The 288,358-nt window shown below is 41.8% G+C and overlaps 5 protein-coding genes across 13 annotated transcripts; 3 read left to right on the top strand and 2 right to left on the bottom strand.

Annotated features, from left to right (window-relative positions):
* Nucleotides 1-89,557: 89,557 nt before the first annotated feature.
* On the bottom strand, nucleotides 89,558-100,681 carry Thap1 (THAP domain containing 1). Its single transcript, XM_052751916.1, has 3 exons — nucleotides 95,478-100,681; nucleotides 92,621-92,816; nucleotides 89,558-91,245 (listed from the first exon to the last, which is right to left on the bottom strand). The coding sequence occupies exons 1-3, from the start codon at nucleotides 95,546-95,548 to the stop codon at nucleotides 90,877-90,879; spliced, it is 636 nt and encodes a 211-aa protein (XP_052607876.1). The 5' UTR covers nucleotides 95,549-100,681; the 3' UTR covers nucleotides 89,558-90,876.
* A 1,857-nt stretch (nucleotides 100,682-102,538) lies between these two features.
* Rnf170 (ring finger protein 170) lies at nucleotides 102,539-134,247 on the bottom strand. 4 transcript variants are annotated; one of them, XM_052751915.1, is made up of 9 exons: nucleotides 134,016-134,247; nucleotides 133,025-133,153; nucleotides 130,320-130,426; nucleotides 128,378-128,518; nucleotides 126,356-126,431; nucleotides 122,622-122,730; nucleotides 115,737-115,810; nucleotides 112,246-112,356; nucleotides 102,539-110,441 (listed from the first exon to the last, which is right to left on the bottom strand). In XM_052751915.1, exons 4-9 carry the CDS (start codon nucleotides 128,509-128,511, stop codon nucleotides 110,172-110,174), a joined length of 774 nt encoding a protein of 257 aa, XP_052607875.1. In that variant the 5' UTR covers nucleotides 128,512-128,518; nucleotides 130,320-130,426; nucleotides 133,025-133,153; nucleotides 134,016-134,247; the 3' UTR covers nucleotides 102,539-110,171. The 4 variants fall into 4 exon arrangements, with proteins under 4 accessions (XP_052607875.1, XP_052607872.1, XP_052607874.1 ...); XM_052751912.1 differs by lacking the exon at nucleotides 130,320-130,426 and having other exon boundaries at nucleotides 134,016-134,246; XM_052751914.1 differs by lacking the exons at nucleotides 130,320-130,426; nucleotides 134,016-134,247 and adding an exon at nucleotides 133,575-133,894.
* A 153-nt stretch (nucleotides 134,248-134,400) lies between these two features.
* Hook3 (hook microtubule tethering protein 3) lies at nucleotides 134,401-234,498 on the top strand. The gene is made up of 22 exons (XM_052751911.1): nucleotides 134,401-134,674; nucleotides 142,807-142,892; nucleotides 161,584-161,656; nucleotides 163,977-164,027; nucleotides 170,377-170,509; nucleotides 176,438-176,505; nucleotides 181,277-181,339; nucleotides 182,625-182,708; nucleotides 184,307-184,470; nucleotides 186,021-186,161; nucleotides 187,371-187,572; nucleotides 190,060-190,170; nucleotides 190,802-190,889; nucleotides 196,541-196,610; nucleotides 198,361-198,501; nucleotides 205,333-205,420; nucleotides 210,404-210,438; nucleotides 214,489-214,571; nucleotides 216,110-216,210; nucleotides 219,413-219,517; nucleotides 219,674-219,745; nucleotides 223,161-234,498. Exons 1-22 carry the CDS (start codon nucleotides 134,618-134,620, stop codon nucleotides 223,299-223,301), a joined length of 2,157 nt encoding a protein of 718 aa, XP_052607871.1. The 5' UTR covers nucleotides 134,401-134,617; the 3' UTR covers nucleotides 223,302-234,498.
* A 13,718-nt stretch (nucleotides 234,499-248,216) lies between these two features.
* On the top strand, nucleotides 248,217-269,930 carry Fnta (farnesyltransferase, CAAX box, alpha). The gene is made up of 9 exons (XM_052751903.1): nucleotides 248,217-248,453; nucleotides 250,057-250,142; nucleotides 253,983-254,097; nucleotides 256,279-256,383; nucleotides 260,362-260,488; nucleotides 263,079-263,227; nucleotides 267,206-267,268; nucleotides 268,908-269,079; nucleotides 269,310-269,930. Exons 1-9 carry the CDS (start codon nucleotides 248,254-248,256, stop codon nucleotides 269,424-269,426), a joined length of 1,134 nt encoding a protein of 377 aa, XP_052607863.1. The 5' UTR covers nucleotides 248,217-248,253; the 3' UTR covers nucleotides 269,427-269,930.
* Nucleotides 269,931-276,542: 6,612 nt separating this feature from the next.
* On the top strand, nucleotides 276,543-287,053 carry Pomk (protein O-mannose kinase). 6 transcript variants are annotated; one of them, XM_052751907.1, is made up of 5 exons: nucleotides 276,543-276,667; nucleotides 278,553-278,630; nucleotides 280,841-280,939; nucleotides 281,864-282,147; nucleotides 284,283-287,053. In XM_052751907.1, exons 4-5 carry the CDS (start codon nucleotides 281,872-281,874, stop codon nucleotides 285,051-285,053), a joined length of 1,047 nt encoding a protein of 348 aa, XP_052607867.1. In that variant the 5' UTR covers nucleotides 276,543-276,667; nucleotides 278,553-278,630; nucleotides 280,841-280,939; nucleotides 281,864-281,871; the 3' UTR covers nucleotides 285,054-287,053. The 6 variants fall into 6 exon arrangements, with proteins under 6 accessions (XP_052607867.1, XP_052607865.1, XP_052607869.1 ...); XM_052751905.1 differs by having other exon boundaries at nucleotides 280,841-280,985; XM_052751906.1 differs by lacking the exon at nucleotides 276,543-276,667 and adding an exon at nucleotides 277,927-278,041 and having other exon boundaries at nucleotides 280,841-280,985.
* Nucleotides 287,054-288,358: the final 1,305 nt, after the last annotated feature.

Below are 288,358 nucleotides of genomic sequence, written 5' to 3'. Positions count from 1 at the left end.
CTTCCTCCCTCTCCTAGAACCCAGGAGGGTAGAGAAGGCAGACATGATTCCTGCACCCTGACACCCAGATAGAATAGGCTCCACTGGATGATGTCATCAGTTGGGTAAAAGCCCAATGTGACATCTAGCCAAGCACTTAAGCTCTCTGGGTCCCATTCTGGTTCCTTAGGCCTTTGACTGTGGATTCTAAAAAGAACCTTGGGACATCAATTATGCATCATAAAGATCACTCCCTTGAATTTTCCCCCTTAAAGCACAACTTACTCAGTTAAGTGTGGCTGGAGACTCATTGATATTTTATTTTCCCAACATACTCATTAAAGTCAGAAAAGGATTTGGGATGGGACCTTCAAGTACCTTGGCGAAGATAAAGTGCCAGGTCACATGTTATTCTCGTACACCCCGATCAAGCCATTTATCCGCATCTGTTATCCTTTATTCTTGCTGTTGTCTGAGTCTACAGAAGGCATTCCTTGATGTCTTCAAGAATTGACACTAGAAGCTCCCATGGATACTATCATTCTTGAATGATCAAGCCTCTTGTCATAAAATGCCGTCGTATTTGTATATAAACTATGTACGTTCTCCCACTTTACATTATCTTAGATTATCTCTATTGCCTGTAATGTAAATGCTATGCAAATAACTATAATATTGTAGTTTAGAGAACAATGATGACAAACGTCTGTACATGTTTAGCATCAATGCATTTTTTTCCTGAATACTTTCCATTGGTGGTTGGGCCGATCTGTAGATACAGAACCTACAGTGCAAAGAGTTGGCTGTATTTGGGTCTCCTCAATGTCTTCTTTTGAGAGTGCATGCACACACTGTGTGCATGTATGAGTGTGCACATGTGTGTGCTTGTGTGTTTATGTGTTTTAAATGCTACTTCAAATGAACTACAAAACAGGCAAACTTCTCCTCATTGTCATTGACATCATCTTTAGGATATTCCATGGAGTGGTAGTGCTTGGGTAATAAATATCTCACTCTTTGGGGTGGGGGGGGGTCTCAAAACACATTAATTTGTTTATAGAACTTTGAAGGAATTGGCAAGAATTTTGGTGGTGCCATCCTAGGAGTGTTCTTTGAGACACAGCAATTGGCTTCCAGCTCTCGATACCGTTTACCTCTTTAATATCCTGTCTTGAGCTGATTTGGCTGATCGGGCTGGCTGGGGAGGTATCGCCTGCCTCCCTGACTGCTCCATGTGCATCCTTCCTGAACCTGCATGCTTGGCTGAAGAATTCTGCCTTCCCGATAGAGGAGGACCATTGTTTTGTCAAGGGTACATGAACTGCTGGGCTCCTCTTCTAGACCCTCCAAACAGCTCTTAAGATCCTCTCTGGATGGAAGCATGTATCTATATCTTCTTTATGCTTTCCTCAGAAAAACACACACACACACACACACACACACACACACACACACACACACACACACACCACCTAGAACCTCTCCCTAGAATGCCTCAGGCTTTTCTAAAGTGTAGTCACTGATGTGGGAAAGTGAGCAGACAAGCTTAAAGGTAGCATCTGATTGAAATGGAGGAATGAAAATAACTATTCAAGCCGGTGAGCAGGGTAAGAAAGCCAAGGCAGGAAGGAGCCGACATAAACAGGATGAACTAGGTTAAGGAATCAAATTTCCCATGACCTGCAATGTCCTACATGATGTTCCTAGAATTGCGTGGGTCAACATTACAGAGTTTAAAGTGAGGACATGAGATTGTCTGATGGACTTTGGTAAGCTATCCTTCTAGTGCCAGTGAGCAACAGACATCATCACGCAGGAAGAAGGACCTAATGGCCACCTTACCTCTGAACTGAGTTCGCTGAGATCACCCCAGAGGATGAGGAAAGCTTTAACATCTTGGCCAAGACAACAAGGCTCCACGTCCTAACCAGCACCAACTTCAGAACTCAAGCCCTTTGCGGGGTAACACTTGTCCCTCTATTAAAGGGTGAGATGTGTACCATTTCAGTAAATACTGAGATCAGAGTCTCCAAGGGGAAACCTCTCTGTGGGCAGTCCTTCCTTCCTAATCCAGCTGAGGAAGGACTCAGAGCACCTGACATTCAGAGTCCAGTGTTAACTGTGCATGGGAATACTTGCATCAGTAGAAGGGACTTGTAGGTGTCTAAAGAAGTTGACGCTGATGGAGGACAGCGATTGAATTTCCACCCAACCTCTCTTCCCTTGCAAAGCAATAGCTAATTTGAATAAATGTCAGATCATAGCCTGGATGTGCTTTACCAGTGTCAATATTTTTGCTACCTAATAGTACACAGTGTTATACCTGAAATTTTCCAGGGTGGCAGGGTGCTATTACAAAAGATTGCTTAATTGTAGGCCGCTACTGTACATTTAAAATTCAGTAGCAAATTAAGTTGTCAGACTTAATTACCATTATATGTTTAGATTATGCCACAGATTATTTAGTTCACTACCTAGGTTTGCCAACCTGTTCCCTTTGCAATGTGACAGGGTAGCAATTAGAGAATTACTGGAAACCCTTCAAGCTTCCCACGGACATGTCCAGGAGGCCTGGTGCTCTTAAGAATTCTTTGGAGAATCCTCACTTCTGTCCCCACAATCCCAACATCCTAGAATGAATCTCTAGGGAACAGCCTTGGGGCATCACAGCTTGGCTACTTTTGTGAATTTATCCTGGTGTGGAGATATGGAAGATCTTCTGGTCCCACAAAATGCTCATTAGACATGAGGTCATTAGGGGCATGTTTCCTCAAACTCATTACTATTGACCTGCATCATGTGGGGCTGCCCTGTGCTGAACGATGCTTAGTAATACTTCAGACCTTTACCGACTAGATGTGGACAGCATCTTCCCATTTGTGATGGTCTCTAGACACTGGTAGATGATGTGTGATGACCCCAGCTGAACTCCACAGACCTAGAGAAAGAAAAAGAAAACTGCCTGCCAGGTAGTCCTGTGTTAGCGCCCTAGGAGAACTGAACTATTCTTTAGACTTTTGGTTCTCAGGGGAGGATTCCTCTGTATGGTATAGGAGGATAATTAATGTAAGATGAAGAAAATAACAGAGAAAGCCAAATCACTTCTCCAAAGATTGGGAATTTCTATCACCAAATCCCAGATTGAGTCATATGATTTTCTCTTTATCTCTGGGAAAGTACCTGCGTATGCTCAGATACTTTCCACTCCTTCTCCTCTGGTCTTCTCATCCGCCATTTCCTCTTTCTCACCTTCTTCTTCCAGTAAACCCGACAGTGGCTACTTGACAGGCAACCTTCTAGCCTGTAACAGAGGACCCTGACACAACTAAGAAAATCAACATCTTTTCGTTGAATGATTTGTATAGAATGAGAGCTATAAGGAAACCACAATTAAAATCATAGGTTTGCAACACTCTAGCTACAAAGGAGATTGAGATTTAAAAACACTAGAATGGGTTGCCTATCTCCATATTTAACTAGATAGATTATGGCAGTATCTATTTAGCCCAGGCTTATATTATGTGTACATTTTTATTCTTATATGGATGATGCTACCTTTAAAGTCCTCTTTTCTGTCCAATTTTAAGGTTGTTAACATGTATATGCATACACACACACACACACACACACACACACATATATATATATACAAGTGCATACAAAAATCACACGTGAACTTGAGTGACCCTAATTGCTAAGCTAAGGACTTACCTATAGAACACGACGGCAGTTTTTTTTTTTTGGTTTTTTTGTTTTTGGTTTTTTTTGGATCCTCAGATTTGGTCAGGGCAGAGCTAACATTTTCTTAAACTATTAGCAGCCCTCTGCTATTCATGAAGTGCTTTCTATTAGTTGTGCCCTGGAGAACACCCCAAAACCTTGGATGCTGAGTTAGGTTGAGCTGCTTAGCGAAGGTAGGTTGAGTAGCTAGCTCTTGTCACCAAAGCCTAGATGGCTCCTTTACTCCTTTGTCCTAAGAACTTTGCATTTTCCCACCTTACCAAAAGCTCCAAGGAGTCAATGAGAACATATGTGTTCGTTTCCCAACTTGACTCACTGACATGTTTATTTGCAGTCACATTTCTACTAAAAAATATCAACCATCCCCAGTGGAGATGGCTGGGTCCAGTGATGGCCAATCATGGTGTACTTCTATTTATTGAATTACCAATCTGTTTTTGATACAGAATACTCAATATTAACCCTTTTGTAGGAGACCAAGTGGCTTATTGTCAATGAATAAGCCAATGGATAAGCATTTTCCCATTAGATGGTGAGAAGGAAAACATAATTTTGCAGTGAATTACTCTTGATACACTTGGGTGTGGTCAAACAGGTGGAAGCTCTTTGGGAGTTCACCTTGTGGGTTCATTGTCTTCAATTCAGTAGATACTGGTTATGCGTCTAGTGCGTGATGGTCATTGAATCAAGTGCTGGGAGAAATGGAGGGGGAAAAGAGAGGATTCCCACCTACTTCTCTCTTAACATGCTTTTCTAATCTGAAGCCCAAATGGATGGTACTAGAAAGCAAGGTCATATTGAGTGAGGTAACCCAGACCCAGAAAGACAAACCTTGCATGCTCTTTCTCATCTGAGGCTCCTAGCTCCAAATCTTCAGATGTGAGCACATATCCTGCAATAACTTCAGAAACCAGGGAAGTAAAAAGGGACCGTTGCTGGGGTAAGGTGGGTGGTCGAGCAATACAGAGAGGACTAGCGAGATACCAGTGACCTGCTTAGGGAAACAGGGAAAAGGGAGGTTCTAGTTAGGGAAAGAAGGGAGAAAGGAGCGTGAAATAGTAGAAGGATGGCTGAAAAGTCGTAAGGAATCATACTATTAACTATCTACCTAAAAAAAAACCCTATAATACATGCAAGTCTGTGTATAAATATACAAATATAATTTAAATAACATTTTCTCACCTGGGTTGACAATACTCCCTCCAAGAGCCAGAGACCATCTAACAAATTTCAATTTTCAAAATTCAAAATTTCCAGAGGAAATGACTGTAAGTGATACTCCTACCATTATATTATCAAAGTTGGAAAATCTCAGAAGACAACTGGCCCAATCCTCCTCTTCCTTCTCCTCCTCCTTCTTCTTCATCTTCATAGAAAAGTTTCTCAGGGAGGATTTAATTATTATCTTTCCTTACCCCACCCTCCCTAGGCTCTTCCCCACGGGAGTCATTCTGACCTGGCTCTGAAGGCCTCTGGGTAGGGCTGCTGACCCGTAGGGATTGGATGTTGAGGATGGCCATGATGGTCTCGGTGTTCACCAGAATCTGGCTGCTCAGTGCTTGGATGGGGCAGCTAGGACAGCACACATGGAGCACTGCTCTATGTTGACTGCATGCAGATCTCCAGTGTAGAGTGCGGATCCCTAGGGAGAGAATTCCACGTTGTGAAGGCATCAGATGGGCATCTTGGAGGTCACAGTCCATGGTGGCGGGTCTTTGTGGGTGATACAGCGTTTCAGCTAAAGCCTCCCCACTGGCTTGTCTTTAAAACTTAGTTTCCAGATGTCTGATACATTTGTTCTTATTGTGTCTTATTGTGAACTGATGTCATAGACCACTCCCAGAGAACAAATTAGGGTAAGATAAAGAAGAGGAATAGCCAATATATGTAATTAGTTTTGAACTTCTTCCTATGAGCTTTTGCCCACCATCATCTCTTCCCTCCCTTTCCTGATTTGAACTGACCTTACTAAGCCTACTCCACTTATCTCCCCCACCACCCACCACCCAGGATGACAAGGACTACATTAGTCTCTCTCCTCTGGTGGAGAAAGACGATAGAGCAGACCTCATTTTCAGGAAGCTTCGAGTCTAAGATCAACAATTCCTAACACCAGCTAACTCTGGAGATTTCTGGCCATTTTCTTTCCTTCGTTTTTATGGGCTGCAGTGTGTGGTGGGCGTAGATTAGAAAACTTTATGGTGAATATTTAAAGAACAAATGCAATTTTGGGGGGTTTGAAAAATACTCCTTACACAACACTGCCAGTATTATTTCATAAAAATTCAAATGCTCTGGTGCATTTCAGAGTGCATACTTTTCATCCAGGAAAATGGTGGCATAGCTTGGAGTACAAACATATGAAAGTTAAATGTAAATAGAATGTCAACTAGAACACTGCACACTCACACTGTTTTCTGTCTTAGCCCATTCTTCTGCTTCTGTAACAGAATGCCACAGACTGGGTGATTTGTGAAGAAAGGAAATTCATGTCCCATAATTCTGTAGTCCAGGAAATCCAAGAGTGAAGGCCCACATCTTATGAGTGGGGGCACTGGGGACCACCCAGCAAGAGTGCACACACAGGACAGAGCATGAGGCCAACTTCCCCTTTCATCAGAACCCACCCCAGAGTAGCTAGCCCCATTCTCACAGTGACAGCATTAACACATTCAGGGGAGCAGAGTCCTCATGCCTGATCACTTCCTTTAGGTCCCAGCTCTCAGCACAGTCACAATGGAACAGTGGCATTCCAACCACAGGTCCCTTTCAACAGAGCAGATGGAGCCTCCTCTCCATATCCTCCCTGTGAGGGCCCACGTGTGGCTGTGTGTTCCATGTAAGATGTGACCAGAAAAGACGAGAAAGTCAGAGCTCAGAGGCCCAGCCAGCACCAGCTTAGGTTTAACCAGAAATGGAAAAACAGACTGGCAAACATGGAAAAAAATCTCATTTGTACACAGCCCATAAAACATGCAGGTCTGAACGCAAACTCAGGAGCCAGAATGTCTGGATTTCAATCCTACTCTATCCCCCGACCAGCTGGCTACATTTCCTTTAGTGTTGTGAATAGAACAGCAAATCGGATGTTCAATATAGAATACCATAGCAAGAATGGTATAGCTGAGTCCTGTAGTGGTTCTATTTTTGGGTTTTGAGAGGCCTCCACACTGATTTCCAGAATGGCTGCACCAATTCACATCCCCATTGACACACTTCTTCCAACAAGGCCACATCTCCTAATAGTGCCACTCCCTATGGGCCCATAGAGGCCGTGTTTATTCAAACCACCCCAGTTTCTTTGAGGGAATGGGAACCGCTTTCAGCAATGGATAGAAAGGGACTTTAATGTGGAGCCAAAGGCTTGGCCTTATATTCTGGCTGCATCACTAGCTGTGCAATTGAACACATTACTTACCTTATTTTGGTCTTCAACTCCTTTACATTTAAAATTTTAAGCTAGTAATAATGATTTTGTTGCAGAAATTGAATAACATTGAACATAGAGTGTTTGACTCATTAACAATTGTTCAGCGGGTGCTAATCAACTCTGAATCTTATTGAGCTTCTGGGTTTTTCAAAGAACACTTCAAAGTTGGTAGAGAAAAAAGCAAGTTCATTTAGATTTCACATATGAGTGTGCTCCAAATTCCAGATATATAAAGATTTGAATATAACACTTTTATGCCAGTCTTTGCTAGGTTGATGACAAGCTTCTTCCATCTAAGGCTTGACAAAAATCTAACAGGAAAATAAACAATATTGACCCCTCCACAACTAGAGTTGATCACAGCAGAAATATCTCTGGTAAGGGGAACATTTTGTGAGGCAAATAAAGGTATTTGTTTTCCTAGAGAGATATGAATCTTAACTAAATCTATTCAGCAATTATCTCTAGTTAATCTGCTTATTTTTAAAGATTCAGTTATTTTTGTTTCATGTGTACTAGCATCTTGCCTGCGTGAACATCTGTGCAGCAGGTACATGCAATATCCCCAGAGGCCAGAAGAAGGTGTTGGATCTCCTGAAACTGGAGTTAGAGATGGCTGTGAGCTACGGTGTTGGTGCTGGGAAGGAAACCTCTGTATGAGCAGCTAGTGCTCTTAACCAGTAAGCCATCCTTCCATCCACAGTCTGACTGTTCTGAACTTAAATAATGAGCCCTTGATGGGTATTTTTTTTTTTTTTGTAGCACATGTGAAAACCCAAAGTTACTCTGTTGAGGACAACTAAGCAATTAGAAATGAGATACATGGTAGACTTGGTTTATGGGCACCACTAGAAAAGCCGTTTTTCCAATAAACTGTAGCAAGATGGCGCTGTGACCTGTCAGGGGAGGGGTGTGCTATTCGTCCAAAGCCACTTCAATGTAATACTCCTACTTAACTCTTCCACAAAAGATGAAACGAAGGCCAGGCGGTGGTGGCGCACGCCTTTAATCCCAGCACTCGGGAGGCAGAGCCAGGTGGATCTCTGTGAGTTCGAGGCCAGCCTGGGCTACCAAGCGAGTCCCAGGAAAGGCACAAAGCTACACAGAGAAACCCTGTCTCGGAAAAAAAAAAAAAAAAGATGAAACGAAGTTCAAAGAATCGTTGAGTTTTACAATCTAGGTATTTCTCCCCTGGGGACACAAATTTCAGAACAGTAACATGTCAACCACAAGGCCCTTGAAACATAACAAAGGAGTTGGTTGTTGTTGTAAGACATGCTCACTGTTACAAGGAGGACATCTATCATACACTGTCTGTATGCTCAACAAAGATGGCCTAATGAACTGCCTGTTTTTTCTTTCTCTTGGTCTCTTGGGTGGACAGTCTTCTCAACCTCCTTTCTAAAGATTTGCTTCCCACTGAAAACATGTTGGTTTCCCTCCCAATGGGTGTTTACAGTGCAGAGGTTAGAATAAGACACAATTGGTGAAACCATTTTTCAGTCCCAATAGCCTTCCAGTTGATGTGACAGCTCTGATAATTGTATGCTTCTGATCAAATGATTAATAATGCTTTTATACCAATTAGACTGCCTAGTCACAGTACTGGCACTAAGTCACAAGGGAAAGCAGGGTGTGGGGTGTGGGTGTGCGAGGGGGGGTGCAATGGTTTTGTGAAGCAAGAAAATATTTGTAGTTATCAATTAGTCATCGACGAGAAAATTATGTAGGCTCACACAACATGTAAAAATCATTTTATTAGTTACATTTACCAGCAAGTGTTTACAGGGAAAATGACTAAAGTTGTACTTGCACTTTTAAATCTAGAAAATGAGGCATCTGTGCCTGTTTAGGACAGACTTTCTACTACGTAGCTGTTGGTATTTTAGTGAGTGAGTCTGGCTCCTCAAGAAGACAGAACTGTACTATTACAAGGATTCAACCCAGTTGTTTAGGGCTGGCATGGGCAGTATTTATTTATTTTGTTGTTGTTAGTATGTAAATGTAAGTATAGCCATCTTTAATAAAAGAAATATTACAGAGTCCAACATTTAAAATCAATAAAATAGAGAAATGCTTATTATGTTTATTTTCACATTTTTTATTTTGTATTTAAATTTTTCATACAATATATTTTGATCATATTTTTTGCCCTACCCCAATTCCTTCCAGATCCTTCCCCAAATCCCAATCCACACAACTTCATAGTCTTTCTCTCTCTGAAGAAAACAAAGCCAAAACAAAAGCAAAACAGAAAAAAAACAACAAAAAGAAAGAAAGAAAGAAAGAAAGAAAGAAAGAAAGAAAGAAAGAAGGAAGGAAGGAAGGAAGGAAGGAAGGAAGGAAGGAAGGAAGGAAGGAAGGGAGGAAGGAAGGAAAGAGAGAGAGAGACAGAAAGAAAGAAAGAAAGAAAGAAAGAAAGAAAGAAAGAAAGGAAGGAAGGAAGGAAGGAAGGAAGGAAGGAAGGAAGGGAAAGAAAGAAAGAAAGAAAGAAAGAAAGAAAGAAAAAGAAAGAAAGAAAGAAAGAAAGAAAGAAAGAAAGAAAGAAAGAAAGAAAGAAAAACCATGGAGCACTCATTATCAAAGCCCTCTCCTCAAGGCTCAGGGATGTATGTGAAAGGAAACAAAAAGATTGTAAGAGCCACAGTGGTGGATGACTCCCAGGAAACAGTGTCTCCAGACACAACAGGGCTGATGCACCCACGAACTCACAGAGACTGGTGGCATGCATAGGACCTGCACAGGTTCAAGCCAAACAAAACGCCAATACAGAGAAAAGGAAGTGGGCACCAAGCCCCATCCCTAGGCAAGGAGCCATTTCCAATTGATAGCAACTGTGAGAGGAAAAGTCAGTTTTCTTCAATAGAGTGATAACAGGTCCACCAACCACACTCCAGGGCAGGCCTTCTGCTCAGGGGTAGTTGGCCCACACAAAACAGAGAAAGGCTTGTTTTAAAAAACAAAAAGATGATTTCAGAGTCTTTGAAGATGATTGAACTAGTACATTCAAGTCCATTAGACTCACTACAAAACTCAGAGTTTCAGGGCTGTATCATTTGAAACAACTGTCATGAAGCGTTTGAAATCCCAGCTCATCGACCTCACAATCTTTGTCAAATGTCAGGTGTTCATGACATGTTTTTCCTGTGGATGACATTTTTCCTTCCAGAGAGAACTAACAGCTGCTTATGAGTCACAGAAGGGCATTCTTGACCCTGGGAGATGATTTATATTACTAGAGTGTTGGAATGTGTTCGTCTACCAGAACCACCTTCTACAGAGGGTTGACTTGCACCAGTGAAACATGTCACCGCTGTCCAGAGAGTCATAAGACATTTTTTTAATTTAAATTTTTTTTTCATTTTATATACCAACTACAGTTCCCCACCCCCATCCCTCCTCCCACTCCTCCCCGCCTCCTCCACACACACTCCCCTCATCCACTCCTCCAAAAGGGTAAGTCCTCCCATGGGGAATTAGCAAAGTCTAGTACATTCAGTTGAAGCAGGACCAAGGCCCTCCCCTCTGCATCAAGGCTGAGTAAGGCTTCCCACCATAGGTCATGAGCTCCAGAAAGCCAGCTCGTGCACCAGGGATAGATCTTGATCCCACTGCCAGGGGCCCCTCAAACAGACCAAGCTACACAACTGTCTCCCACATGCAGAGAGGGCCTAGTTCCCTCCCATGTAGGCTTCATAGCTGTCGGTCTAGAGTTTGTGAGTTCCCATGAGCTTGGTTCAGTTGTTTCTGTAGATTTCCCCATCATGATCTTGACCACCCTTGCTCATGTAATCCCTCTTCCCTCTCTTCAACTGGACTTCTGGAGTGTGGCCTGGTGCTTGGCTGTGGATCTCTGCATCTGCTTCCATCAGTTACTGCATAAAGATTCTATGATCATAGACAGTCAGGGTGTTCACCAATCTGATTACAGGGGAAGGCCAGTTCAGGCACCCTCTCCATTATTGCTAGTAGTCTTAGCTGGGATCATCCTTGTGGATTCATGGGATTTCCCTAGCACCAGGTTTCTCCCTAACTGCATAATAGCTCCATCAAGATATCTCTTTCATTGCTCTCCCACTCCATCCCTCCCCTAACTTGACCATCTCATTCTTTCATGTTCTCATCCCCCATCCACTTCCCTCTACTGTCTCCCCTCCCCCAGTTTACCCAGGAGATCTCATTTATTTCCTCTTCCTTGTGCGATCCATGCACCCTTCTAAGGATCCTCCATGTTATCTAACTTCTCTAGAGCTGTGGGTTGCAGTCTGGTTATCCTTTGCTTTACATCTAATATCTACTTATGAGTGAGTACATACTGTGTTTGTCTTTCTGAGTCTAAGTTACCTCACTCAGGATGATATTTTCTAGTTCCATCCATTTGCCTGCAAATTTCATGATTTCATTGTTTTTTACTGCTGAGTAGTACTCCATTGTGTAAATGTACCACATTTTCTTTATCCATTCTTCAGTTGAGGGGCATCTAGGTTGTTTCCAGGTTCTGGCTATTACAAATAATACTGCTATGAACATAGTTGAGCAAATGTCCTTGTGGTATGATTGAGCATCCCTTGGGTATATGCCCAAGAGTGGTATCATTGGGTCTTGAGGTAGATTGATTCTCAATTTTCTGAGAAGTCACCATACTTATTTCTAAAGTGACTGTACAAGTTTGCACTCCCATCAGCAGGGGAGGAGTGTTCCCCTTGCTCTGCATCCTCTCCAACATAACCTGTCATCAGTGTTTTTGATCTTAGCCATTCTGATAGGTGTAAGATAGTATCTCAGAGTTGTTTTGATTTGCATTTCCCTGATGACTAAGGATGTTGAGCATTTCCTCAAATGTCTTTCAGGCATTTGAGATTCTTCTGTTTAGATCTATACCCCCATTTTTTAATTGGATTATTTGGTATTTTGATGTCTACTTTCTTGAGTTTTTTATATAATTTGGAGATCAGCCCTCTGTCAGATGTGGGGTTGGTGTAGGGTGTCATTTTGTCTTATTGACCATGTCCTTTGCCTTACAGAAGCTTCTCAGTTTCAGGAGGTCCCATTTATTGTTGCTCTCAGTGTCTGTGATACTGGTGTTATATTTAGGAAGTAGTCTCCTGTGCCAATGCATTCAAGGTCAGTTCCCACTTTCTCTTCTATCAGGTTCAGTGTAACTGGATTTATGTTGAGGTCTTTGATCCACTTGGACTTGAGTTTTGTGCATGGTGATAGATACGGATCTATTTGCAATTGTCTACATGTTGAAATTCAGTTATGCCAGCACCATTTGCTGAAGATGCTTTCTTTTTTTCCATTGTACAGTTTTGACTTCTTTGTCAAAAATCAGGTGTTCATAGATGTGTGGATTAATGTCAGAGTCTTCAATTCAATTCAGTTGGTCCATGTGTCTATTTTTATGCCAATACCAAGCTGTTTTATTACTATGGATCTATAGTAGTAAAAGTCAGGGATGGGGATGCCTCCAGAAGTTCTTTTATTGTACAGGGTTCTTTTAGCTACCCTGGGGTTTTTTTTTCCATATGAAGTTGGGTATTGTTCTTTCGAGGTCTGTAAAGAATTGTGTTGGGATTTTGATGGGGATTGCATTGAATCTGTAAATTGCTTTTGGTAAGATTGCCACTTTTTTGTGTTGATCTTACCTATCCATGAGCATGGGAGATCTCTCTGTTTTCTGATATCTTCTTTAATTTCTTTCTTCCAAGACTTAAAATTCTTATCATGCAGATCTTTCACTTGTTTGATTACAGTTACCCCAAGGTATTTTATATTATTTGTGGCTATTGTAAAGGGTGATGTTTCTCTGATTTCTTTCATTTGTATATAGGAGGGCTACTGATTTTTTTTTTTTAGTTAATCTTGTATCCTGTCACATTACTGAAGGTGTTTATCAGCTGTATGAGTTTCCTGGTAGAATTTTTGGGATCTCTTATGTATACTATCATATCATCTGCAAATAGCAAACATTTGACTTCTTCCTTTCCCTTGATCACGTTTTGTTGTCTTATGGCTTTGGCTAGAACTTCAAGTACTATATTGAATAGATATGGAGAGAGTGGACAGCCTTGTATTGTTCCTGATTTTAGTGGAGTCACTTTGAATTTCTCTCCATTTAATTTGATATTGGCTGTCAGCTTGCTGTAAATTGCCTTTATTATGTTTAGGTGTGTTCTTTGTACTCCTGATCTCTCCAAGACCTTTATCATGAAGGGGTGCTGGACTTTGTCAAAGGCCTTTTCAGCATCTAGTGAGATGATTGTGTGGGTGTTTTTTTTTTTCTTTCAGTTTGTTTTTATGGTGGATTACATTGACAGATTTTTGTATGTTGAACCATCCTTGCATCTCTAGGATGAAGCCTACTTGGTCATGGTCATGCTTTTTTTTTTATGTATTCTTGGATTCTGTTGGCCAGTATTTTATTGAGTATTTTTGCATCAATGTTCATGAGGGAGATTGGTCTGTAATTCTCTTATTCTCTTTCTTTGTTGCATTTTTGTGTGGTTTGGGTATCAGGGTAACTGTAGCCTTATAAAAGGAGTTTGGTAATATTCCTTGTGTTTCTATTATGTGGAACAATTTGAGGAGTATTGGTATTAGCTCTTCTCTAAAATTCTGGTAGAATTCTGTGCTGAAACTGTCTGGCCCTGGCTTTTTTTTTTTTTTTTTTTTTTTTGGAGGGATGAGACTTTTAAAGACTGCTTCTATTTTCTTAGGGGTTATACATCTATTTAAATTATTTATCTGGTGTTGATTTAATTTTGGTATATGGTACCTATCTAAAAAAATTGTCCATTTATTTTAGATTTTCCAAATTTATGAAGTACAGGTTTTTGAAGCATGACCTAATGATTCTCTGGATTTCCTCAGTGTCTGTTGTTATGTCCCCCTCTTCATTTCTGATTTTGTTAATTTGGATGCTCTCTCTCTGCCTTTTGGTTAGTTTGGATAAGCGTTTGTCTATCTTGTTGATTTTCTCAAAGAACTAACTCTTTTTTTCATTTATTCTTTGTATTGTTCTCTTTGTTTATATTTTATTGATTTCATCCCTCAATTTCATTATTTCCTGCTGTCTACTTCTCCTGGGTGAATTTGCTTCTTCTTGTTCTAGAGCTTTCAGGTGTTAAGATGCTAGTGTGAGATTTCTCCAACTTCTTTATATGGGAGTTTAGTGCTATAAACTTTCTTCTTAGCACTGATTTCATTGAGTCCCATAAGTTTGGTTATGCTGGACATTCATTTTCATTGAATTCTAGGAAGTTCTTAATTTCTTTCTTTATTTCTTGACCTTTTATTCTTCCTTGACCCAGTGGTGATTCAGTTGAGTGTTATTCAGTTTCCGTGAGTTTTTAGGCTTTCTGTAATTTGTGTTATTGTTGAATTCTAACTTTAAGCCATGGTGATCCAATAAGATATATGAGGTTATTCCACTTTTTTTGTATCTGTCAAGATTTGCTTTATGACCAAGTATGTGGTCAATTTTAGAGAAAGTTCCATTTGGTGCTGAAAAGAAGGTATATTCTTTCATGTTTGAGTGGAATGTTCCATAGATGTTTATTAAGCCCATTTGAGTCATAACATCTGTTAGTTCCCTTATTTCTCTATTAAGTTTCTGTCTGGCAGACCTGTCCATTGGTGAGAGTGGGGCATTGAAGTCTCTCACTATTAGTGTGTGGGGTTTGATGTGCGACTTAAGCTTTAGTAATATTTCTTTTACAAATGTGAGTGCCCTTGTATTTGGGGCATAAATATTCAGAATTGACACTTCATCTTGATGGATTTTACCTGTGATGAATATGGAATGTCCTCTTTATCTCTTTTGATTAATTTCAGTTTGAAGTCTATTTTGTTAGATATGAGGATAGCTACACCAGCTTGCTTCTTAAGTCCATTTGATTGGAAAGTCTTTTCCCAACCCTTTACTCTGAGGTAGTATATGTCTTTGAAGTTGAGGTGTGTTTCTTGTAAGCAGCAGAAGGATGGATCCTGTTTTCATATCCATTCTGTTAGTCTGTGTCTTTTTATAGGCAAATTGAGTCCATTGATATTAAGGGATATTAATGACCAGTGATTGTTAATTCCTGTTGTGTATTTGTTTGTTTGCTTGTTTTGTTTTGTTTTGTTTTTGGTGATTGTGTGTATGTGTTTCCCTTCTTTGGAATTTGATGGTGTGAAATTATCTATTGCCTGTGTTTTCATGGGTGCATCTAACTTCCTTGGGTTGGAGTTTTCCTTCTAGTACTTTCCGTAGGGCTGGATTTGTGAACAGGCATTGTTTAAATCTGGTTTGTCATGAAGTATCTTGTTCATTCTGTCTATGATGATTGAAAATTTTGTTAGGTATAGTAGTCTGGGCTGGCATCGTGGTCTCTTAGTGTCTGTATAATGTTTGTCTAGGACCTTCTGGCTGTCAGAGTCTCCATTGAGAAGTTGGGTATTATTCTGATGGGTCTGCCTTTATATGTTACTTGACCTTTTATCTTTGCAGCTCTTAATATTCTTTCTTTATTCTGTATGTTTAGTGGTTTGATTATTATGTAGGGAGGGGACTTTTTTTTGGGTCCAGTTTCTTTGGTGTTCTGTACACTTCTTGTATCTTCATAAGCATGTCCTTCTTTAGGTTGGGAAAGTTTTCTTCTATGATTTTGTTGAATATATTTTCTGTGACTTTGATCTGGTATTCTTCTCCTTCTTCTATCCTTATTATCCTTAGGTCTGGTCTTTTCAAAGTGTTCCAGATTTCCTGGATGTCTTATGTTATGACTTTATTGGCTTTCATGTTTTCTTTAACCGATAAATCTGTTTCCTCTATCATATCTTCAATGCCAAAGATTCTCTCTTCCATCTCTTTCATTCTGTTGGTTATGCTTGCATCTGTCGTTCCTGTTTCTTTACTCAGATTTTCCATTTCCATAATTCCCTTGGTTTGTGTTTTCTTTATTGCCTCTATTTCAATTTTCAAGTCTTGAACTGTTTCCTTCACCTGTCTGATTGCCTTTTCTTGGTTTTCTTGGCTTTCTTTAAGAGATTTATTGATTTCTTCCAATTTTTTGTTTGTCTTTTCCTCAATTTCTTTAAGGGAATTTTTCATTTCCTCTTTAAGGGCCTCTATCATCTTCATAAAGTCATTTTTAAGGTCATTTTCTTCTGCTTCATCTGTGTTGGGATGTTCAGATCTTGCTGTTGTAGAACCACTAGGTTCTGGTGGTACCATATTGCTCTTTATGTTGTGGAATGTGTTCTTTCACTGGTGTCTACCCATCTTTCCCTCCAATCGGTGCAGGCGGTGCCTGTGCCTCTGGGGATTGCTCTTAGTCCAGTTGGTGCAGGTGGCATCAGTGCCTCCAGGGGCCACTCTTCATGCAGTTGGTGCAAGCAGTGTTGGTGTCTTAGGGTCCAGTTGGTGCAAGTGTTGTCTCTTGATCCAGTTGGTGCTGGTGGTGTCTGTGTCTTAGGGAGCTGCTGAGGTCTTGGGGCACGGGTGGGTTTGGGGGACGGAGTGGGACTTGTAAACTACAGGTTCCGGTGTTGGAGAGGCCTGTCCATAGGGACCTTGCCTGCTGGCTGGCTAGTGGGGCTGCAATGGGTGGGGGTGAGGGGCACAGGGTGTGCCCTGGGGCCTAGGGCCTAGAGACTGTGCTGTCCAGCTGGAAGAACAGTCATTTACCTCTTGTTCCAATTAGTACTGGTGGTGTCTGTGTCTCAGGGAGCCACTGAGGTCACAGGGGATGGGTGGGTTTGGGGGACGAAGTGGGACTTATAGATTATAGGGTCCAATAGGGTCGGGAGAAAGGCCTATTCACAGGATCCTTGCCTGCTGGCCAGCTACTGGGGCTGTGGATGAGTTGGAGTGGTGGAGCATGGGGTTTGTCTTGGGGCCTAGGGCCTAGAGCCTGGCAAGGCATTCCTAAACAGGCAGAATGGAGAGTCAGTCCAAAATATTTGGGGAACTGACATAACAAAACCAAGCTATAAAACTCATTAGCGCCGTGAGTCAAATGGAGATTAATTGGAGACAATGATCATATGTCTTAGGTATCAGAACAAGCTTCATGTCTGAATGGTGCCAGGAACCAAAATTCCTAAACTACATCACAGCCAAACACACACTTCATAGACAAAGAAAGATATTTGGGTAGGAGGAGACAGGCCTCCTTGTTACTTGAGATTATATATACCTGCTTCGGCTTCCATCACAGTGAGGCCATTGCTGGGTAAAAGTCATGAAGGATGTTTGAGCACTTCCATCTAAAAATCTAATCTGGAATTTGTATGAGAGAGTGCCCCTGCATGTGTGTGTGTGTGCCACTGTGTGCACGGATGTCCGAGGATGATTTTCAAAAATTGATTCTCTCCTTTCATCCTGTCTTTGAGGCAGGGTCTCTCTTATTGTTTCTGCGATGTTTTATGCTCCAGGCTAGCTGGCCTGTGAGCATCTGGCTGAGTTTCCTGTCTCTCCCTCTTATCTGGCCATAGGCGTGCTGGGATTGCAGATTCAAGCCCCCACATCCAATCATTTTTCACGTGGGTTCTGTGGGGATCAAACTTAAGTCATTAGTTTTAGATGGCAAGTGATTTAAATCACTGATCTATCCTGCCAGCCCCAGAAGTAGCTGTCTTGTTCATAGAATCCTTTCTCTTAAGGAGGGTCTTGTTAGAGATTGCCCTCAGGGTTCTCAAAATATGATTACAAAATTCACCCAAGTTGGTGGAGAGTGACTTTACTGACACTTCGAAAACACATTAGAAACCACTTTAGAAATCTTACACCCAGGGAGGGAGCTGCCCACCCTCTGTCTCAGCATTCATGTCTCCAGTGATGGCTACAACTTTCCTTCTGGTCCTCTGTTCATCTTCTGTCCACTTCCTCTCCTTCTGCACTCTGCCCTTCCCCATGATGAACAAAGAACCCTTGGTCTAGCAAGGAAATGTCCCCCAGGCAAATGGAGATGATCCTTCCCAAAGCACACTTTTACTGGACTTGGAACAGTAAATCAATCACTGTACATTCTTCTGTCGTAATGAATATGATCTATGTCTACAAGCCGTCACGGGCTACATCTTTCTTCATTCTGATGTTATGGAAAACAGATATGCCTTAGAGGAAACACCTGTTGGAGACCTACATGAAAGAAGGGTCTGATGAGACTCACTTCATCATAAAGGCATCCATCTGGTGTCCTTGCCAAAGCAAACCCTAATACGGTTTTACAGTAGTATCCTCAACAAGAGCTTGTTTCTGCCATATGCCTTGCAAATGACACAACTGTTGTGTACGTGCACCTCCCAAAGAGACCAGACCATCATCCATGAGAGCACTCAGCGTGAACAGTGTTAGAACTTGGAAACAAGAAATGGAACACAAAGGCTAATCTACTAAAGGTAAAGGTACCATGGGGCATCACCGAGGTTTTAAAAAGCGACATCATGTCAACAGGTAGAAGTCTCCTGGTTGGAGAGTCAAGATATTCTTAGGAAAGGCTGGAAAAAAATGTGATGAGAATGATCTAGCAGAGCTTGCTTGATTTGAAAATAGGAATGGTACCCTGACCACCAATGTGCTTTTTTTTTTTTTTTTTTTTTGGTTTTTCAAGACAGGGTTTCTCTGTGTAGCTTTGCGCCTTTCCTGGAACTCGCTTTGGAGACCAGGCTGGCCTCGAACTCACAGAGATCCGCCTGGCTCTGCCTCCCGAGTGCTGGGATTAAAGGCGTGTGCCACCACCGCCCGGCTCCAATGTGCTTTTTATTGCCCAAAAAACATCATAGTGCTTCTGCCTGGGAGCATCTCTGAGGCACTTGGCCTTGATAATGCCTTCAGTTAGTTTTACCTCATCAAACAGCATGATTTTCAACAGCTTGTGTCCACCATTGTCTCTTGCAATTTACAGCCTTGACTCAGATTCTTCTTGAAGATGTTCTGATGAGAGACAGAACCCTGTGCTGTTCACAGTCCCTAATGGGAAGCTCCCAAGACACCTCCAGCTCCTTCTTCTTTTACAGGCTTCATCTTTGCTTGTATCAGGAAATACTGGCTTATCGTCATTTCATTGAGACATCCTTAAACTCCTTAGGTGGCCTGTAAGTTCTCAGCATGGATTTCTGACCTGAAAGCAAAGCAATAAGTTTGATTTTGTTTGTTTGCTTGTTTGTTTTGTTTTGTTTTGTCCAAGGCTTGGGCTATGCAAAAATAACATTCCATAAAATCTTAGCATAGGGAGGACAAGCCGTTGGTCAAGTGTTTAGAAAAGGGAGAAGCATGTGTTGGTGTGCCCAGAAGTTTCAGTGATCTTGATGGTTCAGTCTTCGGAAACAGCAAGTATCTCTTGAAAGCGATGGTCAAGTTCACACCGAAAGTAGAAGAAAAACCTTCAATCCCAGGGATGTGTTTGACGCTGCTGGAGAATTGTGTGTCTCCAAGTGTGTTCCCTATAATGTCTTCTCTATGACTGTACAGTCAATATTTGACTTGAAATGCTTATTTACTGTTGGTTATTATCACCTTGTTTGTTATAGCAACAAGGACAGCATGGACCACACTCTGTACCTCCCTTAGACCCTGACCATTTGTCCCCACTACGTCCCCTTCAGTGGTAAAATGGGAGAAAACTTGCCCACGCATCCTCAGGGAATGTGACTTAGATCGACAGTAACCTAGGTACCACCAACACATCAAGCCCTCTTGATTGGTGTCTTGAGACTAACCTCTGAAAGGGAGGAAATAAAAAAATCTTGTGTGCCAATAAGCAGTGACCAACTGTTTGGAGTCTGGTTTACTTGGGACTGGGGTTTCCTGGAAGGTGGGATTTTCAGTGTTCACACTGGTTATTCATTTGCCAAAATATTGGTATATCTTCCTGTAAGTTTGTAAACTTTGGAGGGAGGAAGAGGGAAGAGATGAAAACACCTGAAACATCATGCTGAGAAAAGCTTCAGCTCCTTCAATTTTGAATGAGCTTTGCTGATATTTAATGGAAGAAAGCACAATCAGGTTATGGTGAGTTGTGTTTCCTCATTTCCCAGTTCCTAGTCTCTCCAGATTCCTTGTATATGCAAACTCTTCATGGACTTATGGAAGAAGAGTAAACTTTGATAGTTAAGATTGCTGGTGTGGAGTTGAGATGTAGCTTATTTGGGAGCATGCTTTCCAAGCATGCACAAAGCCCTGGGTTCAATCCCTAGTACCACATAAACTGGATATAGTAGCACATGCCTATGATCCTAGCATTCAAGGGGTAAAGGTAAGAGGATCAGGTCATCCTCCAGAATACAACACTTTGAAACCAACCTGGAACTACATGGCACCTTGCCTCAAAAGTAAATGAAATAATGTTGGCTTGGTATCTTAGTTAGAGTTACTATTGCTGTTATAAAACACCATGACTAGAAAGTTGAGGAGGAAGGGTTTATTTGGTTTACATTTCCACATCATATTCCATCACTAAAGGAAGTCAGGACAGGAACTGAAACAGGGAAAGAACCTGGAGGCAGGAGCTGATGCAGAGGCCATGGAGGAGTGATGCTTACTCGCTTGTTCATAATGGCTTGCTCAACTTGCTTTCTTATAGAACCCAGGACCACCAGTCCCGGGATGGCACCACCTACAATGGGCTTGCCCCTCCCCCATCAATCATTAATTAAGAAAATACCTTACAGCTGGATCTTATGGAGGCATTTTCTCAATTGAAGTTCCTTCCTTTTAGATGACTCTAGCTTGTGTCGAGTTGACACAAAACTAGTCAGCACAGATGGTTTTAAAACTCACCTGTAAATGGTGTTGGAGAAAAGAAGTATAGAATAATTCAAAGGATCATGTGTTCAGTATAATCTTATTTCAGACTTCACAGGAGAACCAAACTGTGTTCTACAGTAGAGTGAAGCAGCCCAGAGTCCTGTTCCGTGTAAGTGATACTTTGCGGATAGAATCCATCAAATACTCCACTTCTGTCCCCAACACTCACTGTTTAAAATGGCCACAAAGACGTGTTTTCTATCCTCTGGCTTAGATGTTATACCCAAGGTCAAAGTAGCCCGTCCCAGGTGATGAGAAGAATAAGATGGTGTCTCTATCAGATAGCCACATGTCTGTGCTGGAACCGCAACATCTCTGTAAAGCCTCGCTTTGTTTCTGATGAGTGAAAACTGATAGTTTCCTTTAAAGAGCATTTTCTGTATAAACCTGCACGCAGGCATCTCAGCTTAAATTGTTACCAGAAGGAAGATCAAGGAGAGAGATAAAAAGACAATTTCCCTCTTCCTTTACCCATTCTCCAGATGGAGTCTCATTTCCAACCCTTTATGTCTCAGGGATTTTGCATTTGGGATTTGTGACTGTAAAGACAAATGGGACATGACCCAAGGCAGCAGGTACCTTGGATGAGGGCCAGGGTCTGTGCCTCAAACAGGAGAGCTTGGCTCAGGGCAAGCCTGAAATCTCTGAGAACCACCCTCGCAGCGCTCTTTTCAGCATGAAGGAATATATTAGATGCTCTTTGCACATTCCCTAACACTTCCTAAACATCGAATGACTAGTAAACAGAAAGATTGATTTAAGCGAAAAATAGTTTTCCTTCACTGAACAGTTTTAGGATACAAAGTTTCCTTTGTTCGGAGGCTGAACGATTCAGTCACTGCTGTTAATACTTCAACCCTATCAAATATTGACAAAGGACTTCTTTCACCCCTTTACTTTGTGGCAGATGGAGATGGGGAATAGAAACAGGCGCTATCTGAAATGTGCCCACTTTTCATTCAGTTGGTACATTTCCCAAGGTGTTCTGGGTTCAAGCCCAGGTCAGAGATTAATTTGACGTAAATGATTTCCTTACGGAATGCAGTGAGAGAGAGGTCCAGGAAAATTACCATCAATAACATACACCAAAAAAAAAAAAAAAAAAAATCAGACTAGAAACCATGGCATACATTAAATATTCCCGGTGTGAGTGTGTACTTGTGCCTGTGAGAATGGGGATTACCAAATCAAAAGGGATAAGACTGTGCAGAGGAATTTGACTGATTCTGTGTGAGTTCTATGGATGCGTTTTCCTATAGTAAGAGGTGATGTGTGAAGTCTTTTTATCCATAATGCTTAGTTCCTGGGAACTCCCTGTGGCTGGAAACAAAACGCTGTGCTAGTGATTATGGATTTTTTTTTGAAAACGTGGGAAGGACGTAATGATGTGCTGAGGGCCACTAGCTTTAAAGATTTCCTCACATCTGGAAGCCATCGCTGGAGGGAAGCAGTTGAACATGGGCCTCCCCAGCGTAGCAGCGTTTTACTTAGCACCGTGACCTGTCAAGGAGCAATGGGGATAATGGGCATAGAGGCCCCTTGGGACCCTTCCTGACGGGAAGGCCTCCTTCTGCTCCATATGTTGCTCGCATGCCTTGATTGAAGATGAAAAGTTAGAATTAGAGGTCACTGGTGGGGCCAGGGAAAGGCTGCTGTTCATATTGTTTAACAAGAAGATGTGGTTGAAGTTAGGCTGTTATGAGGGATGAAAGCTGAGAACTGGGGGTCTTTACCAGGGACAGAAAAGGAATCACAGAATGAGATAGCCTTGATAATCTGGGAGAGGACTCCTGCTTAGATTTTTTTTCCAATGTTTTTGTACTTTAAAGGTTGGATGAGGAAAGGGGGTGGGGGTCAGAAGTCAGAAGTGCATACTGCTCCATCCACTTCTCATTTGGAATTCTATTCCCAGCACTGGAGTCCTGGTTTTCCTTTGTGTGGTTCTCTAAGTGTCATGCATACCTGAAGACTGTTCGCTTGGTTGGTTTTGGTATATGTTTTGAGTCTGTCTTGGTGCATAGCCCAGGGTAGACTAAAACTATGACCCTTCTGCCTAAGTGCTGGGATATACAGAGACATGCACCATCATGCTCACCTTGTTCTCATTTTTGTTTGATTTTATTTTATTTTTGTGGGGTGTCAGCAGAAGTTTCTGTGCCTGGCCAGCAACTTCCAAATACCCAGCAGGAACTTCCCAAATAATTGACTCAGAGGCTTAATATTACTTATAAATGCTTGGCCAGTAGCTCAGGCTTATTACTAACTAGCTCTTACACTTAAACTAATCCATGATTCTTCTCTATGTTTAGCCACATGACCTGGTACCTTTTCTCAGTACAACATTCTCATCTTGCTTCCTCTGCTTCTAGCTAGCAACTTCTGACTCTGCTCTTCCTCTTCCCAGCATTCTTAGTTTGCTCACCCCACATATACTTCCTGCCTGGCTACTGGCCAATCAACATTTTATTAAACCAGTTTGAAGGACAATCTTTACAGTGTACAAGAGCACTATCCCACAGCAGGGGGGTTTTACTTGTTATTTGTTTCTTTGTTTTATCTGTTTGCTTGAAAACAAGATGTCTATGTAGCTCAGGCTAACCTCAAACTAAACATCCTTCAGTCTTGTTCTTCCTATGCTGGAATTTCAGCTTTCCCCACCACTCCCAGCTTCATACCTCAGTTTCTTGGAACTTGTCACATCAAGAGGCCCTCTGTATGCCTCATTTCTTATCTTAAAGAAGTGGAGGGGAAATTGGGAACTTATTTGTTTCTTTTCCAATGATGTTTACTTGGTTGTGACAACCGGGGAAGGGTAGACAGAGAGCGAGGCTATAATTCAGTGAGAACCTTCTTCACCACCAAACATTCACACACACATTTTGTTTTCGACAATAAAATTCCTTCTTGTGTCTAACCTCAGTGACTGCACTGTGGAACCACTGATAATGTTGATCAGTAAGGTTTTGACTTGGACTTTTCTTGCTGAATCTCATAGCAGGAACAAAAATTGTCCCATGCTGTATAACCAATCAAATCATGGGCAGAACTATGTACCCATCTTCTTTACTGACCTCATGAGGCAAACAGATAGTCAATCAGTGCCTTGTCAATGTTTTCAAACATCAACTCTTTTGCAGACTAGCATGATCTAGCATCTGTATAGAACGATCTTAATATAAAGATAAGTAAGATTTTCCTTCCTGGTGTTTAATTCTGTAGTAAATTCTTTTGCAAGTAGAATGCTTTACACTACCCCTTTCTCTTCTATATCAAAATGCCCACAGAAATAGATGTGCAGTACATCTGCGCTCATCACGCTATGAAAGGGGAAAGCAGCTGCAGGTCTTTGGTGTTTTTCTCCCAAGCTCTTCCATTCGATCTCTCTAGAGGCACTAGTCATATTTAATCTGGAGTCTAGTCTAACAGTGACCACACCAAATCCCATTCATTACCTTACATACTATCCTAAACTCAAACTTTTAGTAACAGTGTCACATGAGAGATGTGGCCTTTGCCAAGGTATCGTAAAGTTAACCTTTACCTATAATTTTCACACATGTGCTGTCTGGTCAACTTAATTATCTAGGGCAGGGCTGACAGAAGTTTGTTTTCTGTAACGGGGCAAATACTACATAATTTCAGCCTCACAGGCCAAGAAGCTACACTGAAGTTGTATAGACACTCACATAAGAAGGTAGAAAATAAATCTTCCCAAATGTTATGAATATACTCAAAATATTGTAGCAAGGCCCCAGACCTTAGCACAACTGACTCCATGGTGGAAGTACTATTCTAGCCATAAAACTCAGCACCACCTGCCAAAACTAAAACAAAGGCCTAATCCACCAAAGTCTATAGAGTTCTGGAAAAGTCTCAAAACGTACTGACTTTGCTTTTCAGCTTCTATAGTTCCACTTCTGGCTAACTGTTCTTGTTAAGTGAAGTATGTCAGCCCAGAACATGGTTTTTGTGCTTAAAAACTCACCCTGAGAAAGGCTCAGTGATACACTGGGATCCCAAACACCCAGTGTAGTCACTGGCCAGCTAATAGACTTTCTTTTGGCTTAAACCCAGCAGTCTTCTCTGGTGAATGACCCACAACAATATGATACACACACTCTCTTGGTGAGTCAGCCAGACCTTGCCTCATGACACCACACACACACACACACACACACACACACTCAGCTGGGAGTCACACCCACACAGGCGCTTTCTCAGTGAATCACCCTATCCACGAGACAGAATGTCATAGGACTGTTCCCCTTTCTCCACCTCTTACGATTGCTTTTTCCGCCCTCTGTTCCATGATGCTTCCTAGTCCTTGGAAGAAATGATGTAGCTCTCCTGCGCAGGACTGTGGCTCAAGGCTTTTAGGGAAGTCTCAGTGGAGTCATACAATTCAGTAGGTAGAGACTTAAGTGTCGACACACAACAAAAAATACAAACGTCAGAGGATTACTTCAAGAACGTCACCAAACAACTGGAACAACATAAAACAGCAATTCTGAGGCGGGCGGCAGGTAAGGGGTTTATTTAGATGCTACATTATATTATTAAAACCTTCTGGCTTCCAATAAAAAAGTATAACAGACCTATATGACCCATACACATTAGGATACACCAATAAAAACGCTACTGAGAAAACCCAAATGTGAAAGCTGTATGTGACCAAATACAGAGTAACAATGAAGAATAAGAATATAAAGGAAGGGCTGGAGAGACGGTGCAGAGGTTTAGAGCACTGGCTGCTCTTCCAGAGGACCTGGGTTCAGTTCCCAGCACCCACGTGGTAGCCCACAGCCGGCTGTAACTCCAGTTTCAGGAGATCTAAAATCCTCTTCCGGCCTCTTTGGGTACTGCACTTGTGCACAAAGCCACACAGAGACACAAATACATCATTTAAAATAAAATAAATCTTTTTTTTAAAAAAAGGAAGAATATAAATGAAATCAAATGTGCTTTAAAAGTATAATAACTGCAAAGATAATTTTACCAGATGGGCTGAAAAGCAGATGAGTTGACAGAAGAATTGATGAATTTGACCATAGCTCAACACAGATTATCCAGTGTATCCTGTAAGAAAGAAATACTGGAGAAACAGGCAGAACTTTAGAAAACTATGGGACACTGTGAAGTGTACAAATATACAGATGAGCTCAAGAGAGGAGGGAGTAAAGTCAAGAAAAAATATCACAGAGAGCAATCAAAACTCCAGAAACGTGCTCAAAAAAGACTTAAAAAAAAAAACTTGATTTACATGTTCCAGAGGCTGAAGAACCTTAAAGCTGGGTAATTGCAAAGGGATTCACACCTGGTTACATCGTAATCAAACATTTGAAGGTCAGTGACAAAGAATCTTGAAATCAGTAAACATAAAGCCATGGAAGACAAGCTTCTTAATAAATTTGATGGGTCATTTCTCATCAGAAAGATATGTGCTGCTGGACAGTTTTGTGACAACTTGATACAAGCTAGAGTGGTTTGAGAAGACAGAAGCTCCCCTGGGTAAATGTCCCAAACCAGATTGGTCTATGGGCAAACCTGTGGTACATTTTCTTAATTGGTGAGTGAGGTGGGAGGGTACAGCCCACAGTGGGCAGTGCCACTCCTATGCTGGTGGGTGCTATTAAAAAAAGCTAACTGGGCAAGCCATGATGAGCAAGCCAGTAAGCAGTACCCCTCCATGGCCCCTGCATCAGCTCCTGCCTCCAGGTTCCTGCCCTGCTTAAGTGCCTGCCCTGATTTCCCTGAATGATGAACTACTGAAGTAAGACCCTTTCCTCCCCAAGTTGCTTTTTCTCATGGTGTTTATCACAGCAATAGAAACTCTAAGACAGCATGATTGCCAAAAAGCAATTCAAAGACATATAAAAGACTCTGGAAACAAAATAACGATAACAGCACTGTCAAGAATTCAGGAAAGGAAAAAGCATGAGAAGTAGTGAGAGTGCAACCGAACCTGAGCCCTGTGGAGACCCACCTGAGACTGCCACCTTCCTGCGCTGCTCCCTGCACCCTTGGGCTTATCCCAACAGTCTGTTAAAAACCTGATGAATTACAGTGCAGTTTTAGGCGTGCAGACATTTGACTCACCGGAGGGTATCACAAAGGCCTGTTGGAAACTGGCACTGAAGTGGAAATTGGCACTGAAATGATGAGCATACAAATCCTAAGACTAAAGCATCAGTGGGAAAGAGAACTCAAATATGCAGGTCAGGCATAGGAGGTGCCCGGACAATGGAAAATGGGGCAAGTGTGGTGATACTTTATTTGTGCACCCCAATAAAGCTTATCTGAGGATCAGAGGAAAAAGCCAGCCACTATATTAAACAGATGTCAGGCAATGGTAGCACATGCCTTTAATCCTAGCATTCAGGATGCAGGGATCCATTCAGATCTCTGTGAGTTCAAGGCCACACTGGGAACAGAGCCAGGCACGGTGGCACATGCCTTTATTCCCAGCACTAGTTAACCATAGAGGTCTGGAGGTCTGTATAGACAGACAGGAAGTGATAGAGCTGGATGGAAAGAGGGAAGTGATGTAGCTGGGCAGAGAGAGGAAGTAAGAGGGCAGGGACAGAAAGGCATATACACGTGAGCATACAGGAAGTAGCTCTCTCTGGAGGCTGAGGAGTTGGTGAGGTGAGGTTGTCTGTGGCTTGTCCTATTCCTCTGGTCTCTCAGTTTTCACCCCAATATCTGGCTCTTTTTTTTTTTATTAATAAGACTGTTTAGCAATTCGTCTTACAAGCAAGGATGTCAAAAATGACTGAATGGAAGAGGAGGGAGGAAGCCTGCCACTTTGACAGTCCATCTGACTTGGGCCTCCCATTCTAAACCCCAGATGACATCCTTAGGGTCATTTGTGGTTGAAAGAGAAAGATCTATTTAATGACTTTCAGGGGAAAACCAAGGGGTCCCTGAGGAGGCAGAAGCCGAGCTGTAGGCTTAGTTTTCTTTGCTTTTGGTGGATTTTCATCTCTTAGGGGTGGATTTTCTTCCTTTGGTTGAGAACTCCATTCAAGTCAGTAGGTCATGGGTCTCCCTTGTTCTTTGTGTCATTCATTGGCAGTAGGATGGGAAATTTCAAGCTGACATCAACTTCTATTGAAATAGTTAGTGGTGGGGCTGGAGAGATGGTTCAGCGGTTAAGAGCACTGGCTGTTCTTCCAGAGGTCCTGAGTTCAATTCCCAGCAACCACATGGTGGCTCACAACCATCTGTAATGAGATCTGGCGCCCTCTTCTGGCCTGCATACATATGTGCAGGCAGAACACTATATATAATCAATAAATAAATCTTGAAAGAAAGAGAGAGAGAAAGAAAGAGAGAGAGAAAGAAATAGCTAGTGGCAGAAAAATCGCTACAAAGAGCATTTTGAGGAACAGTCAGGAAAGAGTAGAAGCTGGAGGATAAAGCTCTCGGTGATAAAGACAAGGAGACACTGCTGTGGTTAAACAAGTAATCCAATGCACACACTCAGCAAAAACCTTAACAATAATAAGCAGCATTTGAGAACTAACGGTAATAGGTAATTTTTTTTTAAGATTTTGAATCAACTCGACTTTTAGTACAACTGAACGTAACCTGAAGTATTTACCAACAGCTCATCAACGCCCCTATTGCCATAACCTTTTGAGTTTGCTGTTGGAGCCACAAATAAGACCATTTTATTTTTCAGTCTTTAAAATTGTAGTCTCTCTATACACTTTGTTTTTCTGTTTTCTTCTTTTCCTTTCTTCTTTGGAGACAGAGTCTCACTATGTAGCCCTGGCTGGCCTGGAACTCTAGGCAGACCAGGCTGGCCTCGAATTCATAGAGTTCCACCTGCCTTCCTCTGCCTCCCAAATTCTAGGATTAAAGATGGGCACCAGCCCAGCATCCACATTTCTTTTTATATTCAATATAATCCAAGGTGCATCTGTGATCTGGGACAAGATTGTACTCTGAGACTAAGGTGAGTTTTCTTCTAATTTGTCCAAAATATGAGTAGAGTAGTGTTAGCCTACAGTGAAGCCAGCATTGCCAATGAATGTCACACAGAAAATGATTCTTGGTATTATTAATTAACAATCCCACGGCATTAATGGTAATACATTCCTAATTTAGTACAAATTAAGAATGTTTCCTGTTGTACATGGATACTGGCAATCTTGTAAAGTCAGACCATTGTTTCAATAAGTAATATCAAGCCTTGATTTGAGAAAGCTTGTAGACTGACTCTTTAACATTCTCCTTACAAAGAAAGAAAATAAATGTGATTGTTCTTGGTGGGAAAGGGGTGGTGTGACTCTGTGGTAACGGGAGCGTATGGCAACTGCTTCTCACATAGTAGGCAGACCAACAAACAGAGCAGGGCTGTTCATCCTCACAGACCCTCCCCAACAGCACATCTCAATGTCCCGACCCTACACTCTCTCAAAACAGCACCACTGTGTAGGTAACAGGTGTTCAAACACATGAGCCAGAGGGAGACTGATCAGATTCAAACCATAACAATATAGATCTCTGCTACATAATGTTCTAAACCCAATGAAACTAAAGTACCTGGGGCATTAAGTTGCAACCATGTGAAGAAATAAAGAATATTAATAAAAGTAATAGTATGGGTTAATATAGTTTATTAAATAATACTATTTTGATATAACACCAAAAACATAGTCAATAAAAAAATTGGCTAGATGTCACCAAAATAAAAGATTTGAGGTTTTAGAGACAGGCGTCACGCACAGGACCTGCACAGCTCCAAACTAGGCAGGGTCCCAGCACTGAGAAGGGGAAGTAGACAGGAAAGCCCATGCCCAACCAAGAGTCTATCTGCAATTATTAGCCACTTATGAAGGAAAAGTCAGGTTCTCCAAGGAAGTCTCACTGGATATACAAACCACACTTAAGAGTGGACCCCATCCCCATGGGTACATGGCCAATACAAGACAAATGCAAAGGTGTTTTTGGAGATGTGTTTTGTCTCCTATTGCTTTGATTGGGCATTTTTTTTACCTTGTATATTATGTTTTCCAACTTTGAGTTTATATGAGGGGTGTGTATGTGTGTGTGTGTTGTATGTATGTTTGTGTGTATGTTCATGTGTGTATGTGTATGCATTTATTTCTCTTAGTTTCTATTTTTTCCTGTTGGTGTGTTCATTTTGTTTCATCCTTATTTTTGTCTTTTTTATTTGCCTATTTGTTTTCTTGAGAGAGAGAGAGAGAGAGAGAGAGAGAGAGAGAGAGAGAGAGAGAGAGAGAGCATGGAGTTGGAAGAGTAGGGAGGTGGGAAAGTTCTGGGAGATGGGGGAGGAGAAACCATGATCAGAACATACTGTATGAAAATAACTTTATTTTTAATTAAAAAATTAAAGATGTGTGGTTCAAAAGACTCTATAAGATGAAAAGACAATTTATGAAGTAAGAGAAAATATTTGTGGAAAAATATACTCCATAAGGAATGTGGGCAGATATATATAAACTACAACTCGGCAACAGAAAAGAATCTAAAGTTAAACGGAAATAAAATATAATATTGACTAGGTATGTCTCCAAAGAGGACATACAAATTAGTAACAAGTGCACAAAAGAATCTCACGTAATTAGCTATGAGAAAAATCAAAATCCCAATGCAATATCACTTCACATACACTTGGATGACGAAAACCAAATGGCATAAAATCAAAGTGGCATGAACGCTATGGGGACACCCAATCACTTCCTGATCAGATTTAAAGCCCACTCACAGGAAGGAACTCGTGCGTGGTATTGTATGCCTGGGCAAGAACCCGCGGCTGGGGAACTCTTATGTTCTGCAGAAAACCCTCTACTACTGCTTTTCCTAAACTGACAGAGCATCAAGCTGCCTTCTAACGTTTGCTGTTACAAACATAGATTAGTACGGTTCTCAGCCATCGTCAGGGAAACTTCTAATTACAGTGGACGACAGTTACCACAGACGCTCCCAGTAAGTCAGTGCTCAGCCCCAAGGGGACATCGGAATCACCCTCCCTCCCCAAGGCTCAGGGAACATCATGAAAGAAGGAACAGAAAGGTTACCCAGGACTGCTATGAAGTAGTGTGTTCAGGAAGTGATGAGACACTTGTACTCATGAATCCACACCAGCTGTAGCTGCCTACACAAGAGCAAGTCAGTCAACAGTCCAGCATGGGTGAGGAAGGGTTCACAAAGCCCTCACGAAGTTGAGAGCTACTGGCAGTTGATGGCCACTGGGAGAGGAAGTCTGTTTTCATAATAGCTAGGAAATGGAAACAAACTAAATCTCTTACAACCAATGAACAGATAGCTAAAATGTGATACATATACACTATGGAACACTATGCATCCGTCAAGAAAAATGAAACCATGAATTCTGTAGGTAAATGGATAGAACTAGATCATACTGAGTGAGGTAACCCAGACCCAAAAAGGCAAACACACGTGTTCTTTCTCATTGAAGGCTCCTAGCTCCAAATCTTCAGATGTGGGTACATAGACTGTATTGACTACAGAAATCAAGAAAGTCAAACAGGACCATTGAGGCAAAGGAGCTTGGGGAGCAATAGAGATGGGAAGAGCAGTAGACAAGTGATCTAGAAGGGAGAATGGGAAATGGAGGGGCTGTTTAGGGGAGGGTTATGGGTAAATGCAGATGAGATGGGGGTGAGGAGGAAGAGCAGGATATAAGTGATCTGATAGAAGAAATGGGGAAAGGGGGGCTCTTCAGGGTAGGGAGGTAAATACAGAAGAAGGAGAAAGAAGAGTAAAATACAAATAAGGATGTCTGAAAAGTCACAAGGAATCATACTATTAGATATTTTCCTAAAAAATAAAACCTATGACATAATTCTGTGTGCAAATATACATATATAATTAAATTAATTTTTCTCATCTGGGCTAACAGTGATCCCTCCAAAAGCCATAGAACACCTAAGAAAAACCCAATACTAGACACGAGAAGCCCTCTTTTGAATGGCTGGCCAGAGATGTCCAAGAGACCCTCAAAACATAGTCTATTTCTGTTGCCCTTGGCTGCCACCCAGAGGTGGAAATAAGTCCCTATTGCTTAAGACACCATGTGCTTCAGAAACAGGGCCCAGAGATTCCTGAACATGAGCTGGACATGAACATGTTCCACTCCCTGAGGACTAGCTTTCATGGCACCAGAAGGCACCACGCATGCTTCCAAAAAGAGAGTGGCAAGCAACCTTCCTATCCAGCTGTGGCACCTAAGAAACACATCAACAACCAGCATGGCACGATAGTCTTCAGGGTGCGTAGCAGCATGCATACTCTGGCGGTAACCAACAACTCTCTAGTTGGACTTCAGACCCACTGAGCAAACAGAAAACCATGCCCTGTACTGGAAACCCAGCTAATACTCAGTGCTAGTGAAGTCACGGTATTGGTGGAGAATCTACAACCACTGATGTGCTTAACCAGCAAAATCCCCAGCTACATTCTAAACATTGGTTCTTTGACCCACAGATAAGTGTCGTCTTCACCCCTCATCAAGGAGACTTCTCCTTGCAACAGAGACCACTACAGAAAACCACAACCAATAAAAATGCAGACTTGTGGAACCCAGTCCCAATGGACACATCTACAAAGCAGCTCCTGCCCACGGTAACAGACAGCGGATCCGTGATTTGCTGTAAGCTTGTCTCTTCTAGTAATACCTGAAGCTACAACCGTAAAGTCTCACCAACGTGAATGCCCAAATGTGAGCTGAACGAGGGTGATAACAATAGGCACGCCAAAGTGAATGGGGGGAAGCCCACTGTTGGGCCCTGCCCCCCCCCATTCTGAGTAGCTGTTGCCTTGCTTGCCGACCTTGACCAGATGTCCTCCCTATGCTGACTCCCTGACGGTTTCCTTCCTCCTGAAGGCTCACCGGAGGTTCTTTGTTAGTGTATCCTGCATTTGGTGTAAACAGCTTAGATGCAAGAATGTAGAACATCTATAGCGACCTTCTGCCCTCCAGGGTTCTCCCATTGTGCTGTTAGCCTGTATTTAAGGTTTCTTCCCTCCTTCAATAAACGGCGTTCAGCATTTATTGAGCCCACAAGGTAGAGCCCACAAGGCCTCTACCCTACACAAAGAACTATAGGCAACTAAGGAAAGCCGTGGTGGAAGAGGTGGTCTTTCCCCAAGGATGTGCACACCAAGTGACTGTCCAGTGCCAAATGTCAGCCCTGAAGACATACACACAAGTAACACTGTACCAACTGAGTAGGTTCTATTTAGGAATATACATATACGTATATGCATGCAGTAACAATTGATGAAAGAAGCCATGAACTTAAAGGAGAGCAGGGAGGGTTATATGGGAGGGTTTGGAAAGGGGAAAGGGAAGGCAGGAATTCTATAATTATATTATAATCTCAAAAAGAAAAAGGATGATGCGAACAGAGTTATCATAAGAGCCAACCATCCTATCCTTTAGTTATATTCCCAAGAGATCTGAGGAGCTATCTGCACGAAAACATGCACACAAATACTTGTTTAAAGCACCATGCTAAATATAAAAAAAAAAAAAAAGCCTAAACAACCAAAACGTTTACCAGCTGGTAGATGGATGAGAAACAGTAGAGTGAATCCATACAATGAATGCTATTTAGTCACAAAAAGGAATGAAGAATTGTTACGGTACAACATACATGGTGTATATTTGTATCTTTGCTGTAACAGAATACCTAACCGGAGCAATTAAGGGAAGAATGATGTATTTTGACTGACAGTTCCAGGTTAGTCTATCCTGGTAGAAAAGGCCTGATGGGGCCGCTCCGTGGCGTTAGGAATCTGAACATTGTGTCAGAGCTCTGACCATCAGATGAGGAAGCAGTGGACTGTGCAAAAGACAGAAGCGGATGTCCCCTTCAGGCCCACCCCCAGAAACCCACTTCTGCTAGCCAGGCCACAGCAACAGCATCTGGGGACCTACTGTTCACACACACACACACACACACACACACACACACACACACACACGAGGCTGTGGGTGCCAGTTTACATTTACACCATAATATAGACCAAGTAAAAAGTAGCCAGGCACAAAGGCCACATATTGTGTGATTCCAAGTTTATAAAATTAGAATAACCACACCCATAGAAACAGAAAGATGGGTGGTTGCCAGGAATTCTGGGAAAAAGAACTGGGAAGCGATTGGTTTTGATGGTCAAATGTTCCTCTGTCGCTGGTGAACTTGTTCTGAACTTAGGCGGTCATGATGGTGCACGCCTCTGGGAATACACTACAACTCCTTGAGCTGGACACTTTAGAAGGAGAATCTTGTGTCATGCTGTACAATAAAGCTTTTATATTCAAAAAATAGCAATGGGAAGGGAGAACCATAGTACCGATCTATTTATTTCATGTAAGGTTAAATTCTTCTCTGTAATCCAATTAGCTATAAGTAGTATAACACCATGTAATTACTGGCATTCATAGAAGGTAATTGAGTAATCTAGAAGAGGTTAAATTACAGGCACTACATTCATCTACAAATAAGTAAGAATTTCCTAGGATTATTTCCATCTAAATATATGAAAATAATAATGATGTTTACATACATATATATGTCTGAAACCGTAGGTTTACAGACAAAGCTTTAAGAACAATTCATTTCTAGAATTCTGACTCACAAGGGTTGAAATAGTTTGTAATTATTATAAGGACAGTTGCTTCTTATAATGGGATTGCATTCTGGTAAACTCATAACGTGAAGATGTTGTTAGGTTGAAAATGCAGTTAGTAACCGACTGAGTACCATAGTACTCGGATTAGTGTCAGGTGTCCTAGTGATCAGAGGTGGCTGACTGGGATCTGGGACCAGAGCATATCATGTTGCACATCACTGGTTATTATTGTAAATAGTATTTTTCAAAGTTTGAATTTTAATATTTTATATTTAAAGCTCCTGCACAGGAAAGCAACTGACTTCATGGAACGAGTCTTATACCATGGGACTTAACTATAATCACTTAACAGTAGTAAGCATTTTTAAAAATTTGTTCCTGTTTAGATTTTTTCATACATGTGTTATTTAGAAATATGTTACTTAATTTCCACACATCCAGAGACTTGTGCAGCTTTATTTTGTTATTGATTTCTATTTTAATTCTGTTATGTTCTGAAAACACATTTTTTTCTGATTCACATTCCTTTAAATTTGTTAATGTAGATTTTAATGCCTGAGAACATGGTCCATTTTGTGTATGAGAAGAACTTCTATCCCTCTTCTGTTGGACAGAGTCTCCTACAAACGGCAATCAGGTCAAGCTGACGAATACCGTGTCCAGCTCAACCTTGTCCTTTCTGACTTTCAGAGCTTGAGCAACTAGAGGCCAGAAGCCTCCATGTTAACAGTGGAATTTTCATTTCCTCGTGGCTTTCTTCATTTTAATCTGCATATGGGATGCTCTGATTTTAAGATTGGTATGTGTTCTTGCAAGTGTCCTCTTCATCATTCTTTTGTCTGGGACAACTTTATGAATTTGAAATTCCTTATGTAGAAATTAACATAACCACAAAAGCTTTCTTTTCGATTAGTATTACCAGGGTATATCTTTCCTACAGTTATTTTTTTTTAATCTATCCAAATAGTTATATTTTTTTAGGGCTGGAGAGATGGCTCAGAGGTTAAGAGCGTTTGATGCTCTTCTCGAAGACCAAGTTCGGGGTCCCAGCACCCACGTGGCTGCTTACAATTGTCTGAAACTCCAGTTCCAGGGGCTAACATACATACAGGCAAAACACTCGTGTATATACATAATAAAAATAATAAATAAACCTTTTCTAAAAGGGACTTTCTTGTAGAGGGCACAGAGCTGCATCCTGCTTTGTGTCTACTATAATGGTAACTACTTGCGTTGTTGTGAATACACCATTGAAAATGATTGTTGAGGGGCTGGCGAGATGGCTCAGAGGTTGAGAGCACCAACTGCTCTTCCAGAGGTCCTGAGTTCAGTGCCCAGCACCCACATGGTGGCTCACAACCATCTGTAATGAAATCTGGCACCCTCTTCTATATACATAATAAATAAATAAATTTTTAAAAAAAAAAGAAAGAAAAAATGATTGTTGATATAGCTAGGTCAATGTCTTCCTTGTTTATAACCAGTTTTCTACTTATTTCTCTTTCCAGCCTCTTTTCCTTACTTTCTCCCATTTTAATTCAGCGTTTTATATACCACTTTAATTTCAGCTCTCAAACATTGCTTATATTTCTCTCTTTCTCTCTCTCTCTCTCTCTCTCTCTCTCTCTCTCTCTCTCTCTCTCTCTCTCTCTCTCTCTCTCTCTCTCGGTAGGAGCTGCCCTTCAGTCCTCAATATGTGTTTTTAACTAGCTACCTTGAAAGAGAACAGCACTGACCCATGTGTACTTTTGTAGCTAGGAACTGCTTTCCCAATTTCTGCTCTTCCTATGACATGCTGAAGTAAAGGGTCTTCATTATGAGGCTTCCGGTTGTGCCTCTGAGTAGTTACATCTTCTTCTTTTGTTGGAGCTGGAGTTTCAAGAGGCTCTGAACTTCTCTAGCATCACTGTTTCTGTCTCCTCTCTTCTCACTGGGCTTTCCCAGGAGCTCCCCCTTCCATAGTCTGACCCTTGCAGCTCTCTCCCCCAATTCAGTGTTATATGCTGGAGTCCTATTGGTGTGGTGGCAGCATATGGAAAAGAGATTATGATTTTTTTTTTTCTTAAGTCTTATGACTTTTTGGTGGCCTCGTGTCTTAAGGCTGTAACCTTCAAAGAGTATTCTAATTACTTCCATAGCTCCCTTCTCAAGCCCTCCAGAGAGATAGGAAGGCTGGGAGAGACAAGAGGAGGAAGCACTCATGCCTCCTGCTGAGACAGGGCTCCTAGAGATGTCACAATAAACATCCTCTGGGGATACTTCACCATAGCTGTGCTCCTGGCAGGACAGAGAATCTGGAAGGCTTTCTTGGCTTTTTGTTTTTGTTGTTACTGATTGTGTTTTGTCCATTTTCACACATGTGTACAATGTATTGTGATGATATTCACACCCCTTATTACCCGCTCATCCCCTTCCTGCTCCCACCAACCTCTTCCTCCTTCCAGCTAATTTCTCTCCTACTTTTCACATCATGTGTGTGTGTGCACACACATTCGCGTATACATGTGCAAGCGCATATGCAGGTTTTGTAACTAATTACAACTGTGATGTGTTCACGATTGCAACAGCTGTGTTAAATCCAGAAGACAGTGTTTCACAGCTCACACACACACACACACACACACACACACACACACACACACACATACACCATCTTCCAGCTCTTACAGTCTTTGTACCTCTGTACTATAATGCTCCCTGGACCTTGTGGTGGGGTTGGAGAAAATGTTCTAAGTGTCCAGTTCAGGACTGAGGACTCACCCATTGATAGTACTCTGACCAGAGAGGACTCTGAATTAACCATCATACTCTACAACCAGAAGTCTCTGTGATCGAGGCTGAAAGCTGTTAGTTCTCAGGCAGTCCGTATATTCAGAAGGATTTCTGGCAGTTAGATAAAAGCCAGCTTTCCTCGGGAACTTGTGAAACCAGTTTCCATCTGCCAAAAGGAGTCGTTTTACTTACCTCTGGCAGAAGGGACATATGGCTACTTGTGGTTGCGTATCAAAGCCCATCTCAGCCTCCAGGCTCCCTCAATCCCTATACACAAGTATTTGTTATACATTTCAGAGTCCGCACTAGTCTCCAGGCCTTTCCCTCCCTCCAGCTACTCATACACTTTATAATCCATGTGATTTGTCCAACCAGACTCTCTCTCTGCCTCTATGTCTATCTCTGTCTGTGTCTCTGTGTCTCTGTCTCTCTTTCTCTCTCTCTCTCTCTCTCTCTCTCTCTCTCTGATTATTCTACCTTCTCTTGCAGAAACCCCGGGCCATGTCCAGTCTGCTTTTTTTCTCTCTGTTCTGGACTCTTCCAGATGCCCCTGGATATTTTCTCTCTTATTCACAATAAAAACCTTCCCTTTAACCATACCATGGAGCAGTCACGCCAGCAGTTTCTTTACTGTGCTCCCTCACATACAAAAGCAGCACTAGCCTGTGGTTCTAAACACATATGTAGAAGGCAGTTTGTCTACGTGTCCATTTAGCAGAACAATGGCGTTAAGTTCAGATCCTCGGGAAATCTTCTGGGGACTTCTCTAATGTTGCAGCCAGAAGTTTCCCATCTTTTCACCCCATCTCCATCCAACCAGCAGTAATTCATTCAAATCCCCATCTGTCTAGCCCTGACTGGATACAGTGTCAATGGCTCCTTCTTCAGCAAGTAGACCTCAGTTGTGACCCATTACTTCAGAGGAAACATTTACCTGGCAAATTCAGTTCTCCGATGCACCAAAAAAAGCAAGTTCTATAATTTTCTGCTTGTTCAATTTTCTCTTGACGTGATGACGTCAGAGCTCTCCCATTTTAAGTGGACATTTAACAATGCCTTTCCCTTGTGAAGCCCTGTTGCATGGGTTGCAGAGGTTGGCTCTTCTACAATGCAGAATTTGGCAACTCTAGTTTCAAATGTGGTTCCCATCTTGCTGGGCACTTGCCACCTACCTGTTCAACTGTAGAGCTCCCCTTACAGTAATTAAATCTGCTTTCTCCATGGGTCATTATGATGTGATTTATGACATGTGTGTAATTGTCAAAATTACCATGGGTAATTAAAATATGAAGTGAATGCTGCCAGAGGCTTCAGGCCCTCGCAATGTCCTCATTAAAAATCAGGAGCTGACCACATTATAGACAGTTTGCACGATTTCTTGGCAAAACCTAATTATGAAACTTATCCTTATTCTATCAGTTTTCAGTCCATTAGTCATACAAATTCCAAAAATGGTCAAGTTATTTTATGTATATTAGAATTGTGGAATTACTAATAAAGAGGTGAATGGCTGTAATTGGCCATCGTTGGGGAACTTTATTATAATGTCAGGTTGCTTTGCATCAAAGAACTGTCTCTTCTTGCTCCCCACAGGCAACCCCCTCCCGCCTACACATAGCCTGTTTTTAAGATAAAAGAAACATTGAATGGTTTGGGAAAATACATGATAACTTTTTAAATGAGAGCTAAAATGAGGAGGGGGTTTATCAACACTGAGTCGGGTATTCTGTTGCGGTTGGTCTGAGAAAAGCATTTAGCAATTATCAGCAAGGAATTCTCTCCTAGAAAAAAGCCAAGTGGCACAAAGAGAACCCGGTTGCTCTGAGGTTGTCTTGGGATACGGCGGCTGAAATAGAAGCAAGTGATAACCTCAAGTTCAAAGATACTATGGATGATTATGACTCATCTACTCTCTAATTTCACAAAAGGGGTTCAGCCTCGGGGGAAGTATGTGGCTGCCTGTCCACAAGACAGCCAGCTCAAGCTTAGGGCCACACTTCTCTTACTTGAGGATGTCAGGAAGCATCAGCGCTTCCTCGGCGTAGCCTCAGTGACAGAACACCACTGAAGACAGGTCAACACTGAGTGCCCAAAGGACAGAGTGCTGGGCTTGCTGACTCAGAGCCGCATATGAGATATGGAGCTGCTAAACAGAAACACAGAAGTTGCGATTGTTATGCAAAAAGAGGCTAAGACTTTGACTCACCCAGTCTATGTCTGGGAAAGCAAAGGTATATAAAATCTAAGAGATAAGGGAAGAAAAGAGGACGAGGAGAGAGGGGCGATGGAGAAACGGGAAGAAGGGAAGGAGGACTGCATATTTCGTAACAGATGTGACATTTGAGACTTCCTGGTTTCTGCGTCCGTTTACCGGGCTCAGCACTGCCAGTTTGGTGGAGTTGGGGCTTATAAAAAGGTTCCTCCAGAAACATAGCAGGAACAAGAAAGAATGAGGGGCAGATATTTCTCACTGGAGTAGAGGAATCCTAGCTCAGCAGATACGACGTCTTGGCCTTTATCAACTTGTCAATGATCTGTAACTCACCCATCTATCCATATACCCTCTCTGGCTCAGGGACAGAAAACTTTCTGAGCTACACTAGACAGGGAGATCGCAAAGGAAAGGCATGCTGGGAACTACTGCAACGCAGCATCTGATCCAACAGTCGTCACACCCACAGTTCAGACGTGACTGGCACATATTGAGACTTCCACACGTATATTCAGACGGCGTCGTCACCCACACCCATGTGACGAATCAATAGACAACACTTATATGGACGGTCTTCACAGGGGTGACACAGAGGAAGCGGTGGGGACCAAGGGCTCAGGGATGCGGTGGGAGAGAAGAGGTCTGGTTTGGGAAAGGCTCTGCCGAAGCTCAGATTATCTGCTGGTCACACTTTCCCTAGTAACAATGTGCTGAGATGGCAGGAAGCACTCAGCACTTGGAGATCTGGGGATGAAGAGATGGGAACCAGTGACTGGAAAACTCATTCAAAGGCAGAGCTGAAGGGAGATTCTGATGGCAATATGATGGTCCAAACACTCTTTTTTTTTTTTTTTTTTTTTTTTTTTTTTGCAATACAATTCAGTTCTACATATCAGCCACGGATTCCCTTGTTCTCCCCCCTCCCGCCCCCCTCACCTTTCCCCCAGCCCACCCCCCATTCCCACCTCCTCCAGGGCAAAGCCTTCCCCACAGACTGAGGTCAACCTGGTAGACTCAGTCCAGGCAGGTCCAGTCCCCTCCTCCCAGGCCGAGCCAAGCGATCCTGCATAGGCCCCAGGTTTCAAACAGCCAACTCATGCAATGAGCACAGGACCCGGTCCCACTGCCTGGATGCCTCCCAAACAGATCAAGCCAATCAACTGTCTCACCCATTCAGAGGGCCTGATCCAGTTGGTGACCCCTCAGCCAGTGGTGCATAGTTCATGTGTTTCCATTCATTTGGCTATTTGTCCCTGTGCTTTATCCAACCTTGGTCTCAACAATTCTCGCTCATATAAACCCTCCTCATTCTCACTAATTGGACTCCCAGAGATCCACCCGGGGCCTAGCCATGGATCTCTGCATCCAGATCCCTCAGTAGTTGGATGGGGTTTCTAGGGCCAAACACTCATCTTTAATCAATGTAGGGGCCACTGTAAGTATGTTAGTGTGTTTGAGTGTGTGCTGTGTGTTTTAACTTGTTGCAGCAACATCATGAGGTAAGGGGGGGGACTTTGCTCCATATTTTATGATAATGGGAAATCATTAAGCAACTCAGTCAAAACTCCCAAGGTACCACACAATGAATTTGGGTCTGTTCCCAAACTAAAGTGGTTTTTTTTTGTTGTTTTTTTTGGTTTTTTTTTTTTGCACTACTCACAATGAATGCAGTCATGTCGAAGGAAGATGAATTCACATGTCCTCTCTTCTAAAACATTGCCTAGCTTTCTGTTGTGTTAATTCCTCAGTGGTCACAAAACCTCAAGAGCCTCAAGAGGGAATAGTGAGACTTTAGGCAGCTGCCTCACACACAAGGACGGCGCGTAAGCCTCATTGGGGCGGACGTCTATAGAGGATACAAGCCTGTGGGCACTCTGTTCCTTTCCACTCGGTGCCTGTCACTATGTCACCTCATTTTCCTCCTTTAGGATGGATGGCAAGAGCCACAGCAAACAATTTCTGGGCACGCTGTCCTTTGTGTCCTGTCCCAACAAGATGCCAGCAGTCTTTCTAACCACTCAAAAAATGCTGCTTCGTCTCTGGGTCTTTCTTTATCCCTGTTTGTTTTTTAATTCTTCAAATTCCTCAGGTTTGTTCAGTTTGTTTGGTTTTTTTTAAGAACATAATATGGCACATTCACCTTCTATCAGGGTAGCAAGTTGCATTTAAACTGCATGGGGCAACTGTTGGTTCAGTGGAGACAAATACAGCCATAGAGAATTTGTAATGATTAATTAAGAAAATATTTTTATTAATTCCTTGAGAATTCCATATGATGTGTTTTAATCATATTCACTCCCCACTAGTTCCCCTAACTCCTCCCAGATCCATTCTGACCTCCTCAATCCCTCTCAACTTTATGTGTTTATTATTATCTTAATTATTGTATTATTATTATTATTATTATTATTATTATTATTATTATTATTATCATCACTGCCTATAGAGTCCAGTTTATGCTGCCCATATACTCATGGGTGTGGGACCATCCACTGGAGTGTAATCAAACTACTAAGAGCCACACCCTTAAAGAAAACTGATTCTCCCTCCTCTAGAAGCCATCAACTGTCGATGACTCCTCAGTTAGGAGTCCGGGGCTCATTCCGACACAAGGCTCCAGGCTGGAGTGTTGACTGGCCTGATCATGTGCCGGTCTTGTGCAGACAACCACAGCTGCTGTGAGCTCAATGGGTGCAGTGGTCCTGCCATGTCCGGAAGACAGTCCTCCGGGACCTTCGGCTCGTCAGCTTCCTGCCCCTCTTCCATGAGGGTCCCTGAGCCTTCGGGGTCGGGGGGTACCACTAGATGTCTCATTTGTGATGGAGCACTCCCCACTTACTCTGCATACTCTGATCAGATGTCACCCCACGTCTTACTTGAAACCCCAACAGTGAGACCACTAGTCAGGGATTCCAGCCAGATGACGAAATTGGCCTGAACACTGACAAAAGGGATCCCTTTCCTCAAAGCAGTTCCCCATCTTATCTTCTCTCCTTCTAGCTCCAGAACTCGAAGCCTGGCTCTTGCCCTTCATACCAATAACTGGAGAGTGGGAATTATGCAGAGAGCTCGTGTTCGACACCCCATCTGTTCGTTTCCGACAGCAATATATAATGTAAAGCTATAAAAACTTGAAAAATAATGCAACATAAAAAGGGATTGACTCAGCTCCAAGAGGCCATAAATGGTAACAAATACCACTGGATGATTTATTCTGTGCTGCAGTCTTTACAGTAAGTCATCTTTCAGACATTTCCTTGTGACAGGATTTAATAATATTAATGCCCAGAGCAATCCAAATCATCGCCAATAGACATATTTATCAAGCTGCCAATCCGAGTAAATGAAATTCTATAAGCAATAATGTAACATGTTTAAAGGAAGCTAATAAAACAAGTCAGCAGAGAAATATTACTTCAAAGTATTCTCTCCCTCTAATCCAGGGCTGCATGTTTTACAGCCAAAATGCAAATCTCTCCTTACTTGATTTATTGCTCCAAAAATACCAATGACCTTTCCCCAAGCTTCTGTATATTCACTCTCATGCGTTCACCAAGCCTGCATCCTGCCAGAGTCACTGAACACTGGAGTGTGAGCATGCACTGTTGTGTTTACCTTGCTTTTTACACAAGCATTTGATTGGGGGCCACACGGAATAACATCTCAGTTCCCAAGATAGTCAAATGCAACAAATATTTGAGCCATAAACCAGCCTTCACAGTGCCCACTCCGTATGGGCCTTCCAGAAGACCTGAGAGAGAGGCCTGGGTAGAGCCTTGATGATTTACCAATTGCCAGGTAAATTTCATCGGAGAGAAAGCCAATATGTGTTTTTCTCCAACCAGGCTTGCTTTAATTTCTGATTTTCCAAATGCAGCTCAAGCTCTGCCTCATGCAGAAAGCCTTCCTTGCTAATTTTATCACCTTTATGATCTCTATCACAGCACCAGACTCAACCCTTGTACAACTTTCTAATTAACAAATCCATCCAAGCACAGTGCGGTCAAGGCTCTTCTCAAACATCACATGAAAATATATCATGGACTAATTTGTTTGATCCATTCACAATTAACTGATGACTCACTCTTCTTGCATGTCATCTGTAAGCCTCTTAAGCTTAGGTAACTGTTTCATGGGCTCCCTGCTGGTTCTCTGTGTCACTGTGCACACCCTACAGGGATGTGATATATACACTTGTGTGTGTACCTCCTAATTCGCACGCTGATGGTTAAAGGTACTATTTCTTTCAGTTATGGCCCTTGCATTTCTATCATAAATCCTTTGGGGGTGCACGCCAAGCTGGTGACAGAACTTCTCATTTCTTTGCAAATTGCCCATCCCCAACTCGGTGGTCAAAGGTGTTCCTGGTAACTCTACTTCCTGGAGACGGTTGGATTGGGCAATTCAGGGAAATCTGATTCACACTCCAACCAATCAAACACTCCTTCCTTGTAATGAGAAACTGGGATGCTGGGAAGCTAGTCACACATGGGGAGCTAGGACATGATGCACAGAGGTAAAGCAACGTTGGTGTAAAAAAAAAAAATAGAGCAGCATTAAAGCTCACTGGATCCCGGGGCAGAGGAGGGCTAAGAGAGCCACAGCCTCATGTACACAGATTCCAATGCCTGGTTCCCATGTCACCTGAAGGCCAGCACCGCTTTCTCCCTTCCAGATATTCTGGCCTGTAACTTCTTTTTTTTTTTTTAAGATTTATTTATTATGTATACAGAAGAGAGGTGCCAGATCTCATTACAGATGGTTGTGAGCCACCATGTGGTTGCTGGAAGTTGAACTCAGGACCTCTGGAAGAGCAGTCGGTGCGCTTAACCTCTGAGCCATCTCTCCAGCCCCATCCTGTAACTTCTTATTAGGGGACCTCTGGTCTTTACCATGGAAGCTTTTTTCTTATATGGAACTAATTGTGCATTAATAAGTTAAGTGTTTATATTCCATGACTAACTTGGTGTTATAAAAGACCACATGAAAGGCATATCTTGTTTTAAAGGAGTTAGTGTCTTATAATTGTTTCTGGATGTTACTAATATACCCGGCTAGTCTTTTTTGTTTTTGAGATAGGATCTCATGTAGCCACTCAGGCTCCTACCCCAGTCATTAGTAGTTCACAGACCACGCTCTGTTTACTGTGTTTTTAATGTTTTGTTTTATCCTGTTCTTTCTATGTTCGAGTGTTAGAGAGAGTACAGTTAGTAGAGCTAGGCTCATGTATTAGTCATATGCTCTAGGGGAATGGAATTGATAAAGCAAGTATAGATAGATAGATAGATAGATAGATAGATAGATAGATAGATGCATTACTTAAAAATGATCCATTAAGTCATCTTACACAATATGGTCAAACTAGTCCAGCAACATCTGTCTTACACCTCAGAGACCAAGAACCCAGTAGCTGCTCAGTCCATCTGGCACCAAGATGACTGGGAGATTCCTGGAGGGCCACTGGTCCTCAGTCCATGTTGGAAGCCTAGAAAACCCAATTCTATTTTTTTTTTTTTTTTTTTTTTTGTGAGGGGAAGAGATTCAAGACAGGGTTTCTCTGGCTGTCCTGGCACTAGCCCTATAGACCAGGCTGGCCTCAAACTCACAGAGATTCGCCTGCCTCTGCCTCCCAAGTGCTGGGATTAAAGGCAGCATCAACAAAGTAATTTAACACAGCAGTGACAGGGAAATCTGAGGGTGAATAATCTTCCTTCTTCCATGTCCTTTTGTATCTGGGCTATGACCAGAAGACGCCACCCACATTTGGGTCTTCCCACATCAATGAAGGGAATCAAGACAAGACAAATCCCCATAGATGGGCACACAGATGTAAGCTCCCTGCTCAATGTGATTCTAACCTGGCAAGTTGGCATTGAAAAATCAACCATCACAGGTAGATGGAAAAATATTTCATGCTGGGCGGTGGTGGTGCACACCTTTATCCCAGCACTTGGGAGGCAGAGCCAGGGGGATCTCTGTGAGTTCGAGGCCAGCCTGGTCTACACAGCGAGATCCAGGACAGGCACCAAAACCACACAGAGAAACTCTGTCTCGGAAAAAAAAAAAAAAAAAAAAAAAAAAAAAAAAAAAAAAAAAAAAAAAAAAAGGAAAGAAAGAAAAGAAAAATATTTCATTTGGAGTACAGGAAGTCCTTAAAAATGTCCCTGCTTCTTCATTTCTACCTCACTGCCCCTGTCATCCACTTCTAGGCCTGGCACTGTGACTCTCTGGTGAAAACAGGACAGCCCAGAGGCCTGTTAGATTAGGAGTGACAATTTGAAGACCACCCTCCGTGCCATGACTTTCGAGACTCATACAAGCATATAATGAAATACGACCTTATCTACCCTTCAGTGTCCCACATATCCCTCCATCACGCTCTTCTTCCAACTTCATATCTTTTTAGTTTATAACTTGCCAAGTCCAGTTAGTGGTGCCCATAGGTGACTGGGGATGAGATCACCCACTGGAGCATGAGAAACTCACCAGTTGTCATATCCTCAATAAAGAATGATTGTCCCTCCCCTAGCAACCACCCACTGCCAATAGCTGCTCAGCCTAGGATGGGTCTGGAGATCATCTACCACGTCTACGCCGGGATATTGACTGGCTTGGTCTCTTGACAGTCACGGGCAGGTAACCACGGTTGTTGGGAGTTTCTGAGCGCATCAGCCTTACCATGTCCAGAAGAGAGCATGTCCCAGCCCTCCTTCCTCTCCTCCAGCTCTTACGTTCTTCCCACCTCCTCCTCCACAATGCTCTGTGAGCCTTGGGTGGGGGTAGGGTGCTGATAAAGGTGTGCCGCTTGAGGCTGGACACTCAGTGTTATTCTCGGCACTTTGACCTATGACACATCTCTCTGTTGACGGATACCCGCTGCAGAAGAAACCAAGGTTGGCAGAAGCCCAGATCCGTGGCTATCAAAATAAATATTTAGAGATCAGTTTGACAGCGTGACCATGTAGTAAAGCAACAGCATCAGGTTCTGCTCTAGGCCCATGACCTCCCCAGCCATGTGATTTCACCAAAACTACAGTACCAGGCGTGAAGTTCCCTTCCATGAAACAGGCTTAAAATCTGGTCAGAAAATGGTTAGTTACCCCCAAAACAGTCATGCCACTGTTGTACTAGTAGGCATATCCTGCCTAACAGGTTGATATTGAAGCATCTGAGGGCCAGCCTTGGCTAAGACCACTGACATCTTTTCTACCCCTGTAGCCTTCATAGACCTTCTTGTAGTCAGATTTTTCTTTGGGCTGCCAGCTCTCTCCCAAACAGTGACACGGAGACTTTTTATTAATTATGAAAGTTTGGCCTTAGCTTAGGCTTGTTCCTAACTAGCTCTTATAACTTAAATTAACCCCTATCTTTTAGTCTACGTTCTGCCGCATGGCTTTTTGCCTTTTCTTTATTCTGTACCTCTGAATCCTTCTGCATCTGGCTGGTGGCTCTGCCTTTCTTCTTCCCAGGGTCCTCTCTGTCCCTGGAAGTCCCACCTAACCTCTTCCTGCCTAGCTATTGGCCATTCAGCTCTTTATTAAACCAATCAGAAGGCGCCTTGGCAAAGACACATCTTCACAGTGTAAACAGATACTCCCCAATACCTTCTGACACTACAAAAGCTAGCCCACAGGGGTTTATTAGGTATTCTGGTTCTAAGAGCTGCCAAACATCTAAAAACAGGTAAGGTGAGGTAAAGACGACTTCCAAGAAGACTAGGTTCCCAGGCCCAGCAGAAAGCATTTGACCTGGACCTGCAGAGACTTCCCAAGTGGTTTTTTTTTTCCTCCTAGCACTCTCTCTCTCTCTAAAAAGTAGTTTTTAATGGTGGTCCATAAAAGCATTTGTAAGCAGAGTAAAATGGAAGTCAAGTGAGAAAAAAAAAAATAGAAGAATTTGCCCATAGCCTTGGCAGCTACACAACCAGGCTGGGAGGGGCGGGGGAGGGCAGGGACTGAAACTGTGGGTATTTAGGAATGTCACAAAGAATTCAGATTTATACCCAAACAGTGTGAAAACCGGGCAACAGACTTGCCTGACTGTAAAATTCTACAGAATGTTTCCATTGAAGCAAAGCTAGCTAATTAATGTGTATGAAAATGTGCTTCATCAAACACTTTATAACTTATAAAGTGGGATGTTACTTTCTTTCTGCAATGCTAGGAACTGGTCTGAGGGCCTCCCAACTTCTAGGCAAGTGCTGCCACTGAGCCACACCCCTAGCTGAGGAACTGGAATTTTTTCATTGCTCTTTATTCATAATAACATGCAAACGTGAATATACTGATCATAACAATGATATCTAATAAATACATTAAAACTGGACATTCTCTTCTTCAAAAATGACTTGAAATTGCTTTTGATTACAAAAGCAGTCCTCTGGTATCCATGTCTGTAAGATTTGCCTTTCCCCATTTTTGGCTCTCATAGAATTTCTGTATGTAGTTATTATATGTAAGATATTATATACTGGAATGTATGACATCTAAACCTATAAAGTAAATCACACACACACACACACACACACACACACACACACACACACACACACACATATATAGGTATGTAGTTTACTTTGCTCATCGTTCTTATATGGAAATCTCACAGTCCTCCTCCAGAGAAATGTATCTGTAGTTTATGCACTAGAGTTTCCTTTAAAAAAAAAAAAAGTTAAAAATTCTCTTTATCTTAACTGGATATTCTAAGAGAAGTTTGGGATGGAAAATGACAATTCCTGTCACCCTTACCCGCTACTTCATGATTTATCTTTCCCTGGCCTTCCCCGACTTGCTGGCACCTTAAACACAAATCAGGCATAATAAAGGCATGTGTATTCTTTAGGAGGGAGCTGAAGCAGAGACACACGTTGGCGGCATTGAGGAAGAAGCAGGATTAGACTCCCTCTCCGACAGAGGGCAGAGCCTCACTAAACATCGATGCTCCCACACTTAGGGAGAGAAACCACCAAGGAGGGTAGAGGGTGGCCCATGATGGTCACATCACCTGATGTCCTAACTGAAAGCAGAGCTCTGTCCCACCTAAGGTCCTTGAAGTGGAAAAGGCTCCAGGTTTTAAAAGGAAAATGAAGGGTGACTTCTCACCGTTGGGAAGGACTATCCCTAGAGAATTGCTCACACAAATCTACTCCCTCAAAGGAAAAGACAGGACAGTATTTCTTTTGTAAAACTTGATCCTCATGTCGAAAGGATTATTGACTGTTGCGTTAAAAGAAACGAGTTTGTAAATACGGAAAGATTTGCTTTTATCTGGGCTTGGAGGAGTACAGAGCAGGTTGCCAGGGAGCCAGGTTTTTAGTTTACTTCTTATGACTATCTGAAGTCGTATTTCATAATGAAATAAGTTTTAAAAAAACCTGTTCCTTTTCGTTGGCAGTGGCAAAGATCTGAAAGAAAAATATAAATAAATAAGAAATATGTAATCCCCATGGTGTAATCCTAGGGCATGAAAGCTCACTTCTCTTAAATACCTCCCTCTGGCCTAATTGACTTTTCATGTGCATTTTAATAATGGTTTTTCAGCAGGTTGTGAGAGATGTTTCTCTGTTATTGTTGTTGTTGTTGTTGTTCTTGTAAATTATGGCTTGAAAAGAGAGTGTTATAAATCTAATTACATTTTCACTTATATTAACAAGTCAGCACAATCTTTCAACATGTTTACCAAGCAATTCCAATATTTACAGCTGACCTAATTGGCTGTGGGTAGGAGCAATGAATAATATTTTATTATCCTGATAACTGCACATGTACTGGAGACAGCTGCTAGGCTGTGGTGCCACCCAGCAACCCTGAAGCTCCCCCTGAGTCATGCTTACCCATCAGCCAGTTCTGCAATAGGCTGGAGGTCCAGGGAGGGAAGGAACAGGGGAAATGGTTGTTAAGGGTTTCTTTTCCTAGTTGTTCTGGACAGTTTTACGTCTATTTGGCACAAGCTAAAGTATATGAGAGGATGGAACCTCAATTAAGAAAATGCCTCCATAAGATCAGCTCGTAGGCAAGCCTGCAAGGCAGCTTTTCAATTAGTGATTGATGGGTAGGGCCCGGCCCATTGTGGATGATGCCATGCCTAGATTGGTGGTCCTGGATGCTCTAAGAAAGCAGACTGAGCCATGAAAAGCAAGCCAGTAAGTAGCACCCACCCCTCGCCGTGGCCTCTGCATCAGCTCCTGCCTCCAGAGTCCTGTCCTGTTTGAGTTCCTGTCCTGATTTCCTTCAATGATGTGCCACAGTGTGAAAGTGTAAGCCAAGTAAACCCTTTCCTCTCCAACTTGCTTTTCGGTCACGGTGTTTTTGTCATAGCAACAGTAACTCCAACTAAGACACCTGCCAAGACAGATTTTCACAATTGTTTGGGCATGATTATAGACCCAAAACTCATTTGCTCTCATTAAGTTTGTGAAATATAAAAAATTTCATAGAAGTCAATAATATATTGGGTAGGCATCTTTTGTACTTGATGCTCAGGCAAAAAAAGGTTATGGCCGAGATATCAGCCTCTGTTGCTGATATCACAGATATCAGAATGGTTTTCAGGAGCCAAGCAGATAAGTTGAGTATAGAATGGGAATTCTTAAATTCTCATGACCATTCCCAGCAGGCAAAGACATTGCTTCTTGGGTTGGGACTAGATCTTACCTCTCCTGTTACTGCTGGGAAGTTGTGCTGTAGCTTACACACACACACACACACACACACACACACACACACACACACACACACACACAAAATGACCCCATTTAAAATGCAATGCCATCTAACACACACACACACACACACACACACACACACACACACACACACACACAAAACGACCCCATTTAAAATGCAATGCCATCTAACTCTAAGCTGCCTTCCCAAATCATGCTGTTGATTCTGCAGAAATGCAGAATGTTATTTGCAATTTCAGCAGAAGCCTGACTTCCCCCCAGCCCATCGATTTGATTATTTTTGTAGGACAACCCTGTCTTCTGGATAGAGATCACTGAAACCACCGTGTGCTCACTGTGCACTAGGAAATCTCCTAGAAGCTTGACATCCCATCCCCTCAGCAACACCCTCCAGGTTAGTACGTTTATTTTACAGGTGAGGAATCTGACTCACTGGGCAGGAAGTAACTTTCTAATGGCCACACGACCTGGAAATCACACACAAACCACATCTAGATAGCCCACTTCTAGAACCCCAGCAAAGCCACAGGACTTGGTTGGTTCTTCCTTTCACACTCTCCAACCTGAGAGCCAAGTTACGATGGTACACAACAGACTCTCTGGGGTTATTTTTGATATACACAAGAGGGATTTTGTTTTGTTTTGTTGTTTGTTTTTTGAGACAGGGTTTCTCTGTGCAACAGTCCTGGCTGACCTAGAACTCGCTTTGTAGACCAGGCTGGCCCTGAACTTGTTAAGATCTGCCTACTTCTGCCTCCCAAGTGCTAAGATCAAAGGTGTGCGCCACCACCACCTGACCACAAGAGGGATTTATTGTTTATTGTTTAAAATCATGTCTCTTTTTCTGGTTAAGCATCAAACTCCACAGTTGGGGTTTTGTTCCTTAGTGAAAGTCCTTCCTTCATCTATGATGAAAGAAACCCTGCCCACCGGAGGGTTGATGTTTTCTATTTCCTTTTCAAATGAAAGTTCACAAAGTGATTCTGACAGGGATATAAGTCCCCAGGAAGCATGATCTCCTCAAAAAGATAATGGCGGAATGCCACACAGAGGCCAGGACTCAGGATGAAAAGCCCACAGCATTTGCCTGTTGTGTTTAAATTCCCTCCTAGAATTTAGCAAGTCCCGTCCATATTCCTGAACCAGTGACCAAGTTTCCCATAGTTTCTACCTGGACTAATCCAGTTAGTCATTCCTACAGGGCCCTGGACAGACAGGGTCCCATCCTGCCCACTTAGACTGTGAGTGAGATGGGAAGGAAACTCATACAAATACTAATTACTTCCTACAAATAAATGCTCCCTAGATAGGTGGTCGGTCAGTCTGGTGTGACTTGTGTCTCAGTGTCCTGAAAGATGTGTCTTCATCTTCTCACCCTGCCCTACCAATAGGAATTTGTGACTCAGCAATTCCCAGGAGAAATTGACTCCACTTTTCTTCAGACTTATCTGCAGATTCACAAAGTGGTTTAAAACATTCCTTCATCCCTCCCTTATCCCAGCCTGCTAAGTTGGATGGGTGAGGGAGATAAGAAAGGGGATGATGTATGCTGAGTAGTCTTCATGAAGCGAGTGCTTTTTCTGAATCTACAGTTTTAAGATGTTATTGTTAACCTAAATAGTTAGCCTGTCTTCTGCATACTGAGTGAATTATTATTATTATTATGAGTTTGGTGTGTTTGGCTATGTTTGTACTTCACTTCTCAGAAATCTGATTTCTGTCCAGGGATATAAGATAATAAAAAAGAGGTATTTAGAGAGGCTAACACAAAACATCCTCATCAGATGTCCCCTGCCACTCTACCACACCTGTCTTTGGAACTCAGGCTTACTGTTACTGAACTATTACCTGTATGTGCATGTCTATTTCCATCCATATATATCCTATCTTTATAATGGCCCACCTAATTTGGACTTGGTATTGAATTTGATGAAGACACTTGTTAAACTTCAGACGCACACCCCTCATAGTGGTTCTAGTGGAAAAACATAACAACATCAATTCAAATGAGGAAAACAGCATCGGGTCCTCTGGAACCTCAGGTAGAAAACTGAAGACCACAGTGTATGTGCTATGTTGACTCTTGGAAATGTCTTTGGAATGTGAAATGATAGTTAGGTAAGTGTAGATTTCCGGAACAAGAAGGTATTCTCACTCAGGAAGCAGACAAGAATGACAAAATCTGAGATCGTTCTTGATTTAGCTACATGACATTCAGACAAAAAGGTCTTGTGGCCCTCTACAGGGACAGAGGCCTCTTCAAAGTTGCATGTGAAAATGGGTCAATAAAGTAGTTGTGGGGCTTGGTGGCACCTGCCTTTAATCCCAGCACTCAGCAGGCAAAGGCAGGAGGATCTCTAAGTTTGAGGCCAGCCTGCTCTACATAGCGAGTTCCAGGACAGCCAGGGCTACACAGAGAAACCCTGTCTCAGAAAACCAAACTCCTATGCCTAGTTTCCCTAGAAAACTCAAATACAACATTAGGGGTGGGTACAAAAGCCAGGTATGATCATGTGATCATCAGCTCATGGATGAACTCTGGAAGCTTTGGAATCACTAAGCTTAGGAACGGTAGTTAGTTGCCTGCATCATCTTGGGGAGAGCTTACTAGCATGCAAAACTAGCCCTGATATAGGAGGAAAAGCCCAGTTGCCTTTCCTGGTCCTGGGTGTGGCAGAGAGGGCTCAAAAGCATAGATGCCGTGTAAGAGTCGTGCCTGGGTGTAAGTTACGTCGACTTGTGCATGAGCATGAAAAAGCAGTAACCGTTTCTGCTAGAGCAGTACTTGCTAACAATCTCCTGATGTAGCAGAGGCTCTCTTGGCAGGCCTTCTCTAGAGACTACAATGTGCTCAGGCCCTGAAGACCAATGTCGGTGTTGCTGGAAGGAACAGGGACAAAACGGAGGAAGGAGCTGGAGTCATCCCCCGGAAGTGTTCTTGCGGGAAAATGGCAAGCTGTGAGCCGACCTACATGAGTCAAAGCGATTACGTAGTGGGGGTTCCTCCACCCTAAATGGTCAGCAAATGCTCCATCCGCGTGCTCCACAGGACCTGGGCACGGCGGTAAGAGGCAGAAAATTAAATCTTGGGGGTCTTGAACTGTCATCGCTACAGAGGTAAAAGGGACTGACCGCAACAGCAGAAAGACAAAGGCAGGGGGCGCTGCAGCTCTTCAGCCTCACGGCTACCTGGACCGGTTTCCTCTTGCTGCACTCTTAAGGATTAGTTCCTACCTAAGACCCCGGCTCTCGCGCCTCATGCAGTCCTCACATTGCAATTATCCGGGTTGTGATATTTTCTCCATTTCACAGTTGAGGAAAATAAATCTTAGAGGTTAAAGAGCCCGGGGCTTTGGGACCCGCGGTTTGCACCTCATGGGCCACACAGCCTTTGAGGGACTGTGACTGGGCTGAACCTTGGAAAAGGGAGTGGGGAGGAGGAAGGGAGGGAGAGAGGAAGAGGCATGTGTGGCCTGTAGACTCTAAAGGCACGTGGGGAGTATGCAAATGAAGTCAGTATTATAAATGGAATCTCATTCGCAGGCAACGGTAAGACACGGTGGCAAGAGAAGTTATGTGAGAAAGAGTTTGGATTCAACATAGACCCCAAGGGTGACTTATGCAGGAGAGAAGAATGTTTTCAGGGAAAGACTGGTGATGCCCAAAGAAAACACAGATTCCTGGTTTTTTGTTGTTGTTTTTTTTTTTTAATGGTTTCTTGATGGGCATAGGCAGCATACATCTGTAATTGCAGCCCTTGGGAGGCTGAGGCAGGAGGCACATGAGTTTTGAGGCCAGTCTTAAATATATAGCAAGATCCTGTTTTAACTCTCTCTAGACAGACAGACAGACAGACAGACAGACAGACACACACACACACACACACACACACACACACACTGGTTTCATCTCCAACCCCAGGTCTATTTAAAGATGCTGCTTAAAAATTTCCATCTCTCCTTGTTTTACTAACTAGACAGCGTTCAGTATCTATTAAGTTTACAAACACCTACTTGTTTTTTGTTTTTTTTTAAAAAAAAAGGCTAAATGGTTTAGTGTGGCCATGATGTCCCTGATCAGTCACAATATAGTAATAACTAGTTGCTTCTAAATATTTTCTTTACATTGTCTAATAAAATCATCCTCTTTTGAGAAATGAAATTTGAAAGCAAAGAGGTAGAGAACAACAAAGGATTCACAAACAGATTAAAAAAAAAAGACAGAATTCTCCTAAGCTCATCTTAAGGCCACAATAAAGAAACTTATCTAAAGAAGCAGATCCAGAAACACAGGAGATGCATCTTTATTTACTGTAAGATTTTGGCATAAGACTAACTTCATGTCCCCTAAAAGAGACTATGCTTACCGTCTCTCTCCTACCTTGTGATCCCTGATTTAAGGACATCAAGCTCAGTTGAATAGAGCTCGTGTTTATTTATTCATTTATAAACCAATATATATTTAACTAGCATCTATCAAGTCGTCTGTGTGCGCGTCTGAGAGCCCAGCTGCTATTTATAATGATGCTTATTCTATGAGAAAAGAAAGACACCGGGGACACAATGAAGCACTGAACTCTAACGTGTGTGAGCCAGGGCTGTCTGCAGAGCTGCACACGCTAAGAATAGGAGAAGGTAGATTCTGAACTTCCTGGAAACCCCACTGGCTGCCTGAAGACTGCGCATCTTTAGAGTGTCGAGCTCACTGTCGGCAAAACCATTAAAACTATTCTGGTTGCTTTGGGTGTGTGAACACAAGACTCAGCACAACATAGTTTGCACACGATTGGCAGGAACTGAGGTTTCTATTCTCTCCCACCTTCTCAGAGGTCCGGCAGTGGAAGCTGAGGAAGAGCAGGATTTTACGTCCTTCTTAGAAGGCAGTACTTTTTGTTGCCTGTGACATGCGATGCTGGCCCCACCTAGGCAGAAGGTACCGTGATGCCTCCATTAATGAGTCCTGCAAATCCAAGATCTTTGGTTGTTGGAGCCCACCTAGGTTTCCTAGTGGCTTTACCCAGCAGGACTGCATAAGAGGATGACTGGTCCACGGGCCTGGGTACCAGGTGTTTGGAAGGGTCTACACATAGCTGTATCTAGCAAGGGGGAGGTCCTTTGCCCCTCCCCTTGGCATTGTTATAAAAAGCCCTTTTGAATAAAGTTCTGGGCTGGTGGGTTCAGACCCAGGCCCTCCCGAGGCTATCCTGTGTTTTCTGTCTTCCCTCTCATCATCTAGGTATCTCGTTCTATCTAAATATTCTTCACTTCTCCCTCCTCAAGAGTACCCTGGGTCATAAAGGTGGGGGCTGGTCCCCCACATTTGGTTAAACAGTATGTTTCTTCATGAAGTAAAAGAAGTAGTGAGATCATACCAGAAACAGGATGAAATAAAGGGTTTATTTCAATAACAACATCCTTGGAAAACTGTACATTTATTATGAATCTAGCCTAATAATTTCATATACTTTTCCTGGGCATAAAATTTGATTATTGCCTCAAGCCTGGTCATGCAGTCCTATAGACCCAGGTATTTGGGAGACTGGAGCAAAAGGATCAAAATTTGAAGACCAGTGTCTTAATTACTTTTCTACTGCTCTGACAAAATATCATGACCAAGGCAACTTGTAAGAGAAAGTGCTTAATTTGTCTTACAGTATCAGAAGGTTAGAATGGGATGGCGGAGCAAAGGAAGAGCCCAGAGCTCACGTCTTGATCCCCATCCATGAGGCAAAGAGGGGGCACTGAGACTCTTTTGAAACCTCAAAATCCAACCAATCCAACCCCAGTGACTCCAACAAGATCACACCCCCTAATCCTTCCCAAACGGTTCCACCAGCTGGGAACCAAGTATTCAAACATGAGTCTATAGAGGGCCATTCTCATTCAAACCACCACAGCCAGTGTGAGAAATTTAGTGAAACCTTAACTCAAAATAAAGCCTCCCCTCTTTAAGGAGAGGATTATCGAGGCTATGTGTGCAGCTCAGTAGATAGGGTGCCTGCCTAGCATGCCTGAAGCACTGGGTTCAATCCTAGTACTGCACAAACTGGGTGTGGAAGTGCACACCTGTAATCCCAGCACTCTGGAAGAGGGAGCAGGGGGATCAGGAATTCAAAGCCATTCTCGGGCTACATCATGACTTTGAGGCCAACTTGGGTGACATAAGACTCTGCCCTCAAAAAATAATAATTTAAATTTAATATTTAAAAAATTAAAAAAGGGTAGGGATGTAACTCAGTGGTAAGGCTTCTGTCTAGCATGTTTGAGACTCTATGTCCTATCCCCAGTATGTAAATAAAAACAATTGTCACAAGGATAAGAATAATAATAGTTTTAATGGATACTTAATTCCATGTAAGAATCCAAGTGCTCATTTATGTTCCTGTACCCTTTGACCAATATTCCTCCCACTTCTGCCACAGTCCAGCCTTTTGCAAACACCTTCTATGTGTTTCTGTGAGCTCTGTTTTGATTTCACATATATGTGGAATCAAATATGCAGCATTTGTTACTCTGTGTCTGGCTTCTTCATTTAACGTATGTCTTCCAGGCTCACTCTTTTCTCACAAATGGCAAGATTGCCTCCTTTTTAAAGAATAATTGTGTTCTACTGTGTATATATTTAGATACATATCTTCCTTAACCTTCTTGTTGTTTTTTTTTAATTACTTTACTTATGTGTTTTTGTGAGCGTCGTATCCCTTGGAACTGGAGCTACAGGCCGTAGTTAGCTGCCTGACATCAGTGCTGGGAACCAAGCTCAGGTCCTTTAGAAGAGCAGGAAGTGCTCTTAACCACTGAGCCGTCTCTCCAGCTCCATCTTCTGACTGAGAGTCCTGTTAGTTCCAAATCTTGTCTGTCGTGAGTGATGCCTCAGTGAACAGGGAATTCAGATTTCTTTTTTGCAATGCTAATCTCATTGCTTTTGGATAAATATTCGAAAGTGGGATTACTACTTCGTGTAGTTTTTCTTTTTTTTCCCTTTTACTAATTCTTCTCTCAGACAATACATCCCAACCACAGCCTCTCCTCCCCTCCACTTCTCCCAGTTCCCCACCACCTCTCCTCTTCCCCAGATCCACTGTCGCTCCATTTCCCTATAATGTCAACTGAACATGGCATAACAAGATGCAATTAAGACTAGGCACAAACCCTCATATCAATGCTGGACGAAGCGACCCAGTAGGAGGAAAAGGGTCCCAAGAGCAGGCAAAGGGGTCAGTGATAACCCCCTCCCACTGTTAGGAGTCCCACAAAAAAACTAAGCCACACAGCATGCATGCAGAGGACCCAGCACAGACCGATGCAGGTTCAGTGCTTGTTGCTTCAGTCTCGGTGAGCCCCTGTGAGCCCTGCCTTGTGGACTCGGCCTGTTCTCCTGGTATCCTTGACCTTCTGGCTCCCATAGACCCCACTCCTCCCTCTTCTGCGAGGGTTTCCCAAGCTCGGCCTAATGTCTGGCTGTGGGTCTTGCATCTGCTACCATCAGCTGCCAGAGGAAGCCTCTCTGATGACGATTGGGCTAGGCACCGATGTAATCTATGTTTAGAAACTTTCATATTGTGTTTGCATAATGGCTATACTAGCAAAGTGCTTTGAATATTTAATGTCATTGGATCATTTTTTAAAATCTGCAAAGTATTCATTACATTGTATAATGTCAGCACAGTGGTTTATGTTCAATCACATCTCAATCATTCTTAGTATGTCATACTTAGTACACTGAAATGTTACAATTTATTACAGAGTTGTTTTCATTAAAATATAGGGTAATAAAATTTCTAGAATGGCCTGTTATTTAAAATCAACTAAGCAGGTCACCCTCTCAACTGGCTTTCTGGTTAATACAAGGTTTACTATACAGAAGAGCTATAGGGAAAAGAGAACAGGAGAGAAATAATTAATCAACCCCATTTTGTAGATGCAAAAATTTAGACAATAGCAAGACCAATATATTGGAAATAGAGATTAGACTGGGTAGCTAAAATGCATCCCCAAGTTTCATATCTAGAATGTATGTGTCTTGGTTTCTTTTCTTGTTGCAGTGGTAAAATATTCTGACAAATGCAACTTAAGGGAGAAAGGATTTATTTTAGCTCACAGCTCAAGGATACAGTCCATCATGGTGGGGAAGTCAAATGCCCATTAGCTTGAAGCAGCTTGTTACATCACGTCCTCAGTGAGAAGGGAGCAATGCATGCTGCTGCTCTCTTCCCTTTTTCTATGTAGATCAGTGGTTCCCAACCTTCCTAGTACTGCAATCCTTTAATACAGTCCCACATGTTGTGGTGATCCCAACCATAAAATTATTTCCATTACTATTCCATAACTGTAATTTTGCTACTGTTATGAATCATAATATAAATATCTGATATGCAGTTTATCTGATATGCAACCCCCAAAGGGGTCATGATCCACTGGTTTCAAATCACTAGTCTATATAGTCAGGGGATGTTGCCACCCACAGTGAATGGACCTTTTCTCCTCAACCTAATCAAGATAATCCCCCACAGGCATGCCCCGAAGCCCATCTCCTGGAGATTCTAAATTCTGTCAAGTTGGCAATGATCACTAATTAATCACAACACACATGAAAGGTGACCTGAAATAAAATTGTCATGGAGTAACTTTTTTATTAGTAGTATAAATGATCTAAGCAGTGGTGCAAAGAGATATGTTTTCTTAGCTTGATGATATGGGAAGAATGACGTGATGTAATTATTTTGTTGGAGAGCAAGTCCACTGGTCTAAATAGGAATTAAAGTAAATATTTTAGTAAAAAATGTTGTTGCTACGTGATTCACAGGGACCCATGGTCTTTTGTGGTTTGAGGTTCAGACGTGGAGATGAAGCTCACGGGGTGAAGGATCTTGCACATGCTCTTGAGAAGGCGTCCTATACTCCTGAACTGAAGGAGCGTCCCTCAACTGCTTTTTATTTCCATGACCACTGCCCCTGCACAAGCACGGCAGCCTTGGTGCCTAGCACATTATGTCTTCACGAGGGATTTTGAACTGTTCCTATTATCCGGGTCATTTCCAGGCCCTTGTCTAGAGAGAAACTGTGGATTCTTAGCTATAGACTAGTTCTAAGAGGGTGAATAATAGTAAATCCTTTGATTTCCTGCGGGAGAATTAAAATGCAAATGTTTCAGATCCATCTGGCATGTGACAAGAACAGTCTCTGAGTTACTTCTGCACCTTGTAAATCCATCACCTTTCTCATCTCATCCAGAAGGCAACCTCTGAGGATTCTTCCTATTTAGGGTGAGACTTGGAGGAGCTTTTGGATTCTAAGCATACCTGCACAAGCCTAGAATCCCTCCTGCAAACACTGGTCACACTGAAATCCAGTGTGCCCATCTTTGGAGTATATTTTATCTTCTCTCAAGTTTCTTTTATGGTCAATCTTGGCTTGGATATTGTTGCTCTCACATAGGATGTGTCTCAAAAGGTTTGAGTATTTCCAAATATTGAACTAGCATACAAACTAATTAGTTTGCTTCTGCAAAGTGGGGAAGGTCATACCTGGATCTTAAAGAATAATTATCAGGATAAATGCAAATATGTTTAAAATTAGTAGGTTAAATGATCAGATGAAGCTGCTGTAAGGTGGACAAAAGAAACGACGTGAGCCATTCCTTCTTCCTGTGCTGTGTCCCCCTACTCAGTCACACCAATCTCTTCCTGAAACACAGTTCAACCCAGGAATCCCGTTTCAACTCAGGAAGGCAGGCACTTGGTATTTTGATTTTTAAAGTCACATTCTGGACAATGTTTCAGAAGCAGCATGCTTCTCACCCACTCCAAAGACCTTGTTTGCATCCTCTGCTTGCCTGAACCTGATTGCTGGATGATCAAAGGTAGGGAGATTGGCCACACAGAAGTTACCAAGGAAATGAAGGTCAAAGTATAATTGTCACTGCTACTGCTCTCCCCCTGCCCACTCAGCTGGAGATGGGAGACATGCATTTTTTTCTCCAAGCATTATTTATGTACACAGACCATATAGAACAGAGTGACTGACAGGCTCATGTGTGATGAGCCTTTAAACCTACCTATGGCTGAATTTGGAACAAGAGCACACAGCAAAAGCCAACCCAACATCTTAGAAACTCATTCTTTTGATGTAATTCTTCCTGAACCATTTTAATCCACAAAAAAACACCATCTGAGCCAAAACCATTTCTGGAAGGGCATCCTTTGGGTAGGTAGGTGACTTACTTATTGGCTTACTCAGTGGTAATTGTATCAGCAGGTGTTCTGAGAGGCATATCTGAAGGAAGATTGCTCCCTGGCTATAATCCCCAGGAGACTTCACTTGCATCCAGGTTTTCAGATGACTGGTGCTTCCTTATTTCACAGTTACCTCTTGCCCTGGGGGTGGGGATGGGGGTTGGGAAGGGGCTATCTGAAGTAAAATCTGAGAGTTGTCTATTACTGTTACCAACTGGCAGTCTCTTCAAAGTCTAGCCAATTTAGTACACGTGATAAAATCTGAATTCTGGAACGTGAAAGTTACATGCCCAAACTGGCTTACAGACAACAAACTTTTGGGAAGACTTTGCTCTTCTCAAAACCTAGCTCTCTGCCAGCAACATTTACCAGCTACTTAAAAAAAAAAATAAATAAAAGGAAAGGGCAGAGTTGGGGGATGAATAGGCAAGGTAATTGCTGATGTGAATATTTGCTAAAACTTTGAAGCCCACGTGCCATATTTAATAAAACTTCTGCTAATAACATGATAACTTTCAGAATTTGGGGAGCTGTCTTGTTGCCGATATGACTGTGAGCACATATGTGTAAGTTTTTGAAAAGAATAGATTGTATGGGACTGGTGACAGTGATGGTTTCTGTTCTGTGGTGACTGCCTGAAGACTGAGGACATTGGCTATTACGATCTCTTTGCATGACACTTCACTTTAACTTTTACCATTCTAATTACTTTAAAAAGAAGGAGGAGGAGGAGGAGCAACTGATGGAAACTGATGCAGAGACCTACTGTCAAATATTAGGTGGAGCTCAGGGAATCCTGTGGAAGAGGAGGGAGGGAGGACTGTAGAAGCCAGAGGGGTCAGGGACACAAGAAAACCCACAGAATCAACTAACCTGGGCTCACAGGGGCTCACAGAGACTGAACTGACAACCAGGGAGCCTGCATGGGACTGACCTAGGCACTCTACATATATGTTACAGTTGTGTGGTTTTGTCCTCTTGTGGGACTCCCTCAGTGGAAGCAGGGGCTGTCTCTGACTCTGTTGCCTGCTTTTTGGACCCTTTCCTTCTGCTGGGTTGCCTTGTCCAGCCTTAATAAGAGACGAGGTGCTTAGTCTTACAGCAACTTGACATGCCATGGCTGGCTGAAATACATAGGAAGCCTGCCCTTTTCGGAAGAGAAAATAGGAAGAGTGGATGGGGGAGAGGGGAAGTTGCAGGGAGGGACTGGAAGGAGAGGAGGGAGGGAGGGGAAACTGTGATCGGACTGGGAAAAAAAATAATTTATTAATTAACAAAAAATTTCTAAGTAGAATTGATATTCACCTACCTATTATATACACGTATACTCATGGACCACTATTCTAAAATTTTAGGCTTTAGAAACATCAATGGTGAAAAAGCAGGCAGTCGACTATTGGATAATTTATCTAATTTCATCCAGAAGAAAGCCAGAAAGATAATTCTTTCTACTTTGAATATTGGCCTGCAGCTTGCTGTCCATGTTTTGAACCCCCAAATGGTCCTCTGAGAGGAGTTAAGAGTAGTATAACTCACTGGGATTTCTCCTCCCATTCCTATTTTATCCCTCTTTCATTCATGAAAAGATATGATGAGAGTCTTTGTGCGTTTACATTTCAATGATTACTGTAATTAACACATACATAAAAATTATTATTGGCCAGGCAAACTTAAAATGCTTTTTCCACTGTTAAGAGCTACTTGCACATTCTTTTGGACTAATATTTTCATTTAGCCCCTTGAGACATGTAATCTTACCAGTGTTCCAGAGAACTAGGAACCGTGCTGAGGACTCAAGTTAGTGGACTGAAGTCACATATCCAAAGGACTGGGCAGTGCGGAAAGTGTTCCCCACATAACCATCTATCCCTGTAAAATACACTGTCAATCTCGTAGAGAGCCATCCGTGGGTTTCTATGTCAGAAAGTGGAAACAACCAAAGAAAGAGGACCCAGAACTGGGGAGTGCCGTAGAAATAATGACTTCCTCCCTTGAGATGGTTCCACTGTGACCTCACAGGTGACACACATCTTTCTCAAACCGTAGCCTAACTGTGACAGCAAGCAAGTCTGCAAAATCCACACTGAGTATATCAAGGAAGGAGAAATTGGCAGAAACAAGAAAATTTAATGAGCTCAACAAAGAGATAATTATCTAAAGGGGAGGGGGGGGGGGGGAAATACTATTCATCTGGTTCCAAACCCATAGACTATTCTATCAGAACCGTTTGCTGATCCAAAGGCAGTGGGGTCTTATTTTGTCGTTAGTCGGAGCATTCCTAAACACATTCCTTTTAAATCTACAAGGCTAAGCAGTTCCTTTCAGAAAGATGTTTCTTTGGGTCATTAATAGGATATGACTAGCTCTCCAAAGTCAAATTCCCATACCAATCTCCCTCACTAACCACAGGGAGGTGGGGAGCTGAGAACCGCTCATGGAACTGTGCTGCCACCGTCTGGCCAATTGGAGTTATGGCGCGCTGGTGCCTTGCTGTCTCCCCCACTATTGTTACTGAACTATTGAGCTTTGGTTTAGCACTTACTTTATCAGGAAATACTATCCATGCTGTCTTCGCTGTTAATTATTTTTCTGAACTTGCATTTTGAGGAGGGTTTTTTGTTGTTGTTGTTGGTGGTGGTGGTGGTGGTGGTGGTGTTTTAGTTTTTATTAGCACACAAAGAATTGGGTGTCGTTGTGAAACTTTTTTCAAACTGTTTCTGTTGTTTCTCTGCCCCGCAGCCTCCCCCTTCTCAGCTCTCGCCTGTGAGCCCCCGTCACCGAGGCTTTCTTTCCACTTTCACGGCGTGTGTGTCGCCACCCGCTTCCCCAGCATTCCTGCTCTCCTCTCACGTCCTCAGGCATACACACTTCTACAGCCGACAGACACACTCACACCCACTTGTGCGCACACACACACAAACACTGAGAACTAGGATCTGCGTACGAGAGAAAACACGCTCTTTGTGTCTTTCTGAGTCTGTCACCTCAGACTCAGAATAATAAATATTCTCTAATAATTTAAATAGTAATAGATAAATAAGTTAATTAAATAATAAGATATTTTACAAATTCGTTCATCCTTCTCCAAATTTCAGAATTTCTTTTTTCTTCACAGCTGAGTAAAAGTCCAGATGTAAGCCACTTTTTCATTATCTGTTCTTCAGATAATGAAAGACATTATCTGTTGGACATCTAGACCAATTCCACTTCCTTGTTATGGTGACTAGAGCAGCCATAACCACAGATGTACAAATCTCTCCGTGGTACCAGGAGTGGTATAGTTGGGGTCCATAGTTCTGTTTATTTTATTTTTTGAAGATGCTTCATACCGAACTCTATCATGACTGGATTTGGTTTATAGTCTGCCCAGCAGCGAATACAAGCCCTCTCTCCTCACACCCTCACCAACGTTTGCTGTCACTTGTTTGTGTGATGATAATCATTCTCACAGGGATGAGTTGAACCTCAAAATGGTTTAAATTTGCATTTCCCTCATGGCTAAGGATGTTGAACCTCTCTTAATATACATAGGAATTTATTTTAAGGAAATAATCAGATCAGAAATGTCATTAAAGCTTCACATGCATTCTTATTTATTATAGCATTTATATTTTTAAAAAGATTTCTATATATAATAAACTGTTTATATTAATTATATAGACTATGTACTTTTCCTCAAGCATAATAACCCGCTTTTAGAATGAACTAGCTTTATCATGTTAAATTAAAGTAACAATATTTACTTGTCCAACATCATTGTTATTTTTGCCAAAATATAATAATTGCATATCAATGTTACATATATGCATATTTTCAGTCAAAGTATGAATAGGCCACAAGCTTATACTAGTTTGTAGTAATAAGGGCCCTTTTTAATATCCCTTAAAACACTTGTTCTGTTTTTATGAATTATTCAACATGTTTTTATCACTTTTATTATCTTCTGAAAATGGTCATAACATCAGAACTAGGTTTTTAAAAAATCATTTCTATTATCATAATCAGTAATGTAAGATTCAAATAGTCACCTAATTTTTTCCTAATTTAGTATCTAATAATAATAAGTAATAAGCCTATTCCTTGCACATTCTATAACTTTTCATTCTTTTTATTATAATTTTTATTAAATGCGTTCTTTGACCATTTTATTCACATATATAATGTCTTCCGGTTACTCTATCTAGAACTCTCTCCTCTCTCCCTCCCGCTACTTTTTCTAGCCATTTGTGTTCCTTCTTTGGAGAACACTGTCCTTTCGTTCCAGAATTCAGGAGGCAGAGGCAGGTAGATGTCTGTGAGTTCAAGGCCAGCCTGGTCTACATAAGGAAGTTCCAGGCCTGGGTGCATAGTGAGACCTGGCGAGGAGGGGGGGCAGCTATCTACTGTCTGTTAATTAGCCCATTTACTGATTGGCAGTTTGGGGGGTTTTTTGGTGTTTAATTTTTGCAGTTCCAAATACATTCTAGAGAAAAACCCTCTGCTTAAAGTATCGCCAGCAAAGCTTTTCTCCCATTGTGCCCGCTGTCTGGCCCCTTGGCTGTTAAGCTCCTTTGCTATGTGGAAGCTTTAAGTTTCCTGTAATCCCATTTCATGATGCTTGGGACTTCTTCCTGTCCTAATGGAATCCTGCTCGGAAAGTCCTTGCTATACCTGTGACTTGAAACGTATTCCCTATGTCTTCTGCTGGTGGTTTCCGTGTTTCGGGTTTTAACTTGACAAGATCTTTGATCCATTTTGAATTGATTTTTAGGCAGAAGAAGAGATATTAATCTAATTTCATTCTTCTGCTGGTGGATATTCAATTTTTCCAACATCATTTTTAATAGTCTTTTCCCTGTATGCTTTTTTTTCCCTCCTGAGACAGAGTTTCTCTGTGTAGCCCTAGCTATCCTGGTACTCACTCTGTAGACCAGGCTGGCCTCGAACTCACAGAGATCTGCCTGGCTCTGCCTCCTGAGTGCTGGGATTAAAGGCGTGCACCACCACCGCCCGGCTTCCCTATGTGTTTTTGATACCTTCATCTAAGATTAGTGCCATAGCTCTCCTGGTTTACCTCTGGGGACGTCCTCTCCTTTCCTCTTAATGCTCTACATGTTTGTTCTTGTGACAGGACCATGTTGTCTTTGTCACGCTAACCCCAGAGTCTAATTTGAGGTCAGCTCTTGTGATACCTCCAACAGTGTTCCTTCTGGGTAAGAATAACTTGGCTGTGCGTGGTCCTTTTTATTTCCATATGAATTTTTGGATCGTTGCATTATTTTTTCTAGTTCCGGAAAAATGTCGTTAGAATTTTTATCGAAATTGCACCGAATCTGCAGATTACTTCTGGCAATATAATCTTTTCACAATATTAATTCTGCCAATGCAAGAGCGTGGGGAAGGTCTCTCCATCATTTGGCATCTTCTTTGTGTGTGTGTGTGTGTGTGTGTGTGTGTGTGTGTGTGTGTGTGTGTGTGTATGTGTGTGTGTGTGTGTGTGTGTGTGTTAAAGTTTTCTCGTAGAGGTCTTTCACATTCTTTGTGAGGTTTATTTCTAGATAGTGTTTTATTTTGTTGTTTGTGGTTTGTTTGGTTGAATTTTTTTAGCTATTGAGAATGGAATTTACTTTTCACATAACTGTCAAAAGTTTGTTATTGATATATATATATATATATAATACTGGCTTTTGTACGCGTGTTGATGTTGTATCCAACAACTTGACTGTGGGTGCTTATTGAATCTAAGGTTTCTGGTACAGTCTATGATTTTCTTGCTTTTAAAGCTGCTGGTGAAAGATCCAAAGCTATTCTGACATCCCTGCCTTTGGATGTGAGTTGATGTTTTCCCTCAGTTCTCCTTTTCCTAAAGAAATAAAGTTGCCTTTTTAATTATGTGTCTATAAGGGATGTACAGGAATGTAGTGGCTGCAGAAGCCAGAAGAGGGGATCAGATCCCCTAGATTTGGACTTACCTGTTGGTAAGTTGGGAACCACCTGACATGGGTGCTGGGAATCGAACTCAGGCCCTCGGCGGAGCAGCACGCTGGCTTAAGTCCTGAGCCATCTCTCCACCCCAAAGCCCTTAGAGGTGTCAATACTTTCTCTTCACTTCGATTTTTGACATCTCTACTCTATAGTGCGATGAGCAGATTCTTCTCTGGTCATGTTTGTTTAGGGTTATGGGTACCTCTTGCTCTTTTTCCAGGTTTGGGAAATTTTCTGCTGTGATTTCATTAAATAATCTTTCTATTCCTTTTGATTTTATCTCAGGTCCTTCTTATACCTCTTCGATTATTATTGAATTTTGTCTCTTGAATGTACCCCAGACTTCCTGGAGGTATTGGTCATGATCCTTGATTTTTTTTCTTTATATGTACCTGAGTATGTTATTGTCTCCACCTTGTCCTTGAGTCCTGAAATTTGCTATTTTTCATGGCCTTATATGATTTTTTAAAAATTTGATTGGTTATTTCATTTCTGTTCCTTTGGAGTTTTTCTTCAGTGTTTCAATTTCCTTACTGAATTTATCCCCCGTATTTCGGACTTTCTCCTCTGATTTCCTGTGTCGTTCACTTTGGAGACTGTCTTGTCAGGGTCTTGAGTAGACCGTAGCTCCTTGCTCTGCTTTCTCCGTATCTTCTACGCTTCAATGCAGTCACCACAGTCCTTAGACGCTCTCATGCCTGTCATGACATTACTTCTTCCTGTCACACACTGACCCTCCATCTCCACAAATCCAACCCTGTGCTACTCATCCAGGGGAACTTTCCTATGGCACTGAGTCTTAAAGAGCAGGCGGTTGCTCCTCTGCTGGCTTCACAGTGGACTTCAGCACACACAAGACCAGCCTCCAGACCACCCCTTTGGTTGCACTCTTGAGTTCAGAGCCCACACCAGCCTCAACCCAAACCCGCCCATCGCTCTGTGAGTTCAGAGCCCACTACACAAGGCTCAGGTGCACCCACTGGTTGAACTGTGACTTCAGCACCCATATAACAGGGATCCAGCCCAACCAGCTTGTCATATGGTGAGTCCAATCCTTTCCCTGAGGCTTTACCCCTGTCCCTGAATTGTATGAGTCACATCTACAGGTGAGCTTCATGCAGGTTTGGCTCTGGGAATTTCTCCCTTGACTACTGAAAAACAAAACCAAACAGACCAGAACAAGATTACCACACTTCATATTTTATTTTATTTACTGGTTAACTTTTGGTTACCGTTAGTTGGTTTGTTTGAGTGTATATAGATGTGTTTTCATTAGATACTACTTTAAAATGTTTTGTAGTGTCTGTCTTTGTTTTTTTCTTAACATTTTGTTTTTAAGTTTCTCTTTCTGATTTAAAAAAAATCACTTGTAACTTTATATATTAATTGCTACCCACCGTGTTTTAATCTCTAACTCACACAATTATGCCTCCTTGATGACGTGTCACTTTTCTACATCTACAAAAACTTCTTTTCTACATTTCCACATCTGAATAGTCCCATTGCTGCATCTCGGACCTCCAGACCAATCCCATCTCCTTCCGCACCCTCTCTTTCTTCACACCTTCTTCATTTCATGGTGGAAATACCGATACCCTTGGATCTAAAAAAATCTGTGAATCATAGCCTCTCCAATCAACACCTCAATGTCATGTCTGAGACATAATAGGGCACAAATGTAACACAAAGTGTCTCCTACTGCAAGGCAAAATCAGGACTGATGAGAAGTTAGTGAGGAGGCCAACAGGCCTGCTCTCTAAGTAGCTGTGGGCAATGCGATGCCTTCAGAAAGACTCACAGAAAATGAAACAAACACCCACGTAAAGTTGAAAGAAGGAAGGGGGGATTTACAATGGGAAGACACATTCTAACGAATGCACAAAACACAACCAAAACCAAAGAATAGGAGACAACAACCTACCACAGTCCCATTCCCAACCTCACAACTCACTCCCCTAGGACCAACTGCCCTATGACAACCCCCCTATGACCAACTGCCCTATGACAACTCCCCTAGGACCAACTGCCCTATGACAACTCCCCTAGGACCAACTGCCCTATGACAACTCCCCCTCAGGCAACTCTCCTATGTAGTGGGCTCTGAACTCACAGAGTGATGGACTGGTTTGGGTAGAGGTTGGCATGGACTTGGAACTCTCAGAGTGATGGGCTGGTTTGGGTAGAGGCTTGTGTGGGCTCTGAACTCACAGAGCGATGGACTGGTTTGGGTAGAGGCTTGTGTGGGCTCTGAACTCACAGAGTGATGGACTGGTTTGGGTAGAGGTTGGCATGGGCTCTGAACTCAGAGTGCAACCAAAGGGGTGGTCTGGAGGCTGGTCTTGTGTGTGCTGAAGTCCACTGTGAAGCCAGCAGAGGAGCAACCGCCTGCTCTTTAAGACTCAGTGCCATAGGAAGGTTCCCTGGATGAGTAGCACAGGGTTGGATTTGTGGAGATGGAGGGTCAGTGTGTGACAGGAAGAAGTAATGTCATGACAGGCATGAGAGCGTCTAAGGACTGTGGTGATGATGACATTGACATTTAACGATCAGTGTACAAATTAAAAGTCCTGATATATTGCACAGATGCCATAAAAATACATACCACAGAAGTGGGTGATGTTTGTCATGTCTACACATGAAGGAAAATACTATTTTAGTATAAAAATCACTCCATATCTATGCTAAGCTACATTCTTCCTTTAAAATGTATATTTATAGCCGGGCGGTGGTGGCGCACGCCTTTAATCCCAGCACTCGGGAGGCAGAGCCAGGCGGATCTCTGTGAGTTCGAGGCCAGCCTGGTCTACAGAGTGAGTTCCAGGAAAGGCGCAAAGCTACACAGAGAAACCCTGTCTCGAAAAACCAAAAAAACAAAAAGAAGTCAACTGAAAGTAGGATGTATCCATTTAATAAAACATTTTTATTTTGCAAAGTGGCTGATAGAAAAAGTTAGTTTGTGAAAGCCGGGCATAGTGGCACACACTTAATCCCAGCACTCAGGAGGCAGAGGCCGGTAGATCTCTGTGAGTTCGAGGCCAGCCTGATCTACATAGTGAGATCAAATACAGCCAGAGCTACATAATGAGACTCTATCTCAACAAAACAAACAAAAAGTTAGTCCGTGGTGTTTCCTGAGTGTATGTAGAAGACATGAAGCCATGCTAAATGTCATATTGTATAATGATTTATGCAGTGAAAGTGTGTCTTTTCATTATATTTTATTTTGTTCCTTTTCTTGCGGACACCTCCTGGAATGATACTTTCCCCCTATTTACTCAGCCTCATCTATTGCCTCAAGAGAAACTCACATTTTTATAGGATATAAAATTGGCTTCAATCCCAAAACAAGGGCTTGAACCATGTTAACAACAATACATTTTAGACTCAAACACACAGTTCACAAATCCCACAGGCAGTAGTGATTTCAGGAAATTACATAGGAGTAGATTCTTTCCGCGCTTAAAATCTTCTTAGACTTTCAGAGAAAACCGAAAAACTTAGAGACAATGAAAATAAGCACTGCATTACCCCAAATATTTGTGTGTTGAAATCTTGGTTCTCATTGTAGCAATATGAGAAAACTCACAATCAAGTGATCTCAAAAACTCCTACAAGAAACATCAGATTTAACCGGATTGCAATATGGAGAAGTGTATTGCCCAAGGACCTTAAAAGGTGGGGCCTATGGGATGTGGTTAAGATACTGATGCCATCACCCTTGGAAGAGATAACTACAGTTCTCATGGAACTCTAGTCAGTTCCAAAGAGTATGAGTTCTCCCAACTGTGGGCCTACCTCAGTACCAGAAAAATAAAAAATTAAAGACTGTCGCTATTCCTCGATCTCTGTCTTAGCATGCTATCTCTTGCACCTTGTATCCCTGTATTGAGATGCCACCTACCCAGAGGCCCTCACCAGAAGCCAACACTGTCTGTTCCTACATTTTCACCCTCCAAATCCTCCCAGATCCTACCCACCCAACTCTGTGGCCTTTCTTTCACTCTTTAAAAAACAAACAGTTGAAATATTTTAAATTACTTAGAAATCATCAGTCCTCTTAAAAGAAACTTTCCCTCATCTCCCACGTTCGTGATGGCACATGATCACCTGCACACACGTGGGAACTTTGCACATAACGGCATACATGAAGTATGAGTAGTGCTGAAAGCTTTGATTTGGGGGGGATAATAACAAAGTAACTTTAGCCCATCTTTTCCTGAGGATATACAGGGAAGCTGGCTGACATTTCAAAATCTCCTAATAAATCATCAGGGGTATAACCAATGAAGAATTGTCAGGTCAAAATCTAGTAGAAATCAATATCTCAAGAGTTAAGTCAACTTTTTTCCCTGAAGTCATCTAGTAACAAAAAAAAAAAAAAAATCACGTAAACAGAGCTAAAATATGATGATCTCATATGGCAAGGGGGACTTACTAGTGTAGTTTCTGCTAAGCCCATGAGGAAGAGGTCGATAGCTGCTGCAAACCATGAGCTAACATAACAAAGCTTTACAAGCCCCAAAGAAGGGTCAAATTGAATTGACTTCCATCTATCACCCAGAGTTTGTGACCTGGTAGTCCAGAGAACTTCAAGTCTTGAACTGAGTTAAAACACCTTATTGTATTAATAAATACTTCACAGATATATGGAAACATGCCAGGTGAGAATGTGGATGGTGGTAACATCTTTCTAGGTCACTAGTCATTTCTACAAATAACTTTATAATACAAGAATCAAAACAAAATCAAAGATAACAAGTCTCAAAAGGGAAATAAGAGATGTCATATTCAGCAGAAGGAACATACAATGAAAACCAGTGATGTGAGATGCAAGACTTATAAAAACACAAGCTATGGTGAAGATAGAAAATACATTCTAGAATTATATAATAACAAGTTTAAAAAACGCAATTGATGGTCTTGGGGATGTTGGTTAAACATAGGATTAAAATTGAGAACCTAGATCAAAATAAATTATCCTGAATGCAACACAGAGATTAAAAACAAATAAATAAAAAAGTCATTCTACGGGTAATGCCTAGGGGGCACTCACCAACCTGAGACAGAGCACCTGTGTGGTCTGGGCAGGCATCTCCATGACAGGTAAGGTGACCTGCTGACGTCCCACGCAACCTAAGTCAGAAGCTCATTTTTTAGTAAAAGGGGGGACCTGTAGGTCCCTGACCCCCGTTTTGGGTAACTGTTGCCTTGCTTGCTGACCTTGACCTTGATATCCTCCCTATGCTAATTCCCTGCCGGGTTCTACCCTCCTGAATGCTTAAGGGAAGTTCCTTGTCTGTGTATCATGCATATTGGGCATTAACAGCTTAGATGCAAGATTGTAAAACATCAGTAGCGAACTTCTGCCCTCCAGGGTTCTCCCATTGTGCTATAAGCCTGTGTTTAAGACCTCCCTCCTTCAATAAACAGCATTCAGCATTAAAGAAAAAAAAAAAAAGCTAAATTACAACGCAGTAACCAGACTTCATGGGAGAATCCATGCCAGCCAGCCAGACCTCCTCCAAGAATATAGAAAGCATTCAACATTGCGTAAAACCATGTAACAATGCAGGATTTTTTTTCTTTTGTTCTTTCTCTGTTGTAGAATATTATTTGAAGGTGTGTTACTTTTGTTTATGTTGCATTTGTTTAACTCTGTGAAGCTGTGATACTGTGTCTGTCTAAAACACCTGATGGTCTAATAAAGAACTGAATGGCCAAACAAAAAACAACAACAACAAAAACAAACAAACAAGCAAACAAAAGTCATTCTAAAGAGAAAAAATCGGAAATATTGTTGGAATAATAAGACACAAGAAACCACCATACCCATAGACCAAGTCTGTGACAGTGTTTGAAAAAAATAACAGAATCTTCCAGGACTAGTAAAAGACATCAAAATCCAGACATTAGGGAAGATTCTTAAATCCTAGATATAATTAATTAATGGAATTCAAATACATACATATTACGGGAAAATATAGCATCCTTTCATATCAAGGAAATCAAATGCCCTGCTAAAAAGACGGGTTTTTTATTTTTTTAGAAGTTTGTACATTTATAAAATGAAACATGACCATATCCAACCCCTATTTTCTCCCTCCAGCTCTTCCATATGTCACTCAACATGTCTCCCTCCCAACCTGACATCCTTTTCTTTCTTTCTTTCTTTTTTTTTTTTTTAGAAATAATCTATCAGGTACAATTAGTGCTGCCAGTATGTGCATGGGCATGGGGCCATCCACTGGAACGTGGGAAACCTATCATATCTCAAAACCACACCCTCAGAAAAGAGTGATTCTCCCTCCCCTAACAGCTACCACCTGCCAATAGTATCTAAATAAGGAGTGGTTCCGGAAGAGCACCTCCCAGTCTGTTCCAGATGGCTTGTTTGGTTGGCTTGCTCTTGTGTAGGTCACCACACCTGCCATGGATTTATAAGCATAATGGCCATGGCATGTCTGGAAGACAGCATTTCACCACACTTATCCCCACCCTCCAGCTCTTACATCCTTTCTCTTCCTCTTCATTGATGTTCCCTGAGTCTTAGTTGGGAGTAGAAGGTGTTGATAAAGACGCCCCATTCCAGACTGAGCATTCAGTCTCTTATTTACAGCACTTGGAACATGTATGCATCTCTGCATTGACTGCTGCTCACTGTAAAAAGAAACTTCTCAGGCCAAGGTTGACAGTAGCCCAGATCTATGGCTACCAGTATAAAATTTAGAAGGCAATTTGATAAAATGACAAATGAAAAAAAAAAAACTAACAATAGCAAGTTCTACCCTAGGGCCTATGGCTTCCCAGCAATGTGCTTTGGACAGGATTATAGTACTAGGCGCGAAACTCACTCCCGTGATGCAGGCCTCAAACCCAACCAGAAATCAGTTAGTCGTCCCATAAGTCAAGCCACTGTTGCAGTAGCGGGAAAATCTCACCTGGGAACTCAGCATGCAAGTAACATGCAAGGTCCAGCACCGGGTAAGACCACTGATGTCTGTTCTCTCCCACGGGCCTATATAGTACTTCCTGTGAAAGCTAGCCATCAGGAAAGAATTTCCATGGTCAGTTTGTCAATGATTTCTCTTTAAGACAGCTCTTTAAGGAAATAATGCTACTGCATTCTTAATAACAAAAACAAAATCATAAAGGAATGGAGTGATTAACACCTTCCTGGTTCTTAGCTGAACCATCAGCCTATAACTCTATACCCATGAAACTTCTTTTCAAGAATTAAGAGAATGTAAAAACTACATTAAATTACAATTAACAATGTGTTTCCTGGCAGATCTGCATTTAAGGAAAAGATTTTATGTTTTATTTATTTATTTATTTTGCACTCATTGGGAAGAAAGATCCAAGGTGCAAGAAAAAAAATAGATAAACAAAGGATTAAATCAGTAGGTAAATTTAATGGAAACGAGCATGAAATTTTGAATTGATTTTTCTATGTTAAATCATGGGAGCATTTATACAGCTGGCAACGTTTCATATTACATATTGTCTCCCACGAATAAGGAAAAGACAAACAATCCAGGGAAATAATGGACAAGATAACTTAATAACCATTCTGTACTGGGGAATCTAAATGGATTATGAACATGAAAAGATGCTTAGTAGTAAGAATTAAAATTGTATTAAAACCATAATAACATACCACCATTGCATAAACTATTACCCATAAGAATAGCTAAAATTACAAAGGCTGATATTTTGAAGTTACATTACTTCCCAATGAGTACAAAATAAATAAATAAATAAATAATAAAAAGTAAAACCTCCTTAAATGCAGATCTGCCAGGAAACACATTGTTAATTGTAATTTAATGTAGTTTTTACATTCTCTTAATTCTTGAAAAGAAGTTTCATGGGTATAGAGTTATAGGCTGATGGTGGCAGCTAAGAACCAGGAAGGTGTTAATTACTCCATTCCTTTATGATTTTGTTTTTGTTATTAAGAATGCAGTAGCATTATTTCCTTAAAGAGCTGTCTTAAAGAGAAATCAATGACACCAGGCAACAGCAGTTCCGGGTCTGGGGGAAAGGCAGACTGGTAGAACCATCTGGAACAACTGAAAGCTGTGCCACAAAGAGATACCTAAGCCTTTATTACCTTGGAATTTCATTGCTACATACTAAGGTACATATGCAAGCCTCTCTACAACCCCAGTTTCTTTTTTAAATAGCAAAAATATGACGGCAGTTGACACCAACATGAGAAGTAGTGAGGAGATTGAGGTATATTCTTAGAACGGAATATTGTAGCATAGAGCAACGAAAGAAACTATGGCCACATCCAAGAGCATGATCTTAAAACGTAATCTTTTTTTTTTTAAAGCTTTACTTATTTATTATGTATACAGTGTTCTGTCTGCATGTATGCCTGCAGGCCAGAAGAGGGCACCAGATCTCATTACAGGTGGTTGTGAGCCACCATGTGGTTGCTGGGAATTGAACTCAGGACCTCTGGAAGAGCAGCCGGTGCTCTTAACCTCTGAGCCATCTCTCCAGCCCCTTAAAATGTAATCTTGAAGAGTGTAAGTTTATATTCTACTTATACTCTTAAAAGGTTTTAAAAAAAGTAAAAACTAAGTTATCCCAAATAAACATGTAATTAGGGTGTCTTAGTTAGAGTTTCTATTAATGTGAAAAGACACCATGACCACAGCAACTCTTACAAAGGAAAACATTTAATTGGGGCTGGTTTACAGTTTCAGAGGTTTAGTCCATTATCATCATGGTGGCACATGGTGGCATGCAGGCAGACATGGTGCTAGAGAAGGAGCTGAAAGTTCTAATGTTACAGCAGGCAACAGGAAGTGAACTGAGACACTGGGTATGTCTTGAGCATATATGGGACCTCAAAGCCCACCCCCACGGTGACACACTTCTTCCAACAAGGCCATACCTACTCCAACAAAGTCAAACCTCTAACAGTGCCACTCCCTATGAGCTTATGGGGACCAACCAATTACATTCAAACTACCACATAGGGCAATCAAGTATTGTAAAATATTGTCAAATATATAGTCACCTCTGGGCTCTAAAGATGGCGTTGCAATTGGGGGCGGGTGTATTAGTCAGGGTTCTCTAGAGTAACAGAATTTATGGAATTTATTGGAATAACTTCCAGGTTACAGTCTAATTAATCCAACAGTGGCTGTTGTGAATGGAAAGTCCAAGAAGCTAGTGGTTGCTCAGTCCCATGAGGCTGGGTGTCCATGCTGGTCTTCTGTATGTATATGCTGGAATCCCGAAGAAGTAGGCTCCAATACCAGTGAAGGAATGGATGTGCTGACAAGGCGAGGGCAAGCAGGTGAAGAACAAGCACACCCCCTCCTTCTTCCCTTGTCCTTATCTAGGCTTCCAGCAGGAGGTGTGGCCCAGATTAAAGGTGTGCCTTCCAGCCTCAAGATTGGGATCACAGGTGTGCTCTCCATTTCTGGACTGTAGTTCATTCCAGACATAGTCAAGTTGACGACCAAGAACAGCCATCACAGGGGGCTTTGATGTTTGACTGACAGTGGGATAGTTCTTGATTTGAGGGGCGGTTGCATGGAGTTAACTTTCTACCCCGTTTGAAAGTATATTTTATGTCATTTTTTTTTCTTGAGGACATTTTGTTTTCTTTAGGTCAAAAGATTTTAAATATAGTGCTTAATTTAATTATTCCTTTGTGGTTTTGAAATTCAAACACAAATTATAATACATTTTTCTATGTATCAATTACTCATGTTCAACTCCTGTAAAATTGACACTCAACTTTTGTTCCTGTTGTTAGATACTGGAAAATTTTAGTGTGAATGTATTGTTATAACCAATCTATTGGATAGATCATGTATGGTATTACACATGATAGACATAATAAATGAGTTGTGTGTGTGTGTTTCTTGTGATTTTTCTTTGTTATAAATTCTGATTTGTTTGCTTTTATTTGCCTGTTTGTTTTTTTTATGAAGAGAGAGGAAGAAGAAATGGAGTTGACTTCGTGGGGAAGTGGGGAGAATCTAGGAGGAGTTGAGGGAAGTGAAAAACTGTGATCCGAATATATTGCATGAAAAAAAAATTTTTAGATTTATTTATTTATTCTGTATACAGTATTCTGCCTGCATGTGTCCCTGCAGGCCAGAAGAGGGCACCAGATCTCATTAAGGGTGGTTGTGAGCCACCATGTGGTTGCTGAGAATTGAACTCAGGACCTCTGGAAGAACAGTCAGTGCTCTTAACCACTGAGCCATCTCTCCAGCCCAGAAAAAAAAAAAATTTCAATAAAAAAGAAACCACACAAAAATATTAAATTATTTTTAAAAAGTAAAAACAAAATGAGTCCATCATGAAATATTGAAAGACCATTTTTGAGTTAACATACATTATAGAACATTATAAAATATTGGAACTAGAAGGATGACTCAACAGTTAAGAGCACTGGCTGCTCTTTCAGAGGACTCAGCTTCAATTCCCAGCACCCACATGACAGCTCACAACCATCTGCAACTTCAGTTCCAAGGGATTCATTACCTTCACGCAAAAATACATGTAGATAAAACACCAATGCACATAAAATAAAAATAAATAAATTATTTTAAAAAAATGGCTCAAACTTTCAAATGAAAATATGTACTAACCATAATTATGTGGACACTGACTGCTCCTGTAACTACAAATTCCAAGATGGCTGTCTTAGAACAATGTAAGAAAAGGGAACTTAGGGAGCTGGACAACGCTGTCTAGTGATCAATAAATAAAATACTGTCTTTAACTAAGAGATCAAAACAACAGCTTCAACTTGTAAAAAAATATTAAATATGAAAGAGCCAAGAGTTGCTATCTTTGAGCAACTGGTGTGGGTAAAGTGCCAAGGAATACATATTGCATACTACGTTTTGTGCTCTTTGGTATATATATATACATATACACATACAGTGTACATACATTATTTTCTTCAATGGTGACTTTTTTCTGGACACTATTCTCATCTACACCACCCCTAGCACCTGTTGGCCTTGGCTTCCCTCATAAGTAATCACAACATTCACAAGCATATGAATTTGGTTTTCTTTTTGCATTTCAGGTTAAGTGTCTGTGTACACGATTTGCATGTATCCTGATCAGCATTCTTGTGCTTTTCCAGTCTGAGAGCTGAAAGCTTTTGCCAAGGCTATAAGATCTCATTTCTGTTAAACTCCGCTGTGAAAAAGCAAATACACAAACTCTCTAAGACAGATACAGTAAGTATGAAGAACGGTAACAAAGTCAACATCTATGTACCCAATCGTGCACAATGATAATTAAAAGTATTCAAGGAAAAAAAAGCATCACATTGTCATTGCACTTTGTGGAGTCTAGTTAGCTGGCATTCTAGTTTTGAGACCTGTGTGATATCTATTCACATAGATATTACATAGAGATATAATCCGGCTCCATTTAATTTAGCTTGTGTGCAACTAGTTATCTTGACTCACAGGATTGGAAATTTACTTTTATAGAAAAACTATTCAAGAAGAATTAAGATTAATTAAGGGTTCTCCATTTTTAAAAAAAAAAATGGAGGGTTTTTTTTTCTCTCCTGAATTACATCAAATTAGAAAGAGATCTGTCATTCAACAATATGGATTGCCTGAGAACTCTGTTCGGATTTAGCTCTCATTAGTGGACAGCATTAGAAATACAAATGATTCTTGTGATTTAGGAAGAACTTGGGAGAATCCAAGCCCCTAGTCTACATCCACAGCTCCAGAGAAATTTCATTTGGAGAGGGACATTGCTGGGGAAACTGCCCACGAGTATTCCCTCCATTGCAAAAATAAAAATAAAAAATAAAAATAAAAATAAAAAATTAGCTGCTCTTCCACTCAGGCTTCCCCAAGAAACCTTGACATCCCTGACTGAGAGAGCTGTAGATGATTGCCTCCGACAGAAGGGAGACTTGAGACAAGTGTATCTCCTAGAGAAGGCACAGAAAGTGGTCCCCCATTTCATGGCAGAAAACAGCTTCTCTGATGTCTAGTTCTGAGCTGTTCCTTCCTCTGACATACATACAGTGGAAACATTAGACTCTGGGCCCCAACCATTCCTTGTCACAGCCCAAGTAAAAGACTTGATGGGGTCCAGGGAAGCCGGGGTGTAGTAGAATATTATTTTAAGGTGTATTACTTTTGTTTATGTTGCATTTATTTAACTCTGTGAACCTGTGTTACTGTGCATGTGTAAAACATCTGATGGTCTAATAAAGAACTGGCCAAAGCAAGGCAGGAGAAAGGATAGATGGGGCTGGCAGACAGAGAGAATATATATAGAGGGAGAAATCTAGGAGAGAGCTAGGAGCCAGAGAAGGAGGAGGACTCCAGGGGCCAGCCACCCAGCTACACAGCAAGCCATGGAGTAAGAGTAAGACTTACAGAAGTAAGAGAAAGGGAAAAGCCCAGAGTAAAAAGGTAGATGGGATAATTTAAAGTTAAGGAAAGCTGGCTAGAAACTAAGCCAAGCTAAGGCTGGGCATTCATAAGTAAGAATAAGCCTCTGTGTGTGATTTATTTGGGACCTGGGTGGCAGGCCCCCTAAAAAGAGTAAAAACCTCCACCAACACCAGGGAGCATCATGGGCCATCCTACATCCTGGAGGGCACTGGTATCTCCAGCCCCTTGTGAGCCCCAGAAGGTCTACAGCAGTTGCTGTTCATAACACCCCTGTGGCAGTGGTGTGAGGCAAATATAGAGGAAGACAGGAAGACATTCCCTGTCAAGGTCCTTCAGGTGGTCTGCAAACTGGAAAACACATCTCCAAGGCAAGGGCAGCAGGCTAGCAAAACCCTCTGCAGTTTGGGTTGCCAAGGAATCAGCTATAGGCCTGATGAAAATAGAGCAGTGCACACACACACACACACACACACACACACACACACACACACACAGAGTAGATATCCTCACTGCCTGGTTCCAGAAAGCCCCATGCCTTCCAAGTCTAAAGTGTTGCTTTACCCACCAGGGAGTGGAGTGCATCAAGTTGAAATGGCCATCCCCTCTTATAACAGTACTGAACCTAACAGGGCCAGTTGTTGTTTTTGTTTTCCAGGGGCCAGTTTGCTAAGACCTCTACCCCATACTACCCCACCATCCCATGTTGACTCATGTCTGGCTTCAATCAGACCCTCAGGAAGTAGGTCCAGTCTGGTAGCCAATCAGGGTCCTAGCTGGCTGCAAGAAGGAGTTCTTGCTATTTTCAGTCAAACAGGACCCTGACACTGCAGGCAGACCCCTGACACAGCAACCACAGTTGCTGACCAGATGTCATGACCCAATCATAAAATGATTGCTGTACCAGTAAGAGTCTATACCCAATCACTTCAAAGTACACCTAACTTCCCTCAGGGGTCACCATTTACCATTTTGTCAGATGGTTTGACCCCAGCATGCTGGAATTTTTTTATTAAACACTCTTGCTGACTGAATACTCGACTGGTGGTCTTTAAGGGACTTTTCACAGACCCCAACAAAGCCATTTGAGTTTAATTTGGTGGCCTTTTCCAGCAACTGCTAAGAGCTCAGCTTCTCCCAAGCAGAGTCGATTCTGTTCAAGCAGGTGGATGAGGATAGGGACAGCTGGAGGAGGGCATGCCTTGTGTGGTTTGAAAAAAAATGGTCCCCCCCAAAGGGAGTGTGACACTCTTAGGAGGTATGGCCTTGTTGGAGGAAGTGTGTCACTGTGGGGATGGGCTTTGAGGTCTCTTTTGCTCAAGCTGCCCTCAGTGTGACAGCCAACTTCCTGGTGCCTGACAGATGTAGGACTCTCAGCTACTTTCTGCCCGCACACTGCCACGCTCCCACCATGACAATAGACTAGACCTCTGAAACTGTAAGCACGACATCCCAATTAAATGTTTTCTCTTTACTAGAGTTGTTGTAGTCATGGTGTCTTTTCACAGCAATAGGAACCTTAACTGAGTAAGACATATGGTGTCCCAAGAACAGGCCAGATATCACCTCCCACTCCCAGCAGATCATGCTCTTCTGGACTTGTAAGAATTATCAGCATCTCAAAGACCCATAGGTCTTGGGTAAAGAACTCTTATGCCTACAGTGGCAACTGTACAAGTATATAAACCAACACTTCTTGAAATATTATTTTTTCATGGTGATCAACTACTTAATTCGCCAACTTCAGACAACTGGAGATTGTGGGCCAGAAACCAATCTTCATCTTGAAGAACTCTCCAGGCCAACTGCCTTGACCATAGGATCAGGAGGGAGGGGCGGGGCTGGAGGGAGAGGCGGAGCTATACTTTTTATTCTGGGTTTGTCTGCCCTCTATGATGGTTGCTCTGTCATGCCCCAGGATGCCACACAGAAGAGAAGGAATAGAGAAAAATCTAACAAGTAGGAGCCAGAGAGATGGCTCAGAGATTAAGAGCACTGCCTGCTCTTCCAGATTGTAGGCAAGGCACCGTGAAACCAATAAAATAGATCACTCCATGGATGAAAAGAACAGTTGACTATGGTGATATTTTATTTGTGCTGAAATGTGATTTTATTTGTATGTTAATAAATAAAGTTGCCTGGGGGTCAGAGCTAATAGCAAGCCATAGTAGAAGCCAGGCAGTGGTGGCGCACGCCTTTAATCCGATCACATGGCAGGCAGAGTCTGTGTGTTCAAGGACATAGCCAGCTTGGAGACACATGCGTTTAATCTCAATACCAACCGTAGAGACCTGGAGGTCTGTGTAGACAGGCAGTGACAAGGAGGTCTTGTGGTTGGGTTTACAACCAATGAGAAGGCAGAACAGAAACTCAATAAAAAGACAGACACACAGGAAGTAGGTCTCTTTCTCAGGGGAAGGACAGCAGCGGCAGCGGGTGTAAGAAGGAGGTTTTAAGTCTCAGCTCTTAGCTACTGCTCTGACCTCTTGGGCTTTTAACTCTGCATTTGGCTCTGTGTTACTTATTTAATAAGACCCTTACATCTACCGTTGACTATGGGGACAACCTGCCTGGCTGCCTCAGAGAGTGGAGAACAGCAGAAAAGGCCTTGCCTGTTTTGGGGGGAAGATGGTGAAAGAAAGCATGGATGCCAGAACAGCCTGGGAGTCAGCATGAGGACTTTGATCTGCTGCAGGCTCTTTGGATTAATTGGGAACTAGTTGACCATGGTGGGGGCAGATAAGGGAGGTAGTAGATTGTGTGGCTGGGAGAATGGAGACAGGATTCCTTGAAAAACCAGGCATTAGTCTGCTGCCCAGGATCCTCTCGCCTCCTGAACATGGGTTCATTGCCTTTCCATTTGAGAACTGTGGGTGTGAGTGAACCTCTCTTGAAACCGAGCAGTGAGCCTGTGGCACTATGTCAAGGACTTAGGAAGTGGACAGCCTTAGAGAGACAAGAAGTGCTGCATGATAGCTGAGTAGCTAGTGTCTATATCCTGTGCCAATGCCCACATACTGGTGAGAATGCCACATCTGGTGAGCCGGCGTGCACTTGCTGCCCTCCAGCCTCCAATGCAGCGGTTTGGTGGTCCACGGTTCTGACACACTTTTGCTGCTTTCTGAGCATGAAGAGGATCATCTTTACAGCTAGTGTGAGTCCAAGAGGAACACGCAGCTCAGAGTGCATCTGATGCCGCCTAAGCCCTGTCCGCCCTCATACAATAATGACGGATAGCATTCCCTTCTATTTTAGGTATGAAGTCCATACAATGACTTCGTGTGCAGGACTTTGTGTCATTCCCCCACACATTTCCTTCCCTCAGTCTAACTAGTGAACACCCACTAATTCACTAATTAATACTCGTTAGGTATTGAAAATACATCAGAGAACAAGAGGTACTCACCAAATTCTGATGACACTTAAACGTGAGGGAAATAAGGGAAGAACAGATGGATAAGCACAGTCACTACAGACTGCAAGAACCCTTCTGAAGGGGCTGGAGAGATGGCTCAGTGGTTAAGAGCACCGACTGCTCTTCCAGAGGTCCTGACTTCAATTCCCAGTTCCCAGCAACCACATGGTGGCTCACAACCACTTGTAATGAGATCTGGTGCCCTCTTCTGGCCTGTAGGGACACATGCAGGCAGAATACTGTATACATAACTAATAAATACATAAATAAATATTTAAAAAAGAACCCTTCTGAAAAGAACAATGTTACAACCGGGTCACAGAAAGATTCCCAAATAATTAAAGTGTAAACAGTTTCTGAAAAGAAAGACGACCCAGGGCAGATTTGGAAGGGCCAACCTGGGTCCCATCCCCTGGCCCAGCAAAGCTGGAAGGGAGTCAATATTGTGCCCTAAGATCAAGGTGAGACATCTGGCCTCTACCAGAAACCATCATGTGTGCATTTCAAATGTTTGCTCCAGGACAGCACTGGGGGCCTGGGTGCTCCCCACGGATGGACAGACAGACGGGATCAGGGAGGTAAGGCCCTCACCGAAGGATGCAGAAGTTCACAGCATGCACATTCTGCATGACTAATGAACCAGAATTTCTCGGACTTCTTTGTGGAAATAATGGGTTCTGGAGCTCAGTGAACACTTCTTAGTGCAAGGGAATCCCAGGCTTACCTTTGATCATTTTTCTCCCCAAATGTCTCTAACAAAATGAAATTTCTAAAGGCATAATAAACAAGTGATTTTTTTTATGAAAATGAAAATTATTATTTTTCTTTTTTAATTTTATTCTTTTTCATTTTTCTTTATTAAGAAATTTTCTACTCACTTCACATACTATCCACAAACCCCCCTCCTCTCTCTTCCCACCCCCAGCCCTCTTTCCCAAGCCACCCCGCATCCCCACATCCCCCAAATCGAGGTCTCCCATGGGGAGTCAGCAGAGCCCAGCACACTGAGCCTAGGCAGGTCCAAGCCCCTTCCCACTGCACCAAGGCTGTGCAAGGTGTCACACCACAGGCACCGGGTTCCAGAAGCCTGCTCTGCCCATAGTCCAGGGACAGATCCCGATCCCCCTGCCTGGGTGCCCCCCAAACAGTTTGAGCCAAACAACCATCTTCTGTATCCAGAGGGCCTAGTCCAGTCCCATGGGGGCTCCACAGTTCATGGGCTTCCACTAGTGTGGCCGGTCATCTCTGCACGTCCTCCCATCATGATCTCGATGTCCCTCACCTGCAGTATCTCTCCTCTCTCTCATCAATTGGATTCCCGGAGCTCAGCCTGGTGCCTGGCTGTGGATCTCTGTATCTGCCTCCATCTGTCACTGGACAAAGGCTCTATGATGACAGCTAGGTTAGAAAATTACTATTTTTCAAAAGTAGTGTAGCCAAATGGGAGGATCCCTGGGTTGTCGCATAGGAAATCATAGTTTTGTTTTGTTTTGTTTTGTTTTTGTTTTTCGAGACAGGGTTTCTCTGTGTAGCTTTGCGCCTTTCCTGGAACTCACTTGGTAGCCCAGGCCGGCCTCGAACTCACAGAGATCCGCCTGGCTCTGCCTCCCGAGTGCTGGGATTAAAGGCGTGCGCCACCACGGCCGGCAGGAAATCATAGTTTTTAAGAGCTGGAGACAATTCTTACCAAACATACAAAAGGTTTTCAGTTTTTGGAAACGCGAACCTATGAGCAAACCACTACGTTCTAAACCATCAGAACTTGCATTCTGATTCTTATATTCTTGGGTCATAGGAAATGTCACTTCTGAAAATGTGATAGCTGTAAACAAGAGTGTTTTTCTTCTATCGAGGTTTTCTTATTTCTTTTATTAGGATAGACAAGTTTCAGTGTCGTCACAATATGCCCGGGTGTAAAATCTTTTGTGTCGTCAATCAAAACTGTGTTGGTTTGTGTGGAGAAGCTGAGACTGACAATGCGGGATTCCAGCAAATGCTTCCTTTTTTTGCCCCCAACAGATCTGTGCTTTGTAGAACCCTGCGGATTCCTGAGTGTTCTCATTACCAGCCAGCAGAGGACAGCAGGAGACCGTAAATGAAAACATCCAGGTCTTGTCGGCTTTGCTGAGCCCAGCAACTGACGTTCCTCCTTTGCCCGAATCCTAATATCCAGCACTTCTAAAACTGGGGATCAGAGCTCGTCCACTTACTCGTTCACTAATTAACAGTAGGTGCAGGCAGCGCAACAAAGACCAAGATGATCGCCAAACACTGTTGTAGCCAGCGGCGCCGACCCCACGCCACTATTTCAGGAGACAGACAGCGGCACAGGAAGTCTGGAAGCAACATTCCTTCCCTCTGGTTGCATTTTGTTTCTCTTCTTAATTCTTTACATAACCGTCTCTGTCCTCCTGGGCTCTTCCGGGCCCTGGACTGTATTTAGTGATGGACTGGTTAGTTTTCAAGCATTCTGAGGCTGAGTACTTGAACTTGACAAGTTCTTTGGCTTCTGTAAATCTCTTCCTTCTCTCCAATAATGGGCTGCATCTGGCCCTGATTGTGTGCCCACTCCCAATTCATAGAAGTACCCAAACCCAGCCTCTAACAGTGCAGTTTTAAGAAGATGATTAAGTTAAAATGCCACCTGTAGTGTGGGTCCCTGATCCAAATGGACTGGTGTTCTTGCAAAAAGAAATCAGGGCTCACAGAGGAGAAAACAAAGGTGTGTTGAAGTTAAAAGTAACTGATCCCGACCTTGTGATGCCCAGACCAATTGAAAAATAAAAACCTTTTTTCTAAATCTAAAACCTTTGTTTTTTAAGCTTTTTTGGAATTTAAAAGCATTTCTTGGATATTTTTTGCTCATGGTACTTGTAAAACAAGTAACCAGAGAAAGAAACAAGATTTTGTACCATCTATCTATTTTTGCATAAATCCTTCAAGATCTTTGTGGATAAAAGAACAAGAAGTTATTGCTGTGTGCATTCGTTGGGTTGCTCTCTGAAGCCACAGAGAATGATCCCACAACTCCTTATCTTTTATTACTCTAAAGCCAGCACCAAGTAGAGAATATTTCCACATTGGGATGGACCCTGGTCTCCTTAAACCACATTAAGAGCATCTATAGTTGAAGTTGCCCACCAGGAGGAAAAAAAAAATTATACTCTCTTTCACAAGTTGAAAGCTTATCTGGGTGGGGTCTTGCCTTGAGGGTATCCTTCCCTTTCCATCTATTCTAATACAGGTAAGACTTCTTTTTTTTTTTTTTTTTTTTTTTAGGTTTTTCGAGACAGGGTTTCTCTGTGTAGCTTTGCACCTTTCCTGGAACTCGCTTTGGAGACCAGGCTGGCCTGTAACTCACAGAGATCCGCCTGGCTCTGCCTCCCGAGTGCTGGGATTAAAGGCGTATGCCACCACCGCCTGGCAAGGTCTCTTCTTAATGGCACTAATCTCCTTAACAATTACAGACTCTCTTCCAACACAGGCCTTCATTGTAACATTAAGCTTGTTGTGTCCTTTTTCTCCCCAAACTGTACATTTTGTATTTTTTCACCCCATTTATGCTTTTTCATTGTAGACCTGCATAATAGTTACTACTACTAACCACATGATAGAGTTATCATTCAGCTGTTTTAAAGTCTCCTCTGCCAAAATCCATTACTTTTAAATATAGCCTCAAGACACTTCTTAGGATATGGTTAGAAAGCAACCACATTTTTGCCAAAATATCACACAAAGGGTCTCTAGCCCAGTTGCTAAAATAATCTCTTGAGCTGGGCCTCCACAGTATGCATACTTCTCAACACTACTGTCTTACAAAGTCCTACTACAAACATTTAATTGGGGTGGCTCACTTACACTTCAGAAGTTCAGTCTGTTATCATTATGGTGGGGCATGGTGACATGCAGGCAGACATGGTGCTGGAGAAGTAGCTAAGAGTCCTACATCTTCCAGGCAACAGGAAGTTGACTGAGGCACTGGGTAGTATCCTGAGCATAGGAAATCTCAAAGCCTAACCCCACAGTGACACACTTCCTCCAACAAGGCCATACCAACTCCAACAAAGCCACACCTCCTAATAGTGCCACTCTCTATGAGATTATGGGGGCCAATTATATTAAAACTACCACATTCCACTCCCTGGCTCCCATAAGCTTGTAACAATATCATAATGCAAAATGCATTTAGTCCAACTGCAAAAGTCCCCATAGTCTGTCTAAACAATGTTTAAAAGGCTAAAGTTCAAAGTTTAGTCTTCTGAGATTCATGCACTCTCTTAACTGTAATCCCCTGTAAAATCAAAATTAAAAAAAAAAAGATCCAACATATAATAGCACAGCATATACATTAGAATTCCAAAACATAGGGGAGAGAGCATAGTGAGGAAATACTGGACCAAAGCAAGACTGAAAACTAGCTGGGCAAACTCCAAACTCTGCATCTCCATGTTTAATGTCAAAATGCTTTTCAGATCTCCAACTCTATTCGGCTTTGTTGACTGCAACATACTTCTTTCTCTTGGGCTGGTTCCACTCCTTGTTAGCAGCTTTTCTCGGCAGGTATCCCCCGGCGCTGGCATCTCTAACATCTTGGGTTCTCCAAGGCAATCTAGGATTCAACTTCACAGCTTCACACAAGGCCTCTTCTGGGCCTCCACTCAGGGACACCCCTGACACATGCCTGGCCTCAGTGGCTTTCATTAGTCTCAGAGGCAAATTCCACAGCCCCTTTCTTCTATCCTTAACTCTAAAGCCAGAACTGCATGGCCGAAGCTGCCAAGCTCTGCTCCTTACTTGGGCTGGAACATGGCCCCCTCATTCAATTACATCTTCAACTTTCTGTTTTTGATGGTTTCCTTCATTAAGCTTGGCTGTCCTGAAACTGGATCTGTAGACCAAGCTGGCCTTGAACTCAGAGATCTTTCAATTACATCTTCACAAGCTTTCTGTTTTCGATGATTTCCTTCAGTGCCTAAGCTTGGCTGTTCTGGGACTTGCTCTGTAGACTAGGCTGGCCTCAAACTCAGAGATCCACCGTTTCTGCCTCCCCAGTGCTAGGATTAAAAGTGCACACCACCACACCTAACTCTAAGCTTTTCTTTAATTCCTTTTCACAAATTGGAAACTTAGCTGGGTGAGATCTTGTCCTGAGATCATCACTCCCTTTATTCCATTTCTTAATCTGTTTATCTCTTCAAACACAGGACTTAGCTCCATTCCACTTCCTGGTGCTCCTTTTCTCTTCAAATTTTACACTTTGTATTTTTCCTTTATCAGCTTGTTCCTTTTCGTTTCAAATCTTCATTAGAGTTAACACTAATGAAAAAATGACAGAGTCTATGCTAGGCTGTTGTGAGACTTCCTCTGCCAGCAGAATTCATCCGAAACTCTTCACTTTAGCCTCAGGCAGACTCTTTGGACAAGGGCAAAAGGCAGTCACGTTCTTCACTAAAATATCACAAGAATGATCTCTAGGCAACATATTAAAATTCCTCTCTGAAACCTCGAGCGAGCTCCTGACATTGCAAATCATTATCAGCACCATTGTCCAACATGCTCCTACTAGTATACCCCATTAAACAGTGCTTAAAGCATTCCACTCCTTTCCTAGCCCAAAGTACCAAAGTCCATTTTACTCCAAACAAAAGTATGGTCAGGCCTACACAGCAATCCCCCAGTCCCTGGTACCAACTTCTTAGTTTGGGTTTTTATTGCTGTCAGGAGACACCATGACCATTGCAACTCTTATTAAAACAAACAAAAACCATTTAATTTGGGGGGGCTCAGTTTCAGAGGTTCAGTCCATTATCATCATGATGGGGAGCATGCTGTCATGCAGACGTGGTGCTGGAGCTGAGGATGCTACAGCTTGCAGGTAACAGGAAGTCAACTGACAGTCACACTGAGGGAAACTTGAGCAAAAGAGACCTCAAAGCCCACGCCCATAGTGACACACTTTCTCCAAGGCCATACCTTCCAATAGTGCTACTCCCTTGGGGAGATATTTTCTTTCAAACCACCACAAGCCAAGTTCTCAGTTCTTGCTCTAACCCACCTACCTGATGTACCAAAAGTATCTGAAAGTATCTTGATTTGTGGCTTTGTTATGTTGCTACAAAGTTCATGAAAATTGCTACCTCACCATTAAATAGTATTTGGAGAGATCTAAATCTATGTTCCTGGGCTGTGGTTACTCAAATTTAGCTTGTTGTTGTAAGAGTTGTTTCTTTTGCTTACCACGAAGCTGGGTTCTGTGAGTACCCAGTGAAGACTCCCATCCCTTAGCTGATTCTAAACGAAGTTAATATACTATGTAAATAACCCAATTATTTTACACTTTTAAACTACTGATCCACATGGAGCATAGTGATATACACTTGTAACCCCGGCATTTGGCAAGCTGAGACAGGATTGCTACAAGTTCAATGAGAGCCAAGGGTACCTAATTCAAAGCCAGGCAGAGATAAAAAGCCAAACTGGCCGGGCGGTGGTGGTGCACGCCTTTAATCCCAGCACTCGGGAGGCAGAGCCAGGCGGATCTCTGTGAGTTCGAGGCCAGCCTGGGCTACCAAGTGAGTTCCAGGAGAGGCGCAAAGCTACACAGAGAAACCCTGTCTCGAAAAACCAAAAAAAAAAAAAAAAAAAAAAAAAAAAGCCAAACTGTCTCAAAAAAAAGGTGAGGGGGGGTGGGGCGTATGGGTCGGACATGGTGGCATGATAATGCCTCTAATCCCAGCACTTGGGAGGCAGAGGTAGAGGGATCAACCTGGTCTGCACAGTGAGGCCAGAAGAGGGCATCAGATCACCAGGAACCAGAGTTACAGGAAGGAGGCTGTGAGCTGCCATGTGGTTGCTGGGAACCCAATTTAGGGCTTCAGAAACAGTTTTAGGTGTTCTTAACCACTGAGACATCTCTCCAGCCATATAAAATAGATCTTTAAAAAATTACTAATAGTGGGCCAGGCTTGGTGGTACATGCCTTAAATCCCAGCACTCAATAAACAGAGGCAGGTAGCTCTCTGTAAGTTCGAAGCCAGCCTGGTCTACATAGTGAGTTCCAGGATAGCCAGAGCTACATAGTGAGACCCTGTCTCAAAAAAACAAATAATAATAAGAAAAAGAATAGAGAGATTCTGATATAGCTTGGGGGTAGAGTGTTTGCCTAGCACCAAAAAAAAAAAAAAAAAAAAAAAAAAAAAATGTTCATAAAACTACCCAAATTCCATGAATTAGAAATGCTACCTAGCTCAGCATGGCAGTACATCGGAAAGAAAAGGCAGATCCACAAACGATACTTGAATAGCATATCTTTAATACTGTCTTAAAAGGTCTGCTACTCCTCAACTACAGTGTACTCTGAAATATAAAATATGCTTCTCCTAAACCTAAATAGAGAATTATTTTATCAATATCTGTCTACTCAGAACATCTTTTCATTTCAAATTTATGTAAGCTTTCTCACAAAGTCAGAACACAATCCACAGTATGAACAGAAACTGCAATATTTAAGTCTCAACACTTTTGGACATAAACACAGCACATTACTTTTGAACATAAGTCACTTGAAGTAAATTAGATATAATTTCTAACTTTAGTGAAAAAAATAATTTTTATGCAATGGCTTGACCAAAATTGAACAGGTAAGGGAAAAGTTACCATATTCTGATACAAACCAAACTCTATGTTAGAAGTTTGAATGTTGGAAGTTTGAATGCAGATTAACTACATCTGTAGAATTCAATGCCTTTAGGTAGGGGATAATGAGAGCACATGAGGAACCAGGTCCCAATTTCATTTTCTGAAAGTGTGCACACGTACACATGTGGAGGTCTGGAGACAACCCTGTGGAGGTGGTTCTCTCCACCTTTACTTGGGTCCCAGGGTTAGACTCAGGTGGCCAGGCTTGCATGAGAAGCAGTGCCCCGAGGGGAGCAGCTCAGCAGCCCAACTTTCACTTCACTGCTAGCAATACCTCTCTTGGAGGCCTTCATTCCCCAAGACACACCTCCAATTTTATAAAGCTATGGACAAAAAGGACCTACTTTAAAATCCACTTTATGAAGTTAGTGATTAAATATGGAATGACTCTTCTGAAGACAGCAAAATAGTTTTCCTCAAATATTGACTTGACATTTCATTTTTGACAAGTGATTGAGAAAAATAAATGAAGCTCTGACTATAAATACAAATGTGTATGTACATCTCTATATTCTGAGAGGCTGTCCTATGATCTCACTTACACTTCTGATTTAAATAAGTTCTCTCAATAAAGGACATTAATTTTAACTTTGAAACTTAAATCATCTTTACTGAACCATTATCCTCTCTACTTTTCATTTTTACATTATTTCTATAAATACTCAAATGAAAAACAATCCACCATCTTGAAAACAATATACAACATCATACTGGTGGTCTAAGGGTTTTTTTTTTAAATATTTTGTTAAAATGTAAAAACTCTGAAATTACAAACAAAAAAATTACAATTTTACAGTATATAACTACTTTATTTTAAAAAAATATTCTGATTTTTTTATACAAGTAATCAAGTGCTAGTTTTTCAAATGAACTCCTGTGTGTAGGCTAAAAGACAGCATGTAGTCTTGTCCCGTCATGCTGGTACTTCAACAATTTCGAAGTAGTCATGTGGGAGAACTACATAGCCCCTCTCTGAGGCATCATCTTTCTCTCTCTGGAAATGCACAACCTCCTTGAGCTTCTCCAGCTGTCTCTCCTGCCTCCGGCATCGCTGCTGGGCAGTCTTGAGTTTCTTCCTGAGTTTTTCCACCTGCTGCTCCAGCTGGTGAATCCTCTTCCTCTGGTGCATTGTGTCCTCCACAGTGTAATTGTGGTCACAGAACACCGAGAGGTTATCAGGCGTCTGGAGAGGAGGCATCAGCAGCCCGATAGCGGCATCAACCTGGGAAGTGGGGGGTGAAGGAGGAGAGGGAAGCTGTTCTTGGGGTTCCAGGTCTTCCTTCTAAAACAGCAATACACAAGCATATGTGAGTTTAGTAACGAAATAATGGCCTCAAAATACCTGTACAGTTTTAGCATTAGACTTTTTTTGTCACTCCATGGTACCAAAAAATTCCAGAATGAGAAAACAGATTATCTTGGAGGTGATTTTTACAACACTGGCATGGAGTCCAGGGTGCCAGGACTTCAAAGCTTTTTATCACTAAAGCTATATCTTCCAGGCTAAACATTTCAACATTAGGTTTTGGCTTGTTTGGGGATTTTTAAAAAACAGGGTCCTGCTGTGTAGCCTAGGCTGGACTCACACTTGAGCTCCTCCTGCCTCTACCTCCCAAGTTCTAGGATAACAAGAATATGTAACTCTGTCTGGCATCAGTTTGCGGTGGGTTTTTCTTTTCTGTTTTTGTTTTGGGGTGGTGGTGGCGGCCCTTACTGTATAATCCAGGCTGGCCTGGAACTTACTATGTTTGTACCAAGCTAGCTTCAAACCTGTGGCAATCCTCATCGGCTGTCCTCCCCAGTGCTCGGATTGCAGGTGTGTGCCACCACGGGGCATTTTCAGTCCTAATGCCACTTTTCTATTTGAAGTCCAAGTGGGATTTGTGAAATGGATAAAGTGATTTAGTTAGATATAAGTAAATACTAAACACCTAAAACAGGAGAAAAACCATTTGAAAATAAACTGTCACTAGGAATGAAAAACAAAACTTATCAACATGTAAATAAAGAAATAGAACTATCTTTAACTTACAAAACTAGACTGAGTTCTTAGTGTGAGATATTCAATACATAGAACTCTATGTTTTTAAAAAGTGTATTATTGTCAATAGTGGTTATTTTTATGTTTTCTTTAAAAAGATTTCTTTTTAATCACGTGCACATATATGTGTGTGTCTGTGTGAGTGTCTGCAGTGGGGGTGGAAGTGGAGGTGCATGTGGAGGCCAGAGATATTAGATCTCCTGAAGCTGGAGTTCCAGGAATTGTGAGCCACCTGACTGGGTGCTGGGAATCAAACTCAGGTCCTCTGGAAGAGTAATACACACTCTTAACCACTGAGCCCCAACAGTGGTTACTGTTAACAATGGGTTTCAAACACACTTGTTTTCTTAACCCTTCCAATTTTTCCAAAGTTCCCACCACGAACACATTAGTTTCATAAATGTTATCGTGTACAGCCGAAAACCAGTGCTTATGATCCTAGATTTGGGGAGGCAGAGGCATGAGGATGGGGAGTTCCAATTCAGCCTCAGCTATACAAAGCTATGAAAGCCCCTGCCTCACACAAGAGATATGAGGGGAAGAGAAGAGAGGCAAGGAAGAAATCAACGATAAGAAAGGGAAAGAAAACCAGCCCAACATTTAAAACCCGACTTACCTTGTCATGTGGCTCCGTACAAAGAAATATAGTGGGTACAGCATTCTCCTTCAGTAGCTTGTTGTTGCACTCTCTCTTAAAGCAGTCTGGAGTAAAGTGCTCTGAACAAATACTGCTGTACTTAGTGGGCTTGAAGTTTTTTCTTCTAACAGCTGCCTCCCACTGTTTACAAAGACTGGGACGAGTCAGAGGAAACCTAAGAGGACACAATTCAGTTCTCTGACTGTAAGAAAATAAATAAAGAGCACCCACATGCTCCTGCTTCTCAGCTTCTGTTGTTGTTAACGCACTAAGAAGAATCTGACTGAAGATTAGGTCCAGTTACTTATCTCACCGATGAAGGGTTATCTTTTCCCAATGAAGACACCAACAGTTCAAGTCAAACAGACAGTGTGCAATACAATTCTACTCATCTTTTACTAGTACTTCTGTGTTTTATAGAAAAACAAAAGTTGTACATATGTCTGTGTCCTGAGATACATTCTAGCTCTTCCTGAATCAGCCCAATAAATACAAATAGACTAAATCCTGACTGCCTGAATTACAGACAAATGATAAAGAAATAAAGGACATATTTTATCTCATCGCTTAACTCAGCCTAGGTAATGGGGACCCTTTATATGTATTGTCACTATGCTTTTCCATGTCAAAGGCTTGGTGGCACGCTGGAGGGACTGGAAAAAGCAGAAGAAGAATGTTTCAATTTAGGCTCCACAGTTTTCCTACCACATAAGGTCTGCCAGACCCTGATCAAGCTTTTTTCACGAAGACCTAACTGTTGGGGAATATTATTTTAAGGTGTGTAACTTTTGTTTATGTTGAATTTGTTTAACTCTGTGAAGCTGTGTTACTGTGCCTGCCTAGACACCTGATGGTCTAATAAAGAGCTGAACCGCCAATTAGCGAGGCAGGAGGGGGCTGGCAGGCAGAGAGAATTAACATAAGGAGAAATCTGGGAAGAGGGAGATCTAGGAGCGAGAGAAGGAGGAGGAAGGAGGACTCCAGAGGCCAGCCACCCAGCTACACAGCAAGCCATGGAGTAAGAGTAAGATTTACAGAAGTAAGAGAACAGGAAAAGCCCAAAGGCAAAAGGTAGACAGGATAATTTAAGAAAGCTGGCAAAAAAACAAGTCAAGCTAAGGCCGGACACCCATAATTCAGAATAAGCCTCTGTATGTGTGATTTATTTGGGAGCTGGGTGGTGGACCCCCAAAAGAGCAAAACCAACCAACACCACCTAACCAATCTTCATGTTAGTGCTTATTCTTTGCACATCTTTTTGCACTGCCACTACATACAATCTGGAAAAAAACAAACAACAACAAAACCGTATTCCTAGAAAGAAGTACAAACCAGTGGGGACTTCTTATAAATCTTAGTATCTAGTCTCCCAGCCTAGGAGAACAAATTCTAGCTCTGTCAAGATCTCTGCCATTTACTGTTCTTTTAGATAATAGATAAGATGCATGTTAGTCCTGCTTTATTTTTCAACATCCAGCAACTGAAACAGTATCTTTGATGTGTGTCATCTTTAACTGTTCTCCAACTTTTTTGTTTGTTTTGTTTTGTTTTTGTTTTTCGAGACAAGGTTTCTCTGTGTAGCTTTGCGCCTTTCCTGGAACTTGCTCTGTAGACTAGGCTGGCCTGGAACTCACAGAGATCCGCCTGGCTCTGCCTCCCGAGTGCTGGGATTAAAGGCGTGCGCCACCACCGCCCGGCACTGTTCAACTTTTAAGATTTCCCCCTGCCACCCTAACAGAGCATAGGGAAGGGAAGGGGCAAGTTGAACGCATGTTTCTGTCACCATTTCCTATTCTATTCCTACAGTTTGAAGATGTATGAAATTTCAGAAATTCTAATCAACCAAGAAGTAGTTCTAGGAAATATTCTATCCTCTTCCCAAAGAGTAACATCAGCACACGAATCTCAACTTTCTATCAAACACAAACAGCCCCCCCCCAAAAAAAACCCTGAAAGAACATTTTGCAATTTGCTTCTGTAATTGCTTTGCTATGGATAACTTGTATAATTTACCAGTGAACCTGATCTCTTAGTTTCCTGCATACACTCAGGAATTCTTTCCAAAACCTAATGTAAAACTTGTAACATTTTGTGGACCATTATCAGTGTTAATAATTATCATTAGTAACGTTAAATCTGCAGCTTTCTTATACTTTCAAGAAAGTATTTTTCACCCTGGGATTCTTGTTTGCGGTACCTACCGCCCTGACAGCGGCGGGAAGGGCTGCCATTAGCTCCTTTACTACGGGGCAACTGAATAAAGTGCACGTTATCGTCCTCGTTACCGTCGCTGTGTGTTTGGAAGACTGGGGTTCACCCTAGCAATCGCAAGAGATCTATAACCCAGAGACGCTTCAAGGTTGGTTCTTTGAACCTGGGTCTAAAAGTCAACACTTAATTGTCGTGCTTCCCTCCTACCCACAACAGCGAGGTCGGGAAAACTGTCTTCCTCCTAAGCGTTTGGATTTCAAGTGGATCCCTATGGACCATTTCCCCGCGCCCCCCCCCCCCCCGGCCCCCCCACCCCCACCCCCGGCGCGGCTCGTGACGAAATCCGGAGGGCGGCCAGAGGCCTCTAGGCGTCGCTCGCACGCCGGAAAACCCTCCGCCAGAGAGCGAGAGAAGGGCGCGCTCGCAGCCCCAGCGGAGCCGAGCCCACGGAGCCGGCGCGCACCGGGGGCCGCGCAGCCGTGGGTCCCCGCCCCCGCCGGCCGGCCGGCCGCCCCGCCTTCCCCAGGTCTCGCGCGGACACGCGCCGAGCTCCGCCTCCGCCCGCCCGCCCGCCCGCCCGCCCGCGCGCCCCTGGCCCCGGCCGCGGAGCACGCCAGTTACCTACTTGTGGAAAGAGACGGGCTTGTCCTTATCGTACCGGTTCTTGCAGCCGTAGGCGGAACAGGACTGCACCATCCTTCCGGCCCTCCACACTTCCCTTCTGCCCGGGAAGCAGGTGGAAGGGGGGGGGGGGGAGGGCTCTCGGGGTCCGCTGCGCTCGGCTTCGACACGCTCGCTGCTTTCGGTGGCTTGGGTCAGCAGTTACAGGGACGATGACCTCACTGTGGGGGTGACTACCCTGTCCGTTGTGGTGTTTGCTTTAGCAGAAAGACCACAGCTTTCGCCCGTCTCCCATCTTCAAGATGGCGGAGGCAGCTTCAACCTCACCTCTCGCGAGGAGTGCGCTCGTGGTCTCTGATTAGCCGAAGGTAACGTTCCCAGGGAAGCCGACCATTGGCTGAGGCTAGGCGAGGCGCTGGGGCGTGGCCACCGGTGCGGAAGTGGGTGGGCCCGCTGCGCTTTGGCCGGAAGAAAGGGCGCTTGTTGGGGAGCCATGCTTAAGCAGCTGGTGTGGTAGTGGTCGGTGCGGTTCATTTGTCCGTCGTTTTTCTGCTGTTGGGTTCGGAAACCTAAAGGAAACGTGGGAAAGCTCTAGTTCCTGGCAACACGTTTTTGGTTTTTTTCTTTAAAGAGCGGCCGCAGAGGTGTAATTTTGTACAAACGGGATCAGATTCAGAATCCCGGTGGCCGTCTTCTAGTAGAGAACAAGCGCTCATTCCTTCCCAGTTGAGAAAGCAGAAGCAGTGTCGTGTGCTGTGCTGAAATTTGCGAGCTGCTGCAGAGTTTCATGCTGGAGAGGTTTTACGTCCTTGCCCCTCTGTAGTTTTCAGTCGAGCGCATTCTCCCTTGTAGACTATTTTCTGTCCCCTTAAATATTGCTTCCCTGAGGGATCCATTTAATGCCCGCCATTTCTGCAACACTTTAATTCTTGAGCCCACATACCATGATTTCCTAGCTCTTACTTCTACATACATGGGCTTGCCTTCCGAGTTATCAGGTGTATGGATTAAGTATTCAGCAACCACTTAAACCCAAAACCTTTGTATCACTGAGATTTAAAAAAAAAGGGGGGGGGAGGGACTTAACTCAGCGGTTAAGAGCACTTTTGATCTTGCAGAGAGGACCCAGGTTCAATTCTCAGCACCCACATGGCAGCTCACAACAATCTGTAACTCCAGGGGATTGGCACCAGGCACACACGTCGTGAACATGCAAATAAATACGCAGGCGAAATACACACCTATGTAGGTCAGAGAACAATTTGTGGGAGTGGGTTCTCTCCTTCCACCCTGTGCCAAGTGTTTTAACAGCTGAGCAATCTTGCTTGCTCCTAGGATTTTTTTCCCCCTTCCTCAAGACTTAGGTTAATCTTATGGGATAAAAAGAATAGCTTTCGGTTATTCTCTCATCACCATTCTCGTTCAAGTCCTCACAGTTTCCTACCCAGCAACTCGTTGTCAGCCCTAGTTTCCAGCTTTCTGTCCCCCATAGAAACATTGCCAGCTCCTTGCTTAAAGGCTTATAGACGTCAGGGGGTACCCCTATACTGAATAAAATCCAAATTGTTTGTGGTGGTCTATACAGCCCAAGGAACAAGTACTTCTGTGCTTCACCATCTTTCCCTGCTTGTCAAACTTCCATAATTGCTCAAATAGGCTGGGATGACCTGGGATGCCCATCCCCTGACATCCTGTCTAACCTTAAGATGTATCTTATGTGTTCTCTTCTGCCAAGCTTTACTTACCTTCTCCAGCTAAGGCGTCAACCTTTTTTGTCCCTGTGCAATTCTGTACTTAGTTCTGTAAGTAATTATATGCTATAGTATTTGTGTGCCTCATCTGAACTGAGGTGCTGTTAAAGGCGGCATCTTACTGAACCCAGTAGCCCCAGCACGTTTGTATTTCACAGATTATTTAGGAAATGTTGAATTAAATGGACCTAGAAACTACCTAAATTAGCTTCAGAGTAGTAGCTCTATACTAGAAACACCAGAATAGTGGCCTATTAACATTTTGAAAGGTACTGAGACTAGGTAATCTCTCTCTGTAGTCCACTGTAAAGATAAAGAGGATGGAGTGAATGAAGGTGAGGAGGAGCATTCCAGGTACCAGGAATGTGTTACAGCAGCAGCTTGTGTTTGAAAGTACAGCCAGCAGAAAAGGTCCAGGCCGTGGTGGTGGAGCGCAGTCAGGAGAAGGACATCAAGTAAAGATTGAAGGAGTCAAGTCAAGTAATTAGTTTGGATGAAGTTCAATGGGAGACCAGTGAGCCATTTCAAGCATTAACCAATATTTTTAAAGGGTAATTCTACCTATTTTAAGAGCTGGAGAAGGGCAACAATTCAAAACAAACCAATTACGAGGCTGTTGCTGGTGAGCAAAGAGGTGGTAGCTTGGGGGAAGGTGGTGGCAGAGAAGCTGAGAGTGGTAGGATTCAAGATGTTTGTAGTGCAAGAGCTACAGCTCAGTGAGAGTGGCTGTAAGAACTGGGTGGGGTTTGAGCACGGTTTCTAAATTGAACGACTGGCTTGACCATTAGATATATGTATGTATGTAATGCAAAGGCGAGAGATCTACTCACAACAGGGTAGAGACTTGGAAGGGGTGGGAACAACTTAAACTGGGGGCAGGTTGTAGGACTGAGGATGCTGGAAGAGAAAGTTAAAAGTGGTGTTAGTATGCAGTAAAGGCCCATTAAGAAAAAAACTTTGTGGTCCAAAGAATAGCTTATCTAGCTTTGGTGAAGACCTAACCATCCAATTGGGCCACATCAGTCAATCTCCTAGCCAACAGCCTACCCCTAGGAAGGCAGGGTCACCTGAAGACATGATAAAGGGGTAGGTAGAACAAGATTCTGCACTTAACCTTGCCAGATCCCTGCCCCTAGTGCTGTTGAGTAAGCCTGCCTATTTTTCTTCTTTCTCCCTTCTCTAAGCATGCTTTCCTTAATAGGTGGGATTTCCCCCCACATTTGAAGCTTCTCTACTTTCTCTAAAGCTTCCCTCCCCAACATATGGCTTGCTTGTCCACCGTGTGTTTATGCCAGCTTAAATGGCACAGCTTTTCCCCCCTCTTCTCTATTATTCAGGCAGCTGCTGAGCTTGACAACCTGCCTGCCCTGGGTTTTTTCTTTTAACCTCTAATAAAACTTTCCTTGAGCTTCATTTGAGTACATTCTTTAATTCTTGTGTTAATAAGATTAAGAGCCCCAAAAGGGGACTCCAACTTTCCTATATCACTGGTTCTGTGCTTAAGATTGCAAGCCACTAAGAAGTGTACAAGGATCACTCTAGGATGCCTGTTTTGTGGTCATTGATTCAATGTAAAACCAGTCAGGTTGTTATATGGTTGGATTTTCTTCTCTTATTCATTCTCTTTTGTCTTGTCTTATTGTTCGTAACTTGAAAATGAAATACTTTTATTTTGTTGGACATAATCCTTAATTGCCTCTATTTCAAAATGGTAAGTTATAGATTTGGTAAATTGCATATAATTTTAAAAATAAACCTGTTGAACTAAACACATTATAATTTTCTAAATAAAATATCTTCCACCCTAAATTTTTACTGTTATCTGCAAATTTATTGGCTTAATAGAAAAATAACTTTCACCTTTTAAACATACTCCTTGACTGTTTTGCCTGTTTTTTATTTGACATTTCTTAATATTTCCTGAGGTTGGAATAACAGTTGTTACTTATCAAAGGGTAAGGCAGGGAAGTATTTTCCCTTTTTTTTTCCTTCCAGAGTCTCACATACCTCATGTTATTTGATATAGCTAAGGATGACCATGAACTCATAATCTGCCCTCCTCTACTTCCTGTGTGCTGGAATCACACCTATAATCTCACCAATTTGTGGTGCTAGGGGTTCAACCCAAGGCTTCATGGATTCTAGGGAAGCATTCTACCAATTGAGCTACACCTCCAGCCCCACTTTGCACTTTTTAAGATGACATTCTAGCTTTTTTGTTTTTTTTTTTTAAAGATTTATTTATTTATTATGTATACAGTGCTCTGTCTGCATGTATCTCTGCAGGCCAGAAGAGGGCACCAGATCTCATTACAGATGGTCGTAAGCCACCATGTGGTTGCTGGGAATTGAACTCAGGACCTTTGGAAGAGCAAGCAGTGCTCTTAACCTCTGAGCCACCTCTCCAGCCCCAACATTCTAGCTTTTTTGAAACTGCTCACTTTGTATTCCTGGCTGACCTGGAATTGTCATATAGACTAGGCTAGCCTTAAGAGAGATCTTCTGCCTCCCAATTGAAGGCACACGCCATCACATCTACGTCCCACCATTTTGAAAGGGTTGGTGAAAATAAACCAAATGTCCATTAACAGTTCAATGAATAAAAATGGCATAGCCCACCATCAGTAGCACTCAAAAGTAATGAAGCTCTGGGCTGACCATGGAGCTCAGTTGGCAGTGCTTTACCTTGCATGCACTTAAAATGGGCATGACGACACACACTGGGAATCCTAGCACTCAGGAGGTAAGAGACAGGAGGATCAAAAGTTGAAGGTCATCGATGTCTATCAAGTTCAAGATCAGCCTGAATTCTAAGACCCCATAAAAATGCCAGAACCCACAATGGATTATTCCTACACACATAATGTGGAAGAAGTCAGACAAAAAAGAAAATAATATGTATGTTTGAAAACTATGTAGATGAAACTATAGTCAGGAGTGGTTACTTCAGAGGAAAGATGTGATTAGTAGGATGCTGGCCAGTTTGTGTATAACTCATTGACAGTGCTGTATAGCTAGATAAACAGGCTTGATAAAACTGGAGCTGGACCTTTCCCTTAATAATCAACAGACTGAAAACCAAAGGCTGGATCTGCAAGATCAGTTACTGGCCAGAAGAATGGGACCTGAGTCCTATCTCTGGCCCTGAGAGATGTGACATGCTGGTCTGCCTGTGAGGTTATTAATATATAATTAAAGCAACCTGGCTCCAGGAGTCTTACATCTTAAATGGCTTTCTGATGAAGAACGAAGATGTAACACTGCTGTCATGTAAGAGTCAAACCAGCGGGCCTGTCAACCAGCTACACAAGACACACCCTCTGAAAACTGTTTTGTTTTAGAAATGGAATGCATCTTACCTGAAATATAGATCAGTACAATGGTCCCTTTGGTCATTGTACACTCTCAACCTCTTGAGACTGCTCTGCTTTACTCTAAAAAGTACTCAGCAATAAAACACCTATTTTTAATCTACTGTGTGTCTCATCTCAGTTTTTTTTTTGGGGGGGGGCGGAAGTTGGGGGGGGAACAAAGATGAAAGGGATAGGTAGCTGAAGTGAACCCAGACCAAGACCCCAGTGATAATATAGTTTATACAATTTTTGGTGTTTATTTTACTTCTAAAAGCTTATTAAATAGGGCTATACAAAAGTGCAAGCCTGCTCTTTTCTTGAAGGAACAATAAATGTTTATATACTCATACCAATATGTAACCAATATAAGTCTCTGTGTTTACTTGGCTGGGTCTGAGAGGCTGTGGGACTGGCAGGTGAGAGAGATTTGTCCTGACTGTGGGCCAGGCAGGAAAACTTTAGCTACAGTCTCTTCATTGACTTTTCAGTAAATATCAAAGGTTAAACCTTGGCTGTAACATCTGGCCATTCAAGGGAAAGAGATTAATAGGAACAAGAGTGTTAATTCTCACTGTAATGTCTTGAGAGGCCAAGAACTCCATTTACTGATAGAACACCATTTAAGGAAAAATGAAAAAGCTAAATTTTAATCGGCAGTGGGTGGTGGTGGTGATCCCTATAAAAGAAGGGACTGTGAGGTTAAGGCCAGTGTACATAGTAAGACACTGTCTCAAAAATGTTTTTACATGTATGAAATTATGCCCAACGATGGTGATGCACATCTTTAATCCCAGCACTTGGAAGGCAGAAGAAGATGAAACTCTGTGTTTGAGGCCAGCCTGATCTACAGAGCACAGCCAGGGATACATAGAGAAGGCTTGTCTCAAAAAACAAAAACAAAATTTTTTTAAAGGAAGGAAATGCTTGAAGAATACAAACACATAAAAAGATTGCATGTGAAATACACTTTAATAATGCACCATTTGTCAGTTATAGACATACGAGGATGTCTATAATTTACAAGAGAAAAACGAGTCCTCTGTTTCCTACAAAACCGCTGCAAACTGCCTTCCCCAGGTCCCCACGTTGAAGCCTAATCTCTCCTGTAGCAGGCAGAGGTGGGATGGAAATAAGACCATGGGGAGAGTCCTCACAAATGAGATTAGGGCCCTTGAAAAGACAGGAGAGATCTCTCACTCATGTGAGGATACAGCGATGAGCAGGCCATTACCAGAACCCACATGTGTTGGCACTTTCACCTTGGGCTAAAGCACCCCAATGATGTGTGTGTGTGTGTGTGTGTGTCTCCTATGTATTTATGTACACACATGGGAGTGTTCATGAGTTTATGTGTACATGTGCACACAGGAGCCCAAGGAAGCCAGAAAGCATCAGATCCCTTGGAAAGAGTGACAGACCATTGGGAACCACTGTGTAGATAGTAGGAACCTGCATCCTCTTCACTGCAGTAATCACTCTTGATGACTGAGCCATATCTCCAGTCTATATTTTTGATACAGCATTCAGGCTTTTTAGACTGTACTTTCTTTTTTTCTTTTGTTTTTTTTGTTTGTTTGTTTGTTTTTCGAGACAGGGTTTCTCTGTGTAGCTTTGCGCCTTTCCTGGAACTCATTTGGTAGCCCAAGCTGGCCTCAAACTAACAAAGATCTGCCTGCCTCTGCCTCCTGAGTGCTGGGATTAAAGGCGAGCACCACTACCACCACCGCTCGGCTAGACCGTACTTTCAATGTGTGAGAAAAAAGCTGTAGTACTGCTGGGCAGTGGTGGTGTACACCTTTAATCTCAGCACTCAGGAGGCAGAGCCTGAAGGATCTCTGAGTTCAAGGCCAGCCTGGTCTACAGACAAGATCCAAGACAGGCACCAAAACTACCTGGAGAAACCCTGTCTCGAAAAACCAAACCAAACCAAACCAAACAAACAAACAAAAAAGCTGTAGTACTAAGTTTTTAAAAAAAGCTTTAATGTGGGATTCACAAATAGGTTTTGAATCCCCAGAAATTAGTGCTCACTTTATATACAAACATACATGTACAGTGTTATATTTTAAGGATCCAGCATGACTGCCAATAGCCACTTTGGTTTTAACTGCCATTTTGCCTACCAAATGACCCTGGCATGCATTCCAAACCATATAAACAAAAGTTATTACATGTCAGATGTTGGTCTAGGCTCCAAGGTAGAGTACTTGCCTAACTGCACAGGCCTTGGCCTTGATCTTCAGCACTGTACCACTAAAAATACAGAAAAGAAAAAAGGTCAGCCTGGCATTTTATATTGGCCACTGGTAAGACATCCAGACTCTCTTAACCGACAATTTAGTGTCAGTAGTTTACAAGAAGGCCACACTTGTATAGCTTAGCGTAAGTCCTATTCTTTCTGCGGTGCGGCTGCCAAAGGTGACTATTTTTCTGAACGCTATTTTTTCCCTTTAAATTGTGTTTTTAAACTAATTGGGTTAGGGATGTCGTCCAATGCTTGCCTAGTACAAACAAGGCCCTAGGTTTGATTCCAAGCATAATAAATGAGCTAATTAAAGTCCAAATTATTAGATGTCAGTGACCTTAAACCATCTGAGGGAGTCAGGAAGATGGCTCAGCAAGTTAAAGACACTTGCCACCTAGCCTGATGACCTTAATTCAATCTCCAGATCCCACACTGTAGGAGGAAGAAATGACTTGTAATTCATCCTCTGATCCCAAGTGCAGTGGCATGCCTGGAACAGCATAGACACATTTTTTTCCTCCATCTGTTCCGTAATCCTTTACTACATCATGGTATATATCCTCTAAAAGACTACTCTGAGAAAGCCAAACATGATGGTACAGACCTGAAATCCCAGCTCTTAGGAGCTAAGAGAATCAGCTATCCAATACCACCTACCTAGGTGAGCTTGAGGCCAGAAAGACTAAACAAGATCCCATCTCAAAAATAGTGAGGAAAAAAAAAAAAAAAGACTATAGTCCCATAGTCTCAAAGAATAAAGCTTGCACTATAAGGGACTTTGAACAGATAATTAGTTTGTGTTTTGAGTCAAGGGCTCACTTTATAGCCCAGACTGGCCTCAAACTTGGAATGATCCTCCTGCCTCTACCTCCAGAGTGATGGGATTCTAAGCATGTACCACCGAAGCTGAACTAGATGGCATGTTTCCTCATGGTACACCCACTCTCTCATTTTGGGATATGGAATATATCAGAAGATGCAGACAGTGACTGATAAGACCCAAGTTTACTTAAGGTCAAAGATTGAATGCTTACAGCTAATATTAATGCCATGAAATGGTTTAGGTCCCTGCTGGCAGGCCTCAAAGTTTATTGACACGACACTGGAGATTTCTTAAGTCTTAGTGTCTCAGAGCAGTGGTCCTCAACCTTCCTAATGCCCGACCTTTAAATACAATTCCTCATGTTGTGTCCACAACCATAAAATTATTTTGTAATTTCACTACTGTTATGAATTGTAATATAAATATTTGTGTTTTCTGATGGTCTCAGGTGACCTGTGAAAGGGTTAACACTCGGGTCTCAACCCACAGGTTGAGAACCATTGGTCTGAGAGCCTTAGTACCTCTTGTTTCTCCACAGCTGAGTCCCAGGTTTATGGACAATAGTTTAACAAAATGGTGAAGTATAGAACACATTCATCATACATTGGAACTGGGGTAGGGCAAGGGATGCTACTGCCAACATGGGGGTGCAAAATCAAAATGCATTACCCAACATACAATTGAAACACACAAGAGAAAGCCAGGCAGTGAGTAATAAAGTACAAGCTTGTTTAAGTCTACACTCTACCTTGTTTTCTTTATATATTTGTTTATAGTAACCTTAAGAATGTTGCCAGATGTGGTGATGCATGCCTTTAATCCCAGCACTCAGGAGGCAAAGAGAGGCAGACAGATCTCTGAATTTAGGCCTGCCTGGTACACACAGCAAGTTCCAAGCCAGCTAAGGATACACAGTGAGACCCTGTCTCATGCAAAACAAACTAAATGGGCTGGGGATGTAGTCCAATGCTTGCCTGATATAGACAAGCCCCTGGGTCTGACTCCAAGCACAATAAACAAGCCAATTAACATCCAAATTATTAGATGCCAGTGACCTTAAAACGTGTTGGATCCAGCAAGATGGCTCAGCAAGCTAAAGCACTTGCCACCTAGCCTGCACAATCCAGATTACTTTAGTGGACTAATGGTTAAGCAAACCATGGTCTACAGAATACTAATAGTAAAAGAATGAACTATTGGCCTACCCAACATGGATAGTTCAAATCACGATGCATGTTAAAATACTCAAAAGGTTGCAAATTATGTATTTTTGTAACAACTTCCTTAGCCCCCAGACTCTACCTCTAGCCATCCCAGAACACATTATGTAGACCAGTGTAAATGGATGGTTCCTGAATAACCACTCAGAGGCTTAATTAAAATGATCAGCTGGTAGCTCAGGCTTATTACTAACTAGCTCTTACTCTTAAATTAACCCATATTTCTCATCTATACTTTGCCATGTAGTTCATGGCTTGTTACCTCATTTTTCTACACATCTTGCTTCCTCGGCAGCTAGCTGGCGGCTGCGTGACTCTGCAGCTCTCTTCCCTTCCTTAGTTTGGTTGTCTTACTCATACTTCCTGCCTATCAGCCAATCAGCTTTATTATTAACAATGAGAGCAACACACATTCACAGCATACAGAAGGACATCCCACAGACCAGGATGGCCTTGAACTCAGAAATCCTCCTGCCTCTGCCTCCTGAATGCTGGGATTAAAGGTAGGTACCACTATGCCCAAGTATTATTCTTGAAAATGACAAAATTATAGAAAGGAGAGCACATTAGTGGTTTCCTGCAGTTAAGGTTATGGGGTCAAGCAGTGGTGGCTCACACCTTTAATCCCAGCACTAGGCCAGCCTGGTCTACAATGTGAGTTCTAGGGCAGCCAGGGCTATTCAGAGAAACCTTATCTCAAAAAAAAAAAAAATCAAGAAAACAAACAAGGTTATCGGGGAGGAAAAGTGTGAGTGAAAAGGGGTATGAAGAATCCTTGCGGAGATAAAACTCTCCTACAGAAGTCTTGACTGTAACAGAATCAGTATCTTGGTTCTGATTCTAGTCGCTAATACCAATGACTGTACTGTACCACTGGATGAAACTAGGTAAATTATACACAGGATCTTGTATTATGTCTAATGCTGCATATGCATCGATTGTCTTTAAAGGCTTCATTTTGAAGATTAAACTGTTCTCAAAGTTGAGTTAGCCAGGAGAGAGGAGAGAAAGACTTTCTGAATAGAAAGACAAACTGAAATTGGGTCAGCAAAACTTTAATGCAAGATGTGTGTTAGCCTGAGGAATGAGTGGTCAGCCAAGGCCAATTCTAAAGAGATACTGTTTAAGAACTGGGTACAGTGGTTCACCCCTGCAATCCCAGAAAGGTCACCACGAGTTTTAGACCAGCCTGGTTTACTTACGCTAACAGGGCTCCTTGATGAAATCTCTGAACAAAGAAAGAGACATTGAGGTAACTTCAACCTTTTGTATCCAGAATTAACAGATTGCCAAATTAATTTGCTTTCTTTAAAAACACAGGTTTTTTTTTTTTTAATTTAAGAATATATAAACAGCTGGGCAGTGGTGGTGCATGCCTTTAATCCCAGCACTGGGAGGCAGAGGCAGGCGGATCTCTGTGAGTTCAAGGCCAGGTTGGGCTGTGTGAGATCCAGGACAGGCTCCAAAGCCACACAGAGAAACCCTGTCTCAAAAAACAAAACAACAAAAGAATACATAAACAGAGGCCAGGTGTTGTGACACACACCTTTGATTACAGCACTTAAGAGGCAGGGTCAGGCATTTCTCTGTAAAATCAAAACTAGCCAGGGCTATGTATTGAGACCCTGTCTTAAAAAGGAAAACAAATCCAGGGCTGGCAAGATGGCATATATACATAAGGGCTGCCAAGCATGACGACCTGAGTTCAATCCCTGGAACTCACATGGTAGAAAGACAGAACCAACTCCTGAAAGTTGTCCTCTGACCTCTGGGAACACTATGATATAAAAAAAAGTATAACTAAACAAGGTCTAGGGATATAGCTCGCTCAGGTGTTGGTGTGTTTGCTTAACGTGCAGAAAGGCCCCAAGTTCAATCCCTAGCAAACCACAAACTAGACATGGTGTCCATGCTTGTAATCACAGCACTTAGACAATAAAGGCAGGAAGAAAAGTAGCCAGTGTTCTTAACCACTGATCCATCTCTTCAGTCCCTGGTCTCTCCTGTGCTCACACTGGACCTAGACTTTGTGGATTCAGGTGATGGGAATGTTCACAGCCTAAGTTGATCACGTACAAATGTGTAAAAACATCACATTCTACCCTATAAAAATGAGAAAGGGAAAATTCCCCTCCTGTAGTTCATCATTAATACTGAGTTGAGCTGCAGCATAAATAAAAAATATGTATAGCCAAAATTAGCACTGAGTAAATAAATTACAATAAAGTGGATATTATTTTGGACACAGATCTATAAAGGAATTTATATGTACAAAAACAAATGTGTACAATGTATGGAATATTGTAAAGAGTAAAATATTAATATGCAACATGTTTTAAAAGCTACTGTGACTGTGGTCTTTGAAGAGTTGTAAATTTTAAAGTAAACAAAGAAATAAACATAACACCTTAAAATTTTTAGATACACTATTTTTATTCCAAAGAATAAACTCTGAACAAACTCCACATCACAAATTTGAGAGAAGCCTCTGACTTTCTGCAGACTGAGGTAGGCATCTACACAGCCGCGGGGCTCAGGAACAGTCTGCTGTCCTGTGGACCACTGAGGATGGCAGGCGGTCGAACCCCTGTTCTAGTGAGCTGTTAACCTAAGTTTCCTTCTCATTCCCCAGAGAGCTGCTCAGACTGTTGTCTGTTCTGGGCTTACACCATCTCTTTTGTGACTATGTTTTGTTTAAAAAATCAAATTGCTGCTTCTCATGACCTCTGAGCACAGAAGTATCACTGTGATATTTAAAACACTGATTGACTGTACTTGCTTAAATACTTCAAACTGATTTTGCATTTATCTCTAATGATCAGTAAAGATGAGGGAGTGGGAGGTATAAGATTCTGATATATCAGTATGTTCCCTTTTGGTTTAGGAAGACTTCAGTCACACAGTGGTTTTGTACAGTACACCCCTTCCCAGGTATTAGTAGTAACTCCAAATATTACAGAACTGACATCTGGAAAAGAACGCCAGTAAATAAAACCATTTCAGAAAATCACACTGTCGGTAGCCCACACTGAATTTTTAAACGGTATTTTAAAAGGAAAAAAAAATGTTTTCCAGTCTGGTAACAAGCTCCTACTATTTAACAGCTTTCCAAGTTAGTGATGAGTGGCCATGTTTTTCTATGGTGCATGCCACTCTTACTTGATTTGGAAGTATACACTCAAGATTGATGAAGCCATAGGCGAATCTTCCTTCTTGAGCTTTCTGTTCAGAAGCACCAAAACTGTTCCAGTGAAGGAATAATTATGAAAACTTGACTTCCAAAGAATTCCAGGTTCTCCTCAAACTAGCTTTCATGTCTATCTAAATATCACTAGTTCCATTATATGTTAGGAAATAAAACAAAAATTTTTCATCCACAGGATGAAGATTTCATCTCTGAAACAGGAAGCTGATGACACCCTACCTTGCTTAGAAAATTCCCTACAGATAAGAGGAAAAAGTATGAGAAATTGCATTGATCATGTTATATCTAAGTGCTGTTTTTTGGTATTTTGTTTCTAATGGCAGACAACAGCTCTCTTAAGTCTAAATTAGGAAACAAATTGACATTTCATTCAGAATCTCATTATGTGGCAGCTAATTTGATTAATTTGGGAATGTGACAGATTTTAGCTTTATGTCCTGTTCCTAAATACACACACTGATGCTGACTACGATGACAATGATAATTTCAGATGACAAAGTATCTCTGGGCATCATCTTACACGCTCCTGTCAGCTGCTCACCGGTAAGCAGTGTCAGCTGAAATGAGGATCTCACGCTTAAAAGAATCACAGGCCTTACATTCTGTATCATGACCATCAAAAAACAAGTGAACCTCACTATATAGTTATCTCCTACACATTTCCTCATTCTGCCCAAGACATGATGAATCTGAGTCAAATACTGCCACCTACAAGATAGTATTTGCATTTTCAGGGCAACAGACAACTAATCAAACGTCTTCATTTTGCTGCAAGAGTTAACTCATACTTTGTAAAATATAAACACTGTTCTTACTACCTTCCCAAAGCCCCTAACACCAAGAGAAGTGAAGATCCTGTTTCCTCAAAAATGTGTCAAACTACTAAGTGTTTGCAATATTACTTAGGTTCCTAAAACAAAACAAGTTCCCTTTACAAGCTGCTTTGATGTTTTCTCTTTAGTTGCTTTTATTTACTGTGTGTGTGCACACATAGGAGCCACCGTGCACACGTGAAGGTCAGAGGACAACGTGTAGGGTCTCTTCTCTCCTTCCACTATGTGAGACCCAGGGTTCGAACCTGGGGTGTCAAGTTTGACAGCAAGCACCTTTACCCACAGCCTTGCTTTTGGTTTGAGCAGGACCTTACTCTAAAGCTCAAGTTGACCTGGAACTCATTATATAGCCCAGGCAGAACTTGAACTTGCGGCAATCTCCTACCTCAGCTTCCTGAATGCAGAATTACAAGTATAAAGCCATCACAACTGGCTACAAGTTACTTTAATATTTGTTTCTATAAAAAGGCCAACTCTTGCCGGGCGGTGGTGGCACACGCTTTTAATCCCAGCACTCAGGAGGCAGAGCCAGGCGGATCTCTGTGAGTTCGAGGCCAGTCTGGGTTACCAAGTGAGTTCCAGGAAAGGCGCAAAGCTACACAGAGAAACCCTGTCTCGAAAAACCAAAAAAAAAAAGGCCAACTCTTGGTTAAATGTCACAACTGAATGTCAAAAGTGCCTCCTGGAAATGCACGTTTTTGACTTTGTTAATTCTCCTGCTGATTAAAGTGTTTCATAGACTGAAATATAGTCAAATCATGAAGTTCAGGTTTCTTTCATTTTCAGCTGATCACAAAGAATTAGACAAAAATGAAAAAGCAGAGCTGCTCCAGGTCCACAAAGCTTAGGAAACACGGAGACACTGACTTTTCCCTAGTATCATACAATATTTGACGTTAACAAAAATATTCTCTATTATTGTATGGGTACCCACCGAGGAGGATGATTTGTACATTTAGCAATATTGGACTATGTATCTAATTTAGCTAAGTAATTTGGAGAAAAAGAAACCACAAAATATCCTTTTTCAATTGGTTCCATATTTTTTTACAGACACACAGAATTGAGATAAAGCTGTAGATCACTATAATCTCATCTTAACATTAGAACCTGTATTATGTAAAAATTCCAGTTGTATATTGTTAGGCATTTGTCAAATGATAACCCAAAGCTTTAAGCTTGTAAAATAGTTGGATGATGGATACTGCCATGGATCCTTTTATTGGATTTTTTATATAAGCTCAGATATTCTAGTAAACTAATTTTTCTCATCTAGCTAGTCTTTGGGTTATCACTTCTCGGTACATAATAGAGATGTAGATAAGCAACAAAAAGATAACAAAGAAGTCATCTAGAAAGCCCAGAATTCCAAACAAGGCTTCAGGTACAAAATCTAGAGGCGATATTAGATAGAAAAAAGCTCCCATTAAACAAAGCATTATCCTAATTCGGAACATCCAGAAGAGACCCCCAACTGAAAACACTTCCCTGAATGCATGTCTCAGCAAGGTGGGGAGATCCATGATTCTTTCCATAATCTGAAGGAGGAAAAACAAGTACTACGATTTAACATCTAATATATCAAATTAAAAAGTAATAAAATTTTTGTACAATGTACAAATTCAGCTAAGATGAATTAAGGTGTTCCGCACACTTAATACCAGACCTTCCAATTATGCATTTTACTTAAAAATAGTTTAGTTAGTAGATTCTTACAAAACAGGTTTTATTATAGACAACTAAAAAATAATAAAGTACCAAAATCCTTAAAATGTGGGATATAGATTGAGTACATGCTATCTGAAAGTCTGATACTTTATATGCTACATAATTTTGATGTGTTCTGAAAGATAAAAGGCTATAAAGTCTAAAACTGGAGGCAAAAGGTTTTGGATTTCAGAATGTCAAATTTATGATTTTACGATTTTCAGATCTGGGAGGCTCTATTTGTAAAAGTCCATGCAAATACTCTGAAATATCTGAAAACTCGGATAAGTGGTTCTAAGTCTAAACTCATGCCAAACTCAAGCTATCAGTAATCTGACTTAACAAGAAACCACAGGCAGGAACGGTAGTTGACACTGTAATTCCCAGCATCAGGAGGTGGGGAAGCAGGAGAATCAACAATAGCTCAAACACCAGCCTAGGCTGCAGAATGAGACCCTGTCTCAAAAAAAGAAAACTTATTATATAGGCTTATAGTCTGAGATTTGTTCCCAAGTGCCAGATGTACTATCAAGATGTATCTGGGCTGGATTCAAAAGCAATCAATTATCAGATGAGGTGACCTTGGGTTACAACTTTCTAACACACTAGACACTAGACATAATTTAACAATAATTGAGTATTTAATTTCAGAAGAATTACTAAAGATGTTGTACAGAAAAGGCCTTTGTAATAATAAATAAGCAATACAAGGCCAAACTATATACAGTTCTGTAACACTGGGGATTGAACCCAAGGCCTTGGTAGGCCTTTGTAATAATAAGTAAGTAATAAAAGGCCAGACTATACACAGTTCTGTAACACTGGGGATTGAACCGAGGGCCTTGATAAGCAAGTGTTCTACTCTGAGTTATATCCCTAGATCTCTTTTTAACGTTTTATTCAGGGAGCATCTCATCAAGTTGCTAAGGCTCACCTTGAATTTGGGATCCTCCTGCCTCAGCCTCCCAAATATCTGGGATTACGCGTCTGCTCCACAAGGCCTGGATAAGTACTTTACATTAAAAACACACGAAGGTGCGTGTGCACACATATGCAGGGCAGAGGTGTCCCTAGAGGATATGTGTAGAACAAATAAAATAACGTGGGGCTGGAGAGACGGCTCAGAGGTTAGGAGCACTTATTACCATTGTGGAGGACCTAGGTTCAGTAACCAACACCCGCACTGGGTGGCTCACAATCACCATTCCAGTTCCAGGGTACTAATGTCCTCTTAGGCCTCCACGGACACCTACATGCATGTGGTGCACATACACACATGCAAGCACGCATACATATACAAAAATACAACTTTTTTAATGCTAGGTCAAAACCAGGAAAGGAATGAGCATGGTGGCACATGCTTTTAATCCCAGCACTTGAGAGGCAGAGGCAAGTAGACCTGTGTGATTTCAAGGCCAGACTAGATATATATATATCAAGTTCCAGACAAGCCAGGGCTACATAGTGAGGCTCTGTCTCAAAAATAAACACTCTAACTCAGGGACTGGCAATGATGGTTGAAACTTGGTCCAAAACGCATAAGACTTTGTATCGTCTAAGAGTGGTTGTAAATCTGACTTTACAAAAAGAAGTATAAAGGCTCTCTGACTTTGCACCTGCTACACCATTACTTACAGATCTAGGCTGCCCTGAGAATCTCCGGTTATAATCATTAACATCTTGACGCAATCTTACAACATCCTGAGATTGATCATCTTCACCAAATACTGTTAGGAGGAGAGTTACCTGCGTATTACAGGAAAAAGCTGTTACACCTTCTGCACCATTATTATTACTTTTTCACTTTGTGTTGTTCAAGAGAATGAGAAAAGCTTCTGAATGTGTATTTCATTCATTCCTTTGAATAAAGGCAACATGGGGAACAAGTAAATAATTACTGCCTTACCGTAAAGTGTAATACAAAATGTAAATTTTAATTCCTCCATGATAAAATGAGTTCCACATCTAAACACTTACTCTAACACTAATTTTCCCACCCATATCAGGGGCTAAAACTCATAGTTCTCTGGAAAACATACACTTGGAGATAAAAGGGTGATAGGAAAACCTTCAGTAACAAAGTTAAAAATATTAAAAAAAATATAAATATAAACCTATCATTTTCAGAGAAAAGATTAGGCATTTCTGAATGACTCATTTTTAACTCACATTCGACATATTTTTGAGCACTCTTATAATACAGAAATTACAGTACTGTATGGCCTGACTCTAAAACACCAATTCCTTTTGTAATAAGCAGATATAAGTGTTGGTACTACCATTAACAAAGATTAGTTTTGCTACTTTCATGGCCAAGGTAGAGACAGCAGACTGTTGCCTCAGGACAATACAGGGACCTTGAAAAGTAAGTATAGTTAAGAACATAACAATATGTAAAGAATAATCACTGAAATATAATGAGATAAAATGGAAGGGACTCAAAACAGGTTTAGTGGGCTGGAGAGATGGATCATTGAGTAAGAGCTGGCTACTCTTCCAGAGGTCCTGAGTTCAATTCCCAGCAACTACATGGTGGCTTACAACCATCTATGATGGGATCTAATGCCCTCTTCTGACTTACAAGATGTACATGTAGACAGTGCACTCATATACATAGTATATAAATAAATAAATCTTTTTTTTTTTTTTTAAAGAATAGGCTTAGTTTTGAATCATTCTAGATGTTTTTTGTTTTGTTTTTTTTTTTTTGGTTTTTCGAGATAGGGTTTCTCTGTGTAGCTTTGCGCCTCTCCTGGAACTCACTTGGTAGCCCAGACTGGCCTCGAACTCACAGAGATCCGCCTGGCTCTGCCTCCTGAGTGCTGGGATTAAAGGCGTGCGCCACCACCGCCCGGCTCTAGATGTTTTTATCCTTCCTCAGGTTAAGAAAACCACTGATCGGATATTTTCCAAACAGTTAAATGAAGGAGTGACCGAATGGTATGAACAGCAGACACAGTCATCCATTCCTTCACGGATTTGTTAGTAAAAATGTAGTCTCTGTTATAAAGCAATAATTTTAAGTCTCTAGCATGACTAACCCTTAAATGTCAAGATATGTAACCCTTAAAAATCAAATCTTAGAGATTTAACCCTCAGGGTGTTTTCCTTCTTGCAAATGTTCTTTTCTAAAAGCCTGAATTGTTTTTTTTTTTAAAAATGCAGTCTTGTCAGGAGTGATAGCACATGCTTTATATCCCAGCACTCGGGAGGCAGAGGCAGGCAGATCTCTGTGAGTTCAAGGCCATCCTGATCTACATAGTGAGTTCTAGGACAGCCAGGGCTGCACAGTGAGACCCTGTCTCAAAACGAATGAATGAATGTAGTCCTTCAGTAAATATTAACTGAGCATCTCCTGTGAGCTAGGCACTGTGTTAGTGCTATGCACGCATGGGAAAAAAGAGGACACAGCTTCACCATGAATGACCTCAACATTTACAAGAGAATCAGGGAGGCCAGCCTGTTACACCGCCTGTTACGTGGTATTGCAGGTGGTTTTACAACAAAAATAAACTTTTCCCTGGGATGTCCAATAAACCTGAAGAATAAAAAAAAATCCTTGAAATCCTGGTGGGAGTGTTTGAAGTTCACGTACAGAGAGGAGTGATAAGTGTACTCTAGTCGGGGACAGGAGCCTGCATCTCATTTCCACAGCCTTTTTCTGGTGAAGAAGAGGCACGGCAGCACTTCCTGTCTTGCCTGCAGGTTGAAGGACTAGGGTTATGGAAGCAATGGCTATCCAACAAGACAGCTTCATCACCTTACTAGTCCTTACTCAGTTTTCAGTGCAGCACGCCCACACTCTAGGAAGGCCATGGGTGAAGTCAAAAAGAGGGGCAGAACAGTGGGTGGTGCTTTGAATAGGCATGGCTCCCACAGACTCAGAGATTTGAATGCTTGGTCATTCAGGAGTGACACTACTTGATAGGGGTTGGGGGCGTGGCCTTGTTGGAGGAAGTGTGTCACTGAGGGTGGGCTTTGGGGTTTTAAATGTCAAGTCATGCCCAGTCTCTCCGGCTGCCTTTGAATGTGGATGTAGAACTCTCAGCTACCTCTCCAGCACCATGTCTACCTGCGTGCTGCCATGCTTCCTGCCATGATGACAAACCTCTCAACTGTAAGTAAGTCCCAATTAAATGTTGTCCTTTATAAGAGTTGCTGTGCTCATAGTGTCTCTTCACAGCAAAAGAACACTGGCTAAGACATGGTGGAACTCAGTTCAAGATATACTATCTGGCCTCCATGTTTCCGGCAAAAGGTAAGAGCTACTGATTGTCTATGTCACATATCAAATTAGCCGCAGAAACAATGTGACGGGGGGGGGGGGGGGGGGGTCAACTTTAGTTCTAACCATGTGAGAAAAAGGAAAAAGTGAATGAAGTCAAGTTTGCGACTACAGAAATAAAAAGGAAACAAGAAGAAAATCTGGCTCTCCTGCGCTAACAGTAATGGGAAAATGATAGCTAGAACAAAGGATATGCACATTGTACGAATACCTGTGCAGTTTCATTACTAAAGTTCAAAGAAAATGGCACACATTAAATATTTTTAAAAGGAAGAACATATTTTTCCAAAAGAGAACAGTATGCAGGAGATATCATGCTGCCATGTGATTATCTGGTTCATTTATTCCTTTGCTGGTCATATAACAAAGGCTTAGGAATTGGGGCAAACTCATTTATCACTTGCTTTTCATCACTAAAACTATAGGATTTCAAATATAATTCCTTTCTTTATGATACCATAATGATTTTTAATGTATTTTTTTAAAAATTAGTGAAGTCACAGACACAGTAAAAATATAGTTTGGCTGAAAATGTAGCTCAATTTAAATTTTAAAACTGCTAATATTGGGCAGGAGAGATGGCTCAGTGGTTAAGAAAGCTTAGCTCCTGCAGATGGGTTCAGTTCTCAACACCAATATGGTAGCTCATAGTCACTATAACTTCAGTTTGAGAGGATCCAATACCTTCTTCTGACCTCTATGGGCTCTTGCACACACAGGCTGCACATACAGACACTCAGGCAAATACACATAAAATAAAACACTTTAAAACAAAAAAACCTGCTAATATTTATGAAATGAATAACATAAGTGATGCTTTATATAGAGAGAAGAACACTACCGTTTGTCTACAGATTGGACAACTGATTGCACCGAGCCAGGACCCATATCGCCAATATGCAATTATGCAGGAACCTAGTGGAATAAGAAAATATCAACATTGAAGCTTTCAAGTCCATATATGCTAGTCAAGTTTCAACTACTTAACAGCATTACCTTCCTTAAAACATTGTTTTGGTACACTGTTCATCTACATTGTTTATTAAATATTCCTAGAAAAAAATTTTATTTCATCCAACCAAATCTTCAGGTAAATTAAAATCTGGCAATCATTTCCCACTATTAAAAAACATTTTTATTTCAGCTACTAATTAAGCAACAGACATTTTTATACAATAAAAAGCAAATATTAACCCCCTCAGTTACTGAGGCCTCATAGAAAATAGTTTCCTATGTATAATAATCATGTTATTACATATGATAAACTGTCGGATACTTTTTGTTCCAAATTTGATGTAGCTGAAAAATACTTTTTTTTAGGAGTTCACTGAACCAGCAGGGTGTTGTGACACATACCTATAATCCCAGTACTTGGGAAGCACAGATAGCTGGATTTCAAGTTAGAGGCCACATGGGGCTACCCAGTGAAATCTTGTCTCAACAATAACAAGGGTTTAGAAAGCCAAATTAAGTGAGATGTGGTGGCTATAATCCCTTCACTTACAAGGCTGAGGTGAGAGGGTCAGGAGTTTCAGATCAACTTCAACTACACAGCAAGTTCAAGACCAGCCTAGGCTACATGAAACCTTCCCTCCCTGCCACTCCAAAAAGTGAAAACCAAATCACTGAAATACTAGGCTTCCTTGATAAAATGTATATCCTAGTTCAATATTTGAAGTTCTTTCTGTACTAGGTGATATTCATGAGGATGGGGGAGATGGCTTAATTAGTAAAGTCTTTGCTGTACAAGCATAAGGACCTCAGTTGGCTCCCAAGAGCCAATGTAAAATATTTGGACATTGTGGCATACACATGGGATCCCAGTACTGGGGAGGCAACGACAGGTGGATCCCTGGGGTTCACTGGCCAACCAGGCTAGCCTACCTAGTAAGCTCCATGACAGTAAGAGGACCAGCTCTCACCTCAAAAGAGAGAAAAGGTCAGGCCTGGGGAGGTGGCTGAGTATGTAAAATCAGAGTAAGTATGACAACTCTGATCCCAGTACTCACGTTCACTTTACATCACTGTTTAAATCCAGGCTCTGCAGTCTGTGCCTGAGATGCCAAAGCAGAAAAGGTGGCCATATGAACATTCCTGAGCCTTGCTGGCCAGCCAGCCTAGCCAAACGAGCACGCTCCAGGTTGAGTGAGAGTCTCTATCTCAAGAATAAGGTAGAGAGTGACTGAGGAAGACACCACCACATGCATGCACACCCATCCACCTCCACACCTCCACACACAAACGGAAAAGAAGACAGTATCCTGAGGACCAACACCTGAGGTTAACATGGGCCTCCACAAGCACTCCCACACTCATATGTATACTCATATGAGCACACACACACACACACACACACACACACACACACACACACACAAAGATATTCATGGGCAACAAAACAACCAAAGATGGCAACCCTGCCTCAAAGAAGACCTCAAAAGTTGGTAAAGGCACTCAGTAAATAAACACTTAACTTCAACCCAGTAACATGAGGATTTTTACTGTCTGATGCTTTTTAAAAAAAAGGCCAAACAGAAGGCTTCATGTATGCTAGGCTAGTACTCTACTAACTGAGCTACATTCCCAGCCCATGTTCCTTACTCTGACCTCTCTAAGTCAGAATTTAGAAGAAGCAATAGCAATCCAATTGTGGAAAACAAAGTGACATACTCAAATCAGAAGATAGCTAGTCTTCACCTGTGCAATGTGAAATGAAAAGGAGTAGATCTGTGCAGAGCAACCCGAGTCCAGCACTGGAACTGAACTTTGTAGGATAGCTAAGGTTTATTCAGGCAGAAAACAGAAGACAAGACACTTGTGTTCTTTATACACAAGAGTTAAAGCAGAAAGGAAGGGTTTGTGAGAATACTGGAGAGCAACCACTTGCATTAGCAGAAGCTGACCAAATTAGGGAACAGCCAATTTACCAACTTCAAGAGGAATTTAAAAGCTAACCTATCATCTCACACCTATACCTTCATGGAGCTCTGTGTTAATTACAAAGTTTATTAAGTACTTCAGGCATTCTAATTTCACACAAAACCCATAGGAAAGCAAAACTTGTGGCTACAGAGATAGCTCAGTTGCTGAAGGGCTCGTCCCCAGCATCCATGGGAAACAAAGGAAGACCAGGAAGTCAGGGAGCTACATTACATTAGTCCCCGAGTTTGGCTCTGCAGCGTCAACGTAAAAACCAGGTACAGTGGCCAGGTTTGTAACCCCAGCATGAGAGAGAGATCATCGGGGCTTGTTGGCCAGCTAGTCTAACCTAATCACTGCACTCCGGGTTGGGGGAGGGACTGTATAAACTAAGAGAATTGGTAGCACAGACCTTTAATCTTAGCACACTAGGGTGGCGACTGAGGAAAGTGGATCTCTATGAATTTGAAGCCAGACTGGTCTACAAAGTGAGTTCCAGGAGAGTCAAAGCTACATTAATTGAGAGACCCTGTCTCAAAAAACAAACAAACAAACAAACACCACCAACAACAACAACAAAATAAGACTGGCAACAATACCAGCACCAATCTCTGGCCTCAACACATACATGTGTGAGTATGTGTATACACACACACACAGGCACACACATATGTCTGTGTACACAAATACATGAACCTGTACACATACAAATATGTACACAGGTGCATATATACACAAAAAGAAAACAGAAATTAATCTATTAGTGATATTATTTTCATCTGATACCATGTCTTAGCTTTATCTATGACCTTTTCACCCCAAAATTCAACCTACTTTGAAAGACATTACACTCATTTAATCTCGAGTATCTTTTCCTGAAACTAGGGTGTGGGTGTCCTTATTTTGCCAATTATGTAACACCATTTGGCTTCACTGAAAAACTATGAGTCAGCAGATTAAATGCTTCAGTTCATTTGCTATTAGATGTTTGATTTTTTTTTATTCACATTTCTCCTTCCACAGAAAAAGATACTTAAGTATCATATGGTGCAAGAAATGATTGAACTTTCATCTGGGTCACAATCTCTCTGAATCTACTTAATTGCAAAATGAGAACAAAATCTCAGAGGCCTGACAGAGTAAAATAATGTAGATTATAGATGCCAATAAGATGATTCTGTTGCTGTTACTATTCTAATTTACTGCAGTGGAGCAGAGGTGTTCTGCTACATAAAAGAATTACTGACCTAAGAGCTCTTGACACACGTGGTATTAATGTACTTGAACTACTGTTCAAAGAATTTTGAGAAATTGCATAACAAGTTTTTTACTTTTGAATTTACTAAACAAATGTGTGTAACATGGCTCAGCTGGAGGAGTGGTAGCTTAGCATGCACAAGGCCTTGGGTTATCAATCCCCCTCAGCACAGAAACTAGGCATGGAAGTACATGCCTGAAATCTCAGCACCTGGGAGGTAATGCAGATCAGAAGTTCACGGTCATCCTGGGCTACACAGCACATTTGAGGCCAATCTAGGATCCACGAGACTCAGCTCAAAAGAAAACCATACCTAACAAGTAGAGCAGGATATCAGAAGCAATCTACCCTATTACCTCAGACCCAGAGGTAAAAGCAAGAACACAATACAGCCATCTTTCAATTGCCAGGATTATCCACTCAGTGAATCGGCTACGCCTGAGTTGGCAAATAAGTTCATTTTGCCTGCCAAGCCTCACAGACTGCTAACACCTGCCGGGAGGGTGATCAAGGTCCTGTCTAGATTCAGAAGGCAGGTCAGGTGGATCAGGAATACCTACCACAGGTCTGAGAGCAGCAAGCTGTCTCTCCTGATGGCCATTAGCTTCCCTCCCGCAGCTGATCCTTCTTATCCTGCTACTCTTCAGCATTCCCAAGACAGTTAAAAGACTGACACTGGGCCGGACAAGAGGCGACAGTCCACAGAGCACTTGCTCTCTAAGCTTGAGGACCTGAGTTCAGACCCCTAGAACCCATGCAAGGCTGGATGCAGTGGCACATGTCTGTAATCTCGGTGCTCTAGAGATGGGATGTGGAGACGGGAGAACAGGCAGAAGCCTGGAGGCCAGCTAGCTTGGCATATGCAGAAGTGAACAAGAAACCCTCTCTCAAGGTAGAAAGGCAAGGACTCACTGGGATTTGTCCTTTAACGTCTCTACACACACCAGGACACCTGAACTGATGCACACAAACACAGAAAGTCTTAAACCAAAACAAAGAAAAGCTGAAAGATCCTGAGTAGAGCTCAGAGAAGGGCTGGGCAAAGTTCCTGAGAGAACTGTCCTCCCTTGGCAAAGGTGAATAATACATTCCAGCTGGGCGGTGGTGGCGCACGCCTTTAATCCCAGCACTGGGGAGGCAGAGGCCGGCGGATCTCTGTGAGTTCGAGGCCAGCCTGGGCTACCAAGTGAGTTCCAGGAAAGGCGCCAGAGCTACACAGAGAAACCCTGTCTCGGAAAAAAAAAAAGAAAAAGAATAATATATTCCACAGATAATTCAGTGTTTTAGCATGTGCTAGGGACTTGAGCTAAAACCCTTAGTGAAGTAGGGCAAGGTGGTGCACACCTGTATCCCAACCTTTTGGAGGTTGAGGTAGAAATGCCAGTTGGTTCAGTGCCTGGCTGGTGTACAAAGCAATATATTGTCTCAAAAAAAAAAAAAAAAATCCAAACTAAAACCACAGCTGGGTCTGGGGGCATATGCTTTTAGTCCCAGTATTTAGAAGGCAGAGGGAGGTGAATCTCTGGGTTTGAAGCAAGTCCGGTCACATAGCAAGTTCTAGGCCAGCCAGGGCTACAAGATTTAAGAACAAAATCTTGGGGAGTTTGAAATGAACAGCTGAAGGAACACAGAACTAGATTCAGTATAATAAGCACAATGTATGGAAAACTGCACTGCATGGTAGGGATTTCAAATATTCCTATCAAACACAGCAATATCAATAATAAAACGGTAAGACTTCTACGATGACGTCAAACAAAAGACACAAAAGGGAGGATACTAATAAAGGACCAGGGTATGCTACAGTGTAGTCTTTAAGTAAAAATTCAGAGCATACGGGAATAATCAAGATCTACCTTAATTATATATACTGTATATATTGTATATAGACTGCTTCTAATATCCTCCTCGGACATTTTTATGTAGTGTCTGCAGGTTCAAAGGGTAAAACATAAAAACACTGTTATTCAACTTACAACTAACAGAAAGGAATACTACTATTGAAAAATAGGCCTAATGACTGGACATCTCTAACTTGGGGGCAGCTCTTAGAGTGTTCATCTTCTGTAAGCCACCGGTCAAAGCAGAATTCAGCGCAGAGCTTAAAGACAGATCTAGGTTGTTTGATGGCTGGGTTACCCATTACAGAATTTCTTGCCTTCTCTCAGCCTCAGTTTCTGATTTGTGGTCTGGATGAGATTAAGTGTATTATGCTTCCGGTCCACAGTGGGCACCTCCCAACCTTGTGTGGACATAATAAGAAATTAATGATATCTTGATACTCTCTATGAAGTCTTCTGGGAACACCTCTCATTGATAATGAATGTGAAAATACTCCCTCTTTATGTGTTCTAGGTTTCTCATTCTCTATCTCCAACTCCTTAAGGTCACACAGAAAGAATAAAGACAGGCAGTAGAGGTTTGTGGCTTAGTTCTTGAGCGAACAATCTTGCCATGGCAAGTTTGAATAACAAATAAAATTGACAAAACTTGAAGGAGGACTCAGTGGACCCATGGTGTTACTAGGAAACTTGAACTATTCTTCCAAGAAACACAGTGCTCATGATATAGAAGCTTAATGAGTTTTGCTTTTTTTTTCCTAAAGCTTGGAACCCAAGTGCTAATGCACTAAATAGAAAATAATGATTTAGCACCTGTCTGTCTGTGTGTATACTATCACACATGCATGGGTATATACTTTTTTTTTCTCATGTGTCGTCTTTCTTTCTAACTGTTGCTGCCGTTTAAGCCATGTCTGTCCTAATCAGCCACTGCAACTCCACTGCTGCAGCAGTTCGACTGCAAAGGCCGCAGCCTGAGGGGATTCTAGTCCCTCAGGCACTGACTCTTTCAAAGCTTCCTAGGGAATTTATCTAGATCTCTGTCCCTCTAAAGAACTCAAGATTCAAAGGTTAGGGGAGAATTCTGCTCCTCAGAGAGGCTGAATGGCAAGTCACTCCTCCTCTCCTTGCTCAAATCTCCCAAAAAAACCCTTGTCCTTCTCCCAGCCCCCACTTAAAAGCCCCTCTCCCCCTGGCTCCTCCCTACCACTTCCTGTCAGCTAGTTGCTGACGCAGCCTTCTGACCGCAGGTGAATTTTATTTAATCAAACAAATATAACACATTTTTTGCATCATTAAACAAATTCCAGAGCATAAACAAAAGTAACACACCTTAAATAATATTCTACCACACTCATGTAACTCAAGCTGGTCTTGAACTTGCTCTCTAGCTGAGGATGACTTTGACTTCTGATCCTCCTTCCTCCACTGAGTACTAGGATTCAGGCATGCACCACCACGCCTGGTTTATACAGTCCTAGGGATCAAGTGCGTGACATGCAGGCACTCTACCAACTGGTCTGCATCCTCAGACCTTAGTACATTTACCATCTAAATAATATACTATCATTTGGATAGCAACTATAGCAGAACATCAGAAGCAACCTACTTTTCTCAGGAAATAGAAGATGTGATAAAAAGAAAACTATCAATCCAGCCTATAGGTCTTGGCTAGTCACTTTAACGAAGTATGATATTGTTTGCTTACCACAAAAAAGATGTCCACAGTTTGTTTCAACAGGAAAGGAGGCCTGATGTAAGCAGATTGGACAGTACATTTCAGTGTAGAATTGCTGTCGAGCAGGAGCAGGGACATCCTGGTGAGAGAACACAGACACACCTCTCAGAACAGAAATTACACATACACAATAGTTTAAGGTCTTGCAAGACTGAGAAGCTTACAAAGTTACATTGTTTTATGTAAATTACTTGGCCTCCACGTTCCTTCCTAAACACAATTTGAAAACAAAATATAGATTAACTCAAAGTTTGTCTTTTACTTTATTACAATGCATACGTTATTTTGAGTTCCACAAGCTCATATATAAACTAGAGAATAAGAAACACCAGGCTTCATAGCAGAATCGTCATCAAAAGACCAGAGACTTCATCCAGCAACTGATGGGAACAGATGCAGAGTCCCACAGCCAAATATTAGTTGGAGCTCGGGGAGTCCTGAGGAGGAGGGGAGGAACGACAGTATGAACCAGAGGGGTCAGGGACACCACAAGAGCACAGCCCATAGAATCAACGGACCAGACTCAGTTTGCAGAGACCAGCGAAGGGGTCTGATGTAGGTCCTCTGCATAGATGCTACGGCTGAGTATCTTGGTGTTCTTGTGGGTTCCTAACAGTGGGAGCAGGGGGCTGTCTCTGACTCTTTTCCTCCTACTGGGTTGCCTCCTCCAGCCTGGCCTTACCGTAGCTTGTTATGTCATTATGTTAGGTTGATGTCCCGGGAGGCCTGCTCTTCTCTGAGGGGAGGTGGAGGTACGGTGGGGGACAGATCTGGGGGAGGGGAGGGATGGAAAACTATAGCCAGGATGTAATATATGAGAGAATAAAAAATAAAAATAAATTTAAAAAATAAGAAAAATGAAAGAAACATCAGGCTTCAGTGTAACTCAGTGGGAGAGCACCCACTTAGCATGCATGAGGCCCTCAATACCACCAAAAGAGAAATATCAAACTATTATTCTTAGTACTCATTAAAATTTTTTTTGAGACAGCGTTTTGCTATGTAGCCTTGGCAGACCTGGAATTTACAGCAGTTCTACCCCAGCTTCTCAAACGCTGCGATTGCAGGTCTGTGTCTGGCTTTGTTTACCACAGCCTTTTCACTTAACAGCTGCCCTCTGATAAGTGTTGCATGTCTGCTCTACCTTCTACAAGAACAGAATTAAACTTCCGCTGAAGACTCGCTAATGTTAGAGGTAGAAAAAAATGAACACTATTGGTAATTAACTTGGTCCTTCACAAAGTCGTGCTAGTAAATGTTAATATGCTTTTCGGTGTACATGTTTGCAATCCCAAAAGCAAGGATGTGGAGGCAGGAAGAGAAGAAGTCCAAGTTACCCAAGTGACCCTACCTACCAAGTTCCAGCCTTGGGCTACATGAGACTTTGTCTCACAACACCCCAAACCAATCAAATACAGACACATATGCATATTCCTTGGTCTCACCACCGCTGTGATCAGATAGCAGTGTTGAGAGAAATGACTTGTACAAGAGCACACATCAAATATCATTCTGAATTATAAGTGCCACGAGGGCAAAGACTCCACTGACAGGATTGATTGTAGTCCTAAGGACCTGGAAACTCTCCAGCACCAACCCGAAGTGTACAGCTTCATCAAGGGACTGGAGAGCTGGCTCAGCAGTTAAGGGCATGAACTGTTCTTACAGTATCTATGTTCGGTTCCGAGAACCCACATGATGGCTCACAGCCATCTGTAATCAAGTTCCAGAGGATCAACACCCTCTGCTGAATTCCATGGCAACAGGCACACACATGTTGCACATGCACACATGAGGCATAACATTTATATACATACAATAAATAGGTATTAAAATTTTTTTAAATAAAACAATTATCACAAAAAATCAAATTTAGTAAATATAAACTTAACTACAAATTGAATTAAAGAACTTTGATACAATGTTAAGAAATTATAATTAAACTTTCATATTTCTTAAGACAGCACCAATATAACCCAAGGTGGTATAGTCACAGCAGTCTTAATGTTACAAAAAGAAAATATTAAAATATTTAAATATTAAAATAAAATAATTCTACCTTTCTTTTTTTTTTTTTTTTTAAAGAATGTCCTGCCCTTTTCTGAACAGAAACAAAGGAAGAGCAGATGGGGGTCAGAGTGGAGATGGGGGGGATGGGAGGAGAGGAGGGGAAACTGTGGTCAGGATGTAAGATAAATGAAAAAATTTAATTAAAAAAATGCCGGGCGGTGGTGGCGCACGCCTTTAATCCCAGCACTCGGGAGGCAGAGCCAGGCGGATCTCTGTGAGTTCGAGGCCAGCCTGGACTACCAAGTGAGTTCCAGGAAAGGCGCAAAGCTACACAGAGAAACCCTGTCTCGAAAAACCAAAAAAAAAAATGTATCATTTAAAGAAAAGGAAGAATCTAACAACAAAAGCCAAATATGGTAGCTCATACCTGTAATCCCAGGATTAGGGAGGCAGAGGCAAGTATGTCTCTATGAGTTTGAGGGCAGCTTGGTCTACACAGCAAGTTCTAGGCTAGCCAGGACCCTGTGATTCTGTCTCAAACAAACAAACAAACAAACAAACAAACAAAAGTTTCTACTTCATTTCAGTCAAGGCCAATCTTATTTCTACACAAACAACAAATACAAAAATTATTCTCTTTTTAGAGCAAGTTCATAAAAATCATGCTTGTATCTGTATAGATTAAGACCAGTCAATTTAATGCTGGGTTTGGTGGCACTTGGGAGGTTCTGATGGTTTGAATGAGAATGGCTCCCATTAGGCTCATATAGAATTTGAATGCGAGGTCTCTAGCTGGTGAACTGTTTTGGGAAGGATTAGGAGGTGTGGCCTTGTTGGATGAGGTATGTCACTGAAGGCAGGCTTTGAGGTTTCAAAAGTCCACACAGGCCCAGTTTCTCCTATTCTGCCTCCAATTTATGGATAAGATGTAAGCTCTCAGCTACTGCTCCAGAGTTATGTTATACCTGCCTGCCTGCCTGCCACCATGCTCCCCAGCATGATGATAATGAACTAACCCTCTGAAACAGTAAGCAAGCCCCTAATTAAATGCCTTTTTTGTTTTTGTTTTTGTTTTTCGAGACAGGGTTTCTCTGTGTAGCTTTGCGCCTTTCCTGGGACTCACTTGGTAGCCCAGGCTGGCCTCGAACTCACAGAGTGCTGGGATTAGAGGCGTGCGCCACCACCGCCCAGCTAAATGCCTTTTTTTTTTTTTTATAAGTTGCCTTGGTCTCTTCACAATAATAGAAAAGTAACTGAGACACAGGTGGAGACAGGAAGATTAGGAGTTTAAGAGCATCCTCAACTACCAATCATGTTCCAGGCCAGACAGGAATACATGAGACTGCCTTATTGTCCCTCCAATACCCACAAAAGAAAATGTCAGCTGGACAGTGGTAGTACATGCCTTTAATCCCAGCACTCAGAAGGCAGAGGCAGGTGAATTTCTGTGAGTTTGAGGTCACCTGGTCTACAGAATGAGTTCCAGGACAGCCAGGGGTACACAGAGAAACCCTGTCTGGGGGGGAAAAAAGGCTTAATATGAAACTATATAACCTGAAAAACAATATACTGTAATGTAAGGAGTAAAGACGTTGATATTTCTCAGAAGTTATTTTCTAATGACTCCTCACCAGTGCGTTTAAAAGGAAGTTATAACATCCCCTTACATAAATATACATACTACATAACCATACCTGTTCTGTTTGAAGTTGCTCTCGAAGCACCCTGACTAGTTCTTGGTTTTCTGGATGAATGTTGTGCTGTACATTTCTGTTGGATAGAATGAAGTAAATTTTGAAAAAAACTATCAGGTTAATCCATCTGCGTTATTAGTCTAATTTTTGACCACAAGCTGATGAGACGGCTTCATGGATACAGGCACTTGTTGTGCAAGCCTAATGACCTGAGTTGGGTCTCCAGAACCCATGCCAGGATGAAAACTAACTACAATGTTACCCTCTGACTTCTACATGTACACCATGGCAAGTATGCTACAAACCCATTAATAATAATTAATAATTTTAAAACTCATTTATTTTGTGTATGGTGTACAATGTGTCTGTGTATGGGTGTGTGCGCTATGGCACACATGTGTAGACCAGAGTATAACTTACAGGCATTGCTTCTCTTTTACCATGTGAGTTCTGGGACTGAACTCAAGTCATCAGGCATGGCAAATGTATCTGCCCACTGACCCATCATCTGGGCCTCAAAATATATTTTTTTAATTTTAGAAAAAGAATAAAATTTGCCTGAAGATCAGAGAACAGAACAAGCCACTAGATTAAACATAGACGTCAGGCAGTGATGGCACACACCTTTAGTCCTAGCACTTGGGAGGCAGAGATCCATCTGGATCTCTGAGAGTTCAAAGCCACCCTGGACTACATGAGATTGACTCAGTCTAGGGGAGAAGCAGAGCCAGGCAATGGTGGCACACACCTTTAATCCCAGCACTTGAGATCTCACACCTTTAATCCCAGTATTTGGGAAGCACACACACACCATTAATCTGAGCACTAGGAAGGAAGTGATGGCTGGTCGGAGAAAGGTATATAAGGCACAAGGAGACAGGAACTAAAGGTTTTCGACTGGAGAGCTTTTAGCTAAGGACTCAGAGGCGTTCAGTCAGAGGAGTCATGGAGTTGGCAAGGTGAGACATGGCAGTGGCTTGTTCCTTTGTCTCTCTGATCTCTCAGCCTGGATAGTATAAGAAAGGCAGCTAAGCAAGCCATGAGGAACAAGCCAGTAAACAGTACTCTTCCATGGTCTCTGCTTCAGGTCCTGCCAAGTTCCTATCCTGATTTCCCTCAGTAATGGAGTGTGACCTGAGAGCTCCACAAAGAAAGAGACCCTTCCCTCCTCAACTTGCTTTTGGTCATGATCGTCTTTATCACAGCAAACTAAGACATGAGCACACCACTAACATCTTAGCAAGTATAATGGAAAATCAGAAGCAAGAAGTTGGCAGCTAATATAAAGGAATGGGATTAGGCCAGGAGAGCACTGGTATCAGTAATGAGGTGGGTTTTTGTCTTTGGTTTGGTTTCGTTCACTTTTTCTATTTAACTATTTTGCATGGATTATCCATACCACTGGCTAGCTGGATTCAATTATAAACATTTTTATTTTTTATTTTATTTTTTTTTTGGTTTTTCGAGACAGGGTTTCTCTGTGTAGCTTTGCACCTTTCCTGGAACTCGCTTTGGAGACCAGGCTGGCCTCGAACTCGCAGAGATTCGCCTGACTCTGCCTCCCGAGTGCTGGGATTAAAGGCGTGCGCCGCCACGGCCCAGCCTTCAATTATGAACATTTTTAAACTAGCCGGGTGGTGGTGGCGCACACTTTTAATCCCAACACTCAAGAGGCAGAGCCAGGTGGATCTCTGTGAATTTGAGACCAGCCTGGTCTACAGAGTGAGATCCAGGACAGGCACCAAAACTACACAGAGAAACCCTGTCTCGGAAAAAAAAAATGTTTTTTAAAACTAGGATATACTCATAGGAAATAGTAATATTTTAATCAAAATGGAAACAATGAATTTAAATATTCCCAGGTAAGTAAGGAAAAAATATGGTAGCATTCAAAGCTTAATAGAAAATAAAATGCTTTAGAACATACATGGAGTCACCGAGACCAGCTATTACTAGGAAGAATCAAAGAGTCATTGACCTTTAGGAAGACACAGTACCACAAATCATTTCTTTTACTCTCACCTGAAAAGTGCATACAGGAGAGTAGCAATCAAAGTAAAACTGACCACCACTGCCACAAGTACTTGGTCACTTACTCCTTCTATAACTGAATCATCTTGTTGCAAACTTGGAACTTCACTGTAGTATTTGGCCATTACAGGTCTAAAATAAGAAGCAAAAATGAACTATATCAAAAAAACAATATAAGTACGGCTTACTTCTAACGTATCTAATACTTACAGCATGCTCTTTCAATGTAGGTACCATTAAGTACAACTTCAGTTAAGGTTCCCCTACTAATGATTTTTTTTTAAATTGCCAGAATCATTAGGTAAGATGAAATGCTATTTTCTTTAAGGAAACTACTTTTTATCACCCATATATGTATTTTTAAAGTAAAATCTTTGAAAATACCTTTCCTGAAGAGCTGGAGAGGAAGCTCAGTTGGTAGAATACTTGCCTACCATACACAAAGTTCTGGGCTTGCTCTCCAGGACTTTACAAAATGGAGACCAAGGCAGGAGGATCACTGCAGGTTCAAAGCCAGTTTGGGTTACATGATGAGTTCCAGGCTAGCCTGGGCTACAAAGTAGCTTCAAGTCTCAAAGGCGGGGGTGGGGGTGGGATGGGGTGGGGGTTGGGAATTGAAACAAAACCAAAAATAAATTGAGACATTTTCTCGGTTTAGGTTTAGTTTCTTTAAGAAAAGATATTCTCCTACCCTTACTGTTCTAAGTCCTGATTATCAAATAAAGTCTCCAAGTAGACCTAATCGTCCTGTCTTAGCCCGTAAGGAGGAAACAGAGTCCTCTACAGTACTGTGTTACCCAGCACATGCTCTGCACACAGCACTTAGTAAAAGGGACTCCCCAAGCTTATATGCAGTAAAGAGGGAGGACATCAAACGCCTTCCCAAATTCTAGAGAAAAATGATAGCACCCCAATACTACAAGTATGATGAGAGACAACCCAACTACACTGTAGGTCAGTCACGGATAATTCTCCCCAACATCCCAGTGAACAAGACTGTAATGTTCAAACTTACATGATAACTGAGGAATGATGGGGATAGTCAATCAAATATGCAACAGTATAAACAAAGTTCTGTATTTATATAAAATATTGCACTGAAAAGTTTGATCCAGGGCTGAGGATGGAGTGCTTGCCTAGCATTCATGAACCCCGTTTCAATCCCTACCACAAAATAAACTGGCCCTCACCTGAAATCCCAGCACTTGGGGAGGATCCCCAGCACAGAGATGGGAGGATCAAGAAGTTCAAGATCATATTCGGCAATAGCAAAACACAACCGATTCTAGCTTAGGGTACATAAGCCCGTCTCAAAAAAAGTTTTATCCAAAGTCATTAATCTGGTGAATCTCTCTTAAGAAGAAAAACCAATATCCTTGAAATGGATCTGAATTAGCTGCTAGTTAATTACCTCCTGCGGAAGAAACCTGAGTAAAGGGAAGGTTTCCTCAACTTTACACTCATATACCAGGAACTTTTTAAGGACAAGTTTCAAATTCCCATTGTGAAACTACATACAAGGAAACGAGAGAATGAGAGAGAGAGAGAGCTCTAATTTTAGTATTTTCACTTGAAAACAGCCAAATGAACTGCTGGCTGAGGCTGGGGGAAGCAGGCATTTGAGATAATCTAAGGACAGGTCAGGTCACCAGTTAAGACTTTTCCTTTCCTAGGTATTCTCTCTTTAAATCAGAAGTGTCCTGGCTATGATTAAAGTCCTGAAGACAGGGCTGGGAATGTAGTTTAGTTGGTAGAGTGCACCTCTGCATGCATAACACTCTGGGTTCCATTACTAGCACCACATAAACATACTGAGGAGGTTCAGAAGTTCAGAGTTATCCTTAGCTGTGTAGGAAATTGGAGGCCAGCTTGGGCTACATGAGACCTGTCTCAAAAAAATATGTATTTGTAGGTCGGTTGTGGTGGCACATGCCTTTAATCCCAGCACTAAGGAGGTAGAGGCAGGTGGAACTCTGTGACTTGGGGGCCAGTGGGTCTAAATAGTGAACGCCAGGACAGCCATGGCTATGTAGAGAAACCCTGTTTAAAAAAAAAAAAAAAAATCAGAGAAAGCAGTGCTTTGCAAGCAAGCACATCAGTTGAGGCATTACAGTTGTTATCATTATTCACATTTCTCCTATGTTATACCTTGGGCAGTCCATTTTGAGAAAATTGGATAACTGAAGCCAATGGGTAGACCCATTAACAGCACCATCTGTCAGGTCCCACCCACCCAGCACAGACTAATAAATGACTTATTCCTGGAAGTAGAAAGGGAGACATACTATTACTGAATTGGAATAAATTTAAAATGTAAGGGCACAAGGGCACATTAAAAACATATCAGGGAAACCAGGAACAAGAACTTATCCAACACGGCAGATGACAGAAAATGTAACTCTCTCACCTGGACCCAATAAAGTAATAGACCTTAGTTAGGGTTTCTATTACCGAGACGAAACACCATGACCAAAAGCGACTGGGGAGAAAAGGGTTTATTTGGCTTATACTTCAACACGGCTGTTCATCACTGAAGGAAGTCAGGACGGGGACTTGAACAGGGAAGGATCCTGGGAGCAGATGATGCAGAGGCCATGGAGAGGAAGCTGCTTACTGGCTTGTTTTCCATGGCTTGCTCAGCCCACCTCCTTATGGAATTCAGGACCAGCAGCCCAGGGATGGAACCACTCACTATGGGCTGGTGGGCCCTCCCCACACTGATCACTAAATGAGAAAATTCTTTACAGCTGGATCTCATTGAGACACCTCCTTAGCTGAACCTCCTTCCTCTGATGACTCTAGCTTTCGTCAAGTTGACACACACAATCAGCCAGTACCTCTAACACTCGGATGACAGGGTCCTACAACCACCTATGGTCTGATAATTGATGTGCGCATCCAAGACCAACAAGCAGAGGACCCCCTAATTCCCTGGAGTTTCGGCTTGGCTTGTCCGTTATCGACACCGCCTACTCAGCCTGCTCCCCCACCTGAACCCAGGCAGGAACCCCCATTTCCTGAGCACTCAGTCTGGCTTTTCACCTTGCAGCTGGACTCCAGCCTCACTCTGAAAGCCTGACTCCAGCAGCACCCTCCTGGCACTGGTCTGGTTCATGACCTATCAATGCAGCTTCTCTCAGCCCTTTTCTGAAATCTTTTGAGCTCTGCTGCAGACTCTTTCAACTGTAAACCATACAGAGACATATAGATATAGTTACTTGTGCCTTGTGAGCTGTGCTATGAGTTAATGCTACTAGGTATGAGTTAATGCTACTAGTGAAGACTGGAATAAAGAACCCACTTTTGCCGCAGCCAGATTACCAAAGTAGGTGGGACTATATGGCAAGCTGATGTCACTGAACCTTGTGTATTTATTGTCATTCCAGAGTTTAATTGTGGAAAGACATGAACGCATTCATCTGACATGTGTGCTCACAACCAAATCCAAAATTTGCCGTATGGAATGACAACACCTTCCCCTGAGCTCGTAGATTGCTGTGGTTGAGAACTAGCCTCCACCTGAGTAAGGCCTACAAAGACAGCTCAGAAAAGTCTCAACACATCTATCTTGAGTCTTTTCCTAACACTGTTGGGGAAAGGGGTAAGGGTGATGGGCCAAAGGAGAAAAAAACAAAACAAAACAAACAAACAAAAACACAAAACACAGGAAAAGGAAGAAATTCTAGAATTTCCCATAACAAAGGAAATTTGGTCATTCCCCAAACCCCAGGTTCATGTAGCAACTTGATGGTCATGTGGCTTCTGCAGTTACTTTCAAGGAGCTTTTAATGTAAATTCTGTCCTGAAAAGTAATTAGAAGCACAAAGTAAACACCAGTAACCATACACCAGGCATAAAAGCACCTTGGACTCAAAGACTTGAAAAGACACACTTTAAATCAATTGTATCAAAGCCCTGACAGCCTGAGCAGCTGGAGAAAAGGTGGTTTCTGTAGATACCACCGTCCCTTCAGCAAGGCTAACACCTACGGTCTTCATACGCTGGTAATATCTGGTCACTTTATAAACCCCACAGTCCCTTCAGCAAGGCCCAAGTCAATGTAACATATACTTACCATTTACTTACCCAACAAGATTTAGTCACGGAAAGGTGTCACAGGTTCTACAGAAACAGTTCAGTATGGAATGTGGGAACACTAGTCTGACAAAGATCCAGGGGCACCCACATAGAACTGACAGGCAGGGGAGAGTCAAAGTTAGGATTTCTAAAGGTATTTCTGCTCCTGTACGAAGAATGTGTGCAAGAAAACCCTTTGAGAAGGCTTCAGCTAAGATTTATTATTTATTTGTTTGTTTGTTTGTTTGTTTTTGGTACCAAGGACTGAACTCAAGCACTGATGTTTGCTAGGGTAATGAACTAGCACTACATCCTCAGCCCAAGATTTTCCCCATCTATAAAATGATCGATTACATGTGATCATTAAGCAGTAGTCGCTAAAAGTTACCATGAAAAAACTCAATGCTGTTCGGTAGTTCTAAGCGCTCAGTGAGAAAACCAACTTCTAATGGGGAAGGGGGAGGCTCCAGGAACTGCAGAACAAAGTGAAGGTGTGTCCTGGGAAGCTAACTTCTGAAGCACTCCAAATCAAAATTTACATGACCTGGTAGTTGGCCATACCTTTTGAATCCACAATTCTCCTACGACTCCAAAGCATGTATCTTGTGTCTTGGTGTCTTGAAAACGCCAATACCTTTGCATCAAGGTCCAGGTAGAAGAATGTTTATTAGAGCATTGTTCTGAGACGCCCTAAACCGGAATGAAGTGCACATCAACAGGATATAAGGATATAAGGCTGTCGTCACACAATGGAATACTAGACAATCATGGGAATTTGCAGATAATTTACTATCATTTAAAAGTCAAAACCCACAGCATGGGTCCATTCATAAAAGTTCAAGCTCCGACAAAGGAAAACTCTTACTACATGCATGCTCATCTGGGAAAGCTAGAAGGGAAAGCAATAAAGTGCCTGTCACAAAAATCAGACTAGAAATGGTATGGGCGGAGGAACTCTCGAGAACCTGGCAATTCATTTTATTAATATCCCTCAAACATGTACGTCCTAGGCACTGTTCTGCACGCCACATTAAAAACGTCTATGAAACCCTACAACGCCTGTCTAAAAAAAAAACAAAAAAAAAAAAACGAAAGCTGGACAAGGATGCACCTCAGTGGAGCCAATTCCCAACACGACGAGAAACAGGCCTTAGGGACAGTCCGGGGGTCCTTACGCACTGGGGAACTGGCGTCCACCCTCCCTCACTTCAAGGAAAGTTTTGTGGGAAAGGGGGCTCCAAAGGAGGAACGGCTGGCTCTCCTCGGCCGGGCCGAACCCGCCCACGGCCACCGAGACGCGCCCACGTCAGCCGCTCCACCTTCGCCCTGTGCCTCGGGGCCGGCTCGGGCGATCCCGGGCTGGAGCGCAGGCTTCCGGGGGAAGGCGGCGCGCGGAGCCCACCCTCGCGCGGAGGAGCGCGGCCCCGCCGGCCCCACGCGGCGCCGAGCCCCGCCGTGCGCGCCCCCACCCCCCACCCCCGCCCCCAGGCGGGCCTATGCGGGGGCGTGGCCTGGCACACGCTCGCGGCCGGGGAGAGGGGGGCGCGCGTACCTCTCGGCGGCGGCGGCGGCGGCGGAGGAACTACCGTGCCAGTCCTCGGGACGGAACAGAGTTCATTTCCGGGGACTGCCTAGCTTACTCCTCTCGGGCAACCACCGAGCCGCTTCTTGAAGCGACAGCGCCGGCGTCGGCGCACGCGCAGTGCGGGGCTTCAGGGAGAGCCAGACAGACGTCTGGAGAGACACACACCAGCCGCCGCCGCCGCCGCAGCAGCAGGGCCGGGCTAGGGCGCGCGCCCCCGACGCGCGGTGGACAGGCGTCGGGAGCGCGCCCCCAGGGGCGGGGCGGGCCGAGCGCGAGCGTGCGCAGTGGCGCCTGGGCTTCGGCTCGCGCGGGGCTGCGCCCGCGCAGGAGGGCGTGGGCGGGCGGCGCCGGGTGCGCGCACGGAGGGCGCGCGGCCCCGAGCCAGGGAGGGAGGGGCTGGTGACAGTGCGGAGCTCCTGCCAGCGTCCGCGCCTCGGGAGCGGCCGGACGGAAGAGAAGGTCCGCCAGACGCTGGTCGGCTGCCCGACCCTTCGGACTCGACCCCGAGCTGAACGGCCGGCCGCGGCTTCTGGTTGGTCGGGGGAGGCGCTGCGGCCACCTCAAGGAAGATGTTTAACGTGGAGTCTGTGGAGCGGGTGGAGCTGTGCGAGAGCCTGCTCACTTGGGTACGTGGTTGGGGCGGCGGGCCGGTGGGAAAACTCCGCCAACCTTTCCCGGACACCGGGGCTCGTCCCGAGGGGCGAGCACCCCGGGCGACCTGCCGTCACATCCGGGGCTTGCGACGGGCGGAGCTGTGGAGCCGGTGCGGGCCGCGTCTACACCCGCGGGCCGGGTCAGGGTCAGCAGGGAGCGGCCGGGCTCAGGCAGGCTGGGCCCAGGGTCCAGGAGGAACTTGTCCGGCCTGAGCTGTTGGCTGCTGTCCGAGAGGAAACCTGCCCGGTGGGGGCTAATGATGGGGTGCAGGCGACACTGTAATTAGGACTCTGTGCAGTGATGGGGCGCTGGCGCTTCGCTCCCCAGCTCCCCGTGATCCAAAGCGTCGGTTCTGCCTGGGCGCCCGGGAGAGGCACTCGGGACCCCTGGTTACGACGCTGCTCGCCTTTGTTGTAGCGTTCAGCCAGGATGGAGCGTAGCCCCTTGAGGGATGAAGCCCTGCCCATTGGAAAATCGTACAGACAAAACATGAAGAATCACCCAGAGGCAGAACATTTGAAATGCGAGATGCATTTTGGCTGTTATAAAGTAAACGATGTGATGGTACTTATAAAGGAATCAAGGATAAAAAAAAAAATTTAAGCTGGGAGGATTTAGGGAATTAGTAATGGAACTGAAACACTTTTTTTTTTTTCTTTAAAGCAACGTGAGATTCTAATTTGGAATTGATAAGAGTTAAGGTTATCGAATTTTAAAGTAAATACGTTGGGTTTTAATGTCAATAGTCATGGCTTAAGCAGCCCTTTTCATTAGCTGGGCAGTTAATCCGTGTTTGTTTCTGTTTTTAGCAGGCTGATTGGAAGTGGGTACAGGCATATGCAGAGCCATGGGATAAACCAAGTATCCACCTGAGAACATTCGTTTTACTTATGGCTAAAAATTGTTTACCGTCCTTTTTAGAAGAACACAGATATATTTACAGAGGTTACTATGACCAGTGTTAATTTTGTCTGCTTAATTTTGTCTGGGGGAGATGGTGGTGATTGGACCTCCTGCGTGCTAAGTGAAGGCTCTGCCACTAAGCTCTCCACACACACACACACACACACACACACACACACACACACACACACACCCTACTTTTATTCACTTTAAAGGTAAAATGCAAATATCAAAAGAAATTCTGTTGAGCAGTGTGTCTTGGGTTAGAGGATCCGTTCCCTGGAAGCTAGCCATCACTGTTTTGTGCAGGGCCACTGTTGAGAAGTTCGAGAACTGTTAACTTAGGCTGGTTGTAATAAATGTAATAAAGGTAGAATCCAAAGATGTGCGTGCGTTTGCGGTAGGGTCTTGCTGCGTAGCCCATTTTGACCTCAAACTGTGATCTTGAATTTGTAGCATCTTCCTGCCTCAGCTTCCTGGGTCCTAGGATTATAAACTTGTATCACTACACCCAGCTTGAAGTTTTTTTTATAATCCGGGTATCGTCCTTTGAAACATAAACTTTCTACAATGCAGAGCTCTATGGTTTGGTTTTGTATTAGATCATTCCTGTAATTTCAGGTTGTTTGAAATGATGCATAGTTAACATACTCTGTAAGTTCTGACTTCAAGCAAGAAGATAAGCTTCGCTGCTGTGCATCACATAGGATGGTGATAGGTTGTAGAATGTAGCTAAGCCTCAGTCAACTTTCAGACTATTATTTAAACCAGGAGGACTTTTGAAAAGATGGGAAATGTTTGTTTTTTGTTTGTTTGTTTGAGACGAGGTTTCTCTTTGTAGCCCTGACTGTCCTAGAACTTGCTTTGTAGATGAGGCTGGCCTTGAACTCACAAAGATCTGCCTGCCTCTGCCTCTTGAGGGCTGAGATTAAAGGTGTGCACCACCACTGGCCGGCACGAAAAAGATGGAAAATGTTTTATACTCAGTGGGTATATAGCAAGCAAATTCAGCAGAGTGTGCTTAAAACTTACCCTGTGCTGTTATATCTGTCAGTCTCTTTTAAGAAGGTATTGTAGCCGGGCGGTGGTGGCGCACGCCTTTAATCCCAGCACTCGGGAGGCAGAGCCAGGCGGATCTCTGTGAGTTCGAGGCCAGCCTGGGCTACCAAGTGAGTTCCATGAAAGGCGCAAAGCTACACAGAGAAACCCTGTCTCGAAAAACCAAAAAAAAAAAAAAAAAAAGAAGGTATTGTCATGTGTGTGATTGTGATGCGCACATATAGGCATAGTTGCCACCACATGCATGTGGAGGTCAAGAGTCAGCTTTTTGGAGTTGGTGCCCTTCCATGGTTTTCCAAGCAACAAACTCAGGTTGCAAGTCGCCAGCCTGCTGTGGTAAGCACCCTCACCCACTGAGCCATTTCAATAGTCTGTTGGGTTTTTTTTTTTTTTTAACAACCATCATTTAGAATTGAGCACTGGACAGTTTCTTATTCTCTGTACTCTGATCAGTTGTGTGTGAGTCTCCATATTAATTGCCCTCTACTACAGAAATAAGCTTCTCTGATGAGGGTTGGGAGCTGACTATTCAGTGGGTATAAAGACAAGTGTTCAGAGGGTAGTTTGATACCTTGTCCATTTGGCAAAATAATAGTAAGTTCTCTCCTGGAGTCTATGACCTACCCAGCCACATGTTCTTGGCCCAGTTAACAAGATAAAGCATGAATTCTGGTCTGTGAAGTGGGCCTTATATCCAACCAGAAAGCAATTGCTTACTCCCATAACCCTGATGCCATGATTGCACCAGTGGGCATATTTTTATCAACCCGCTTGTCGTTGTAACTTTCAGGGTTCACAGCTGGGTAAGACGTTGATTATTTTTCTCTCCCAGCAGCCTGCATAGCACCATGCAGCACTATGAAAGCTAGCCCATAGGGATTAAGCTTCAAGGTCAATACCAGTTTGATTTCTCCATGTCCTGTGGCTCAAGAATGTAGTAGCAATAGGGTCTTACTTCCAAGTTCTGGTGGGTAACTAAGAGCAGTGACAATATCCTGTATTGTTTTATGGATCCATAGGATCCCCTATGACTACCAGCTTAAAGAGGGGTAACCAAATCTGGCACTGCCCAAGCCCAGCTTCTTAAACTCTGCATGAATCGTGATGAAAAGATTGCATTCTCTCAGGTCTTAGGTACTTGATGAATTTGTTGGTTTTATGGTGCTGAGGATTAAACCTTGTGCTTGTACTCTACAACTGAGTTATATAATTCCATCCAGTTACCCAAGAAACTGGAGCACAAGACTCTAGAGGGGCTGGAGGGATAGCTCCACAGTTAAGAGCATGTGTTGCCCTCACAGAGGACCCTGATTTGGTTCCTAGAACCCACATGGTTCATAACCATCCACCACCCCAGTTCAGGGGATCCAATGACCTCTTCTGACCTCCACAGGCACCAGGCATGCATGTGGTGCACATACATTCAGGCAGAACTTATACTTAGTCTAAAAACATATTTAAAGAGAATCTAGAATGCTGCCAGATAATGACATGAGACTAATGGGGAAAGAGTCATAGTTTTGGTTCACTTCTGTGAAACGCCACAATCTTTGTGTGTCCTTGTTTTCATACTACCTTACTTATTTGGGAACCTATGAAATGCAACTAACGTTTAGAATCTCTCCCATTCTGTTTTCCTTCCTTTGCCTAACTCCATCCTTACCAACAAATTTGATCCTTTGATGAGAGAATAAAGAAATCTCTGATGTACAAAGGTTTAAAGCCCTTGAGGGAAAATGTCTGAGTAGTATGGTGGTTTCTGGCTCCTGCAATGGTTCTCATCCATTATCATTGATGAGCATCACCTGGAACCTTTATCAAACCAGTTTACTAGGCCCTGGGGCTAGAGTTTCTAGGTCTGGGATTGGAGCTGACTGAGAGTTGCAGTTCTATCATTTTCCCAGGTGATGGGTAGTTAATACTCAAGATGACATTTGAGAACACTTGTTCTAGAGCAGGTTTTAAGTTTACTGCTGTTTGATATTTTTGGACTGAGTAATTGTTAGGGGCACTGTTGTGTGTATTTTAGGGTATTTAATAGAAGCATTGCTGTTTACAAAATAATAGTACTTACCTTGCTATTCCAGACGCTCCTAGGGAGCGGAACATCACCCCTGGTGGAGAACCACAGCCCTAAAGTTGCTGATTCCACGTGATCTCATGCTTTTCTGATGCTTTTGTGGGCGAGGGGAGGGGTTGGAATGTGTTCTCAGAGCTTCTTGAAATTACAAGAAAGGTTGTGACCCTTCAGGTAGAATTTGTGCTTTACCACAGTTAAGTGCAATTATCTTTCTGTTTTACTGTATAACTATCCCGAAATGTCACAACTCAGACCTCATAGGATGATAAGTTTATTTCTGAATTGAGATCTGTCAGTACTGAAAGCAGAGGTGAACATTGTTAAACTCTTCTAAGTAGCTATGCACCTGAAGGGCCAAAACAGAAAATAGTTGTTTGGAAGCTCCATCTTAAAAATCAAAGTGAAAATTTAGCTGTGAGTCCCAGGGTGGGGGCACATACTGTGTTAGATTACTCTTTAAAATTCCTTCCTTTGGGCTGAGCTCGAAGCCCGTTTGTAGAGTACTTGCACAAAGCCTGTGTAACCAGATGTGGTGGTGCACACCCATAATCTCAGCAGTCCACCTCTAATTCTCTCAATCAGGAGGTGGAGGCAGGAGGATTGAGGAGTTTACGGTCACCCTTGTCTTCCATAGTGAGTTCTAGGCCAGCCTCAGATGCATGAACTCTGTCTCAGGAAAAAAAGAAGAAGAAGAAGAAGAAAAATATTTGATTTATTGAGTTGTTTCTTCTGACTGACCAGGAGCAATTTTGTAACCCTGAGTAGGAATGTAACTCAATACTAGAACACTTGCCTTGCATGACAAGACTTGAGTTCTATTCCCAGCTTGAGGTAGGAGGGATAAGAGCTTGATTCCTTAATCTTCGTACTACTTTAAAGGTTTCCAGATGCTAAAACTACTGCCCCGGTACATAAGCATTATTTGATTCATTTATTAAAATAGATAAACAGAGATTAACTTGGTTGCACAGATCTATAATCTCAGCTACTCAGGAGGCTGAGGCAGGAGGATTGCAGGTTGAAAGTTTGTAGAAACTACAGAGTGAGTTCAAGGCTATTAGCAAGATTCTGTTTTGGAAACTTAAAAGAGGGCAAAAGAGATGGCTCAGCAGTTAAGAGTACTGGCTGTTCTTCCAGAGGACCCAGTTCAATTTCTAGCACCTACATGGCAGTTTACAGCTGTCTGTAACTCCAGTTCTAGGAGATAGGATGGCCTCTGAAGGCACTGCATGCATAGTGCATAGACTTACATGTGTGCAAAACACTCCTACACATTAAAAGAAAGAAAGAAAGCTCAGAATTTTAAAAGAGGTAGGATAATAGCTCAGTAGTGGAGTGTTTACCTAGCATGTGCAAGGCTCTGGGTTCAATCCTCCAGCAACATGCACCACACACGAGGGTGAGGTGGAGGATTGTAGCATCCTAAACACATCGTACAGGGATTATGATTCATTTTGTGGATCTAAGAAATGTTTCCAAAATGAAAACTTTCCAGATGACTATCATGCACACCCAGGTTTGGAAACTGCTAATATTAATACCCCCAATTTTAATATGGAAAAAGCTGATATTAAAAGAGATGAGGTAAAATATCCCAGGTTATGTGATAAATTAGTAGCAAAACTAAGGATTAGAATTGATTCATTACATTCCAGGCAGTGTTCACTGAGCTTAATTGGTAAGCCCCTTATTTTGAGATGTGTACCAAGTGATTAAGATGTAATATGTGATTGTCGCGGTTTCGTCTTTTTTTTTTTTCATGTATAAACTCATAAAAAGAGATAGCTTTTAAATGGGCCATTAAGTTAGTACCTATAAAATGAAAACGGGTGGTTTTTTTTTTTTTTTTAAACTTACCAGTGTGGAGACAGTTGCAGATAGAATAAAGTTTAAACTCAGACTGAGATGATCTTCACTTGTTTCATTTGTGCCTTTTATTCATTTTCTGGTCCCCCACCCCATCCCCCCATGGAGTCTCACTATATTTCGGGGCTGGCATTGAACTAAAATCGATCCTCTTCCCTCAGTCTCCTCAGTAACTGGAACTAAAAGTGTATGCTACCATGCCTGGCTTATTTGCTAACTTTTTTAAAAAAAGTCAAGACTCTGTATGTATTTAAGTTAGGATCTTCTTATCTCCCAAATTCTTGTCTGACTAAAAACTACTTTCTATAAGAACCTGTGACATAAATCCCTTAGCTTCTGCTACCATAATCATCATTACCTGAAAGACTCCTGCCCCATATAAACCGGGAAGTTATAACTATAACTTCTCTCAGCACTTGGGAGTGGAGGCAGGAGAATCAAGGTCACCATGACCTCTGATATATAATGAGTTGGAGGGCAGCCTGGGCTACATGAGACCCCGACTTTTATGGATAGTATGGGACAGAGAAACAGATATTCACCCATTTTTAGTAGCATTTTATTGTTTCACGGTTTATTTGGCAATAGGTATTTTTAAAAAACTTAAAAATGAATATACATTTAACCTGGCAATTTTTTCCTAATCCAATAAATAAAACAGAAAGATGGTCACCTGAGTGTTATCTCAGTATTTCCATTGTTGCGATCTGGTTTAGCCTCCTCAGTGTTACAGACTGCCACAGCAGGCTTGTCTGCTTCTTTCCTTCCAGTATTTCCTTCATATTGCATCCAGTTTGGTTTGTACAGTTCAGATCACTTTCTTGCTTGAAATCCTTTACTTACAAACTACCATTACTCTTAAGATAAATTCCAGATGTGACTTATTGAGTCTTGCCTAATGATACTTCTTTTAGTTCTTTCACGTGTTTTATACTCCTCTCTGTTCCATTTCTTCCTATGATTTCCATCTGTCTATACCAGGCTCCTTTTCATTCCTGCCACATATCTTCTCAATGGAAATCTTTGTCCATATATCCCACAATACTTCCACCAAATTAAAAGACCTGTATCAGGACGCCCTTCATCGGTTATCCTCAGTGATTTATTTCCTTTTAAATCCGGCTTGGACTGCTGGTTATCAGTTGGCTGATAACTGTTGGCTGTACTTCCTTTCTGGTCTCAGGTGGCCTTGAACCCCTGAATTTCTGCCTCCACTTTCCAAGTCCTGGAATTACAGGTGCATGCCCTTAGACCCTTCTTGGGTTCATTTCTTAAATTTCTCTTAACCAATACAAAGTTAGTTGTAATTCAGTATATATTTGAAATTGAAATGAATTGAGTATCCAACCTAATGATGATAAATATGAATTCTATATCCATATAAAAAGACATTTGCCTTTGAGTACGAGAAATCTCAGATAAAGGTGTCTGTCACCAAGCCTCATGATCTGCATTCAATCCCTTGGACCACCTGGTAGAAGGAAAGAACCAGCTCCCACAAGTTGTCTTCTGACCGCCACATGTATACTGTGGCACACACACCTGCACTCACACATGCACATACATAATAATAATAATAAACAAAAATTTAAAGAAATTATTCCCTGAAGTAGTTACGATTGCTACAGTAATTGATACAGCACAAAAGTTCACATTAATAAGAAATTGACTCTGCTCTCCACCAAGTATCTCTTTGGTCCGTACTGGTTTTTGCCCTTATTATTCTTGAGTCAGTCATCACTGTTAGAGGGGCTGAAGTTACCATCATCTTCTTTGTTTGTTTGTTTTTCGAGACAGGGTTTCTCTGTGTAGCTTTGCACCTTTCCTGGATCTCACTCTGTAGCCCAGGCTGGCCTCGAACTCACAGAGATCTGCCTGGTTCTGCCTCCCCCCGAGTGCTGGGATTAAAGGTGTGCACCACCACCGCCCAGCACCATCATCTTCTTAGACTGTCATCTGTGAGTAGTATGATGAAAAGTCAGCCAATATCTACCATAATTTCTCTTTTGCACATGTGGGAAGAAATTTATGATTATTAAAATTTTTATTTCAACCTCCGAGATGAGATAATAACACACACACACACACACACACACACACACACACACACACACACACACACACGTATGCACGTACGCACCCACACCCCTAAGAAATCTTAATATAGTTAACCATTGAATCTTTTTTTTTCTTCAGATCCAGACCTTTAATGTGGATACACCATGCCAGACCGTGGAAGATTTAACGAACGGGGTTGTGATGTCCCAGGTTCTTCAAAAGATGTAAGAATAAGTTACTTGTCTTTATGTGTGGTCTTACATGGAAACCTTTCTTGGATTGAAAAGGATTAAAAAAGTTGAAGTGTGAGAGTTGCTTTTCTATCATTGACAAAATACCTAAGGTAGTCGGTTCATATGAAAGAAAGGTCTATTTTTGGTCTACAGTTTGGGGAATTTCAGCCCTTGATCAGTTGTCCCAGTGCTCTTGGGCCCCTGACAAGGCAGCACCATGGCGGGAGCATTGGCAGAAGCAGCAGCTTCCCTCACAGCAGTCAAGAAGCAAATCGGGAGCTGGAGAGATGGCTTAATGGCTAGGAGCACTTGTTGTTCCTGCCCAGGACGCAGCTTTGCTTCCCAGCTCCCACGTGGTGGCCCACAGCCATTGTAACTCCAGGCCCAGGGGATCCAGTGCCCTCTTCTGGCCTCCTGGGCACCAGGCATGCATATGGTACACATACATAAATTCAAACAGAACATTCATATGATGAAATAAAGTACATTTTAAATGAAGAAGCAAAACAGGATGTTGTAGAGGCCCTACGAAGTTCCTTCAAGGGTGAGCCCTCAGTAATCCAGCTTCCTATTCCGTAAGCCTTACTTCATGAAGGGTCTACCATCTCAGCAGTCACAAGCCAGGGACCAAAACTTTACGTGCACCTTTGGAGATCATTTCAGATCTAAACTATAACAAAATGTGTGTGTAAACTTGGGTTGCATGTGGAATGAGGAGAATTCTGATGGCATGTACTTAGGTATAGATTGGTTACAAGTTTAGTTGGGGCTGTGGTGGTTATTCCAGCTTAGGTTGAGAACCAGATTTTGCCATTATAGGACAAGCTGAGAACTCTCTCTTGTAGAATACCACTCCAACCTTAGCACTGAGATCTTCCCTGACCACCAGTGTGATACAGCCATTGTCATATATTCTCTGTTCCCTTAACTTTGTGTGTTATTCTCTGAACTATGTAATACCTTATGTGTATTTGATTGTTTATGACCACCTCTGTCCTGAAAACACACAGTCTAAGTTTGTTAAGATCTATGAAGAGCAGGAAGCTTGTTTTCTTTCTTGCATCCTAACAACTAAGAAAATACATAATTTTTTGAACCATATGAAATTACCATTCTTTGCAGTTTCTTTTGTTTGTTTTGCTTTGCATTGCTTTTCGAGAAGGGTTTTTCTGTGTAACCCTGGCTTTCTTGGAACTCGATCTGTAGACCTTGCTGACCTGAAACAGAGATCTGCCTGCCTCTGCCTCCTGAGTGCTGGGATTAAAGGTGTGCGCCACCACTGCCTGGCTCATTCTTTGCAGTTTCAAAGAGTCAGATATTAGTAACTTTCTCTAATTCAACTGTTGTTGTGAGTGCTCATGACTAAAAGAATGAAATGTTATTTGAGGTGTATGCAACATATCTGATTCTTCTTTGCTACATACTTTGAAGACATAATGATATCAAATTCAGTATCTCGCTATGTAGCCCTGGCTGGCCTGGAACTTGCTATGTAGACCAGGTTGCCTGGAATTCACAGAGATGTACCTTGTCTCTGCTTCCTGAATGCTGGGAATAAAGATATACCCAATGTGCGTGGCTCAGGGACTTTTTTTTTTAATTTAAAGCATTATGTGTGAATTGGGTTTGGCATGATTTTTAGATGATTTTATACTTTGAAGCCCTAAGTACTTACCAGCTGATATTAAAAGATTTATATATGACTGTGGGATTTTTCTCTAGTTCTATTGAAATTCAGTATCATCTTTAAATGAATGCTTGATATTATTACCTTCCAGTTACTTAAATGATTCGTACATGTGAGGAGTAGCTAAAATGTTTTAGAAAACCTTTTTTGTGTGTTTAGAATGGGGACACATGTTTGAAAACTATAGTTTTGACTTTCTTCTATAATTTAGCATGCATGCATCTTTTTTCAGGCCATAGGCACACCTTTCTTTCTTTTTTTGTGGGGGAGGAGTTTGAGAGAGTTTCTCTGTGTAACGGTCCTGGCTGTCCTGGAACTGAGTTCTAGGCTAAGCTAGCCTAGAACTCCCTGAGAAAGGTCCATCTGAGACCTGGCCAGCCTGCTTCTCGTTCCCTAAAGTACAGCATTTCTGACACGGTAAGAATTAGAATTGATCCTGTGTGCTGTGAAACCTGTGATTTGTTTGTTTACTTGTTTGTTTTGTTTTGTGTGAAATAGGATTTCTTTCTGTATATAGCCCCGGCAGTCCTGAAAATCAATATACAGATCAGGCTGGCCTTGAACTCCAGAGATCTCCCGGCCTCTGCTTCCTGAGTGCTAGAATTCAAACTGTGCCACCACACCTGGCCAAACCTGTGGTTTGACGTGCCTGCAGTGCAAATGCTTAGGAACAGTTACTACATTGCACAGATCTGTGTTTAAGTTCCTTCTGCCTTTTATTCCCTCTTGCTTTTTAGTTTTCGCTGTGCATGTGCCTTGTCTATAGTACCGTGTTATATACATATTGAACATATTTCTCCCCTCATTCCTTCCTGTCCTATAATTTCTCATCAGTCTCCCTCCCATTAATTCCCTAGACAGTTTTACTCCATGTCACTGCATACATGATTTTATGTATCAATGTAAAGTTTAGGAACCAAAGAGAGGAAAATATTTGTCTGTCTGATATTGACTTAATTCATTTTCTCTAGTTGCATCCTTTTTGCTATAAAGGGTATGACTTCATTATTCTTTATGCTGAAAAACAATTCCATTGTGTATACACACTTTCTTTTTTGTAGATGTTACAAGTATAACTTTTTATTTTTGATGTCGTAATATAATTAGATCATTTTCCCTTCCATTTCCTCCCTCCAAACTCCACATATGCCTCCTTGTTCTTTTTGAAATAAATAGTCTTCTTTTTTTATTAATGTTGTTACATTCACACACACATATACATATATACACACATCTATATTCATAAATATAACTTAGTCTATATAATGTAACTTGTATATATGTTTTTAGGGCTAACCATTTGATACTGGATAACCAATTTATGCATAGCACATTTTCTTTACCCAAGGTTGGTTCTATAACTTACATGTTTTGAATAGTGCTGTAATAAGCATTGATGTAGAATTATTTCTGTGATGTGTTGATATGGGTTCTTTAGGTAAATCCCTAGGGTAGAACAGCTGGGTCATATGGGAGATCTATTTTTAGCTTTTTAAGAAACCTGTGTGCTGATTTTAACAGTGACTCTACTAGTTTACCCACCAGCAATGTGTAAAGGTTCCTTTTGTCTGTATCTTTGCCAGCATGTTCTTTGTGTGTGTGTGTGTGTGTGTGTGTGTGTGTGTGTGTGTGTGTGTGTGTGTGTACACCAAAGGAAGTTAGAAACAGTATCGGGCCCTTTGGGGCTGGAGTAACAGGTTGAACTCCACATCCGCCTGATAGGGATGCTGGAATGCAAACTCTGATAAAGCAGCAAGTGCTCTGAGCTCCTGAACCATTTCACCAGGCCTGTTTTCTTTTTAAAATTTTTTCAACAAAATTTTATTTTAATTTAAATTACAAAGTCTGGTAGGTATTCTAATAAATTCATTTTTCCTCAGGAGAATGATATGGCACTAATAAATTAACAACTGTATACCTCTCTCACATTTTAAATAATTCAGCATGTGTGTGTGTGTGTGTGTGTGTGTGTACACACATATGCAGAGTGCTGCATATATGACATAGTGCACATGTGGAGGAGTCTGTTCTCTCCTTCTATCTTGGGATCTGGGGATTGAACTCTGGTTGTCAGGCAAATACTTTTGTCAGGTTGTCTATAGCAAATACTTTACTCACTGAGCCAGCTCACTGGCTCTCCCACATTTTTAAAGGGTTAAAAAAAATCAGATAGCTGTCTTAAGTAAAACTAAACCATTATAATAAAGAAGAAACTACTTCCGGTGTAATAATTTGAGTGTATTAAATGATCATACCTAAAATGCAACTTTTGAACTTTGTGTTTACATTGGTTTGTTTAAAGACAAAACCAGAAAGTCTTACCTGTCTTCAGCCTCTCCTATGTTAGTGTTTTCTTTGGCACATCACACGCCCACATCTTCCTTATGAACGTCTTTAATGCTACCCTTTGGTTGCCAAGGTGGAAGCTGTTTTGTTGTTTGACATCCTAAGAACTAGCTTGACAAGGAGACTTTCCTTCCATTTTGTTGTAATAACTGTTTTCACACTAAATCCAGACACACAGCACTTGACCACAAAGTCCAGAATGCTTAGCTCTGCCCAGCCTACCTAAGGGATTATTTCAAGATCAGAATAATTTTTCTATTTCTATTAGAATCATGAGTTATTTTATACAGATTCCAGTAAAGACAGCCTCAAAAAAATTTATAGACTTCATTTAAATTAAACAAAATGAAATATGTCTGTATTTTCTAGAGTAGGTTTTCTGACTTGTGCTCCTTGAAGAAGTCCTCAAGTCCTGCTAAAACATCTGTTGGAAGGCTCGTTTTATTGGCCAGTGAGTATTTAATTAGACAGGATCTCAAAGAATAATTATATAGATGTCTTAATTGCTATGTTGAATTGGCACTAGCATACTCTGATGAGTTGTTACTTATAATCTGCATGTCACCAAAATGGACAGATACCATTCTAATAACTTTATGTAGATACAGTTTTGGAGATGTTGCTTGTTGAGTTACCCCCCAAAAATTGATAAAAATTGGTTACCTTTTAAAAATATATTAAAATTATTTTATTTATTACTGTTTGTGTGGGTGCATACACACCACAGTGTGTGTGCATGTGAAGTCAGAGGACAATTTTAGAAGTCAGTTCTTTCCTTCTGCAGTGGGTTCTTAGGATCAAGTTCAGGTCATCAGGTTTTCACAGTAGTCATCTTTACCCTGTGAGCCATCCCACCCACCAGCCCAGTGACTTCTGAATACTAATAATTTGCACAGGACTCCCTTGGTAATTTTTCTTTTGCTGTGAAGACACACCATGGCCAAAGCAGAGTGTGTGTGTGTGTGTGTGTGTGTGTGTGTGTGTGTGTGTGTGTGTGTGTAAGTAATTTAATTGGGAGCTTGCTACAATTTCAGAAGGTGAATCACCCGTGACCATCTTGGTGGGGAGTATTGGCAGCAGGCTAGACATGTATCTGCCTAGACATGGCTCTGGAGCAGTAGCTGAGAGCTTGCATCTTGTCTGCAAGTTGGAGGGAGAGACTGGGCCTGATGTAGGCTTTTGAAATCTCGAAGCCCACTCTCACTGACACACTCCTCCAACAAGGCCACACCTCTTAATCCTTCCCAAACCATTCACCAGCTGGGACCAAGCACTCAAATAAATGAGCCTTATGGGAGCCATTCTCATTCAAACCACAAGAACATTTTTGTTTTTAAATTTCCACATTGAAGACTTATGGTTAGAACTCTCCCTAAGAAAGGCCAAAGTTTTAATTATTCCATTTCATGCCTATTGTACTGGATTACTTAAGAAAGAACCCCTACAAAGCCTTTTCCACAAATAATCAACATGGGTTTATCATAGTGTATATCATTCATAGGCCTGCCAAACATGAGTCATTTTTTAATGAATATGATCAGTCAGGAAAGCATAAAAGATGAAGCTCCAGTAGTTCCATCTCCCAGTGGCACCTATTAGATAATCAAATGCAAAGGAGTGGTTTACTTTGTCTTTTAATTCTGTGACCCTTAAATGTTAAGCCCAGCATTTTCATGTAATCTGAAGCATTTTAATTACATGTAAGCATTCTGGTTTTTTGTTTTTTCAAAAACTTAGCTTTAGGTAATAGTTAGGGACTACTTCAGTAACATTCCTCTTTTGTATACATTAAACCATTTGAAAGAAATGGATATTAGAAGACTCAGAAAAGAAAACCTGTAAGCAGAGTTAAAATAAAATGCAAAGTATCACTGCCAGCTCTACTGTTTTACAGTACCTTTAGAAAGTAAGATTAGCCAGGCAGTGGTGGTGCACACCTTTAATCCCAGCACTTGGCAGGCAGAGGCAGGAGGATCTCTGTGAGTTTGAGGTCAGTCTGACCTTCAGAGCAAGTTCCAGGACAGCTAGAACTACATAGAGAATCCCTGTCTCGGGGAGGAAAAAAAAAAAGTAAAATTAACATATACCCTTCAACATATCCAGGTTCACAATCTCAAGAAAAATCACATGTCAAAAAGTTCTAGAAAGCTGTGAAAAGCAAATACATACTTTCTTTAGGGCCTTGTGAAACCACATTTTGAGGAAGTTGCTAAGTTCCAGTATCAAGTAATTTTCACATCAGTTTTATCTGCTCCAAAAACTCATGCTGTGGACAGAGTTTCCCTCAGATCTCCAACAGAGCTCTATACACACCATTTTCCTTCAGCCAAAACAGGCACTGTCCCTTTAAGATGTTAGGAGTGTGCTGCATGCCCTACTGTGTGGTGTCTTCACCAAAGAGGACCACATGTATCTAGGTGTTGCCTGCTGTGGTCAATGTCCTCTTCTCTACATTACTCCCATCCATCCCTTTGCCTTCATTCTGCCAGCTGTGTTCAGAATTCCTGAAACTAATGGAGTCTTTGTATTCTGAAATGATGCAAAGAGCAGAGAAAGCCCACAAGTGCTCTAGTGTGCAAGCACCAACACCTGCAGTCTGACCTGGACTGAAACACCACTGACTCAGCAGATCAGCAGTGATGTCTCTCCTGAAACAGAGTGCCTGCTGTTCAATAGCTAGCAGTAAACGCCGAGTGTGGATTGAGACTTCTGGATGTTTATTGTATATATGGCATTTTGCTGAATCGGTCCCTTCAAATTCCTGATCTATTTAAGTAGATCTCTCCCTCCCACCCCCATGAACTGCTTGTCCATGGTGCTGTCTGAAGTTTACCAAAGAACTAGGTGGAGGATTGGGTCTTGAGGATGTCCAAGATGGACTGCATCTTTTTGAGGTTGGCCATGAATACTTTGAAAATATAAAATACCTCAAACTAGATGTTACAACTTTTGTGTTATAGGTTTGTCATTGATTTGAGGTTCTCAGAATTACTACTAAATGTCGTCCAGTTTTGAAGTTGTGTCTTATGTCCACCAAGAAGCTTCAGTGACTCTTGGCTTTAACACATCATTTTATAAATGAAATAATTTCTCATATTCACTGGAAACTCTGTCATAATGCTGTCCCAAAATTACTAGGAAATGTGTCTTAGTAAATCTTCGAATGTAGCAAACACATCCGAAGTTATGTCAAATGTTGGCATTTCAGTATAACTGAAGAAATCAGAACTGTTCTAACCATATTTTCTTATCCTACAATTTAGAGCTTTTGTGGAGATTATTTGCCCTTTCAGTACCATGAACAGAGTGCTCTTGTGGGGACAGATTATTCAACAGTAGAGTTTCTTTTACCATTTTATCTTGTGAAAGAAATTGACCCTCGCCTTTTTGCCAGCTAAGTTCAGGAGCTGTGGGTCAGCTGCCACACTGCTGAGGAGGATGCTGGGGAGGAGGAGGATGCTGGGGAGGAGGAGGATGCTGGGGAGGAGGAGGATGCTGGGGAGGAGGAGGATGCTGAGGAGGAGGAGGAGGATGCTGGGGAGGAGGAGGATGTTGAGGAGGAGGAGGAGGATGCTGGGGAGGAGGAGGAGGATGCTGGGGAGGAGGAGGATGCTGGGGAGGAGGAGGATGCTGGGGAGGAGGAGGATGCTGAGGAGGAGGAGGATGCTGGGGAGGAGGAGGATGCTGGGGAGGAGGAGGATGCTGAGGAGGAGGATGCTGGGGAGGAGGAGGATGCTGAGGAGGAGGAGGATGCTGGGGAGGAGGAGGATGCTCCACAGCTCTTAAGGCAGTGGAGCCCCTGCTTCTGCTGTGGTTCTTGTTCTTCGTTCCTTCCTCTGGAACAGAGTAGGCGTGTGTAAAAACAAGCTAGAGGGACTCATGAGGAGGGAGGAGGTCCAAAAGGGGGTCCCCGGGTTTAGTTCTTTGTTTTATACCATCCAAAATTTCTTACATGGAAACTAAAGTTTTGGAAACTTCTGTAGCCTTTTCTGTCTCCCTGCCCCCAATGTTTCTTCTAAAACAACCTTGCTTTCCTTCAAGTTTCTTATGATATCGGTTGGAGAATCACCTTTTTTTTTTTCCCTCACCATTTGCTGTGTCAGATAGGAAGGCTACTAATTTTTGTGTTGATTATATTGTCTGCCACTTTGCTGGAAGTGTTTATCAGATCCTTTTTCTCTTAGAATCTTTAGTGTATTGTGTATAGAATCACATCATCTAAAATAAGGATACTTTGCCCCTTTATTATTGAAAATGGTTGGGTTTTTTTTTCATTTCTCTGTTTTCTAAGTGTGTGTGAACAGTTTTAAAAATATTTATTGGCTGTTTGTATTTCTTTTTTTGAAAAATATTTATTTAGTTCTGTGGCTTTTTATCAATTAGATGGTTTGTTATTTTGTTGTTTAAATTCGAGAAATATTTTTTTGGATTTATTTAGTGTGTGTGCACATGCTCATGAGCATACCACCATATATATGTGTAGATCAGCTTGGTTCTTTGGTTCTGCCGCATAGGGTCCCTGGGATTGAACTTAGGTCATCAGACTTGGTGATAGGCACCTCCACCCACTGAACCATCTCACCAGTCCCTCATTTTTTGAGTGTTTTTAACTAAGCTTTCTGAAAGATCTTAAATGTTTTTATTTTATTATGTGTATAGGTGTTTTGTCTGTATGTGTGTCTGTGTACCATGCACACACAGTGCTTTGTCTGGATGTATGTCTGTGTACCATGTACTGTAGATGTAACCAACCTTCTTATTAAATAAGAAACACAGAACCAATGCAAAGAAGAAAGCCAAGAGGTCAGAGCTAAGAGCTAAAACCTTACCCTTCCTCCTGCGGTGGTCCTATCTCTCCGAACCAGAGCTACCCCTGTGTTAAAGTCTTTATATAGAGTTCCTGTCCTGCCTTCTCATTGGTTGTAAACCCAACCACATGACCGCCTCCTCACAGCCTGTCTGTATAGGCCTCCAGGTTTTCCATGATTGGTATTAAGATTAAAGGCATGTGTATCCAATAATGGCTGTATCCCTGAACACACAGAGACTTACCCAGCTCTGCCTACCAAGTGCTGGAATTACAAGCGTATGCCACCACTGCCCTGCTTTCCTATGGCTTGCTAATAGCTCTGACCCCCGGGCAACTTTATTTATTAACATACAAATAACATTTTAATACAAATAAAATATCACCAGTCCCTCATTTTTTGAGTGTTTTTAACTAAGCTTTCTGAAAGATCTTAAATGTTTTTATTTTATTAGTGTATAGGTGTTTTGTCTGTATGTGTGTCTGTGTACCATGTACACACAGTGTTTTGTCTGGATGTGTGTCTGTGTACCGTGTACACACAGTGCTTTGTCTGGATGTGTGTCTGTGTACCGTGTACACACAGTGCTTTGTCTGGATGTATGTCTGTGTACCATGTACACACAGTGCTTTGTCTGGATGTATGTCTGTGTACCATGTACACACAGTGCTTTGTCTGGATGTGTGTCTGTGTACCATGCACACACAGTGCTTTGTCTGGATGTGTGTCTGTGTACCATGTACACACAGTGCTTTGTCTGGATGTATGTCTCTGTACCATGTACACACAGTGCTTTCTGAGGCCAGAAAGGGGTGTCAGATCACCTGGGACTGGAGTGAAATGACCCTAATGATCTTGGCTCTTCATACCCTCTGACCTTGTTCACTGGTACCCTTTTGCAGTGTCTCCCTTTATCATCAGGCATGTGAGGTCATCATCTACTTCGGGACTTACCCTCAGCCTTTGTGATGTTCGCCTTTTTCTCAGCATAACCTAGTCCAAGCCCTCTTTAATATTTACTAAAGCCTTTATATTCCACGTCTCCATCTTGCTCTATGGATTTTCAGAAAACATTTGTTGAACATGTGAATATAACATTGCCTCTAAAAGAAAACTTTTATCCCCTTTTAACCTTTATTTCAAAGTGTTTCCATTCTTATTTTCCATATCAGATACCAATTGGGCATTCTGTTGCTCAGTGTAAACCTTAAGAAATTAGCGGGAAAAATAGATAAGACCGAAAGATATAAAATGAAGGTCTGGCTCTGGGCAATTGTGGGATGCCTCATAAATCAATACTTTTCTTGTACCTTCCCTGGTTAGGCTTTTGTTTGTTTTGTTTGGTTTGTTTTTGTTTGTCAACTTAACACAAGTTACAGTCATTTGAAAAAGGGAACCTTAATTGAGACAATGCCCCTCCCAGATTGTCCCGTGGGTAAACCTGTGGTGCATTTTCTTGATTAATAATTGATGTAGGAGGCCCCAGCTCACTGTGGTCTGTGCCACCCCTGGGTGATCCTGCATTGTATAAATACTGTGCTATAAGCCATGAGAAACAAGCCAGTAAGCAGCCTGCCTTCATGGTCTCTGCTCTGGTTCCCTCCAGGCTCCTGCCGGGGCTTCCCCCAGATGATGCTGTGACCAGAGAGCAGTAAGGCGAAAGAAACCTCTTCCTCCCCAAGTGGCATGGTGTTTTCTCGAAGAAATAGAATAGTTAACAGGAGTAAGACAGTAGCAGAAGTTGTTCACCTGTGCTTTAGAGACGACTCTGCACAAGCCTGTGCTGCTTACTTACTTCAGTGTTCTGACACAGTGGGGGCTAAGTAGAATTTCTGTTTCTCTTGTCATTACGGCTGTGAAATCTAATTACAATAGTGTATTGTCTAATACACATCTTGGGTATTCAAAAAGCCACTAGGAAACATATCAAGACCCCATCTCAAAAACCAAGCACAAAACTTCAGAAAGAAGTTAGGAAATAGTCATACCTAGAATAAAAGACAAAAATCACAATAGGTTTAAAGGTCTAACTTGGCTTTTATAGCCGATTCCAGAATTGGCAATACCACATTTTATAACAAGTGCTCCAGTGATTCTGGCAATAGAGATGGGCTTCATAGACTGAAGGCCAGAGTGTAGAAACTGGACAAAAACATTTTGTTACATCTTTCCTGAAGGTTAAAGCAGGGGGCCTTTAACTTACCATGCCAGCTAGAACTAGAGATTGTCTCTCATTCTCATGAATTCTTAGACAGTTTAATAGCTTACCTTTGGCTAACTGATGTGTGACTAGATTTTGGTTTGTTCTGCTGGGCCTAATATAAACTCAATCCAGACCAATGACCTGATAAAAAATTTTATCTAGCACTAAGGATCTTTCTAAAAAACACTAAAAGTTTGCTGATGAAAATGCTCGCTTAACCAGGCTGGGCTGGGTGTTGTGGTATAACACCTTTAATCCCAGTACTCTGAAGGCAGATGTAAGGGATCTCTGGGAGTTCGAGGCCAGCCAAGACCCTGTCTCAAACAAACAAAACCCATCTTTTTAAAGAAGTAGAATCAAAATATATTCGTGTTAGAGCCCATATTAATGTGTAGGGGTTTGTAAAGAGTACTACATTAATTTCTTTTGGTTGTTTTTGTTACTGAAAGCATTTGACTATAAGAAAACAATATATTTCTGGAATTATATTAAGGATTAAAATTAATGTGTTTTTCCTTCATCTGAGCTGTTACAAGTGTAAGTGCAGGCAAATAAGTGCACTGCTGGTTAAGGAGATGGTTTTTAACAGGTGTCAGGGCATCGGTGGATAGTTTGTTACTTGTGAAAAACATTCCCAATGAGATTATTTAGTTGTTATTTTCATATCAATATCAAGCCATAATCTCTAAAGAGTTGTGAGAAAATTGCCTTTATGCTGTGTGAGTCTATCCCAAGACCTTCAATAGAGAATATTTAGAAATTTTCTGGAATTACAAACTGCTTAAGCAAAAGTCACAGCTAGAGATGTTAATCTCACCGATCAAGAGTTAGACCACTTCTAGCCGGACGGTGGTGGCGCACGCCTTTAATCCCAGCACTCGGGAGGCAGAGCCAGGCGGATCTCTGTGAGTTCGAGGCCAGCCTGGTCTCCAAAGCGAGTTCCAGGAAAGGCGCAAAGCTACACAGAGAAACCCTGTCTCGAAAAAACCAAAAAAAAAAGAGTTAGACCACTTCTACAGTTTACAGCCAAATTTGAAGCAAGCTTTAACTAGCCAGGTGGATGGGCTCTGGCCAGGTCCATACCCAGATTCCTGGGAAATGGACCCGAATCAGGGTTTAGATCAGCTTAAATATTTCCCATCAGGTTCAGTCAGGAACAAGCGTACAACCTGACGTACCTCCAGCCTACATCCAATCAGGGGCAAGTGTGCATCCTGCCATATTTCCACCTGTGGACCTCCCACCCACATGTGACCAAGCACATCCAGCTTGTTTAGGGGAGGAGTGAAAACATGCTGCTTGTTATCTCCATAAACCACAGCCTCCAGCATTTCAGGAACTGTGTGTCCTTGGGCAAGGGGCTTGCAGATCAGAGGCATTTTTCTTTTAGATCTCTATGGTATGGTAATTACAACTTAAAATGTAACTCTGGCTCTCACAGAAAGAAGCCTGCATATAGAGTCAAAGTGTATTGCTATTTATAAGCCCCACTGGGGAAAGAAAAAATAGTAGGAGAGAAAGTTGCAGGTGAGTCTCTGTTTTGAGACAGGATCTTTCTACATGGCTCAGATTTACCTGAAATTTACTATGTAATCCAGGTTGACCTCAAACTCCCCTTCCTTCTGCCCCAGCCTCTGCCTCCTAAATGCTAGGATTATAGCTTTGTGCCACCATGCCTAATGGTCAGACTCCTATTCTTGGTATGTTTGCTGAGGTAGTAGATTAGAAGCTTACTAAATATGTGCTAACTACTTTGCTAAAATGTATTGGGAAACTCCTTGTGGCAGACGTGAGGTATTGGGTGGAATAACAGTGAATAACAAGTGCCAGGATTTAATTAAATAGAGGGTACCATAAATGGTGGTTTTCTTTTTTTCCACTTGTAACAGTTTAGTGAGATGATTAGCCATTGAACCTCCCATTTGTGTTGAGTTCTGCTTATTTGTTTTAACAAAAAGTGTATGCTCTCAACTCTGCTACTTAACTGCAATTGAATTTGGGGAAATTGCTTCATTTCTGAGTCTGATAGTTCTTATGCGTAACATTTTTAAGTTAGCTTTCTGTTGGATGAAGGGACAGATACCCGAGAGAAGCAATTTTAATGGAGGAGGGGTTGAGATATAATACAGTTCAGTGGTAAAGTACTTGCCTAGCATGCACAAGGTCCTGGGTTTGACCTCCAGCATGGCTCAGGGGTGGGGCATTTAATCCCAGCACAGTTGCAGTATTTAGGAGGCAGACACGAGAGGATTACAAGTTCAAGGCAGGCCTCAAGCTCCAAAATAAGCATGTTTGAAGCCATCCTGGGCTATATGAGACCCTGTCTCAAAAAGGAAGCCTGAATCAATCAATGAATGAATAAGTAAAAGGAGAAAGACTATTTTGGCTCACATTTTCAGAGGTTTTAGTTCATGGTCTGCTTGTTCCTGCTATGAACTTGCGGTAAGGAAAAATATCGTGAGTGCAGGAGAATATGGGTGATCAAAGCTGCTGATGTCACAGTATCACGAACTGGGGGCCAAGCCTTCACACAAACCTTTCTGGAAACTACTTCATCTAAACCAAAGCAGTGTTTTAAGATTTTTAAAGGGGCTTTCTGGTTCAGTGCCTATGGCTTTTAGCAATCAACCACATAGCACCAGACTATAAAAGATTAATACTTTACTGCCTGTGATTGTTCCTTTCAGGTGATTTAACTATCAAAAATAACTTTAAATTTTTCTAACATCTGAACTTATCTTTAAAATCACTTTTTGCTGTCATAGTAGAATCCCCTTGGTTTTCTTTGCATTGCCTATTTTCTAAGAGATTTTAAGCAAAGAGAATGCCCGCAGGAGGCATTCTCACCTCTGACAAGTGCGGTGCTTCTTTCCCCGATGATGTATGTGTCCTACTTGCAGCCGTCCGTCCGTCCCTCTTTTTAACCACATGTAATAGGATCAAGGATGAAAATAGACTTTGGCCCAAGCTCACTGGGTTTTATAGTGAGTCAATAACAGCCAGTCTTATTTAGAAGTTGTAAAGACTTAGAACATATCTGGGGGCTGGAGAGATGGCTCTGTGATTAAGAGCACTGGCTGTTCTTCCAGAAGTCCTGAGTTCAATTCCCAGCAACCACATGGTGGCTAATAACCATCTGTAATGAGATCTGGCGCTTTCTTCTGGCATGCAGGCATACATGCAGGCAGAGTACTGTATACTTAATAAATAAAATTAATTTAAAAAAAAAAGAAGAACATATCTATAGCCATTTCCAGCTTTGTATTGGGAGAAACAGGAAGAGGTTGGTCCACAGAGACAAAATGGTATAGATGGAAAATAAATGTGGAAGAAAGCAGTCTAAGATGCTTATTCCAGTATTTGTGAGGCCCAGCCATCTTTTAAGTACTAGTACATACCTCTTCTTCCTTTTTTTTTTTCTTTTTTGCATCAGATTACCTAAATTGTTTTCTCTTGGTGTAGAAAACCTTGCCTAGAAACACTAAATTAAACTTAAAAACAAAAATAGATGAGTATGACTGTCCACATGCCAGTTAATGAAGTTAGCTCTCTTTTACTACATGTAAATGGATCAGATACCCAAATATAAGAGCTAAAGATACAAAAAGGAAAAAATTTTTTTAAAGGAGTAAGTCTTTGTAACCTTGGCAGAAGTGTCCTAGATAAAAATGCCGTAAGTACAAGGTAGATAAATTGAACTTTATCAAACTTAGAAACCTTTGTATGTACAATACGCCATCAAGAAAGTGAAAAGGAGGGGCTGGAGAGGTGGCTTAAGGGTTAAGAGCATCCACTGCTCTTGAAGAGGACCTGGAGGGGTTCAGTTCCCAGAACCTACATGATGGCTCAAAACCATCTGTAACCCCAGTCCCAGGGGTTTAATACCCTCTTATAGCTTTTTAGGGTACCAGGTATCCACATGGTGCTCTTATATACATTGAGGCAAATATTCATACACATAAAACGTTGGAAGATTTTTGCTGACTGATAGAGGTGACAGTCTCCCGATGGCCTGGCAGTTTATCTCAGTATCTTGACAACATAGGGCTCCCTCCCTCCAGCAGAACTTCCTGCCTCTAACCCCTCTTATCTGGAAAGTGTCCCTGGGCCTGAAGGACTGACCTTATCTAAACCAGACGCCTGACTTATCTTTACCTTGAACCCTGACATAGATCCCTGCTAGAAGGCTCCCTTGCTGCACAGATGATAACTAAGACTTGTGCTAGGAGCCTTATGATAGGAGCGTGCCACTTCATGCAAATTAGGGTTTGTCCCCAGGCTCCCCTCACTATATATTCTTTATACTCTGGAATAAAACTGAGCTGATTCACTGGTCTGTCTCCTGGAGGCCTTCCTCCATTCATGCTCATGGGCTACCTACTAAGCTTTCTGTTGCCCACTACTGCCTCTTGCCTTTTTGTCCTAGTGGCCGATAGGCCACAAGGGAAAGAGGACCCCATATGTAATAAAATAAAAAATAAATTTAAAAAGAAAGTGAAAGGGCGACTAGTGGGATGGCTCATTGGTTTACAGTGCTTGCTGTTCATGTGGAGGACCAGCGTTCAGTTCCTCAAACCGCTGTTGGGCAGTGTAAAACTATTACCTGCATCCACCACCTGAGGATCCAGTTCCTCCTCTGGTTTCCATGGGCACCTGCACACATATGTACACAAACACAAAGTTTTTAAAGTGAAAAGAAGTCATGAACCACCACAGGCAAGTTTCATGTTAAACAGAATTATGTGACCCAGCAATTCCACCCCAGATGAACCATGTCCATACAAAAACTGGTACATGACTGCTAAGCATCATTATTTATAATAGCTCAAAAGTAAAAACAACCCAAATATTCATCAGCTAATGAATGAATAAACATAATGTAGTAGTCATTTATCATAGAGATCATTTGTGAGAAATGCATCTTGTGCAAACACAAAATAGGCCATACAGTATTGTGGGTTCACTGTAGTTGACCGTGGATGGACATGCTATGTGGGACTTGGCCATTATCCCTAAAGCAGTCAAGTCCTGGTACATGCTACATTACACGAAAACCTTAGAATCGTACTAACTGAGAGAAGTCAGACATAAATGATCATATGGTTTACTGTTTTGCTCATTAAAATGTTCAGGGCAAAGAACAAAGAAATTAGATTAGTAATTTCCAGAGGTGAGAAAATAAAAAAATGAGAAAGACGGCTGGTGGATACAAGGTTTACCTTATTTTCTCCCTTTTTCCCCCCTTTCTCTTGTGTATGCAGGTGCTCTTGCTCTATGAATGTACATATAGATGTCTCCAAAAGTTGACATTGGATGTCTGACCTTGATAGCTTTCATAACTTGGTTTTTGAGACAGGGACTCTCACAATTTTTTATTCTGATCTCACTGTTTCAACCAAGGGATCCACCTGTCTCCACTACCACCCCCAAGCCCCTTCCCCCATGGACCCTGCTCCCTCTATACTCAGGTTGGACACGTACCTCTGCTCCTGGCTTTTACATGGGCACTGAGGATCCAAACTCAGGCTGTCACTGCTGTACAGCTTTTACCCACTGAGCCATCTCCATCACCTACACTTCCTTTTCTGTGAAGACACAGAAGCTTTAACATGCTGGTGATGGTTGTGCAGTTCTATCAGTATTGTATTCTGAAGTGATTTGTATTGTCTAAATGAATAAATACCTGAAATGTGAACTATATCTTAATCGATTTTTAAAAGTAGATAATGGCCCAATGGAGTGGTGCATGGCTTTAATCCCAGCACTCGAGAGGCGGAGGCAGGTGAACCTCTCTGAGTTAGAGAATAGCTTGGTCTGCGTAGAGAGTTCCAGGCCAGCCAAGACTACACAGTGAGACCGTGTTTGGTTTTGGTTTTGGTTTTGGTTTTAAGGTAGATGATTTAGGAGGCTGGAGAGATGGCTCAGCAGTTAAGTGTGCTTCCTGCTCTTCCAAAGGACCAAGTACAGTTTCCAGCACCATATCAGATGGTTCATTTTTCACAATTGCCTATAACTCTAGCTCCAGAGGATCTACTGCCCTCTTCTTACCTCTTTGTGCACACTCATTCACATACACATACCCATTATTAAAATAATAAAAATAAATTTTGAAAAGATGCATAGACAAGTTAGTATATTATATAGTGGTTAAATATAGGTTTTAAATTATTTTGATGGATATAATTTATAACCTTTTTATATATACTATTTCTGAAATAAGTACATTTATTTTTGTAACAAAATTTTTAATCCTAAGTAGCCAATTGCTTGTTTTAAAATTAGCTGAAGCCGGGCGGTGGTGGCGCACACCTTTAATCCCAGCACTCGGGAGGCAGAGCCAGGTGGATCTCCATGAGTTCGAGGCCATCCTGGGCTACAGAGTGAGTTCCAGGAAAGGCGCAAAGCTACACAGAGAAACCCTGTCTCGAAAAACCAAAACCAAAACAAACAAACAAAAAAATTAACTGAAATAAAACTCATTACTGATTGAATTTCAATTACAGTAAAAATTGAAATGTAAATCACTCCCCTCCCCTCACTAACATTCCTGTTCCAATACTCTTCTGTAATTTGGTTGAATAGATAGTTATGTTATGGAAAGATCTTGGACTTAATACTAGCCAGACCAGGACAAACAGATGTTCCATTGTGGTCTTAGAAAAATCATTTCTTAGAGCTTCAGTTTGAAAAATTTAAAGTGATATTCATGCTGAGTTTGAGAAGTTTGGGTAGGTTTTTTGTTTTGTTGGTTGGTTGGTTTTTCTCCCAAATATAAATATAGGAGGATTTCCTAGGAAAAATAAGGATGTGTATATTTAGGGTCTACCCTTGTTTGACTATATTTGCCTATATAACTTCATTTTTACTTTCTTGAGATCATGTGTCTTTTTTTTTTTTTTTTTTTTTTTTTTTTTGGTTTTTTCGAGACAGGGTTTCTCTGTGTAGCTTTGCGCCTCTCCTGGAACTCACTTGGTAGTCCAGGCTGGCCTCGAACTCACAGAGATCCGCCTGTCTCTGCCTCCCGAGTGCTGGGATTAAAGGCATGCGCCACCACCGCCCGGCGAGATCATGTGTCTTTTTAAAAAGGTTGTCAGCCGGGCAGTGGTGGCGCACATCTTTAATCCCAGCACTCGGGAGGCATAGCCAGGCGGATCTCTGTGAGTTCGAGGCCAGCCTGGTCTCCAAAGCAAGTTCCAGGAAAGGCGCAAAGCTACACAGAGAAACCCTGTCTCGAAAAACCAAAAAATAAATAAATAAATAAATAAATAAATAAAATAAAAAAATAAAAAGGTTGTCATTGTTTTTTAGTTGTTTTAGATGGTTTTATGCTATCAACAACTCTAGTTTTGTTTACTCAACTATAACTCACTTTTAGAATATATTAACTATTAACATTGTACCTTTTAGTTTTTAAAATAAAATATCCATTTTGTAATACATCTTCTATAACTAATTTATTACCAAAACTATTCAAACTGATTTTAGAAAATGTGCTATTACATCTGGTCTCATAGATTATTTAATGACTGATATGTGGCATATACATATTTTTATAGCTCACTTAAATGATGACATGAGATGGGATTGGGTGTAAGCATGACAGCTACGGGTCTTAATCCACCTTCTCTTTACTTGCAGAGATCCTGCATATTTTGATGATAATTGGCTAAACAGAATCAAAACTGAAGTGGGAGACAACTGGAGATTAAAGGTATTTCTTTTTGCTTTTACAGCTGTTAAATCTTTAAATATTTGTGTTGTATATTGTCTTCCTTAGGGTTTCTACTGCTGCGAAGAGACACCATGACCACAGCAAATCTTACAAAGGAAAACATTCAATTGAGCCTGGCTCTACCATTTACTCTCTATGGCAAGTGGTATAAACTTGCTATGGAGCGCGTCTTCAATTGTATGATGCCATTGGTTAAAATAAGATGATGTAGCATTTTGCCATGGGGAAAACCACTATTTTAAATGACTGTATCAGTTTTAAGGTGTTCCACTTTTAGATGTTGGAAGTATGAAAAATAAACAGCTTAGAAGAGCAAAAAAGGAAATAAATGATGTATTTTCCAAATCCAAATGTTTCCAGAAATACAAAATGTTAATTTTACTTATGATACTGAGTTTTGTTTTTGTTTTTTAGATAGTTTGCTATACAGCCTACATCTGCCTTGAATTCAGTTTCCTGCCCTCACCTCTTGAATTAACAGACATAAGCAAGCACCCTATGCTTGTTTTGTTGTTTTTAATAAATACCCAACGTTTTGATTTATTTCTCTCTTTAAAATAAATGTTTTCAGGGGCTGGAGAGATTGCCCAGCAGTTTAGAGCACTTGTTACACTTGTTACTCTTGCAAGGACCTATGTTAGGTAGCCAGCAATCCACACGGTGGCTCCAAATCATCTGTAACTCCCATTCCGAAACTCCAGTATCCTTTCTGACTTTGGAGAACACCAGGCACACACGTGGTGCACATACATGCAAACATTCAAGCAGAACACTCATACACATAAAATAAATATTTTAAAAAATGCTTTCAACCAGAAGGTTGCAACTAAATAATGCAGCCTCTTTCATTTGATAACCTCAGGCTATATTGTCTTTTGTTCTAGGATATATTGTTTTAGGACACACCCAGTTACAGGTTGAGCATCATCAGTCCTAAATCCAAAACGCGTCTGATCCCAAGCATTTCATATAAGGAAGCATCATAACTACCGTATAAGTACTAACATTGAGCATACTCAGCTAGATCGCAAGGATGATTGGCAGAATATGGCACATTTAACCCAATACGAATTTGACTATATGAGAAGCGTCCAAAGCAGATGAGAACTTAAGAGTTTTTAATCAAATAATGCAGTGAATCTGCCTGTCATCTCACCCAGATAAAAATGGCCAGTGAACTTAAGTTCTGGAGTGAGTTAATACACTGAGACACTGTAAGACTCCTCCTCTTACCTCATTTATGGTCCTCCTTAAAGCACCAGCAAAACTTTTGCAATGCTTAATGTTAGTCTGTTTTAGTATTTCAGGATGCAGTAGTAATTTTGTTGTTGTTGTTGGGGAGGAGTTGAGACGGGAATACTATGTGTACCCTTGGCTATCTTGGAACTCACTCAGGCTGGCCTCGAACTCAGCAATCTGCCTGCCTCTTCCTCCCAAGTGCAGGGATTAAAGGCATGTGCTACCAGGGTTATAATTATTTACTTTGTTTAGTATTCAGCTAAAGGGCAGCCTTTCCTTGACAGTGGAGGAATTTGGACATATATTTTCCTGGATTAAGACAACAAGGGGCTGGAGAGATGTCTCAGCAGTTAAGAGCTGCTCTTCCAGAGGACCCGGGTTCAATTCCCCAACTTCCACAGCAGATCACAGCCTTATGTAACTCCAGTTCCAGGGAATCCAACATGCATGCAAGCAAAACACCCATATATGTAAATTAATTTTTAAATTTTTTTTGAAGATTTTCAAGGATAAGTTTCACAATAGTTTCTGTTTAATACTCTGAAGTTAGAGAAAATAGCACGAATTTAAGTTTTATTTTATTTCCTTTACTTATCAAAAGTCTGTATAATCTGTTAGGTATTATTCATTTCCCCATAGTGTTATCACGAAGTAATAGTCTTTTCATGATGTTGTTACTTCAAATATCCTATTAAGTTTTATTTTTTACACAGTTTAAATATCCATTATGTGAATTGGGCCAGAAGTGTTTCAGATTATAGAAGAGATTTTTGGGGAGATTTGGAGTTTGTTTGTTTGTTTGTTTAGAAAGTTGCATAAACTTGACCAGTTGAACATCCCTAATCTCAAGATCTGAAATCTGAAATGCTCCAAAGTCCAAATGTTTTAAAGTACTAACATGCTGTTCCAAAAGGTTTGGAGTTTGGCACACTTTAGACTTCCGAGTTGTGGTCTGGGAATACTCAGCTTGTACTTGCTCTGTGATTCACTGGAGGTTTTAATGTTACTCTGTACTAAGATCTGTGCTTGCCTTTCACCCACTTCTTCTCTCTCTAAACAGATTAGTAACTTAAAGAAAATTTTAAAAGGAATCTTGGATTACAATCATGAGGTAAAATTTTTTTTTTCTCATTCTACTTGGAAATATTACAGAATAGTTTAAATTTGTTATAGTTTCAAGCTTAAGAGAAAACATTTTAAAATTAATCGTTTCTATCTTCCCCTATCTAGCATTGGTTCAAATAACCAGTCGTCTCTTAGGTGGTGAACACACCAGTAATTTTCATTGTTATGAGTAACTTGTGCATGGTTATTAAAATATGTTAAATTTTGTTTTTACTATACTCTTTTCTTTCTGTACTTGTGAAGGTAGTTTAGCGCTTGTTTGGACTGTGGTGATTGGCCCTGCAGCTTGTGTTTTATTCTTCAGCAAGCTCCTGGATCCTAGGTGAACTCTCCTCATTCTCTGAGATCAGATATATCAGAACATAGGCATGGGGAGATATTCACGCAGCAGAACTAATTAATTTCATGATTACAGATGCCAATAGGACGTAAAATTGCCTAGAAATGTGTTATTTTCTTGACATTTTTCCCCCTGCAAGCAAGATACCCACGTTTCTATCTATAGTATCTAATCTTCTCCATCTTAGTGACTGTATCACAGTGGTTCTCAACTTGTGGGTTGAGACCCCACAAGGCTCACATATCAGATACTCTGCATATCAGAGATTTATATTGCAATTCATAACAATAACAAAAGTACACATATGAAGTAGCAATGAAGTAATTTTATGGTTGGGGTCACTACAACATGAGAAACTATATTAAAGGGTCACATCATCAGGAAGGTTGAGAACTACTGTTCCATCACACCCAACCTAGAATGCAAGTGTCAAGCCTCGGTATCATTCTATAGTCCTTCCCATGGTTTTCAGACAGGCTTGCTCTAGAATACAGGTTGTCCAGAAACTTATTTTGTAGCCCAGTATTACTGAAATTCCTTCCCAGGGAGAGATATAAGCACCATCTACCCCTTCTCTTAAAGTCCCAATGACAAATGGAGGCACAGTTCCACCCAAGTTCACTCTTTAGAAACCAATGCGTTTATTGGGCTTCCTTACAGAGCGTAGGGGAGGGATTACTAAAGGGATGTGGGTGCTTCTCTTCCCGCTGCTAAAAAGGCCACACCTGAAAAGCCTTTACCCAGAAGGGGTAGATACAGTCTTCCTTGGCCTATATATACTACCCCTCCCAAGTCATGTGCAGTTAAGGTAGAGCTGCACCTGGAAACAGCTGGATACTCAGGTGGGAATCCTGTGCCTTCTCACTCCTCTGTTCTGAGGTATAAATCATCAGCAAGCTCAGCCAGCTGGATGGATGATCTTTGCAGGAGATGCAGCTGAGTGCTCCAAGATGACTTTCTTATGATTGTCCCTAAAGGGGACAGTCACTCACTGCACCCAGGCTGGCCTCCAACTCATGGACAGTCCTCCTGCCTCCACTTCTCTTGTGCCAGTATACTAGTATGAGCTATCATGTCCTGCCTGGTGATTTGATTTGTTTTCCTATTTGTTATTTTTTTGAGACGGAGTTTCATGTAGGCCAGGCTAGCCTTAAGCTCAATATATAGCTGAAGGTGGCCTTGAACTTCTGATTTTTCTGCTTCTACCTTCTGAGTGCTGGGATGTCTTTCTTTTAATATCATCAGCAAAATCTCTTAGACCTTCAAAATGGAGCTTTCTCCATCTCTGCTGCTACCACCCAGAACCAAGCTGTCCTTAGTTTGTACTTCGACTGCTAAAATAGTAGCTGGGGGCAGTTTGACTTCACTGTTCTGTAGTTCTGTCCAGCCAGGACAATTGTAAAGAAGTAAAACAGAGAGTACATTAATTCCCATTTTAAGTCTTCCATGTTTCTTTGGGTTGTTTGTGCAGTCCTGCTAGGAAGATGTTCTCACACTGGGCTATACCCCTAGCCCTGTTTCTTTTTAGATCAGAAGGGTTTCATTAATTTGTCCCATTTGCCTTGAACTTTAGCCCAGGCAGGCTTTGAACATGATAGGCTTCTGCACCAGTCTCTCAAGCAGCTGGCATTAAAGGCCTGTGCCACCAGACCAGACCAAACTTGCATGGTTTACTCTTTTGATTTTTTGAGACAGGGTTTCTCTGTGTAGCTTTGGAGCCTGTCTTGGAACTCACTTTGTAGACCACCAGGCTGGCCTTGAACTCAACAGAGATCCACCTGCCTTTGCCTCCCCAGTGCTGGGATTAAAGGCCTGCGCCACCACCGCCTGGCTCAAATGGTTTACTCTTACATTGAGGATCAGTCTGCATTCTTGTCTTATGCAGATTTATTTGGTTATCTCACCCCTTATATTATTAGTCATGAAATAAGGTTGGATCCAGACCTGACGTAGTCATTGTTCAGTTCCAGCCACCAGCAATGCTGTGTTGTAGTGAGCAGTTAGTTTGTAATCATCTCAAATAACTTAAAAATCAGTATTAATTTTCAAGAAAATTGTTGTATATAAAAGAGCTCTTGGGGTAAATATTAGACATCTTGAACAAATGTGCAGAAGACCGTAACTGTTGGGGTGGCTTTCTTTGTTTGTTCTTTGGCCAGAAGTTATTTGTAAGGGTACTAAAAAGTGATATTTACTAGATCTTTGGGAATTATGAGAAGTAATTGTTTTTACCCTGAGCACCATATTTGCTTAATTTGAAAATTAAAAGTAGTAATTTTCTCAGAAAAGTATCACAATGGAAAGGAAATAGAAATTGTATGTCAGAAGAGATCATGTTGATATCTTAGGGACTATTTTGCTGCATGTCACTGTAGTTTGGTTGCTGTATTCTGACCACATGGAGTGCTGCCATCAGTATTTCACAGTGAGAGACCCAGGCTCAGGTACCTCTCTGTACATACCTCTTCTCTTTCTCTGTTATCTTTCTGTTTTTCTCACCCTCTTGCTCATATTCCACAAAATCTCACCCTCATATTCCACAAAATCTTCCTTGACGATGCTTTGGACTTCCAGTCTGCAGCACCATTCTGCGTTCCAGTCAGCGTGACCCGACTATGCTCATTGTGCTTAGAGAGGAGATAAGTCTAGTCTCTGCGTCTTTGGAGCTTTCCTTATGTGCTTTTGAAAGCCTAGTTATATACCAAGTGCTGGCGAGCAGGACTAAAGTGTTCAACATTGTTATTGTTTTGCAACTACACATAGTGAGTCCTACTACGTGATTCACTGCCAGCCTCTCCTTTTAACCTTTTAACCAGTGTTCTTTTCCTTTTTTTCCCACTGGCTGTAATTTGTAATTGTTTTTTTTCTACAGTTACTTTATTTGCTTTATATGTCTTTTACTCACTCCATATACTTCATGAAGGTAGAATACTTGTTTATTTTAAAAGTTTTGTAAAATATACATCTTTTGAAACAGTATGAAAACAAAAAAACAAACCCAGGCTCTCCTGTGGACAGGCTGGCCTCTGCCTCTGTATGTAACCACCGATACCAGCCTCCTGATGACACCTCCTGCTGCTGAGCCACTCCAACCTTGACACAGTAACTTTATATTCAGAATTTGTCTAAACTATGTAGCTACTCAGGAGGGTAAAGCAGGAGAATTTCTTGATCCTAGGAGTTTGAAGCAAACTTGGGCAACGTCATAGTGACTTAGGGCTCAAAAAAAAAAAGTAGAATAAAATAAAACTACTTAGAGCTGTCCACCTCCATATTATTTTATAGGATGCAAAATTGAAAATAAGCCACATGTCTTACAACAAGGAAATTACAAAATACTTATTAGGCAAGTAGTATTCGACTATACAAATGTTTTTTATTAGTTCTGTATATGCAATATGGTAGCACTTTGTAGACATCTACATAAGTATACCTACAGAAACATTTATGAAGGTCCATAGTCTGAATCAAATCCTTTAGATGAGGTCCATTTTAAAATTCAGGGTTTTTTTCAAACTCTAGAAAAGTAACGTGATACCTGTATCCTCTATTTTGTGAATACTCAGGGGGTTCTGGGTAAGGACCTGTTGTATTGAGATTCCTGCAGTAAAGTATAAGGGTGCTCATTCTTAACTAGAATCAACAAGAATAGCAAATAAGCTTATGTTCTGCCATTACCTTTCATATGCAGTCTGAGAATTCCTCTCCCTGTTTCTATCACATTCCTTTTATTGACTCTTGTGTACTTGCATTTCTCTTTGCTGGTTTACTTTGTGAGACAAAGTCTCGTGCACTTTGTAGACCAGGCTGACCTTGAACTCACCTGCCTCTGCCTTCTGAGTGCTGGTGTTAAAGGCATCCCGACATGTCCAGCTTTGGGTTTACTGTTACATTGATGAGCACGTTTTAACCATGCCATCTTCAGAAGTACATACTGAGATTTAGGCCTTGACCTTTATTTCTTCTTCCTTGAGAGTTAGGCTGTGAGTGGAAGCCATTGCAGCCTTGTTCACCAGTGTCCTCTAGATTTGCTGCTGAAATCTCTCACGTGGATTCCCATTCCCTTTTGGCAACTTCTTTGTTGAGGATTGATTTGTTTTTATTTATCTCTAAGGGCTCATGAAAATGTGTTTTGATGCGAGGTGCATTTTGAGCATGGGTTTTGTTTTATTATGCATGGCCAACACTCAGCAAGTCCTTAAAAACTGAATATCTACCAGTTTTAGGACATTTTTTTCTACTTCATTTTTTCTGTTTATTCTGCAGAACTCCCAGTGAGACTTTAAGCCTCCTGGATTGATCTTTTAATTACTCAGATTTTTTTTAATTACTCAGTCAAATTTTCTTTTTACTGCTTATATTTTTTATCTACTCCTGAGATAACTGCATACCTTTCTTTCTTGCCCATTGAAACTTCCTATTATATTTTCTATTCCTATGAGTACATCTTTATTTTATTCTTTTTCCAACCGTTTTATTCAGTTTCTTCCCAGTAGACATCTCTGTTACAATTAATATATATATATATATTAAAATACAATTAATATATATTTCAAAAGGATATATATATATATATATATATTATATATATATATATATATATATATATCTCAGGGGAGAAAAGCAGGGGAGGGGAGGCCCTTAAATATGAGAGTCCTTTCTCACTCGGTGACATTACTTAAGGGACTAGGGTCCCTGGCCACTAAAGCTACCCCAGGCTAGTGGCTTCTGTGTCCTTTATGTTGTGAATTCAAACATGAATTTCACAAACAACAGAAGGTTAAGTTTTAGAAAGGAGTTTTATTATAGAAGATAGCTTAAGAGGAAGGAAGCGAGAAAGGGTTGCCACTAATGGTCCCTGTTTCAGAGTTAATAAGGCTTTGCTGGGTTGAGGCATGGGAGGGAGCTTCTCAGGCCAGTTGTCCCACACAAGGTATTCATTAACATGTTCACAACTTCCTGGCTAGACTGGAAATTTGGCACACCTTCAAGGATCAGAGAAGCACCTGGTCACGCACTGGCTTCCAGGCAGCTGTGCTCATTAGGTTGCTTTGTAAACCTAGAAGAATGATAGCAAGAAACTAGAACACAAACCAGTGCCTCTGAACATTTTTGGCGTTTCGGGCCTCTGGTCAAGACATAATTGTGATGGAACCAAGTACAGCCCTGGCTCAAGGACAAGAAACAGGACTGCTGGTTTTTGAGGTCTTCATGAGCTGCAGAACAGTTTCTTTTTCCTGTTTCTAATTACTGCTGGAGAGTGATTTACGAATGCAGAGGAGGAATTAAATTGCATTAATGGTACATTCCTGTATAGCCAAGGGTAACCTTGAACTTCTGGTTATCTGTCTCTTCCGAGTGCTAGGATTATACCCATGCACTACCATGCCTAGTTTATGTGGTGCTAAGATTGGAAGTAGGCTGGTGCTCTACCAACTGGTCTACCTCCTTACCCCCTACAGGGCTTTCACTGACAGGTTATCCAGCAGAGAAATTCCCATCTCTTTGCATAAATTATTTTATTTGGAACTAAATTCTCCATTAAAAGGATCTTCCGTTCTCATTCCTGTTAAGAGTATCTGACTACCAACAGTTTTAGAGACAAAGTGAAGGCAGCAATGGAGAATCTCACTTTTGGTAGTGTGAATTCTTTAATCCCACATGTTTTGGATGTCTTTTACTTTAGACCATTCTGGTTATAATTCATCAGAGAGCAAACATCTAAGCTTTCTTAGAACAGCAGACGGGTCAATAGTATAATGGATTTTTGTTCAGTGTACATACCACTAACCAGATTAGGGACTAAGTTACTAGGATACATGATAGTTGTTAGGTGTGGGAAATAAGGATAGAAATTGGGAGTGAGGTTGGCAAGTGGACATAACAACTCTGGCCTTGACAGTGAATTTCTGGTGTTATCAAATCAATGTCTATTAAATATTTTATTTGGTGCTATAAATATGAATGTAATTATAATCTCTTTGTCTCCATTCAGATTTTAGGACAGCAGATTAATGATTTTACCCTTCCTGATGTGAACCTTATTGGGGAGCATTCTGATGCAGCAGAGCTCGGAAGGATGCTCCAGCTCATTCTAGGCTGTGCTGTGAACTGTGAACAGAAGCAAGGTAACTAATGAAAGTAATATATATTGTGTACTTCATATATAAAGCACCAGGATAAATGGCATCTTTCCATGACTACCCATCTCCTACAGCTTTGCTGGTATTTTGCCTTCAAGTTTAAATGAATTCTGAAAGGTAGTCTAATTTTGATTATGGTCATATTCCTTCCCTTTCTGTAAGACTGTATAATTGAATAATTTTTGTATTGTTATGTTTATTTTTTATGCTGGCTGTGGAACCTGGTGCTTTGTTCATACTAAGCATATATTATTAAATTACATCTTAGCCTGAATACATTCTTCTTAATGCATTTTAACTACATTGGATATGGTGACATTTATTGTTATTATTAAAATATTTATTAATTTAGTTTGCAAAATGATAGCTTAGGAAATATTTCTGTGCTTCAGAATAAGAGGACAGACCGTAATGCCCAATCACCCTGTGTTCAAATATAGTTGCACTCTTACAGTCTATGAAGAGATACGGGGCAAATCTAATCTTGATTTTATTTTCTTAGGAAATGAACATTTAGTACCTACCTCACAAGATTATTTGGGGGTCTAAGTAACAAAACATATAAAACAGCACGATATCTTGCACATAGTAATGTTTCAAACAATGTTAATTTCATGAAAATGTGATTTTTTTTAATTTCATGGAAATGTGATTTTTCTAAGTATATATGTTTATATAGTGTTTTGAAACAATTCCATTTCACTTATGTAAGTTCTAATAGCCACAGTTTTATTTTTTTGAGACAGTATCTCACTGTGTAGCCATGGCTGGCCTGGAACTTGCTATGTAAGCCATGTTGGCCTCATACCCACAGAGATCTGCCTGCCTCTGCGTCCTGAGTGCTAGGATTATAGGGGATGCTAGGATTATAGGGGGTGCTAGGATTATAGGGAGTCTAGGATTACAGGGGATGCTCGGATTATAGGGACTGCTAGGATTATAGGGAGGGCTAGGATTATAGGGAGGGCTAGGATTATACGGAGGGCTAGGATTATAGGGAGGGCTAGGATTATACGGAGGGCTAGGATTATAGGGAGGGCTAGGATTATAGGGAGGGCTAGGATTATAGGGAGTCTAGGATTATAGGGAGTGCTAGGATTATACGGAGGGCTAGGATTATACGGAGGGCTAGGATTATACGGAGGGCTAGGATTATAGGGAGGGCTAGGATTATAGGGAGGGCTAGGATTATAGGGAGGGCTAGGATTATAGGGGGTGCTAGGATTATAGGGAGGGCTAGGATTATAGGGGGTGCTAGGATTATAGGCATGGCTACCATACCTGCCATCATCACAATTTATTTTATTGAAAAACGTTTTCATGCAATGTATTTTGATCATGATTCCCCTCCCCCAACTCCTCCTATATCTTTCCCATCTCCACAGGCATGCAGCTCCTTTCTCTCTCTCCTTAAAGGAAAACAAAAACAAAACACACACACAAACAACTGAAATCCATAAAAACACAAGATGATCAACCATAATATACAGACAAAAGATGAGTGAGAAAAAATATTTTGCCCAATCAAAGCAGTAAGAGGCAAAAAGTCTCCAACAGTAACATTGAGTTCATTTTGTGTTGGCCATTTAGTGTTGGGCATTCAGTGTGGTTTAATATACCCAGTGAGACCCATTGGAGAAAACTAATTTCCCATTGTAAGTGAATTTTTAAAATGTCACTTACTAGATGGCATTTATGGGATGAGTCATACTCATTCTATAAATATATGGACTGTAAATTAGTAATACCACTAATTAGACTTAGAGAAGTTAGTGAGTTTTTAGTAGGTTAAATTCAGATTGCAGATATTAGAAAAGGTACGGTATTTTTATGTGTATAGCAATTCCACTTTGTGACATTGTTGAAATTACTTGAAGACCAGCTTTGATACATAGGTAATAATGTACTTTTTTATTTTTAGGGTTTTTTATTTTATCCCTTTGTAAAATGTGACTTGTTTATATGGGGATCACTTGTTTAAAATACTTTCAAATTTACCATACATAAAGTAAATGCATTACTTTTGCTTTTGGGCGGGGGGGGGGGGGGGGGGGGGGGGGGGGCGTGTTTCTGTATCTGTTGGGGGGGTGCATGATGCATGCACATGGTGTGTGCCTCTCATGCATTTGCATACAGAGGCCAGAGAAGGACATTGGACTTCATCTTCTATCATTTTTCCACTTTGTTCTTCATGACAGGGAATCCTACAAACTTTAAGTTCCCTGCCTGTTTGGGCTAGGCTGGCTGGCTAGAGAGTTCCTAAGCTCTGCCTGTCTGCTCCCAGTTCTGGGGTTACTGGCATGTACAGCTGTCCCCATCTTTTATTTGAGTACCAGAGATTCTAACTTGGGTCCTAATGCTAGCACAGCACCCCTGCTCACTGAACCATCTTCCAGGTCCAAAGTAGATTTGATTTATGTCACAAATATTTCCTGAACTCACATTACGGAAGAGGACTACAGGACCAAACAAAACAGGCTCGGGTCCCTTCATAGAACTGGAGTGCAGGAAAAAAAGTCAAAGCACAAGTATTTACAGAGTAATGATATGTGATCTGAAGGTAAATGTAATGGGAGAGTCTAGACATGGAGTTAGGGAAGTTATTTGAGTAAAGCTCCGAAGGATGGTTGGTTAAAAATAACTCAAAGTAAGAAATGCTCAAGTTAACTTTTAGAACCTTAAAAACCCCACCAAACTAATTGTATAGTAAAGAAAGAATTGAGAGAAGTGTTGCTGGAGAACCGGGGGGGTCAGGAACTATTCAAAACGATAAATAGTATTTTGTAATTACTTTAAATTGAAGCTGAGGGTTTTTATCTGTTTTTTGTTTTTTGTTCAAAGCTCCCCTACCCGTTCACTCTGACTCCCATTCTTCCATTCTTTTTTTTGGAGCTGAGGATCGAACCTGGGACCTTACGCTTGCTAGGCAAGCACTCTACCACTGAGCTAAATCCCCAACCCCCCGACTCCCATTCTTAGGATTGCTTTAAATTGTATTTCCTTAAAAAAGAGTTTAATGATGACACATTGATAGCCCCAGTCTAGTCCAGGTAGCCATTATTGGTAAGGGTTGATGGGTGCACCAGCTGTGTTGTTCCAGAAGACAGCAATGCCCAGCATTCCTTCCTGTCCTCTAGTGCTTGCATTCTTTCTTGTCCCCTGTTCCAGAGTGTTCCTGGAGCCTTAGAGGGATGATACAGAGGTCTCATTTTAGGACTGAGCACTCATCAGCCACTTACTCAGTTCGGGGTCTCTGTATTAATCATATTAATCATTGCCCATTGAAAACAGAAGCTTTTCTGACCAAGAGTGAGAACAGCACTGATCTATATGTATAAGCATAAATATTTAGTGACTGTATGATGTCATTTCCATATAGCAAAACTCCAGGGACTGTGACCTCCCAAGCCATGGGCTTTTGACCAGAATTACAATACCAAATATGGTTTCCTCCTGTGGAGCAGGCCTAACATCCAGATAGAAAGTGGTTAACTACTCCCATAACACTCAGGCCACCATTGCACTAGTGGTCACAGCTTGTCTGGCAGAGTTCATAGCTGCTTCAAACAGTTGGTGCTTATATCCCTTAGTGCTCTGTATAGCCCATTCCGGCATTATAAAAGCTAGCCAGTAAGGAAGGAGGAAGGTTCCAGTTGAACAAGATTTTTAAACTTTCACTTACCTAGATTTGCCGTGTTCTCTGGTTTCAGGAATACAGTAGAGAGCTAAGAATCATGTAAGTGAGTTTCTTAATCACCAATTATCACTGTGAATGTCTAATGTGAGTAGATAGACTAGGAGGTTCTCAGAAGTGCTTCAGTAATTTACTACCTACCTGTGGGTGAGATATTCTCTGCCTTTGTCCTTATCTCCAGAATCTCTTAGCTATGAAGACTCAATGAAACTGCGTCTGCATCTGCTTTGTGTTGAGACATTGTTTCCAATTGGAAAAGTGAAAAGTAGTCGGTGAGAGCCGGACTGTATTTGCTGACCTCTAATTGGGGCAAATAAAATAGCGGTCAGTTTTAAAAGACAGAGATTAGTAGTAAAAGGCACACTGATAATAACATCAACCTTGTGTTTTGGGTTTGTAGGGGGATGGTAGGATTTTTTTAACATTTATTTATGGGGTGCACAAGAAGATGTGCCAGAGTGCATGTGACGGTCAGTGGACAATTTGTGAAAGTCAGTTAGTTCGTTCTTTCTTTCTTTCCACTCTGGATCGTGGGATCAAAGTCCAGGCAGCAGACTTGGTTGGCAAGCACCCTTACTTACTGAGCTCTCTCGCCAGCCCAGGGTGTCTGCTTTCCATCAGCTACTCTGCCAGGCAATAATAGAACAGAAAATAACTTTTTGTAGATTATAAGGTTGGGACTTACAAATATTACAGGATTTGCCAAGTTTCTTAATTGTAATGAATGTAGTAGATGTAGGGAAAACTTTTATTTCTTCAGCCCTTAAGCTTTCTATTCTTTGTATTAAATCATACTAAAAATTTGATAAAATTGATGGTGAGCTCCCTTACGTTGTATGCCTCATTCTCCCGCATTGCCTCATGGGTTTCTACCAAACAGTCATACGTCACTGTATTTTTAACTTTAAGGTTTGAAAGCAGTGCCTATGAATTTAGCTGTCATCACCATGTATCATTTAGTTCTTTACGGTGTTCGCGGGGAAGGGCCTTGACGTGGCAACACCGCTTCTTAACTAACGCTTCCCCTCTCATACCTACTAATGTCCTGACCTCTTTATACTGTTACTTCCTCATTTCCCCATACCAATGCCACTGCGTCTTCTCTTCCATGTTCATTCCTAGTCTTTAGTTTTGAGGATCTGACAACCACCCGAGTTGTGCTAGTTCCTGTGTTTGATGTCATAGTGTCACAGTGGTGGTGTTAAAATACTTAAAACAAAAACCAGTTACCTGCTGGGGGGAGGATCATGGCCAGCATTCCGGCAGATGAGTGTAATGACAGTGTTTGTACATTTCAGAAGTCAGGGCCTCTGTACTACAACTTTAAGGGGACCTGTCGTGTTAATTGATTCTAGTGCTTAAGCCGCTTCTGTCATCCACTGTTGGATCCAGAAATAATGGAAACTGTTAGCAAGGCTTTGTCAAAGGAAAGAAATACTACTTCTAGAGTGACTGCACTGAGACCCTCCTGGTTTGAGCCGGGGTGAAAGTGAGAATGATGTGCTTTCTGCTTTACATATAAAGATGCAGGCTAGGATTATATAGTAGTTCAATTACGGGTTCAGTGTCTATCTTAAATTCATTTTAGTTATTTCTTTCTGTAGTAAAGAAAATGAAGGTAAGAATTGATATAACTTAGTGCTTTGATGTCACATAAGAATAAAACCAGAGTATTTTCACCATGTAACGCAGAATAATAAAAAAGATAACCTTCGGCATGTGTGGAGAAAAAGTGATGTGGTTGTTTTCTGCCCTGACTTTGGGTGTCACTGTCCCACTGGTTTATCCTGATGTGCACTCACGCCGAAGCTGCGTCCCTGACCTTTCCCTACAGCATCAGCTTGAGAGGACATGGTGAGAGGAGCCGATTGTGGTAATATGTCCCAATAATCCAAGTACTCCGCAAGAGAAAGGCAGGAAGATCACAAGTTCAAGGCCGAACTAGGATTCAAAGTGAGTGGAGGACAGCTAGCAAGACCCAGTCTCAACCAAATAAACAAATGCAAGAACGAAATATCTTTGGGGAAAAAAGTTAATATTTTGGTGTTCAGTCTTTGCTTACCTGGTCACATATTTGGGGCACAGTAGCCACGAATACGGGATTCTGACAAAGATGAAACACAGAAAACTGCTTGTAAGGGTTTGTAGAGTACTAGCCTTCAACCTCTTGAGCATCCTTTAACTTGAACAGTGACATTCCAGGTTATTCTTGTTTGCAGAGTACATTCAAGCCATTATGATGATGGAGGAGTCTGTTCAGCATGTCGTCATGACAGCCATTCAAGAGGTACGTTGATTAGAGCTCGGCACTCAAGTTGGTGACCAATTAAAGAAGAGAACAGGGGTTCAGACAGGATGAATAGCCACTTGAAAAAAGATTTCCATTTTTGCCGGGCAGTGGTGGCGCACCCCTTTAATCCCAGCCCTTGGGAGGTGAATCTCTGTGATTTCAAGGCCAGCGTGGTCTACAGAGTGAGTTCCAGGACAGTCAGGACTGTTGCACAAAGAGACCCTGTCTTGGGGAAAAAAAAAGTCTATTTTTATTGTGTGTACCCTATATCTTAATTAAGTTTTTAAATACATTGTGTCTGTTGTGTGCATATTGCTTTTATTCATTTAGCAAACACTTAGTTCGAACCCAATGTACACTGGAGACTGTAGCAAATACTAAGGATACAGTTGTAAAAAGATATTCTCTCTGATAGAGTGTGTATGTCTCCCTCTCAGAGTCTCAGAGAGAAAATGGTCAAAAAGCATTCATACAGTTTTAAAAGTACCATAAAGGGGGGTAGGGCGGGGGTGCAGAGCCATCTGAAGGGAACAGCTTTAATGGATGGGGACATTAAACAAGACCACTCAGGGGTGTGAGACTGAACTTGGAAGGATGAGGCGAGGTGAGAGGAAAATAGAGATCTGGGAGGGGTAAAATGGTGTAGAGTCCAACAAGCAAATGGAAAGCAAGACCTGCTGGTCGTGGTGTTGAATGTCTGTAATTGTAGCACTCAGGAGCTAGAAATAAAAGTATCAGAAATTCAAGGTCAACCTAAGTGAGACCCTGTAGAGAGGGAAGGAAGTCCAGGGAGAGAAAAAGACCTGCATAATGTTTTGTAGCAGCAGCAGTGTGCTGCATTTTCCAGAATCCAGCTACATGATCATAAAGATTAACAGTAGTCAAGAGTGTGCCATGTTGCTAATCTGTTTATTCAGTAGGTTAGGTGTGTTCAGTGCATTTTTAACTTATGAAACTGGGGGTTGGGTGTATGACCCCATTGTGAGTTGAGAGAGTATCAGATACGGAATTCTGGACTAGCTTTCCTGGTAAGTATAAAGTAGTACTTCATATTTACTGTGTTTGTTTTTTGTTTCATATTTCCATAGTGACTGGTGCTACTGAGCATCCTTTTATGCCTTTGTTGGCCATTTCTGTTATATCTTTTAGAAAAGCATCACTTGAAGTTTAGTATTTTGGGGGACTAGGTGGGATGGTGGCAGATGGTACCAGAGGTCAGACCCACGCCCCCAAATATGCTCTACCAGTGAGCTATAGCTCAGCCCCAAGAATATCTATTCAAGGAATCTTTTTACTAATTAGATGTTAGTAGGAAGAACACACAAGGAAAGGAGATCAAGGTTAGTAGTTTTTGGTTTTTTTGTTATGTGTTTTTTATGAGACAGGGTTTCTCCATGTAGCACTGTCTGTCCTGGAACTCACTCTGTAGTCCGGGCTAGCCTTGAACTCAGAGATCCACCTACCTCTCTGCCTCTCAAGTGCTAGTATTAAAGGTGTGCACCACCACTGCCTGGCTGAGGTTTTTAAAAGTAAGCAAGAAGATGTAATAAATTGAACAGGGTTTGGGGGAGCTTATAAGAGACTGAATGAGGAGCACAGGTAGCGAGAGTGTCTTTGGATGGGAAGGATTTCCTGTGTGTTAACAGTGAAGAAGAAGGGGAAGCGGTGCTACTGGTTTTGTAGATTGGGCCGTAGAAAAATTCTTACCTGGGAGTGAGATTTTATGGAGTCAGGAAGTTAATCACGATGAGAAATAGAAAAGAATTGAAAGGAGGCTGGAAAGCTTAATGGTTAAGAGCACTGGCTGCTCTTCCACAAGACCTGGGTTTGATTCCCAGGACTCCTATGGTGGCTCAAAACTGTCTGTAACTCTAGTCCCATGGGGATCCAACAGCTTTCTTCTGTCCTCCATCAGTACCAGGAATGCATGTGATGTCCAGACCTATATGCAGACAAACACTCATATACATCAAGTAATCAGTAGTAGGGAAAAAAGTTAAAAGAATCTAAAGAGGATAAACAGGTTCCTGGCTGGGAAGCATTTATTTACTTTCAAGCAAATTTGAAGTTTGGTGGAGATTAGGAACATTTATAGTAATACCACTTTTGTTGGTTTTGGTTTGGTTGTTTTCTGTTGTTTTGGGTTTTTTAAATTTTGTTTTGTTTTCCCTCTCTCATCTCTTTAACTAGTCAGGATATATGGGCAGAAGATAGGTAGTTGAATTGATCTTTGGTTGGACTGATCTTGAATCCATATTTTTGCTAGTTAAAAATGATGAGGTCAGAAGAACATGGATGAAAGTCACTGAGAAGGAATAAGTTATGAGATCTAGGTTAAATACAGAAGGTAATTGGTTAAACAAATGGTAGGACTGGGGATCACTCAGTTGTTGGATTGCTTGTCTCACATGCTCAAAACCCTGGATTCTGCCCCTAGCACATAAACCAAGCTGGGTAGCATAGACATGTCCGAAGTCAGGAAGTGGAGACGGAAGGATTAGACGGTAACATGACTAGAACTTGAGGACATCATGTTAAGCAAAATAAGCTAAAGACAAATATCACACATTCTCTCTCCTATGTGGAAACTAAAAAGAAGCCAGGCAAAAAATGGCACGTACCTGTAATCCCTGCACTTAGGAGATATGGCAGGAGTCCAAGGTCACCCTTGGCTGCATAGTGAATTTAAAGCCAGCTTGGGCTGCGAAACCCTCTCTTAACCAAAACCAAACCACCCGAAAGTAGAAGAATTGCAGCAGTCTGAGCAGGGTGTCAGGGAAGGCAGGGAGGAGAGCAAGAGAGAAGGAAGATAGAAACTATCAGTGCACAATTTATTTATGCATGTATGGAAATCGAACTGTGAAGCCATCGGTACAACTAATGTGTCAATAATTTTCATGTGTTCTTTCAAAAACAGGTATTTTAGGAAATGGGTATGTTAATTAGCTTGATTTAACCATTCTATAGTGTGTATACCAAAGCATCTATACACCATAAATAATATAGTCTTTTATTTTTTAAAAGAAAATAATTCTTTTAAAAAGAAGCTGAAGTCATCCTCAGTTAATAGGAAATTCAAGGCCAGTCTGGTTCATAAGAAACCATGTCTTAACAAAAAGGGGGAAACAAACACATACTCAAAAACAAGAGCTATGGAGTCCTGATGTAAGGAGGGAAAATCCCCACAGATGTTAGCAGAAGAAAGAGAATTCAACTGTAAACTATAAAGTCTAAGGATGTAAGCGAGAAAGCTGGCAACAGTAAAGCAGGATAGCACCGGGAGCTCAGGGAAGCCGAGGAGCAGGTCTGCATAAAATCAGATGAAATCCCTGCAGTGACAGAAGGGCACATTTAGAATGGGATGTCAGCCTTTCCTAGAGCAGCAGCTGCTGTGTTGTGATAAGGATGAAGATAGGAGGAGAAGGAGGAGGAGGAGGAGGAGGAGGAGGAGGAGGAGGAGGAGAAGGAAGAGGAGGAGAAACAACCAGACGGTCCCTTCTCCCCACCCTTGAATTAGATAGATGCTCTCTGAATACTCTGTTGCAGATTTGTTCATATATTACTGTATTTGCCTTTTTTTACTTGAACTCTGCTTGGGCCGCGGCTAGTACAGACAGCCAATTCTCACATACCTCAAATTTTTCAAAGTGATTATTTCTTGGTGATAGGATAACATTTATTATTTTATTTGGAATTTTTCTTCTACATGGGTGCTGTTTTTTTTTTCAATTCAAAAAATCTTTTGTAAATTTTAGTATTTTCAAGAGTGGAGTAAAAGCTGAAATCAAAAGATCTCTGATTGTAACATCTGCATATTTCTGATTGTTGTCATCCTCCTCCCGCTTCAGGACCTGGAGCATTTGAGGCTGCTCCTGACAGTGTTCATGATGAGAATTCTGTGCTCTTGCCTCTCAGCCTCTCTAGTGCTCTTTGAGTCTAAGATACAGGGGGAGGGACATATGTACTGTCATTAATTTGGGGAAACACTGATGCTCATATTTATTCCTTTTTAACACACAAGGCAATGAGTTTCATTATGGCATTTTCATAAAAGGAAATTTCCGGTTTTGTTGTGCTGCTGCTGTTGATAGAATTCTGTGCATGTGGCCCCAGGCCTCGCATAGGCTCAGCAAGCGCTGTGCCGCTAAGAGACATGCCTAGCCTCACAGTGTCTCTTAGTCTTATCCTTTGGTGACTTTATACATGAATACATTTTGGTCCTTTTGATTACCCCCCTCCCATTGCACTGTCTCATTCTCCCACTGAACTCCTTCCCAACAAATCCCTTTCCTGTTTTCATGACTTTTGGGGGTTTTGTTGCCGCTCTGTTTTGTGAACCACTGGGATAATTAGCATTGCTTGCGGAAGTGTGGGTGGAGCAGGCCAGCTAACAGTGGGCACAACACTGAAGAGCATGACTCCCTGCTTTCCATGTGTTATTTAGAATGAAAGAAGTACTTGCTGTTGCTCTTGTTACTGAAAAGTCAGTTTTTAAATGTCTAGCCATGCTCCTAACATAGTGATAAGAATAAGTTATGCTTGATTCTTACAGCTGGGGCTCTCAGAGAAAATGAGCACCAGCTTTCACATGTTTAATTTTAAGTGTAGACATTACTTGGAGTGAAAAACAGTCAGAAGAATTAACTACAGAAAACAGTTGCTTGCTTTTGTGTTTTAATTTGTTGTTATTTTAGTAGTTTGAGTGCTCATTTTGTTGTATTACCTAGAATGTCTTTTTGCCTCATAATCATTTAAATCTTCATTTCAGCTAATGAGTAAAGAGTCCCCTGTCTCTGCTGGGAATGATGCCTATGTCGATCTGGATCGCCAGGTATAGAATTGTCTTTATTCATGAAACAGTTGAGGCAGATGAATTCCAGGTATTAGTGAGAAGAATGCAGTTGAAATTGCTTATGGAATACACTGATAAAAAATTTCATATTTTGCCTGAATTTACAAAATTAAGCTATTTTGCCAATTGATATCACACATTATAATTAAGCTTAGACTTTGTTGTAAAAGTAGTACTGTGTGAACCAGTGAGGTGGCTCAGCAGATAAGGGCACTTGCTGGCAGATATGATGAACCAAGTTCAATCCCCAGGACCTACTTGGTAAAAGGAGAGAACACAATAGGTCAGATTGTCTTGACTTCAGTATGCACACCCTGGTGAACATGTATGTGCACACATGCACACACAGAGAAATGATAATGTAGCACAGAAAAAATATGGTAATATTGCATAACCCACTTTAAAACAAATTCCTTTAATTTGCAATAATTCCTGTTTTCTAGTCATTATTTTCTTTTTATTCCATAACTTGCTATATAGAACAGGCTGCCCTCAAATTCAAAGGGATCAACCTGCCTCTGACTCCTAAGTGTTGGAATTAAAGGAGTGTGCTGCCACCCTTGGCTGGGAGCAGCTATATTTGAAAAAGAACTTTGCAATGTATTTTTAAGCATGAAATGCTGTTATAGTCAGTTTTGAGTTTACAGTATTTTGCATGAGCAGAACTTTTTATCTTTTGCTTTCTTTTATTTTTGGCTCAGGGTTTCTAAATGTTATATTTGGATATGGTATAATTTTAATCCAAGTTATAATTTGCCTTTCTCTTTGTGGTATTGTTTCTCTGCTGTTGTGGGTACATTTTTGGTTTTGTAGCTTTATTAGACAGAGGTTTATATATATGAAATAAAGAGACAAAAATTTCAATTTGTTTTCCTAATTTGCTAACTTAAGGGACTAGACATGGAAATGTTTGACTTTAAGAATCAGAATAATCCAGATGTGGTGGCACACTTTTCAATCCCTGCACTCATGAGGCAGAGCCAGGCAGATCTCTCTGAGTTTGAGGCTATTCTTTCTGGTATATGTAGGGACTTTCAGGCCAGCCAGAGCTACGTAGTGAGACCCTCAGCAAAAAGCCCAAAAACAAAAGGAAAACAAAAGTGTCTTATTTTCAGTCTTTACCAAGAAGATTCTTGATTTCCCCCACACTACCTCCCAAGAAATAAAGATGTTTTAATTTTGTGTTACACCTATGTAGTGTCTTCATTTTATATTGAAACTTTCTTATGCTTTTTTGTTTGTTTGTTTGTTTGTTTCTAACTAGTTGAAGAAAACTACAGAGGAACTAAATGAAGCTTTGTCAGCAAAGGAAGAAATTGCTCAAAGATGCCATGAATTGGATATGCAAGTAAGAGGTTCTATGTGTATACTACCACAAACACCATCAAATGTACTGGGGATTGTCACATGGTACAGTTTCACTATAATATAACCTAATAAGACAAAATAGAAAAACAAGCAAATAACGTTCTGATTTAGAAGAGTATGCTGTATAAAAATGTTACCTGTCTTTTTTGTAATTTAATTAAACTCATTATAAATGAATATTAAATCCAGAAGAAAAAAGAGAAGTGATATCAGTGCTTGACTCTTTGTGTTGTGCCAGTAAACTCACTTTCGGACTTTCAGTGGGGGTACAAGTCTTTTTCTTTCTGTGGGTTGCAGGGCACTGGGTACTTTACCTGTGCCTTCAGAAGCTAGGGACAATTCTGAGTGCCCTGCTGCTCTGCTCTCTCACTGCCCACCATATTCACTTGAGACAGGGCCTCTCAACAAACTTGAAGCCCACAGTTTTAGCTTGGCTGACTGGCCAGCAAGCTCCAGGACCTGCCTGTCATAGCCCCTCAACACTGGAGCTGTAAGCATGCATGGCAACATCTGGCCTTTTCTGTGGGTTCTGGAGACCGATGTCTTCCAAAGTGTTGGAAGTATTTTGTACTCTCTGTGTAACAGCCCTGGCTGCCCCAGAACTCACTTCGTAGACCAGGCTGGCCTCCTAGTTTGTATTCTTAGCACAAGTACCTGAGACTTTGTTTTCATCTTTGCCAACAGATGGTTCAGTCTTTTTAAATTCTACCCATTGTCATGAGAGTTGAATCGATAATTTTGTGCCTTTGATTTGTTTTTACTTGGTGACTGTTGATTTTTTTCTTTTTGTGTGCTTATTTATCATCTGTACATCACTGGTGAAGTGTCTTTCCAAATACAAAGTAAAGCCAGGTATGGTGGCCTAGACCTGTAATCCCAGCTACTTTGGAGGCTGATGCAGAAGGATCACTTGAGCCCAAGAATTTGAAGTACCTGAACAATGTAGCAAGATCCTATCAAAATAAATAGAAATCAATTTTTAAAATTCTTACTCTTACATATTGCTTTGTATAACATTCAAAATAATGTTGATGTTTTCAAGAGATTGATTGTCCAAGTAAGGTAGCACTCAGCAGACAGATCCACAGTAGACAGAGGCCACCCTGGTCTACAGAGTGAGTTCTAGGTCAGCCAGGGCTACATAGTAAGAACCTATCTCAAAAATTATTGGGGAATTTATTAAGGCAACTCCACATAGCTAAAAGGGAAGTTTATTTTGGGGTATCTTACAACAAGTAAAGAGATTGGTTACAGGGTCCGGGAGAGGTGAAGTGCGGTCCAGTGGTGTTCTCTGGAGAACTCTGCTCGGTCTACCATCCAGCATCCAGGATCACCAGGATCCAAGAGAGCTGACATATCCAGATCTTGGGTTTTAAGGGCTCCCTTCTCGGCCCTGACTCAGGGGCAGGCCATAGGTAGGCATGACAGTTACCAGAAGCCTCACTGGGGGTAGTACTTTCAGGTCAAAGCTGGAACAGCTACCCACTACAAAAAATAACTAATCAGACAGGTGCTTTAATTCATAATGCCGATTCACAAGAGTTTGAGTTGAATCACCATTGTCCTTCTAACCCACAGGTTGCAGCACTGCAAGAGGAGAAGAGTAGTCTACTGGCGGAAAATCAGATACTGATGGAGCGACTCAATCAGTCTGACTCTATAGAAGACCCCAACAGTCCAGCAGGAAGAAGACATCTACAACTTCAGACTCAGTTAGAGCAGCTGCAAGAGGAGACATTCAGGTGAGAGACCACGCGTTACAACCTATTCTTAAATTTTAACCAGTCTTTTAAAGCTAATGGAGCCAGGATGGCTCAGCCAGTAAAGGTGCTTGCTTCCAAGCCTTGCTGCCTGAGTTCACACTGCAGAACCCACATGGTGAAGAAGGGAACCAGCTCCAACAAAAGCTTATCCTCTCTCTGTCTGTCTGTCTCTCTCTCTCTCTCTCACTCACACACACAGACACACAGGCACACACACACACACAATATAGTTAAGAATAGAGTTTTAGGACTTGTGGGTAACTGCAGACCCAGGTGACTGTCTAATGAAACAGCTTCCCAGAGTCTTGGCACACATCATGAAATGCCTTCACATCTAAGAAAATTGCGTCAAAGCCATGTACTCTGAAGGCACAGACGCTTCAGCTGCAGGGTATCAGTGAGTGAAGGGAAGAAACCGAGCACAGGCCCTGTGTCCCAGCGCTGCCCTGCAGTGCCTGCCCAGGAGCTCTGTGGGAAGCAGAGGAGGGCAGAACATTGAGAGAAGGGCAGGAAGAATGCTAGTAGAGTCCTGAAGGTGAGTTGAAATAATGAGAAAATGTGAAATGCAGGGGCTGGAGAGACGGCTGCGCACTCCAGAGCACTTTCAGTTGTTGTAGAGGACCTGTGGTTGATTCCCCACACCCACATGTCACTTCACAACCATCTGTAACTTCAGACCTGGGGATCCGACGCCCTCTTCTTGCCTCCGCAGGCACCAGCCGCACAAGTGGTACACAGACATGCATGCAGGCAAAGCATCCATACACATAAAATTATTTTTTTAATTTTAAATTTAAAAAAAAGAAAATATGAAATTGACCCTGAAATCTAAAGTCATTTTTAGTAAAAACAAATTACTGTGGCGGATAAAGTTAGACTTTGGTTTCAACATTTTGTCATATATCAACAAGGGGTTCAGGGGAAGTAAAAAACTTAAATGTTAAATTTGAAACCATTAATAATACTGTCAGAAAATGTGGGATTAAAAGAAAGAAATGTTAAAGTGTCCACTGAAAGCAAAAACTATGACGTATGAGATTCAGTTGAACTATATAAAATTTACAAATTAAAAGTAAGTAGTCAGCTTCATGAAATACTTTGGACAGGAGACAGGAAGGACCTGTAAAGCAAAGGAAAGTTGTATACCATCTAAACAAACCTGTTTAATTAGATAGGGAAATAATATTAACCCGTGTTTGGGGAAAATAGTGTGAACAGAAATAAGACTGGATGATAGGCACCAAAAATGTGACATTAGTTCATATGGACTTAAGTATGGCCTTTCTTTTCTTGATATATGCTCTCAGTTAAAAATTTGGGAAACTTTACTGTGTCTCCTGCTGTGACTATGTTACGCAGTCGATTCAGCCTGTCTCTGTCGGATGTGACGTGGGTAGTTTGTGGCTACAGAGCTGAGAGGAGTGTCAGGAGAGCGCATTCACACGCCTTGTCCTTTGTTTCCTTTATTCTTCTAAGTAGAGTTGTGAGACACTGAATAGTGCTCTTTATCTGTCTCCTTTTGGTTACAGACTAGAAGCAGCGAAAGATGATTATCGAATACGCTGTGAGGAGTTAGAAAAGGAGATCTCGGAGCTTCGGCAGCAGAATGATGAACTAACCGCCTTGGCAGATGAAGCTCAGTCTCTAAAGGATGAAATAGACGTTCTCAGGTAAACGGTTTCCCTCACTGGACTGTCAGACTCACTGCCACCCAGAACAGCTCCATCGCAGATGGTGCAGACCCCGGCATCTCTGATGTTTAAAGTTTCAATGAATAACGAAGTGGCTTTGTGAGAACTGAAATTGATAGGGCAAGTAAGTGTGAGGTAAATGTTAGCGTCCCGTGGCCGTCACTCCACACTCATCCAGCACTGGCTTTTCCTTCCTGCTGCTCTTCTTTAGTTCTGAGCCCTCCAGGCCTTCGTCTGTGTCTTACATACTGGTTTCATTTCTCTGCTGGCCATTTTCTCCTTCATGTCACATACTCTCTGTGTAGGCACCTCACTGTTCACTATTCTGTTTCTTTCACAGTCTCATCCTCTTTGGGATCCCTGTTTTATTTTTAGAATACTAAAGCGTACAGAGAAAATGGCATAGTTCTGTAATTTAGTCCTATTACATGTGAGGGATCTTTCTCTCTTACCCCTGGCCTACTACTCACTAGTACATAGCCCTGTTTCCCGTTTCTCTCATAGCTGTTAAATGTTTTGATAACTCTTCTCATCTGTCTGCTACCCACCACACCCCATCACTAGATGTCTTTGTGTCCTACTACCAAGAGGGAGCCACTGTGCACTGCTAACTCTCCATGCCTCCTTACATCCACACCCATCTTTCTTCTGTCCATCCTGTACTAAGACCTTCACTGCTGACATTCTCAAGCATTCTTGCCTACTGAGGGATTGTGCTGTATCAAGTATTCATTTCTCTTGAATCTTACACACACACACACACACACACACACACACACACACACACACGGGTATCTTTAATATTTCTTTTAAAGACTGCATATGTTAAATTTATACTCTCCTCAACCCCCTGAATTTTGCCACTCTCTTATCTCCACTTCTCTACCAAAATCTTAACTGGAATTCACTAATAACATAGTAGTTGTCAAATCATTTGAACATTCCACATTTTATTTTACTTTTCGGCTAAGTGTGATTTTGCTGGTTACCCTCCTGTGACTTTCCTTATGTTTTAGACATTCTTAATGACATATTTTTCTGTAATTTAGGTTATGATTTTTTTCTAAATCTAGCAAACCTAGATTCACTTTAAGTTTTATGATTTAATACAAGTTAAGTCCTGATATTGTGTCCTATTATTATTTACAGCTATGGGTTGTTTCTGACTAATTTCCCATCTCATTTTAGACACTCTTCTGATAAAGTCTCTAAACTAGAAGGTCAAGTCGAATCTTATAAAAAGAAGCTGGAAGACCTTGGGGATTTGAGGCGGCAGGTTAAACTCTTAGAAGAAAAGAATACTATGTACATGCAGAACACTGTCAGTCTGGAGGAAGAATTAAGAAAGGCTAATGCAGCCCGAGGTCAGCTTGAGACATACAAGAGACAGGTAAGAGAACACAAGCAGATACTTCTTGGTGCTGCCTTGCAAGGGCCTGACCACAACACATAGCTTTTTAAAACTGCCAATCACTTCTAGGCTTTTTGGACAAAATCAAGTGAATATTCTACCAAGTTTTGTTTTTGTGATTTGTCTTAGTCACTGTGAAGAGACACCATTACTAAGGCAACTCTTATAAAAGCAAGCATTTAATTGGGTGCTTCCTTGCAGTTTCAGAGGTTTAGTCCATTATCATCATGGCGGGGAGCATGTTGGCATACAAGTAGACATGGTGCTGAGAAGTAGCTGGGAGTTCTACATCCTAATCCGCAGGCAGCAGGAAGAGATAGTGAGCCACTGGGCTTTGCTTGAGCTTCTGAAACCCCAAAGCCCACCCCAGTGACACACTTTCTCCTACAAGTCCATACCTACTCCAAGGCTGCCTCTTAATCCTTCTAATGCTTTCAAAAGTTCACTCCTTGGTGACTAAGCATTCAAATATAGGAGCCTGTAGAGGCTGTTCTTGTTTAACCACCACATGATTTGTAACTGTTTTTATATTTATTTTCTTTTTATTACATTTTATTTATTTGGTTGCAGGGGGCATAGGTATGCCTCAACATGCATATGGAAGTCCTAAGACACCTGCAGGAATCTGTTCTCTCCTTTCACCATGTGTGTTCTGGGATGAGCTCAGATCCTCAGGCTCTTCAGCAAATGCCTTAATCCCGTACATCATGAGTACCTTCCAAGTTTCTTTGGTGGATATATTCTCTTCTCAGTACTCTATAAGTTTCAATTATATGGCAGACTTAAGGAACTTCCTGAAATATTGAACTTGAATGTGGATTAAATATACTCAAAATAAGTATAGCCAAAACATTATACTTGTTCTTAAAATATAAGCAATATGAAATGAGCAGTAATATATTTAGAGGAGAAAGTAGAAATAAATGGAGAATATTATTAAAAGGAAAAGCCACTGAACATTTTTAGAACTAATAAAGCATATCTAATTTAGAATTAAGAGAAAATTTATATACAGAAATATTATAGTAAACTGCATAGAACACCAATTCTCTGTGCCTATTCATGATCAGATTCTTAATACTCTTTTTTTATGGACATTTTTCTTTCTGCAAGTTCTCTGTGTGTGCTCTGGTCATGGTCTCACATTCATAAAATGTGTTCTTCCCCTGACCTTGTGTGTGCTGGGTAAACATTGTCCTACTGAAGTATATTCCTCACCTTCAGTGTTACTGTGTACCGTAACTAGACTTGCCTTGTACCTGAACTTGAGTCCTTCTGCCACCGCCTAATGAGTGTTGAGATCACAGGCATGCATTTTTTTAAAAGAAGTAAATCTAATATATGTGTTATATTTGACAATTTCAACCTAAAATCCTTGGTGAATTTATAAAACTGTAATTGCTAGTAATATTGCCTGATTAATTGCAGCTTTTTCTCATTGTCTGTGTAATTTCAGTCTTGCTCATTCATTAGTTCATTTGGGAATGGTGCTGAATTTCAGGGTTTTTCTCCAGTCAATATGTATGTTTCCTCAAGCCACAGTTTTCAACATTAGTGAGCAGAACCAACCACTTCTGTTGCCAGAGAGTTTCCCCAGACAAAACAAGTAGTAAAATTAAAACCCACATCTACATATCAACTGGCCAGGGTTACACATTTCCAAGGTATTTCCTTTTAAACCCAGCACTCATTTGCCTTGCCTGCTGGCGCATCTTCCTGTCTTCTTCCCTCCCTCTCTCCCTCCCTTCCTCCTGAGACAGAGTTTCACTATGTAACCCTGGTGTGTCTGGAACTTACAGAGATCTGTCTAACACTGCCTCTTGAGTGCTGAGATTCAAAGTGTGCGCCTCCAGACCCAGAGCGGTTATTTTTTTCTCCTTACCCTTTACAGCCAGGACTGTTTACTAACCACTTGATTCCTCTCAAACTCAAAGCTCTAGGTTCCTGTTATTGGCAATTGGCACCTCTCATTCGCCACAGCTTCTGCATGAACTTCCCACTGGGGTTTTAGCCTCTTATAAGATTAGCTAGGTAATTGAGTTTTACCCTCACTGGCATTTCTTCCTGTCTTTCCTTTCTGCTTCTTTCCTTCTCAATATTTTTGCTAGAAATGAAAGTCCCTATAGATTCTCCAATAATTGATATCATTGTTCTAGATGACTCCAGTTTAGGAAGCCTATCTTACCTTTGCAGATTTAAATTCCTAGTTCTCTCCCTTCTATTAGACTGATGGATTGTATAATGTTTAGTTAAGTATGGTGGGGATAGAGTTTTCATAAACCTGTAAAAGAAAATGATGGTTTGGTTTTTTTTTTTAATTTTGTTTAGTTGGGAGGGGCACACTGGGGATTGAATAATAAGCATGAGTTCTACCATTGAGGTATATTCCACCACCTTGTTGATCATTTCTAATGTTTCAAATTATAAAAATTAAGATTGTTATATAATTTATATATTTTGTATCAGGTTGTAGAGCTGCAAAATAGATTGTCTGATGAATCAAAGAAAGCAGATAAATTAGATTTTGAATATAAGCGACTAAAAGAAAAAGTTGATGGTCTTCAGAAAGAGAAAGATGTGAGTATGTACTGAACATTGTGTTTTTCAGAAGTGCTAACGTCAAGGCTGCGATTTCCTATGTCTTTGCCTGCATTAACTCCTTTTAAATTGTTCTACTTTACGTCAGTTTTCCCTCTTTTTCTCAGAAATAAGTGAAAGATAAGGACTAGTTCTGCTTCAGTTCTCGCTTCTGTAATATGCATGTGTTTGTTATCATTAGTCTCTCTTTACTTCTTACTCCTCACTTCCTCTGTGTGTGGCCCTCCTATTTTCTGTGACTAGTATGGAAAACACTGTTGCATTGTTGTTTACCATATTTTTGCTTTTCACAGTTTATGAGTATTTAGTCTTCATCCTGAATCTTTGTGTAATGAAAAGAACGTTAAGAAAATAGTTAAGAAAGGACTAAATAGCTTCGTGTCTTATGCTTAAGCCTGAATAGCATATGGCCATGTAATAACAGATACTTGGTATTGTAAAAATAGAAAATAGAAAATACAGTCATTTTCGTGTGTCTATTCCACGATCTCTCCATAAAAGATCAAAGCTAAAAATAAGCCCATGTTCATTGTTTATCTTCTTCCTGGAAAGGCCTGGACTGCTGCTTAGGAAATCTGTAGAGCTGACCTTTGTTTTTATGTTTCTTTAGAGGTTAAGAACAGAAAGGGATTCTCTGAAGGAAACCATTGAAGAGCTCCGCTGTGTACAGGCTCAGGAGGGGCAGCTCACCACTCAAGGTAAAAGTCCCTGTAACCTAGGAGTCTAGCTCGGTCATCAGCAAAGGTGTTGGCTTCACTTAAGATGATTACACCAACAGATGAAAGTGAAAAATGGGTCAAATGAAAGAAATTGAATGAAATATTTGCACTGTTAACCAAGATTTTAACAGGCTATGGTTGGAGGTTGGGTTTACTTAGCAACTTAAAAGCAATTTTGTAATCTCTTGAGTTTCGTAAGTCAAAATTATCTGTTAACCTAGACACTTTTATTATGAAAAATCTGTCATGGCTTCTTTAAAAGTATATCAAATTTTCCAAGTTGGTGATTTCTGCAAAAAGTGGAATGGATTTTAAATCATTAAGAAACTTACATCTGGGCCTGGAGAGGCTCCTTGGTTCAGAGCACTGGCTACCCTTGCAGAGGACCTGGGTTCAGTTCCCAGCATCCACGTGGCAGCGCATGTGACTCCAGTCCCAGGGCACCCACCATCTTCTGTAGCGCAGCAAGCACATGGCACACTTAACATCTGTGAACGTGAAACACTCGCACACATAGAATAGAAAAACAGACCTTTAGAAAAAGACTTAGGGATTCTAAGAAGAAAAACTGAGAGAAAAAAGACACATGGGTGGCTTCTTTCTCACATGAAGGATTAATGCTTAGCTCAAGAGTTGCCCTCTTTAGTCACAGTAGGTGACTGATAATGACCGGTACAAGTTTCACACTTGAACAGACCCTGACTTTTCAGTTACTGTGACTAGCCTTGGTTTTCCTCTACTTGTTCCCTCTGAGAACTTCTTTATCTACTTATTTATCTAACTCCTCAATTGTCACTGTCAGTCCCCTCTCCTCTGACTTCACTAGTGTGAATGTCAGCTACTGTGGATTGTTGTCCTACCACTCGATTTCCGTTCCTCTTGACCTGTTTCCAGACCCTAATTTGTGTACAGCCCTGATGCAGACAGCCTAAGTTCTCTCTATATGTATTTCATACATACATACATACGTACGTGCATACATACCCACATAAAGTCCTGGTCATCGTCACCAAATGTACAGTATTTCCTACTGTAATTGGTTCCTCTTTGTACCCTGCAGTTCTTTCACTTTTTTTCTCATCAGTTCTACATTAAATTTTTTCAGAATTTTCAGAATCTAGCTTGAACCTGACACTCTTTACTCTCAGTTCCTATGTTGTCAAGAAAAGACAGCTCATCTCTTTTAAACTCTCATGTTTATTATTTGCTATACAAAAATCTACATGGTTGAGTCTTTTTTTGCGTGTTATTCCTCTAGAAATATACCCAAATGATTAAGGAATAGTTCCTAAGAGCAAAATTGCAGAACTACCTGAATATTTAGCAATATAACTGTGACATTTTTATTCACCAGTAAACTGTTATTAAAGAGCAAGGAAGGAGATGTGAATGTGCTGGGTGTGGTGGACACACCTTTAATCCCAGCACTCGGGAGGCAGAGGCTGGCAGATCTCTGTGAGTTCAAAATCAACCTGGTCTACAGAGTGAGTTCCAGCCTAGCCAGAATGTCACAGTGAGACCTTGTCTCAAAAAGTAACAATAAAAACCATGTGACTGTTGTAATATTGAGTTTCGTTATAGCACTACATACATATATTTTGTATTTTGGTCATTTTCACACATTACCCTCTCATGACCACTCATACTCCTGCTGACCCCCTCCCTTCCTTGTGAGACTCCCTACTCCATGACCGGCTGTGACAGACCCGATCCTGTCCAGGTAACCACAGCTGCTGAAGGGTCAAAAGGCTGACCCTCCCTGCAGCGTTGGATTCTTTCCTCCCATTTTCTGTGATATCATCTGAACCTTAGATGAAGTGATACAGATGTCCGGTGAGGTCTCAGGACTCGGTGGTCACTTATTCTCAGCAGTTTGACCTGTTAGGAATCCTGAAGTAACCACTACCACTGCAGGGGGAAAAAAAGAATAAAGCAAATCAAAGCAACAAAAGAAAGCACTTTTCTGACCAGTGCTGAAAAGAGTAAGTACTAGTCTATGGCACTAGTGGGCACATTTAGTAGGCATTTTGACAGGCATGTGATGTCCATTTAGCAAAACAGTAGCAGTAGCTTCCCCACCAGAGCCTGTGACCCCTTTCCTCCTAAGGCATGGGTTTTGTCTAGGTTTACACACCAGAGCTAATGATCAGGGCCTCAAATCCAACCAGAAGACAGTAGTTCAGCCCTGTTTTAGCCATGCCACTATCTCATGGTGGGCTCATTCACCTGTCAGGTCAGTCATAGAGTGCACAAGGTCCATAGCTGAATAGGCTGATCATTTCCCCCCACTAGCCTGCATGGCGCTTTACAGCACTGTGAGTGCAGCTAAGCAGAGCAGACACTCCAGCTCAGTTACAGCTTGATTGCTCTATTCTCTGCATCCAAAGCATAGGGTGTGTTCACCCGAAGGATCTTACCATTAATGGAGTTCTGGTGAGCAACCAATAAACATACTGTTTTAAGGGCCTTGGGTCTCCCTGACAAATAGTTTATAGGTTTTGTGGTAGGTTTTGTTTTTTTTTTAATTTCTTAATTTGCAAGTATGTGTGTGTTTGTGTCTATATATACACAGATATATATATTTGTAAGAATATGCATAATTATGGGTACATGGAGGCCAAGAGAGAGTGCCAGGTCCCTCATAACTGAAGTTAGAGACACTCACAGGATAACCAGCTTGTTACTTTGGTGCTGGCACCCAAACTCACAGTGGACCATCTCTCCACCCCTACTTTATTTTTAATACCCTTACAGAGTAGCAGATTTTTTTATTGGCTTTTTCATACAAACTTTGTTTTAGTTTGTGCCCTCCCCAGTCTCACTACCCACATCTATCCATGACTGTCCATCCCCAGTATTCATTTCACAAGTGTTCTGTTACCCTCTCTCCCTTAAAGCCTCTCAGTTTTCTTCACAGCTGATTTAAAGTCCACTGTGTGTATGTACCATGTTCTCACTGCCCATCAGTGTCAGCCACATGAACAAAATGAAGGGAAAATAGCATTGTTTCAGTTGTACAGAAAAGGGCATTTGACAAATTCCAACACCTACTCATAATTTTAAAAACTCAGTATGCCAAAAAGAGATTTCCTCAACATGATAAAGAAACATTTAAAAAAAAAAAAAACTCAGTGGTGAAAGACTGAAAATTTTTCCTCCAAGACCAGGAAGAAGACAAAGGTGTTTGCTCTCACCACTTTTCTTCAGGATAGTATTAAAATTTCTAGCCAGAGTAGTTAGGAAAAGGGGAGTAGGGAGGAAGGGGGAAATGGATTGCATATTTTACATCCAAATGCAAAAGAATAAAACTGACCCAAAGACCTAAATATAAGAGCTAACCTAGTAGAGGAACATTTGGATGACATTGAATTGGACAGTGATCCCTGCGATCGGTGCCAAAGGCACAGGCAACAGACTAGAAGATGGGTGAAGAGGCTTTGTCACTGTTGAAAATGTTCATGTGCAGAAACACTAGAGCAGAGGCAATCCACAAAATGGAGAAAGGATTTGCAGATATCTGAAACGAATTAATACCCATGGCCTGGGGAGATAGCTCAGTGGTAAAAGTGCTTGCTGTGGAAGTCTGGGTACCTGAGTTGGCTTGCCACTCAGTGAGAGACCCTGTCTCAAAATATAAAGTGATGGGCTGGAGAGATGTCTCGGTGATTAAGAGAACTGGCTTCTCTTCCAAAGGACTTGGGTTGAATTTTCCATCAACCACAGGGGCTGCTCATAACCATCTGTAACTCCAGTTCCAGTGCCCTCTTCTGGCCATGTCGGGTGCTTAGAACACACGTGGTATGCAAACACGCTTGTATAAAGTGCAAGGTGATTGAGGAAAACAATTGAGGTCAGTTTCTGTCTTCTGCATATGATCACATACATGTAAATGAGTACATGATATACACAGAACATCCAGGCTATTTGAAGAATTTATAAAACTGAACAATAATAAAAATAAAACCCCTTTCGCACATGAACAAAGGATTTGAATAGAAGGAACTATTTATCTCCAAAGAAGACAAACAGATGGCCAATAAACACATGAAATAGTAATATCATTCAATGATCACTAGAAAAAGACAATCAGTGGGTTACCACAAACTAATTAGTGAGGGTAAAGCTCTTCCCACTACCACCATGAGCCCAAAGAAAGGAAAATAAATGTTGGTTCGAATTGGTTGGGAGAAATTGAAACCATTATGCACTTCTGGTGGGATAGGGTGATGCTATGGAAATGAATTTGATAGCTTTTTAAAATATTTAAACATAAAATAACATGTATTCATCAGTTCCACTAGTAAGCACACCACTGAAAGAACTGAGTGGGTACAACCAGATAATTATACACATATAACATTATTTTATATATGTATATATAATATAATATAATTATATACACATAGCATCATTCACAATCACCACAAAGTAGAAATAATGCACCTTCGTCTACAGATTAGATGCAATAAATGCACACAGTGGAATATTATTTAGCAGTAAAAGGAAGAAAGTTCTGCAAAGTGCTGTAATGTGGACAGATCATCAAAGTGTAGCACAAAATCTGCTTTAGTCTTTTGATTAAAAACCCAGGAGCCAGATTTTGGGGTAAATGCTGAAAGATCAGAAAGACAAAAGAACAAGCCACTGCCACGTCTTACCTCTAGGACTCCTCAGCCTGAAAAAGCCTTTAGCCGAAAGGGCCGTTCCTGTCTCCTCATGCCTTATATACCTTTCTCTGCCCAGCCATATTACTTCTTTCTTAGTGCTGCGATTAAAGGCGAGTGTGCCTCCCAAGTACTGGGAGCAAAGGCATGAAATCCCAAGTGCTGGAATTAAAGGCCTGTGACTCCCAAGTACTGGAATTAAAGGTGTGTGCCACCACTGCCGGCTCTGTTTCTTTCCTAGACTGAGTCAATCTCATATAGTCCAGGGTGGCTTTGAACTCACAGAGATCCAGATGGATCTCTGCCTCCCGAGTGCTTGGATTAAAGGTGTGTGCCACCGCTGCCTGGCCACTGTGTTTAATCTGTTCTCTGATCTTCAGGCAAATTTTATTAGGGTACACAATATATCACCACATCAAAGTGTTGTGTTAACTAAGTAAAAAAGACCAATCCATGATTCTGCTTACATGTATAGACAGGAAGCTCATTGACACAGACAGATGAAAACACAACTGAGGTTTCCAGGGAGTTACAGGCAAGAAGAGTGGGATGCCTAATGGTTAGAGAGTTTCTGACTGAGTTATTAAATAGTTAAAAACAGGTAATGGTAATGGTTGGACAATACCGAAATATACTTAATAGTATGTAGTGGACCCTTACAGTTGTTTGAATAATTAAATTAATTAATAATAATTAAATAATAAATTAATTTTTTGTGAGGCTACTGTAACTTTTACTTGAGAAAATTGGTGATTTTGCTTAGCATCCACAGAGCTGGGTTCAAGTACCAATACCACAAAACAAACAACAACAACCAAAATAAAATGATATGAAAAAGAACCAGTGAACTCTTTAGCTGTTAAAATTCATACTCAAGGTAGATGCTTTCCTGCAGAAATTCTGTCTCTTAAGTAAAGGAGATAGTTGTCCTTCCTTAACTTGGTATACTTCTCTGTGTATTTATAGGGTTAATGCCTCTGGGAAGCCAGGAGTCTTCAGACAGCCTCGCAGCAGAGATTATTACACCTGAAATCAGGTAAGGAGAGTAACAGTGACAGTCACTCCACATAAGTCCTTGTAGAGAACTCATCTCCAGTGTTAAAGGAACCAGCTCCTCTTTTTGATGGGCATTTCAGCCTGAACTCGGTATTACAGTTCCATGTTTTCAGCATTTTAGAAGCTTTTTAAATTGTCCAGAGAACTAATTATTTTCCCTTGAGTGAGACAGTCTTTCACATTACAAAATCAAACTCACATATCACATTTGGAGCCTCAGCGGACAGCATGAAAATACCTAAGACAAAGGTTGTCCTTAGCTGTCATCCTAATAAACAAGTACTAAGATGTGTGTATTAACCACTGGGAGTGAGCTGCAGGTCCAGTGCTGCAAAGAGAGGAGCTCCTCCCACCTGTAACTCCTCCTCCTCCCTCAGCGGTCCTCACCTGTTTATCTGGACATAGCATCTTAGAGAGTTCATGTCCTTTGGTACACTTCACAGCATTATGTGTATGAATGAAAACGAGAGGAGGGAGCTGACTGTGCAGAAGGTAATGATGACCTTGTGGACCTGTTTGTCGTTGTCCTTATCAAATGTTGTCCATCAGGTCCCACGCATCACTGTGTGCGTGCGCGCGCGCGTGCATTCTCTCCAGCCATGGCTCGTGTAGAGGTTAGAGGACAACTTGGGAGGTGGTTCTCTCTTTCTACCTTGGAATCAAGGAGTCAGACTTGGACTGTTGGCCATCTCCCTAGCCCCTTATGTACTTTTCTCTTTTCACCATCTGGGAACAAACGAAATTAGTTGAATGAATGCATACTTATTCTTTTTAAGTATTTATAGATAAATGGCTGTATCCTTTACTCCAAAAGCAGTGAAGGAAGCCTGTTGGTAAAGGTTTTTTAAGCTAAAAAGGAGCAAGGATAACCCACAACTGTGGTTTTTCTATGTGTGATTAGATACAACTTAAGTCTGCTCTATATCCTAAAGAGCTAACAAGAAAATGAAATTATAAACAGTGATGAAAACTTTAAGCATACGTCATAGACAGTGAGTTAATATTTGATGTTTCACTCATGTTAGGGTTTTCGAGGAACTAGAAGCCTCAAACAAGGTAACAAGTGGGAAAAAATATCTTTAGAACAAATTACAGAAAGTCTTCTGGTTAGAAATGTGCCCATCTTTTAACTGAAAATTTGCTTTTCTGGTAAATAATCTTAAGGAAATAGCCAACAATATACACAAAGCTGTTTTATAAAGCTGCTCATTATTAAAATGCTTAAAATGTATCATCTAAATAAGTAACAATTGATTTATAACTTTTAGTACTATGTCATTTAAATATTAAAAGATTGTGGAATTCTAAGGTAATGAGCAAGTACCAGTACAAAACATACTGCTCGATCCTTTTCTTTTGAAAAGCAAATATTTGTCTGTATGTATATATACACAGAACTAGAAGGTTGTTTCAGCAACAGTCACTGTGCACTATATGGTTACAGAGTCATGTTCTAATTTAAATATTACATAAGAGGGAAGCAGGACTTGGAATTGTCTTCATCCTTTGTCATGAAACACAGAAACTGTTTCTTCAGACTGTACATTCTAGAAGGAGTTTAGTTTGTGAAGGTGATACCTTTGGTACTCGGAAAGGCACTGAACTAGTCACAGACACTCTTTTTCATCTGTATCCTGTGTGTCGATACTCCAGCTTTATATGGCTGGGTCATGATCATATAGTGTCTTACTTAATGAACTAGATAATCAACTTTTATTTTTCTCACTCAGGGAGAAACTTATTCGTCTTCAGCATGAGAATAAGATGTTAAAAATCAGTCAAGAGGGCTCAGACAACGAGAAAATTGCCTTGTTGCAGAGCCTTCTAGATGATGCCAACCTGCGCAAGAATGAGCTGGAGACGGAGAACAGGTAGCGTGTGCGGGCACAGGGCCAGCCACAGCTTCTCCTCTGTGCCTTGGTGTTGGTATTTTTAAAGAAAGCTTGGGATGTATTTGAAAAATGATTATAAGCTAGTTTATTTCTTGCTTTTTTTAAAAATTACAACGTATCTTCTTTTTCCTCCCTCCAAATCATCTCCTCCACACTCTCCTTCAAATTCATGGCCTCTTCTTTCACTAATTGTTACTGCATGTATATATATGTGTGTATGTTTGTACATACATATTCCTAAATATAACCTGCTCAGTCTGTGTAATGTCACGTGTGTGTGTTTTCAGGGCTGACCGTTGGTCCCTGTACAGCCAGTTGGTGTGCTCTTCCCTGAAGGGCCACCTCTCCCGCTCCCAGCTTTCCTTAGGTGCCTGTAGTTTTTTGTGTACGGTTGAGGCCCCGTAGGCTTTTCTCCATCACTTTGGCATGTCCATTTGTGTTGTCTTTGTTCAGCTTTTATATTTCTTTTTATGATTATTTAATTTGTTTGACACAGGGTCTCACTATATAGTCCTGGCTGGCCTGGAACTCAGAGATCTGCCTGCCTGTGCTAGTATGAAAGCCTGTGTTACCATTCCTGGCTTTACAAAAAAACAAACAAAAAAAAAAAAAACAGATATGTAGAGGATTTAAAAAAAAAAAAAGCTGATACAGAGTTGGAGAGATGGGTCAGTGTTTAAGAGCACTGGCTGCTCTTGCAGAGGACCTGGGTTCAGTTCCCAGCACCCACATGGCAGCTGTCTGTAGTTCCAGTTCCAGAGGATCCAACACGCTCACACAGACATACATGCAGGTCAAACACCAATGCACATAAAATAAAAATAAATAAATCATTTTTAAAAACATATCTGATGCATTCACACTTTTCACAGCAATTGCTGTTCATAGTTGATTTTCACAAGCTAATGTTTGAAAGAATCTGCTGGTGTGGAGCTGAATTGTTAAAGTATTTTTTCCCTCATTTATTATTTGTATGACCTTAAAAGAAAATTTTTCCTCCCAAGAGCAGTTCAGTTATTTTGAAAATTTAAACTATTACATTAACAAAAAAATTCCATTTCTGCTTGTAAATTTTCCTTGTCTTAATATTACAGTTTTTCAGAATCAGTTACTATAAAATTAGCATGTTGTTATTGTTGTTGCTTTTTGTTTGTTTTTTAAGACAGGATTTCTCTGTGTAGCCCTGGCTGTCCAGGAAGTCACTCTGTAGATCAGTGTGGCCTCAAACACAGATCCTCCTGTCTCTGTCTCCCAAGTGCTGGTATTAAAGGTACATGCCACCACACCCGGCTTGGGAAATGTTTCTTAAGTAACAAATGTGACAGTGTTTCCCTTTTCTTACTGTTGTGATAAGCTGTCTTTTTTTTTTTTTTTTTTTACAGTTGACACAGTTGACATTATTATTGCATGTGACTGTATGCTCTGCACGCCTGTGTGCTGTGGCATTTCCCCAGGCAGGGTCAGATTGTTGGGATGGTTTTACCTAGCCTTACTTAACTTGTAATACTAAGTTCTGTAGATACTGAGGCAGAGTAGATAGCGTTATAGATGAATAGAAATATCACTGTGATTATAAGAACATCGTTAAATATAATGCTCTGTGGAGCATTGTATGTGATCACTTAGCAACACAGAGTGAGTGCTTTTTTTTGAATGAAATTTTAATTTAAATTTTTTTAAAGAGTTACTTATTTTTATTTTATGTGTGAGTCTTTTGCCTGTATGTGTGTCTGTGCAATACAGGCATGCATTGCCCACAGAGGCTAGAGAGGGCATTTGATCCCTGGGATTGGAATTACAGATAGTTATTAGCTACCGTGTGAATTAAACCCAGGACCTCTGGAAAAGCAGCCAGTGCTCTTACCCACTGAGCCATCTCTCCAGCCCCTTTGTTTTCTTTTTTTGAGAATTTCATACATGAGTACTGTGTTTACATCATTTCCTACCACCTGCCCTTTTCCATCTCTAACTCCTACCATGCCCCTCCTCTCAAATTCATGACCTCTTCTTCTATAATTACTACACACACACACACACACACACACACACACACACACAGAGTTCATTTAGTATTGCTCTTATGTACAAACATGTAGGGCTGCCCACTTGGGATTGGATAGCTGGGCAGGAGCACATTCCTGAAGAAAACTGATTCTCCTGTTCTCAGGAGCCATTGACTACCTGTGACTCTTCCTTTAGGGTGAGGCCTTGTGAGAGTCCCTCATCCATATGGCCTATCAATTGGTGGCATTACTATGCATGTCTTGTTTAGGCAACCATATTGTTAAGATTTGTATGGGTACCGTGTCTAGAAGATTTTATGGATATAGTTATCTAGAAGACACCATTTCACAGAAGGCATCCTGTTCTTCTGGCACTGATAACGATTTTTCCCTGAGCCTAATTAAGGGTTGCATTGTAGATGTATCAGCTGTGGTTGGGCACCCCATGGTCACTTGTTCTCTCTACTTTGATCAGTTGTGGATCACTGGGTAGTGTCCATCCACAACAAAAACAAAGCTTCTTGAATAAGGTGTGAAAGCTACAGTTAACTGTAGGAATAAGGATAAGTGCTTAGAACAGAGTAGAAATTTGTTTAGAAAATGACAGTCAAGGGTTCTCCTCTAGGGCCTGTGACCTCTCCAGCAGTGGCCATTGCCTGGTTTTACAGCATGAGTTTCCTCATACCGACTCGACCTTAAATCCAATTGCACAGCTCTTGGTTACCACCAGGCTAAAGGGCCAGTATTGCATCCTTGGGGATGTCATTGCTGTGGTTTACAGGCTTCACAGTTGGCTGTGACTACCCATGGCTTCTCTCACTCAGGAGCTTGCACAGCACCTTCTGATCCTGAGAGCTAGTCTGCAGTGGGGAACTTTCCAGGTCAGTTCCAGCTTGGTTCCTCCAGGTCCTGTGCCCAAAGTGGGTGGTGTCTTCAGCAGTAGGAGCTTAGAAAATGTAGAAAGTAGAGAAAGGAAAGTCACAGAGGACTATGGACGTATCTTGAGCTGCATTCATTGTTCTCTGTATTTTAACCATTCTGATCCAGTCTACTTCTTCCTACTCTAAATTTTATTCCAGTAGAAAAAGCACCCACAATTCTTTCATATTGTTTCTCCTAATTCTTCTTTTCTCTTCAGGAACAGAACAGGTAGTTTTCACAAAACAAATAACTTAGTTTCTGTGTATTTTTATAATTATTAACACATGTTAATTCACACATTTGTGGGTTTCACTATGGCCTTGTTATACTTAGAAATACCATGTTTTTACCATGCCTGTTTTCAGATTCCCTACTACCCATCTCACCCCATCCTTGCCACACACATGCTTGTCCCTTGGACCTTCTCTTGTCCTTAACGGAAGTCTCCATTCTACTTTCTGGTTTATTTGTTTCTTTCTTTCGCTTTGTTTTTTACTCTTTTGGGGAGCCCACCACTCAGCTCCCAAATAAATCACAGAGACTTATTCTTAATTATAAATGTCCAGCCTTAGCTTGGCTTAAATTATTAAATTCTTAGCCAACTTTACTCAAATTATCCCACCTATCTTTTGCCTCTGAGCTTTTCCTGTTCTCTTACTTCTGTATCTTACTCTTACTTTGTGGCTTGCTGGGTAGCTGGGTAGCTGGCCCCTGGAGTCCTCCTCCTTCTCTGACTACTTCTTCTTTTCTCCTTCCAGATTTCTCCTTCTATATCTTCTCCCTGCCTGCCAGCCCCACCTATCCTTTCTCCTGACTTGCTATTGGCCATTCAGCTCTTTATTAGACAATCAGGTGTTTTAGACAGGCACAGTAACACAGCTTCACAGATTTAAACAAACACAACATAAACAAAAGTAACATACCTTAAAATAATATTTCCCAACACTCCTTAGTTTCCAAATATGAGAGAAAACTTTTTTTTTTTTTTTTTTTTTTTTTTGGTTTTTTGAGACAAGGTTTCTGGCTGTCCTGGAACTCACTCTGTAGACCAGGCTGGCCTTGAACTCACAGAAATCCACCTGCCTCTGCCTCCCAAGTGCTGGGATTAAAGGCATGCACCACCATTGCCCAGCAAAACATACTTTTCTTTCTATGGTTATCTTTTTTTCACTTAGCATGATGTACACCAATTCCATCCTACAAATGACAAAATTTCATTCTTCTTCATGACTGAGTAAAATGTGTATTTATTCAACAGTTTCTTTATCCATTCATCTATTGATGGACACTCAAGCTGTTAGCATTACTTAGCTTTGTGAATAGTGCTGTGATAAACATAAGTATGCAACTGTCTCAGTTGTATACTGGCTCTGACTTTTGTGTGTATACCCAGGAATGGCATAGAAGGATTGAATAAAAAATGGTTTATTTTCTTTTTTTTTTTTTTTTTTGGTTTTTCGAGACAGGGTTTCTCTGTAGTTTTGCGCCTTTCCTGGAACTCACTTTGTAGACCAGGCTGGCCTCGAACTCACAGAGATCCTCCTGCCTCTGCCTCCCGAGTGCCGGGATTAAAGGTGTGCGCCACCACCTCCCGGCTGGTTTGTTTTCTTTTTAGTTTACCAATTTTCATAACTGTTTTTGCTAGTTTACACTACTCCTGACATTGTAGAAGGGTTCATTTGGCTTTTTTTATATCTTTGCCAGCATTTGGACTGGAAAGATGGCTGCTCTCCCAGAGGATTTGGGTTTGATTTCAGAACCCTCTTGGAGGCTCACAGTGGTCTGTAACTCCAGTCTCAGTCCCAGGGGATCTCACACCCTCTTTGGGCCTCTGCAGGCACTGTATACATGTGGTGCATATACATACATTCAGCCAGAACACCCATAAAAGTAAAATTAATAAATAATTAACTTAAAAAACTATTTGTTAGCATTTGTTGGGGACTTTCTTTTTTTTTAATGTTTTGGTTAAGTTTTATTTCTTTATGATCACTGCACATTAATTCTTACCATATGAATAGCTGGCAAAGTGTTTCTCCCATTCTGTATGTTCTCTATTCTACACTCAAACTTCTCAGTTCTTTATCTTTGTTTCCTGAACTACTGGACTCCTGTTGAGGAAATCATTGCCTGTGTTAATGATCTGACCATGTTTCCTATGATAGCTTCAAGGTTTTAAATCTTCAGTCCTTTTGAATGGATTTTGGCACAGGGTGAGAGATGTGAATCTCGTTTCATTCTCCCACATGCAGATATTTATTTTTCTGGAACCTCTTATACATTGTTGGCTAGGTCTGGTTTTACCTCAATACTATACTTTTGTTGTTAGGACTTTCTGATGGTTTTAAAATCAAATGAGTGATGCCACCAGCATTAGTCTTTTTATTTATATGGATAATGCCATTGGAATTTTGATGGGAATTGCATTGAATCTGCAGTTGCTTTGGATAGTTTGGGAACTTCAGCAACATTAATTCCCCTAGTCCATCAACGGAAGCGCTTTCTGCCCTCTGTTAATCCTCTTCAGTTCCTGTCTAGTAATTTTCACTCTAGAGATCTGCCTCGGTTTTAGTTAGGTTTATTCCTAGAAATGTTTTGGTTTTGGTTTGAGGGGTTTTTTGGTTGTTTGGTTTGTGAGGGTTTTGTGGGAGTTGTTGGAATTGCTTCTCTGGGTTCTTTCTGAGGAAGTTCACTGTTAGTGTACAGAGGAACTACTATTGGCAGGGCTTGGGGGTCCACGTCTTTAATCTCATTCCTCAGGAGGCAGAGGCAGGTGCATCTCTCAGAGTCCAAACCCATGTGGTCTTCATGGTGTGTTCCAGGCCATCCAGGGCTACATACTGAGACCCTGTCTTAGAAAACGAAAGGAAAGCTACTATTTTTGTATATTGAGTGTATATCCTGCTACCTAACTGATTTTTTTTTATTAGTTTTAAAAAGGTATTTTGGTAGAATCTTTAGAATTTTCTTTGTATAGGATTTTGTCAACAGAAGTAATTAATTCCCCTCCTTTCCTAGCAAAGTTATTTGGAACTCTGAAGTATTATGTAGCAAATAATTACGTTAATCTGCCAGACAGTATATTAAAATTGCCTTTTGTAACCCTTATAACAGTATTTTGAGCTCCATCTTAAAACCGAGGAAGCTAAAGCCAAAGAACGTTTAGTAGTTTTCAGTTAGCAGATTTAAATATTAAAGCCCGGGTCTTTTAGCTCCCAAAGTCTGCAGTGGCGTTGTCGATTTTAAAACAGCAGAGAGAGGGAAAGCAAAAGTGAGGTTGTGTTGTTTTGTTTTGTTTGTTGACACAGGCTCATATGTGTACCAGGCTGGCCTCAGGCTTACTGCATGGCTAAGGATGACCTTAAGCTTCTGACTTTCCTGCCTCATTCCCCAAGTTTGGGGACCACAGGCATGTGCCACTGTGCCTGGTTTATACAGTACTGGGGTGGAGCCAGGCATCTAGGCAAGCGCTCTACCAACTGAGCTACATCTCCAGCCCAAAAGTGAAATTTTAAATATAAAAAATAATATGGAGGGGACTGGAGAGGTGACTCAGCAGTTAAGAGCACTGGCTGTTCTTCCAGAGGACCTGTGTTCAATTCCCAGCAACCACATAATGGCTCATAACCATCTGTAATGAGATCTGGTGCCCTCTTCTGGCCTTCAGGCAGACATGCAGACAGAACACTCTATACATAATAAATAAATCTTTAAAAAAAACAATATGGAAAGTAATCTTGACTAATGAAACTGTGCGTGTGCTATTGCAATTATACAATGCTACTACAGCCTGAGCTCTAAGCTTGCCAATGATGCTTTCAGTGAAATCAGTATGACAACCCAAGGGCAAGTACATGTGGAGAATTAATATGTGCTTGCTTTGCAGGCTGGTGAATCAAAGACTTCTAGAAGTACAGTCACAAGTAGAAGAACTGCAGAAATCTTTGCAGGATCAAGGCTCAAAAGCAGAAGATGTAAGTTTTGATATGTACCAACTGTGCTCTGAAAGTTTCACAACTAAGAAAACCTGTAATTTTGATACTTTGTAAAAATAAATTCATGTGTGTGAGTTGTAGGGGCAGGGTGCTCCTGTGCATGTGCACTCCACAGCTCACTGCAGAGGTCAGGGGACAGCCTGTGGGTTTGTTTCTGTCCTTGCTCCATGTGGGTCCCAGGAACTGGTGACAAACCTCTTTACCATTGAAGCATCTCTCAGGCACATCTCCAATTTTTTTATTGATGATCTCTAAGAATTTAGCATTATACTTGTTATAGGGGAGAAATACTGTTTTCCTTTTTTTCTGGCATTCTTTATTTAAAAGCCCTGTTTAATTGACTCTGCTAAGTTTACTTGTGTTATCAGGCAAGACATTACACTGAAGCGCTACATCTTAAGTGTGTTCAATTCATAGTGAAGTAAAAGGTTTCCCCCCTCAAGCTAAAACAAAAAATGTAAAGACATGCCCAAGAAGAAATTTTTTAATATAAACTTAGTATTTAAGAAAAGAATGCTATCTCTAGCATCAGAATCCATGCTGACCTTTTTATATTCTTTTAGCATTCTACATATCTGTCTTAGCTCTCCTCTGCTCTTAGCACATTCTCACTGGAATATGGTACCTGTGCTGAGCGTAGGATGATGACTTACATCATCTCCGTTCACTAACCACCTTTCACAGTGCTTAGGATGATAACTTACATTATCTCCGTACACTAACCACCTTTCACAGTGCTTAGGATGCCTAGTAGACATCTCTGGCAACAAGAAATAGGTTATAATTGGTAAATCCTTTATATTGAATAAAGCATACACAATAAAACTAAAGCACAAAAGTGTTTAAGAACAGTGTAAAGAATAGGGAAAATCAATGTTAAATAATCAGTCTTTTGTTTTCTATTGCCAATGCAGTTTTCTATAATCTCAGACATTTCAGTTTAAACTTTCTAGATTGCTTTCATTGACACAGTCAGTTGGAGGAATCTCCAGCCTTATTAACATAGGAACAGCTGAAAAGAGAAGAGAGTTGAGTAAATTACTTTTAAAGTTTGGGAATATTAAATATAAAAGCCCTTGAGGCCTCTAACTTAGTTTTGTAAGTTTCTGTGCACATATATCTTGTTTAGATTGCCAGTGTGACCCTCTAATTCATGATTTAGTTTATTTCTTTTTTTTTTTTTTTTTTTTTTTTTTTTTTTTTTTTCGAGACAGGGTTTCTCTGTGTAGCTTTGCGCCTTTCCTGGAACTCACTTGGTAGTCCAGGCTGGCCTCGAACTCACAGAGATCCGCCTGGCTCTGCCTCCCGAGTGCTGGGATTAAAGGCGTGCGCCACCACCGCCCGGCCTGATTTAGTTTATTTCTTAATGAGTTGATAATTGTCTTAGTTTCCCAGGTCAGTTCAACTACTGTTATTTTTAACAACCATACACCTTTATTAAAATGGAACTAGTTAAAATGCCAAGCCATACTTTTGTTCTTTTTTTTTTTTTTTTACTTTTTAAAACTTTGTGGCTCTGGGATTCAAATCTACCACTGAGCCATACCTCTAGCCCAGTGTCATGATTTAAAAACAATCAAACAAACAAACAAATGGTAAATCCCAAAGAGATGAAATGAGTGCACTGAAATAATAATGCCTACTTAACAGTGTCTTAGAGGTGAGCCATAGGATGTAGTATTTCTTACTTCATTGGCATCACTAGATCCCTTTTACCAAAAGAAATATAAAGTTCACTTGGGTCTTAAAAATTTGGAGGTGACTGTTGTGGATTTGTTTTGGTAGAAAAGGGAAAGAGGGTACTACACACAGGTAAGCATGGGAGTGTTCCAACTAACTAAATGTAGCAGTGCAGTAAGGACCATTGTATGTACTTCTCTTGCTTAAATTAACACATTAAGGAATTGTTTAAAGTGACTTGGGACAGCCTAGTTAGTTATCACTGTGATAAATCTAATTAAACATATTATGGGCAATTGCTGTAGTGATTATATTTCAGAGGTAAGATGCCAGCACTATCAAATACTTGCATAAACTGGTCACCTTTTAACTGCCTAAGTAGTAATGAGATGTCTAGCTCTAATCTAAGCAAAATTTCCTTCCGTGTTCTTCTCTGCAGACAAAATTCAGGTGGAAATTTTTCTGTTTTGAAGACTCCAGATTCCTTAGAGAAATAATTAGTTTAGTTCAGGATATGTGGTTCTTTTACCCCATCAGATTTTTGATATTTTTCTCTTATTTTTCTCCTCAATAATCTATAGTGTTATATCTCAGGAGTGTGGTGCATAGAGCAACCTCTAGACCGGATTCATCCCCTCTGAAGAAGAACACATAATTGCTGCCTTTTCTATTATCAAAACAGTCTTTTCTTATAACCTTAAGTTAGAGCATGATGGTTTGCACATTTTTATTATTATTTTTATGTTATTTGTTTTTAGCATGGAAGCAGAAATGCATTGTTATATCCAGTCATATGGATAATTTGAGCTAGCCACAGTATATAAAACTTCAGAGAACAAGACAGGATGAGGAGGCCATAGAAGAAAGAAAAATGTACAGTTCTGAAAAAATTGCCTATCTTTTACTTCTGTTCATGAGTTACTAAATCGTTCCTTCTCTTGGCTGCTGTGTTTGCTTCATACTAATATGTCCTCTCTGTCTCTTGGCATGGTTTCTGCTCAAGGCTATTGTAAGTATGGCTTCCTATTCATTTCCATATACTTAGCAGTTTTTAAGTTTATACTTTATCTGATATTAAAGTCAGTGGTACTGAAATTTTAAAGTAAGACTCGTGAAAAATGAATATTCTAATAGTTGCTATATAAGTATATGCTCTTGACAATTAAAATCTTAAAGTCGATCCAAATCTTAATGGAGAGGTCCTTCCCCTTTGTCTCCCTCCTGCTCTGTCCCTTATAATTAGTTCATTGATAGAATTGGCTGTAGTGTAGGCTTCCTTTTATAATCTGGTTTCCTCCAAGCACACATTTTGATAGTCATAGTCTTCAGTTTGGAGAGGCATTGCAACATAGAACACCTGGAAAGGGGGCGATCAGAGGGTTGGGGTCTCGGCCACAGTGGACTTTAATTTTCAGTGTGTTCCTTCAGTTACTAAAGGTGCTTGGGCCTCAGCCTCCCCGGTGTACAGCAGGGTTAATGTTACTGTCGTGAGGCTTACACACTGTACTTGGCAGGCTTTAGTGCCGTGTCTGGCATATTAGACTTGTAGTTAGTTATTTGACTATAGTATGTAAGAATTCCAATTGTTAAGATCTAATCAAAACACAAAATTAAGAATTTTTAATATTTCCATTCGTCCCCTTAGCAGAAAGAGAACAAATAATAATGATTTAAAAGCAAATAAAGATTAAAAGATTATTATCTTTTAATAAGATATCTTATTTTTATAGACCTTACTTTTAATAAGATATCTTATTAGAGGTATCATATATCTTATAGGAAGAACACATAATTGCTGCCTTTTCTGTTATCAAAACAGTCTTTTCTTATAACCTTAAGTCAGAGCATGATGGTTTGCACATTTTTATTTTTTTTTATTTTTTATTTTTTTTTTTTGGTTTTTCGAGACAGGGTTTCTCTGTGTAGCTTTGCTCCTTTCCTGGAACTTGCTTTGGAGACCAGGCTGGCCTCGAACTCACAGAGATCCGCCTGCCTCTGCCTCCCAAGTGCTGGGATCAAAGGTGTGCGCCACCACTGCCCGGCTTATTATTGTTTTTATGTTATTTGATTTTAGCATGGAAGCAGAAATGCATTGTTATATCCAGTCATATGGATAATTTGAGAACAAGACAGGATGAGGAGGCCATGGAAGAAAGAAAAATGTACAGTTCTGAAAAAATTGCCCATTTTTTACTTCTGTTATATGATATAAATAATATCTTTTTTAGATATTAAAGATATAAATAATATCTCTAATAAGATATCTTATTAAAAGTAAGGATATTATCTTTCTGTAGGTTTAGGGAAAATAGTAGTAGAGGACATTGTTCTAATTACAGTTACCATACTGAGAAAGATGTGAATTTGAAATATTCAAAGCCGTGTTAGATTTGATGGAATAAACTCAAGCCTGATGATACACACCTGAAATCCCAGACCTCCTGCATTTAGGAGGAGGGTCATGAGTTCAAGGGCAAACTGGGTTCCATACCTGGTGAGTTCTCGGCCATTTCTAAAAGGGAGGAAGTAGGTAGACAGGAGTTAATATGTGTGGTGATCACCATTAAAAGGGTAACTAAACATTGGAGAGGTTTTCCCTCTCCTCCTTGCTATTATCACACAATCAAGAGTGTGTTCTATAAGCCTACAGTAACTGGTTGAGTATCAGTTATCACATTATTCAAAATTCCTTGTTAATATTTACCCTTACAAGTGTTAAACTGCGAGATCTGGTGGTCTATGTGTCTATTACTTATTTTATGTAAGTTTTAACTTCCTGCTTTTCAGGAAGTTTAAAACCTTTAAAAACAAAATTACCCGGTCAAACCTTCATTCTCAACATCTCAACATCTTACTCTTTATATCTCTCATGCCATCAGATACATTACTTGTCATCAGCTAAAATATGGCAATGAATCTGAGACTTTATCATAATGCAGAGAAAGCAGGGTAAGAAAAATCTGTTACCGTTAGGGTACTCCTTGATACTGAGTCCAGGAATATTTGGGTCTCTATATAAGGAGCTTTTAAATTCATTTTCCTGTGTGTAAATTGAGAATTTATCTAGTTTCTATGTGTTTTATACTGACTGCTCTCACTTCTGGGCTGTTCTCTTCTTTTATTGAAGAGGAATAAATTGAGGTACATGGGTTTTGAGCTCTTTGACCAAAGAAATTACTGAGAGCTTACTCCAAGTTATTTACTATATACTCTTTAATTATTACAAAATAATGTTAGTTGAAATGTTAAATAATGAGCTAATTTTTTATTTTCCATTTTCAGTCAGTTCTTCTAAAAAAGAAGCTTGAAGAACATCTGTAAGTAGACAACTTGTTGAGGCTCTTCACATTGCAGAACAAAAGCACTTTGTGTTGTGGGTGCAGAGGGTGTAGGCAGTGGCATAAGTGGTCCTTGAAGATACAGGAAAGTACCACTTGGTAGTAGTGTCGACAGGACCATTTCTACCCAAGTCCTGCACATCAGTTCAGTGATTGTAAGCCAAGCATGGTGACTCACACGTGCAATCCAGGGCTGAGGCAGGAGAATTACTCCTGGTTTCAGGCCAACTTGGGCAACAGCGTGAGACTCCTTAGAAAAGAAAGGAGTATGAGATGCTGGATCAAAAATCTCAGCCTTCTTCTGTGACAGGCCAAATAGTAATTGTTTTAGGCTGTCTGAGTCCTGGCCTCTGGTGCAGCCGCTCAGCTCTAAAAGCAGCTGTAGACAATATTAAAACTAGTTAGGACTGTGCTGCAGTAGAACTTCACATATGGGAACAGGTACCCCACTGGCTGCCCCTGACAGGCTGCAGTTTGCCAGGCATCGACTCTTCTATAAGTAAACTTTTTAAAAATACAGACTTTTTTATTAATTCTTTGAGAATTTCATACGATGTATTTTGATCATATTCACAACCCCCACTCATTCCCTAACGCCTTCTCCCTATCCCACTCTACTTTGTCTTTTGTTGTTGGTATTGGTTTTTAGTTTTTGAGTTGGTTGGTTGGTTGGTTGGTTGGTCTGTCTTTAAAAAGACACTATCTTGAAGCAGATGTCCTGATCCTCTGGCTCTTACAATCTTTCCACCCCCATTTCTCCATGTTCCCTGAGCCTTAGGTATATGTGTTATAGCTATATCAACAAGTAAACATTTTAAAGTAGAGTGCTTATCAATAGCATATTTTCAAATAAGCCTTTGAATTTCAGTCATCTTAAGTAAGACTTTTTAACTTAAAAGTGAAATAAATACTTTAACTATTAACTTGATTTCTCTTGAAGAAATCTTCATCTTTAACTGGTTAACTGTGTTAGGGATATTTAATAATTTTTCTCGCCGGGCGGTGGTGGCGCACGCCTTTAATCCCAGCACTCGGGAGGCAGAGCCAGGCGGCTCTCTGTGAGTTCGAGGCCAGCCTGGGCTACCAAGTGAGTTCCAGGAAAGGCGCAAAGCTACACAGAGAAACCTTGTCTCAAAAAACCAAAAAAAAAAATAATAATAATTTTCTCATGCCCAGTAACAACCTTAATCTGTCATTTTTCAGCAAAATTCCTTGCAGGGATTAAGTGTGGGATGGCTATGAATCAGTAGCTGCTGAAATGTTACATTAAAATAAGCATTCTCAGCACCAAAGAGAAAATTTTGACTTTTCCTCCATGATTGGAAAGATATTCATGTTTCTGAAAGTTTGATATGTGTTACCCATTTTTTTAATATGTTGGATGTGATAGACTCCTAGCCACTGAGATTTCTAGAAAGTCTAATAATAGACAGATTCTTAGTGTTCTAGAACAATGTTACTTTCCAAGCTCTGTAAGGTTACCCAGAATGAGAATGTCATACCAAATCTAGTACTTTTATATTTTCCATTCCTCTCTGACAAAAACAGAATACTTCAGATCATAAATCTACTCTTTAACCATTATTATGTGTTCAGTTGTTTACATACTAAAATCTTCAGCAGAAAGGATCTTTTAGTGAAGATGGAGCCTGTTTATTATATCTGTTGTAAAAAAAAATAGCACAAAATAAAGGGGCTAAGAGAACAGAAAAATTACTTGTTATCTCACAGTTACAGAGCCAACAAATTTGAGGTCCAGTTGTCAAAAGATTGGTTTCCTAGAGGATGAGCAGTAGCGTGTCCAGCACATCTCCTAGTTCTGGTATCCGTTTGCAGTCCTTGGTGTTCCTTTGGTAGCCTGTGTCCAGTTGACATTCTTCCTGTTTAGTGCTTCTCTCATCCTCAAGGGATTTCTTCCAAGATGTTCAGTGAATGCCTGAAATCACTGACAGTTCTGAACTCTACATTTTGGTCTTTTTCTGTAGATAAATTCCTCTGATAATAGTTCAATTAAAAAAAAAAAGAACAATTATAACACTATCCTAAAGCCATTGTCCTAATAACCAACTGGTTACTGTGACAAGTGGTGGCTAACCTACACAGTATGGATATGTAGGACAAAGGGATAATTCACATGGAAGTTTATCACACAACTTGGTACATCGTATGACTTAAAACTTAACTTCTATCTGGGGTTCATGTAATGGTTTGACTCCAGTTGAGCATAAGCAACTGGAACCATGGGAAGCACAAAGCACTGTTAAGGAGAAATGTGGACCTCCCTTTGAGGACAACAGTAATGGGCTCAGCATGTACCCTGGCCCAGTACAACTTCCTAGGAGTTAACTGTATCTACAAAGATCCAGTTTCTAAATAGTGTCACAATCACAGTACTAGAGATTAGAACTTTCTAATCTGTCTTTGTCTTAATTCTAATCAATACATTACTTATGTCTAGCATTTTGCTTACTACATTTATCATTAAATATAGGTCTTCTAAAGGTCTCCTATTATACATGAACAGTATTATCTCTAGGAATTTCAGGTATACACAATAAAACTAATATATTACAGAGTATGTACTCTTTTCAATATGAAAAGGTACTGAGAAATACTATCAGCATTCAATGAGAATTACTGTTGCTTAACAACTTCAGCAATAATTCTCACTACTGATTTAATTTTTAAGCCAATTTGATGTGTTTAAAAATGTCTCTAGGTGCCAATAATGCCAAGGTCGCAGGTTTGATCCCACCAGCCAGTTCTACCTTGCTGGGCATTGGTGGCGCATGCCTTTACTCACAGCACTCAGGAGGCAGAGCCAGGCGGATCTCTGTGAGTTCGAGGCCAGCCTGGTCTACAGAGTGAGATTCAGGACAGGCACCAAAACTACACAGAGAAACCCTGTCTTGAAAAGACCAAAATAATAATAATAATAATAATAATAATAATAATAATAATTTACTGTAAAAGAAAAGGAACCAGGAGTGGTAATACACACCATTATTCCCAGCACTTGGAAGGCAGTAGTAGGTGAGTCTCTGAGTTCAAGACCAGCTTGATCTACAGAGTGAGTTCCAGGTGAACCAGAGTTACACAGTAAGACCCTGTGTCCAAAAAGGCAAGGAGGAATTTATTACAGTATCATGCTTTGAAAAAAATCAGAAGTAGACACAATAAAATGCTCAGTTATTATTGGTTATATGTTTTAGCCATCTGTCTTACACATATTACATAATGCTACACTGAACAATTTAAAGGAAAAATTATGTATCACATTATTATGAAACTTTCACAAGAGAAAAAGTTACTTTCTGTTTATTCTTTTTTATATTGGAATATAACTTTTATATAGTAATGTACATATCTTAAATTCCTAAACATAGGTTGTGAATGTTTACCTCCATATATAGATAACCTAAGTCAACATTTAATAGAATTCATCCTTTTGCCTTCCAGTTGATTGAGTACATCCCTGTATTAGCCACAGTGCTTATCTTCATCACCTTTTGTTAGTTTCAATGCTATATGTGTCATGAACAGAATCATCAACTCCTGACTTCCTTGTTCTGCATTATTTTGTGAGGTCTGTTCATGTGGTTGTATGTATCTGTATGTTCTGTAATGCTTGCTCTTTCTGTTAGTCTTTGTTTTTATTAGCTTACCTTTAGTGACAAGATTTTGCATTGAAAAAGCTTTACAGAGTTTGAAACTTAATTTTTACAGTATCCTTATTCCTAAAGACATGAAGATCCTCATATATGTCTTATGAAAAACCAAAAGAAATGGGTTTCGCCTTTTTTTAACCTTTAGTCCATTTACCTTTGTTTCAAGGGACTTGTGTATAATGTGAGCGTATTCCAAATATAATGAATTTTTAGTTCAAAATGAAAATGAGGATACAGAAACAAGGGCTGAGCATGTACTCAGAGGTGGAGAACTTGTGTAGCATGTATGAGACACTGAACTGGGTCTCCAGCCCAGGAAAGAAAAACGGAAGTGATGATGTAGTCCTATATTTTGTTGCAGAGAGAAGCTGCATGAAGCCAACAATGAATTACAGAAAAAGAGGGCCATTATTGAAGATCTTGAGCCAAGATTTAACAACAGCTGTGAGTTTTTCCTGATAGCATTAGCCATACACTATTCTATAGATAATTGTTGCCTTTTTAAATAGACTTTCAATTATTCTAGCAATTAAGAATTTCCCTTAGGGGGCTGGAGAAGGTGACTTAGTGGTTAAGAGCACTTGCTGCTCTTCCAGAAGACATAAGTTTGATTCCCAGAACCTACATTCTGGCTTACAACCCCTGTAACTCAACCTTCAGGGGACCCAACACCCTCTTCTGGCCTCCAGGGGCACCTACACATATTTGACAAATACTTATGAAGGCACATACACGTGTGCATAACTTAAGAAATACATAAAAACCAGGCGGTGGTGGCGCACGCCTTTAATCCCAGCACTCAGGAGGCAGAGGTAGGTGGATCTCTGTGAGTTCAAGACCAGCTTGGGCTACAGAGTGAGTTCCAGGAAAGACGCAAAGCTACACAGAGAAACCCTATCTCAAAAAACCAGAGAGACAGAGAGACAGAGACAGAGAGACAGAGAGAGAGAGAGAGAGAGAAATACATACAAGTCAGTTTTTGGTTGGTTTTTTTTTAACAACTTGTCAGGTGTTAGAGAGATGGCTCAGCAGCTAAGAGCTCTTGCTGCTCTTTGGGGGGACGAAAGTTTGGTTGCCAACACCCACGTCAGTTGGTTCACAACTGCCTATAATTCTAGCTTCAGGAGATCATCATGCCTCTGGCCCAGTGGGACCTGCACTCAAGTGCACATACACAGAGACAACCAGACACACACACACACACACACACACACACACACTCACACTTAAAATAGTAAATTTTTAAAGAATTTGCCTTCTTTCTTTCTTGAAGTACTGATTGTAATGGACATTAAGTGAAGCTAGATACTTTCAATGTAACTGCACATAAGTTAGCCCCAGACATACACTTTATGTCTCTTTGTACATATAGTTAGCTTAACTTTGTTTTTGTGGAAGTAAGACGGCAGACTTTGTAAGTCATAGCAAAATCCTCGCAGCAATGGGTAACCATTTTAAGAAAATAGTACAGTAGAATTAAGAACATTGTGCAACCTCACCACTCCTCATCTGTAAAATCTTCTCATCCCTCTCAACTGGAACTGTCCCTCCCTCTGCCAGTCTACTTTACCTCAGTCTCTGAGCTGAACTGTGCTAGGAAACTCATACAAGTGGAATCATAGTTGTACTTTCCTGTCTAGTTTATTTCACTAAGCATAATGTCTTTCTTTTTCACTTAAGTCTCAATACTGTAATATATATCAGAATTTAGACTTAAAAAGATCATACTGTGTGAGTATATATTTGTTTATTCATTCATCCATCAATAGATGCTTTTTACTTTATGTAGTTTAATACCAACATCTTTGTTTACTTATTAAGATAAGCTTTTGGTAAAATAAAAATATGAATTATTTTTAAAGAGAAAATTATATATAAGAATAGACCAAACAATCCAATCAGGACAACTATTTATTATTTCTTAAATAATTTAAAATATAATGTTATTAAGATCTAATTTTTTCACGGACATCTTTTCGCAGCCTTAAGAATTGAAGAATTGCAAGAAGCATTACGGAAGAAGGAAGAAGAAATGAAGCAGATGGAAGAACGCTATAAGAAGTACTTAGAGAAAGCCAAAAGTGTGAGTGTGAACTTGCAGCTCTCTCACTGTACTGTCCAGAGATGCTTTCCTCCGGCCTGAAAGTCTAGTGTCCACATAAAATCACGTTCTTACACACAGAGTAATCAAAGAAATCTTCTAAGCAGAAAAAGATCCTAAATAAGTAGTGATCAAAATAGGTCACTCCACAAATGGGTCAGCAAGAAAAAAATGTGCTGTATGTAAGAAATAAGTGACAGCCACCACTGTAGCCAGTAATTCAAGTTAACAACACATGGAAGAAGAAAAAGAAAGCTTATGAGCTATCTGTATGAGCAGACAGGAACAAAGAAGGACAAGGTACAAGAGTCAGGTCTCTCTTTCTGCCTCTCTCGTCCGGCCTGGCAGCAAGCGTTTAGCCATCTCACTTGGCTAAGAACAAAGTATGATGAATGATATAAATGTATGAAAATGCCATGATAAAAAAAACCCGATAAATTATAGATTGACTTTAGAAGTTTATAAGGGGTTGGAGAGATGACTTGGCAGTTAAGAGCATTTGCTGCTCGTGCAGAGGACCCAGGTTCAGTTCCCAGCACCCATGTAACTCCAATTTCAGGGGCTCCATTGGCAATTCTAGCTCCTGTGGGCACCAGGCATGCAGGTGATACACATGCATACATGCTGGAGAAACCCTCGTACTTGTATAAATGAGTAAGTCTTTATTTTTACAAAAATGTAAGGGGCTGGAGAGATGGCTGAGTGCGTCAGAGCACTTGTTATTGCAGAGAGCCCGGGTTCAGTTCTCGGGACCCACATGGTGCCTCACAATTGTCTGTATCTCCAGTTCCCAGACAACTTCTCCTCATCCCCATGGTCACATGGTGCATACAGTCACATGGTACACAGCCATATAGGGAATCAAACCCCTCGAAATAAATAAACCTTTTTTATGTTGTTCTTTTATTTTGTTTTTCAAGACAGGGTTTCTCTGTGAGGGGTGGCTGGAGAGATGGCTCAGCAGCACCTGTCTATAACTGCAGTCCCACTGGATCCATACTCCCATTATATCTGATGCCCTTTTCTGATGTGTCTATGTACATGTAAACAAAACTCCTATACACGTAAAATAAATCTGTTTAAAAGTAAATAACACCTTTGGGGAACTCAGATAATCTAAATTGGGGATAGAAGTCAGTTTTAGGAGAGCCGAGCAGATGGCTCGGTGGATAAAGTGCTTGATGCACAAGCATGGGGACCTCACTTCAGAGCCCCAGCAGGCACATAAGATGGGCATGCTTGCACACCTCTGTAGCCCAGCTCTGAGAGGTGGGAGGCAGGATGATCTCAGGCTTACTAGCCAGTCAGTCTACAACATGGTAAATTCCAGGTTCAGTAAGAGACACTATCTTAAAAAATAAGGTGGAGAGTGATCAAAGGCCCCCAAGAGTTGACCCCTCGCCTCCGCATCTCACTGTGTGCTGCTTGGGTCCTGGAACCCTGGCTAGGGTTGGCAAGAGAATCACAGACACACACGCAGTGCAGTTGAGAGCAAGCGTGAATTTCTGACTGCTGCGACCCAGAACCTCATCCTGTTTATTGCAGCCCAGGAGGAGGGGTTAGCTAGTCTTGGGAGGAGGTGAGCGGTCTCAGGCTGTAAGTATCCAGAAAGGGGAAGCGGCAGTTGCTAGTCTTTGCACTCACTGATCAGTCGTTTATACACAGTCATACCTGGACACCCCCAGGAAAGCTTTTCTATTCCTCTTTCACCTGGCTCATGTGGCTAATAGCTCTGGGCCAATTAGTCTCTGAGTTCTTGATAGGTCAGGCTCATGTCAAAATACACTTCCACTCATGACTTCATTCACTCAGGGCATCCTCTGCTCCCTAAAGCTATGTATGCGCACGCAAGCATATACACACACACACACACACACACACACGCAAACAAATTTTAAAATTTTTTAAAAATAAGATAATTTTCATGTCAGTATTATATAAAAAAAATGGGGAGTAGAATAAAGAAGAATGTAGGAAGCTACTCTGCATTAAAAGGATTCCTGCTTGCCAGGTAGAATGCATCAATCTTTGAGTCTTAAATTGAGGACAGAGAATCAGTTATAAGAGACACTTTGGCCAAGTAATTCCAGCTACTTCATAAGGCCAAAGCAGGAGAGTTGAAAGTTCAAAGCCAGCCTGAACAATTTACTGAGACCCTTGTCTCAAAATAAAAGGTATAATGAGATCTAGGGATGTATGCATCATAGGTAGAGTGCTTTCCTAGCAAGCACAAGGCCCCAGGTTAAGTCTCCAATCCCTCCTAACTGTAAAGGTGGGAGATGCAGACGTAAACTAAATTCTGGCCATTTTCAGAATTGTTATTTACTTAGAGGTAGTGGTAGCATTGTGATTATGAATAAAAAAAACTTAGGGATATGCACACTGAAGTATTTTAGGTTGTGTGTCACTAAGACTGTGAATTATTTCTAACACAGAAGAGTGTTGGGGGAGATCAGATATGGCAAAGGAGCAACTGTTCAATCCAGGTTAAAAAGAATAAATGGATTTGAACTGTTTGGGGGTCTGTGTGTTTGAACATTTTGATAGTGAAACTATGGGTGGAGAACAAAACGGCCTCTTTCCCAGAAATTCTGTAGTAAGTCAGGCAGAACTGCATCCCACATTCATGACTCCACCAGACTACTGATGGAAACAGGTCTGTTCAGGCTTCACCCTGTGTGCCTTTCGGATTACCTGTCCAGGGCTAGCTGAAATAGAAAAGGAAAGAGCTGTGAATAGCATCTCTTTAGCAATGCTCACTAATCCAGAATTAATTCTTCTATATATATCATTGAAAAGATTAGCAATTTTATTTCGTACATTTAGCTTTTATAAGTGTCCTTAATAGCTTTGGTGTGTTATTTTTCCTTTTCTGCTGTGTTTGATGGGGTAGAGGTTGCTAGGAATCACACGCCGCTTCATGCACGTTCAGACAACAATAGCTATGGCCCTGTGTGCAGTTCGGCCTCTGGGCTCCCTGAGCTGCCCGCAGTACTGGAGACTGAACCTAGGGACCATGTGTGTTAGGTATGTGCTGTACCACTGCGTTGTGTCCTCAGCCTGCTTCTTAGATGCTGGATTCTTTACGTTTGAGGGGTTGAGGTTCGAGTTTGGGCCGGGTTTGTTGTTTAGGTTATGTCTGTGAACTTTTATGTGTGCTTAAGTTTTTCTTTTATTTTTGCAGGTTATTCGTACATTAGACCCTAAACAGAATCAAGGAGCAGCACCAGAAATACAAGCTCTTAAAAACCAACTGCAGGAACGGGATCGACTGTTCCACTCATTAGAGGTCAGTTAGTACACTGTGCAGTAAAATACTGAGGTTTTTAGCTTTTTTAAAAAACCTTACTATATTATACAATTGTAACCTTGGGTTAGACAGTTAATTGTAAATATTTTCCTTATATTGAATTCATTTGTATCTTTGTATGTGGTTGTGCTTCAGAAAGAATATGAGAAAACGAAGAGTCAAAGAGACATGGAGGAGAAATACATTGTTAGTGCCTGGTACAATATGGTAAGAGAAAAGTATTCCAGAATATAGTGCAAAGTTATATGTCATTATATTGTCTTTACTGTAGAAATAATTTTTCCAAAAGAATCGGAAAGTAATTTCTCTCCTAACATATACTAACAAAGCCTTTTTGTTGACCTTAAAAATGAAAAGCACCACACAGAAGGCTAAGGCCTTGTGAAACCACCATGCCCAGAGGATAGAAAAGACCAGTTTAGTTTTTTCCATGGAACCGTGTGTTGAAGGGAAAGCAGACATGGTGATTCCTACACAGATGCAGTAGCCCTTGCTTTGTGGCCTGTTTCAGGACCTTTGCAAGATGAGACTTTCTTTACAGGGAGTTTAACTGTCTCGTGGGATTTGGAAGTGTTCAGTCTCAGACTTTGACCACTGAAGGTTTTGAAATGGAATATTCCAGTACACATGCAAAGAAACTAAATGTATGTAAGGAAAGGCGATAGCTGCTCAGCTCATTGGCTCATGCACAGGTGTGAATTATACAGGATGAGGCGCTTTCTCTCGGACCTTTTTTTTAAATAAATATTTTCTTTATTTTTATGTACATTGGTGTTTTGCCCACATGCATGTCTATGTGATGGTATTGGATCCTCTAGAACTGGAGTTACAGACAGGTGTGAACTGCCATGTGGGTGCTGGGAATTGAACCTGGGTCCTCTGCAAGAGCAGCCAGTGTTCTTAACCGCTGAGCCATCTCTCCAGCCCCTCTCGGACCTTTGGTCCTCCTTTTCTTTGTGTTCTTTCGAGTGAAACCATTTCTACCACTTTGAAACGTTAGGGTTTTTAAAAATTATTTATTGTGAATGTGTGTGCATGCTGGGCAGTGGTGCTGTGGAACCCCTGTGGAAACTGTGTGCATTTCAGGGATTGAACACGAGACGCTAGGCTTGCTTTACTCCCAGAGCCCTCTCACCAGCCCCAAGTGAAGGTTTGGAAACAGGAACTTGGGCTGTTCTTTCAGTTTTTCCCTTTTGTCTAATAGCTCTCCTGTTGGCATAGAAGTACTGTGTTTGTTTTAGTGTTACCGTTGGTACTGATTCTTAAAGGTTAGTTCCCTAACCTTAAAATGTGATTTGATATTTACTAAAAACTTATGTTTCATGACATGTTGTGTCTACAGTACACCAGTGTGCTGGTTAAAGTTTAAGATCTTATCATAATTTTTCTTTTAAAAGGGAAATAATTTTGAATGAGAATGTTGTTAAATAAAATTTTCTTGAAAATTAAATTTAAAAGTAGAGAAAATAAATCCCATCAAGGGATTTCTCAGGGCATTAACTCTAACCCTGTCTTCCTGGAAGCTCAGTGTTCCCAGTCTCACAGCCCTGTACCTCAGTCCGTGTCAGCAGTTTCACAGATTGCTTCCTACAGAGCCAGATTGATTTATTCTGTGACATGGAACTAAAGGATAGTGCTAATTTTTAACTTTTCAGAGTGGAGGGGTAATTCCAAATAGACACATGCAAGTTCTACTCATAGAAGGTAACCAGTAGGAACATTATACTTAAATTCAGAAAGTTTTGCATCTCAGACAACTTAAAAAGGAGTCAAGATGGTGACTGCTGGGGCAAGGTATTAAGTTTCTCAACAAATATCTTTGTGTTGGCCACTGACGTCTTAAAAGTATGTGAAAAGTGTAGCTCAGTGGTAGAGCCCTAGAACACAGAGCACAGTCAACTGCTTGAAAAATTAGAATTTTTAAAATAAAATGTAATTTCATTGTATGTACTAAAACGTTTCAATAGATATTTGCTAGTTTTATTCAAACCTTCACATGTATCTTTTAAGTTAGAGCTGAGTTAAAAAATATATTCTGGGGGTTGGCAAGATGACTTATCAAGTAATTGTGCTTGCTGCTCAAGCCTGGCACCCTGAATTCAATCCTTAGAACCTATGTAAAATGGAAGGAGAGAGCCAACTCCATCAAGTTGTCCTTTGACTGTCACATAAACTGTGATACAGGCATCCCATCTGCATACATCATGGATACAGATGCACACACATAATAACTGTATACACACACACAACCACCCCACCCCCTGAGCACATACCCTGAGGCCAGGCACGGTGACACAAGACAGTAATCCCAGTTCAAGGTCTGCTGCAGTGACCTAGTCCTAGGCTAGCAGGGCTACATAGTAAGACTCTGCCTTAAAGAAAATAAAACAGTGGGATGGTGTTGGTGGCAGCATACGCCTTTAATCCTAGCGCTCAGGAGACAGAGGCAAGAGGATCTCTGTGAGGTCGAGGCCCACCTGGTCTACAAAGCAAGTTTCAGGACAGCCAGGGCTGTTACACAGAGAAACCTTGTCCCAAAACACACACACACACACACACACACACACACACACACACACACACGGGGGGGGGGGGGGGGGGGGGGGGGGGACATATTCTAGGATTTCCTATTGAGGAAAACGGTTGTGTTCTTAGGTGCATAGGAAAGGCTGAAATTATATTCAGAATGCAAAGCTATGGCCAGTGTCTCTTCTAGAAGCTTATTAGTAATAGGAAGATTGAGTTTCCAGTCTCCTGTCTTCTGTGCTTTATTTCTTCTTTGTCAGCCTCCACTTCTCTGCACCAGTTTACCTGTACCGTGTTCCTGGTATGGTTAACCAGCAATCTCAGTTCCTCTTGCTCCATTATTCATTGTCTTATTAAAAGAATACTAAAACTGGCTATTATAAAAGTCCCCGTCTCCTTGTGTAGTCCTCTGATTTTAGTAGAGTGGGGCTGTTACTGTCACTCACTGTTTTTCCAGGTTGAGAAAGTACCCTACAGGTTCCCTCCCTCCTGTCTAGGTGTAGCCTGGTGACGTTTGCCCTCTTCAAAGGTAGTGAGCGACTGCTCTGCCTTCGAGGGGAGAGCCCCTTCTGGGTTGTGTCCTCTCTGTGGGTTGTCAGAGCTTTCTTAGTTTATTTGAGAATACAAGTCTGCCTTGAAGTGAAGAAAAACAGCATTGTGGTATGTATGGTACTTAGTACGGCTTTCCGGAGTAAGAAGCAAGTGCATTTGTGTTTTTCCTTTCTGATTAGTTCTGTGATTTCCACAATTTATGTGAATCGGCTGCTACCAATCAATTGCACTTTTCTCGGAAAATCACTGTTTGATTTGAAAGGAAAGTATAGGGGAAGTATTCTAAAAATCATTCTCTATTATCTCTTGTTTTGATTGTTGTAAATTCATAAAATTAAGCCTTAATTTTTCCAAAGGAAAATTCGTACTTAATTGTTGGAATGAAAAGGATTTCATAAAATTTTAAGCCATAATAAGTAGAATGAATATTCCTAATAAATTGTACTTTGCTATTCAGTGTGGTAAATTCTGCATGATGACGTTTATTTTTGTAAGAACAGCCCATGTTTCACTGACTACTTTTGTTTCTCTTTTAATGTTACAGGGAATGACTCTTCATAAAAAGGCGGCTGAAGATAGACTAGCTAGCACAGGCTCAGGGCAGTCCTTTCTAGCGAGGCAAAGACAAGCGACCAGCACAAGAAGGTCCTACCCAGGCCATGTCCAGCCAGCCACGGCAAGGTAGAGAGGTCTCGCCATTAGGAATTTTTAAAAAAAAAAAACATACTTCTGTTACATACAACAACATTTCAGGAAATTCAGCCAGCTTATTTTATTTCTCTCTTGTGTTAATATTTAGTGTTTCTCACATGAGGATTTTTTTGTCTTGTATCTTTTAGTTTCTTTGTCCTTTGCTTTATAGTCTTTTCAGTTCCTTTTAATGTGCCAAAAATTTGTAAATGTACAATTAAAAGTGTTGTATAATAGTGTAATACTTTTCTTTGTATGAAAATGTCTTCTTCCCCATTTGTGTGGGCTTTGTAAAGAATCAGATTTTCTGCCAGTAATTGATACACAATTTATATTCTTTATCGTGCCTACTGTGTTACCATACTTTATAAGACTGTCTTTGTTTAAAGGGAATTAATCTTTTTATGGTGTAGTAATCTGTGTTTTCAATTGTTTTTCAAATGCACTTCAGATAACTTAGATATTTACTGTACTATATAAAGTGGTATCGAGTGCACTTTTGCAAAGAAGTACATTGGCAGAGGCACTAGTCAGATCACATGGCACCTGGCAGGATCCCTCAGAGGGAAGAAAGGAGTTTTCATGTTATTTTACTAGAAATTAAACTTATTCGAAGACTTCATTTTCAAACCATGAATGTGTGAATTGTCACTTATCTCCTGCTGTCATGCTTGCTGGCAGAAGTGAAGTTGATGAAGATGTTTGGGTAGACATTACGGAGGATAAAATTTGGCAGGATTTTTTTCTTCCTTTGGAATATCTTCATAGTTAAGAATCAGATTCTAGCCACGCACTTTTAATTGCTCTCTACATGTAAAAGATTTATTTTTCATATAGGTAGCCTTATCTTTGGGGCAGTTCTTTGACTTATGCCTCATATGTTTTATATATTCTGTTATATATTCTGTGAGCCTTTCCTTTTCTCAATTAATCTTGATAGTTAACATCTTAATACCATTCATTAAGATCAGTACATGCATTTCTCTGTGTAATATTATGACAGATCTCTTTACAGTGTTTAACTCTACCTACGAGTCCAAGAATTGGTAACTGGAGAGATTTTCTTGGGTATTTGGTTGTTCAAATTGCTTACGTTGTATGCCACATTTATTTACATAGATGAATGCCTGTTAAGCAATCACTGTGAAGCACTTTGTCTATATAAGGTATTATATAATTTTAAACTATCATTTATTTGAAAATATACCTTTTGTCTTTTTCCATATTGATTTATGTATTTGATCTCAAATTATATTTAAGTTTCCTCCAGCCTTTTTCTTGTTTCAAATCATCACATTTAAAAAAAAGAAAAAGAAATCTGAAATGAGGTCAGAGGTTATTTGTTGTCTTTAGGTAAGTCATCTACGTGGAAGATGTATTTGATGTACTTACTGTTTGGAAGTGCTGGTGCTGTTTAGTTTTGTATAAAAGGCAGTAACTTTAATTCAAGTTGAATGAGATTAAGAATTTTCAGAAACTATATGCAAGTGCTTCATTTTAGCTCCCTCCTCCTTTATAAGAAACATTTGTCCTGCATGTTTTGTTTTGTTTTGTCAGACGGAGTCTTTATGTAACCCAGGCTGCCTTGAACATGTGATCCTCTTGGATTATAGGCGTGAACCACCATACTCAGCTCTTAGAAAGTTTTTTTTCCCTGAGAAACAATTCTTGAAGAAAGGTATTAGGACATAAAGAAATGACAGCATGCGCTGTGCGGCATTTCTTTAAAAAATATTCACTGCAAGTGTCTGAGCACAGTAGGAGGCATCTGCCTAGGAAGACCATAAAGCAGCGAGGATTAGAAATAGTGGAGAGCTCGCTCTGTGAGGACAATGCACTATGGGGTTTCGGGGCAAACAGACCCGATCTTTTAGGTCTGCTTTTGTTTTTAGTTCAAGACAATCTAGCCTTGTTACCCTCTAATCCTTTGACTCAAAACCATCCTCCTGCCTCTGCCTTCCAAGAGGCTGAAATTATGGTGTGTGCTGCCATGCCTACATGATGTATCAAGTTTGAAAATAAAAGATTAAAAATTGGGCCCAGCAAAATGGCTCAGCTGGAAAAGAGTACTTGCTGCCAAGGCTGACAACTTCTGCTCATGGGATTCCTGGGGCCCAGATGGTGAGGGAACAAGCTCCTCCCCAGGAGGTCCTCTGACCTCCACACTCACACAGTTGTCGGCACACACGCAAATAAGTATGTTTTAAAAGATTAAAAATAGCTTAAAATAGTTCCCACTCCACCTTTAGTTCACAGAATATCTAAGACTCGGGCATTTTTTAAAACAAGTTAGTCTATGATCCCTACACTTAATAAAATACTGGTTGTTGAGACATTATACTTATAGAATAAAGTGACTGTGAAAACAAGAGACTCTGGAAGCTGCTCTTCAACCATACTTTACCCATGAGGTAAAAACATCGCAACGTTTCGATTTTCATTTTCTATTTACCTGCCCTCTCTATGTGCACACCCACCTACCCAGATACTTTCTCTAGATGTTTTGGAAATGCTGCAAGCTTTCGGAAGGAAGTTTAGCTTCTGGTTTTCTTCAGCATTGCTGTGTGTTAATTTCAGTGTTTAAAACCTTCACTGTTGTTTGCTGTATCTTTAATGTTTGGGGGATTTCATTCAGTAAGTGGAAGAAATATCTCATGATATTTCAGAATAAAATAAAGCATGCTTTCATAAGAAACAGCATCCAAGCATAGACTTTAGGCATCATAAAGCCACAAATAAACCTAAATATAGCAGTGGCAGCTTTTCCATTGTGTGATTTAGGTCAGGAGTTAGGGGGTCACAGTTTCTCCAATAGTGATCAAGAATGTTTTGGGTACTCTGATGATGATGTGTGGTCAGTGATGCTGGACTGTGTCTTCACACGCTTCTTTCATGCTACTTTCCCGAAGCCTCCTAAGCTTGTGTAGCTTGTCCTGGCATTAGCAAGAGAATGGGGACAGTGGAACAGTGTCATTGTGTGAGGTTCTTATAACAAGCTTATTTTCTGTGCCAGCTCACCAGGGTTTACCAAAAAGAAAAGGCAAAGCAAATACTAAAAAAATGACCATTTGTGTTCCATATTATACATTGAAGATTAGAATAGGGAAACAGTCCTGTAAATGTAATAGTTTCTTGCATCTGAAATGAAAATAGCTAATACACTTGCACATATTTGAAAATAGTTTTTAAAAACTAGGGCTGGAGAGTTGACTCAGCATTTAATAACATTTATTGTTCTTCCAGAGAACACAGGTTCAGTTCCCACACAGAAGCATATGACCAACCATCTGTAACTGCATTCCAGGGACTCGTGTGCCATCTTCTGACCTCCACAGGCACTGGGCACACGTGTGTGTACAAGCATGCATGCAGGCAAAACACTCATGCACATAATACAAATCTATAAAAAGAAAATTTAAACTGGGTCATAGTTTTCTTTTGTCTGATTACCTAATGATATAAAAATAAGTCCCTAAATAATTGATTCATATTCAAACTTAATCAGGATTGAATTATTTGTTATCTTGGTAAAATTAGCTTAATGTGATAATTAAATTATGTGGATAATATCATCCAATTTTCTTGAAGTTTGGTTAATGTATTTAGAGCCCAGTTGCACAATCAAGATAATTGGTTCTTTTGATTTTTGAGACAGGGTTTTCTCTCTGTGTAGCCCAGGCTGTCCTGGAACTCACTCTGTAGACCAGATTGGCCTTGAACTCTGAGATCCACGTTCCTCTGCCTCCTAATTGCTGGGATTAAAGGCATGCACCACCACTACCTGGCAAGTCAAGCTAAATGTAATTAGTCAGAACTACCAGTCTGATTTCATTAATTGTTACAGACCCATGCTGTACAACTATATGAAAGTTAGGGATTAAGTCTAAGTTAGGTCTTGGTGAAAAGAAAGTGTACTCAATGAGCAGTTTTACTCACCTTTTCAATAGCAGATCTTTCAGTCTTGTTAAGTAAAGGGGAATGTTCTTGAGGACTAGGATGCAGCTTATTTGGTATAGCACTTGCTTAATAGACTTGAAGTGCTGGATTCAATCCCTAGCATCATATAAGAAGGATGTATATACCTGTAGAGAGTTTGAGGCCACTTGGGGCTACATGAGATTCTATCTTTCTTCAAAAAAGAAAAAGAAAAAAAAATGTATATAGTTCTTTTGTAGAATCTCTTGCTCTCATAAAAGCACTGATCTGTTGTTCTATCAATAACCATATTTTAAGCTTTAAAATATTTCAGTTGAGTTATCTTTAATAAAAACAAATTTTAAAGTGTCTTCTTTACTCCCCACCTTTCCCTTCATTTGTTCAGGTCTCATGGTACACAAATGCTGTAATTATGGCCAGTTGGGAGATGTGGTCCTGAACATCCACAGTCCATATCTCGTAGAAACTTGGCTTCCAGCCACTTGAGTTAAGAACATAATTGAACCCCACAATGAGAGAGACATATGTAGCATCTTTTTTTGCTAAGGTGGAATCACTTTAGTACCAAATGCCTTTGGTTTTCTGTTCATTAAGCCATGGAAGAATAATTGGACCTTTTTTTTTTTAAGACTTAATATTTTTTAACTTGGGGGAAGAGGATTTGGAGATATGTGCAGGTGCCCACGGAGGCCAGAAGAGAGCATCCAATCTCCCGGGGCTGGAGTTATGGGTGGTTGTGAGCTCCCTGTGTGGAACTTGGGTCCTCTGCAAGAACAGCCAGCATTCTTAGTCACTGAGCCATCTCTCCAGCCCCAAATATTTGGACTTTTTATCCTCATATTGTGAAGAGATTTCTTTCTCCTTTAGATTACCATCAACCTGATTCAGCTTTGTATTTAACAGTGAAACATAGGGTAATCCCAGAACTTGGGAATCCGAGGCTGAAAAAAAAATGCAAGTTGGAAGCTAGCCTGGGAGACCTTGTTTCAAAAAACAAAAGAGTGTGCCAAACAAAATAGAATGGGAAGCCAGGCCTGTTACCTAGCGTACTCAAGACCATACATTCAGTCCCTAGTACTGATGAATGAACTAAATATATAAATGCATAAATAAAGTGGAATATCTAGATCTATAAAAATTACTTTATCATGTTCTGTTTTTCTTTTCATAACTTAAAGGGGTTTTCTATCCAATAAAAGTAACTTTGTTAACTATAGTGCTGTCAGAATTAAAAGTGATCCAACCCTTTTTTTGTTTATTTGGGGTTTTTCTTTTTTGTTTTGTTTTGTTTTGTTTTTTTGAGACAGGGTCTTTCTACATAGCCCTGGCTGTCCTGGAACTCACTATTGTAGACCAGGCTGGCCTTGGACTCACAGAGCGCCTCTGCCTCCTGAATGCTAGGATTAAAGGTGTGCACAGTGTGTGTGTGTGTAGCAAATTTTATTTTCTTTATTTAGAAAGGGGTTTCAGAACTTATTCTTTTAAACTGATTTGAATATTCTATGATTTTTTTTCTTTTTTTGGGGGGAGATAGGAGGAAGGCTACTCTCAATGCATCTCACAGTTTTTTACTTTTTGAAATGAATATTTAAGTGATGTATGCTTTTTATTGAATATTTGTCCAACTTTAGCACAATAATATTCTAAGTTTTTTAATACTGTACAGCTCTCAGAAGTCTACAAAACATAAAATAATTTGCTAATAGCTAACTCACTTGCTAATAACACGATAACTTCTTCCCTTTCTGTCACTTAGAATTATTAATCTTATGTTTAGTGTAATGTTTATAAGATGAAAGACAACCCAATGTAATGGCATTTCTTGCTTTTAAGTCATTAATTATGTCATGGAAAGTGTGTTCTGATTATTTTAAAACAGCTTTTCAAGTCAACTGTAGTGGCGCATGCCCTTAATCCCAGCACTCAGGAGGCAGAGGCAGGAGGCTGTCTGAGTTTGAGGCCAGCCTGGTCTACAGAATGAGTTCCAGGACAGCCAGGGCTACACAGAGAAACCCTGTGTCAAAAAAAAAAAAAGAAGAAAAAAAGAAAAACCCAATAAAAGAAAAAGACAGCTTTTCATCAGTCTTATTTATGTTATCATTGTGAGTAGAAAACCATAAATTCTCTAGTTAATGTTTTAAAATATGAATATATGTGGACTCTTCCAATTACAGTAAAGTAATAGAACAAGGACATTGGTTTGAGAAATGAGAGGCCTGAACCTAATTATGGCTTGTATATGAAGTTTGGAAACTGGGGGGGGGGGGGGGTCCATAAATGCATATGATTTATATATGTGTATATAAATCTTACATATGTATATATTTCTGTGTGTATATGTATATATATACATGCATATTTAAAACTAGACATACCAAGATTTCCTTTACATGTCTCTTTATATTATTTTTCTGTTTTCTTACAGTTTTACTAATATACTGTAAGGTTAAGTCTGAATGTAGTATGTAAGTGAAAATAGAAATTGAAGAAAGTAATAGATGGCTATTAAGACAAACCCATTATAAAGAGTAGAGTGAATATTGGCATAAGAAGGAGACTAATTAACAAATATTTAGACAAAGAGACATACTCAAACAGTATCTTATTAGATACTTATTAGATAGTCCCTTAAGGTATAGCCAACAAAATTAGTCTATCATTATTACACATCTGTCTGATAAAAGAGTAGACCAAACTAATTTCTAATTGTCTTTTGGTGAGTATTAACTAAGCATATAGCTTGTATGTTAGTGGGAGGGAAAACATTTCTTTTTATAACTATTAAGAAGTTATTACTAAGTCTGACACAGTGAATTAGGATGTTAAGAAAACTTTGATGAGAAAAAAGAATCTATGATGGCTAAAATTATCATCAACTTCCCAACAGGTATCTATATCATACCTTATATAGTTTAAAAACCACTGTCTTAATTTTATGTCCCCCTTAATTATACATTGTACCTCTCTACAAAATGTCTGTAAATGAAGAGAAAAGTAGGCTTTTAAAAACACATTCAAAGTAAGCCGTTATGTATCTGATGCATTACCACAGGCCACAGGCAGGTGTTTCTGACTGAAGATGAAATTGTAGGTGCCTATTATCTCAAAACTTCCACCTATAGGGCTCTTAAAACCTGAATTGTATCTGCTTGGGACTTAAAGGAATTAAATATTATGAGAAGAACAAGCGAGTGAGTACAAGACAAATCCTAACACGTGCCGAGGTCATTGAGCACACTGACGGTCCTAACACGTGCCGAGGTCATTGAGCACTTGAGAGCGCTGACCTGACAGAGTGGTGAGTGTAGCAGTTGTGTTGTCAAAGCCGTGGAAGAACCCATGTTCTTGATGTACCCATTGATCACGGATTATCCTTTCTATAGTCTGTTGTCTTTGACAGCATCTTAGTGTTATCTGCCAGCCTCTCAGTCTAGGGTGTTCATACTTCACTACAAAGTATTCAGTACTTGACTGATACTAAGTTATCTTCTTCCTTTCCTCTTCTGCTTCAATTTGACATTTCCTGTTGACACCTCACTGTCAGGAGTCAAAGTCTGGAAATACATTTATACATGGGTTGGGCAACTGGTCACACTGTAAGCCGGCTTTTGGTTTTTTGTGCTGGGAATTTAGCCGAGGGCCCTATTCACTCCAGGGCAAGTGCTGTACCACTGAACTCACGCCAGCAAACCAAGTCCTCTCAAGTACAAACATGTTTGAAACTGCGTTCTCATTAATAAAACTAAACACTTTCCTGTTTAACAAGATTGTCTTACCCTTTGAGGGGTTGTCTTTGAGGGGTCGTCTCTTAAAATAAAAACCTGTAGACTGCTTCTAACCATTGCAAATACCCAAAAGAGAAGGAAACACACGCACACGCACACGCACACGCACACACACCAGAAACAGAAGTCAGAGTATCTAAAAAAAATGGGGGAAAGGTGATTTTAAAAAAGGGAAGCACTAGAGATGCCAGATGCTACAGAAATATTAATTGTACTGTGAGAGACTTTTTTTAAATCTTGGCTTATTTTCTTAAATTTGTCTTGCACAGGTTTCATCTTGTGCTGGTGAGTGAGTTTTTAGACCTAGAACTCTCCCATTTGCAACGTGAATGTAGCAGTCATGTTAGAGACCAAAAGTACTGTGGCTTGTTGACTGTTAACCCTGATTACTGCCAGAAAATGGGGAATTGGCTTGGAAAAACATACACATTTTTTGGTTTTGCCTTGTTTTAAAGGCGATACATATTGTAATGGTGTAAAAAGTTTGCTACTGGACCTAGCTCCAGCAGCAGAACGTGGGGCTAGATTGCACAAGACCCTGCCTGACTTCAGTCCAGATTCTGTCTGCCTGCTTGCCTGACTGTCTCTGTCTGTCTGTCTCTGTCTCTCTGTCTCTCTCTCACACACACGTACACTCAGTCACAGATGGACAGACACACATGTTGCTGTAGTAGTTTCTTTCTGTTGATGAAGTTTGCTTAAGTCAATCACCTAGAAAAATGCAACACTGAAATGGAGAAGTCTACATTCAACTTCAAGGAAATAGGAACCTTTTTTCTTTTCCAGAGTAAAAAAATAAGAAAGCCAGGATGGTGGCACACGCCCATAATCCCAACACCAGGCTAAGGTAGCAGGATCATAAGTTTGACATCAGATGAGGCAACGTAGAAAATGCAAAGCCAGTCTGTCTCAAAAAACAAAACAAAAATTACACCAGTACAGAACAATATACAGTGTTTTAAATATATTCTATGTAAGTGTTTAGTGAATAAGTTTCTAAGTGTCCTAACATCTACTAGCTTCTTGTTAATGTACATAAAAGTAGATTATAAGACCAAGTCACCTGCCATGTGTGGCAATTTTAATTCAGAGGTAACTTATACCTGTAATTCTAGCACTTGAAAAGCTGGGATAAGAGGATGCCCACAAGGTTAGGACCAACTATTCATGGCTACATGGTGAGATTCTGTCTTCACCTTAGTACTCTAATAATGTTTCAGTTGTTCAGTATTCACACATGTGCAGTGGGCAGTGCAGGTGGAGAACATTCCTTCAATGCAGAAAACTGCGCCAGAAAAAGGAAAGAAAACAGAGGCTGTCGGTCAACTTACAAGTCATCTAAGGAGCAGTTGCTAAAGGGTTTAACAGTCGAAAAGTGTTTCTTTCTTAGAATTTGTGCCATCCTTTTTGGCCTTGGAACAAATCAAAGACCTATATTGTTGAGTTTTTTAATATACTCTTCCTTACACAAATTGTCAATGCTTTATCAACTGATATAGTTAAATCATTTCTTAATATCTTCAGGCATTTCTCCCTTTTATACTTTTTTAATTGCTTATATTAGTTTTCATCAAGCAGAAACTGATAAATGTTTAACTTATTCTCAAAATTAGCAAACATCATAGCCTTAGGTTATTTAAATCTGTATCTCAATATTTCATGAAAGTTACCTTTTGTTTCTGCCTTACACGCTTTAAATTCATGTTTGACTGTCTTCCACTTCAAAGGTACAGTTAGGGCCGAATGATTTGGTTTTTGGTTTTCTTCCTGGTTCCCTGCACTTGCCTGCTTGTGACTAGATGATGAAAACATGGGAAATCTGAACTTGTTTTCCTTCCCTGTACTAAAGTACTTCATCTAACTTAAAGGATTATGTTGCTGTATCTGAATTTCTCAACTCAAACTATGAGACTTGTTTTAAATGTATGTGGCTGCGTTGGTTTGTTTTTGTTGTTTTCTGGAGTTGGCAGTAATGGAGATCCAACCTAAGGCCTTGCATATTAGAGTACTTCAGTAATCACACTTTTTTTTTTTTTTTAGACAGGGTCTCACTTTTAGCCTTGGCTGGCCTGGAACTCACAGAGTTCCACCAGCCTCACCTCCTGAGCGCTGGGGTTAAAGGTGTGCACCACAACTCCTGACATGAGTTGTAATTCTGTTGAGTCAGACTAACACTTAGTGACACCTTTCCTGCTAAGAGGTCACAGTGCTCTCCTCCTGTTTTAAACTTGATAATGAGGTACTTGTTAATTTCTAAACAAGTTATGAAAGTATTACTGTGATTCAAGTACAGCTGAGCAAATGATATGTGTGCATTTAGTTTATTGTTTTCATGGAAGCCTAATTGAATATGTATTCTACAAAGACTCACTGATTAAGGATAATTTTCAGTATGCTCTAAGTAAGTAACATTTTAGTACAAATGTAGGAAATGACTGTACACAGAGATCTGGCACTTAATTTTCATAAGAGTTTGTTTTTTAATGGCTTTAGTTACTTACAATTGAAATCCACTAAAATATTGTCATCCCTGATTTTGGCATTTATAGATTCTATAAATCATAGTACCTTGTACTCTGAGAAATAATTTCCAGATGTTTTACAGTTATCTCATTCTGAGAGTTGCCTACCATTATAACCCCATCTTTTATTATGTAATGGGTAGCAAAAGTCAAACATGCTTAATAATCTGCCTCATTTGGATTAAGAAATTCAAAATACCAAAAATACAAAGCTAGGAAGACATTTGTTTCCCTATGGTATTTTTTTTTTCACTTTTTCAGATGAGCTGGAAAACACCTAAGTATCTTGAAGTTGGAGTTGTGCTGACCACAGCCCCATGTGTAAGGCCTTGCTCTCGAGTCTTGAGTATTACTGACTGCCCTTTATGTTATAGTTGATGTAGCGGGTGATTTTCCGCATCCTTGTGTTCTACCATCTAAGAGGGATTTTTAGTTATAGTCCCACTCTGGATGACTATTGAACTTATAGTAGTTTTATTCTTTGTCATCATAATCCAAAAATGATGTCCACTTTAAGATCATTTTTAACAACATTATATACATAATGGTGGTCAAGACTTTTTCCTTCTGTTTACCAGGTTTCCAGTTATGTACTTTGTCTTAAAATTGACAAGTTTTCCCACTGTTTTGCTGGGGTAAATGACTTGTTAGAGATGTCTCCTTCAGTTAGAAATTTTAACTAAAGTCACAACAACAAAGTTCTAAGAAACCTTCATAAGGTAGGGTTTTTTTTTTTAATCTTACATTTCCTTTTAGTTTATTTTGATTTTATGACTGCCAACTTGTTATATATGAGTGTTTATATATGCATATAATATATGTATATGAAAAAAGTTAAGATTTGGTCAAACTATATTTTCCCATTCAAGTACAAAAAAAATGTTTTCAAGGCTGCAAAAAGTGTACAGTTGTTAAACAAGTTGTAAATAAAGACTTGTATAAAAATCGAGCTTAGATCTTGTTTTTTCTGCTCTTTTCTGTGACAGACATTTCACAAGTGTCTGATTCTTACACTTAATTGCACACGTGGTGTTGTTAAGTAGGTAGACTGTTAATAGTCTTGGAAGCCCTTGAGGATGGGCCCTCCCTCATAATCAGCCTTAGCCCGCCTCCCGTTTCCAGTCAGCACTGAAGAAAAGGAAATCCTCACAGGTAACACTTTCCTTAAGATCTTAAAATGAAAGGGGAAGAGGAAGTATCGGCCTTAAGGGAAAACTGTTTCCTCCTACTCAGAAGAATGAGATCTGAGTTCTGCCCCTGCCCCTGGGTGGAAACATGGCATTCTGATCTGCGTCTAAAATTGTGATAATTTCCCATCCGTTAAGGGTTAATCCAAGCCAGGTGGGGTGGCACACGCCTTTGATCCCAGCACTCTGGAGGCAGAGCCAGGCAGATCTCTGTGAGTTTGAGACCAGCCTGGGCTACAGAGTGAGTTCCAGGACAACCAGAGCTACATAGTGAGTCCTGTCTCAAACAAACAGAGTTAATCCAGGTGGGCTCATCAATTATCTGGCCACGAGACCACCTAGCCTAGGTAAGCTAATACACCTGAAAACATGTTCAAGCAATGAAAAGACTAACATTTCCTTAATGAAATGTTACTTTAGTTTCACCCCAGAAAACCGTCCCTCAGAACAGTTTCTGCGGCTCTTCACTGCTAGGCCTACCACCTCTTCTGTTCAAACTCAAAAGTTTTCCTTGTCCTCTGGTCTTTCTCCAGATACTGGCCAAGGTCCCCACTACACTGGCCCTGACACTAAACACTGGCCCTTTCTCCCCAACCCTGTGTCTGCTTGCAGACGTCCACTGCTGAGCCTGCTGGCCTTTTGGAGCCTGTCCAGAAGGCGGGACTTCCTTCCTCTTCACAGTCGCCTTCTGCCCAGTAGCTGCTGAGATTTACAACTTGTCTGGCCTGTTGTTTTTCTCTCAAACTTACAAAACGATCCCCAGCCTCCCGAGTCTAAAAATTCTTTTATCAACAAAACTAAGAACTCGCAAAAGGGAATACATATTCCCTTAGTAAAACTTAACTTGTGCTGTCTGTCAGAAGAATTGGGAGGAGGGAGCTGAGGAAGCCGCCCCGCTGTGAAGAGCATGGAGTGCTTGCTCTTGCAGAGGACCTGGGTTTGGTTCCCATCACTCAGGTCAGACAGCTGATAACCACTTACACCTCCAGCTGCGGGGGAATCCATGCCTGTGGCCTCTGCTGGCACCTGCACCCACATGCACATACGCACACACATGCACAAATAAAATAAAAACCTTTTCTAATAAATGCAGATGAGACAGCACAGTGCAGGAAACAAAGCTTGTTAGGATCAGAGTGAGCGGCGGCCAAAGGCACTACTGCGGAGAAAAACCTTAGAGGGTAGATAGTGGCAAAGGTTGCAGACAATTGTGCAAACCTACATATTTAGGTGCAGTTTCTGAAGTCTGTAACAGCTTCTCATGTACACTGACTCTTAAGGGAAGGGATATATCTAATCATTTAGGCTGTTTAGATTGTTGAGTCTCAACCCAGGACCAGAGACAGAACTCAGATATTATTCATTTGGCCGAAAAGAATATAACAGTTCTGGGACAATACCTCAGTCAATAAAATGCTTGCCACATAAGCATGAAGTTTTGAATTTAAGAAGCCCAGTGTGTGCCGGGCGGTGGTGGCGCACGCCTTTAATCCCAGCACTCGGGAGGCAGAGCCAGGCGGATCTCTGTGAGTTCAAGGCTAGCCTGGTCTCCAAATCGAGTTCCAGGAAAGGCGCAAAGCTACACAGAGAAACCCTGTCTCGAAAAAAACCAAAAAAAAAAAAAAGAAGCCCAGTGTGGTAACATAACGCTAGTACTGGGGTGGTAGAGACAGCTCACTCCAGCCTGAGTGCGTTCCAAGCCAATGGGAGACCTTTTCAAAAAAGAAAATGACTCCTGAGGAGCACCTACCAAAGTTGTCCTTGGTCCCACACACGTGAGAAGAAAGTCATGTAACAGCAGATTGAATGTTAAAATTCTGTAAGAGCAGGGATGCTTTACCAGGAAAACAGCCTTCTAACAGTCCTCAAGGCAGGCTGGCATCTTAAATCAAGGAGGGGCATCTGTGTCACATGGTATTTCCAGTCCTAAGGAAGGTGGAATTGTGGTATTTTCCCCCTTCCTTGAAATTTATCAAGGCACTGAGGGAACCTGATTTTGGGGCGTCCATCCTCAATAAACTTCAAGCCTATTGATGTCTAAGTAGCTCTATAATTCTGCCAGTTGTTCGCTGTAAGTCAATATCCTTTTGGTTTCCCCACTGTGAGAGTTTGTGGTTGAAGCTGTTACTATGTGTGTGAGCCTCTCTCACTTTGAACCAATGTCATACTGTCTGCAGTTAATAACCCCTTAATAAATCACTCACCTGAAGGATGACCTGTCTTATGTCTCTCTTTTGAGTCCTGTCCTCTCTTGATCCTTGTTCATTCATAGTTAATTTATGTGGTATTTTTTAAGATTCATTATTTTTTAATTTTTTGGGTGTGTGTGTGTGTGTGTGTGTGAGTGAAGACGTCTTCGGAGTCCAGAAGAAGGCATGGGATCCCACGGAGCTGGAGTTAGAAGGGATTACGAGCTGCCCTGTAGGAGCTAGGAACCAAACTCAGGTCCTCTGCAAAGGCAAGTACATGATTGTAACCACTGAGGTATAAATCCAGCCCCTGGCCAGAGTTATTAAAATAAAGAATTAAACATGGCTTCTTCCTTTTTAGAGTGGTGTTAACATTGAGGCAGAATTGAGAGACAAAGAAAATTGTGGGGACATAGGAAGGGGAAAGAGCCCCTCATGCCGAAGTCTTGTTTAATTAAATCTTGACAGCTGTGGATCAAGAGTTCCAATGTGGGCTGAAAGATGGCTCCATAGTTAAGAGCACCAGATGCTCTTGCAGAGAGCCTCGGTTCGATTCCCAGCACACATGGCAGCTCACAACTATCTGTGACTCACATTCCAGGGCATGCATGCTATGCACAGACATACATACAGGCAAAAACCCATACACATAATAAAAAATTCCAACACAAACAGCATTTGTGAAAGATTACCAACAAAAAGAAAACATTTTATATAGAGAGATTCCAATAAGAATCTTAAAATGGGACTAGAGAGATGGCTCAGCGGTTAAGAGCATGGACTGCTCTCCCAGAGGTCCTGAGTTCAATTCTCAGCAACCATATGGTGACTCACAACCATCTATAATGAGATATGGTGCCCTCTTCTGGCATTCAGGCATACATGTAGACTCTACATAACAAATAAATCTTTAAAACAACAACAAAAAAAGAATCTTAAAAGGCAACAAGGCATGCTTAAGACCTAAATGTAAAGGCTTTTCTCCTTTTCCAGCATAAATCTGTAATTTCAAGGCATCTAACCAGAAACCCCATTTACTGTATAAAGACATGTCTTAACCCCCTTGTGCAAATTTAGTTTTTTCTGATTTTAGCATATTGTCCCCTCAAAGGCACCTTTGGAGCCACCCTCCTACTGTTGGTTTTTTTTTTTTTTTTTACTCTTTTGGGGGCCCACCACCCAGTTCTCAAATAAATCACACACAGAGGTTTATTCTTGCTTATGAATGCCTGGCTTTAGTTTGACTTAGTTTCTAGCCGGCTTTTCCTATCTTTAAATCAACACATCTATCTTTTGCCTCTGGGCTTTTCCCGTTCTCTTACTTCTGTAAATCTAAACTCTTACTCCAAGGCTTCTTAGTGTGGCTGGCCCCTGCAGTCCTCTTTCTCTGGCTCCTAGCTCTCCAATCTCTCTCCCCAGTTTTCTCCTTCTATATATATTTTCTACCTGCCAGCCCCGCCTATCCTTTCTCCTGCCTTGCTATTAGCCAGTTCTTTATTAAACCATCAGCTGTTTTAGACGGGCACAGTAACACAGCTTCACAGAGTTAAACAAATGCAACATAAACTGCTGTGGGATGTTCTGTATGGCAAATGTGTTGCTGATTGGTCAATAAATAAAACACTGATTGACCATTGGCTAGGCAGGAAGTACAGGCGGGACAAGGAGGAGAATAAAGCTGGGAAGTGGAAGGCTGAGTCAGAGAGACACTGCCAGCCGCCATGATGACAAACAGCATGTGAAGATGCCGGTAAGCCACGAGCCATGTGGCAAGGTATAGATTAATGGAAATGGATTAATTTAAGCTGTAAGAACAGTTAGCAAGAAGCCTGCCACGGCCATACAGTTTGTAACCAATATAAGTCTCTGTGTTTACTTGATCGGGTCTGAGTGGCTGTGGGACTGGCAGGTGAGAGAGATTTGTCCTGACTGTGGGCCAGGCAGGAAAACTCCAGCTACAATAAACAGAAGTAACAGACCTTAAAATAATATTCTACTACACCCTCTAATTTCACTTATCAAAGATGAACAAAATCGTCCTTAGCAACTCTTTGAAATGTACCTTGAGAGCCACCAAAATGGTAACTATGTTGTCTTACCTTCAACCATGCTGTGAGGAAACACCATGACCAAGGCCGTTTATACAGGAAGCATTTAACTGGGACTGGCTTGTAGTTTCAGAGAGTGAGTCCAGGACCATTATGGCAGGAAGCACAGTGGCTGGCAGGCACGGCGCTGGACTGTCCCTACTGCTGCGAAGAGACACCATGACCATGACAGCTCCCATAAAGGGAAGCATTTAACTGGGGCTGGCTTACACTTCAGATGTACAGTCCATTATTGTCATGGCAGACATGGTGCTGGAGAGCAGCTGAGAGTTACACATCTGGGTAGGCAAGCAACAGGTAAAGACAGACACTGGGCCTGGCTTGATCACTTGAACTCTAAAAGCCCACCCCAGTGACACACTTCCTCCAACAAGGCCACACCTCCTAATAGAGCCACTCCCTATGAGACTATGGGGGCCATTGTCATTCTAACCACCACAGTGGGCCTGGTGTGGGTTTTTTGAAACCTCGGAGCCCATCCCCAGTGACACAACTCCAACAAGGCCACACCTACTCCAACCAGGCCAGACCTCCTTTATCCTTCCCAAACAGCTCCACTCACTAACTGGGTGTAGTTGATTTTTCTTTACTCTTTGTTGGTCCACCACCCAGCTCCCAAATTTACATACAGAGACTTATTCTTACTTATGAATGCCCAGCCTAAGCTTGGTTTGTTTCTAGCCAGCTTTTCTAACTTAAATTATCCTGTTACTCTTCTACATTTTCCCTCTGGTCTTTTTGCCTTTTTTTATTCTATATATCTTTCTTTCCTTCTTTCTCCATGACTGGCTGTATAGCTGGGTGGCTAGCCCCTGACGTCCCCTTCTCCTCCTTTTCTCATTGCTCCTCACTTCCTCTTGAGCCTAGAGTTCTCCTCCTATTAATTCTCTCTGCCTGGCAGCCCCACCTATCCCTCTCCTTCTTAGCTATTGGCCATTCAGCTCTTTATTAGACCAATCGGGTGTTTTAGGCAGGCAAAGTAACAGCTTTACTGAGTTAAACAAATGCAACATAAAAGAATGCAAGACACCTTTGTATCATTAAACAAAATTTCCACAGCATAAACAAATGTAACACGTCTTAAACTAATATTCCACAACTGGGGACTGTTAATGCCTGTGTCATGAGTCCCCCAGAGATCACCAGGAGTCTGAGTTCATATGCAAAAGCAAAGAGCCTTTATTGCAAGCTCAAGCTTGGGTTCTCTGTCCCGACACAGCATTTAGAACAGGGAGATCATTGAGCTCAGTTATGGCAGGGTTTTTAAGGAGTAAAGGATGGGGATGTAGGGGAATTCCAGGTTCAGATGGGGGTTGAACTTCCGATTGGGCAGGAGTGAAGTAACAGAAGTTTTGTCAAACAGTGATTGGTCCTGGCATTGCTGCAAGGAAATTGTCAATCTATATACAAGTGATGTGAGCTGTCCTTTATGTTCTAGAGCATTTAGTACTTGTTTGTTTAATTCTGATCAGTCTCCCTCAGGGTACAGTTTTTGGCTTTTCCTGGTTATTGTAATGGTGTGAGGCCTCATCCGAGTATTGTTAGTCTGCAGTCTGTCACGGCTGCACTAATGTTAAGTCAGGCCTCTTCAGGAACCAAGCATTCAAACATATGATCCTGTGGAGGCCATTCTCATCCAAACTGTAATGATCCGTGAAAGATAGTTACTGACAACTATGCTGATTAAGCCAATTTAAAGTTTTAAGACCATTTTATTGATGGCCAGACCGAGAGCAGGCTTGTGCCTCTGAGAAGTCCCTTGGTACCCAAGCTCGGGGATGCAGAGTTTTCAAAGGCCAAACCACAAATATCATAATTCACATCAACGTTAGATGAGAGTCAGAATAACCTTGAAACAGTTATTCCTGGCAGATCATAGCCATTATTTTAGATATAACGTCAGTGATTTTTGACATATCTTTTCTAGTTATTTTAGCTTACTATTTTGATTAATACATCTGGACCATAGTAAAGGCCACGGAATTCTCAAATGTGTTGCCAAGGCAGAAATAACCATTGGAGGGAGGAGGGTAGATGACTGAGAACTGCCTAAGTAAACACAAAAATGGAGTCAGAACAAGATAGTGTTACCTTAGTGATTTCAAAATCACCACTGCTGAGACACTTAAGTGCAACTCTGTTGCAGGATATTTGATCACACTGTGAAGTCCAAGATTGCATTATTTATTGGAAAAACCTGCCTCTAGCTGTGGTGTGGTCTAGCCCTAGTACACACCCTTAATCCAAGAGCTTTCTGTTTATTGTAAGCAGGATTAAATAAAATCAATCATAGGTCAAGAGGCAGAGCAAGCAACTAATTGACAGGAAGTAGCCATAGAAAGTAAGAGGGAGTCAGGAAGACAGAGATGCACAGGAAGTAGTAGGGAGGGACTTTGAGTTTGGCAGTCCTTTTTGGTTTGGGACAGTGGAAGAGCAGCTCTTTTTCCAGGGTGTCTGCAAAGGAGGAAGGTCAGCTGACTGCTTTCTCTGCCTCTCTGAGCTAGTAGGATGCGAAGGCCCGCCCTCACCCCCCACCCCCCCACCCCCCACCCCCCACCCCCTGCAGTAAGGCAGCAGCTTCAGAGACTCAGTCAGCAACTGAGGCAACGATAGGATTAGGTGTAGCAGATATAAAAACCACACAACTCTTCCCTTGGAACCTTGTGTGCCTCCTGGGTACTGTTGCATAAGGATGTAGGTGAGAGGAGAGAGCTCCTTTGATATAGACATTACTCAATCACATTTCAGATCAACAGAACTTTTATTTACACTGGAAAACACAATGGGAACTCTGATCCTCACACTTCCTGAGAGCATGGCAGGATCTTTAATCACAGAGCCTTCTCAGCCCATCGATTTTTTTTTTTTTTAAACAAAAACTCTGCTGGGATTTTGTTTGGGATTGATTGATTCTATAAATCTTTTATGGAGAATTAATGTTTTAGAATATCTTAGTATTGCGTGCTTTATTTGGTCTTTCATTTCTCTGGCGTTTTCAGTGTACAAAGGAGTACAAGATGAAAATATTGGCTATTTATTGTTGAATAATGAGTTACCACCAAACTCAGCCACACATAGCACAAACACGCTTCTTAGCTCACAGTTCCCTGGTTGGAGCATTTCTCAAGGCTCCCTTTCAGAGCTGGAGTAGAGAGCTACTTCTAGGTTTGCTCACATGGCTTTGGGCCCTTATTATTACTGGATACATCAAGCCCTTGCTGCATAAGCTTTCCATAGCGCAACTTACAAAATGAGTTTATTTCCGTCATAATGAGGCTATAAGAGATATAATTGATCAGGGCAGGAGGGGAAAGCATAATGAAACACAGACTTGTAGTCTCAGCTGTGACATCCCATGCCTTGTGCTGTATCTAACTAGTCACACAGTCCAGCCCACATTCCAGTCACAGAGAGTGTATAAGGATATAAAGACCAAGAGGCAGGACTCTTAGGAGCTCTCTTTGAGACTGTCCACTGCAGCTTTGGGAGCAAACCTGCTCACATCTTACGTCTGTCCTGTGCCATGATGTGCCATTCTATTCTCATTGATAGAGTTTCTCTTTATCACTGGTTTATAGCTATTGATTTCCATTTAACGCTTTTTCTTTACATTTCTTTGAGTTCATTGAGATTCAAAGTTTATAGTTTTCTTCTAATTTGGATCAATGTAGCCATTATTGCTTCAATTTTTTCTGTGCCTCTGTTTCTCTCCTCTTATAAGACTCGTTCTAATCAGATCACAGATATTCTGATCATCCCTTTTCAGACTTTTCTCTGTTTATCCTGAATAGTCCTACGGTGTTCTTTAAAGTGGCTTTTTTTTTCATTCCACATTGTCAGTGAACAGAACTGAAAGTCAAGAGATAACTCTTGCATTGATGATCAGTTGCTTTTTGGGCAAAAGTAGTAACCCTATTCAGTGAGGAAAGAATTTCTTTAACAGTGATGTTGGAACAAATTAATACCAATATGCAAACAAATAAAGTTGGACTCCTATGTTGTACCATATATAAAAATTAACTTCAAATAGACAGCAGACCTAAATACAAGAAAAAAATATAAAAGTCTGAGTTAGGGAAATAGGTCAGCCTATAAAGTGCTTCCTTGTGCATTAGTCAGTGTTCACTAGAGGAACACAGCTGGAGCATGCATGCATGCACATGCATGCGCGCATGAGCACACACACATACACCATAAAAGTCTTAGAAAACATCAGATATAAGTCTTTATCACAGTTTGCTTTCAATTGTTGTAATTAAGACTATGACTAAAAGCAACTTGGAGAGAGAAGGTTTTATTTCAGCTTACAGATTTCAGTCCACTATGAAGAGAAGATGGGGCAGGAACATAAGGCAGGAACCTGGAGGCAGGAACTGAAGCAGAGGCCATGGAGAAGGGCTGCTTACTCACAGTCAACTACTTTTTTTTCTATACCTCCCAGGAACACCTGCCCAGGGATGGCACCACCCACAGTGGGCTAGGCTTTCTTATGTCAATCATTATCAAGAAAATGCCTCACAGGAACTAGAGAGATGGCTCGGCAATTTAGAGCATGTGTTGTTCTTGCAGAGGACCCAGATTCAGTTCTCAATACCCACATGGTGGCTCACAATGGTTGTGAGTCCAGTTCCAAAGGATCCAATGTCCTCTTCTGACCTCTGTAGACATCAGGCACACACATGATGCAAATACATACATGTAGGCAAAACACATACATATAAAATAAAACTAGTTAAAAGTATTTTTTCTAAAAGAAAATGCCTCATAGACTTGTGCTGTGGAATATTCCTTTACACTGTGTGAATATATGTCGCTGTGATTGGTTTAATAAAAAAGCTGACCAGGCAGTGGTGGCGCACGCCTTTAATCCCAGCACTCAGGAGGCAGAGGCAGGTGGATCTCTGTGAGTTCGAGGCCAGCCTGGTCTACAGAGCAGGATCCAGAAAAGGCGCAAAGCTACACAGAGAAACCCTGTCTCGAAAAACCAAAAAAAAACCAAAAGCTGACTGGCCAATAGCTGAACAGAATAAGATTAGGAAGAGCCAGACTAGGAGAATGCTGGAAGAAGGGTGGAGTCTGGAGTTGCCAGTCAGATGCAGAGGGAGCAGGAGATGAATGTGCCATGTTAATAAAGGCACCACCACAAGGCAGAGTGTAAATAAGGAATATGGGTTAACTTAAAATTTAAGAGCTAGTTAGTAATAAGCCTGAGCTACTGTCCGAGTCTTTGTCATTAATATTAAGCCTCTGAGTGGATATTTGAGAGGGGCTGTGGGACAGGAAAATTTTGCCAACAGACTTGCCTACAGGCAAATCCAATGGAGGCATTTTTCTCAATTGTGGCACACACACACACACACACACACACACACACACACACACACACAAAATCAAATCTCAAATCTTTACCATGATACCTGCCACCTCTTTTCCTACATTCACAGTATTCAACCATATTGGCATTCTCTGTGAATCAAGAATATCCTAAGTATGCATTTCCTCCTCTTTTCCACCTTGCTCAAACAGCCCCTTAGAAAGCCTTTATGACCATTCTACCCCAAAAAAGACACCAAGAAGCTAGAAGTGGTGACTCAGCCTATAATCCTACAAAGCAGATGGAGAGCATGACTAGATCTTCCCAGAAAGAACTGACATCTTCCACAGAACTTTCCTCAAGGTTGATCAACTGGTTAGAAAGTCAGTGGTTGTGTGGAGTTTGGAATGCTACAAGTCCAGAGCCAAGTCATCTTGGGCCATCTTTATACTTTTTAATAGTCATTGCTGTCCTTTGTACCTAAGATCTTTGTGACCAATGGTTAAGTCTTTTGGAATGTACAATAGACACATACCTCCCACCAACCAAAGGCTAAGACTAACATCAGAGAGCCTCTGAGGCCTAAGGCAAAGGTTTCCCCACTGTGCCTTAACCTACCAAATTAATGTTTCCACCAATGTTCTTTTTTAGAGATCCGTTTTCATTATTTTTAAATTATATGTGAGGGCAGGCAACCAGAGTCTAGAAGAAGGAGTTGGATTTCTTGGAGCTGAAGTTAGAGGTGGTTGTCAGCCACTCAACATACACTCAACCCAGGTCCGCTGGAAAAGCATCAAATGTTCTTAACCACAGAGCCATCTGTCTAACCCATCCATTAATATATTTAAGAAGTGCGTGGACCTATGACTATTTATGTTCTGTTACTATAAAAGCTTCATGAAACTGTTACCACACTAGACCACGGAATTCAGGGTGTCCCAGGGCCAGGGGCACTCATACTTGCCTTCAGAATTAATTATCTTTTGAGGTGAGACTTGAGGCTAGCATGAGGGATGTGGTTTCAGGCCAACTGATGCTACATAGCAAGACTCCCCCTGGGGAGGAGGGTGTGACACAAACATTTATATCCCCTCAACCTGCTTACCTGTTTTATATTTCACATTTACCACCACCTCAATCATAGAGAAGACCCAAAGGCTCACTCTGAAGTTAAACTGGCAAAAAAAAAAAAAAAAAAAAAAAAAAGTCTAAAGCTCTTCCTTCAAACCCAATGAGACCACTCAAGAGGCCTGAAAAAGTGAAATGGTGAGAAGCCTTTATTCTCAGCCAGCAGGACTGGCCCACTTACAGCAGTGGGGTGCAGCACCAACCTCCATTTGCTTGAGCTTTTAAAGGCAAAAACAGCAATCATGTGATGTACACAGAAAGGAAGCTGTGAACATCTGCAGGAAGCAAGCAAGCATTGTTTACAGAAGAGGAAAGATAACAGTTAAGTTCTCAGGCTGTTCTCAGAACCTTGAGGTCAGGAACTCATTGTATAGAAATGTATGACTGGTCTCTGTGACTAGTGACCACTTACCTCAAGATAATGTTAGCATTTCAGGTTTTTCTTAAGAATACTTTCATGGGGGCTGGAGAGATGACTCAGCAGTTAAGAGCATTTGACTGCTCTTCCAGAGGTCCTGAGTTCAATTCCCAGAAACCACATGGTAACTCACAACCATCTGTAATGGAATCAGATTCCTTCTTCTGGTGTTCATGAAGACAGAGCACTCATATCCTTTAATCCCAGAACTTGGGAGGCAAAGGCAGGTGGATCTCTGAGTTTGAGGCTAGCCTGGTCTACAGGGTGAATTCTAGAACAGCCAGAGCTGTTACACAGAGAAGCCCTGTTTCAAATAACCAATAGTAATAATAATAATAATAAATAAAAAGATAACTATATTTCAGTAGCCCACTACACAATGACCTTACATCTTGTAATGGACCAGGGTGGCAGGAAAATTATCAATCTTTCTGATGTCTATGGGAAAAGCCTGCCGAGTATTCTTTGTTTTTCTTGCGTGTTCTCTTCATGTAATAATGGCAGAACTGTTCTATTTTCTTAACTACACTCTCAGTAGGGATTACAGTAGTGTTAACAGTCTCACTTTCTATGTTCCAGATCCCCCCTCCCTCATATAGCACACTCCGAGAATACATGCTATCACCAAATGGATGGATGGCTTAAGTTCTGGATATTTGCCATCTGTTGAGCTCTAAGAATACTCGGCAGGCTTTTCTTACAACAGCTAGATTGAGGGCCTCTTTGCACCAGTTAACCTGTGTCAGGAGCTCTCAGAAAACCTTAAAGAATTTCAGATCAGCTTAACACCCTTCAGGACCAACTCAATTCTTTGGCTGCTGCAGTGCGCCAAAACTAAAGAGGCCTAGATCTCCTGACTACTGCTGAGGATGGGATGTGCGCCCTCCTCTGGGAACAGTGAGGCTTCCACACTAACAAATCAACAAATCAAACTGATTCGAGATGGAGCACAAGGGAGATGGAGACCAGATAAAAAAAACTCAATCAGCCTCCTCCTGTGGATGGGATGTTCCCTCCCACTCTGGGTCTTCCCCTTGATTGCTCCTTCTTATCATCCTCACACTATGTTTCTACCCTGTTTTTAAACGTTTTACAGAAATCCCTCCTGGATCAGGGCACTGCCATCACTGGGTCCACGTTAGGACAACGGCTACCCTGGCTAGGTCCCCTAATCTTGAGTATAGCCACTTCTCATCAACTGTTTTCGATTGATCCACCAGAGTAGATCAAGTTAAAACTCTCCTGTATCATAAAGTCAATCCAACTTATGACCCCTTAGATCCTGGGAACACACAGGAAGCAGCCAATGAGAGAACACCCCCCCCCCCCCTTTAAATCTATATTCAACGTCTAGAGTGAAGGCCTAATAATCCGAAACTCAGGACAGGAAAGTTGATCGGACTGATAACACCTGTGGGCTGTTAGGATCCAGGACCTGCAGATGGACTCTTCTATCCCCAAAGTTCCCTTTTTTGTTCTATAAAACGCCCCACTGCCACCCTTCATTTTTCTAATTAAAGGACAATTTGCTTCTAACGACGTCAGTCTCTTTCTTTTATTTCCACTTTGCTTCGATCAATCCTGATTTAAGAGTCCTCCCTAGAAGATACTGTGACCAGGCACTTTGATTTTTGCACTGCTGTGAGTGAACATGTTGCCTAATCGGTAGTAAATATTCGTTAATTGAATGTACCTATTCTCTATGACATTTACAAAGGTGCTTCCCTTTCCCATAACATACTAACACACACGTGTATTACTCGCACAGAACCCAAACTTAATTTCTATAGACAAAAACCCCTGGATGAGTAAAATTATGCTTTATATAAACCCCTAGCATAGAAAAACATGTAACGTGTGAATGACTATAAAGGCCCTTTCAAGGTTAAAGTGGAACCCTGAAGGGAAGGGAGGTGGCTGGCTGTGGACCCTGTGCAGTTCCTAACACTCCAAAGATAGTCCTAAAGAAGGGAGCGGCTGCAGACTGGAGATGTAGCTCGATGGTAGAGCACATGCCTAGCATGTGCAAGCCTTTGGGTTCCATCCCGGGCGTTGAAAAAGAAACAAAAGCAAAGAAATAAAGAGAAGTTACCCGAAGAAGGAAACAGCAACTAACAGCACTGGTTCTCAAAACACACCTAAAGGCCTCTGCGAAGCCCTGCAGTCAGGACGGGACCCTGGAACCCGGGCAGCGAGTACAGTAGCTAGACTGGCCAGGCCAGACCTCCCGGCCGGGCCCTCTACCCCACGCCTCTATGGTAGGCCCCGAGGAACCGGAAGTAAGCCACGCCGGGGGCGGGGCGGGCCGCGGAGGGGGCGGGGCCTCCTCCACCACCCCCTCTGCTGCGGACGGAGGCGAGATGGCGGCCACGGAGGGGGTCGGGGAATCTGCGCCAGGCGGCGAGGCCGGACAGTCGGAGCAGCCGCCGCCCCCGCCTCCCCCGCCGCCAGCGCAGCAGCCGCAGGAAGAAGAGATGGCGGCCGAGGCCGGGGAAGCGGCGGCGTCTCCTATGGACGACGGGTTTCTGAGCCTGGACTCGCCCACCTATGTCTTGTACAGGTAACGCCCTCCCGCGGGCCGCGGCGCCGGAGGGGCCCCCCGGGGCTGAGCGGCGCTGCCGGGGCCCGAGGTGCGCGCGACGCCGCTGCCGGGCGGACGGGGGCGCCCTCCGGGTCCGCTGAGCCCCCCGGGTGCGGGCAGGCTGCTGCGGCGGCGCTCTCCTTGGGAAGCTAGGGTGCGGTGACACTTCCGTGATCCCGCCGTGCCGCCCTGATCCGACCGCCGTGCATCGTCGGAAAGGTGCACTTTTGGTAGCTCGCTGCGGGGTCGTGCAAGTTAAATTGAGGCTAGGTGGGCTCGGCAGAAACGCTGTCAGGGCTCTCCATGGCTTCTGCTGAGTGGAGAGAACTTTCTTGCCTTTCCCTCATCTCGGCCACCGCCTGTGCTCCTTCCCTTCTGTCCTTTCCTTTCTGTGTTCCCTAGCTCCTTGTCAAAAACTGCTGCCTTCTGTAGTTCTACCTGAACCCTTCGGGTGACTCATTTGCCGTGCTTTTATGAATGAGTGAAAGCCATTATTGCAACGGTTTCTGCAGCTGAGTTACTTCAAATTGGCTGTGGGGTTCCCTAACTCTCAGAACTTTTCTGATTTGTGAATTATGTTCTTCGGGAACTAAATGGCGTTGTTTTCCATGCCCCTCTCCAGGTTATAGCTTTCATATGGGCCATTCTTTCCCCTGTATTCTTACATAAGGGATACAGTTTCAAGGTTAGCTTTGCTGTCCGTAGCTGGTTAGTATAGAGAAGAGGAAAAGAGTGTAAGTGAAGGATGGTCACGCTGGGCAGTTCATGGAAATCTCATCTAAGTGTCTGTTTCCATTGTGGTGGTGTTTGGAGACGACTCCCTGGATTGTTTGAATGCCTGCAGTATGCGATACGTGTTTTAAGTACTCAGTGTCTGTTACCCATCCTCAAAACAGCCTTCCAAAGTTGACTGGTGATGGTATCTTCTTCATTTTATAGATGAAGAGACTCGGACATCTGGAGAGATTAAATAAGTTTCTTAATGTCACACAGGAAGTTGTAAAGCTAATATTGCAAGGCAGTTGTCAGATTCCAGAGCCTTCTCACACCTCATGCGTGCTAGGCAGGCATCTTCCCACACCTCAGGCCCCTCACTCTGCCAGTATCCACTGGAGCCATATGTATTTTATTTTGTGTATGCCTGCGTGCCTGGGTGTATGTCTGTGCTTATGTAGCTGCAAGAGTCCTTGGAGGTCAAAAAGGGGCATCACAATTCTTGGAACTAGAATTATAATTTCATAACTTCATTATGAAATTTCATCATTTCATAACTTTTATAAGTTCATGTAGGTGCTTCGAACTGAACTCTGGCCCTCTGCAAAAGCAACAGGCAGCTTTTAACTGCTGAGCCATCTCTCCTGCCCCTTACTTTTCTGAATTCAAAGGTGGCTTTCATTTTATTTTTAAGAGTTTAAGATGTAAAACAAAGTTGGCCTGGAAGAGTCCAGTCATTACGTTAAGATCTCAGTAAGTTACTAGTTTGAATGAGTGATTGTGTCGTTAAACAACAACACCACTACCACTAGAATTGCTTTTCTTCTAACGTGTGTGAGTATAATGATGGGAACTTGTGTGTTTTCAGGGACAGGGCAGAATGGGCTGATATAGACCCAGTCCCACAGAATGACGGCCCCAATCCAGTGGTGCAGATCATCTACAGTGAAAAGTGTAAGTTTATGTTGATTAGGAAAATCTCTGTACGTTAAACTTCTAACAGAGTTGAAAATTTACAGCCACATAGCAAGAAAAGTGAGAGGTTTTTCTTTAATGAGAATCTGAATTACTTCTGGTGAGGGAATGCTATTTTCTCTGTCATTGTCTTAATATTTTGTTCAAGGAATGGAGATATTCTAAGTAGTGAATGTTATGTTATAATACATAATAGCTATTGTGTGGTTGTGCTTTTAATTTGCATTTAAAGTTTAACAAAGAGTTACTGTCTTAGTTAGAACAAGCTTTAGTTGCTCAAGTGCCAGCATTTTAAAACGTATTTTAGCTATGTAGTGCTAGCCGCAATTGAAATGTATGTACTGAACTTTTCTTTGACAAAGTAGCCTTTTCTTACCATGACTGTGAACTGTTTTGTAAATGGGAGGTCATACAAATGTTGATTGTTCTTCTAGGAAAGGGTAGAGAGATGAAATGCTCTTTTTGGAATTGTATGTGTTTATGTTCACATGTGTATATATATTTTTTCTCTCGGTTAATACTTTGGTTTTTAAGATCATTCTTTTTTTGCAAAAAGCATTTATTTATTCAAGTGCTGATTATTAAATTATGGTAAGAAATGTTTGAAAAGGAAGAGCAATGGTATGGGGCTTGCCATATATCAGGTATGAAAATGTAGTACCAGACAGCTAGTATGTCAGACTGCTATAGAAATAAGAAGGGATAAGTACTAAAGGTAAGTCATCAGTATAGATGAGGCCTTAATGTGTGATTAAAAAGCATGTTTCGCCGGGCAGTGGTGGCGCACGCCTTTAATCCCAGCACTCGGGAGGCAGAGCCAGGCGGATCTCTGTGAGTTCGAGGCCAGCCTGGGCTACCAAGTGAGTTCCAGGAAAAGGCGCAAAGCTACACAGAGAAACCCTGTCTCGAAAAAACCAAAAAAAAAAAAAAGCATGTTTCATGCTTTCATGAATGGCTTAATTCTGTTGGCTGTGTATTTAGATAAAAGCATAATTATATCACTATCTCATATCTTAATGAACATGAAAGTAAATTAAAGATGAATTAATGTTCTGAAACAAAAATAAGCTATATGCAAGTATGAGAGAGTGATCTTTGGTAGAGAACTTACTGGATGTGTGCTAGGCCCCTGGATTTGATTGCCTGTGGTCAAGAGACATTGTCAACCATCTGTAAACAGGATAAGCAAAGAAAATAATATTTAGTTCTTATTGTGATGAAGGCATTATAAAATTGGATATAAAGTACTCTATTAAGGAAAATGTTAGGGTATATAACTATATGAAAATGTTTTCTGAAATATCTCAACCTAATATTTTTAGAAGAAATAGAACTATTTACACAGAAATGTTTACCTCACTAGTGATGGGGGAAATGTAAATCTCAACTTTTTGAGATTTGTAAGGTTTCTTGGGGGCACGAGGGAGACAGAGTCTTACTTTAGCTCTGGCTGGCTTAGAACTCACTATGAAGATCTGGCCTTGAATTCGCAGAGATCCATCTGCCTCTACCTCCTGAGTGCTGGGCAGAGGCATTTTCTCAGTTGAAGTTCCCACTTCCTAGATAACCCTAGCTGTGTCAAGTTGACAAAAGAGTAACCAGCACAGTAAACTAAACCTATCAAAAACTGGAAGGCAAATATACCAAAGTTTAAAACTTATACAGTAGCAGAACCGTAAGCTAAAAACCAAACAACATTATGGGAAAAGATGCATTATGAAAAGCAGGACTGATAATCAGAATTTGGTAAGGAACTCTTAGACAAGAATAAGGAGACCACATTAAAAAAATGAACTGAAAAGCCACAGAAAATGAAAGTCCATTGGCCATTAAATAAGAAATCTATTATCATTAAGGATAAAAGATATGAAAAATAAGAAAGAACTTATGTTGACCTATGAATAAAGTGATGTCTAAAATTGAAATTGTCTTAAACTCTATGTATTTTTATGGCACATAGTAGTTTTTTTTTTTTTTTTTGGTTTTTTTTTGGTTTTTTTCGAGACAGGGTTTCTCTGTGTAGCTTTGCGCCTTTCCTGGAACTCACTTGGTAGCCCAGGCTGGCCTCGAACTCACAGAGATCCGCCTCGCTCTGCCTCCCGAGTGCTGGGATTAAAGGCGTGCGCCACCACCGCCCGGCCATAGTAGTTTTTAAATGGCTAGCATTTTTGGAAAGCAGTGTGATATAGCTGTAAAAATAGAAAGTACTCGGTTCTTAAAATTGAATGGTAAAGATTTTTTTTTTAAGATTTACTTTTATGCTGGGCGGTGGTAGCTCATGCCTTTAATCCCAGCACTCAGGAGGCAGAGCCAGGCGGATCTCTGTGAGTTCAAGACCAGCCTGGTCTACAGAGCGAGATCCAAGACAGGCACCAAAACTACACAGAAAAACCCTGTACCCAAAAACAAAAACAAAAAGATTTACTTTTATATAGATGACTATTTTTTGTCTGTATGTGTGTTTGTGCATCACATTCATGGGGTGTCTAAGGAGACCAGAAGATGGCATAGAAACCTCTAGAACTGGAGTTACAGGGGGTAGTGAGCTCTGATGTGGGTGCTGGGAACCAAACCAGGGCCTCTGAGGGAGCAGCAAATGCTCTTAACTGCTGAGCCATGGCTCAGCCCCCAAGTGCTGCTGCTAATACACATTCTGGGCTCACTCTTTCATATGGTATAAGGGAAGTGCCAAAGAGATGGAGTGTAGACAAGAGCAAAGGAAGGACCTGAGTTCATTTCTCAGCACCCACCTGAGGCAGCTCATAACCACCTCTAACTCCAGCTCTAGGAGCTCTGGCACCCTCTTCTGGCCTCCATGGATACCTGAGTACACACACAGTCGCACTAAATGAAAATAAAAACGTCTTTTTTTAAAAGGCTGTGTACCTAGGGTTAAGAACCTGGCCACCTGTCTTAAACTCTGGCATGCTCATCTTCCTGGACCTCTGCTCTGACCACATGATTTAACTCCTCTGTAGTCAGCACCCATAGAAAATGTAAATGAGGACAGTGAAGGCACTGTTTTAGAGAGAGTGAATTCTTACACACACTAGCACAGCATTTGGCTCATAGTCAGCACCAGGAATATCAGCTATTAAAATATGCAGCCGTTTTTGGAACAGCAAGATCAAGGAAACCACCTGTATATCTCAGAGAGAAATAGATTAAAAACAAAACTTATGAACTATATAACCATTAAGAAGATTTAGATGTTATAACATGAACTTTACGTAAGGTATTTGGGAGATTTAGTTTGACATTAACCTATAATACGTGTGGTAAGCATGATTAGACTTACATAGCTCATGCATTGTGTCTGTGATGTTGAGTATTGTCTGAGTGGCACTCACGGTCATTTGCCTCTGCTGTAACCCTAGCTCTTGGGAAGCAGGAAGATTAGGAATTCTAAACCAGCCCCGGTTATATAGCAAATTTGAGTCCAGCCTGGTATACATGAGACATTATCTCAAAAAAATTAATAACACAATAATAAAACAGCCCAACCAGCCAACTATTTGACTGTACTTACTTCCTGGTGTAAATGATACACATGCAGGTAACATACATGTAAGTGTGGTGGGTTTTTTTTTTTTTTTTGGTTTTTCGAGACAGGGTTTCTCTGTGTAGCTTTGTGCCTTTCCTGGAACTCACTTGGTAGCCCAGGCTGGCCTCGAACTCACAGAGATCCGCCTGGCTCTGCCTCCCGAGTGCTGGGATTAAAGGCGTGCGCCACCACCGCCCGGCTGTGGTGGGGTTTTAAACTATGGTGCTAGTGTTAAACAGAAGTGACCCTGATGTGCTTGTGTGCTCTGTCTCCAGTTAGAGATGTTTATGATTACTTCCGAGCTGTCCTGCAGCGCGATGAAAGAAGTGAACGAGCCTTTAAGCTCACCCGGGATGCTATTGAGTTAAACGCAGCCAACTATACAGTGTGGTAAGTGATAGATTTATTACAGTAAATTAATATTTACTGCTTGCAGGGCTCATGTTTGAGTCCAAGTGACTCCTTTTTTAACTGAATTTTAATTTTCATCAAAATAATATTTCACATATTTGTCTTAAAGTCTGTTGAATGAAAACCAACAATCTCTGCCCCATTCTTTTGTGCGACCAGAGTCCCATTCCCGTTTTCTTGAATTAACTTCTGTGTACCAGATAACACTGTGTTACTGTTTGTTTGTTTTGCATTGTCGACATAATTCTTTCTGTGAAAGCTGCAGAATTCAGTGCACTTTGTACAGCAAATGAATTATGCTTCCTGCTATCCATGTTCTTTAATGGATTGCTGAAGGGGGTGTTTTGTTTTACTGTTTTAACTTATGTTTATTTGTGTGTGTGCACAATGCACATACACATCACAGCACCCTTGGGAGTCAGTTCTTTCCACTGAGTGGGTATCAGGGATTGAACTCAGGTCCTTAGGCTTGGTGTCACCAGCCCTGTTTTTGTTTTCCAAAACAGGTCTAATATAGCCCAGGTTGGCTCCGTAGGTTGCTGAGGATGACTTGTGATACTGCTGTATCCACTCTGGGGTGCTGAAATTCCATCTGTGTGCTGCCCCCATGCCCCGTTTCATGCATGCTAGGCAAGCATGCTGTCTATTGAGCTGCATGTCCAGCTGAGATTTCTGTTTTTGTTTGGTTTAGTTTCCTATGTGCCAGTAAGGAATTCCTCTCCCAGACTCTGTGACATGTAAATATTTCTTTACTACTGACCGTGTCATACTCTGGTATCTATTCTACTGTATAAATCTTTTGTCTTTTACTGTTTTTTGATTTTTAATAAAAACAAGACAAAAAACCCTCAAGGTTTGATCAAGCAGCTCAAGCTGCCCATAAACACACAGAAATCTGTCTGTGTCTGCACACACGCACTCTGTCCTCAGTGTTGGGATTAAAGGTATAAACTATCACACTCAACTATTTTTTGTTAATTTACTTTCCCATTCTATAGAGAACATCCTTGAGTAGAAGAAAGCTTAGAAAAGATTGTGTGGATATAAGTGTTTGACATGGGCTAGGGAGATGGCTCAGTGGTTAAGAAACTTTTTGTTTGTTTGTTTGGTTTTGGTTTTGGTTTTGGTTTTTGAAAACAGGGTTTCTGTATGTAGCCCTGGCTTTCCTGGAACCCTGTCTGTAGCCCAGACTGGCCTCAGAGACCTGCCTGCCCCTGCCTCTCGGTGCTGAGATTAAAGACGTGCTGCTGTTCTCACATAGGACCTGGATGTGGTTCCCAGCAACCGTGGGAGCTCACCACCATCTGTGACTCCGGTTCCCGAGGGTCTTATGCCTCTTCTGCCTGTGTGCACATACGGCACACAGATATACGTGTAGACAAAACACCTAAATACATGAAAAAATCTTCTTTTTAAGTTTGAGATTCATTTAAATTTTTCTTTTGTCTTAAAGCCTTTAACTTTACTAACAGATTTCTACATTGGAAGCCTTTTTCCTTCAGAATTTCGCAATTAATTTCCTTTTTTTTTAGCCGCTGTTGTGGAGAAGATTTCTATTCCTCTTTTAAACCTTTTTTTTAGTGTGTATGAGTGTTTTGCTCGCATGTATATCTGTATACCACATGCATGCCTGTTTCCCTCAGAGGTCAGAGGAGTGATTGGGCTCCCCTGGAACTGGAGTTACAGGATGGTTGTATGATAAAGGCTGTCAAAAGATTACCATTTATTATCAATCAAAATCTATGCAGAAATAATGTTTGTAATGAATTACTATTTGGTGTATGTATGCAAACTATCTCTTAGAAAAGAACATGTCTTTTTTTTTTTAATTACAGAATGCCAGAGTCCAGAATGTTACCTGAAAATTACATTTTAGTTACTTGTCTTCCCATTCCTTAAAGCTCAAAACTTTACTTTTTCTCTGTTCTGTATTTGTTGTGTGCTTCTCTGTTTACACATGGAATGCTTGTTTCTTCTAGTTCTAGATGCAGGAATTTGAACAATTATAAGCTCTTAGATTGCTAACTTTTTGGCTGTGTAAAATAAGTACCAGACTATTGTCCGTATATTGTATTATTGTCTTGTAGCTTTGTTTGATTTGCTTACTAGGCAACTTGTGTGGAGTAATGAGAGTTTGAACGCTTGTTGTTTTTGCTCTAGGCATTTTCGGAGAGTTCTCTTACGGTCGCTTCAAAAGGATCTGCAGGAGGAAATGAACTATATCACTGCAATAATTGAGGAGCAGCCCAAAAACTATCAAGTTTGGTAAGAGGAAAGCAGGAAGGACGTCTGTCCCTCTGCTAACAGCATTGGTCCCTGGGAGCTGAGATTTCGTTATCATCTTAGTACTTTACACTAAACTGTTTCCTGCCTCCTGTGGTTGTAAGTTGTGACCTCAGGAGCAGCACTGCTACAGTGGTAGAAATCTGAAGATTGTTTTCTAGTCAGTATCAAAACTTGTATATTTGATACTTCATTTGTTTAACTGAAAATGTGTATTAGTCTTGTGGATACAGAGAAACTAGAAACGGTCTAAAGGTGAAAGTGAGTAACAAAACCAGTTATTTTTAGGAGCATTGTGAGAAGCATGATGGTAAAGGTTTTCATAGGGTGCGTTTGTAGCACTTCCTCCCACAAGATAGCATGGTTTGTAGTGTAGGGATCTTTATGGTGGGGAGAAAGGCACTCGTGTCCAGACATCCCGGGCGAGGACACACTCCCAGTGACCAAACTCCTCTCACCGGGGTGCAGGGACACTGATAACGGAAGGAAAGGACTAGAGTTGGGGTGGTGCTGCTCGCAGAGACTGGACCTGGGAGCAGACACCGCTGCCACTCTGCCTGTGTGTGTGGTGGGGTGAGAGTGGTGGGGGTAGTGGGAAAAAACGAGAAGAATGAAAGAGCGCCATGTGCCCAGGGACGTGCAATAATTCCGTGTGACTAGAAGACATCTCAGAGTGTGATCATAAAAGGTCTCATGAACATTGATACGGATTTGGGCTGACCATAGTGGAAATTTCCTTATGTGGACAGGCGTTGTGGGGGGTTGAGACAGGTCCTTGTTGTGTAGCCATGGCTGACCTGAAACTGAGTATGTGGACCAGGCTGGCCTTGAACTTGTGATGATCATGGGGTTATAGATAGGCATGTACCACTACTCCTGGTGATGCATTTTACTTAAGAAGATGATGTGATTAGATTTGTGTCTTAGAAGGTGTGTTAGTCAGCTTTTTGTCACGGTAACATGTAGGTAATCATTTGTAAGGAGAAAAGCTTTCACTTGGCTCATGATCTCCAAACCATGGTTGGCTGGCCCATTGATGTTGGGCCAATCTTGAGGCCTACATTATGGTGGGCATCTGTGGGGAAGGAAACTGCTTCCTATAGCAGCTGAAGCAGAGAGACAAAGGAGCTGGTGTCCAGACATCCCCTGCAAGGGCACACTCCCAGTGACCTAACTTTCACCAGGCCCTGCCTCCTTCCGAAAGGTGCCACCGTCTCCGAGCAGCTCAACAGGCTGGGGCAGAGCCTTTCCCACAATCATAGTCAGGATCCAAACTGCAGCAGGTTTATGGTGACAGCAGCGGAGGGTGGGCTGTAACAGGTTTGCGGTCTGGGAGGCTCAGGTGACTGCACTTGCGGAGGTTGAAGAGGCAGGTCACCAGATGTGGTCCAGCTGCAGGAGAAAGGATGATAGACTTGGGGACAAGAATTAGAAAAGTAGCCGGTTTTGAAGCTTACGGCAGTGTGGTGGCTTGAATGAGAATGTCCCCTATAGGCTCGTGTACTTGGACACTTGGTCCCCATTTGGTGGCACTGTTGGGAATGGTTAGAGGTGGTGGTGTTGGAGGAAGCGTGTCACTGGGGTGGACTTGGAGAGTTAAAGACTCGACATGTCCAGTTTGCTTTCTGCTTTGTGCTGGAGCTCTCAGCTTACTGCTCTAGCTGCCACGCCTGTTGCTGTACCTCCCCACAGTGATGGCCTCTCCTTCCCTGAGGCCATCAGACCACATCCACCGGCTTTCCCTTCTACAAGTTGCCGTGGTCGTGGGTGTTCTGTCACGGCAACAGGAAACAGCTAACGTAGGAAATAGCAGAGCATCTGCATGCTGGCGTGACAGCTGAGTGAATGAACAGTGGTGCTGTTATCCTAGAAGCTGCACTTTGGGAAGAAGGACGGAGTCAGTGTTGGGCAAGAGGGTTTGACAGGATATGGAAAACTAACTGTCTAAAGGGAGCTAAGAAGCTCTCTGTGGGGTCAGCATGAGTTGGTGATTAGATATGGGGCACCGTCTGCTTCCTGGAAGTGAAATCACAGCTGTGATGAGGGTGTGCAGGGAGAATGAACTCAGGGAGCAGACTGGCAGAAGGGCACCAATGGGTCAAGGGCAGGAGACAGGTGGGAGCTGACAGTAGAAGCCAGTGGTGGAGTGTGTGCTCAGCATCCTAGTACCCTGTGCTCAGTCTCTGGCCCATGCATGTTTGTGGCCAGGGATGGATTAGTGCAAAGAAAGAAGCTGAGAACTTGGACCACGGTTGGGATAAAGATTAGAATGGGGAAGAGCAATAAAATACAGATATGTCATCCTTGTCTGGATACTGTAGACAATGTCATTAGCATCTGTCACCCAGTGTTATGAGAACCGGAACACAGATCCAGCCAGCTGCTGCTGAGCACCCGTCAGTATTTACTTAGAATACATTTTTTTTTTTTTTTTTTTGGTTTTTCGAGACAGGGTTTCTCTGTGTAGCTTTGCGCCTTTCCTGGAACTCACTTGGTAGCCCAGGCTGGCCTCGAACTCACAGAGATCCACCTGGCTCTGCCTCCCGAGTGCTGGGATTAAAGGCGTGCGCCACCACCGCCCGGCTAGAATACATTTTAAATTGTCCACACTGCTGGCTTTCATTCTAATATAAGATGAGAATGCAAGTCCTGTACCCTGATTACTTGGTCCTTTTTGGTTTTGTTTTGGTTTTTGGATTTTCAAGACAGGGTTTCTCTGTATAACAGCCTCGGCTGTCCTGGAACTCACTTTGTAGACCGACTGGCCCCAAACTCGGGTCCACCATGCCTCTGCCTCCTGAGTGCTGGGATTGAAGGCCACCATGCCCAGCTGGTCCTTTTATTAAGTTCTCACCGTGAAACTATGCTGTAAAGTATTCCTCTCTTTAGTCTTTAGATCACAGAGTATCAGGAGAATGTTTTATTGTTTTGTTCTGAGAAGTCAGTTTGGTAAAACTTACAGAAACCTGAGAAAGAAAATGTTAGTAGTAGCCAGTGACTTGGGGAGTTCTAATAATAAATTTAGAAATCTTTCCTCCTAGGATTTTCTTACTGATAGTATCTTGCCTTCATAGTATGTGAGATGAGTTTTTAAGTTTTTCATCCAAGTAGTGTAGATTATTAATTGGGCATTGAATTACCCTTTTCATGTCACTCCTGCTCATTCGTATATAAATACTGTAATGGGTTTTTTAAAGGTCAGTATTATTCTAGTACATTTCACACACATGCAGTTCATAGTGTATACATCAGGGGTCTTTCTAGACTATTCACAGGTATGTGTTACCACGGTGATTCTGCTTTTTTCCTAGTCATGTAGGGATGGAACCCAGAGTCACACATACTAGGCAAATGCTCTAGTGTTGCGCTAACTACCAAGGCTCACAGTGCATTTTAGATTCTTGGGTGTGTTTAACTTTTTAGAGTAAGGAAAACTAAAAATGGAACCCAGTATAAAACACAAGTCTTTTCCTGACACAGAAATTTGTCTTGTGACAGAGTTGTAACTTGTCCTAGTTACAGATTTTCTAGGGCAGAAGTAAGTCCTGCTACAAACTGGTAAAATGAAAAGTCGCTTGTGTGGTGACATTTTGAACATAGTGATAACTGACTAGTTTTAAGTAGAGAATCATTGGACTGGGTGGACTAGTATCACATCTCCCGTTCATCTGTATGCGGTGCTTTAGAATTCCTGAACAAAAGTTCAGGCTGTGAGAGGATGACTGTACTTGCAAGTCTGGCCTGCGAGAAGCCATCCCTGTGTCCTCGATCCCTGCTTGTGTACATCTGTCACTGTGTACCTCTCAACTCCAGTGTGCCGGAACTCCCTGTCACGGTTAACCTCTTTCTGGCAGTCTTGAGATTGTACCTCTGGAATGCCCTTCTGCGTCACCTGGGGGGGCACGTGAGGCCATGTGTCAGTTCTGAGTTAACCTAAGCTTCCCCCTCTTCTTTGGACAGGCACCATAGGAGAGTGCTAGTGGAGTGGCTGAAAGATCCCTCTCAAGAGCTTGAGTTCATTGCCGACATTCTTAATCAGGATGCAAAGAACTACCACGCCTGGCAGCACCGACAGTGGGTCATTCAGGTATTGCCTTTCTGAGGTCTAAGGGTGCGTCGGAACGGAGCACTCACGGTACTGTGCGCGTACAGTTAGAAACCTGTTAAGATCCCTGAAACCTGGCATCCTTCATGCCAGTTTCCTTTTATAACCTCTATGTTATGTTAGCCAATAACTTCATATTAAAGAAAAGTAATAGTAAATTGAAAGAAAGTCGAGATTAGATTTACATTTTATCTTTTTTTGAGACAGGGTCTCATTATGTAACCCTGGCTGTCCTGGAACATAGATCAGGTTAGCCTCAAACCCGGAGATCTACCTGACTCTGTCTCCTAAGTGTTAGGATTAAAGGCATGTGTCCCCATGCCATCACAGTTTTTAAAATTTTATTTAAACATTTAAATTTCTTCATATTTAATTAGGGATAGGATACATTTTCTGAAGCTATTCAGTATCTTTTTTTTTTTTTTTTTTTTTTTTTAATTTTAAAAAGTCATTTTTGGGCAAACAGAATCTCATGTTGACCAGGCTGGCCTTGAACTTGTTATGTAACTCAAAGGGTCTTGACTTTTTTACCTTCTTGCTTTTGTTTCCCAAGTGCTGGAATTCCAGGAACGTACCACTATATTCAGTTTTATGTGCTACTGGGGATTGAACCCAGTCCTTTGTGCATGCCAGGCAATCTACCAGCTTAGCTGTACCCCAAGCCCTAGTATTTTTATTTTTATACTGAATACTGTAATCAGCTGGTTATGGTAGTTTCACACTTTTAATCCTAGCACTCAAGGAGACAAAGGCAGGCAGATCTCTGAGTTTGAGGCCACTCTGGTCTACATAGCAAATTCCAGGCCAGACAGGGAGACATAGTGTGACCCCCTGTCAAAAACAAAAGCAAATAGAAAAGAAAATTGTAATTACATAAAGCTATGTGTCACACACAAATAGACACACATGTCTGTCTACATACCATAACGACTTAAATACAGTATCACCATTGACTTTGAAAAGCTACCTCATGTATTATGTTTTTTACTGAATTGTCAGAGGTTCCGAATGAAGGGAGTACAAGAGACCCTTCAGTTACATTGTAGCTTTTAAGTTCCTCTAACGAAAGTTTCTTCTATTTTTACATTGGATATGTATGGCTTCATGTTTCCAATCCAATTTTTAGAAGACGAGATTATTTTCAACTATAGTAAGAGACAAGTGAATTATGAGAACTGAAGAAAATCTGTACATTTTTCATGCTAAATAAAATGGAAAGAGATACTATGTCCTCTCAGGTGTGGTGGTACATGCCTATAATTCCAGCACATAGAAAATAGGAGCAGGAGAATCAAGAATTTAAGGCCAGCCTGGGCTACATAAGACCCTGTCTCAAAAAACAAAAAATGAAAAAAAGAAAGTAGATCATGTCTTCAGTTTGAAAGTGAGACATACACATCCTTAAAATCGTGTAAGACGGGGATTGGAGAGAAGGCTCAGTGGTTAAGAGAACTTGCTGCTCTTGCAGAGACCTAAATTTGATTCCCAGCCCCACATGGCAGCTCACAGCTGTCTGTAACTCCAGTCTCAGCGGATCTGATGCCCCCTTCTGGCCTCCATGCATGTGGTACACAGACATGCTTGCAGGCAAAACATTCTTACACATAAGATTAAAAAATGAAGAAAAAAAATTAACAATAAATTATGTAAGCCAGTGTTTCTCAATCAGTGGCGTGTGGGGATAATCAGCAATATTTGGGAGTGCTTACTGTTTATGGTCACACAAATAGCACTCTCCATCATTCATCAGCACAGAATTTGTCACCAAAATGGTCTCTTAGTTTCTTACTTTCAATGTGACTTTTAAAATCAGGAACCAGCTTACTGGAATTCTTACTCTTACGAGTGTCAAGTAAGAAATAGAAATATATTAGGTTTTTCAAAATGCCCTAACCATAAAGTAAAACTTCAGTACAATTGTGTGGATTTCTCTACATGTATTTTAAGGTAATTTTTATCATGTATTTGCTTTTAAAAACTTACTTATGTATTTTGTTTGTTTTGTTTTTGAGACAAGGTTTCAATCTGTAGCCCAAGGTAGCCCTGAACTCTTGATCCTCCTGCCTCAGCTTCCTGAATACTGGGATAATGGGTATGCGCTCCCACTCCCACCTACATACACATTTTGTAGTGCTACTCTTTATTTGTTAGATATTAACCAAATTACATTAATTTGTGTGCTCGTAAAGTTACTTAGGCTTTTACTATTGAATCTGGTTATTGTTGGTTTTGTTTGTTTTCCCCTCTAAATTTTCTTTGATGACTTCTGTTTGTTTAGTTTGTGTCTTTGGGATCTATGGTCATTTTTTTCCTTTGAGTTTTGAGACAGTGTTTTATGTAGCTCAGGTTGGCCTTGAACTTACATGACTGAGAATGAGCTTGAGTTTCTAATCCTTCTGCCTCCACACCCCGAATGCTGGGATCACAGGCTGCTCTTCAGGTGTGATAACCCCTGTCTTCGGCCCTACCTTCTTAGCTTTGCGAACGTTTTGCTTATTTTTTGTTTGTTGTTTTTATAAATAATAGACCATTTCTAACTAGTTTTTTTTTTTTTTTTTTTTTTAACTTTTAGGAATTTCGACTTTGGGATAATGAGCTACAGTATGTAGACCAGCTTCTCAAAGAGGATGTGAGAAATAACTCTGTCTGGAACCAAAGACACTTCGTCATTTCTAATACCACTGGCTACAGTGATCGTGCTGTGTTGGAGAGAGAAGTCCAGTTAGTATTGTGCTTCACTCATTCCTTCACTAAAATGTCATATGAGTGCCTGTCATGTCTCAGGCACTCAGCTGCTGCACGGTCAAGGCTTCCCCTGGTCCTGCCCTTAGGGCATTCAGACGGGGCAGATTGGGAAGCAGCATGTCAAGGATGAGTTTGCTTGTGATATGGTGCATCTCTGTGTTGCAGTCCCTTGATTCCTTGACTTGTTGCTTCTAGAGATTATGAGGAAATCCAGCTTCATAATGCCAGGAGATTTCGTTCTGGATCTATGTTCACTAAAACCTGTGAATTTTAGATAGTCGTTCCCAAATGCCATGTTATTCTCATGTCGGGTTTTTGGCTGGACAAGTGTGAAGTCGCATTGTCCATTGACTGACTGTAGGTGTGGAGCGACACTCCTGGCCTTAAACAAGGAGGACTCCAGGTGTTACCAAATGTCTTTTGTGGCAAAGTCACACACTCACGGAGCGCATACTGAGAGGTGCTGTATGTAAAGCTGCAAGGAGAAGAGAGTTTGTTTTATGTCGATAAACATTAATAGTCTCTACCCTTATAACCTTACTTGTTCATTTGGTTTCAGTGTCTATTTCACACTTTCAGCAAGCATTGTTGGCTTTTGTTTTGGCTTTAAATTTTTTTTTTTTTTAGATTTATTTTATTTTATTGTGTGTGTATGAGTATTTTGCCCAAACGTATATCTCTTTATAATGGGTGTACCTAGTGCCCATGGAGGTCAGAAGAAGGCATCAGATCCCCTGGAACTGGAGTTATGGAAGGTTGTGAGCCACTGTGTGGACACTGGTCCTCTGCAAGAGTAACAACTGCTCTTAACCTCTGAGCCAACTCTCCCAACCCCTTTTTAAAATAGGGTCTTGCTTTGTAGCCCAGGCTGGTCTCGAACTTGAGAGTTTCCTGCCTCAGCTTCTTGAGTGCTAGGATTCCAGGGAAGCACCACCACACTCAAGAGTCTGTTCTTGACCCAAATAAATAGTGGATGTAAGAAGAGAAAATGTCATCATTGGGTTAGCTTTTAAAAGAACTAAAATACTGAATATTAAGCATGTGGAAAGTACATAATTGTCTCCTCACCCTTTAGGACTGGATCAGTGGCCTTCTGCTGTTAAGGAGAAATAAACAAGAATCTGAGTTTGCCCTAATTAAGGCAAATTCCCTAAAGATGGCAAAAATGTTAGTGATAGATGTGTTTATCAAGAATTTATAGTATTAAAATTTTAACTATTGAAACTATAGGTAGATATGTAGATCTGATTGTAGTTTCTTTACCCTTTTCCCCCTTATATTATAAAAGTAGTGTAGTATATTTATGGGAGAAAATTATACTGAGCTAAGTAAGTTTAAAGACAAGATTTTTTTTTGTATTTAAAAGTGCTTTTTTTTTTCATTTTACATACCAACCACAGTTCCCCCTCCCTCGCCTCCTCCTGCTCCCCCACCCACCCACCCTATTCCTATCCTACCCCATCCATTCCTCAGAGAAGTCAACAAAGTCTGGCATATCAAACTGAGGCAGGACCAAGGCTGAGAAGATACCTTCCATAGGGAATGGGCTCCAAAAAGCCAGTTCATCACTAGGGATAAATCCTGGTCCTGCTGCCAGAGACCCACAAACTACCCAAGCCACACAACTGTCACCTGCATTCAGCGGGCCTAGTTCAGTCCCATGCAGGTTCCTCAGGTGTCAGTCCAGAGTCCATGAGCTCCCGCTAACTCGGGTCAGTTAAGACAAGATTTCTTATTCTTGAGGTGGGATATAGTTTAGATGGTCAAGCGCTTGCCTGGCATTGCAGAGCCAAGGATTTGATCCCCACGCTGCATGAGACCAAGTGTGGTGGGGCGGTGCACACCTGTATCCTCTGCACTTAGGGGATGTAGGCAGAAACATCAGAAGTTGAAGGTCATCCTTTGCTGTCTACAACCTTACTAAAAAAAAAAAAAAAAAAAAAGACTAAGTGAAAAATTGTAAAAAGATTTTAATTCTCTCTAGAATAAGCTACAATTATGTATATCCTTCCAAGCTTTGTAAATACATTTGCAAACATTTTATGCACAACATTTTTCTACAGGTATTGTTTTTTGTGTGTATGCAGGGGTTTTGTTTGTATTTGTTTTTAGTTATGAGACACGTTTCATCTCTCACAGATGGGCTTAGACTCAATATATGGACTGAAAGGATTTTCGAGCTTCTAGTACTCCTGCCTCCACCTCTGAGAGCTGGAATTATAGGCCTGTGCCACCACACTGGTTTTCTTTTTTTTTTATTTGCTAGATCATAACCATATTTTTGTGCAAGCATAGTCTACTACTGTAGGTTAAGTATACTTGACCTACATTACTTGGGACCAGTCTTGCTTGAGATTTTGGAATAGTTGCATTGCATTGTAATTTATTATTAATCTTGTCTTATATACTCATGACCATTTTTATCTGTAAATTCCATAGCTTTGTTTTTTTGTTTGTTTGTTTGTTTTTGAGACAGGATCTCTGTACCAGACTTTTTCTTTGGGGCCACCAAATCATGACAGGGAGACTTTTTTTTTTTTTTGAGTCAGGGTTTCCTGTGTAGTTTTTTCGGTGCCTGTCCTGGGCCTGGCTCTGCCTCCCAAGTGCTGGGATTAAAGGCGTGCACAGCGCTCAGTCTGAGTTTATGCTTGATTCGTGCTAGCTCTTATACCGAACCTGTTTCTCTTCCTCTGTGTTTGCCTCCAAGCTTTTTACCTGTTTTCTCTCTGTGTCTCGTACTTTCACTGCTTCTTGTGTCTGTGTGGCTTCTGGCCCCAGGTGTGTCCCTGGCCTTCTCCTCCCATTTCTCAAGCCTAGATTTCTCCCACTTATTCTCTCTGCCCACCAGCCCCTCCTATCCCTCTCCTGACTAGCTATTGGCTGTTCAGCTTTTTATTAGACCAATCAGGTGCCTTAGGCAGGCAAGGTGAAACAAATACAACACATCTTTACATAATTAAACACACATCCTTACATCATTAAACAAATGCGGCATAAATGAATGTAACACACCGTTACACAGTTAAAGTAATATTCTGCAGCATAAATGAATGTAACACATCTTTATATAGTTAAATATTCCACAACAGGTCCATCGTGTAGCCCAGGCTATCCTGGAACTTGCTTTATAGACCAGGCTGGCCTTGAACTCAGAGATCCTCCTACCTCTGCCTCCCCAGTGCAAAGACTAAAGGTGTGTGCCACCACATCCAGCTCCTTGCCATTTCTTCTAGCTCCTAAGATGATGTCAGATTTCTTAGGTATAAGTTGATCTTTGATTCACCACCCCAGGTTACTGTACCAATAAAAAAATAAATCTCCTTGTTTTTAGCTAACATTTACTTCAGAAGGAAAAATGTTCAATATATTTTTAAGGTTATTTAGTGGTACTAAGGATCCACTCCAAAGTAAAATCTTTTAAGACTTACGTTTTTATTTGTGTATGTGTGCCACATGTGTGCAGGTGTCTGCAGAGACCAATGACTTCCGGTCTCCTGGAGCTGTGATAACAGATGTTTGTGAGCTGTCCAGCATGGGTGCTAGGAACCAAACTCAGGTTCTTAGGAAGATTAGGAAGCACTCTTCACCACCAGGCCATCTCTCCAGCCCTTCCATATAATTGAAAAACAAACCAAACCCCGTTTATTCTGTGTGTGTGCGTGTTTTGTCTGCATGTATGCCTGTGCATCACATGCATGCAGTGCTTGGAGCCGACAACGGAGGGCCGTGGACCCTGGGACCAGAGTTACAGATGGTTGTGCTCTATCTGCCATGTGGGTGCTGGGAAGCCGGAAGAGCAGTCACTCTGTTAACCCATAACCCCATTCCTTTGTTGGTGGGGAAGGAGCTCCAGTGGTACCAGGATCCGTTGGAGGACCCAAGTGAGTGCCTGGCAGGAGGGAAACAGGAAAGCACAAGTCTGGTCTTCTAAAATAGCGTTTGTTTTCCTCTCAGGTATACTCTGGAAATGATCAGACTAGTACCACACAACGAAAGTGCATGGAACTACCTGAAAGGGTAAGAGGCTGTCTTCACTGGCTGTGCATAAGAGAACCGCCGGGTGGGGGGAGGGCTGTGCATAAGAGAACCGCCAGGGGGCTGCCAGCAACATCACGGAATGTGCTGCATAGCCAGGTTCTAGAAGAGTGCTAAGGATTGCCTGTGTCGGTCCATCTAATAGTAGAAGCAGAGCACGGTTATGGTAATCCCCAGGCATCGTGCCCTCTGCCTTCCTCTTTTCACCTCCAGGCACACATCAACAGCGTTTAGAGCAGTCCACAGGAAGTGCTGGTGCATTTTAATAGTATTTATAACTCCTCTAGCCGTTTTACTTTCTGAGTGTTGAAGCCTCTAGACTTTATGTCAAAGAATGGACTACACACTCATGTGTATTCCTGTGGGCTCAGTACAGCAGGACAGAGTAAACTTGACAAGTTACTCCGATGGGTGGCCAACCTTTCTACTGCCAGTGTCCAGTGACAAGTCTTACTCTTAAAATAAGAAGGTTTCCCAGGCCTGGCCCTTGATGTGCCCAGAGAGCATGGCGTGGGGCCCAGTCACACTTGGAGAGGCACCAGGACCTGTGGTCCCCTAGATAGCTGAAGATTTGAAGAACTGTCTCAAACAGAGTCGGGACGTCTCTCCTGCTCTTTTCTTTCTTTATAACTTTAAGAAAGAGTTCTTGGTTTCTGAGGAGCCAGACAAGGCACGGTCGTTTTTATACCTTCCCAAGCAGAAGCAACGGAAGGGCGGAGCGCCCCGTAGTTAGCTGGAGGTCACAGGCCCCGCTGCCATGAAGGTGAAAATTAAGGGCTGGAATGGTGTGGCACTTGGCTCTGGGTAGCCGAACTGCAGCATCTGCAGGATAGTGGTTAGTGGCTGCTGTTTAGACTGTCGGGCCTGGCGATGACTGCACCCTGGTCCCCAAGAGTGGAAGTTCAAAGAGTGAGGCCGGTGCTGTGCCCAGTTCCCTCTCCCAGCACTGTGCCAGGCTCAGCCCCTTCCCTTCACCAGATACAGCATTCTGAGACCCCTCCTCACAGTGGTACCCAGGGACCTTGTTCTGTCCTGGGGACAAGGATGCTTTCCTTTTGGCTGAAACAAGGTTCTCTTGTTTTTGTTTTTCCCAACACATCATTGACACTCATTTGATAAGTAAAACTCATTAAAGTTCTGAGCATTGCCCCAAAAAAAGGGTTCTTTTCTGCTTTGTATACGTCAAGCAGTTTAAGTTATAAATGATAGTTTTAAAACTTTTTAAAGTGATCTCATTTCTACCAGGCTGTTCTCAGACTATGAAGCTATAGGTGACCTTGAACTTTGTATTGTCTCCCTCCACTTAGCAAATGCTGAGATTATAGGCATGCATCACCATGCCTCATTTCTGTGATGCTGGGGATTGAGCTCACTCAGGGCTTTGTGCATGCTAGGCAGGCACTCTGCCAACTGAACTACATCCGCAGTCCAGCTTCATTGTATTTTTAATTAATTTTGCTCAACTTTAAATCGCCCTTGATAAGCCCACATAGTTTACAGTTCTTTTTTCTCCCCAGCCTCATTTGTTCCTCACAGGTCTTCCCTTTCTTTTTTCTCAGTTCTCTTTCTCCTTCTCTTGTTTGTGTGTGCTCTCTCACAGTGGAGTTCTGTTTTGTTGTAGGATTTTGCAGGATCGAGGTCTTTCCAGATACCCTAATCTGTTAAATCAATTGCTTGATTTACAACCAAGTCACAGTTCCCCCTACCTAATTGCCTTTCTTGTGGATATCTATGAAGACATGCTAGAGAACCAATGTGACAACAAGGAGGACATTCTTAATAAAGCACTAGAGGTGAGTCGTCGTCATGTGGAACAGTGTCCTGGAGTCGGCTCTGCCCTTGCACTGCTCTTGGTCCCACTTCTGACAGTTTCTCGGGTTGTTTCTGCTTTGGGGCAGCACTGTGTTGGTAATGTAACCATTGTACGGAGTCTCATCTGCACGGGACCTACGTTAAATCACCATAGGTCCTTGAGGTTGAGCTATAACGTTCACTTGAATGCATTTTTATTTTTCCTTTGCAGTTATGTGAGATCCTAGCTAAAGAAAAGGACACTATAAGAAAGGAATATTGGAGGTACATTGGAAGATCCCTTCAGAGTAAACACAGCAGAGAAAGGGACATACCAACGAATGTATAGCAGTGAGCGTCGGACGAAGCGGACTCCGCTTTCTTTCCAAGGACCTCTAACACAGGAGCGAAAACTTGAGCGACCATCCCTTGCCTGTGCGCTAAAGTTGTTGCCCAGGTGCTGTTTTTAACAAGAACTAAGTAGGATACTCCTGTATGCTGATGCTCTTCAGACTAGCTCTAAGAAGTCAATTCTTGTAAAGCAAGGTCATTGGAGGGGGTGTAAAGGCCTTCCCATAAAGGAACTGCTGCTTTGGTAGTCTTCCCAACATTTAATCCAGTCCCGTAGAATCAACTCCTCCCAGAAGGTGTGTGTACAAGGCTTTGTGCTGGTAGTGACTGAAGGGAACTGTTACTGGTTTGCGGTGACTTCAGTCTTGGTGCATTAAACAGGGACTGCAGCTGTTGACTAGAGCTGCTGTGCCACGCTCACGGTATCTTGCTATCACTGTAACCAACTAATGCCAAAAGAAGGGTTTTATAATAAAATCACACGGATCTATAAAGGACAGTACCCTAGTCGTTTGGTTTTTGACTGTATACAAGGGGCATTCTAGCAGTTTAGAACCAACAAGGAGCCTAGTGCTTGGGAGGCTGAGTCAGGAGGGTTACTGCAAGTTTGAGGCCAGCCTGGACTGCATAGAGAGGTTCAGGCCAGCTCAGAAAACAGTGTGGCCTTATTTTTAAAAAATGACGCAAAAAAAGGGAAGAAAATATTGCTGTAAAATTGGTGGTGAGGGAAATGTAAACTTGTTAAAATGGGACTTGGTCCATTTTTTGCTGTAAGCAACAAAATCTACTCAAGATAATTTAAACTGTGCACGTATTCAACATTGATAGCTCACAGTCATTGCCTCATCTTCTAGAAGACTATCCCAATCCATGCTGTACAGTAATACAGTTGCTGCTGCCTGAACTGGAACTGGGGAACTGCCGTAGGAGGAATGAAACCATAGTGCCGGCTGCCTTCTCCAGGTCTGTGGCACCTTCTTCGGAAGCGTACCTGAGCTAACACTTTGAGTGGGGAGAACTTGCAGTATAGGTAGAAATGAACTTCAAAGGCTCTGAAAATGTACTTCCTCGGATTTTTGTTTCTGCCGTTGAGGCCACCTGCTGGAAAGGCCTTAGACTGGCTCGGACTAGTCTTTAGCTCCAGCAGCAGTCCATAAAGGATTTCAGTGTTAGAACACCAAACCACAGCTAATGAGATTACCGTGAAGAGTTTTCTCCACATGAACTTGGGAAATACTTCCAGTACAGAAAATACATTACAGCGTTATTAACATTTTAATATTTTAACATGTTACATCATTATTTGTCACTTGTAGGTCTCCCAAATCTCTAGTTTTGTATTTGAAATTCACCTAAAATACCTTATCTGTATTTTTCAGCAACATCATTTGATAAGATAAAAAGGTAGATTATTGAATCTACTTTTAAAAAGCAACTACTAGTTTTAAATATTTACATTGGAGTGGATTTTTGTATATTATATACAAATTATGTATATTGATACAAATTTGAGATTGATTTTTGTTAGAAAAAACTGTACATATATTTCTAATCTTGTTCGAGGTATTGTGCCTGTACAGTTCATTTAACAATGTAATGCAATTTTCTAGTCCTTGAAAGTTAATATTACCAACTAATTAGGATATAAAGAAATGCAGGTTAATAGTCACCTATTACAATCAAACTTGTAGTCAGGTATGTTTTCAAGGTCAAACAGATATATTTTAGATAGACAAGTCATCTTCAAACACTTCAGAGACCTGAGAAGGAAATAGTATTGACTGAGAAAGCAGGAAATGCAAACAAGCGACTTCCAAAAAATGTGATAAGTGACAGAAACAGTCGGCTGCCTGGATAGTCACCCAAGGTTCCTCTGCAATGTTGGGGCATCCATCTTTGGCCTACAGGCCTAGCAGCTCTCAGACTTATCTGTGAAGCAGGATTTTCTGAAGGGCCTTCCTACCTTGTCTTGGCAAGGATAGGCAGTCCTCTCTTTTGTGTCCTGCTTGTCCCTTTGGACAGCACCCTGTCAGCAGTCGAGGCAAGGGCACTTTCTCGCCCAGTAGCTAACTTACCATAAAGAAAGTAAACTCTATAAGGAGTTTCTTCGATGCCCATCATCTTCTCTGAGGTAGATTGGTGCTGCCAGGAGCAGACATGTCTCATAGTCATAAAAAATAACAAAATGTTTAGTTATTAAAACATCTTAAATGCCATATTCTATAGATCTCTGAAGATGACCTGTCTATCTAAAATACATCTGTTTGACCTTGAAAACATACCTAACTTGACTACAAGTTTGATTGTAATAGGTGACTAACTACTAACCTGCATTTCTTTATGTCCTAAATAGTTGGTAATAACTTTCAAAGATGAGAAAATTGAATTACATTGTTAAATGAACTGTATAGGTACAATACCTTGAACAAGATTAGAAATATATGTACAGTTTTTTCTAACAAAATCACAATTTGTATCAATGTACATAATTTGTACACAATATACAAAAATCCAACCCAATGTAAATATTTAAAACTAGTAGTTGCTTTTTAAAAGTAGATTCAATAATCTACCTTTTTATCTTATCATATCTATATTCTCCCCCTTTTTTTTTTCAGAGTAGATTCAATAATTTACCCTTTTATGCTATCATTTCTATATCTCTCTTTTTTAGAGTAGATTCAATAATCTACCTTTTTATCCTATCATTTCTATATAATACATTTTTATATCAATCATAGATAATAAAAACAACAAAACATAGCCTCAATGTCAGTTGTGGTGGTGCTTGCCTTTAATAACAGCATTTAGGAGGCAGAGGCAGGCAGATCTCAGTGAGTTCAAGACCAACCTGGTCTCCATATTGAGTTGCAGGCCAGCCAGGCCACATAGCAAGCTTTGTCCCCTGAAAGAACAAAAGCAAACCAACCTAGAGAAATTCTCGACTATAAGAGTTTTATACAGTATGAGAAACTAGGATGTATAAGAATATTTATTCTCAGAAATTACCATCAATGACCCAACATTTTTTGGGGGCTGCTGACTCAACAAAGCTCTTTGGGACTGTGTGAGAAGCATAATGTGCCAGGTGTAGCAGCATGTGCCTGTGATGCCTGAATGCAGGGGTTTACGACAAGTCCATTGTCAATCCAGGCAACCAAGTGAGATTCTGCCGTGACAAAAACAGCCAGGCTTAGTGATACACGCCTGTCATTCCAGCATTCCAGAGGCTAAGAGACAGCCAGACCCTGCCTCTCATGAGCAGAGGAGCTGCCTCTCTTAGTCTGTCTTCATAATCACTGCTCCTGCCCTCTCCACTCTGCTCTTACATCTGTGTTTGTCTCTCAACTTCCTGCATTTCTTTACTGGGAATTTCATTTGTTAAAAAGATGTCTTATCTTTAATTATGTGTGTGGGTATGTACATATGAGTGCTGGTACCCACAGAAGCCAGAGGCCTGGGATTCCCCCAGAGCTAGGCATTGTGATCCAGGATGGGTGCTGGGACTCAAACTCAGGTCCTCTGCAAGAACAGTAACTGCTGAACCATCCTCCCAGCCCCTTACTGGTAATCTGAATTTTAATGTTTGTTTCAAGAGTTTCATGAGTGCCTCATTCAGCTTTAGTTTGGGCATGAGTAGAACACTCTTCATTAGCCTCATTCTCAAAGTGGCTTATGCTGATTGGAATCAGATGTCTCACGTGCAGGTCAGTCAGCCTCTGAGTGCTGGGGTTAAAGGCAAGTACCACCACACCCAGCATATCCAGTACTTCCTTTTTCACGGAGAACCCATGTCAGTTCTCGGGCCAGAAACCCAGATTCTAGTTTCACCATCAAGACGCAGTCAACGCAGTCAGCCCAGCACAAAGTGCTGAGTAGAGACTGAGTGCTCACCCCTAAATGAGGCATCTTTACTGTGCACACGTCCACCCTGGCAGAGGAAGAGGAGGCAGGAAGAATATAAGAGCCAGAGGATGGGGGAGTGCTGTGGGATGCTGTCTTCTGGACATGCCATAGCTATTGCCCTCATGAACTCACAGCACAAGACCAAGCCGACTAAAATTCCAGCATAGATTCGGGGGTGCTTTCTTGGCCCATTCCCTCACTGAGGAGCAGTTGCCAGTTAATAGCTGTTTTTGAGGGAGAATCTTTTCTGAGGGTGAAGCCAGCGGTCTATGAAAACAGGAGAAGGAAAAAGACCTGGAGTTGGGAGGGGGCATGTCGGGAAGGTGGGAGGGGTGGAGAAGGGAAGTGGGGGAGGATGTGACCTTAACTCACTGTATACATGTGTCCCCAAGAATAGAGACAAATCTCCACTTAAAAGCAAACACGAGAACATCTCCACAGCTGTGCCACAGCAATGCAGCAGGGCGGGCATGGGGCGCGGGGAGGCTGGTTTGGGCTTCTTGGGAGTCCAGTTCCACTGGGTGGAAAGGAAGGCTGGTGGTTCTGGCTCCAGCTTTTGGTTGGCTGCTGGGATGTAAGTGGCTGCGGGTGGCTGGTAAGGGAACAGAGAAAAGGCAGAACAAATGTGGGGTTCCCTCCCTCTCCTGACTTAGGAATTGTCCTTCCTGCTCCATGCCTTTTTTTTGTTTTTTGTTGTTGTTGTTTTTTTTTTTTAATTTATTATGGATACAGTGTTCTGCCTGCATGTATGCCTGCACCCCTGAAGAGGGCACCAGATCTCATTACAGATGGCTGTGAGCCTCCATGTGATTGCTGGGAATTGAACTCAGCACCTCTGGAAGAGCAGCCGGTGCTCTTAACCTCTGAGCCATCTCTCCAGCCCCCTTCTGCCCTATGCTTAGCCAGAAGAGTTCCAGGTTTAGAGCCATATGGAGTTCAGGCCAGAAGAAAACAGAACAAAGATGTATCCTGACCAGGTTCGGGCTGGGTCAAATTCTGGCCTTCCTTGATCCACCACAAACAGCTGTGGCATTGATTCTGTTTTGACCTTGAAGCTGTGCTTTGCAGGAGAAGTTGCAGGGGTCAGCTCCATCTTTCTGGAAAGTCCCCTCCCCCGTCCTTTCTTCTTGAAATCTCTGGTTTATTGGCTTCCACTTCGTAAGAATAACATGAGGCCCTGGGTTCAACTCGCCACCACCACAACAGTAAATACATTTTTTAAAGCATGGGATTGTTTCCCCACCCTTAACTTTGTTTACTTTGTTACTTTCCTGTTGCTGTGATAAAATACCCTGACAAAAGCAACTTAAGGGAGAAAGGCTTGTTATTTTGGCTTACTCTTCCAGTGCGATACAGGCCATCATTTCAAGAAGATACAGCAGCTGGCAGGGGAAGGATGGTGGCAGGCACAGGAGACAGGCACCTGTACTCAGGGAGCAGAGAGTGAACAGGAAGTGAGGCCTCTTTATGAAGCCTCACATCCTCCAGCGGGGCTCCACTTCCAAAACAGTCTCACCCCCAAAGGACCATTGAAACATGGGAGCCTATGGGAGATACCTAACATTAAAACCACTACACCCATATGTTATGAGCACCTCTTCATGTCAATACATAAAAATCAACTTAACTTTTAATATTACATGTATTGGGTGTGTGTGTGTGTGTATCCATGCATGTGCATATGGAGATCAAAGGACAACTTGTGAGAATCCTTTCTCCCCTTACACCATGTGGCTCCTAGGGATTGAACTTAGATTGTCAGGCTTGGTGGCAAGCACCCTTACCTGCTGGCCATCTCACAGGCCCCTACAGCATCATTTTTTATTATAGCAAACTATACATAACACACCCTATGATCTTAGTCATTTTGTAAAAGGTTTTGAATTTTATGTGTATGGGCGCCTTGCCTGTATCACATGTGTGCAGTACCCTCAGAGGTCAGATCCTCTGGAACTGAGTTACAGATGGTTGGAGCTGCCACGTGGGTGACAGGAACCCAGGTCTTCCGGAAGAGCAGTCAATGCTCTTAACTACGGAGCCATCTCTTCAGCCCCTATTTTAGTAATTTTCAAGTGCATATTTCCAGTATATTTCACACTGTTATGCAACCATCACCTCCAATCATCACCAGACTTTTTTCATCTCAAACTGAAACCCTGTATTCATTAAGCAGTGTTTTTAATGGCTTTAAGATATAATGCATATAATTTACTTCTGAAACTCTTACTGTTATACATACAGGTATGTTTTCTACTATAAACATTCTTGGTACTAGAGAGATGGCTCCGCAGTAAAGAACATGTGTTGCTCTTGTAGAGAACCTGAGTTTAGTTCCTGGCATGCATATCAGGTGGCTCACACTTACTTCTAAGTCCAGCTCCAAGGGTAGCTATCATCCCCGGTCTTTGAGTGCTCTACCACCAGCACCCCACCCCTGCCCCACGTCATTCTGGGAGACAAAAGCGGCTTATACAGCGTTTTTTGTTTTGTTTTGTTTTGTTTTGTTTGTTTTTTGCCCCACCCCTCTGGTGCTTCCCAGATCGATCGAACCCAGGTCCTTCAGCATGCTTGGAGTTAACACTCATTGTTTGGATAATAAGCACAGATGGGTTTTTTAAAATCCGCATGCCATATTGTCTTGACTTCAAACCTGGAAAGTAGATCAGAAATAGATGATACATATATTTTAAATAGTTAGGGTCCTGGAGACGAGGTCTAGTTCTTAATTGAGTTATTAGGACAGTCTGTCATGATATTTGCCTGGCCCCCTCAAAACAAACAACTAATTAGGTAGTGTTAGGTCTGATTTTCTATGTCGAAACCCTACCCCTCTCGTTTCATATCAAGTACAGATACTAGTGTGGCATGTTGAGATTTTTCTAGCCTTTTACATCACTTAAATATCCAGCTTGAGGTTTGGACCTGGAAATCTGTGAAGTTCAGCTTTCTGTCTCAGGTCCAAGTCCCCAAATCATCTTTACATGTAGTTTTCAAGTCTAGACGCATCAGTAGTACCGGACATTTGCTCATGCTGCTGTTCTGAGGACCACCCTTTGGCAACCACCGCTTTGCAAAGAGTGGAGATCACAAAGAAGCCCTCTGAGGTTCCCAGCCCCAGGCTCAACCCGGTTGTTGCATCCTGGCATGCATTTGGAGAGTGGAAGCCAGAGCCAGAGGCTGGGTGAGAGTGCCTGCGCTGCCGCGGGCGTCCAGTGTGCGGCCACCAGGGGGCAGCCTCGCGCTCGCCTCGGGCTGCTTCGGGCCGCTTCCGGCCGCGCAGGCGTCGTGGGCCGCGAGCCGGATTTGGTGGTCGCCGGGTCTGGTGGTCGCCAGGTAGGCTCCGGGGAATGGTGAAGCAGGCCGGGGTTCTGCGGGTCCTTTCCGAACCTGGACCCTCCGACCCAGCCCCAGGGTGGGATGACGCGGCTCTCACGGGGCTCAACCGGGCCTTGCCTTGAAGCAGGTGGTGGCTGCGGCCCCTCCAGATGCTCACCGCGCACCCCTCCTCCGGGTGCTCACCGAGCATTCCCCACTCCGGGTGCTCACCGAGCATTCCCCACTCCGGGTGCTCACCGCGCACCCACCTCCGGGTGCTCACCGCGCACCCCTCCTCCGGGTGCTCACCGCGCACCCCTCCTCCGGGTGCTCACCGCGCACCCCACCTCCGGGTGCTCACCGCGCACCCCTCCTCCGGGTGCTCACCGCGCACCCCACCTCCGGGTGCTCACCGCGCACCCCTCCTCCGGGTGCTCACCGAGCATTCCCCACTCCGGGTGCTCACCGAGCATTCCCCACTCCGGGTGCTCACCGAGCATTCCCCACTCCGGGTGATCACCGAGCATTCCCCATTCCGGGTGCTCACCGCGCACCCCTCCTCCGGGTGCTCACCGCGCACCCCTCCTCCGGGTGCTCACCGAGCATTCCCCACTCCGGGTGCTCACCGAGCATTCCCCACTCCGGGTGCTCACCGGGCATTCCCCACTCCGGGTGCTCACCGTGCATTCCCCACTCCGGGTGCTCACCGGGCATTCCCCACTCCGGGTGATCACCGAGCATTCCCCATTCCGGGTGCTTACCGTACACACCCCGCATGGTGCTCTCCGTGCACCCCTTTCCAGGTCCCTGTACACCGGACGCTGCTGCTCAACTGTGTGAGCGGCGACCTTCCGCAGTGCTCTCGCTGTCTCACCCCCTCCCTCGCCACTTCTCACCCTCCTTCCCTCCTTTCTTGTTAAAGAGCAATATTTAGACGTTTAGGAATTTTGACATCCCCACCCTTTGCCTGTATAAACGAAATAGCATCCAGAATATTTAAAATAATTATCGGAAAGTGAGGTTTAGTCTGAATTGTATTGGTAACACCGACACCTGGAATCGTGTAAAATAGTCTGCATATTGGCAGTTCATTTAGTTGCCTTATTTTCTTTATCTAAGCGGTGAGCATACAGCAGTTGGTCCTTTTTCACCATTATCAAGCAGCCTTGGTGTTTAAACCGTGCCAGGGCATGTTCCTTTAAGGTCCAGGCAGCCAGTGCCCGCCCCCTCCAGTGACCATGCTGGGTTCAAGCTTGCCTCCCCTCTCACAGCTTTGCAAGAGACTGAGGAAGAAATTGAATTTGAGGCAGCGCTTCCACACACACGGTGTAGATCTTGGATGAGCGCCTTCACCTTTGAGTCCGTCCCCTTCTCCGGGAAACGAGATCAATGGTTGTATCTACCCTTCAGAATGGTTTTGACTTCGATGTTGCGTGGTACTGTGGGAACAGCTGAGTTTAAGAATGGTTGCTTTTTTTCTGGGGAGATTCAGAATATGAGGAGTTAGCTAAAAGGCATAAAATGCAGTCCATAAGAAACAAATGCCTTGATGGCTTGCCGATGAATGGTGACTTTTGCTTGTGGTCTGTGGTCATTCCGCACATCATGGCTGGAGAGGGCGATGGCGGGAGGGGAAACTGATGGGAGAAGACAGTGGTGGAGGAGGAGATCTTACTTCATGGCACCCTGGAAGCAGAGAGACGCAGGCTCGGGTCCCAGTATTTCCTTCATGCTGTGCAAGACCCTGGGTTGGATCCCCAATATGCCACCCTTCCCCCCCCAAAAAAAAAGTTATTTTTTTTTTAAATTGAAATATACTCAGGACAAGTATAAATTGACAAAAAACTGAATAGATGGTCATAATTTTATTTATTTATTTTTCCCTTGAAACATTTCGTTAAAGAAGGAAGATCCTATCTGCTGTGTGGAGAATGGATTGGAACAAAGGAAGGCCGTGCAGGAATCCGATGTAGAAGCCCAGGTAAGGGGTGCTGGTGGCATGTGCCATGGCGGAATTAGGAAAGGGCAATGTGTAGGGGCTGATTCTGAGGTCAAGGGAGGGAGGCATTGAGTCACCCCGGTTTGTGATATGAATGATGAGTGGGTTGTGTCCCCATGATAGAGTGGGAGCCCCAGAGAAGGGACGTGCCGGGGAGGAAGGTCAGCAGTGGACATCCCAGACATTGAGCCTACTGAGTGTTGGGAGAAAGATTTCGGCTGCAGTGTAGATTTAGGGGTTGTAAGCGTTTGGAGGACTGCCAGAGATACTGCATGAGGGGGGTTTACCTCGGCCTCAACACCCTCCAAGACATAGTCTCATCTAGTGCCAGCTTTGGCCAGCTACAATCCACTGCCCATTTTTTTTTTTTTTTTTATGCTCCTGAACTAAGCAAGCGCTTTACCAGGTAGCTGTATTCCCGGCCACTTTTTCTTTTTTTCTTTTTCTTTTCTTTTCTTTTCTTTTCTTTTCTTTTCTTTTCTTTTTGAGACAGGGTTTCTCTTTGTACCTCTGCCTGTCCTGGAACTCACTCTGTAGCCCAGGCTGGCCTCGAACTCACAGAGATCCACCTGCCTCTACCTCCTGAGTGCTGGGATTAAAGGCGTGCGCCACTACCACCTGGCTTGTCTTCTTTTATTTCTCAAAATTTTTTAAAAGATTTATTTAGCCAGGCGGTGGTGGCGCACGCCTTTAATCCCAGCACTCCGGAGGCAGAGCCAGGCGGATCTCTGTGAGTTTGAGGCCAGCCTGGGCTACAGAGTGAGTTCCAGGACAGGCTCCAAAGCTACACAGAGAAACCCTGTCTCGAAAAACCAAAAAAAAAAAAACAAACAAACAAAAAAAACCGATTTATTTAGTATATATGCAGTGTTCTGTCTACACATAATGCCTGCATGCCGGAAGAGGGCGCCAGATCTCATTACAGATGGTTGTGAGCCACCATGTGGTTGCTGGGAATTGAACTCAGGACCTCTGGAGGAGCAGCCAGTGCTCTTAGCCTCTTTGCCACCTTCCCAGCCCGCCCTGGCCACTTTTATCTTTATAAATGTTGGGAAAGAGATATTTTGTAAGAAAGCACAGGGTTTTGTTGTTGTTTTTTGTTTGTTTGTTTGTTTGTTTGTTTTTTCGAGAGAGGGTTTCTCTGTGTAGCTTTGGTGCCTGTCCTGGATCTCGCTCTGTAGACCAGGCTGGCCTCGAACTCACAGAGATCCGCCTGCCTCTGCCTCCCGAGTGCTCATTTTTGTACTCTGTAGGGGCTGCTCTTACATAGCCTGGCAACAGAGTTGAGTGACAGATGAGATGATACATCAGGTCATCTCTCTGCACCTCACATCAGTGATACGGTTATCCCTTGACTTTGACACTGACTCCTAGAAAAAAAACAGTTGCAGCCCTTTGACCTAAGGTCTAAGTTGCGACACCCCTGGTCCCTCTAAGGGTTATGAAAGGTGAGCTGGAGAGATGGCTCAGTGCGCAGAGGTGCTTGTCAATGCAAGCCTGCGGCATCCCCAGAAACCCCTTAAAGACAGAAGAGAGAATCAACTCTACAAAGTTGTCCTCTGACCTCTACACTTGCATGCCGTGACGTGTGCTCACCCGTACCCACACATGGTAGACACGATGATAATTAACAAAATTTTTTAAAAAAGTGTGATGAGAGAGAACCGGCCCCAGCCTGAGTGGAAACGGTTGCCACCGCTATTGTTAAGTCTCTGAAGATGGCCTGAGGGAGAGGCCTGGAGGTGAAGATGAGGGCCTCAGGTCCCTGGGGAAAGAGGAACGAGTGACCCGATACTGCTGGGAGACCCGGGACTGTGGGGTGAATGGGCAGGATGGCCTCCAGGTGGCCTCTGAATGAAACCAAGGTGACTGCAGAGTCAAGGTTTACTGAGCACGTCCTGGTGACAGCAGAAATAAATGCCAGCCTTGAATTCTGTTGTCCTAAGTGACGTTACTGAACTGTCAGTTCTAGCATTTCGGGATTAGAAGCAGTCGTGTTGCCGGGACAACACTTCAGCCCTGTCCTCATTGGCTTGGAAACAGGAAGGGGAGGTTCCGTATTTACTGTCAAGAACTGTGTAAAAGGAGTAGCTTTGGGGGACAAGACTTGGAGTTGAGATATAATTCTTTTTTGTTTCGTGTCTGTGGGTGTTTCGCCTGCACGTATGTGTCTGTGCACCATGGGAATGCAGTACTTCCATAGGCCAGAAGACACCACCACTTCTCCTGGGATGGAATTACAGAGGTTGGGAGCTGCCATGTGGGACCCAGCGCACCACTGAGGGACCCAGGCACGTGGATGGGGACCCGGCTGGGAGAAGGAAGAGACCGCTGAAGGTAGCCTTGTCCATAGTGACTCTGGGTCCCCGTGCCACCCAGTCTAACAGTCACCTTGGAACATCTCTGTCCAGCGCTGTGAGGGACAAGCATCCTTTGCTCAGGCCTGTCCCCTTCCAGGTCCCTCCGCCACGGTTCTTCCGCCATGGCCCTGCAGTGGCCTCTGTCCTGGATTCTTTGGGTCCCTACTGCCTGTGTCTCCCGAGTCATCCCTCCAGAAAATATTGTCACCGATATTCTCACTCACAAGTTTGCCGACTCTTGTCCCAGATTATCGCCAGGGCCTCCTAGCTAATTTCTGCACCTCAGTCTTCCCACCCCAGAGCCACCTTCTGCACCCACTAAGAGTTACCTTTGCTTCTTCACTGGGCCGTCGCTAGGGGCCAGGGTGCTCAGCTAGCCCTGTGTTCAGTCCCCTGAGCCACAAAATAGAAAGCCTAAATATTTTGTTGTTGCTGTGTTTTGGGGTTCAAGCCCAGGGTCTTGCACATGCTGGAAGTTCCCTGAGCTGTCCTCGGCTCGTTCAGGGTACCTTCCAAGGAGCACCCCAACTTCTCAGCGTCAGGAGGCCCTTGTCTGTTTACTGTGCTCACTAAGCGTCTCTGTCCATCTTCTGTCCCAGTCCCACAACACACATGGACACTCAGGCCGTCCACGTAGTGTCAGCTCCTGTGGGAGGAAAAGACCAGACCCAGGCTAGATGGATCCACATTTTAGCTTGTAAGGGAGAACAGTGTTTATCAGAGCAGCTCCCGTGGTAGTTCCTATACGCCTTCAAGTGACACTGAGGCCGACAGAGCCCTCGAGTGGCATCAGAACACCTCCGTGGAAATCCACGTGGGCAATGGTGCCACCCCCTGTCTCCTGTTCTGTTGTAGGAACTGACATGGGACAGCCACATGGAGACAGGAAAGGTCTCCCCCACAGAGAAGTCCCCCGGGGCGTTGGGCTGTTGCTGGCCATGGCCCTCATGAACGTGCTCCTTTACCTCTGCCTCGACCAGTTTGTCATTTCCCCTCGAGCTGCGGAGGACCCCAGGCGCTGTCCCCACGGGTACTTCAGGATGGGACGGATGAGGAACTGCTCGCGCTGGTTGTCCTGTGAGGAGCTGAGGACGGAAGTGAGGCAGCTGAGGCGCGTGGGGGAAGGAGCCGTGAAGAGAGTAAGTGTCCGTGTCCCGTGCCATCGTCACCGGCACCGTCACCATCAGCTCTGGGAGACCAATTTGTTTGGCACCAGCTGCCATGGGGCTTGCTGTGCCTGGGAGTCTAAGGCAAGAAGATTGCCTGGAGCCGGGCGGTGGTGGCACACGCCTCTAATCCCAGCACGTGGGAGGCAGAGGAAGACAGATTACTTGAGTTTGAGGCCAGCCTGGTCTACAGAGCAAGTTCCAGGACAGCCAGGGCTACACTAAGAGACCCTATCTCAAAAAAAAAAGAGAGAGAGAGAAGATTGCTTAGGGTAGGGACTTTGAAGCCAACCTGGGCAACATCACAGAATACTGGCTTATAAACAAACAAGAGAAAAGAGCCATGAAGGCCCTGTGTTTCTGTCCTTGAGCCCAGGAGTCTCAGATCAGGAACTCTGACATAGTGAAATCATCTGGAGGAACGGAGACCGGTTCTATAGAATGGGCGATGGGAACACTTTTGGGAGAGGGGCTGGGGATGTAGCTCCGTGAGAAGAGTGCTTGCTTTAAGGCCATCCTCGGCTGTATAGGGAATTCAAGGCCAGCCTGTGCTACATTGAGACCTTGTCTCAAAAAAAAAAAAAAGTGTATATTTATATATACGCACCTATATATACATACATATTTTTAGAAGCATGGTTAATGGTGTAGCCATTAGGTGTAGATAGGAACTCCAATTAGTGTCAGGAAGCAAAGTCCTAGGATAGTAAGTAAGAAGGAAAGTGCGTTACCTAGTTGTAGAGTATACTGTTTTCAGTTGTAGTTAGGTGAGAAGATACGAACATGACAGACAAGAGTTAGGGAGGCGTCTGAGCTCTCAGCACCACGCAACAGGCCTTCCTTAGTGATCCATTCCTGCTCCGAGACCCACGGGTCTTCAGATCCTCACCCTTGTCTTGGCCAGTGGTCTCACGTCAGGAGTTGTGAAGGCAGCTCGCTCCGCAGACAGCGTCCTCGTCCTTTCTATGAGGCGTGCACCTCGCTGCCCGCATCATCCTGACTCCCACAGCGGTGCTTCTCGAGTGGCCCCGCTCCCGGGGTCGCCAGTCCTTCCCACCCCATCCTTCATTCCCGTGGTCTGTGAAAACAAGCACACTTTACAGCAGCAGCTCCGTTCTCTCGATGGCCCGGTCCTCGGAAGCTGCCGCTCTTTCTCCGTTTCTGTGATGGGAAAGCTCGCTCACCACCCCGACTTCCCGAGCTCTCCATCGCTTTCATCCTTCCCCGCTGGGGCTTCCACACACCAGGAAACCACTTTTTTTTTTTTTGGTTTTTCGAGACAGGGTTTCCCTGTGTAGTTTCGGTCCCTGTCCTGGATCTCACTCTGTAGCCCAGGCTGGCCTCGAACTCACAAAGATCCACCTGGCTCTGCCTCCTGAGTGCTGGGATTAAAGGCGTGCGCACTGCCACCGCCCAGCGACCTAGTCTAATTCTATTGCTTTTATATGTCTAATAAATTCCCAGATGGTTCTCTCTAGTCCCCATCTCCCTGAGTCCTAGAGCCATACAATCAACTGCTTCCGTGACAGCTCTCCCTGGAGCTCTCCGAATGTCACCGTGTCCCTTGTGGACCTCTTGTTGGTTTGCTTTTCCTTTTGAATAGAGCCTTCAAACTCATGATTCTCCTGCCTCAGCTTCTTGAGTTTGGGGATTACAAGTAAGTGTCACTACAGCTGGCTTGGTGTGGAGTGCTTGCTAGTGTCTTCCCTGAGGCCTGCTGTGCCCCCTCTGAGTAGATGGCATCACTTTCCACCCGGTTCCTTGAGCCACACACCTGGGAATCGTCTTGAGCCCTCCTACCTCTTCTCTCAGCCCAGAGCAGGCTCTTTCCCACCGTGGAACATGACGGCTCCCGGGTTCTGTGTAGCCTTTGGAAGAGCCTGCAGTCTCCCTCTTGAGCCCGCTCTTCCCCTTCCCCAGCTCGGGTAGCTGTCCACCTTTCTGCGAGTTGTGTGTATCTGTCTTCACAGTTCTGGGATGGCAGGGACTGGACCGTATCTGGCTCATTCCCATGTCCTCCGCACCACGCCTGCCTCCTAGGAGGTGTCTGTTTCTCAGCTTGCTCTGGCGCGAGCCCGGGTCTGACGTTCTCCGTGGCCCTGTTTCAGGTCTTTCTGTCCGAGTGGAAGGAACACAAAGTTGCCCTCTCGCGGCTCACCAGGCTGGAGATGAAGGATGACTTCCTCCACGGACTGCAGATGCTGAAGTCTCTGCAGAGTGAGCACGTGGTCACGCTGGTTGGCTACTGCGAGGAAGACGGCACTGTTCTTACCGAATATCACCCCTTAGGTTCCTTGAGCAACCTGGAAGAAACACTAAACCTTTCAAAGTACCAGGATGTGAACACCTGGCAGCACAGGTTCCAGCTGGCCGTGGAGTACGTGGGCATCATTAACTACCTGCACCACAGTCCCCTGGGCACGAGGGTCATGTGCGACTCTAACGACCTGCCCAAAACATTGTCCCAGTATCTTCTCACAAGCAACTTCAGCATCGTGGCAAACGACCTGGATGCCCTGCCCCTGGTGGACCACGACTCTGGGGCACTTGTGAAGTGTGGCCACAGGGAGCTGCATGGGGACTTTGTGGCACCGGAGCAGCTGTGGCCTTACGGAGAAGACACGCCCTTCCAAGATGATCTCATGCCCTCCTATGATGAGAAGATTGACATCTGGAAGATTCCGGATGTCTCCAGTTTCCTTTTAGGGCATGTGGAAGGGAGTGATATGGTTCGATTTCATTTATTTGATATCCATAAGGCATGTAAGAGCCAGATCCCCGCAGAAAGACCCACGGCTCAGGATGTTCTGGACACTTACCGGAAGGTTTTACATTCACTCAGGGACACGGTGACGTCTCAGACAAAAGAGATGCTGTAAAGACGGACCACTGAGTGACAGACTTGACGGCTGAGTGGCATCCCAGATGTTCTACTCTGGATGGAAGCGCTTCCGTGAACTTTGTGTCTTGTTGGCTTTGGTTGTTCAGCCCTGCAGACTCTCCCCTGCATCTGCCTGCACATCTGCCTGCACATCAGAGTGTATGCTGGTCTCCTGGCAACCTGGATAGAAGTTGCCAAGCGGGAAAACCTTGCTTTGCTGTGCTTCCTGGTGAAGATGCAGAGAATCTGTGGGTCTAACAGTGTTTGAAGGGAGTGATTGATGGAACAGTAATCACGTAGACACCTTGCCTACCCTGGTAACCGTGTTTATAGACTGGTAAGAAGTGGAAATCTTTAAATGACCACGTGTGAAAAAAACATACACTAGTTCTTCAGGGAACATTTTCTCCTAATTGAAGGAGATACATTTCCCCCTTGAGAAGGGGATAGATACCACAGGCAAAAGAAGTCCTGTTGGAAGTTGGATATATATAGCTCAGTGGCCGGGCACTTGCATGGTTCTGTGCAGAGCCCTGGATCTGGCCCGTCACATGCTCGTACACACACTCGAAGACCATTTTGGGTGTGCAAAGTGCACCGCTTGTCAGGGAGATCATTGTCAGTGTTGGGGATGATTTTCTGTGAAGCTCCCGTGCTCGCTCCTTCCACTGAGCCAAGTGTGCTCTGGCAGCAGGCTCTTGAGATTGTGAATGGCTAGGAATGTTGGGACCAGCAAGTTGAGGGAACTTTCTTGCCTGGTTTGGATGGTGCTGACCTGGGGTTTCTGTGTGAACGTTTGATATCCAGTGTCCTTCTTCACTAGAAGGTGTTGCATCTCCCTGGGTTTGCACAACTGAATAAAAAAAAAAAAAAAAAAAAAAAAAAAAAAAAAAAGAAAGAAACAAAAAACAAAAACAAAACAAAACAACAACAAAAAAAAACCTGGAGCCAGGAATGATGGTACACGCCTGCAATCCTAATGCTGGGAGACAGAGTGGAGGAACTAAGAATTCAGGGCTATCATGGGCTGTACCACGACCCTGTCCATCCACCCCCCACCCCCCAAATAAAAAGGGTCTCTCCCATGGTGCTGACATCCTTATTTGGGGAGACATGAGAGATGTGGTGTGTATTCATGGTCACTCGTGATGTGCCCCTGTCTTCCCCTGAACCTGAGCAGGCAGCAGAGCCACGTGGAGTCATCACAGATGGGGGCCACCTCAGAGTCTCTAGCTTCGCAGGGTCCAGAGCGAAGTCCACAAATTTTCATTTGTGACTGGTTCCCCCGCCCCTAACGTTTCGTTTCCCTTCTCCCCTGGGGACCACCATCCGAGACACATGTCCCCCTCGGGAAGGGGATACCACAGGCAAAGGAAGTAGGCGGATCACGCTGCGCTGTTTTCTGTAGCCTGTGGCTGCCTAGCCACCTGGTATCTGAACAGTCACTGAGACGCGCACAGGGTTCTCCATTCACTTAGGGTCGGTTGTCTGACAAAAACTCCACCAAAGCCCACTGGCTTCCAGATATTGACAAGTGTTGGCCAGGATGCGGAGTAATTGGAACCCTCACCATGTTGCTAGTGGGGACTTAACTGTGCAGAAGCATGTTGGGGAAAAGTCAGGCAGTTCCTCAGAACAATAAAAAGAATTATCATGTGACCCAGCAATCCTTCCAAGTGTACACCCGGAAAGATTGAAATAATGAAAACATGTTTACATTATCCATGAACACTGATGGTACAATTATTGATAATAGACAAATAGAAAATAACCCAGTTGGTTGGTCAGTCCTTTTATATATCTCCATATAGTAGAATATTATTCAGCCTTAAAGAATTACATTCTTTTTTTTTGCTTGTTTTTTTGAGACAGGGTTTCTCTGTGTAGTTTTGGTACCTGTCCTGGATCTCGCTCTGTAGACCAGGCTGGCCTCGAACTCACTGAAATTGGCCTGGCTCTGCCTTCCGAGTGCTCAGATTAAAGGTGTGCGCCACCGCTGCCCAGCCAAGAATGACATTCTTTCGCATGCTGCAGTGAGCAAGCCTTGAAAACATACTGCATGGAAGAAGCTGCTCATAGAAGATGGCATGTTACAGAATTGTATCGGGAGCATCCAGGTCTAAAACCACAGAAGCAGGAAGATGAGTGTGTGTGTGAAGGGCTGGTAGCAGGGCAGGGTTGAAGAATGGGAACTGACTGACTACTATTGGAAGTGTGCTGAGATCACACAATGGGAGATGTTTACACAACAGTACTCCCTGCTGAGTTGTGTCCAAAGGGAAAAACTGAAAAGATTGACCATGAGGCCGAAAGTTTCTGGGCCTCTCCCTTGATGAGGGCAATTGTGGTCAACCTCAGGGGTAGTTACCATGGAGTGGTCCGGAAGTACAGAGTCCAGAGAGGACACTGAATACAAGAGAGGATGTAAAACACAAAATCCTAATTCCTTGTCCCATGTCAGAGACACCTTTCTGCACCCTAACGAGGAACTGTCACTTGGCACAGATTCGAAAAAGAAATATCCAAAGAGAAGTGAAATGGGACTAACCACATTGCTATAACTGGTAAAATGTGTGCTCTGTGCCTCTACATGCTTCTGCAAATGGGCTTTAAATGCTCCAAAAGTCTTGACATGGTTTGTTTTTTTTTTTAATTCCCACAAAAAAAATCTATTTTTATAATTATTTCAGGTCTGGAAGGGAGAAGCCAAAAAATCGTAAAAATAACAACACACATGACTGTATAAGTGACATGCATATGATTCCCTGAAACTGGAGTTACAGGTGGTTGTGAGCCACCTGATGTGGGTCCTGGGAACTGAACCTAGGTCCTCTGCAAGAGCAGTAAGCATTCTTCTAGCATCATGAGTGGCTATGTGAAGGTCTAATCATTTGCACTGCGCAGTGTAATCCCATCCCATCAATGGCCATTTGGATTGCTCACACAATTTTGCAGCTAGAAACAATTTTGTCACAAATTGTGCCTGTTCTCTTTCACAAGTGATGGTTTCTTTGGGAATAGACAGCAGTGTGGATCTGCAGAGTCCTCATCCCTGGACACCTTTAACTTCCACAGAAGATTAGCAGTAGCCTCTTCACGGTGCCAGCAACAGGAGACTTTTTAGGGGGGTGTATCTTTCCCTCTAGTTAGTGAACGTCTAGAGCTTGTGCGTGTGCGGGGGAGGCTCTGCAGTCTTGTTTTGTTACCCAGGAATCTCCTAGAAAGTGGACAGAGACCTGTAACACCCGTTTGCACGTTGAAAGGCTAGGATGCAAGAATTTAGAATGCTGCTCAGGAAGGTGG

The sequence above is a fragment of the Peromyscus californicus genome, unplaced genomic scaffold (genome assembly GCF_007827085.1).
Source record: "Peromyscus californicus insignis strain IS unplaced genomic scaffold, ASM782708v3 Scaffold_23__1_contigs__length_62951481, whole genome shotgun sequence".
Lineage (NCBI taxonomy): Eukaryota > Metazoa > Chordata > Mammalia > Rodentia > Cricetidae > Peromyscus > Peromyscus californicus.
This window is presented reverse-complemented; position numbering and strand designations above follow the sequence as displayed.

Bases quoted from the DNA above. Each gene is read 5' to 3' on its own strand.
- Thap1 (XM_052751916.1), bottom strand. From the start codon at position 95,548: ATGGTGCAGTCCTGTTCCGCCTACGGCTGCAAGAACCGGTACGATAAG. The intron at 92,817-95,477 runs GTAGGTAACTGG...GTGTCCTCTTAG, and splicing joins AAGCCCGTCTCTTTCCACAA to GTTTCCTCTGACTCGTCCCA. The intron at 91,246-92,620 runs GTAAGTCGGGTT...TTGCTGTTTTAG, and splicing joins GTACGGAGCCACATGACAAG to AAGGAAGACCTGGAACCCCA.
- Rnf170 (XM_052751915.1), bottom strand. From the start codon at position 128,511: ATGGCCAAATACTACAGTGAAGTTCCAAGTTTGCAACAAGATGATTCA. The intron at 112,357-115,736 runs GTAGTGTTCTTC...TGTAATACGCAG, and splicing joins GTCCAATCTGTAGACAAACG to GTAACTCTCCTCCTAACAGT. The intron at 110,442-112,245 runs GTAAGTAATGGT...TTCCTCCTTCAG, and splicing joins TCTCAGGGCAGCCTAGATCT to ATTATGGAAAGAATCATGGA.
- Hook3 (XM_052751911.1), top strand. From the start codon at position 134,618: ATGTTTAACGTGGAGTCTGTGGAGCGGGTGGAGCTGTGCGAGAGCCTG. The intron at 214,572-216,109 runs GTGAGTTTTTCC...ATCTTTTCGCAG, and splicing joins GCCAAGATTTAACAACAGCT to CCTTAAGAATTGAAGAATTG. The intron at 216,211-219,412 runs GTGAGTGTGAAC...TTATTTTTGCAG, and splicing joins ACTTAGAGAAAGCCAAAAGT to GTTATTCGTACATTAGACCC.
- Fnta (XM_052751903.1), top strand. From the start codon at position 248,254: ATGGCGGCCACGGAGGGGGTCGGGGAATCTGCGCCAGGCGGCGAGGCC. The intron at 248,454-250,056 runs GTAACGCCCTCC...GTGTGTTTTCAG, and splicing joins CCCACCTATGTCTTGTACAG to GGACAGGGCAGAATGGGCTG. The intron at 250,143-253,982 runs GTAAGTTTATGT...CTCTGTCTCCAG, and splicing joins GATCATCTACAGTGAAAAGT to TTAGAGATGTTTATGATTAC.
- Pomk (XM_052751904.1), top strand. The intron at 278,631-281,863 runs GTAAGGGGTGCT...GTTCTGTTGTAG, and splicing joins AATCCGATGTAGAAGCCCAG to GAACTGACATGGGACAGCCA. The intron at 282,148-284,282 runs GTAAGTGTCCGT...GCCCTGTTTCAG, and splicing joins GGGAAGGAGCCGTGAAGAGA to GTCTTTCTGTCCGAGTGGAA.